The 288,358-nt window shown below is 36.2% G+C and overlaps 5 protein-coding genes and 1 long non-coding RNA gene across 10 annotated transcripts; 3 read left to right on the forward strand and 3 right to left on the reverse strand.

The window, feature by feature from the left end:
- Nucleotides 1-17,797: 17,797 nt before the first annotated feature.
- On the reverse strand, nt 17,798-19,539 carry LOC122275197. Its single transcript, XR_006228497.1, has 3 exons — nt 19,068-19,539; nt 18,893-18,957; nt 17,798-17,963 (listed from the first exon to the last, which is right to left on the reverse strand). It is a non-coding gene; the product is annotated as an uncharacterized LOC122275197 (long non-coding RNA).
- A 1,098-nt stretch (nt 19,540-20,637) lies between these two features.
- On the forward strand, nt 20,638-81,898 carry LOC122275644 (polyribonucleotide nucleotidyltransferase 1, chloroplastic). Of its 2 annotated transcripts, none has more exons than XM_043084788.1 (25): nt 20,638-21,066; nt 25,507-25,575; nt 35,347-35,453; nt 35,550-35,592; nt 42,312-42,395; nt 50,853-50,917; nt 51,006-51,162; nt 55,427-55,483; nt 55,916-56,029; nt 59,467-59,730; nt 62,308-62,382; nt 62,810-62,923; nt 67,001-67,093; nt 73,104-73,282; nt 73,509-73,692; nt 73,859-73,906; nt 74,744-74,816; nt 78,424-78,497; nt 78,599-78,706; nt 78,815-78,909; nt 79,165-79,228; nt 79,611-79,664; nt 79,746-79,787; nt 80,367-80,882; nt 81,439-81,898. In XM_043084788.1, the coding sequence occupies exons 1-24, from the start codon at nt 20,785-20,787 to the stop codon at nt 80,781-80,783; spliced, it is 2,862 nt and encodes a 953-aa protein (XP_042940722.1). In that variant the 5' UTR covers nt 20,638-20,784; the 3' UTR covers nt 80,784-80,882; nt 81,439-81,898. The 2 variants fall into 2 exon arrangements, with proteins under 2 accessions (XP_042940722.1, XP_042940723.1); XM_043084789.1 differs by lacking the exon at nt 20,638-21,066 and adding an exon at nt 21,453-21,645.
- A 15,376-nt stretch (nt 81,899-97,274) lies between these two features.
- Nucleotides 97,275-110,228, forward strand: LOC122277819 (replication factor C subunit 3). The gene is made up of 11 exons (XM_043088006.1): nt 97,275-97,508; nt 97,612-97,722; nt 97,950-97,982; nt 98,882-99,050; nt 99,978-100,159; nt 105,904-106,040; nt 106,162-106,260; nt 107,697-107,766; nt 107,848-107,922; nt 108,144-108,189; nt 110,000-110,228. Exons 1-11 carry the CDS (start codon nt 97,425-97,427, stop codon nt 110,056-110,058), a joined length of 1,065 nt encoding a protein of 354 aa, XP_042943940.1. The 5' UTR covers nt 97,275-97,424; the 3' UTR covers nt 110,059-110,228.
- A 7,405-nt stretch (nt 110,229-117,633) lies between these two features.
- LOC122277724 lies at nt 117,634-121,356 on the forward strand. The gene is made up of 4 exons (XM_043087817.1): nt 117,634-117,766; nt 117,863-118,109; nt 118,222-118,277; nt 121,080-121,356. The coding sequence occupies exons 1-4, from the start codon at nt 117,728-117,730 to the stop codon at nt 121,227-121,229; spliced, it is 492 nt and encodes a 163-aa protein (XP_042943751.1). The 5' UTR covers nt 117,634-117,727; the 3' UTR covers nt 121,230-121,356.
- Nucleotides 121,357-136,246: 14,890 nt separating this feature from the next.
- LOC122277452 (valine--tRNA ligase, chloroplastic/mitochondrial 2) lies at nt 136,247-220,752 on the reverse strand. Of its 3 annotated transcripts, none has more exons than XM_043087427.1 (27): nt 220,413-220,752; nt 219,778-219,862; nt 216,072-216,198; nt 211,968-212,051; nt 211,580-211,674; nt 210,060-210,151; nt 209,721-209,774; nt 202,868-202,920; nt 202,694-202,755; nt 198,984-199,056; nt 197,945-198,028; nt 196,982-197,130; nt 196,761-196,878; nt 196,516-196,632; nt 196,003-196,223; nt 192,029-192,118; nt 191,620-191,731; nt 155,568-155,678; nt 155,355-155,492; nt 151,818-151,868; nt 151,625-151,737; nt 143,915-144,062; nt 139,589-139,693; nt 139,383-139,484; nt 138,564-138,636; nt 138,263-138,429; nt 136,247-136,701 (listed from the first exon to the last, which is right to left on the reverse strand). In XM_043087427.1, exons 1-27 carry the CDS (start codon nt 220,576-220,578, stop codon nt 136,573-136,575), a joined length of 2,919 nt encoding a protein of 972 aa, XP_042943361.1. In that variant the 5' UTR covers nt 220,579-220,752; the 3' UTR covers nt 136,247-136,572. The 3 variants fall into 3 exon arrangements, with proteins under 3 accessions (XP_042943361.1, XP_042943363.1, XP_042943360.1); XM_043087429.1 differs by having other exon boundaries at nt 138,263-138,420; nt 198,984-199,059; XM_043087426.1 differs by having other exon boundaries at nt 198,984-199,059; nt 220,413-220,751.
- A 21,518-nt stretch (nt 220,753-242,270) lies between these two features.
- Nucleotides 242,271-257,874, reverse strand: LOC122275594 (cationic amino acid transporter 2, vacuolar-like). Of its 2 annotated transcripts, none has more exons than XM_043084708.1 (14): nt 257,451-257,874; nt 256,703-256,904; nt 256,299-256,383; nt 254,651-254,791; nt 254,404-254,522; nt 254,146-254,242; nt 253,149-253,321; nt 252,937-253,003; nt 251,386-251,544; nt 250,340-250,610; nt 249,053-249,164; nt 247,964-248,076; nt 247,150-247,225; nt 242,271-242,702 (listed from the first exon to the last, which is right to left on the reverse strand). In XM_043084708.1, the coding sequence occupies exons 1-14, from the start codon at nt 257,608-257,610 to the stop codon at nt 242,546-242,548; spliced, it is 1,932 nt and encodes a 643-aa protein (XP_042940642.1). In that variant the 5' UTR covers nt 257,611-257,874; the 3' UTR covers nt 242,271-242,545. The 2 variants fall into 2 exon arrangements, with proteins under 2 accessions (XP_042940642.1, XP_042940641.1); XM_043084707.1 differs by having other exon boundaries at nt 249,053-249,167.
- Between the last annotated feature and the right edge of the window lie 30,484 nt (nt 257,875-288,358).

Raw genomic sequence — 288,358 nt, forward strand, 5'->3', positions numbered from 1 at the left:
TATCATCATAATTCTCCTTTAGAAGTAAATTCTGACATACGAAGTGTTACCTCCAACCTTAAAATTATGTGCATGAACTAGTTGTATCACCAGAATTTTTCTTTGGGAGTAAACTCTGGCATACAAATTGTTCATCCAACTTTATTTTATTAACTAGTAGTGTTATCAAGATCCCCCTTTAGGAGTAGGTCTTGATACACAAATTGTTCACTCCATTCTACCTATCTTTATTATGGAGTTTAATAGTTTTCCCATCATAATTAAAAAGTTTAAAAAAATAAATAAAAATATTCTACCTTGGTGCAACCAATCTTTTCCTAAATTTTGATTCAAACCATTTGCCTCATATGGGATAAAAAAATATTATATATGTATGGCCAACCACACAAATCATAAAACCAATAATTGAGAATTTTATAACTAATAGCCATAATTTAAGTCCAAATATTTCATATATTTATATGGCTTGCCATACAATAAAATTATAGAAACCAATAATTAAAATTCAAGTGCAAATAATTCCTATATTTATATGGCCTACCATAGAATAATTATTCATAAGAAATAATAATTAAGAATTTTATAACTAATAGCCATAATTCAACTTTAAATAATTCATACATTTATTAAATAATAAAGTACACACTTTGAAAGAGAAGAGAAAGAAAGAATTATTTTTCAATTCTTTTAATAAATAATATTAAAACAATAATCAGGCTGGTTTGGGTCAGGACCGAACCGGTCTAGGAACCCGATTCAATGTAATGGATAGACATGGGTTGGGTTTATTGTAAAGGCCTAACTGTATAACCCTTTCCATTTTATTTTATTTTATTTTATTTTTGTTATTTTGGGGCTGGGCCATAATAGTGGCCTATTGTGCTAGCCCATTGTTCCTTTGTTTCTTTTTCAATCTTCCTTCGATCTGGCACAACCGTGGGCATTGCAAGCAAGGAGAAGGGCATTGCCACTCTATGTCGTCCCGTGGCACAGTAGTGGCCCACGGGACGGCATAGAGTCCCTGACCTCCTTTGTCGTCAACATGCACCTCCTTTCATTGTTATCCTCTTCTTCTTCTTCTTCTTCTTCTTTTTTACCAAAATCACCTTCGCGACCATTGGTCTTTATAGCCCTATACACCGCCATTTTCAAAATCGATCTCAGAGAAATTCAGGCCACCAAATCAAGAGAATCTCCACAACGGCGACCACGTTCTTCCATCCCAAAGTACCAACGAGGGCACTTCAACCACCTCCACACCGCCCACTACTAACCCATATGGCGACCCCTTCCTTAACTCTCTTTTCAACCCAACACAAATATAGTACAAATAAAAGGAGAGAAAAATAACACTCAAGCAAAAAATCAAAACAGGGGTATGAATATCATTGCGAAAAGTTTCATTTGAGAACCGAAAGCAATCACATGAAACTCTAAAACATAATTGTAAATTTATTCTTGAGACCAGAAGGACATAATGGGTTTTAGTCAACCACAACATGATAAAATTTGAGACAGACACATAGAGGCACATATAAAATCAAATAAACATTTATTTATTGTATATTTTATAGAGATCTGTGGTACCCCCATGCCCAAACTTGGGATTTGGCAGTGACTAAGACGCCAGGACATGTAACACAAGGCTACACACCCCTCGTACATGACGGATAATATGCAATACTTTTAAACATTCTAGCAGTATGCAATAAACATTTGGCGTAAATAGTAAAAAAGTAAAGAGATCTAAGCAATGTCGCAGGCAATTGAATAGTACATGGTACAAAAAGAGAGTCTGTGTCTCCCAAAACACAGGACCAAGTATTCCTTTATAGAAATAAGCAAGCCACCTAACCTTCCTAAATTCTCATTATGCAGCCTCCCCACTATTAAGGATCCATTAGAAGATAGAATTAAACAAGCTCTTATTGACTTCCACATTTCTGGCAATGGGAGTCCTATTTCCATAATAAGCCTTATTCCATCCACGTAGGCCTCACTAGCTCTTTGAGAAGTCGCGTTACTTGGTCCAAATTTCATAAAAACTTCAATACCCATAAGGGATCCAAAAGCAAAACATTAAAATTAGAGTCATGGAGACCTTTTAATAATTCTTGAAGAAAAGGAATAGTGCAATCCAACACGTCCGTTGCATAGCATATACATCCCCAAATGGTGTACTTGTCTTCTATCATGGTATCGTCTATATTCAAGCTTCAGGGTTATCAGGCATACCTGTAACTACTTCTACTATTTCAGGAGATCAATGATAGTGAGAAAATTACAATAGTAAGATTTCTTGAAATCTCAGTAAGTAATCATATAGCATACCACAGTTAACACAATCATACAAGAGGTATATCATGTAATGCGTGCATGGACATGAACATAACTCATGACTGAAACTAAACTGTGACTCATGTATTGACCACTTTTAAAACTTGTAAAAGAGACTTGGCATTTTTGGAAAAACAAACTTTCGTAATTATTCATATCTTAGTTAATCATGTGATTCGAAACGTATAATATCATATCGCATGATTCGTATCATGTGATCATAACAGATCATGCAGACACGTGGCCTTGTTCTTATAACACTTGTGGATACATCACGGTTCCCCTATGCACCATGCATTCCTGCTGGTTACCACAGCATCATCAGTCCATGCACCGTGATGACTACATCTTAAACATAACTTAAGTTATTAACTCGATAATACTTTGTCAGGTTACATGCCTTATGCACCCACTAATGTTAAGCGCTACCATGCTCTAACATTTTTTAAAAAGAATTCATCTAAAGCACGTCGACGATTTTTTGTCGATCTAGAGCTTACCACTCAATTCTTAAGCACTCCAAAGTGGATAGAAGAGTTTCACTAGGACATCTCCCCACCCTAGCAATTGAGGTCGTGATAAAATTTTTTAAAACATTACTTCATCTCCAAAACTTTTTTTGTTCTTGAAAACGTTTTTCTTTGAAATCACTCTTCCCAAATGCATATGACATGAGACTTAAGACATGTATGCTAGTACTTGACATATGCCATATGAGATACCATGCAGGAAATAACCAAGCATAACATGTTTAATTCATAGCATGATAACATAAAACTCATAAGATATTGAAACACAAACATCTAGGTAAACTAGCCTTGACTGAAACATATATGCACACGAAATATGGAAAACCATCGCTTAACATACTCCAAACTTCATCCAAAATGCCTAGAAATCGTAACATATTAAAATGAGACATGAAAGTATGGCATTGGAACAAGATTTGAGTCACTCAAAGTAGGGTAAAGCCGAATCATTAAAGGTCTTAAAATATCAACATCATTTTCCTCAAAATCGAAACATATAAGGGATCTTATCACTATATTTCATCACAAATCGATTCACATTAATCATACCATAATCATATTCCAAGTTCATATAAGAGTATTCAATCAAATAAACAAGAATAGCAACCAAGGTAATAGAAACAAACAAGAGATTTACACAAAGTATATATGCATTAACAAAAATAAGTTGAGTATATACTTACAAAAAAAATCACGTAGATTAACAAATAGCAACCTGCAAATCGAAGTGTAACTAGTTAGAATGAGGGTTCCAAAAACCCTAATCAGCAAGGCTTGAGTGTGTGTGATTGCTAAGGCTATCACTAGAGTTTAAACACCAATAGGCCATTCAGTTTCTTGAGTTTTGAGTCAAGAAATCTTTCCTTTTTCTTGTGTTCTTCCACATAACCCAAAATAGGGTGAAAAGACAATTAGTTAGCTGAATACATGAAGGATTTGAACTTCTCATTATTCGACTTATACCAAACCTTAGGAAACCCTAGTTGGAGAATACATGTGTGAGGGTGTACGTGAATCAAGAAAGCAAGGTCTCACAGTGCCTCCTCTTTGTTAAGCCGAAATCTTCTCTTGAAGGTAGTTTTCCTTTGTTTGGTTGGAAAGAAAGTATGAGAAAGTTAGAAATCCTTTGAGTGTTTGTGTGAGAGAAAATGGAGAGAGTGAGAACATGAGATGTCTAAAAATGGCAAAGGAGAAACCCTTGGGCGTGTGACTCTCCTCCCTTTATATAGAACTCTCCCACAAAACCTTATTAGTCACTTGAAACCCAATGCATGAAAGACAAATGACTTGCCCTTCTTCCTTCCCCTTTGGCAGTCCATGTTCCTTGAGGGCCCATCATGAGATTGCCTTGTGATTATGGCCAAAGAATAAAGCGGTAGTTGTAGCACAGTTTTGGGATGTCGATTCCACAGAGATACAAATTAAAAGAATAGCAGAAAAAACAAAGAAACTAAAAATTTAAGAAAACAAAAATCAAAATAGCAATGTAAGACAAATTATTTTTGAAAAAATATAAACTGAAGAGCCAAAATATAATAATAAAAATATTTGACCATAATTAATAGTAATGAAGCATCGAAAATTCCTTACTTGAACTTGATAATTCTATCTATATCAGATTCATTGGATACTTAATTAGAGATTGTAGCACCAGACTCTCTAATCGGAAAATATATCTTTATAACAAATTTGTTCAAATGTAATTCTTATAAACCACTCTTCTTTTAAAAGCGCGGGTTGCTATCCTATTAGACTTAGATTCAAAGACAACAATATACTTAATAGCAATACTGCAGCAGAGAATTACACCATTAAGATCAACAACCAGATCATAACACCTCAACAATCTCATAGTGAAAACATGACTGAATCCATAAAAAGTATTGGTTATAAAATTATCCAAATACAAAGAGACTAATAAAAGATGATAAACAAGAATTTTATCAACAAGAAAGTTTATTATATGAATCCAATAGAATTGAAATCATCATCATTCAAGCAAGTTCATCCCTAACCTCACCAAGGAATTAGCTCCCCATTCGAAAGAATAAAAATTCTTTTTCTGAAAGATGAGTTTCTTCAAACCCTAGCATCCTCTCTCCCAAAAACCATAAAGGAACTTTCTTTTTTGCTTTTGGCTCTCTCTTTTCACGAGCTATTCCCAATATGGAAAGAAAATCGCGTGTAAACTCGGTAGGTAATACTCTAGATTTTCATGTGCATATTTTGGGCCCTTTTTTGCTTAGTAAACAGCTGAATTAGAAAATGTGTATTTCTAGAACAAATGTAACCCATTGAGTTAAATTTGTAATGCATCTTGAATCGCCTCAATCGAATATCAGTAGAGAAGGACATGAACATAATACTAATAGATACTCAGAAAGGCTATGGATTCTGAATATTCTTCATTAATTGCTCCTTCCTTCCTTGTTTATGACTCAAATTTCTTTGACTTTGTATGTATGAAATTCTCCTTTGATTGTTCTCTTCTTCCTTATTAGCCATACTTTAGTTTAATCAGTTTTAAATTCATTCCTGTAATAAAATCACTAAACACTGAATCAAAACTTGGGAATTATGAAATTAAAGTTTAATTTGAAAAAACATAATCAAAATACCTAAATAACACATATAATATAGTAATTAAACTCATAAAAGCAATGTTTAGAGTATACTTTCATCCACTCATCACCTTGAGAAGGACCAAGGCTTGAGGTGGCATGTGGGGTTCCTCCCTTTTTGGTCGAATGCCTCAAGTGCCCATCTCAAATGTGCCAAAGTGCAATGCACCTTAGGGGAACTAGGTAAAATCACCTACTAGTCTCTTCCTTTTCCAAAATGAGATGTTGCATGGATGCCACATGGCTTAGGAGTGTGGTGGCTTCTAGATGCCACCCTCTCTCTCTCTCTCTCTCTCTCTCTCTCTCTCTCTCTCTCTCTCTCTCTCTCTCTCTCTCTCTCTCTCTCTCTCTCTCTCGTCCCCATGGTGATCTTTCCTCTTTCATGCTCATTCCCTAGGTGATTGTCCACTTCCCAAAGCTTCTTCTTGTAACCCTAGTTGGCAAGTGGCGTGTGAGTATATGCCCTTGAGTGTGGTGGCTGAAAATTAAGGGTTAATATGGTCTTTTATGCAAATGTCCTTCATCTTTTCTTCTAGAAGCTCAATACATGGTTGACACTTGGCAAAAATCTAAGAAAACACATGATGGGCATGTGGTAGGAGGAAAACCGAAAATCCTACTTGTTCCTTGGCTTTCGGAACAAATCCTTCTTGGAAATCCCTTTAGTCTTCCCTAGGCGTCTCTTCCCTATACACGTCTTTCTTGGAAATTGAAAGGGTGCCAATCTAGAAGGTGTTAGGCATGTGAGATGGCTTGACCGAGTGCCTCTTGGTTTTTCCTATGCGTCTCATCATTTCATTCTTCTAGAAGCATCCTTGCATGAGTGACAAATGACAATGCTACTAGGGTTAGGTGCGCTAGCTTTCTCTTGGGCATCTCAACACTCTTCTCTCCCCCTTAGCCCAATATCAAGACTAGATGTAGTTAGGGTTTGAATCTTGGGCTCAAGTCTGAATGGGCTTGGATTTTTCTTTATAGGCCGAATTACATTAAGGGTTTTTAGTGCTAAAATTCACATTCAATCTTCTAAAACCTCTTCTTCCCTTAAATCACTTGGGCCCTCAATTACTAAGGTGAAAAATAATCAATGGCCCATACTTCACCACATCGGGTTATCACATGATCATAAAATATATATAACCTAAAGCTCTAACACCACATGTTAAATATTTTAACAAGAAATATTAAATATAAGGATTGATCTTCAATTTTTTATGATCCACAATAATAAATAGTAATAGTTAGAAAATGTACATCTGTCCATTATAGTTTAATAATGAATCTAATTTGACTATGGGAGAATAATCACTTTAGCAACTTTACCTCCGAATGTATCCCGATTGCTAGAGGCACAGTAATATTGTATGTGAGAACCTTTAACCCCTCAATACTATTTATAAACTTCTGGTCATCATGAAATTTAAAGATATTCGTATCCCATTATGACTAGATATAGAGGTATTCTTGTCCTACTTTAACTCACTAATTAAATGATAATATTTGAGCTAGTCTAAACCTATTATAGCATAGGTGTGTGAGACATAGAGTTTTAATAAAACTCTTACACCATGGATTTTGACTTGGCAAGTTTGTACAAGTCTTTTGAAAAAAACTAGAACCATCATATAAAAGTGAGTTTTATAATAGATCGTACTTTTTTTCAATAACTTTATACGGAACATATATACTATAAACCATTTTTCAATTTAAATTAGTTCTTTTAGGTAAATCACAATGAAAAAGTCCCAAGTACACCATTGGTGTGTGACGTGGCAAGTGCCCACCACATTAGTAGGAAAGAAAAACAAAAAAACAAAAGCACAACAAAAGCCAGTATAACTCTTTTACTAAAATGTTGTAGTAGCACACTTTTTCTTTAATGTATTATATGCTTTATTTGTAATTCTTTATATTACTTGAAATTATATTTTTCATTATCTTCTTTGAGAATTGAGATATTGTCAGTCAAGTTTTAAGAATTGCTTCAAATTCTATTTTTTGTTTTCCTTCTAATTAACTATAAATAAGTGGTTTTTAAACCATCCCAATAATCTTATTACTCACAACAACAAAACTCATATTTTGGAACGAAACAATTCATAGTGAAATATGAATTTTTCATCCCAAATTACTTATGGCGAAGAAAATTGAGATTTCGTAAATATTCACTTGACCCATTCAATGACCATTTGAATAGGAAAAAGATTCCGAGATGAAAGAATTTCATCCCTAAATCCCATTGAAGAGTTTTACAATGTATTCAAACAGAAAAGCTCATTCAAACAATTGTGAGCTGAGACTATTATTCTAACAAACCCTTTTAAATGTTTTACGATGCATTCAAACAAAGAAACTCGTTCAAATAATTATGAGCTAAGACCATTATTCTAATAGTATATATATTTCAATATGAATGGTTTGAAACTCATTTAAGCGATGATATAGCATTTGGTTATTGAACGAGTGCAGTTCTAATAAAAGTAGTGCAATGCAGCATTCAAATGTTGAGATCATATGTTGTTCAAACCAATAACCATTCAAATATGAAACAGCCAGTTTGAAAATTAAATGATATATATGTCAGTCATACGGCTAGAAGTTAATGTATATGAATAAATTAAAATAAATATGAAATTCAAATATAATAAATATTAAGTAATTTCACAATGGTTGAAATTTCCCTCAAAATATAAGATGGTCTTACTATAAAATATTAAAAAAAATACTAGAAAATGTTTTTAAGATGTTGCAACATCATCAAATGCATCTCTTGAAGCATTTGTTAGCGCTAAGTTACCATATCCCTCCGCAACTCCTGCTGTTGTTAATGTCTTAATCGTATCTCCATATTAGTTTCATGCGATGATACTAACTCCTCCAACTCTCTCTACTACCTTTACCTTAGTTGCTCGATCTATAGGCTTGTTTCCTTCTAAGTCTTAAGAAGAATTACTTAATTTGCTCTTGGTTCCTAAAAAATAGGTAGAAGGTTTCATGCATTATCCCAAAGCTCTTAAATATCCAGAATAGGGTTTCAAAACTTGAAAAAAGTTTCTCAGCGTTGCTCGCTTAGTATTCTTCATAAGCGAAGTTATTACGGAGTGTGATAATTTTATCCTATATAGTAAAAATTAATTTAAGATATTAACTATGAGATAAATATTTAATGAATAGTAAATTAAAGGTATGGCGCCCCGTCTCTCATTAAAAGACCTGGTGAGGATTCATGGTATCAAAGGTGCCAGCCATACAGTAACACTCAAGGTTTGAATTGGGTTAGGTGTTCAACGGTTGCTAGGAAGTGCACGTGTAAGGAAAAATATATGAATCGCAACAAAATAGTAGAGGTTTAGTCTAAAGGCTAAACGTTATAGTACCAGAAGTTTCACAAAACTAGTAAATGTATTTCCACAATTTCCACATGATACTTCATTCCTTAAATAATTATACACATATCCAATTGTTTGATTTGTACACCCCAAACAAGGTTGACCAAACACATTTGGTCACCTGACTACTTTACAAATATAACTCCCATAAATAGATAGGTCCTACAACAGAAAACAAGCCTACTCACCTATTGCCTGAGCTAGATTGGCTCTTCCTCCTTGGGTATCAGTTCTGGGTTTATTTTTGCAGTATGCACCCACTATCGTTAGGTGCCATAAATGACTTTGCTCTGACATTCTTGAAAAAGAATTCATTCAAAACCCGTTGACAGTTCTTTGTCAACCCAGGGGTTTTCACTCTATTCTTATTCACTTTAGAGTAGACAGATGAGTTTCACTAAGATAATTCCTTATCATTGCCTTTGGGGTCGTGATAAAAATTTCTTTTTCATATTATGCTTGAAAATATTTTTCATTATATGTGCTTGTGAAGTATGATTTTTGCAAAGAATGATAATTTCATATAATATGCTAAAATGGCGAAAAATCCCACGTGTCAAGTAATCAAATACCCGATGTATCATACAACATGATGTTTCATGCTTAAAATGACATTAATATCATAAATGTGGCATTTATATATAAATCATAAATAAATTATCTAAGAGTAAGTTAGAGGCAAACTTACAAAATTTTAGTAGGTTTAGGGGAATTGGTGCGGCTTTATACAAAGTTATTCTAAGTTAGGAATCACATATCTAAGGAAAATGTTCATAATCAAAAGAGTTAAAAAACCTATTTACAAAACTGCCCCTAAACTTTTTCAAAGGTTCTACTTAGCCACTGAGAATTCTCAGATGAGAATTTTGAGTTTTAAGATTAAATATTACAATATTATATTTTAATATTATTATTATTTTGAAATTTGAAAAAGTAGGAAAAAAGTTAAATTGTTTATTATATTTTGTATGGAGATTTGTGAAAGTTGTAATGATGAGATGAGAATTTTATGTTTGAGATGAAAATTTTGTGTGGCCAAACAATACCAAAATTGTCACTAAGGCCCTAAATTTTAACTATTCATAATTGGGACCCAAATTTCACAAACATCATATTTTCTATGTTCTAAAATTATCTAATCTCTTAGAATTGTAAGAATCAAATCAAAACTATGCCAAATTCAACCAACACATTGCATGCATCTATATAGGCCTATATGTGATTTTAAATCTATAACCTTTTATGGATGCATGTGTGCTCAAAATTCATCAAGTGGCAATAATGAATATAATCTTAGGTACATGTTTATAACTTAGATTCAAGTAATATGAATTCATCCCAACACTTATGCTTTGATCAAAAGCCAAATCATCACTAAACCATCAACTAATTGCATGCATAATGTTTTTAGATTTTTCTTATCAAAGAGAGGTTTAAAACCTAAATAAATCATGCATTTTTATTATTATCCCAATCACAAGGCTTTTCTAAATACTCATTACTCAAGCTTAGGAAATTTAATCAAAACTTCATAAACTTTAATCAAGTGACACCAAAACTTGCTTGACAATCAACACAAGATATGGATTTATAAACCTATCATGTCATGCTTTGTACCTCAAATTTAATCCTTCAAAAATTATTTCAAGACATTAGTAAATGATACAAAATCATATCAAGACATGGCATGGCTAAAATTTCATCCCAAAACAAATTATTCAACCAATAATTCAAATTTGACCCAATTTGCATTATTCAAGTTAAACCTCATCTAAACTCAATTAAATTCCCATTCTCATGCCATGACTCAGAACCTAACTTGTCATTCTAACACTTGACAAAATATAGGGCAAGATTATCTATAGAAATCGTGGCCCTTGAGCTTCCAAACTCAACTTACTTCAAGAACAACTCTCGACTCACTTGTTTTCTCACTTTTCTTACATTAAGATTGAATGGCTCTCAAGAATACTAGAGGAATGTTTTAAGGAGTGGTGTGAGGAAGTGATGGGTGAAGGGGGGTATTTATAGAACTCCATAAAGGGTGAAAGGCGTTGGTTTGGCTAAAGTGTGAAGCTTGTAAGTGGTGGAGGTGGGAAGTGGAGTGATGAGTGCAAAATTTCAGATTTTTTCATGCTTGGTTAGTTGAATAGTGCCATATAACTTCATGATTTCTTCATGACCAGGTGCTACAATCAGTCTATGGGTGCAGGGGCTGTCTTGGTTCAGAATTTAAAACAAAACAAAAATGAATTCCAAGAGGAAATCATGCTAGAGGCCGACGGGTTTGATTCTTCCATGCTGACCATTTTTTGTTCGTATGTTTGTCTCATCCTTGTGGCTTTGTTTTGCAGATATAATGACTTCATTTGGTAGCTTTTCAGGTGAGGAAGGGAGGGTTGATTGGCTCCCAAGTGATCATATATGGGCAGAAAGTGAAGGGAAGCAAAAGTGAAGGTGGTTTAGCCGAGTGATATACGCAACCCTCTCCTATTGCCAATTGGTTTGGCTTTCTTGGGGGATAAAGGGACAAACATGCATTTGAGTGCCTTGAAGCATTTCTTTGGGACTGGAGAGCAGAGGTGGTGGTGGTGTGTGGAGGTGGCTCTTTTAAGAGCATAAATTCCTTAAAGAGTTTATAGCATTCGGTTTGAATCCAACTACACTTCCTAGGGAAATAGTTGGATCTTTGGCTTTTGTTTCTTTGAACTATTTGGCCTCTTTCTAGGTTTGATTCTTAGGTGTTATGATGAGGTATGAATGTGTATAAAACCTTTTGAAAAAAATTGTGGAAGAAGCGTGGGCTTGGCGTTGGTTTGATGAAGTGATGCATGGTGATGCACAAAGGGTGCTAATTGCTGCATGAGTTAGGTTAAGCCCAACCTTCTAGGATTGTCTAAGACTGATGCAAAACAATTGTAAATCCAAAAAATTCAGATCATAGTTATGAAGAAATTAATTTAAAGAAAATTATGCAAAAATCATGATACCTAGGTTACTATTCATGTGTGAGATGAATAATGCTTCTTTAACTCAAGTTAAAAGTTTAACCATAGTTGGCAGGGAGCCCTAGGTTTGTGTGGTTCAGCTTGGGTTTAAGGGAAACTAATGGTATGGTATATATGGGTTTTATTTGAAACAATGAAATAAATACAAGGCATTCCACTTTATGTGTTGGGTTTTTATTAGGCCATATGTGCTAGCCTTGGTTGTGGGCTTAGGAATTGGCTTATTAATAGGTCTTATGTCCAAATTTATAGGGCTATTCTTTAGCCTCAAAGGCCCACTAGGTTGGGTCCTAATTAAGTGTCTTTCTTAGATTGGGTCATCTTTCACTCTTATAAAGTTAAGCCTAATAGCCTTATGGGCATTATATTGGGTCTAATATTTAGTGTTGTTTAGAAATGGCTTAAATTCTTGTATCCCCCAAATTGGGCTTAAGGCATTTAAATATATCCTTAGCCAATCTCATTGTTAGGCCATAAATAAAATACTCTTGGGCCCTCTAAATCCATCCAATACTTAATCCATCAATATGCCATGTTATGCCACTATTGGCCTCTCGACATTTATCCATAAAATTATTAGAACACCAAAGTCCTCTAATAATTTCAAATAAACCAATGGTATAAATTCTTATACCAATTAAGCTCTAAAATTTCCTTTTGAAAAATAAATAAATACTTAGACTAGCTAGGATCTTAGGTGCTAAGTCCAAGTCCTAAGGTAATTTTAAGTGGGGTGTTACATATTAGTAAAGGTTGTTGTTTTTTTTTTTTAAATAATAAAAATTAAAATGAAGCTAGTTTGATAGATTTAATATATGCATTCAAAAAATAGATTAAAAAAATATTTTATTACTATATAGAATTTAGATAAATAACTCAATGTGAGATTAAATTTTGAGTAGAATAGATAAAAGACAAAAAATATGATATTAGACGAATTTTGACTAATGGGATAGTCGTCAATGTTAGTGCTAAGAGATTAGAAAGTTAGAATAATATTAGAATATTTTTCTAAGGAAAAATGTAGTTACAAGCACAATTGTATACTAATCTGTGCACCAATGTGATGTGATTGGTCAAAAAATATATTTTATTAAAAATAGTATTAATTTAAATTTTAAGTATGAATGAATCAATATTGGTACACAGATTAATACGCGACTATGCTTGTATATAGCAAAACTCTTTTTCTAATGATAAAGAGAAAAATATTCAAGATAAAAACTTAGTAGAAAATGAAAAGGGTTAAAAGCTCACAAAAAATAGGATGGGCATTGTTTTCGTTATCAATTTTGCTTTTAATGTTTTTTTTTTTATTTGTGTAACGCCTCGATCGCAGAGGTTTGGAGAGTTAACTCTTATAACCTGATAAGTAACCTTAACAATACTGATATATCCTTCACATTCAAATGCATACTTTCTAAGACTCCAAATCCAGCATATGTACTTCTAATTTAATTAACTATAGATAGTAATCCATCAACTCCTCGGTAAAATAATTCAAATAAAATAGATCAACTTCTCCACATGTCCTAGATTAATATAATAAAATGAAATAAGATTTGCATAAGTCTTCATAATCATCTAATCATACTGAAATCAAACTACTTAATAAATAAATCTAGCAACAACACTAGTACCCCGAGATACTCAACTACTATTCTCAACTATTCCCGCCACATACTGTGATAACCCATTCCTTTTTTCTTCTTTACTTACGAGCCTCGTTTTATGTCCCAAGCTTCAATGGAGTGTTTTAAAAGACATTAAGCGGATTTCAAAGTAAGATAAATATTTTAAAACTTACAAGTATTTTAAATATTCTGGAAATATTTATATGTGATATTTTCAGTATTATTGGATAAAACTTGTTTTTAAAATAATACAATTATAATATTTTGATGAGCTCTAAAAATATTATAATTGTGAAAAATTATTTAAATTAAAATATTTTAATCATTTAAAAATATTACTAAATTTAACTTTACATTGAAAACTCTAAATTAATTAAATGATTTTACCCTCTTTGAGTAATTAACGAGATTTCATCATTTTAAATAATGATAAAAGAATATTATTTTATAAACTAAAGTTTATAAAATAATATTCTATCTTAATTCCTTCAAAACACTTGCGCATTTTCAAATCAGTATTTAAACTCATCGATAGATCGTTTTGAGGATCCCGAGATGAAAGGCCTAAATTAAATACCCAAGCCCCCAACCTTTTTTCCTCACTTTTCCTTCCTCCCTCTCTCTCCTATCTTCTCCCCAGCGTACATGACAAGCTCAGCGTCCCTCTCTCTTCTCTTCTCCACCGTAGCCTTCATCTCTTCCAACCGGCGCCACCACCAACCACCCAACCTCACCTCCACCACAGACAGCTCCCTCTCCCACCAGAAAGTTCAACCACACCGATGGTAAGACCCATGCCAGCTTCCTCCTAGCGTCACCGTACATGGCCAAAATGGCCATTGAACACCACCAATAGCTTCACCACCTCATGGGCTTCCTTTCCATAGTCTCCTTTCACCGTGACTCTCTCTCTCTCTCTCTCTCTCTCTCTCTCTCTCTCTCTCTCTCTCTCTCACGCCGCCTTACCACCACCACCATGATCCTCAGCCACCCACGACCTCCCTTAGCTATTTTCATGTCCAACCAAACTCCCCAGCTCTCTGACTCTCCAAGGCATGGATTGCACCATTTATGCCCGATCTGCCCCCGTGAGCCACCATCTAGCCACCATCTCGCCACCACAGCTCCATCACACCTCCCTCAAGCTCCTCCATGCCCAATCAAGCACCTCTAGCTCTCCCTCTCCATTTTCTAGTTTAGCCATACATAGCCCAAAACACCTCCATGGACCACTGTGCCTCCTCAATGTGCCACCTTGGCACCACCATGAGGCCACCACTTTAGGACCAATACCAAACCTTTCCCCACTCAAATCCACACCCGTAGCCACCTCTAGTAGCCCAAATAGCCACAGTATGCAGTTTAACAGCCACGTACGACTCCTTCGACACCTTGATCGTGATGGACAACAAACGATGCACGGGTTATCCCATCGATGGTATAACCCTCTATCTCTCATTATTATGATATATGTTAGTTAATAGGTTGTGGATTGTGCTATTAGTAATTGTGGAGTTCGTTCTGTAGTTGTGAAGTGAAGTGTGGTTGTATAATGAAGTGTTGGGCATAATCATGTAGTGTTGTGGACTGTGCTGTGAAGTATGGGCGTGAGGTGTATGCCATAGTTGTGATGCGGCATGGTGTGTGAAGGGAGTACACGTGGAGTGTACTCCATGTAATGCAGCGACGCACTATGTGACGTGTGTCGTAGTGGTGCGTGGTGTAGTGTGAGTGGAAAAGAGTTCATGTGAAGTGTACTCTGTACAGTGTCGTGATACACCAGACGACATGTCATGAAGGTTTGGACGGCATAGTTGAGGAGCATAGAGGGTATTGTGTAGCGTCAGTAACTTTAAAACAATGTCCTAAAGTAGTTGTGGCATGGCCTGTAGTCCAAGGTGAAGAGTGTCACCTTGTGGTTGACTTAGGGTAAGAGATGTGTGAAGTGGTGAAAAAGTATCAGAGTAGCACAGTGGAAGTATGATAGGCATCGTGACGTAACTTGGGGTTAGTCTCGAGCTACGTGACATGACAGAAGTGCAATTGTGGATGCAGTCCTCTTGTTGAGTGTCAGGAGAAACTTGTATAGGACCGAGAAGTAGGAAGAGTCCTATCGATTGGGTTTGAACAAGTTGGTATCGGAGTATGGAGTTTGTTTATACAAGTGGACATTCATTAAATTATAAGTTGGTCTTAGGTGATAAAAAAGGACAAGATACATGTGCCTCTAGTGAGACACGTGTGCTGGATAGGTTTACCATATGTAATCGATAATTTGTCTTCAGCGTGGTTGTACGATTTTTAAGTCTCAGAGTTGGCTTAAAGTCATGTGGCATACGTGCATGGGAATGACGATTTAGTATGAGTTAGGATGCATGAAACTAGTGACGAGTATATCGTCTAAGGTTGGAATGCGTGACTTCGTCGATCGGAACCATGCGTCGGAATGTGGGAATAGAAGAGTAAGATGAAGGTCTTAGTGTCTTAACCCTAAGGTAAATTACAGAGGTTCACTTTAAGAAATAAGATCCTGAAGATTTTAACATAATAAATGGCACGTAAGAGCCCAAGAATAGATGGAGAGTGTTCCAAGTGAAGTATAGTTCTATTTTTAGTATAGTTGCTTATGCATTAGATAGATGATGACGTAAGATTATGTATATGCATGTAGGTTGCCATCTGACACGCTCACTAATGGACTGTATGGATTAGGTATGGCATGAAATTCAAGTAAGTATTGCGTTCATACTCTTCTAGAATTTTCTTAAATAAATGAAGATGAAAACGAAATACTTTTCTTTAAAATTAAAACAAAAGGTTTTATCTACGAAACACGCTTTATGAAAAGGAAAGTTAAGCATAAGTTTTCAAGTATAAGTAAGTAACAACCCTCCTTGGCAACCCCTTTTCACGCACCCAAAGTATGTATGTGTATGCATGTGGATGGATGCTATAAATGGTGCGTATTGTATGTATATTCACAAAAGGAAAAGAACCGAATCTTTTAAACGATGCAAATGAAAGAAAACTGCTTTTAAAATGATTTTTATGAAAAGAAAGAAAACTATTTTTTTAAATGACTTTATGAATGAAATGAACTGAAAAACTATAAAGAACTGGACTGTAAGGATTGAAATGAATAAATGGACTGTAAAGGAATGAAAGGACTGAATGAATGGATGCTTAATGTATGAAGATACGTAACGACCATATGAACGGAAAATGAAAAGGTACCAAAGGACTGGACTGGGTAGATTACAATGTCGGGTAAGTAGTATTGGTAGTGCACTCAGTGTTGCACCCTGATGGAATGGATTCCCAACCCGTGGCCACAGGCTGAATCAGGTTCAAAAGACCGTTAACCCCAACACACGGGGCGCAACAGTGTGCAACGGCCAATGAAAGCAATCAAAAAAGAATGTATGCATGTTAAAAAAGAATGTATGTATACATGAATGTATGTAAGAAAAGATGTATGTATGAACATACTCTTTAAGAAATGAAGCCAATGAGGCGTGGGAAATTGTTTTAAGAAAGACGACATTTTTAAAGAAAAACCCCACCTTGCAAAGTTTTTAAAAATGAATTGCATGTTTATGCATGATAAGTATACGATATGTATGGAGTGGTGAATGCATGACTAAAAATCTATGTTATTATATTTTAACTGTATGAAGTAATGTTTACGAGTCATCGGCTCTTTTTAGTTTTTATGTGTGCCCTTCTAGGGACAAGATGAGTATGACATGTCAGGACGGGCACAACTCAAGGGGAAGAGCACGAAAGCCTAGACACGTTATTTTGTATGAGAGACTTTAATTATAAAATATGATGTTTTCCGTTGTAATCATTTTAATTAAGAAAATGAGTTTTATTTAAAAACGTGGAGTATTTTGTATCTTGGCATGAAAGAAGAGAAAATTTCAAAAGGAACCTTAATTCCCGTCTATTTTCATTAAAATCAATTTCTAAAGGATCCATTATAAGGACAGACGTTACACATACTCTATTACTGATCCCCAGCTATATCATCAAAATCATATGAAAAATATTATAGAGATAAATGGGTGAGTTATCAATAACTTAGTAAGCAAATAAACTATACTAGTGTGAAAACATAAGCCTTTTCAGAAAATTCAGCATACAGAAACAAAATATTTCAACTTCATATGCACCTCTCAAAATATCTTATGAGAAAATCAGAGTGACTTTTAAATCTTTTCATAATAATAAAAAAAAAATCAACTGTTCACACTCAAAGATTGACTACATATTTACTTGTCAGAGCAATGTTGATTGGAATCACAGGCGGAACTCTACCACCTTCCTAGCTTACCACCATCTCTACAGCTCCTAGGTGCCAGAAATCATCAGGTGAGAATCATAAGTTGGACTCTACCACCATCCCTGCTCATCACTATCCATGACTTTGCTCTGATAGCAACTGTTCATATTAGATCAAAGACTTTTTTATTTATATTCAAAATTGCACATTTTTCTTCATCTTATCATATCATTTTATATTGTATCATATCAAATCATGCGCCAAACATATTCATATCATTTCCACATGATCAAAACAGATCCAAAACATTTTCATATAACATGTACAAAATTATCAAATATCATATTCGCTCTTTTACACATTTTATAAACATGTCAAATATTGTTCATGTCTATACTAGTCATGTCAAAAAATATTTTTCTCTTTCATATAGATTTCATGACTAATGCAAAAATACATAACTGAAGTTGTTTTTCACATTTTCTTTTAAAAACATATCATACACATTTTCAAAACCAACCTCAGTTCACTTTCTTTTTGTATAAGGTTTAGCATATGAATCCCACTTACCTATATTTCTTAGCTTTTCAGAAATTTTTCAATAAAACCGAACAATTATTAATCGTCACCTATAAAATAATCACGTAATTCTGTAAATACTTGAAATTAACATATTTTTCAATACTTAAACTTGAAACGCTAAATAACTTATTTTTTCTAAAAATCTAAACTCCTCAAACCCCTAAAATATCAAAAATTCTCAAAACATTGATTTTCACTTAACATCTCATGCTATTTAAACTTTAAACTATCTCGATAACTTAGAAAGTATGGCTGGCATTTATACTTAATTTAGACAAAGTCATGAAACAAGAACATCCTCATTCGAACATGGACTTAATATAACCCTAACCCAAAATTAAATTTAATCAAAAACAACCCCAGCCCAATGAAAAATAACCAAGGCCCAACATAATTACAAGCATTTTATTTAAAAGAAAACCTATACTACTTCAAAAATAAAAGGCCACTTCTAAACACAGATTTTTACTGAAAACCTGAGATACCCAAGTGCGATGGAGACTCACCACGAGGAGTTGCGACGGAGCTGGGCGGATGTAGTGGTTTTACTGGCAAGATGAGCAGCTGAGCACTGATGATAGAGAGATAGATGAGAGAGAGACACATGAGAGAGATAGAGTAAGTCGAGAGAGAGCGAAACAGAGATGTTGCCAGTGACTTATCGAGAAGGACAAGGCAAACCTGGAGCAACATGGAGTGCCTATCAAGTTTTCTATGCCAATGGTAACGACATGGAGGGGGCTGGCACCGAGTGGTGGCTCCAAACGAGATGAGCATTGGGCTGTTGATGCTCTATTTTTGGGGGCTAAAACAGGGGACAAATGGCTGGGATTCTATGATGAAGTGGACATGCAAGTTTCCAATAGTAGCAGCGATGGTTTGTGCAGGGACAACACTGCATAGTCTCAAGATGGGCAACGTGAAAGATACTGTGCTTGGTTCTTCAACGTAGATAGAGAGAGAGAAAAATAGGAGTTATAGTGGGAGTGCACCGGTCTAGCGGCGCTACAAACGATGGATGGCTGGGCTGCTAGAACTTCACGTGGGGTAGCTACAACATGGGGTTGGGCAGACCCTTGCGTGGGAAGAATTTGTGGAGGAGTTTTATTGAAGAACTAAAGGCTGCAGCAACACCAGGTCGGGAAAGAGAAGTAGCGTCTTCACGAAGTGCAAATTACATAGATATTTGTGCATGTACTGATATTTATACATGGCTTGGGTTTCGGACGTGGGCTTTTTCCTTGAATTTTTTGGCTTGAAACAATCTCTAAAATAATCAAACTTGTCTCATTAATTTTCCCGACCCATAAAAGTATTTCATTTAATTCAAAAATATTTAAAAATTTTAACCTATTTAGTAAGCTCAAAAAAATTTGATATCCACCAAAAAATAAAATTTAGGCCTTTAATTTATTTTAAAAATACTCATAAATCTCAAGTAGAGTTTTCTTCCGTATAAATTCAAAATTATTTAAAAAATGGATTTGACATTGAGGCCGAATGTTACAATTTGGGTCTTTATTATTTCAATTTATGCGATACTACAATCATATTAATATACAAGATTATAATATTATATACTTAATTTTAGTTAGAAGAAAAATATAAAATCAATGAAGTTTAAATAAATAATAGATAAACTGATTTTTGCAAAAATGTTGACTATAATAGATATAATGAATTTCGATTAGTTATTTAAAATTAAAAATTAAAAATGAGGGCCACCGGTGAAGCTCGAGGTCTCGAGGGTGAACTAGATTGTATTCTATGGTGCAGTTTAGATAATGAGATTAAATAAAAATTAAATAAAATATTATTAAAATATTACTTTTTTAAATTATTATTATGTTAATATTAAAAAAATTAAATTATTTATGTAAAAATATAAAATAAATATAATAATAAAATAAAATAGAATAATTTTACTAAATAGAGTTTGGTTCAGTTTGACCACTAAAATTTCTTTATCTTAAATACAAATTTCTCATTTATTATTATAATTTTTTTAAATTTTTATATAAAATATAATAAATAATTTAAATTTTTTTTAATTTTTTAAAATTTTAAATAATAATAATATTTTAATACTTCATTTTAAAATTTAAAATTCAGACTAGAATTCTGAACAGCGAAACAATGAGAATACTAACCTCAAAATGCTACTGTTTGGGGGGTCCGGAATTGCCCACATTTTGTTTTGTTTTTTTTTATATAATAATAATAATTAAAAAATAAAAACCTTGCGCGCCTGTAAATCAAAAGGATAAGTCTGGCAGACTCGAACGCTCTCGGCCTCCCTGCCCTCCCGCTCAACTTCCAGCATTCACCACTGACGCAGCAGCAGCAGCAGCAGCAGAGCAACTTTTTTGCAACGCAGCAGGGAAGAGTATTGCGAAAAATGTTAGTAAACCGTTGCACTAGCATCCTCTGCAACACTCCCAATTCCGCTCTCCTTTCTCCATTTCCACATTCCAAACTTGGTTCCTCTCCCTCTTGCCATCGCTTTCCAAGGAAACCCGAGCACCGTTCCTTTTCTTGCATTCTATGGAGGAAGCAGAGCAAAGGATTCTTCGGCATCAGAGCCCTTGAAGAACCCCGTGTTGCGGAGTCGGTCGCCAGCGATGATGCGCTGTTTTTTCCCCAGTCGTACTCGGTCAAAATCCCGGTCGGTGATAGGCATGTAAGTTGGAGGAATTTGCATTCGCATTGTGCCACTCTCTTCTCTCTCTCTCTCTCTCTCTCTCTCTCTCTCTCTCGTTCGTTAAAAGTTTTTTGGCCGTATTTTCATTCGTTCTTTATATAGTTATCGACGTCCCCACTGGTAATAGCTTTTATCATGAAGAGTTTGTTCTTTCTTTTTATTTAAAGGACCTCAGCTTGTACCCGGTACTGATTATCCATGTTTCTAGTGCCAAACAGGTGTAGGTCACTTGGCCACTTATCAAATTGATCACAAAAAGGTGTAGTGCCAAACAACTACACTTGAAACGACCCCATAAATTCTTTTATCCTGGCCTTGCCATTGTTCTTGTGCCGCCTCCAACTTAAATAGAATCCCTTGCCTGCTAAATCTTTCTTTATTCCTTGAGCTTCTAGATTTGTTTTGCGTATTAGTGAATTAATTGAGCGGAACGCCGAAAACCTTCAGTAACAGCCCCTTCCCGTTGGTTAGGAGTGTTACCGACTTTCGGAATTGTGTCCGTTGACTAATATATGTCTCGGGGTAGCATAAAAGTCTCACATCTTCTTTTCACTGATGGTACTTTAATTTTCAATGAGACTAATCAGGATCATCTTCATTCTTTGAGATCCCTCTTGTTTTGTTTTGAAGCTGTTTCTAGCCTTAGAGTTAACTTGGGTTGTATTTTGAATATTTTGGATTTGGCTTATATCTTGGGTTGTAAGGTCTCATCCTTACCTATGAGATATCTTGGTTGTCCTTTGGGAGCTCCTCACAAATCTTGATGATTTGGGATGGTGTGATTGAGAAGATCGAGAGGAGGTTGGCTGGTTGGAAAATGATAGATTTGTCTAAAGGGGGAAGAATTACTTTGATTAGGAGTACGTTGTCTAATTGTATTTCATTTCTCTTTTTCTTTTGCTTGTAGGGGTGGCTAATAGAATTGAGAGGAATTTTTGTGGGGTGGTAATGGGGAGGAAAGAAAGTTTCACTTGGTGAGTTGGAATAAAGTTTGTTCACCGGTTTCTTGTAGAGGATTGGGGGTTTGAAATTTGAGGCTTTTCAACAAAGATCTTCTTGGAAAATGGCTATGGCAATATCATCTTGAGAGGGGTGCGTTATGGCGGAATATTATTGATGTTCAATATGGGAGGGTGTGGGGGACTTGGTGTTCTAATGAAGTTAGAGGAGTGTATGGTGTGGGTTTGTAGAAGTCTATTTGGATTGGTTGGGGGGAATTTGCTAATCATATTAAATTCAAGGTGGCTGGTGGAACAAGGATTAATTTTTAGAATGATATTTAGTGTGGGGATACGGCTCTCAAGAATGTTTTTCTTTCCCTCTTTAGGATTGGAAGAGATAAAGAAGCTGCAATGGCTATTTTTTCTTTTTAAATAACACTCTTCAATGTATGTAAATTTATTAGAGATGTGCATGATTGGGAAGTGAATGTCATTTCTTATTTTTTGGAAGGTTTTATGACATGAAGATTGTTCAGGGAAGATAGTTTGCTGTGGATTCATGCTGGTAATTCCAGATTTTCAGTTAGCTTCTTTTATAAGGCGTTGACTTGTCATTAATAAATTTCCTTGGACATACATTTGGAGATCTAAGGTGCCTAGTAAGGTGGCCTTTTTTTGCTGGTTGGGTTCCCTTAGAAAAATTTTGACCACAGATAATTTGAGAAAGCGATTTTTTGTTGTGGATTGGTGCTTCATGTGTAAGAAAGATGATGAATCTGTTGATCATTTATTTCTTCATTGTGAGGTGCCTAAGACTTTTTGGGAGGAGATTTTTGGTAGGACGTGTATTGCTTGGGTGATGCCTAAGTAAGTGTTGGATCTCTTAGCTTGTTGGCAAGGTTTTAAGGGGAGTCATCATATTGTTGCCATATGGAGGATGATCCCTTTATGTTTGATGTGGTGTTTATGGTTGGAAAGAAATGGGTGGTGCTTTGAACTTCGAGAGTTTCTCTTTAGTACTTTGTGTATTTGGGTAAAGGCTCTTGTATTGAATGGAGATAATCTTCATGATTTGCTTTTAGCTTATTCTAGTTCCTCGCTTGTGTTAAGGTGTTTTTTCTTGTATACTTCCTCTTGTGTACTTGGGCTATGCCTATTTAGTTGTCAATAAAATTTTCTTATTACTTATAAAAAAAATATAAGGGTATGATTATGCTACTTACCTCTTTTCTTCTATTGATAACAAATGCGTCAATAATCAAGCTGGAAAAGGGTTGGACTTGATAGGGTGAGTCTGGTTCTTTTTTCAATTCCCTGAAATTGCAGCAGTTATCTAGAGTTAGGGATTAGTCTTCTTGAAGAACATCACATGGGATTGATATAAAAACTTTCTAGACTCAACACAGCTTCTGTTTTTTCTAGTTTTCAAGCCATATAGTTCTTTTAATGGGACCTGAAAAACCTAATAATAGGGCTGTACGAATTTAACTCTGTTTTAAAAAGTCTAAGAATCGTAATGACTAGGAGTCATAAATGGCACTGATTTCCAATTATCACGAAACTAACTGCCAAAAATCAAATGGGCTTTGGCTAGTAAATACTTGGGTTTAACCATCCATATATGGACCTAATGAGTCGAACCTACTCTATTTTGAATCTAGGTCCATAATTTCATATCCAATCCTAACTCCTCAATACGAGATCCTCAAATAATAAAGCTAAAAAAATGGGCCTGCAGTCCAAACGTATAAAGCCTAAAAAATCTGGGTCTGGATGTTACAATATCAATTCAAACTCAACTTTTTTAGTTTTCTCCAGTTACCCTTTTCCTGATTAACAAATGTGGCTATGAACATTAAGACAAAAATTAATCTTTATTCCTATATAGAAGTAAGGTATAGCTTTCTTTGGGGGATTGCTGCCCCCTTGGGTAAATCTTTATCACTGATAATCTGAGAAAATGTAGTCTTAGGTTGTGTTTTGGTATTAAGGTGATTTCAGATGATCTGAGTTGATCTGTGCATAGTAGTGAGTTAAGATGTTTGAGTGGGTTTTGTGTGTCCATTGAGATATGTTTGAATGTATTAAGTAAGTTACAATATGTTTTAACTTTTTATAGGAAGTTGAAAATGTAGTAGATCCTATCAATGATTGGTTTGAGATAGGCTGAGATGAGCTCAACACCCAAACATACTCTTATTGTTATGAACTGGTATTACATGTGAATGAAAAATGGGGAAATGGTGGATCATTTGCTATTACATTATGAGGTAGCTAGGTTTTTGTGGAATGACATCTTCAACTGAATTGGAGTGGAATGGGTAGTTTAGTTTTTTGGGTGTTGGGGAGGTCTTCTGGGTAGCCCCCAAATTGATATTGTGTGGAGAATGATTTCTCTCTGTCTTTTGTGGTGTATTTGGATGGAGAGAAATGTTTGGTGGTTTGATGATTGGGAGTATTCCTTGGATGAGCTTAAGAGAATTTTCTTCACTTTATTTTCATGGGTTACTGTAATTGATTTTAATGGGGCTAGTTTTCATAATTTCCTTGTATCCATTACACTTGTAAAAAAAATCCTTGTATCCATTATTAGTTCTTAGCCTGTAGATAGGTTTTCTCTTTGTGTGCCTCTTGTGCCATGCCTACTTTTCTCTCAATAAAATATTATTTTACTTGTCAAAAGTGTTAAGAATATGAGATAAATAATAAAATATACATTTTCCTATTAGTTTAAGCTTTTGGAACAAGTAGTGATTTCACATGGTATCAGAGCAGAGGTCTTGAGTTCGAATTCTGACTCTACACTTCATCCAATTTAATTAAATATTCCATATGTGTTGGGATTACTCATTGAGAGATAGATTGGCCCACATGTGAGGGGGAGTGTTAAGAATATGATGTAAATAATAAAATCTATATCTTCTCATTAGTTTAAGCTTTTAACAAGTGGTGATTTCACAAAAAGAATAAAAGTTATCCATGTGGTTGCACTGTGCAGTCAGGACTCACTCTTTTGAAGGATTTTGGTTTTACTTCTTTGGTGGGTGTCTTTGGGATTTTAGAAATGGTCTACTTTATCTTGTAGGAATAATCATATAATTTTTTAAAATGTCTAAGACCTGCCCTAGAAATGTAGTTAGAGTTGCTTCATAAAATTAACAAAATTAGGTCTCTAGGAAGGTAGCTCGGAGATCATTTTATTAAATATTTAATAGGGTTGCTTGTAGTTTTAGTCTAGCACTTGGATCTTTGAGAGGGTGGAAAGTACCGAACTTGTATTCATCAACCCTTAAGAATTTAAATTCACATTGAAGTATTTTTTCAGTGGAAATTTCTGGTCAAAACAAATGGAACCTTATTCACAATGTAGACCTTTCATTTTACTTAGAACTCTGTTGTAGATATCTGTGTATGAAGAAAGGTATGCTAAATTATGTAGTTTGGATATATTTCTAAGTTCCTATTGCATTCTTTGCAGATTTTGGTTGAGACAGGCCATATAGGAAGACAAGCAAGTGGTGCTGTTACAGTAACAGATGGAGAAACTGTATGTTCTCCTTTGCTAATAATTTAATTGGAGTTTTATTAAGATTTTCACATTTTAGATTAAATTTACTGCTAAAATAAATTCTTTGTTGTTTTTTCTTGTTACAATGAAGTTTAGTTTCAGATTGTAAGGCACTTGGAACTGCTTTACTTTGGCTGTACTTAAGAAGCTGAGGAAAATTATTTTAATGTGGATCTTGAATGAAGAAGGCTGGATTGAAATTTCTAAGATAAAAGACAAAATGACAATATCATGGCATAGCCTTATCTACTTGGCATATAAGCAGTGGCTCATTGTGTTGCAAGCTCAAACCGAAAGTTGTAATACATAAGGATTTAGCTATTAATATATGACATCAGATAGTGGGAATATGCATTGCTAGGGCTGATCACCACGCTATGGGTAGATATTGACATTAGCCACCCCAGTGCATATCCACCCCTAAGCAGAGGTTGGCATCCAACGGGGGCCGACATTGGTCATATCCCTAGTGGACAGGCATTTTGCTGGATCCTGTCCATGAAACCTTGAGCTACATTGATTTTGGAAAAAAAAAACTAAAGAAAAACCTAATAGAGGAAAAACTCATGCCTTACCTTGCTTGGCTACCAAGAAATCAAGAGACTATTATAAAGGGACATGGCCTATGGCATTGTGGTGTGTTAGCAATGGTGAACAAAGGAAAAGGTTTCAAAGAGTTAGGGAGACCTGATGGTTCATGGGTGACAGGTGGTGGTGCATTGGTGATGACACGGTGGTGTGGCTGAGAATGTCGTAACCAAGTACTTGGTTTCCATTTTTGGATCTTTCATCTTAGTAATGGGACATATCTTGTGCTAGGAGTTTCAGGACTTTAGAAGCCCCAAATCAGGACTGTCATGACCTCCGACTATATGTAGGAACTTGTGCCTTACCTAAAATCAGAATATGGAAGTTTCTATGAAGGTCCACTCCTAAAAACTAGTTTCAGAAGGTTTTCCTCTATATAAACAGTAGTTTTGCTTTTAAAAAATGAACCTTCTTCCCAATGCGTATGGGTGTAAAAAAAATCGATTAAACCGGACCGGATCGAACCGGTGGATTCAGTTCCGATTTGTAAGTGGTTTGGTGCGGTGCTGGTTCTTAAGAACCAAAACTGGTGCGGTACCCGTTTTCATATTTTGAAAATCGGTTTAATCCAAGCTGGACCTGTATATGTATATATAATTTTTAATATTATATTACATATATTATATGTTAAATTGCTAATTCATATAACATGAAATTCTAATCTTATTATTCAAGTCTATTAATCTTATAACATAAAATTAATATAGCATAAAAATTAATCTTATAATTCTTAATATAACATTTGATATAACATCTAAATTTTAATCTTAAACATAAACATTAATATTAAGTTATTAATATAAACTTCCTTTTGATATATATATATATATAGCAATGATAAATACTTTTTTGGCATAATAAATTATAATATATATATTCTTTTTGTAAATACATTTTTACACATTTGATCATATGTACTCATATAAAAAGTCTAGAATATAGACTATACTAGAATATAGACTATAGTTAAATTCAATACTATACTAGTATGTATTAATTATTATAAAATAATATACTTATACTATAATATAAATAACCAATGGTTTAGTATACGTAAACATGATATTATTACTAACATAGATAATTCGTAAAACTGGAAAAACCGGACCGGACTGGATCGGACTGAATCCGGAAAACCAGAAGCTCCGGTTTCAGTAGTTAATCGGTCTGGTATTGGTTCTTCAATTTTCAAAACCAATGTATACTGGTTCGGTTCTAAAAAATGTACAAAACTGGATTGGTTACATGTAACGCCCCCAATGGAAGCCCCAAACCACATTGCCTATACTCCAAAATGACTAGTCAATGATACAATTGGAGTCCCATTGGAATCTTATAAAGAGCAAGAACTTCTCATTCCCAAACAATTTGGGATCCTATACATCACCTATCCTCAATCTTATCATATGAGGGTATCACATTACACCCCTAACAATGCCTGTTGCCCCTCTTAGTCATACTTCCTCTCAACCTTTTCATCAAGAATTCAAGGAGAAGATACTAGAAGTCTTTGCCGGTTCTGCCACAGCCATAGGTGAGCAACAACCTTTTGAGTTCAATCTTTTCCTCATAAAAAATCCAAAAAAAGAGGAATTAAAGTCGGAGATTTCCCCTGTGATGCCTCTATCCAGAGTAGAGTCTCCTAGATTTGAAATCCTAGGCTGCAATTTATTTTTCCTCTTGCTGCCGCCGCTAGTTGGTATGTAAAAGTAGGTTTCTTCAATTTTGAGTGAAACAGCCATTGTTTTGTTCCAGCAGCCAGAACAGAAATTTAGCCCTGTCTTCTAGTCCTTTTACACTCAAACAACACATATTTCAAGTCTTAAATGGTTCCTAGATGTTGTTCACCTTTGTGCAGCCTTCAAACTGAATTCAAAGTAAGTTTCATTGAGTACTCTCCCTACATTTCGAGTTTTCTATCTATAGTGAATCCAAATTTTCCCTCATTGTTTCTATATGACAATACGCTGAGTTTTAAGGCTAGAAAGGGCAAGGAACTGAACTTTTATCAGAGAAACCAAAGTGGGATTCTGCCACTTGACTTTCTCCTTGGTAGACGGGTTTTTAAGTCAAGCTAAGAACTTGTTCAGGCTTTGTTATGATTTATAAGTTTTATCCTATGATAATAGACATATGAAAGATTGATCATTGGAAGCAAGGCTTAGCATTTGATAAATTAATGCTTTCTTTGGAAGTGAAAAGGAAATTGATTTCTCTATGACTTTGTTTCAACAATATAATTTATAAGCTGACTATATTATCCAACATGATTATGCATAAATTGTACCTTAGCTTTGAGATGGAATTGATTTGTGAAAAGTTATAAGACTACAGCTTAGTGCATCACTATGACAGCCTTAAAGGGCTGCTGTTTAGAGCTCCCTAAACAAATATTTTAAGCTTATAAGGTTGTATGCTTGCCCCCAATGACTCAAAGTTTTGTAAGTGTCAAGGCATATCATGGAGTTACAGCAAGCAAAACTGGACAAAAACAAGGGTAATTACACAACCCACATGCATCCACATTCACCCGTAAACACTGAGTAAGTTTGAGGCCCTAAAAGCTTGCTTTTGGGACCTAGACCAGACCTGACTAGGGTGCGTTAGAGTGGCTAAAAGACCTTGAGCTAGCGGTAACAGGTCCATCCACAATGGAGTGCTAAAGCCACAGCATAATTGCATACACATGCTAGAAATCCTGCATTTGGCATGTAGTATTATTTGGCCAAGAGGCTGAATGAACAGAATGAACAGATAATTGCTGCAAGTATCTATGCGAGTAACATATGCTTTAAGGCTGTTTCTAGAACTCTTAGGGTACGTTTGGTAAATGAGCTGAGATGATATAATTTTCTTCTCAAATATCACTCAAACACAAAACACTTGTCAATTTCAAATCTTCAAACTGCATGAATCATCGCTTTCATGCTTGGGGTCATGCTTAGGATGGGTCATGCTAAGCAATTGATCATTGAGTCCAAATCCTTAACTCTTCTGAAGGAGGGGGACAGCTTGGTTATTACTGAGAGGAGTCGGTGGTGCTAGGACTTTTTTAGTGCAATGGTAGGCTAAGGCCATGGAAACGTGCTCAAAGGTTGTTAAGAAGGATTTTTTCTCCATTGTCCGAGAAGGAAATCACAGTTTTTTAATTCGATGCTGCTCTAATGCTGAAGGTCGTTATATGGTGGTGGAGGAATTGGGGGGAGGTGGGAGGAGGAACTTTATTTTCGTCCCAGAGGAGGTGGTAGGAGGCACATTGGTGGTGTGACAAAGGGAGAGACCTTGAGTGTCCTTAGGGAAACTAAGTTACAACTACACGAATTGCATTTCAAAATTGACTGGTTAATTAGTAAAGAGTTGGGCGCTGCTCATGTATTGGGCCTAACTGAGGGTGGGGATGAGATGAAGGTAGGCCCAAGTGGTGTAAGGCCTCAGATAGGAGGCAGCAAGCCCGTGGGGGCATAAACTCTTTTGGTGCGTCTCATGAACCCATAGGCCCAGATTGTCACAAGGCCTCAGCACTTGGGGTAAAAACAGAAACTGATTTGCGTTTCCCGTAACGAGGGGGGTCAACCCGGCTTCAATGGTAACCCATCTATACCCGTAATCCCGTTGGAGACTCCATGCCCATCGGTGAGCCCTGTGCCGGTGGCCCAGATCTGCATGGGCAGAAATTGCTGATAAGCACCCTCGAAGCTTTTCCTTCCAAGGTGAAGGTCCTTAGTGCCTTTGTTGATCACATCAACTGATTTTAGAAGAAGGGGTTGTGAGGAGAGAGGTTTACGGGGAAGACTTTTTCATGGGGATATCTCTGAGTCCTCTAGAGGCCAGGGATGAGGTAATGGTGGTCCCCGACACCCCAGTATTTACCCTTGCTAGTGTGGATAGCCAAGTGGGTACAATGGTTGAATGGGAGGGAGAAAGTACTCTGTTTGGGGGTGAGGAGACTCTAGGCGATGGGGATCCTTTCTCTTTAAACTGTTTATTTCCTGAGGAATTTGAGGTTTTTGACTTGTTACTCGGAAGGTAAAGGAAGTCCAACATGTTATGGTATGGATTGTACGGGTTACGAAGAGCAATTTTTGGCTCGTCTTACATCTATTGAGGCAGGGAATGCTCAGGCCAAGAAATCTGGAGCCAAGAAACAGAGGGAGCTTAAAAGACTTAAATGGTCTTTGAACGAGGGTAGCTCAAGCCATGAAAGGTCCAAGGGGAAGGAGATTGTAGTTCCTTTATGCAGCCGAAAATCATTTCTTAGAATGTTTGTGGGTTGAATGGGGCTAATAAGTGTCTTCGCATAAAAAACTTGCTTTGGGAGTGGAGGGCGGACATTGTCTGTTTACGAGAAACTAAGCTGAAATTGGTTACCAGAAATTTAGTGAGAAGTGTGTGGGGTCGTCCGTATGTGGATTGGGTTTATCTGGCTTCAAATGGGGCTTCAGGTAGTATTCTTGTCATGTGAGATAGAAGGGTGTTGATGAAAATGGAGGAGTTTGTTGGGGAATACACAGTGGCCTGCTCCTTCAAGATGGTGGGGGATAATTTCTTGTGGGCTTTTGCAAGTGTTTATGGTCTGAATTTGGATAGCGTAAGAAATCTTTTGTGGGAGGAACTTGCTGGTATTCATAGTTGGTGGAACCTTCCATGGTGTGCGACCTGCCATGTCAGATTTCTTAGAGTGTATTTTGACTTGAATATGGTATATCTCCTGCTTATAGGTGGGCCTTTTACCTGGTCTAATAGTCAGACATGGTTTTGGATAGATAGATTCCTAATCTGGCTAGATTGGAAATCTCATTTTCCAAAGGTGTGTTAGAAGAGGATACCGTGCCTTTGTTCAGATCATTTTCCCATCTTGTTAGATGGAGGTGGTATTCTAGGAGGGCAACGATACTTCAAGTTTGAAAATATGTTTCTGAAAAGTGAAGGTTTAGTGGATAGGGTAAGGCAATGGTGGTCTTCGTATCAGTTTCATGGGACCCCCCTCTTACATACTTGTAGGTAAATTAAAAACTTTAAAGAATGACTTAAAGTTTTGGAACTCTCAATCTTTTGGTGACATAGGGGAGCAAAAGAAAACATTGTTGGAGGATTTACAGGATCTTGAGAAGAATACCAAGGAGAGAGTCCTCACTCCCGATGAAGTCTCCTGCAAGGCAGAATAGGTCTCTGAGTTGGAAAGAATATTATCCTTAGAAGATATCACTTGGTGACAGAAATCAAGAGCTCTTTTGTTGAAAGAAGGGGACTAAAGCACAAAATTTTTTCGTAGAGTGGCTAGTTCTCATAGGAGAAACAACACCATTGAGCTGCTAAACATCAATAGTACTGACTGCACGGAGGCCCCAGTGATCCGGGACCATGTGGTAAATTTCTTTGAGCATCTTTTCACAGAGAGTGGGGTGGAGACCAAAAATTGATGGACTCGGTTTTGATTCTATTTAGCCACAAACAACGTCGTGGTTGGAATGAGCGTTTAAGGAAGATGAGGTATGGGGTGGTAAGAAAAATGGTGAAAGACAAAGCGCCAGGCCCAGACGGTTTTTCATTGGGGTTTTTTCAAACATGTTCGGAGGTTGTGAAAGAAGACATTATGAATCTATTTCAGGAGCTATTCTTGGCCGAAAAGTTTAAGAAAAGCTTGAATTCTACTTTTATTGCCTTGATTCCGAAGAAGTCTGGTGCATCAGAAGTAAAGGATTTTAGACCCATTAGCCTGATAAATGGGGTTTACAAATCATAGCCAAGATACTTGCTAATAGGCTAGGGGTGGCCTTGAAGAAGATTATTTCTAAGCCACAAAATGCTTTTATAAAGGGTCGGCAAATCCTGGATTCTGTGCTTATAGCTAATGAGTGTTTGGATAGTCGATTAAAATCTGGATTTGCAGGGATTATTTGTAAGCTAGATATGGAGAATGTATATGATCATGTAAACTGGGAATTTCTTCTTTACTTGTTGAAAAGATGCGGCTTTGGGGAAAAATGGTGTTCATGGATCAGATGGTGTATCTCTACTGCAAAGTTCTTTGTTTTGATCAATGACAGCCCAGAGGGTTTCATTAACAACTCGAGTGGACTAAGATAGGGAGATCCCCTATCTCCTCTTCTCTTTGTTGTCATCATGGAGGCCTTGAGTAGGATGTTATCGGCGGCGGTTAGAAATGGCTTTATGGATGGATTTTTAGTAGGGGACCGGAATAGGGGCCTTGTATCGATTTCCCACCCACTTTTTGCAAATGAGACTAATTTTTTGCAACACTGAGCAAGAACAAGTTAGGGCTTTGAAGGTTCTCCTTCTATGCTTCCAAGTAGCGTCAGGGCTGAAAGTGAACTTCGAGAAATTGGAGTTAGTACCAGTTGGGAACGCCAGTATCACTCGGCATTTGGCCAGTACACTTGGGTGTAAGGTTGCTTCTCTTCCCATGTCCAATTTGGGATTGCCGTTGGGGGCTACCTCACGAGCACTATCTATTTGGGATATAGTTATTGAAAAGATAGAACGACGATTAGCAGGATGGAAGAGAATGTACTTGTCTAAATTAGGTCGGGTGACTCTTATTAAGAGCACCCTTTCTAACCTACCAACTTTTTTCTTGTCTTTATTTCCTATTCCAGCTTGCGTGGTGGCACGAATTGAAAAACTTTATCGGGACTTCTTATGGAGTGGGATGAGGGATGAATTCAAATTTCACTTAGTCAGGTGGGATAAGGTGTGCAGGCCAATCCCCTATGGTGGGTTTGGGATTAAGAACCTGAGAATGTTTAACCGGGCCCTTCTTGGGAAATGGTTTTGGAGATATAGTATGGAACCAGAAGCACTTTGGGCAGTCAATTTTTTTTTGGGGGGGAGGGGGGGGGGTTGGAGCACTAGTGAGGGGAATGGGACCTATGGTGTGGGGGTATGGAAGCACATAAGATGAGGTGGGGGGTGTTTTCTCACCATCCTATACTTGTGGTGGCCGAGGGTTCTCGTATAAAATTCTGAAAGGATATCTGTTGTGGGAAGGAGTCTCTAAAGGACTCATTTCCATACGTTTTCTGTGGCATGGAATCAAGAAGCGTCAGTGGCGGATCTTATGATTTGCTCAGGGGACCAAATCTAATGGAATGTCACTTTCAGTAGAGCAGCTTGAGATTAGGAGTTGGACATCTTTGAGACTTTTTTCAGCCTTGTGTATTTCGTGAGACTAAATGGAATGCGAGTTGACAAGTTGTGGTGGACTTCTGTAGGTAAAGGTACATTCTCGGTTTGCTCCTTTTACAAGGTCCTTACTCTGCTACCTAATTCATATTTCCCTTGGAGAAGCTTGTGGAGGAATAAGTTGCCCCCCAAAGCACTTTTCTTCACTTGGACAACGGCCTTGGGTAAGATCTTGACAACTGATAATCTTTGAAGGCGTTGGGTAATTATTTCAAACTGGTGTTGTATGTGCAAGAAAACTGGCGAGACAGTAGACCATCTTTTGCTTCATTGTGAGATAGCTAGTGCCATGTGGAGTGAAGTGTTCAGTTGTTTGGAATTATGTTAGGTAATACCGGCTACAATGTTTCTTTTGGAAGTGTAGAGGATGATTCTTCTTTGCATTATGTGGTGCATTTGGCATGAACTGAGCGGACATTCGAAGACAAGGAGCTGGACACTAGAGGAGCTTAGAGCTTTTGTTTTCCATACCTTATTTCTTTTGGCTTTAGCTGTAGACTTTAATGGCCTAAATTTTCATGAGTTCCTTATTTCTACTAGTACGATTTAGATAGGTTTTATCTTTTATATATCATCTCATGTACTTGGGCTATGCCTATTCTTATTAATATTACTTTTTACTCATAAAAAAAAAAAAAAAACATATGCTTTAAGAGTGCTTTTAAAGATACTAAACATCTATTAAAGCTAGGCGTAGTTGAGTATCGCTATTAACATGATGACATAATATGGTTAACCATGAAAAGCGTGTATAGTACATGTGGACATTTAGATGCTACTACCGTATTATTGGATTAGCTATCAAAGGTATCTATCCTTAGTATCCATATTTATACATTCTTTAAAATTAGAATTTATAAATAATTTAAATAATTAAATCAATTCTAAGTTAAAAGAAATTAATTCATAAATTTACTTTTGTAGTCAATTTTAGTTATGTTCTACTGGACATATAGGACAAATGTCCCAATACCAAGTCTTTTTGATAGGGGTGAAAACCGAACGTATTGGTGCGGTTTTCCCCAAAACCGAAACCGTACCAATGTGTTGAAATCATGTAAATCTCGACCGAAATTGGCCGTTGAAAGGAGAGAAAATCGTCTACATCGGTCTCGGCGTCTTCGGTGGCGATGGAGGCTATTTTCAGGTGATGACGCCGTAGTGATTGGGTGAGAGACAAAGAGAGATGACCCCGAGAGGTGCAATTTGAGAGAGAGAGAGAGAGAGAGGCGGCGTAGAGATGAAAACTGTGAGAGAGAACTGAGAAGAAAAACTGAGGAAGAAGAAGAAGTGTGCGAGTTTAAACCCTAGAGCAAAACGGCCCATTTCATTTAGTTTTCTTTTTTAACTTCAAATATTAAACGACGCCGTTTCACTTAGGCATTGTTTAAGTAAGGTATAAATAAAAAATATATATATATAGCTTATTATGTCAGCCGGTTTAGTAGTTTGAAACAGGGTCAAATTGCTGCCAAACCGATGTAGGTCAGTTTTGAAGAAATTTTACCATACGCTGACCGGTTCATCAGCAGTTTCGGTCGGTTCCCATCGATGGTGGCCGGTGGCTTCGGTTTCTGTACACCCCTAATTTTTGATATGGCTTTTTTAATTTTCAATTTATATATGTCTTGTCTTCTACCAAATATTTGATGTATTCATTATATTACTCAATTGATTAAACAGTTTAAGATCACTCTTGTTTATAAATTAAAAATAGAATATGATAAAGCTAGTAATCATAGATATATGACCAATTGGGTTTTTTTTTTTATTTTTTTATCAATAAATGGAGCTTGCATTCCTATTCAGACGTATCCTCAAAACCCAGCGGTTGTTCGGTCTTTGCTTTTGGGGGCGGGAGTGCTTGGTCTCTGTGGTAAACAGAAGATAATCCGTAATAAGAATAGAACAATGACTATGTGTCCTGAAGAGCTAACAGATTCATATTTTTTCATGCAGATTGTGCACACATCTGTTTGTTTGGCTGATGTTCCAAGTGAGCCCTCAGACTTTTTTCCTCTATATGTTAATTATCAAGAGCGTTTTTCAGCCGCAGGTCGGACTAGGTGTGTCTTGAACCTTTAATTCCGCACTTCAATGATTATTTTACTTGTTTCATGAAGTAAGAGTCTTTTTATATCTTCTGTCTCCTTTTTTCTCAGTGGTGGGTTTTTCAAACGAGAAGGGAGGGCAAAAGATCATGAGGTACTAGCCCTTGACTTTTGAGTAAGAAGAATCATTGATCCCAGCTGGCAGCTAAAGCTGTCTTTATAAAATATGGATATTCCACCTGAGATTTCAATATGGTGTGACTATTATTTGAATATTGGTTGTTTTGAGCTTTTCATGGCGCACTTAAGTCTTATATGTTTATGTCTTTGGTTTTGATTGGTGATGCTGTACACCCTCATTGTTGACAAATGATCTTGCACTCACACACCCTCAATATATAAGAAGAGCCCAAGATTTATTAGCCGGTGTTATATTTGCAAAATTGGGTTGATCAGTTGACCATTTGTTTTTTTTTATAAGTAAAATAACATTTTATTGAGAGAAGTAATTAGGCATAACTCAAGTACACGAGGTATACAAACAGCATAGACCTAGTTACATAAAAAGGAGGTAGAAAGAGATACAAGAAAGTCATTAGAGCGAGCTCCATTAAGTATACAATAGGATGCCGAAAGAAATAAAGTATGGAAGAAGAAGCTTCTTAGCTCATATGAGAACACTCCTTATCTTCAAAGTTTTGACCATTCTTTTCAATCCATAAACACCACATGATACATATAGGAAACATCCTACATACATCCTCAATATGTGAATTGGCCCTACATCTTTGCTAACATGCTAACAAATCAACCACTGATCTTGCCCTTTTGGGAATAAGGGCAATGAAATAGACATTAAGGCTCTTCTCAAATTTCATAAATGAGTGAAATTCGATAAAAACTTCATGAGATCCTCCTTAATAATATCCCAGCAGGTGTGAAAGAAAGCCATTGGAAAGCTATCTGGTCCTGGGGCTTTATCTTTGTTCATATATCTTAGCACACCAAGCACTTCATCTTCGTCAAAAGGCCTCTCCAACCAAGCCTCACTTGTGTGGTCAATGGAATCGAAAACTAGCCCATCTACCTTGGGTCTCCAAAAGTACTGTTCTGTCAAAAGCTTATCATAGAAGTGGACAATATGATCCTTAATCGCATCTCTACCCACTACGACCTTGCCCTCCTCATGAAGGACCTCTATGGCGTTGTTTCTACGGTGAGAGTTGGCAACTCTATGAAAAAACTTTGTGCTTCTATCCCCTTTTTTCAACCAAAGGGCATGTGACTTTTGTCTCCACGAAATCTCTTCTATAAGAGTAATTTTCTCTAGCTTAGCAACAACAGTTAATCTTTTTGCCTTATCATCAATCGACAATGTCCCTGCCGCTTGTTTTGCATCAAGTTGCTGCAGCTCCAAAAATAAATTGTTTTGCTGGTCGTTAATTTTCCCCGAAGACTTCCAAATTCCATTTCCTTAGATCATGCTACAAAACTTTTAGTTTCCCAGCAAGAACAAAACTAGGAGTACCCATGACCTAATAAGAGGCCCACCATGCCCTAACTTTCTCAAGGAACCCATCTATCTTCAACCACATGTTCTCGGACTTAAAGTATCTCATTCCCTCATGAAGACCCCCACAATCTAGCAAAATGGGAAAATGATATGAGCAAAGCCGGGGAAGCTACTTTTGGCATAAAGTGGGAAAGTGGACCTCCCAAGAAGAAGAGACAACAAACTTGTCCAACCTCGGCCAAGTCCTTCTGTTTGACCAAGTAAAATCTCTCGCTACCAAAGGGAGATCCACCAAGTCTAAGTCAAAAAGGAGTGAGGAGAAATCAGCCATGGCTGAACCTGTGCTAGAAACCCCGGACCACTCACTTGGAAACTGGGTGATGTTGAAGTCACCCTCTATACACCACGGGATATCCCACCAACTGCAAAGGCCAGCCAGCTCATCCCAGAGAAGTTTTCTACTACTGTCATTATTAGGCCCGTAAACACCTGCAAAGCCCCAACAAAAACCATCGTCCACATTCGAAAAAGAACAAGCTACTGAAAATTCACCGATGCATTCCTCAACAAAATTAACTGCTCTCTTATCCCACATTACGAATACCCCCTGAGGCGCCCTTAGAAGCGAGGGTGGTCCATCCTGCATAAGAACAATTCCATAAGCTTATGATGATGAGCCTATCAATGAACTTTAGTTTCGCTTCCTGAAAACAAATAACATCAGCCTTCCATTCTCGCAAGAGGTTCTTTATAGAGAGACATTTGTTCGGGTCATTCAAGCCGCGAGCATTCCATGCGAGAATTTTGTGCTTCGTGGATCACCAAGATTTACCCTATCCTTGTGTCTCCAACTACTCACGCTACCCTCCCGAGCATCATAGTTTACGGAACATGTCAATCTCTTAAGTTCCCTGTCTTTCTTGCCTCCAAAGCTACGAGCTTGAATTGCTATGAGTAAAGCTTGCATCTGGTCCTCAAAGCCCTCATAGGATATGCCCAAGCAATGTCGCATATCGTTGGCCTTCTGGAGGACCCACTCCAGATACAAATCAGCCCATGAACCTGCTGGTGGCAACGAGTAGCGAGGGCTAGGCGAATCCTCGGGTTCACTTGGGTCAGTTGACAGAGTCTTAGCCCCTAGCTCCTTGCAAACAATCTGTAAATCTGACCCATAAGGTGACCATACCTCCAAAGACCCCCCCTCCATAGAGGAATCATCTACCTCGTCCACCTCAGTGCATAGGATCCTAGATAAGGTCTCAGAGAGACCTAAAGAAAGAATCGGAGCTTTAGAAGCTGCCCCAATGATTGGGCCAGGTGCAAACGGCACCCCTGTGCCATTGAGTCTACAATCCGTGGTCGTTTTATGCTTCAAAGTGCAAGCCCCATGGTCGACGGAGTCCATTGGTCTCTTCTGTGATGATGGCGAGCTGGCGGTGGCTTGGGAGGAACTGGGTAAATCCTTCGGGGCCAAAAAGGTTTCTGCTGGTCGAAACAAGAGCGTCGGGTGCTCCAAACCCATCTCAGGTTGTTCGTCGGTGGCCATTGGAGAGGTTTGTGCCGTCGAAGAGGTGCCATGTTCATTGCCAGCGGGGAAGCCATGAGCATGCCGAAGCCTAAAGCTTCATACGTCTATTCCGTAAGTTGAGGCTTTTCCTTGTTTGAGGGGCTTTAGGCTCGTGGGTTTGGGGCCCGTGGGCCTAGGGCTCGTGAGTGAGGCCTTACGACCCGTAACTGAGGGCAGAGTGGTTCTCTCTGTTCAAATCCCCTAGGCCTAGGCTCCACCACAGGCCTCCCAAAATCCGAACCCAGTAGGGGGCTCATGGGTTTCCTTAAAGCAGGGCCCAGCCCATTCAGAATAGCAGGCCCGCCTATCCCATTAATCCCATTAACCCCACTCTCTTCCGCCCTTCCCAACCCATTCCTTCCCACTTCTAGCAATGTGTCTTTAGTGACCAGCGAGACTGCAGAAACCATAGGCTGTTTTCTCCCACCACCCTTGCTGCCTAGTCCCATTACCATACTCAATCCCAGATCAACCTTTTGCATCAAAAAGGAAACTTCTTCCAGGACGCCAGAAAGTTGAGCTCTGACAGCCCAAAGAACGCCCTCAACATCCCTCATCTTTTTACAACCATCAGAAGGTCCCCCATGACAACTGGCAAGGACCAGGGTTGTTAATTCCACTAGATAAATGACGCTCTGGTAAGGAACCAGCCAAGGCAGAGGCGTATGAGGCTGTTCCTGCTTCCAGGCCAGTCCCATCCCATCGTGTATCACCCTCTGGTTTCACAGCCACCTTCTTAAGATGGTAAGCAAACCCCTCCCAGCCGCTACCCTTAGCTCCTTCGGGGATGATCAACAAACCCCTTCTCCTGCCATTGTTAAATTCCTCTAGTAGGAGATAATGTCCCCTGGAGTTTCTGAGATGTTGCAACATGAAAAGCCCATTACTCGTCCTCAGCTTTTTAAAAACACCTTCACGCAGAGGAGCATCAATGGCTTCCTTGACCATTCTCACCACCCATGAGGCTGTAGCACTGTTAATGAGTATGAACAAAGCCATACATCTATTTTTCTCAGTAATGCGAAAACTGTTAACACCAACTTCGAGAAAATGAAAGTTTTTGACTCCACCACAAAACGCTTAACTTCATCCATCGAAACTAGGGAGAACTTATGCCTCAAGTTTAAAAAATACTGTCCAGATCGGAAACAATCTGCATTTCAAGAACATCATATGAAGTTTTTGAATTTATGAAACTTGTTATACACCCTTTTCTGTTCTCCTTCAATTTCAGTGGCAGCATTCATTTTGTCAAACAAAGGAGATCTTTATAGGTGTTTTATAATAATATTGTCAAAAATATTATTAGGTAGTTTTTTCCTTAGTTTTGTGAAAATTATTTTTGTTTTTGTTTGTTACCAAAATCAAGATAAAATGTTTTGATGATTAAGATTGTTTTGGTGTAAAGATGTTTTGATTTAGTTCAAGAAAATTTTGAAAAAAAAAATTCAAAAGCTTTTTGTTCCTAAACATGATCTTAGAAGAGGTGTTGCCGATAAGATCTGTTGGAATTCACCCAAATATGAACCTTTGGGGTCATCCTTTGACCACACACTGATTGCCTAGAAGACCCTCATTTAAGGCATTGTTATGTATACCATTCAGTGTGGTGGCAACTTTGGACAGATCTTAATGGTGGAGAAAGCATTGAGCATCTTTAGTTTCACTGCAAGGTGGCATGGGATTTTGGTCAAATTTAATACTTCTAGGATTAAGTGTGTCATGCCCCTATGGGCGGTGGATTTTATGGCTTTCTGGCACAACCTATTGAGAAGCCATGACAACTTAGAAGTTTGGATTGACTTTGGTAGATGGTCCCTTTTTGTTTGACGCGATGTATATGGTGGCATTTTGTTCGCTAAACTAGCACGCTTAAGTGTTGCTCTTGTATATTTCCCGCATACTTGGGCTATTTTCCTACTCTTTTGATCAATAAAAATTTGTTTACCGATAAAAAATATATATATATATATATATGGTGGCAATGTAGTGCCCAAGTTTGCAAAGATTGTTAAAGCAGAGTGCCAGAATTAAGAGTCATTATGCTCAACCCACTCTACCATAAAAGAGTCATTATGCTGGACAATAGTTCCACTCCTCTAGTTGCCATAATGACGTGAAATTGGTCTCTCCATCTGTCACTCAATTTCTGTCGCAAATTCTCCTTCTCAAACCCAAAATGAAGTTGATTGCATTTCATTGCAGATATTAGGGTGCATGAGTTAGTGTAGCTTTCTCTCTTTCTTGTTCTGTTTCTTTGGCTCTAATAAGGGTTTTGGTTTTTTGATTTTGTTTCATGGTTCCTCTATTTTTCTCTTTCTTTTACTCCTTTGGTCCCTGTCTCTGCAATATCTCTTTGCTAAAGAAATGTTTTGAAATTGGTTTAAATGAATGGGAAGGGGAAAAACACCTTCATGGAATTGGTTTCGACTGGTCTCCACCCGCTTTGCAGGGTGGACAGGTTCTGAAGTAGTGGCAAGTTGATGATGAGTGGTAGTTTTGAGGTACAATATGCCGAAAGTGGTCGTTTGAGCAACATATCGCAGAAAGGGAGACAAAGCAAAGGGCATTTTACATCTTTTATTTTTCTAATCTAGGGTTGTAATAATAATTCAAGAACTATTTCAGTTGTTAAGGGAACCAATGTACATGCTTAGCTAGGAATAGCAATGCAATAGAGTTGAGTTCGAGTTAGTAGTGTCAAGTCAAAATCAGCTTGATTATTAGAAGATTGGGCTCGAGCTGTTTTGGATGTTCGAACACGACTCTAGTAGGACATTCTCAGGTTCAGATTTGACTCGAGACTCAACTAAAAATCAGGCCGAGTGGTTAAAAGCTCGACTCTAATCGTTATCAATTTTTTAAAAAAATTAATTAAAAAAAAAAACAGAATATACTTGGGTTGTATTTGGGTATTGAGTTGATTTCAGATATTCTGTAAATAATAGGGAAAAAGTAGTGAAAAAGTAATGATAAAATATTGAATAATAGTGAATAGTAGTACAAAATAATAAAAAGTAGATAAAAAGTAATGATAAAATAATGAATAGTAGTGGAGTATACTGAGAATACTCCACCACCCAAACTGGCCCTTACTCACAGGATACAATTAGACACAAATTTGTTCTCACAACGACAATTATACATAATTGTTTACAAATACAATTAAATGTTTACCTGGCTCTTATCCAAATCTAATCAATTATACTTGTATAAGATATTAGCATATTTATAACATTTAATAGATCTACTTAACAAAAAAATAACATTTATAGATTTATACTAAAAAATAGTGAGCTGTTTGTATAACAATATTTATCCTAGATATTTTACATATGTATTTATCATAACCAGTACACATACCATATTTATAGTGAACTATATACACATATATTATAATGTACTTTGATATATTAATATGTATGTATGTGTTAATATATGAGTGAGCTAATATGCATCTGCATGTTAATATATGAGCGAGGTACCGAGTCGGTTGAGTTTTATAAGTTTATTCACGAACATTAATCAAGCCGGGAGACTTTTAGATGAGTTTGTATTATTTAATAATTGAGTCTAATTCGAGTTTAATCAAGTCGAATTCAATCTGCCTGTTGAGTAGTCTTGTTTATTTACAACTCTAGTTAGGTAAATGTAGCCAAAATGCGAAAGAGAAAAGAAAAGGAATAGCGGTTCTTTCTTTGCAAAAAATAGTGGCACCTTTATGCTATAACTCAAACCTTTTTGTCTTTAAACTGCTTCTTTATTAAATTTTTGCACTTTCTACTGTCTGCAGGTTCTTATTTGTAGATTGATTGATAGGCCTTTGCGTCCAACTATGCTTAAGGGCTTCTACCACGAAACTCAGATACTATCTTGGGTATGCTCCTTGATTATTTCTCCTAAAGAATTGCAATATTTCCTTTTTATATGTTACCTTAAATTTTTCTACTGTGCTTCAAATATGTCTGATTTGCATTCTATTTCAAACATAATGCCATATTCACAATATCATACTTGTGTTCGACTGGAGTTTAATTTCACTGGATTATATATTTCCACATTTATGTCACACTAGTGTGAAAAACTACTGCTGGGTCTTTTATTTTTCTAGGCAGTAAGTTGGTCACATGGAAGAGTAGGAAGCAACCAGTGGTAGACCAATCCATCGCAGAAGCTGGATAGAGGGCAATGATGCACCCTTTTTGGTAGCTAACTGGGTTACAGCGTTTGCTTTAGGAAATTGGTTTCTTGGATTCAACTCTTATTCCAATATGTTGTGGTCATCAACACGCCTTGCATATTGCCTCCAACCCATTTTCCATGACCAAACGTATTCAGGTTGATTGTCAATTCGTCCAAGACAAGATTTTCGCTTGAATATTTACCATTTGTGAAATTTGAAGATTGACTTGCAACCATGTTTGCAAAGTCTCTAATTTGTACCTCCTGGTCCTCCTAGGCTTAAGATTAACGTCATTTTTAGAAATATTGGGGACCCATAAGGCTACCAACCTTTAAAAACTATACTGTAGAAGCTTGGTATAAAATATTTCATAAAATAAAACCAAATCCTCCTTTATTGAAATACTGAAATTAAGAAAGAGTCTGCAGAAGCACTTCTTACAATCATCCAAGCCTTGTGCTTAACAAAATAACTTAAAACTAGAGATTTAATGATTGTATAGGCCTCTGCATCATCTCCCTGATCCAGGTCCCATCTTGTATCTCCATCCTCACATATTGACCCTCATTTGGGTGGTTAAAACATAAAAATGTACAAAAATGAGTCGAATACTCAATAAGCAACACATTATATAATAAACATAATCTAAACGTAGGGTTCTCTTGAAAAATGTGCATACATAATTAAACATGTACGTGAATTGTGCATAATGTCTTAACTTGTCGCTCGCTCACTTTCCTTATTAGCCGGTAACACCTTTTAATGTTAAAAATTAACATAGCCCATGATCAAAAGTATAACAGGTAACTTCCCATAATACATACTTAATAGTCTAAGGATCAATCTCATAATAAATCATCTAGTAGCAACCAATAGTCAGAAAAATCCTATCTTAACCATACAAGCAGCTTATACCCATAATAAACATCCAATCTCCATGAAGCAATCCTTAACACACGAAGGCCCTTATCACGAAGATTTCTATGTTATATTCAATTTAAAGCATACCATCTCTTGAGGCTACAACCTATTCAGTTTATTACCCCTAAACTGAGACTACCTCATGGAAACTGACCATGTCTACAAGCAATGGAGAAGGTGGGAAGGGCAGCGGCTTATTGAGCGGGTCAAAGCCATAGAAAGAAAGTTGCTTTTAAAGGTGCCTTAGTCTTCCAGATACTCCTCCAAGGAAAAGGATTAGAGTTTAGCAGATTATAAAACTTTATGAAAGCATCCACTTTCCAGTTGTGTGCTGCTCTAAATAGCCTGGCGTTCCAATGCACAACTCTGTTGGAAAGCTTGAAAAGATCAGCTGTGGAAGCTTCCTGCTCGCTTGCCATCTTGACACACCATGAAAAGCTTCCTTAATGTCTTGACACACCATGAAAAGCTTCCTTAATGAGTCTATCTCCACACCATAGATCAAGCCAAAATCTGATTCTTGACCTATCACCCACCTCAAGACGAGTATAACGGGAGAATATACCCCCAACTTCTTTGAATATGCTTCAACAACCCCACCCCATGTGGCCCTTACACCTCATTTGAGCACCATTTGCCCCAAGCCACACCAAGCATTGAGTTTGTTATGACTGTCCACAAAGCCTCCCTCTCTTGTTGATATCACCAAAATGATTTTCCAATAGAGGGGATTTAGGCCCGATAGTGTCTTTGGTTCCTTTGGCTAAGCGTTTGAATCCTTTGGAGTCTGTTCCTCTGTTCGTCAAACCTATTTTTCTTGTTGAGGTCTTTCGGCAACTAGAGATGAACAATAGGGTTTCTATTTCAGAATTGTCTAATTTTCAATTTGTGCAGCAGGATGTCTCGTCTGGAGGGGAGGTGGATGAGTCCAATTTACAGATGGTCCTTTGTGAGAGACAACTTTGATGAGGAGGCGGGTGGTTTGATCCCTTTGTACACTCTCTTGCCTCAATCTCTATCCAGTATTGCTTCTGATTGGGTACTAAAGAAGGTTGAGGAATTATGGGCTTGTGTGGGGATATCTTGTGATGGGTTTGAAGAGCAGTTTAAGGCTCTTCTTGTTGCCATCGAATCTGGTCACTCAGCTTTGAAGTCAGCTTCTAAGCAGGAAAGGGAATTAAGAAGATTAAAATGTTCCATTAATTATGACATTAAAGAGGGAAGTGTTGGAGGGACAAATTTAAAGGGATGGAACCTTATTTTTCACATGAAGCCTAAAATTCTCTCTTGGAATGTGAGGGGGATCAATGACTCCAACAAGCGTCTTCGTATTAGGTCATTACTTTGAAGTTGGAAGGTTGATATTGTTTGTCTACAAGAAACCAAGTTATGTTTTATTGATAGAAGTATAATTCATAGTTTGTGAGGGTGTTCGTTTTTGGGTTGAGTTTATTTGGCATCTTCAGGTGCTTCTAGATGTGGGACAATAGAGTGATGGAGTTGGTGGATGAGTGTAGGGAATTTTTTTGTGTTGTGTTCTTTTACAAATGTTGAGGATGGGTGGAAGTGGGCTTATGCAGGAGTGTATGTGCTAAATTCGGATAGGGAAAGCCGGAAAGGACTCTCTTGTGGGAGGAATTGGCAGTCTTGTATTATCTTTGCGATATGCCATGGTGTATGAGTGGGGACTTCGACATTATTTGGTCCCCTAGTGAGCATTCTGGACAACCTAGCATGTCTTTGGCAATGGAGCATTTTTCGGAGTTTATTTTCGATTTGGAGCTCTTGGATCTATCCCTTGTAAGGGGTGTATCCACTTGGTCCAACTATCGGGGATGGTCAAGATTGGATAGATTACTTGTATCTCCATCATGGGAGGTTCAATATCCAGAGTTGTGTCAGAAGAGATTGTTTCATGTTTGTTTAGATCATTTCCCCATTTTGCTGGATTGTGAAGGTATTCATTGGGGTTAGAGGTATTTTAAGTTCGAAAACATGTGGCTAGGAGCTGATGGTTTTGTCGATAGGGTTAGGAGTTGGTGGTCTTCTTAGTTTTCGAGCACTCCTAGTTTTATCCTTGCGGGTAAACTTAAAGCTTTGAAGTTTGATTTGAAGAAGTGGAGCATTGAAGTTTTTGGGAACATTGACAACCAGAAAAATTCCCTTTTGTAGGAGCTGCATGCTTTGGAGGTTGGGGAGGAAAATGAGGTTATCTCCGAGGAGGCATTGTTGAGGAAAAAAGAAGTAAAGGGCTCTTTGGTTGAAAGAGGGAGCTAAATGCACTAAATTTTTTCATAGAATGGCTAACTCTCATAGGTGTAGTAACGCCATAGAGTTACTCCATTCTGATAACAGTGTGTTTTCATCTCCACCCGAGATTCAAGATCATATAGTGCGGTTTTATGAATCGCTTTTTAACCGAACCAGCTTCTTGGACACCTAAACTTGATAGTCTGGCCTTTGGCTCTCTAGATCCTTGAAGTGCGAGCTGGTTGGAGAGACCGTTTGATGAAATGAGGTTTCTCATGTGGTTAATGGGATGTCCAAAGATAAAGCCCCAGGTCTGAATGGCTTTTCCATGGCCTTTTCCAAGTTTGTTGGGATGCCGTGAAAGAAGATGCGTAGCGAGTCTTCCTGGAATTCTCTTCCTTCCATAAGTTGGAAAAATCTCTTAATTGTATGAGTACGATAATGGAAAAAATGATCTCTAAGCCCCAACATGCTTTTGCTCAGGGTAGGCAAATACTTGATTTTGTCCTTGTTGCTAAAGAATGTTTCGACAGTCGATTGAGGGAGGGTGTTCCTGGTGTTCTTTGTAAGCTTGATATGGAAAAGCTGTTTGATCATGTGAATTGGGATTTCCTTTTCTATATGCTTGGGAGATGTGGTTTCTGGGAGAGGTGGTGTGCCTGGATTAGACATTGTGTTTCTACTACTCGGTTTTCAGTCTTAGTTAATGGTAATCCGTGTGGTTTCTTTCATAGTTCTCATAGATTGAGACTAGGGAACCCTTTATCTCCTTTCCTTTATGTTGTTATCATGGAGGCGTTGGGTAGAATGATGGACGCTGCTGTTTGATTCAAGAAGGGGGGGGGGGGGGGGGTGTTTCTGGTGGGAAATGTCAACAATGGACTATCACACTTTCTCACATTGTTTTTGAAGATGATACTCTTATTTTTTGTCATGTGGATCATGATCAAGTTCAAGTCGTAAGGGCTGTGTTGTTATGTTTTGAAGTTGTTTTGAGCCTTAAGGTGAATCTAGGTAAGTCGGACTTCGTTCCCCCTTTTTTTTTGTTTTTTTTGGGGGGGGGGGGGGGGGGGGGGGGGGGGGGGGGGGGGGGAGTTGTGGAATATAAATTGTTTGGCAAGCTTTTTGGGCTTTAAAGTTGTTTCTCTACATATGAAATACTTAGGCATTGGCTACTTGGGATGAGGTGGTTGAGGAGATTGAGAAAAGGTTGGCTGGTTGTATTTATCAAAAGGGGCAGAATTACCTTAATCAAAAGTACACTGTCCAATCATCCAACTTACTTTCTCTCTTTTTTTCCATTGCCTGCAGGGGTGGCAAATCAGATTGAGAAGTTATTTCGTGCATTTCTGTGGGGTGGCATGGGCGTGCAAATTAAATTCCATCTTGTTAGTTGGAATAAAGTTTGTGCTCCTATATCGAATGGAGGGTTGGGGTTTCGTAATTTGAGAATGTTCAATTAGGCTTTGTTGAGGAAATGGTTGTGGAGATATCAATCAGAAGAGGTGTCGTTATGGAGGGAGGTGATTGATCAGAAATATAGGTGTGATTGGGGTGTTGGTGCTCTAAGGAGGCTAGGGGGGGCTTATGGTGTGAGTCTTTGGAAGTTCATTAGAAAGGGGTGGGAGAGTTTGTTAAGCATGTTAGCTATGATGTTGGAGACGGTTCTAGGATCCATTTTTGGTTTGATGTTTGGTTTGGAGATCGGGCCCTTAATTCAGTGTTTCCAGCTATTTCCGTATGGTTTCTGATTGGCAAGCTTCTGTTTCTCCTTTTTTAGTTTGTTCTAATGGTTCCTTGCAGTGGGATGTTTGTTTTATTAGAGATGCACAGGATTGGAAACTGATGATATTTCTGATTTTTTTCAGCTTCTTATATTTCCTGGGAATAGGGGCTAATGAGAGAGATAAGATGTTGTGGAAGCCTATGGGAAGTAAAAAGTTCACGGTTTGTTCATATTATAAGGTGTTGACTGTTCAGCATAGCCCCCCTTTTTCTTGGAAGCATATTTGGAAGTCTCTCGTGCCTTCCAAAGTCGCTTTCTTTATATGGACAGCCTCACTCGGGAACATTTTGACAATGGATAATTTGAGGAAGTGTGGCCTTATTGTTATGGAGTGGTGCTTCATGTGCAAGAAGCAAGGGGAATCTATGGATCATTTACTTTTATATTGTGAGGTCGCAAAGGCTTTGTGGGATGAGTTTTTAGTAGAGTTGGGCTGTCTTGGGTGATGCCTTCAAGAGTGGTGGATCTTCTTGCGTGTTGGAACGGGATATATGGTTGCTCTCAAGTGGCTGCTGTGTGGAAGATGGTTCCTTTGTGTCTTATGTGGTGTGTTTGGTTGGAAAGGAACGAGCGTTGTTTTAATGATAAGAAGCGCACTTTGGAGGAAATTTGGGATTTTTTGTGTACTCTTTATTGCAATTGTTTTCTGCTTTAGCGATTAATGAAGCTTTCCGTTCATGACTTTTTTTTGTCATTTTCTGCTTCCTAGAATGTATTTAGGTGTTTTCTTTTGTATATGTCCTGTGTACATGGGCTTCACCTATTTCGTTCTTATTAATAAAATTTTCTTCTTATCAAAAACAGAAAAGGTGGGAGATGGCTGGTTAAGCCTCCCACTGAAAATCTCATAAAGAAGCCTCCCTCCTCCAAACCTGAAAGCTTCCATAACAAATGACAAAAAACCAATGGAGATATAAGATCACCTTGTCTTGGGAGTTATTGAAGAAACCTCTCAATGGGACATTCACCAATACAGAGAAGCGCCTATGGAAATACAAATGCTCTATTCAAGAATACCATTTCTCCCCAAAGCCACATCTCCCTAGTAGAACAAGGTTTTCCAATTTACACGGTCGTAGGCTCTCTCCATGTCCAGATTGCATGGTATCCCTGGTTCTCCGGGTCGAGCTTACTTTCCAAGCACTCATTGGCTATAAGCACCGAATCCAAGATTTACCTCCCTCTTACAAATGCATTTGGGACTTCGAAATAATCTTCTACATTACTATGCTCATTTTGTTGGCCAAGACTTTGGATATGATTTTATATACCCATTCATAAGGTTAATAGGCCGGCAATCATTGAAATCCACTTGATCTGGTGTTTTAGGAATAAGTGCTAAAAAAATTGGGGCTTTTTTAAACTGCCGACTTGAGTGAAACTCCAATAATATCTTCATTAGCTGCATCCCAACAAGTTTGAAACAAAGCCATGGTAAAACTTTTGGGGCATGGCGCTTTATCACTAGTAATTCCTTTTAGCACTTTTCTAATCACCGCCAGCGAGTGTGTAAGACAAGTGAACCCTCAGTACCATAGTGCACTGCAGAGATACCTTCCTGAACTCTTTTTATATGACACAACATACCTGTTTGATGTGCAAGCCTTATATAAGTACCAATTTCAAGTAGTACTGTATACCATGTTCACTAGTATTCTAGAATACCTTATCTATCCATCATAGCTTTTATATGATTAGCCTAACGAGCTAAGGTAACTGTTTCTCTCCATGGCCGCTCTAGCCACTCTGCTCCTTGTTGGTTTAAAGTCCCAAATCCAAGCCCCATCAAGCTTTGCTCACCATGCAAATTGCTCAACAAGAACCTATAGTATTGCACAATGTGTTCCTCTATCTCTATAGGATTCGATGGAACAGCACCATCCACCCTCATCTCAATTGTATTGTTCCTCTTATGTGAGTTTGCCCCACGATGGAAGATCTTGGTGCATTTATCCCCTTCCTTCAACCATTAAGCCCTGGATTTTTGCCTCCATGAAATCTCTACCATGAAGATGACCCACTCAAGATCAGATATCACTTGGGCTTTGTGTAATCTCACATCATCAGAAAGAGTTCTTGCCTCCTTCATACCCTCTAGGCGTTGTAACTCCTATGTAAGAAAGTTCTTCCGACATTCCACGTTGCCAAATAACTGTTTGTTCCAAACCTTTAAATCCTTTTTCAGTGCCTTGAATTTACAAGCCATGATGGTAATGCAACTTTTTAAGGCAACCAATTACTCCATAACCAGTTCTTCACCAAAATGCTCTGCTATAAAAAATTTATTTCATTTTTACCATTTTTCCTGATAATATCTTTGCAAAAACTGATCTTTTTTTTTTTTCACATGGCATGCTCAAGAAAGTATGAGCACTCATCCTATCTGGGTTAAAATTTCAATGAAAGCTCCCAAATAGTCAACTTTCCGTCCTTTAGAAATCAGATGCCTGTGTGCTCTGACCTTTGGAAACAATTGATTGATTAGTTGTTGCTCACTTTGAAATTGATTTTCTGAACTTGTTAATTTATTTTCCAGCCATCGCTCATTCTGGTGCATTAAGATTTTTTTTTTACTGATGTGTTTTCTGAACAGCACATAAATTAATCAGAAAATTCTCAGATCTTACCAATTAAAGAAAAGCAATCCCATTTTAGTCCCTAAGTTATATCAATGAAAGGTCTTTTTAATCTGATCTTGGGAGCTGACATGAACAGCATCCTTTTTTTTATTTATTTTTTGGTCGTTTACAAAACGCAAGTACTTTAGAAAGAGCATAATTATCAAGCAAAATTCTATACACTATACTAGTATTCTATTTTCATCCTATTAATTAAGATGTGGCACATTTATCACCATTGAATGATCATTTATTACATACTTGTTTATCATCCAATTATGATAAATATACCACATCTTACTTAGTAGGATGAAAGTAGGATGAGAGTGGGGTGTATAGCATTACTCAATTATCAATTCAAAAACACAGTGCAAGCAGTCTTTACCAAACGTGAGAGCTAGTATCTTTTTTTTTTTTTTTTTTTTCCTTTATACGTAAGAAGTAAACATGAGAGCTAGTATCTTTTTTTTTTTTTTTTTTTTCCTTTATACGTAAGAAGTAAACATGAGAGCTAGTATCTTGCTAGCATTCTATTTCATCTTGCCTAAAAGCTCAACTCCCAAATCACGCTTACAGGTTTTGAGTTATGATGGTTTGCACTCCCCCGATTCTTTGGCAGTCACAGCAGCTGGAATAGCAGTGTAAGCCTGATCAAATTTTATATTGTCCCTATTCTATGAGGATTTGGGATATATGTGATTGTATTTAAGACACATTTACAAACCACAGAGCTCTCTCAGAAGTTCCCAATTCAGAAACGGTTGCAGGAGTTCGAATCGGCCTTGTTGATGATAAATATATTGTGAATCCAACAATGAAGGAGATGGAAGAATCTGAGTTGGACTTGTTGCTAGCTGGTACAGACAATGCAATATTGATGATTGAGGTAAACTCTTACACTTTTCTCTTTCTCTTCTCTGTTTTTCACTTTTATTCTCTGTTCTTACTGAACATTAGTGGATGAATGTGCATATATGTCTGTTTAGTTTCTTCTCTCTTTTTTTGAACAAATGATAACTTATCTTTATTCTTTACAAGAGCGTTCCCTTTGTGAGCATTAAATCCAAAACCTATAGCAGCTTTAACTCCATAGTTTAAGTTCATAAGCCTCTTTACCAGGTTTCATTTCCTCAAGCAGTATCTCTAATTATCACAACTCAAGCATGCTTTACATCCCCCTCCCCCGCTCCATATGAGAAGAAAGAAAAGAACCATGGTCTTGACACATGGCATATATCTAGCATAGCCCAAGTACACAAGATGGTATACAAGAGGTAACACCTATCTAGGATTATTAGATTTTTTTTTTTTTTGATAGGTAAATGAGATTTTATTGATCCACGTAAATAGGCAAAGCCCGAGTACACAACGAGTATACAAAAAAGAGCCTAGTTACAAACTAAGTGCTCCGGATAGTAGCATAAAACTCATTAAGAAGCGTTCCATTCAATACAATAGAAGATGCCCAAAGTAATAAAGTATGAAAGAAAAATGCTCTGAAACCATCTGGAGAGCGTTCCCTATTCTCAAAACAGTGTCCATTTCTGTCGATCCATGTGCACCCCATTAAACATAAAGGTACCATCTTTCATACAGTAGCTATCTGGTGATTGCCTTTTATCCCTTGTCAACAAGACAATAAATCGATCACCCTTCTGGGCATAGCCCATGCAATACCAAGACTTGAGAGGATTTCATCCCACAATACCTTAACTATTTTGCAATGAAGAAGAAGGTGGTCCACAGATTCATTGTTGTGTTTGCACATGAAGCACCAATCCATTAAGTAGAGTCCACGCTTTCTTAAATTATCTATAGTCAGTATTTTGCATGGGAAGCCACTCATCCAAAGAAAGCTACCTTGAGGGGAACATTTGTAACAACCCCGCCCTGGGAAGGGTGGAATCGCTACTTACATACATGTCCTTCTTTTTTTCTTTTCTTCCTCTCTCTCTTTTTTTTTTTTTTTCATAATAATATGCGATCAGCATGAACATGACACATGTATACTCTAGTTTCTAATTTAAATAAGGGAACGCTTGATAGACATTCTATTCAAACATTCATCTATAAGAGACTTTTTAGAGTCCATCATACGTTCATAAAAATATAACTATTCTAGTTAGGAAGAGACTCCACCTCTACTATACATACAAGAATGCACTAAGTCAATATATAAGGGTTTACCATTACTCAACCATAACGGTTACACCATACCAAAAGATACATGGTTTAAAGTCAAACCCGATAAAACGTCCCGACAAGGGACTCATCCCAACATAAAAACATAACATCCATAAACATAACCCATCATTCATGTAAGGTTGAACCAGCAGGGTCAAGGAACCAATCTATCTTCAACCACATATTTTTGAACTTAAAGTATCTCCGTCTCTCATGAAGACCCTCCACAATCTAGCAAAATGGGAAAATGATCTGAGCAAAGCCAGGGAAGCCGCTTTTTGCATAAAGTGGGAAAGTGGGCCTCCCAAGAAGAAGAGACAACAAACCTGTCCAACCTCGACCAAGCCATTTCTTTTGACCAAGTAAAGTCTACCCCTGCCAAAGGGAGATCCACCAAGTCTAAGTCAAACAAGAGTGAGGAGAAATCGGCCATGGCTGAACCCGTGCTAGAAACCCCGGACTGCTCACTCTGAAACCAAGTGATGTTGAAATCACCCCCGATACACTGTGGGATATTCCATCAACTGCAAAGGCCAACCAGCTCATCCCAAGGAAGTTTTCTACTACTGTCATCATTAGGCCCGTAAACACCTGCAAAGCCCCAACAAAAACTATCATCCACATTTGAGAAAGAACAAGCTATTGAAAATTCTCCAATGCATTCCTCCACAAAATTAACTGCTCTCTTATCCCATATCACCAGAATACCCCCTGAAGCACCCTTAGAAGCGAGGGTGGTCCATACTGCATAAGAGCAATTCTACAAACTTCTGATGATGTGCCTATCAATAAACTTTAGTTTCGTTTCCTAAAAACAAATAACATCAGCCTTCCATTCCAGCAATAAGTTCTTTACTAAGAGACGCTTGTTCGGGTCATTCAGTCGATGAACATTCCATGCGAGAATTTTGGGCTTCATGGATCACCAAGATTCACCCTATCCTTGTGTCTTCCTCTACTTGCACTACCCTCTCATGCATCATAGTTTATGGGACAGGTCAGTCTCTTAAGTTCCCTGTCCTTACCTCCAGATCTAGCAAGAGAAGGCTGACCGACTTGAATTGCTATGAGTAAAGCTTGCATCTGCTCCTCAAAACCCTCATAGGACATACCCAAGCAATGGCGCATATCATTAACCTTCTGGAGGACCCACTCTGGATGCAAATCAGGCCATGAACCTGCTAGTGTCAACGAGCAGAGAGGCTAGGCACATCCTCGGATTCACTCGGGTCAGTTGACAAAGTGTCAGCCCCTAGCTCCTTGCAAACCATCTACCTCCTTCACCTTAGTGCATGGGACCCTGGATAAGGTAGAGACCTAAAAAAAGATGAGGAGCTTCAGGAGCTGCCCCCGCGATTGGGCCAGGTGCCAACGGCAGCCCTATGCCATTGAGCCTACAACAGCGATTGTTTTTTGCTCCAAAATACAAGCCCCATGGTCGACGGAGGCCATCGGTCCCTTCTATGATGACAGTGAGCTGGCGGTGGCCTGGGAGCAACTGGCTACGTCCTTCGTAGCCAAGGAGGCTTCTGCGGGTCGTAACAGAAGTGTCGGGTGCTCCAAACCCATCTTAGATTCTTCGCCAGCGGCCATCGGAGAGGTCTGTGTCGGCGAAGAAGTGGTCATGTTCATTGCTGGCAGGGAGCCATGAGCACGCTGGAGCCCGAAGTTGAGGCCTGTCTAAGGCCCAAAGCTGAGGGCTTGAGGCCCATGAGTGAGGCCTTACGGCCCGTAGCTGAGGGTAGAGTGGCTCTCTCTGATTAGAAACCCTGGGCTTGGAGGCCAGCACAGGCCTCCCACAATCCAAAACCAGATAGGGGCTCACAAGCCTCCTTATAGCAAAGCCCAACCCATTCAAAATGGCAGGCCCGCCTAACCCATTAACCCCACTAGCTTTTGCCCTTGCCGACACATTCCTTCCCACTTCCAGAAATTTATCTTTAGCCACATGTGAGACTGCAGAATAGTATCGAACATAGTTATATATATATGTTTTTTATAGGTTGGTTACATATATATGTTGTATATGCTTGATAAATCCAAGGATTAGAAGGGCTTGAATAGTTTCCAAATGCTCAAAATTGTTTGATAATTGTGGATGGCCTGATCAAAATTGTTGGACATTTCAATGAAGATATGTTGCTGTTGTTGTGGGTAATCACTAGTTTTGTTAGTTATGGGTGGTTTTGTTTTAGTATTCAGGGCTTTTTGTTTTGGAGGTATATAAGATACTTGGGCTCCAGGAAGTGGAGATGTAAGAAAATTACCAACTTGACCCTTAGCCCTAGTGGTATATTTGATTACTTACTAAAATCTCCCTTTGGCGGGGAAGGATGGGTTGTTATTGTGGACAATTTTGAAGATATAATTGGATCTCAAACAGGACTTGGGAATGACTTCATCTCAAAGAAGTCCATCATGATCTGTTCTCACCACCATCATCCCTTATGTTCTCCCTCCTAGTACCACATGATTTAAAAGCCCCTCTCTCCTTAACCCCCGTCGTCTGTGAGACCATCACAAGTTCCAATCCCTTTGCCATCAGGATTTTAGGTATTTTTTCTCTCTTTTCATTTTCTGTAGGGTTTTGTGTCTACACCAAAAACCTGAGTTTTTTCGTTGATATTGATAAGTTAAATCGATGGTTTTGAGCCTATGACCTCTCTATTGGATCAGATCTCATTGGAACTATCTATAACTGTAAATTATATTAAATAATATGGTAAATGGAATTCTGAAAAGGAAATGACTATGCTGTGATGCAGAGATGCTTGTTATTTGTTTTATCAACTTTAAAAACAATACATCGCACCTTACCATATTAGCAATATAGAGAAATTTCTTGGAAGAATGTATTGCTTGTCTTCTCCTAGTTCTGGGTTCGATATGATCTTATGAGATTACTGTGCTTGCTCACTTTCATGCCGACTCTCAATCTCAGAGGTGTGTGAACTTGTTCATTGCAGGGTTACTGTAATTTTCTCCAAGAAGAAAAGTTGCTGCGAGCTGTAGAAGTTGGGCAGGTTGTGTTATTCATTTAAAATATATAGCGTTTCTTACATATTAGTTCTTTTTTCTAATTTAAAGAAGAAAATGCCACATAGCTATTTTGTATTATTTTTGCTTTGTGTTTAAAGGTGCTTGTCTTTCTCTTGTACATATCTTCCCTGCCTCGTGTGTTTTGAAATCTTCCTGTTGTGTAATTAAAGGAGTGGTGTATGAGATGTCCTTTGGATGATTGGCCTTTGAGTCACATAAATAGCGGAGGTAATTTTCACCTGCTGTATTTGTTAAACTGAAAAACCTTTTGATAAAAAACTTGTCATTTCTGGGATTTTTGTAAGTGTTCTTCAGCAAGAGTTTTGATTAGCAATTGTTCGTTTGGGCGTTTGTTAGATGTATCCCAACCAGAAAATGAATAGATGGATAAACCTTTGCCTATTTGCTAATTTCAGGATGCAGTACGAGTAATTTGCAATGAGGTGGAGGCTTTGGTTAAGAAGTGTGGGAAACCTAAAATGCTCGACGCAATCAAATTACCTCCTCCTGAGCTATATAAGCATGTTGAAGTATGTTTTTATACCTTCCCTGGTGTGGTGTGCGTGTGTTTATATTCATTAGCCTTGTAATCATCCTCATGGATCAATTGTTAATGGTTTATTACTCTCTCACTTTCCCCTCACCTGTTAAATATTGATATTTATTGTATACTTCTTTAAATGTGAATTTTTTTTTTTTTTTTTTAATTATACAGCTTAGCAAATAGGGTGCTTCGTCCTTTTGTCAATATATATATATATATATTTATATTAAAAAAAAAAAAAAAAAAAAAAAAAAAAAAAAAAAAAAAAAACCTTTTGTTGAGTGGGTGATGAATGTAAAATTTCGATGATGGTATTCCCATCATTTTAGCTATGGAATCTTGTCTTTGGATGGGTAGTCATAACACAAGTACTCCACATAAGACACAAAGGAACCATCTTCCAGGCCGCAGCCACTTGAGAGCAACCATATAGCCCGTTCCAACACGCCAGCAGATCAACCCCTCTCAAAGGCATAACCCAAGCCAACCTAGTTCTACTAAAAACTCTATCCCACAAAGCCCTTGACACCTCACAATGCAAAAGTAAATGATCCACAAATTCCCCACTTTTCTTACACATGAAAGACCAATCCATAACAATGAGGCCACGCTTCCTCAAATTATCCATCATCAGAATATTCCCAAGCGAGGCAGTCCATATAAAAAAAGCAACTTTGGAAGGCATGTGAGACCTCCAAATACGCTTCCAAGTAAAAGGAAGACTATGCTGAACAGTCAACAACTTATAGTACGAACAAACAGTAAATTTTTTACTTCCTTGGACTTCCACAACATCCTATCCCCATCATTACCCCCAACTCTCTAGGAATATAAAAAGCTGAAACATCATCAATTTCCCAATCCTGTACAGCTCTAGTAAAACAAAGATCCCACTGCAAGGAGCTGTTAGAAGGGACTAACAAATCGGAAACAGATAATGAACGGAAGATAGCCGGAAACACCCTATTAAGGGCCCGATCACCACACCAAATATCAAGCCAAAAATGGATCCCTTCTTCAACATCAGAGCTAACGTGTTCGGCAAAACTCTTCCCACCCCTTTCTAATGAACTTCCAAAGACTCACCCCCCCCCTCCCCCCCCCCCCCCCCCCTTCTTTTTTCTCCTCCTCCTCTCCCTCACTCCCATGTTTCCCATCAATAACCTCCATAGCAACTCTCCTTCCAATTGATATCTCCATAAACATTTTCCCAACAAAGCATTATTGAAATTTCTCAAATACGAACCCCCAAACCTCATTTTGAAATAGGAGAACAAACTTTATTCCAACTGACAAGATGGAATTTAGTTTTCTCTCCCATTTCACTGCACAAAAATGAATGAAATAGTTCTCAATCCGGTTAGCAACCACTGCAGGCAATGGAAATAAAGATAGAAAGTAAGTTGGAATACTCTTGTTAAAGTGATTCTGCCCCCTTTTGATAAATACGGCCACTTCCAGCTGGCCGACCTTCTCAATTATCTCAATCACCCCATCCCAAATAGCATTAGCCTTAAAGAACGCCCCCCCCAACAGAAGGCCTAAATATTTCGTTGGTAGAGCAGCAACTTTACAGCCCAAAAAGCTCGCCAAACAATTAATATCGTGAAACTTTCCCACCGGAGCCTTCTCTGACTTACCAAGATTCACCTTAAGGCCTGAGACAGCTTCAAAGCATAATAACACAGCCCTTAAGGCTTGAATCTGACCACAATCCACATCACAAAAGATAAGAGCCATCTGCAAAAAGAAGCTGAGAAAGTGTGATAGACCCATTGTTGGCATTTCCCACCAAGAAACTGGAGAGGAACCCCCCCTAACAGCATCCTCCACTATCCAACCCTACACCTTTATGATAATAACAAAAAGGAAAGGGGATAAAGGGTCCCCCTTGTCTCAAACCACAAGAACTATGGAAAAACCACATGGATTACTATTAACCAACATTGAAAACCGGGCAGTAGAGAATGTCTAATCCACGCACACCACCTCTCCCTGGAACCACATCTCCCAAGCAAGTAGAAAAGGGAATCTCAATTCACATGATTACACGCCTTTTACATATAAGGCTTACAAAGAACACCAGGAACTCCCTCCCTCGAAAGACTGTCTAAACATTCATTAACGACATGAACAGAATCTAGGATTTGTCTTCCCCGGACAAAAGCATTTTGGACTTAGAGATAATTTGCTCCATTACCATACTCATATGATTAGCAAGCACCTTCAAAATTATCTTGTAAACTTCACTTAAAATTAAAAGTTAATCAAATAATTATTTGTTGTAGAACATATATCATCTTGATTTTTGTATACATATAAATCAAGTAGTTTGTAGATCCCATCGTTTTATGATTCCTATCTTTTACTTTAAAGGACAACAACTCTTTGTAAGTTTCTCTGTATAGATAACTATAGTAAATATGTTTTTCCTGATACATAGTTTTAATAGTAGTTAAAAAAATTTTTCTTCTCTTTTAATTGGTCCATCTCTCATTTACATAGCAATCATCCCTCATTAAAAGTCTTAAACTTCCACCCCTTTATGGGCTTTGGCCACTCAAAATTCACTTATGGAGTTCTTGCCTTTATGTATGGTAAATATTTATACGATATGTTTTAGAGTACTTGGCAGAGGCATGTGTCAAATAATTAAATTGTTAGTTTTCTTTAGGACTGAATCTATTGAATGACCTTCCACTTGTTCCTGTCGGCATCTTCTCTCTTGCTGCTAATTTTGATGGTGTATAATCCATCAAGCCATATCTAGTAACCTCACAAGCTGTAAACCTCACGCAAAATCGTTCACACGCAATCTTATGCTTAGTGCACATACTAATCCAATTTTTGTCTATTAGCAGCATCTTGACAGGTTTGGATGGTGAGATGAGAATTTTTGGTTTTAGATGAAAGTTTAAAATATTAATTTTTATTATTATTATTGTTTTGGGATTTGAAAAAGTTGAATTTTTTATTATATTTTGTGTAAGAATCTGAAAAAGTTATAATGATGAAATAAGATGAGACGAGAATTTTGTCTCATCCCACTTGCCAAACCGACCCTAAAATTTCCTCATCCTTATTGGATACACCAAGATTTTTTTTAAAAAAAAAAATTCTTAACGATTTTTGGAATTCTCTCATCCCTATTTTCATTTAAACTTTTTAACCTATATTCCCTCTTGCACGTCACCTAAAACCACTTTTATATTATACACATGCTAATCATTCAACTGAATTATGATTAAAGAAGAGTCTAGGGTGTTAGATGAACTGAATTATCCACACTTTTCATCTTATGATCCGGAATTTCTTATGCACTACTTCCTTGATATTTCTCCATTCTTCTTTGTTCGTATGTGCTACTTTGTATAATAATTGTGATTGGAATGCGAACAGTAATGGTTGGTTAACCCTGTGCAGGAGATTGCTGGAGATGAGTTGGTGAAAGTCTTGCAAATCAGGAACAAAATACCTAGAAGAAAGGCTCTCTCGTCATTAGAAGAAAATGTTCTGAATATACTTACAGAAGAGGGGTATGTCAAACCAGATGTGGCTTCGGGACCTGCTGAAACAGTACCAGATTTATTGGAGGATGAGGATGAGGATGAGGAAGTGGTTCTGGACGGTGAAGTGGATGAAGGTGATGTGCATATAAAGCCAACTTCACGGAAAGCCACCCCCTTGGTAAATTCAAATTCTTCTACTGTAGTTGCTCCTATGTTTAGGTAGATGATGCTCTTTATATATACCTTTTTCTTGATCTGGTTTGATGGAAAGTTCTCCAGTTTTGTCAAATGGCTTTGGAACGATCTGGAATGTTAAACTTTTTCCAATCTAGACTTTTCCAAACCCAAGTACAAACTTAAATGCACTCTCATTTCCAAGGGTTTCTCCTAATCATTTGGAAAATGTATTGGCTTGTTGCTTTAGAAACATTATGAATGACAATTTGGCACATTATTAGACACTTCAGCCTTCACAAGATGGTAATAAATAAATACCTTTGTACTTCCATTTATATTTGTGGTTATTAATGAATAACTCTTACTTATCAAAAAATTAATGAATAAATCTTAAAAAGCATTTGCTAGAGTTAATTTCTCCAACACTACTTTTCTTCCGTTTTTCTTTTTCTTATCTACTTTTCCATGTCTTTCACTTGCTTCACTTAGAATAATTCCCGCCAAGTAAAAGCTTCATTTTCCTTCTAATATGCTATGAAGTTTAATTTCGCAAGTATTCCTTTGGAGAGAGCATTCCCTTAGTATGTTCTCTTTCAAGTTCTAACCTGATTTTTCACACACACACATATATATATATGGGGAGGACAGAGAGATGAGGAGAAGAGGGGAGAAGTTGGGATGAGAGCATCATGGGCAAGGGAGGTCTATTTATAGGGGGAAAGAATTGACATGTGACAGCATACAATGTGTTGATATGTTCGGCAATCAGAAATTAGATCATAATAGGGGTTTTTTAATGCAGGTTGGCGAATATATTATCATACTGGCTTGCTGCTCTTTGTACAATTCTTTTGAGCTTCTATGTGCTTTCATTGGAAACAATAAGACTACATTTGATAACTATTTTCAAGAAATGTTTTCTTGTTTTAGTACTGTAGCACCCTAAAAAGTGTCGTGGTTGGATTTTTTAATTTTAGTGAAATATCTTTCTAAGTGGGTAAATCTTGAAAAAGAAACTCGAGGGTGAAGGGGGGGATATTCGCCCACCCCGGATGGTTGAGGGATCTTTCCCATCGCCCCATGGGGGGATTCCCCTCTCCATGCGTGCAGCAAGGGCAGATTGGGGAAAATCCGCCACTGTGCTTGCACTGTGGAAGGAGGATTTTACCTTGCTGCTATGCTGTGAGTGATGATTTCCCACTGTCACACAGTGGTGGATTTTCCCTTTCGTAAAAATAGTTTTGATAATGGTTTCAAATTTGTATTTTATGTTTTTTGTGTTTGCCAATTTTTGTGGGAATTGTCCTTAACCATGTAGGACATGAACCATTAAACTGTGAGAACTAAAGTGACAAACTGTTTCCCATATTTCCTTAGTGAATCAGGTTCATATCCACTGAGATGAACAATCAGTTCTATTCAACAGGTAGGAGAAGAGTAATATGTGCAGAATGTGACTTTTAGGGAAAAATGGACCCAAATAATAATAATAATAATAATAATAATAAAAAGAGAGAGACAAATAAAAGAGTCCTTTCATTTTGGAGAGATTAACATCCATTATTTACTTATGGTTCATCAAGTTTCAAAGTTTCAGTCAATACATTGATAACCCTATGCACATGAAGGATTTGATTTATGTGAGATAGTTCCGGAGTGTTGCTGCCTATGGTATAGTCCATTCTTGAAGACTGGAATAAAAAGTGCCATGCTACGGTCCTGACACATGACATAATATATCAACAAGTGTTGCCAAACTACCAATAAATTTCCTGATTTGGTATTACGTTTGAGAGTACCGGGAAATCAGTGAACCATTAACCCTTCTTTGTTTCAAAGCTAGAGAACTGTCGCTTGTATTCCCTCTTTTTGGGGTTGATCTACTGTATGGTTGATTGATTGGGACTTGTTACTTTCTCAACTTTTCTTGACTTCTTGGAGCAGTTTGGTGATAGCTTGACACTGTCTTCCTTTTAATTTTGAATGCATATCTAGTTTCTTTCTGCTTTTTAATTAATTACTTTTCTTAGCAAGAGATAAAGTTAACCATTATGACTAGGGAACTCAGACTGCAGCTGACATTTAACCTGCAGATATGATCTGCTACTGCTAGGTTGCCTGCTGCATATACAATTTGGTTAATACCCTTAGTTTATATTGTCCACTGGATTCAATATCTCCTTAGTGAGGATTTCCTTTCATTATATAGGCACAAGTTTGCAAGATACAAGGCTAGAATCAAGCCTAAATTACTGGAATTAAATCTGTCTACAAGAAAGGAAACTAGTACTATGTACAAAATCTGACTAATGGAACATCTGCTATCTAAATAAGGAAGTATATATATACAACTCATGAAAGCTAAATAAGGAAAGAAGGAAACGTATCATGTTGTCATATATAGCACCTGGATTAATCTTGATTTTGGCGAATCAGATCCATCTCTTATTCTTTTAAGGTTTTTTGGAACTCTTAATTTGATAAATGCCTTTCCACCATATATCTTCTATGTTAATTTTACCAATTGCATGTTGTGGTGCAAGACTCCATTAGATTACAATCATTGTCCTTTTCCCAGTTTTTCTCTGAGGTCGATGTGAAGCTGGTTTTTAAGGAAGTTACATCGAAGTTTTTGCGAAAGCGCATTGTGGAGGTAAGAATGCTCTCTTTCTTAGCAGTTCCAAACATATAAACCTGTAATGATTTTCCAGCCCTTCAAAGGTTCTGGTAATCTGAATGTTTTTAAATGTGTACCTTGTTTGATTAAATTGTAGGAATCTATTCTTAACTGTAAGCTTGTATAAACTGAAATTGGTAAGACTGGAGAAGATTCACCAGCATTGCAATCACAATTAAATAAAACTGTTTTAAGGCTTATTTAGGAGAGTGGAAGAAGCATCGTGTAGAGTATTTAATTGAAACAAATTGATTGATTAGAAGATGGATGAACATTGGAAACCAGGGATCCCTTTTGCTTGGGATTGGGGCTATGCCAGACAAGCAAATCACTTTGTCCACTGAACATGATTGATGACAACCAAGTCATCTTTGACACTTCTTTTTTGCTGCACTTGTTGCAGGGTGGAAGAAGAAGTGATGGACGAACCCCAGATGAAATACGTCCAATTAACTCGAGATGTGGGTTGCTTCCGAGGGCACATGGAAGTGCTCTTTTCACCAGAGGGGAAACTCAGGTATGATGCATGTAATTTTGAATTTGAGTGCGTGACATGATGACTACATACCGATGATTGGTTTTCTGCATCTGTACATGCAATTGCTGTTTTTGTCTAGGTTACAAATTTGTTGCAGAAACATGTCCAAATGATTAAGTTCATACAGGTTTGGTATGCAATTGGAGTGTTGTAATGGAATAGCTAACCATAGGTTTGCTCGTTCTATTTTGGTTGCATTGATTACAAGTGTAGTATACCCAGACTTCTCTTTTAGGAATAACTATTACTTCTCAAAAGGGTGGAAATAGCTTTTTTGTGGCCCGTGTAATAAGTTCTAAAAAAAAAGATAGTCGAAAAGTGCTATATGTGCAGTAACCTCTAATCATGGCAGGCATAGAGGAATAGGAGATGCTTTGAAGACAAAGAACGTTCATTGGGAGAACTTAGGGATTTTTTCTGTAGTACTTTGAGTTTGTGGGCTAAAACTTTTGTAATGGAAGATAATTTTCAGAATCTGTTTTAGTTTTCCTTTTGTTTTTGGAAAGTAGTAGGTATTTCCTTTGTATACGTCCTGTGTACTTGGGCCTATGCCTATTTCTTGGGAATAAAATCCTTTTGTAAAAAAAATGTATGGAGGATTTATTTACTTTGAAAACAAACCATATGGAATAATCCATAATGATTTGCCTGTACAGATAGTGGGGGAAGTATGACCCACGCATGAACTAGAGTGTTAGAATATAACTAAATGATTAAATTTACCTCTTTTTATCAATTTAAGCATTTGGGATAAATGGCTATTTGAAAATTATGAATACAAACTATCATTAATGTAATAAGTATTCCAATTCCATTACACAGATAAACAGAAAATATATATATATATACATTTGCTAAGTGGTAACTCTTGTCCTTCATGAGAGATTGATGAGGTTTATGATTGCTTTGGAGAAAAAAGCAGAAAAATAAACTATATGGTCCATCCATTGTTTAGGAGCAATTCCACATTCAACCCACGGGAGGTGTAGGTATCAGGGCGGCAGAGAAACTTACTATAGAACTTTTAAAGGGGTGAAGTTTTTGTATGTCTCTGTGCATTTTGTAGTGTGTTTATTCTAAACCAGCTTGACTATCTATCAGCTTTCCTCAAATCTAAGTACCTCCCCTAGTGCTGTTTGATAACATGTGTGACGCCCCCAAATCCCCATGTACGGACACGGGAAAATCGAGACGTCCGGATGGTGACATCACGGGTCACCACCCTATCGCCAAGTGCCAAGTGTGTGTATAAGTAATAAATGTGCACGAAGAAACACGCAGCGGATAACAAAGTCATAAACTAAGTACCAGAATTTTTTCTTAGTTTAATACAAAGTCGTTCAAAACATACATAATAAAATATTACATACCACAGATATTGTTTAAAAACCAACTACAAAGCATAACTCCAACTCAGAACTCCAACGGAGCCACATCCTCGGGCTCAGCCTCCTCCTCCTCCTCGAACTCTGCACCAAAATCTACGTTACCAAAAATGGTGCCGCAGGTAAGTAAGATCCAAACGCCACTAGATAAAAGCATATTAAAACTCAAACAATATGCATGAGAGAATGCCAATACACATAACCCGTAAAACCATATTTTCCCACGCACGCCAAAAATCTTATTTGGCCCCAAAAACGCATTACTTTCCAACTCACGTCAAAAGTCTCATTTGGCCCAAAATCAACTCAATCCAATATCCAATCAATTCGAATGCACCATGACCTCCCATAGAGGTCATCCGCACACCCTGGCTCCTGTGCCACACCGCAGGTAACGAACACGCGTGTGACACCTAAACTAGCGATGCCCAGTTCCGCGCCCTGCGCCCCGCGCGTTCGTAGCCAAGCATCCTCTAGCCCTCGCCAGCGAAGGGCCACGGAGTCGATACGAAAGCGTTACCATCCCACCCACTCCCGTTATCGCCTAGCGACAACTCAGAGGACGTCACTCAATATATTACGCTCCCGAGTGACCAGAGGAGCTCCACCGAGATAATACCCCATCCCGGCTTGGGGTCGTGATACACGCGCACCCGAAAATCCATTTACGCCAACAAAACATGATTTTTCTCAATTAAATAAAATGCACGTGCATGCACCATGTAAATGCAACATCAAGGCACAAAACAACAAACCAATCACAAATCAACAATCCAAGCAGTTCCGTCCTCAATCCATCCGACCCCCGAACTCCTCAGACTTAGTCCCGAATCAACCAACCAGCAATCAAATAATTATTGTAAGAGCAAAATATATTTAAATCTAAAAGTAGAGTTTGAAAAATACTTACAGCGCCATACGGTATTTTTTGAAAGCTCGCGGCATTGCAAACGGCGGAGGAAAAGCAACGTAACAGTGTATTTTACACTGTGGCCGTGGGTAGTAAATTACCCACTTTTGAAGGGGGACAAACCAAGACACGAAATTGATAGGGAATGGCCTTGAGATGTTTATGAAGCTAGTGGAAGTGAGCTTTGGCCGTGGGTGGTGGTGGAAACGATGGTAGAAGCACCAAAAGGGGCTGAACGGAGTTGAACTCGTGGGAGCTGCTCCGGCAACGGATCGGGGCCGAAATTGGGTGGGTTAGGACGGCAAGAGGTAGAGGAAGAAGTTGTGAAGAGGTGGTGGCCGGAGGTGGAGCGACGGCGCCGGAATCGGCAAAAAGCCGTGCGGCTTAGAAAGGGCTGTAGGGGGCTAACGGCGGCTCGGATGGAGGAGATTTTTGGTGGAGGTGATCACTGGCCGGAGGGGGGTGGTGTTGGCCACGCCGGCCGGACGGCGGTGGGTCGAGACTGGCAGCTGGGCGGCGACGAGAAGGAGAAGGAGAGAGCTTACGCGCACAGGAGAAGGAAGAAAAGAAAAAGAAAAGAAGAAAAGGGAAAACGAAAAAGGGAAAAGAAAAAGAGAAACGAAAAAAAATGAGGTCCAATCCTCACTCCGGAAACCAAAAACTGATCTGCCGAAAAACGATTTTAAAAACATAAAACGACTAAAATAAATTAAGCACCACATCAAATAAAATAAACCCAATTTAAAATACAATAATTTAAAATAAAAGAACTAATATATTAATTAAATTAAAAACACTCCTTCAGTAAAAATACATGAAAAAACGGGTCATCACAACGTGTACAAAAGTTCAATTGTTATGTAGCATATTCTGTGATTCTCAGTTACAATATCAATTGTCCAATCGCATTTGACACTTCTATGATGATCCTTTTTATTTTATTTTCTAGTTTTATCAATCAATAGTCATACATATTAGTTTTCCATCCTATGCAAATGATGCCTTTTGAATGCACTCGTTGATGCCTTATAACTGATCATTTTATGGAAATTTCACTTCAGACATTATTTTTTTATTTGTATGATACAGTGTGACTGTCCTGATAGATGTTTCAACTAGGGGCCCAAATTTTATGGCATCAGTGTTGAATGCTGTCAATTGTACTCTGTGATTATGTTTTCAAAACTTCACGATAGTGTGCACAATTTTAGAATACATCTTCAATTGGGTGTAGTACCCTGGCTTGTTCTTTGAATTCCTTTTAGCATTTGATGGATGCATGTATGTGTCACTTATTTGTTATGGTAATGACCATGATTTTAATATATCAGAAACTGATTTAAACAGAACTTGTTGGCTACCTAATAATCTATATATTTGTTAGAAGTTGTACCCATCAGATGTATAACTCAAATTCATTGCAATATCTTCTGTCATTCTACTTCCACTATTCCAGGATCTTTTACATTTTGTGTGAGTGAGCCCTATACCTTTGTCCTGTGCATCCATGGCTCACAGCAAATAACTGAATTTTAATATTGTAATTGCTTTTTTCGTTGACTCTCTTCATCATTTAATCAGCATTAGAAGTAAGACCAGTGAGTCCTATTCTGGGTGTTGACTATGTTGGATGTCATTTTTTTTATAATAAGATGTACAGCAATAAACATGAATGCAGTTTTATGGCCCTAATGTTAATGTTTCTTATTTAATATCTATATAAATTTACCATTCATTTACTTCTTATTTTTGGTGAAATAGTCGTTGGCAGTGGTTACACTTGGTGATAGACAGATGGCACAAAGAATAGACAACCTTGAGGGTGCAGATGAATTGAAGAGTTTCTATCTTCAGGTCTCTAAATCTAACTCTGGTTATGTTGAATAATATCTGGAGAACCTTTCTTGTGGACAAAATAGTCTCACTTACTGTCAATTGCAGCTATAATGATGCTTTGTGAGTCTATTTTTGCCAGCAGTTATTTTAAATTGATCCCTTTGTGGCCCCTTATTATGGAATTAAATTGGTGTTTCATCCACTTAATCTTTGTCACTTCATCATTTCCCTATGAACATTGATGTCCTGAAAGGTCTATTGATTGACAAAACCTCTGTTCGAGAAATCCTAGGTCACTTCTGGATTTTCGTTCTGTTTTCATTTTAGAACTATTTTTTGAGTTCTCACTTGCTACTGTTGACCATATGCTGTAGTTTCTGTTAAGTTTGCTTGAATACCTCCCAAATGAGAGTTTTCCCATATCTTATATAAACTGAGCCTTAATTACAGTCTATAAATCATCTGTAAAATAGGAAAGAATAAAGCAATACAGGAAAAGAAATAATACTAGCACCTATACACATATATACAACTACTGCTATTTACATAAATATTTACTGCCATATATGGATATCATTGACATCCTCCCTCAAATTGATGCTGGTCGATCAAGAAGCATCAATTTGTCAATCATGAATTGATGACGGTGGCGAGACATATCGTTGGTAAAGACGTCGGCATTTTGGTGTTCGGTAGAAATGTGAGGAAGTGTAATCACATGATGATCAAATGCCTCACGAATGGAATGGCAATTTACTTTAATGTGCTTGGTGCACTCATGGAACATAGGATTGGCCGCAATTTAAGTAGCACTAGTGTTATCCGCATGAAGAGGGGTAGGAGTAAGTTGCAGAACACCAAGTTCACTTAGTAAACCCCGAAGCCACACAATCTCAGAACATGCTGATGACATAGCACGATACTCAAATTTGGTAGAAGATTTGGATACGCAATCCTGCTTCTTACTTTTCCAAGAAATGAGAGCATTACCAAGAAACATATACCAACCAATAACGGAACGACGAGTATCCACACAAGCAGCCCAATCAGCATCACTGTAACCCATTAATTGTAAGGAATTCTCAATAGGAAAGAATAAACCTCTATGAGATGTACCTTTGAGATAACGAATGATCCATCGTACTACTACAAGATGAGATTGACGAGGAGCCTGCATAAACTGACTGACTTGCTGGACGGCAAATGAAATATCAGGTCGGGTAATAGTCAAGTAATTTAAACTCCCTACAATTGCCGATACAGAGAGGGATTAGATAATAGGTCACCCTCATCCCGACAAAGCTTTCAATTGACCTCCAGAGGTGTAAATACTGAGTTTTGAAGCCCAACCAAGATGAGAATCTCTTGGGTATACTTGTGCTGATGCAAAAGCATACCATTAGAACAAGAATGTACCTCGAGACCAAGAAAATACTGAAGTGGGCCAAAGTCTTTCATATGAAAAGTAGTTTTGAGATGCTGTTGTAGTCGCTCAATCAAGTGAGAATCCTATGATAACTATATCATCGACATATACTAAAAGAAGAACAAGTCCAATGGCAGTTCTCTGAATAAAAAGAGAAGAATCAAACCGACTCTGAATAGAATGAAAATCAAGAAGAGTGGTGCAAAACTTCTCAAACCATGCACGCGGTGCCTGCTTTAGGCCATACAAAGACCGATTCAACCGACAAACCACAGTGGAGGATGAACTGAACATACCAAGAGGAGGAGACATATAGATTTCTTCGTTCAAATCCCCATGTAAGAACGCATTTTTCATATCCATCTGCCTAAGAGACCAGCCTTTGGAAGCAGCAATGGCGAGAAGAATACTACAGTAGTCATATTGGCAATGGGTGCAAAAGTCTCCTCATAATCAAGGTCATACTCCTGATAATTTCCAAGAGCCACTAAATGGGTCTTATATCTATCAATAGTACCATCAGGCTTGAGTTTAATAGTGTACACCCATTTGCAGCCAATGAGTTTTACGCCATCAAGACATGGGATGATGTCCCAAGTGTGGTTATCTTGAAGAGCCTGAAGTTCATCTTGCATAGCTTGCCGCCAACAAGCTTGAGCAGCAGCCTGAGAATAAGACTTGGGCACAAAAGTAGTATCAAGAGTAGCTTGAAGGGAAGTATGTACAAACCCATACCTGTCCGGGGGACATGAAACTCAAGATGATCGTCGAGGTTCAGTTGAGATGGGATTAGATGTCGGTTCTGTGATAGGAAGGGGTAGCGGAGACTGTGGACGACATCTTTGATAAACAAGCCCTGGCTTAAAACGTTCAAGAGTACAAGAGACATCATCAAAACTAGGCAACTGAGCAGAAGTAAAATCATGCGAAACGCAAGACTGAAAGAAATACTGGTTTTCAAAGAAAACCACATTTCGAGAGACACGAAGCTTGTGAGCATCCACATCATAACACACAAACCCTTTACGAACATTACTATACCCAAGAAAAGCACACCGAGCAGCCTGAGCAGAAAGCTTGTGACTTTCAGTGGAGGGCAATTGAATAAAACAAACACAGCCAAATATATGAAGAGAATTATACTCGGGAACAACACCAAACAGACGAGAGAATATGGAGAGTCAAATTGTAAATTAGGAGAGGGTAAACAATTAATCAAATACATAGCTGTAGATAGAGCTTCGACCCAAAAACGAGGAGGCACGATCAACAAAGTACAAACAACATCCAAAAGATGCAATTCTTACTTTCGGGGACTCCATTCTGCTGAGGAGTGTAAGGACATGAGTGTTGAGAGAGAATACCCTTAGTTTTGAGAAAATTCTGAAACTCATGAGACATATATTCCCCCCCAAGAGTCAGAACGTAGTGTTTTAATACAAGCAGAAAATTTCATCTCAACAAACACAACAAAAGCTTGAAAAGTGGAAAACACATCAGCTTTTGATCGAAGAAAATATATCCAAGTAAAACGGCTATAGTCATCAATGAAGGTCACGAACTACTTGTATTGAGCATGTGAAAGAACGGGACTCACTACCCAGACATCAGTATGAATTATCTCAAAACATGTAGAAGTGCGACTGCCATGTAAAGGAAAAGATTTGTTTTTACCAAGTTTACAAGAGCTACAATAGAAACAGAATTTTTATTCCCCAAATAACCTTGTTTCATAAGATGATTCAAAACAGAAGAATTGGGATGTCCCAATTTTTTATGCCAAAAATCACTATTATTAGTAACAGCAGTACAAGCAAAGGAATCAAAACTAGAAATGGAAAACTGAAGAGGAAATAGACGTCCCACTTTAGGCCCCTTCGCTATCACGTTCCCCAACACTTGATCTTGCACACAACAACCATTACGACCAAAATGAATCTCACAATTATTATCTACAAGCTGTCCAACAGAAATTAAATTCGTAGATAATTCTGCTGACACAAATACATTGCTGAAAGGGGATCCCAAAGTTCCAATTGCAGTGATAGGAAGAGTATTACCATTGGCTATTTGAATGTGTTGATCACCCTTATATTTACTAATATCATGTAAAGCATCGGCATTTCCAGTCATATGATTGGAAGCCGCAGAGTCAACCAACCAAGGAGAGGTGAGGAATTTCCCTTACCTTGAAGACCAAGTGCAGAAAATGCGGAAACAATCATCTGTTGGACCATCTTAGGTGTAAGAGTAGATGAAGAACCAGCTGTAGGTGGCTGCCCCAGAGCAGAAACAAAGGGGACAGCTGCTAAATTTGCCTGGGCAGCAGTGTGAAATCCTTGGCCCTGTCGATTCTAAGGTCGCATGCGACAGTCTTTAAGAATATGGCCCTCCTTTTTGCAATAATTGCAGAATTTTCTGCTGCAATGCTTTGCAATATGCCCAAATTCCTTGCAACTAAAGCACTGTATCTGTGTCTTGGATCTTTCTTTCCCTTGAGCAGCATATGCCACCTTAACCATCTCAGTTGTCATGGTTTCTTGAGTGAGTCCATGTTGAGTAGCAAGACGCTGCTCTTCTCTCAATAATTCCCCCAAGCACACATCCAAGGAAGGAACAGGATTACAGTTTATCAAACCAGCTCGTGCAGTCTCAAACTCAGGTCTTAGTTTTATCAAGAATTGATCTCTGACTCTCAGCATGAACAACTTGGAATGCTTCTAGGGCTGCCTTAGGAACTTTAGAATATACTATCCCAGAATACTCACTCCATAAATTTAGAAACCCAGCATAGAACTGTTCAATAGAGAGATTACCTTGTTTGTAGTTGGAAATCTCTAACTCAACTTGAAATTTGCGTGCAGTATTGTCTTGATAATATACACGCCTAAAATAGTCCCACATCTCCTTAGCAGTAGTAAATGATCGAAGATTGTTGACCATATGTGGTTCAACAGAACTAAATAGCCAAGAAACAATCTTGGCATCCTTGTTGGACCAAGAACTAAATTCTTTGAGATCAGTAGGGGCCATAGAAGACCCATCCAAGTGACCCCATAATTCCTTTCCTTTCACAAACATTCGAAACTGAAATTCCCAGCTTCCATAATTGTTTCCATTAAATCAAATGATTGAATTTTCACCTGACATAATGACCACAAAATCAAAATGAGTGACCTGAATATTGACCTGAAAATGCCAAAATACTGACCTGAAAATGCCAAAATACCCGAAAATACTACCAGAAAATGCACCAAAAACCTGAGAAAATCTCTCTGCAAAAGCCTACACAGAGAGCCCGAGAAGAGTGCACCAAAAGAGGCCAAAAAACACCTCTCTAATGAAACAGAAACTGCCGAAATTTCCAGTACCCACTGACCCACTAACCGAAAGCTCCAAAAAAGGCCAAAAACACTGCTCTGAAAAACAGAGAGTGCCGACAACTGTGTAGAAAGAGTTTCCCAGAAAAAATTAACCCAGAAAGTGAAGGCAGAGAGTGCTGACACAAGCCAAAGAAAGTAATCTGCCGAAAAAAATTGCCCAGAAAATTCTAGGGCTCTGGTACCATGTCGAGTTTGCTTGAATACCTCCCGAATGAGAGTTTTCCCATATATTATATAAACTGAGCCTTAATTACAGTCTAGAAATCATCTGTAAAATGGGAAAGAATAAAGCAAATCAGGAAAGGAAATAATACTAGCGCCTATACACATATATACAACTACTGCTATTTACATAAATATTTACTGCCATATATAGATATCATTGACAGTTTCAAAAGGTGAAGTTTCCTGCTTGAAAATCATGAGATCATACTCAGGCTTCTTTTCCATTACGATTAAATATGAAATACCCTTGTTATGGAATTAAATTGGTGTTTCATCCACTTAATCTTTGTCACTTCATCGTTTCCCTATAAACATTAATGTCCTGAAAGGTCTATTGATTGACAAAACCTCTGTTTGAGAAATCCTAGGTCACTCCTGGATTTTCGTTCTGTTTTCATTTTAGAACTATTTCTTGAGTTCTCACTTGCTACTGTTGACCATATGCTGTAGTTTCAAAATGTGAAGTTTCCTGGTTGAAAATCATGAGATCATAGTCAGGCTTCTTTTCCATTACGATTAAATATGAAATAGCATGTCATGATGGAAGAACCAATACACTGATGATAGGTTACAGTTTATTTCCAACTTTTTTGTGGATAAGTTTATGTAAACTTGTTATTCCGTTCCTCTTCCTACAACCCTTTGTATATTCCTAGCTCTATGGCTCTCTAGTTAGTTACAGGCAACGCTGACAAGTGGAGTTTGAATAATCATTGTAATTATTTGGTGATCTTCCTTGTATTCTGCTCCTTGAATGGTTCAATGCTTGAATGACTAATCATGATAAGTAATAAGAGGCACCTCTTATGATAATTTAGTAGATGTTCTTTCATTTTCTTTTCTTTTTTCAGTTTTTTTCTCTTATCTTAAAGAACTTCTCAACATGCTGATGAATCAGCTAATTATAACTTTATATCTTATTTAAAACTTCAAAACAATATTCCTGGAAACATTCAGACTCTAGCTGAATGTTAAGAACTTGTTATCTTTCCAGTATTCATTTCCTCCTTCATGTGTTGGGGAAGTTGGGCGGATTGGGGCACCTAGTAGAAGAGAAATTGGTCATGGAATGCTTGCAGAGAGAGCTCTTGAACCAATCCTGCCTTCTGATGATGATTTTCCTTACACCGTACGTGTTGAGAGTACCATCATGGAAAGCAATGGCTCCTCAAGGTAGATCAGTTTTTGAGTTGATCAGCAAAGTTTTAAAATTTTGATTTTCTCAATTTCTGTTATTTTAACTGTTGTCTCAAATTTTAACGGCATGTGCAACTTATGTCTTGAATATATGTACATGGTATGCTGTTCATTTTCTTCCAACAACTGAATATTGTGTCCTTCACTATGTAATTTAGATATTAAGGTTGACTTCTTCACTTCAACATCTGCTATGTAACAGCATGGCATCAATTTGTGGGGGTTGCTTAGCATTGCAAGATGCTGGGGTCCCAACTAAGTGTTCTATTGCTGGGATAGCAATGGGTATGGTTCTGGACACTGAGGAATGTGGGGGAGATGGGGCTCCACTTATTTTATCAGACATAACTGGATCTGAAGATGCATCTGGAGATATGGATTTCAAGGTTGTTTTACTCATAATTAATTGCATTTTAGTATGTTCTTTTGGTTTCATGCTCTCTATAAGGTCTGAAAATACTTGAACTCAATATGAATTTCAGAAATGATTCCATGCCACACAACGTAGATGAAAAGAATAACACTTGTAGTTAAATAACTTAATGATTGTAGGTTGCTGGAAATGAAGAAGGAATAACTGCTTTTCAGATGGACATAAAGGTGAGACAGCATCTATGTTTTATATGTTCATCAAATTGTCTCTGTTCTTCCATTGCTTGGTTAGTAGTAACTTCCATTTGTCCATGAATACAGTATTCTGTTTTCTTCTAAATTTCTCTTCCTTCCTAGTATATATTTATATATAACAATAATTTTTATTATAAAAAGGTTAAATACTAAAACAGTTCCTATAATTTGGCAATTAGACAACTTATCAAAAAAAAAAAACATTAGCCATTAAACAGATTACTTCTGACTTTTAAAATGAACTTTTTATCCTTATATTCTCAATTTCAGTCATTTTGATCTTTCCGTTACAAATCCGTTAGACATTAATTGAACACCTCCACATGACTCGTAAGCCACATCATCACCAATAGAAATGGCCAAGTGCCATAACAAATAAAAAATTAAAATATTTAAAAGTTAAAAAATAAAATAAAACCTTAAAAACCAAGATAAAATGGGAGTGGCCCTCCCCCTCCTGATTTTTTTTTAATTTATTACTTTTGTTTTTAGATTTTTTTAAAATATTTTTTTATTAAATATTAAATATTTATTTGTTTTGACATGTGGCACATTTTTATTGGTGGTGATGTGAGATGCGAGCTAGGTGGTGGGTTCCATAGTGTATCCAACGGATATGTAATGGAAGGATCAAAACGACCAAAGTTGAAAGTTATAAAGATGAAAAAGTTCATTTTTAAAAGTCAGGGAGTAATCCGTCTAAAGACCAAACCACAGGAACTACTCTAGTATTTGACCCAAAAAAAAGGCAATCCAATTTAGCTGTATTCTTCTGGGCATTTGTTGGAATTGACCATTCTTTTATGATAGGTGGGAGGAATTACTGTACCCATTATGAGAAAGGCACTCCTACAAGCAAGAGATGGCCGAAAGCTTATTCTCGGTATGCTCACTAATGAGGATGACTAGAATTCATGGAAACAAATTTCCTTTGCAAGTATTGTAGTTTTATTAAAAGCACATTGGGACAAAACTATAGTACACGGGACTAGAAATCATAGCAATTGTTCTCTTCTATTGTCTGGAGGTTGTTACTGTTTTTAGCAAGGATGTAAATCATCAGGAATACTTTTCAAATTAACGTATCATACACACAATATCATATGCATAGGGCTGCTAAATTCCATCCTGTTGGCAGGAGTAATGCTTCTGTAAACGGTAGGAGATAGAAGCCAGGAGCTCTTTGACTCAAAGGAGACAGGAGCTCTTTGACTCGAAGGAGACAGGAATAAAAAAAGAAAAATTGGGCATCCAATTCGAATTGCAGAAACCACATGACTGACTCTCTAGTTGTTGATGGGGAAAAGTAGTGAGAATATATTGCAGTTCAACACATTGTGAACAATTTTCCTGGAGGCTTCAGTTGGATTGTCTTAACTTTGATACCATTGATGAACAGGATGTGGTGATTCTAGAAAGAGCCTTCTAGGAGACTAAGAGGGTGTTTGGCAAACAAAACCCATTCTGAATTCAAAGGGAGTTTTGACGTCCTAGAGAGTTTTCATTCCCAGATTTTGAGGTGTTGAAGGCATTGAATGGTGATAAAGCTCCTGGCCTTGATGGATTATTATTAGTCTTTTTGCAGAAGTATTGGGAGATTATCAAGTAGATTTGATGAATGTATTCCATGAATTTTATGCTCATGGGAAGTTTGAGAAGTGACTAACTGCACTTTCATTGCAATTTTCCATAGGTAGTACTGGCAGTGGAGACTAAGGACTTTGTCCAGTGAGCTTAATTATAAAATCATATCCAGTCCATGCTAACCAGCTGAATATCATGTTAGTGAAAATTATTTTCATCTAACAGAACACTTTCATCACAAGACTACAAATCTTAGCTCAACATGTATAGCTAATGAATGCCTCAATAGTATAATCATATGGGGTTTCCAGGTGTGCAATGTAAACTAGACTTGGAGAAGGTGTATGACCACATGAATTCGGCTTCTTGCTGTGTTTACTTAGGAGATTCGGCTTCAGAGAGGGTGTCCCAGGTGTCATTTGCAAGCTGGATGTGGAGAAGGCGTTGTTCATTTGAATTGGGATGTTCTTCTCTATATGCTTGGGAGATGTGGTTTTGGGGAGAGGTGGTGTGCGTGGATTAGACATTGCGTCTCTACTGCTTGGTTTTCAGTGTTAGTTAATGGAAATCCTTGTGGTTTTTTCCATAGCTCTCATGGATTGAGACAGGAGGATCTGTTATCCCCTTTCCTCTTTGTCATTATCATAGAAGCATTGAGTCAGATGGGGGAGGCTGCTGTAAGGGGGGGTTTTCTTTTTGGATTTATGGTGGGAAATGTTAACAATGGCTCTATCACACTTTCTCACCTTCTTTTTGCATATGATACTATTATTTTTTATGATGCTGATGGTGGATAGATTCAATCCTTAAGGGCTGTTTTATTATATTTTGAAGCTGTATCAGGCCTTAAGGTTAATTTGGGTAAGTCGGAGATGGTTCCGGTGGCAAAGGTGCGGAATATTAACTGTTTGGCAGAGTTGTTGGGGTGTAAAGTCTCCGTTCTACCTATGAAATATCTTGGCCTTCCACTGCGGGCGTCTTTCAAGGCTAAGTCTATTTAGGATGGGGTAGTTGAGAAGATTGAGAAAGGTTGGCGGGTTGGAAGAGGTTATATCTATCAAAAGAGGGTAGAATCACTCTTATTAAAAGTACTCTTTTGAATCTCCCAACTTATTACCTTTCTTTATTTCCTTTGCCTGTAGGGTTGGGCAATCGTATTGAAAAATTATTTCGTACATTTTTGTGGGGAGGAATAGGTGAGGAGACTAAAATCCAAAGAGTTATGCTATATACAATCATTTTTGCGTACTTTTTGCACACTCCACTGATGTGATTGGCCAAAACATTTATTTTATATTAAAAAAAGTGATACAGTCAATCACATTAGTGGAGTGCACAAAGGAGTACGTAAAAGTGACTGCACATAAAGTTTTTCAAATCCGAAATGGTGGTTTGGGGATCCGAAATTTGAGTAGTTTTAACAAGGCTTTGTTGGGGAAGTGGCTGTGAAGGTATCAATTGGAAGGGGAGTCGTTGTGGAGGGAGATATATAGATTGGAAATATGGGTTTGTGGTGGGTGGGTTGGGAAGGGGGGGGGGGGGGGGGGGGGGAGGTTGGTGTTGGTGGGTTTGTAAGGAGGTTAGACCTATGGTGTGAGTCTTTGGAAATTTGTTAGAAAGGGATGGGAAATTTCTTCCTATGGACAGCTTGACTGGGAAACATTTTGACAATCAATAACTTGAGAAAGTGGGGTTTTGTTATTATGGAGTGGTGCTTCATGTGTAAGAAACATGGGGAATTTGTGGATCATTTACTTTTGCACTGTGAGGTGGCAAAGGCATTGTGGGATGGTGTGTTTAGTAGAGTTGGGCTGGTTTGGGTCATGCTGATGAAAGTAGTGGATTTGCTAGCGTGCTGGATGGGGCTTCATTATTCTAAACAAGTAGCTGTGGTGTGGAAGATGGTTCCTTTGTGTCTCATGTGGTGTATTTGGTGGGAAAGGAACTAGCGATGCCTTAATAATAAGGAGTGCTCTATGGAGGAATTCTGGAAATGCTTTGTATTTTCTTTGTTGCAATGGTTTTCTGCTTTAGGACTTGATGGAGCTTCTTCTGTCTTCTTTTTCCCCTTCTTAGAATGTAATTAGGCATTTTCTTTTGTATACTTATTGTGTACATGGGCTTCTTCTATTACATTTCTTGAATAAAACTTCCTTTTACTTATTAAAAAAAAACAAATTTTATAAAGAAAAAAACAAATTTTATTGAAGTGTTTGGAAAACATTGTTACAAACAAAGATAAACACTGTTTTTTGATAATCTAAAGAACCACTTGGTAGCATTACATCCAATATCTAAAAAGAACTAGAATACTGAGAAAGTTAAAACTTTTAAATGAATGATTAAAATTTAGAAGTTTCATAAAAAAAAATGAATGATTAATATTCTTTTAAGAGTGGTCTGCGACTTGTGTCAAACTGAGAGAAGGGTTCAGACCAGTTTTAAGGTAATTGGAAGCCTAAGCTGTCGGGCCACTTTCACTCATCCAAAATAGACACAAAGGGAGAATGGAAGAAGACTATGATGGACACCTGAGATAATTGTTTGAGAATGGCACGTGTGACATCACTTTATCTGTAGCTCCTACTCATCTCTGCCAATGTTACACATTTTCATACCCTTATATTTATCAAAATATAGGATTAGATTTGATTCATAATGAACCTGTTTCAGCAACATGTCATGGAATAATCATGATCAACTCAGCCATGTCTACTTGAAAAATAACTCTATAATTTTTGTGTACTTTCTGTCTTACACTTTCTTCTGGGATATATAGAACCAAATAATTGGTGGCTTGAATTGAGGTTTACATGTCTTTTTATAACTCGAAAATAACATTTGAGTGTTAGTTTGTCCTATCTATTTGAAGTGAAATTAATGCTTTTTCATGTTTGATAATTCAGATGAAATGTTGAAATGTTCGCCTCCGCCCTCGAAAGGGCTTTCTAAGTATGCGCCATTAATTCACATTATGAAGGTTTGTTTGCTACCTGTAGAATTTATACATTGCTTGGCCAACTAAAACTGATTCCTGCAACATCTGATGTACTCCTCCCTTAATATGTTGTTGTTTTACAGGTCAAGCCTGAAAAGGTAAATGCTATCATTGGTTCTGGTGGAAAGAAGGTGAAGAGTATTATTGAAGAAACTGGAGTAGAGGCAATTGATACCCAAGATGATGGAATAGTAAGATCAGATTATGATCTCATCTATAGTTTTTTTTCTTTTATTCGTTATGTTGAATTAATTCAACTATTACTCTAGTGCAGTGTTAGATATTTGTGGCTTTTGCAGGTGAAAATTACTGCAAAGGACTTGTCTAGTTTGGAGAAGACAAAAGCTATTATCAGTAGTCTGACAATGGTTCCCTCGGTTGGTGATGTCTATAGGTACTCTTTCGGTTAATTGGGAAATGAAAGAATATATAGGTGCTATGGTTTTTTCTTTATTGTTATTTGTGATTGGGCAATCCATAGTCCTTCAGATAAAAGTGTGCATAACAAAGGCGCACACAATAATTCTCTAATGGTCTTAGTCCAGTGTTGACTGGGATCCAGGGCCTCCATCAAATTTTTGTGCTTAATTTGCTAGACTTTAGTTTACGAAGTGGAGAGGTATTTGACTTCTTTCCCCGTACTTTTTAGGAACTGTGAGATCAAATCAATAGCTCCTTATGGAGTTTTTGTTGAGATTGCACCTGGAAGAGAGGTATGTGTTTCATCCCTAGTTGTCTAAAGCACAAACCCTCCCATAACTGATATTTGTATATGTCATGCTGACACAAAAACACAATATGTGTGTGTATTGAAATAGTATATAAATGGTATTTTGCTCTACTTCTAGTTCTAGTTATCTGGCTAACCATTTATGTTTGGTGAGTTTCAAAGATGTTTTTGTGGACGATGTTATTCTCATTTTATCTTATGACGGTAAAATATTTATATGAAGCCACCATATGAATGTTCTCTCTATCTATCTTTATGGAATTAATCATTCTTATTTTCTGATTTGGGATTTATTTCATAGACGGGATGGGGGTCAGAAAGATTTATCCACAAAAGACAATAGCTAATTTTCAATTTTTCTTCAGGGACTTTGCCATATTAGTGAATTGAGTTCAAACTGGCTCGCAAAGGCAGAAGATGTAAGCATTCAAATTTTTTTTTATATTTTCAAAGATTATACAGATGCCATGGTAACAATGATATACTTTTTCTTGTGACAGGCTGTTAATGTTGGGGATCGCATTGATGTTAAACTAATTGAGGTATGGAGTATGATTTTTCAGATCCCCCACCCCCTCTGAAAATTGATCTGTTGGCCGATGTCTTTTAACATTTCTTTGCTTATATGCCTTTGTGAGAAACAGTGCCCTTATATCCTATAACATGCTGATAAATACAAAAACCATGACAAACAGATTGATTCCTTTTTTCCATGTACCATTTAGAGCATGTCAAGAGAAGATTCTTTCTACTTTTGTCGGGAGAGATCCTTTATAGATCCTTTATACCATTAATATTTACAGAAGATATCCATCCATGATTTGCACTACATATTCTAGCTGGTACATTACCTACATTAAAATTTACTAAGTGGTCTCACAGTGGACCACATGTAGCTGTTCTGTTGATCATGAAATCCTTTCTGAAAGGATTTTGAAAAACTTCATTCTCTTCTTTTATTAACTTGTGAATTCTATAGATTATAAACTGAATATTCAACTAGATCAACTAACTTTGAAGGTTTTTCCTGTTGTCCTATTTTTTCTTGGACGAAGTTCAATTTTTCTGGATTTCGACTGCATAATAGAACTTTTTGTGGTAATTATGAGTATTTAATACAGGTAAACAATAAGGGACAACTTCGCCTTAGCCGCCGAGCACTACTTCCTGATACAGATCCAGGGAGCCCCAGTGAAAAGCAGGATACTGGTAGTACCACAAAAGACATTGTGGCTTCGCAAAAAGCAGCTGAAAAAGGCTCGGCTAAGAAAGTTCTGAATGTTCCAAAGGATGGTTTAGTGGAGGGTCAGCCCGATTCTAAAGTTAGCGCTCCTAAACTTGGAAGCTCCCATAAAAGTACTCCTGCAGAGGACACTCTACTCCCTCAAAAGAAGTTCATCAGAAGATTGGTTGGCTCAACCAGAGATGAGCACAATGCCAACAAAGACACGTCAAAGAAGAGCAGCAGTAAAGCAGTCAGTACTGACTCCAGCAAGGATGAAACCAGTTTAGTGAATGGAGAGGCTAACATTGGGTAGCAATTTATATCGCTTTCCTAGTGTTGCAAGGGATTTGTTGTCCCCGTTTGCATGGTGAGAGTAACAGAGCAAGACTGTCCTTGCTTGCATTAAATCATGGTATGAACTTGGGTATGAACTGCCTACTTCTATCACAGGACTAGCATAAAAAATTGATTTACTGAAATATCTGATAGGTGTTTATTGGCATCGAAGAGTTACTGTTGTAATTCATGAAAGTGGTTCCCTCATATAACAAGTTGTTTAAAACCACACGCATTGTTACAAATATTGCAATGAAGGTCTATCCATTCATACGTCGATCTTCAGTCCTAATCATGATATGATTCAAGTAACGAGGGAGCATCACAGAGCTAATATACCCGATTGGATTGCATATCATGTGTGCACGTTTGTCTCCTCATGACATCTGATGTGTTTTGACTTTTACACCTTGTGCTAACTCGTTAGCGGTTCTTTACTTCTTCTATTTTCCTTTTATTTCTTGTTTCCTTATTATAAAATTAATTTTATACTACATGATCATGTCCTTGGTTGCTGTGTGTCTCAACTCTTTAAGTTCGATTGTCAGCAATGAGAGAAGATCTTCATGTTTCCCATGGGCATTAGGTAATTTTTATATAATGTCTGACTGAAGACCGATTGTCTTTGACAGGAAGAGTTCGTTGCCATATTTTGCCTCGGGAAGCATAAATTGTATTATATCGTTGCAGAAGGAACCTTATCAACTGTGCCTCTCAGAATGTGTTTTCTGAAGGAAGGCCAAAGTCAAAGGAAGATTTATTGAAGCAATTGAGTAAAATCCAGAATTCCCATTTTTTATGTTGGGTAAAGACTCGTTAGAATGCTTTGAAAGCTATGGTGCTTTATCACTGACTGCTTTTGAAGCATTCGTAGAAGGATGTCATAAGGCTCCTTTCTATTCAATTTTCGTGTTTGGTTTTTATTTCATTATGCTAGGTACAGCTTCTGTTAATGTTTGATGCTGCGACTGCAAAACCAATTGTAAATTATCGTTTGTTGGTTTCTCTCATTCAGTGATGTACTTTCTGATCACTTCCAAGACATTGTAGGATTCAAGTTATATCATCAGCCTCTGGCTACAACTTTTGCTAGATTGTCCTTGTTTACTGGATGCAACCAACATTGGCAATGTTAGTTCTAATGTGCCATATGAGATTCCTCGTCTTCCACTTGTGTAGGTCATGTTGGAGGAAACATATACTTGCAAAGATCTATCTGCATTCAATTCTTCCTATAAATCATTATTATAAACTAGAAACAACCATTGTAGATATCTTTCAATCTCCAACTAGAGAACATCCAACATGTCAATGGATTCATTAACATGTCCATATCATGGGCATAGAAATAAGACCCATCTTTTTTACCATGTTCTTTAAATTAGTTATAAACACAATTCTGATGTGTTAAATGAATATTGTTTGTTTCTATACTTCCTCATTGATATTAGGTTATTTAAATTCCATTACAACTTGAGTCATTTTTGGGAAAAAAATATATATATATTAGTGAGATATGATTATAAATTCTTAGCGGCTTAATAGCAAAGTTAGCAATTGTCCTAAGATAAAATTTCTCGCAAATAAACTAGAGGTCGATGGGAAGAAAAACAAAAACATCATATGGACGTTTGGAAACCACCACCCCAAAATCACGAAAGTGTCTCCTTTGACACTGTAGTTAAAGATTCTTTCTCGGCAATCTTAGTGATATGTAGGGACCATAGTGGTCCCTCTTAGCTTCTTAAATGGCATCTCAGTTTCAACAAAATTTAGTAATATTAGAGGGCGATGCTCAAACAATCATAACAGCCATTGAAAATAAAGAATGCTCTCTGTATTAGCAAATCGCTCCTATCATCAAAGGTATACTGCAGATCTTTTGACAACATAATGAGTGGCAAATAGTAAAAATCCATCCAACTCAAAATCGTTTGCGCACTCAATGGCGCAATGTCCAACAACTAATCTAGTTTTTGGTTACATACCTTTATAAAACCTTCCTAGATGCATTTTGTTTATCAATGGTGGAAAGAATCCATTTTGAGCTCTTTTTGTACGGCAAACTTTTATATAATACTAAGCATGCTTGATTAAAAAAATAAAAACAAAAAACCAGACATAGTGGCCTCAAATCACACTACAAGCACAGCCTCCATTGCACATGAAGTAGGAATTTTTGCTTCATGCTTAGCATGAAGCTTATGCTTTTCTAGTTAAAAAAGTTAACTGAAAAGGGAAACTTCCCTATTTTACTTAATCTAGTTCGTATACATCTGAAATTAGATTAGATTATCTATGGGTTTGGTTTAATCACTTTTAAGTTTTTTTTGTTTTTTTTTTTTTTTTTTGTAATTTTTTATCTTACATTTATTACGGTCATATTTATTAATTTGTTCAACATGATGTATTCAACTATTGAATATGAATGGATGGTACTGTGTTGTCTCAAACCCATTTAGATGACATTGCCTAAGCATATAAATTTAAGAGATACTAAAAAGAATCGGCTATTTTATTTCTGCAAAATAAGCTAATTTTAACAAAAAAACTTATCACCTTCTATCCTGTACGTTGGACTTAATAAGTCAATGGTCAATGTCTTGTATATATATTTTTCTTTATAATCAAATACGCATAATATTAATATAAAATTAAACGAGTTCATAGTTTTTCAAGGTGGATCTTTCTTATCGTTAATATACAAAATATATTTAGGTAAAGTATCTATGGGTATACAACCAAAAGAGAGATTGGTCGCTGCCCATTGCGTCACTAAGTGCGCATATTGATTTTGAGATCGATGAATTTTTCAAACACTCCAATCACACGGATGTAGATTTTGACTGATGCATCCAAAAGACTCATAGCTATTACATACAAAATGTTTGCATACAGCACTCACTACAACAAGAACCCTCTTTTGTGACTAAATTTTGTCCCATAAGACCATTAAGGATCAAAAAATCTGGTCCCTAATTTGTTCCAAAAGGATTGTCGCGAAAGAAACTTTGTGATAATAAAAAAATTTGTCCCAAGAAATATCTCTTGGAAAGAAGTTTTCTCGCTTTGTTTGAAGGGAAAGAAATTTTGGGATGTCGCAAAAAAGCATTCAAATGGCCAACTCATTCAAACATAGAATTGTTATAATAGAAAGCTTGTATTCGAACACTAGATTGCATTTGGATACTAAGGTGATCTCAGATAATTTGAGTTGACATATAAATAATAATATTTTGTGTATCTCATTAAGATATGTTTAGATATAAATAGGTTTAGATATGTGATTGAATGTATGAAATAGATTGAGATAAGTTTAACTTTTTACGTAAATTTGAAAAAGTAGTAGATCTCATTAATGATTGATTTGAGATGGGTTGAGGTGATTTCATCTAACTTTACATTTGAAGGGAATGTGAGGTCGTTCGAATATTGAAGACATGCTCATTCAAATAAGATTGACTTGCATTCAAATGTCAAGACTAAATTAGTTTGAAGGTATGTAGTTAGAGTTCGAATGGTAACTCGAATTATACAAAAAAGAAAGTTCATAATTCGAATTACGTTTAAAAAAGGGTTAGAATCATTCAAACGATGTAATCGTAAATTGGATGAAATTGCATATTTGTTCGAACATAATTAGATCAAGTTATTGTTGTTTGAATAGGAGTGGTTAGCATTCAAATGATTTGTTATACCTATTCGAAGATGGATGCAATCCGTTCGAATATTGAACTATATATGGTTTGAACAACTTATGTTACAGTTCAAACTTTGTTTTGGTCAAAATATTTACGTTAGAATATAAGTGAGTTGAATAAAAGACCTATGCACGTTAGAATATAAGTGAGTTCATTCGAATAAAAGACCTATGCATTTGAATGAGATGATGATTTGTAGTTCAAGCTATTATCATAATAGTTCGAATAGCAATTAGCCCATTTCGAACATAAAATAGTATATGTGATTGAATAAATGAAGTTACATTCGAGCAATAGGCAGTAAATGTGAAATTAAAATATAATATATAATCCAACAATTGTTCATGAAAATTTTATGAGACTACAATTAAAGTCTAAGTTAGGGTCATGATAGAAAATATTAAAACAAATTTAAAAAAAATGTGTGAAATGGAACTAGAGGCATAAGATGTTGGAACATCATCATTTGCATCTCTTGATGCATTTCTTCGCGATGAATGGCTAACTCCCTATGACACCCCAAACTTCTGCTTGCATTTTCGCAGAGATTTGAAACGTCAAGATATGTAACACATGGTCAAATATCCCCATTCATGACATGCAATGTAATCTACAGATAATTTAGTAGTATGAAAGAATTGTAGCAAAAAGTCAACTCGTAAAAAAAACTTGCACCAGAATATCTAAATTATAATTTCATAAACATTAAAAACCATAATTCAACCTTTTAGGACTATTTGGAATGTTTACATATTAAACTTAAACATTAACAAATGGAGATTTCATGTATCTCCTTATTCATGTCTTGGTTAGGAGGGGCTTCATAAGACTCTTATTCAAAGCATCTGTGTAATGTGTTGAATAATATGCAGGACCATCTCTATAAACATGATCATTATCTCTAACTATTGATCCAAGTCCAGTTCACTCTCTATTGTCCAAATCAACTGACTCACATCCATATCCAACTTGTAGTCCTTTTACAACTTCTGTCGTGGCAATTTAGAAAATAAAGGGATAAGATTTTATGAAAATCTTGGTAAATTAGCAACCAACATACAATGAGATAACATAAACATGATAAATAATAAACAGGAAATGCATGAATGCAAAAAACATATTTTTCTTTCTTTTATTCAGACTTCTTTATAGAAACATGTTATGAATAACTTTTAGATCAATATAACACATTTTCTTATAGAGAACACTTATTCAAAGAAACAGAGTTTGGCATTTCTATTCTTTCCTTTTGCTTTTCTTTTCAAAACATTTTGGTTAACATATGGTAACATCACAGCTCCTCATTTTACACTATGAGTACCTGCTGGATTTATTTCATCATATTTACGCAGTTAAACTTTCATACTTTCATTCATAGGTGTACTCATCAGCCCTAGGTACAATTTACATATGACAATCATTCTAGAATCCTTTAAAGAGAATCCAGATATTGTCTGTTGACTGTTCTTCGTCAACTTAGGGGTTACCACTCCATTTTTATTCACTTCAAAGTGGACAAATGAGTTTCACTAGGATTCTTCCCCATCCTAGCATTTGGGGTCATGATTACGCCCAAAGAATAACGCGGTAGTTGTAGCACAGTTTTTGGATGTCGATTCCACAGGGAGACAAATTAAAAGAATAGCAAGAGGAACAAAGAAACTAAAGAAAAAATATTAAATAAGTAATAGAGAACAAAAATTAATTTTAAATGTAAATTCAAGTGAAGCAAAGTGATTAACAGAAAAAGTACTCAAATTTGACAAACAGTAGAGCGTCGAGAATCCCTTGCACAAATCTGGTATTTTAATTATTCTTAATTCATTGGATAACTCAATTATGAACTCAATTCCCGCAATTCCCAATCGGAAGGTATAGATTTATAAACCAGACTTAAATCAAATGTAACCCTTTGGAAAAACATTCACCACTTTTAAAAAACGTGAATTACTACCCCTATTGATAAAATCCAATGACGACAATATACTTAGGAAGCGATATTGCAGCAAAAAACTAAATCAATATAGATAAATAATTGATCCAAACATAATCAAAGAACTAATCCATTCAATAGAAAAAGTATGACTGAATCCATAAATACAATAAATTCTATGATTATTCGAAGAAGAAAACATCAACGATGAATTGAGAATGATAAAACAAAAGAGTTTTAGCAATTGAAAATCAAATACATGAATTAACAATAAATTAAAAATACTATCTAATGTGCAAGTTCATCCCTAACCCTACTAGAGAATTTAGTTACCCATAAATATACTGGACAAAAAAATCTCCAGAGAAAACTGAAGCGAACGGTGGCCATGGAAGTGATTTTCTCCTCTCTTCAGATCTGCCTCTTGTGTCTCTTCCTCTCCTCCATTTCGTGCTAATGATATGCTTATATAGGGTAAGAAAGAAACCCTAATGTCCTCTTGATTTCCGCATAAAAAAAATCGCTTAAATTTTAGGACTTATCTTGGCAGCCACGTACAGCTTTCAGGAGTTCGAATTTGGAAATCCTTATTAGAGACAAAGTTATATCCCTTTAAGATAGCTTTCCAATGCATTAAGAATCGCATCAATCCGATATATGAGTAAAAAGATACAGTCAAAAGACTAAAGTATATCCAGATTATCTCATAGCGAATTTCGGACTTGGACTTCTTGTGGTTTCATTTTGTATTTTTTTTCTTTTTCTTTTCTTCCAAATTGCTCTCAAACCCCATGAATGTCCTCCTTTGAATTTGACTGGGTTTGACTTGCTCTTTTATAAACTCTGAAATTAGACATAAAAAAACTGCTTAGCAGTATCCCAACGTAAATAGAAATTCAATTTAAGAATATACATTAATTCCTATGATTTCTATTCACATTTTAGCATTTTAGTCCAATAATAGGGTATATAGAGTGCACTTTCGCACACTCATCAGGTCATGATAAAAATATTTTTTTCATGCTTTGCATATGACAAACATATTAAATGGTATGTGTTTTTTGCTTAAGAAATCAACCTTTGCTTGAATTATTAGAACTTTTGAACATGTCAATTTGTAAGAATGCTTGGATATGTAAAAGTTTAATAAAAACATCACATGCCTCATAGTGTCTGAATATTCATGAGATATATGCAAGGTAATTCATGCTCAAAATCAGCATTTATACATGAATGCTTTGTTAATACATCATCATAAAGATATTATCTAAGAGTAGGTTAGAGACCAACTTTCAATATTCTTGAGTGTTTGAAGTGGTTGGAATTAAAAAAAAATGTTTTTCATGGATTGGAACTTGATAAAATTCCTTACTTAACCCTATAAACCGTGGCATGCATGTTGGCGTTAATGTTGGTGATGATCATCTTCACGGGTGTAAGCGCTTGGATTGTGAAACATGGCGACCTCAAGATGGTAATGATAATTAACCCGAGATGGTGTGTAAGCTTGTGTTAACCTTCATATACCCGAAGCATGTGTGTGTGATTCTTTGGACATAGGCTATACATGAATGTGTGCATGCTTGGAACCAAAACTCACAACAAGGTGATGATCACTCACTGATGGATTTTCCTACAATAGCACGGCTAGGCTCCTCTTTTCTTACCTTAGAACTCTTACTCACTAATTACATAGAGATTCTTGTGGATGTTGTAGAGAGAAAGTGAGGTTTTGGAGTTGTATTTATAGGTATTCTTGAAGGCTTTAGCCGATTACTCTTAACCATGGTGGTATGGCTTGGTTGGCAAGGACCTTCTTCAAGAGTGTTCCATGGATGATGTGGGAGATCTTAGGGTCATGTTCTATTGGACGTAGGAGGCAAGCAAAATTCCATGAATAGTTCATAATTTGGTTTAAGTGATGCTTGGTTTTGCCTCCTTCAACCCATGGCGGATGGTGGTTTCTCCTAGATTCCATGGTAGTTTGTTTGATCTTCTTTCCTTCATAAGATCAAGTGAGAGAGAGAGAGGGAGAGAGAGGGAGAGACAGAGGAAGATGAGATGGGATACTTGCCTAAGTGATGAAAGAGCTTGAAGATGAAGGGGTGAGGTGTTGAAGCCAATGAGCTTACCCCTTCATCTTAGATGGGACACAATTCGCCTCCGACAATCAATGTTCACATAGTGTTAGAACAACCAATCCATTCCTAGCATGATGTCAACTCTGAGGATATTAAATACTATCAAATGATTGGAATGGTCCTGAGTCAAATAAGGTACATGCATAGTACCCAAATACCTTTACTCACCCCGTTGAAATCAAACCTCACCATTTTATAATAACATTCTAATTATCAATACATGTTTACTTGAGACCTAGGAAATCCATACCTATAATAATGCCAGCTTCCTTAATCTCTAGAGTGTCTTCGTCAACCTCCCCTAATGCATATACCCTTGCTTGTACCACCTGTCTTTGGTCTTCTCTTCCTCCCATAGGGCTAGTTATTCCTCCATGAATAGCCTTTGGACACTCCTTGACATAGTGTCTAACTTGACTGCATTGGTTGCATGACAATGTGGGTTGGCATTGGTAGCATGACAATGTGGGTTGGCAACATTGTCTCTCATGGGATCTATTATAGTGGTCGCACACCGATGCTCTACCTCCCATGCATATTCCCGAAGTAATCTATTGACGCACTCCTAATCTAGACACAAACTTTTGGGGTGACCCAAAATTGCTTCCTTCCCCAACGTACATCCTTTGTTTTTGGCCTGTTGTCATGACTGCCAAACTGCGATACTCCCGTTCAACCATTATGGCTACATTTACTAACCTTTGGAAGTCTTGTATCAACAAGCAAACAACTTGGGTTAGTAATCATGACTATAATCATGACTATAACCCGTCTTGTAAACATCTCTACAAGCAATTTTTTTGAGGCAATAAGATGTGGGGGCAAACCTTCTGAATGCCATGAACTTAGCGGGATATTTGATCAACCATCATACCACCTTGAACCAAATTGACAAAATCCTTCGACTTCCGTTGCTTCACTGTGGCAGGGAAATATCAGTCATCTAATTTATTCTTGTACCTTTCTCAAGAAATGACTTCCATATATCCTTGCTCCATAATAAGAAGCTGCCTCTTAACATTCAACCATACTGCCGCTTCTTCTTGAAATAAATAACAAGCATTTAGTACTTTTAGCATTCCACTTTTGTAGGCCCTTTATTCTAGATATTGATAGACCACAAATTGTTCGTACATATATCCTCGTTGTTTGACGTGTGTGCAGTTAACTTGTTGTATTTCCAATTGCTATTGCAAAAACTCCTATTATCGTTGCAGCATGTTCGTTATATGATCAATCGCTCAGCCCATGGTGTGGTTTCCATCATTATGAGGTCGATCCTCTATGCGATTGCCCCTAGGTTGTTTGTTACATGGAACTTTCGATCATACTAGAACATAATCCTACCACACAAAGCCAAGCTTATCACTCTCATGTTTGACCCCAACTCATTTACTACAATCGACGAGCCTATGATACTTAAAAATTTAAGCCTATCATGCTAAAGATCATATTCTATGACTCTTGTACTATACCTAAATGACATTATAGGTTTAACCAGAGTTGTGTAAGCTTTAATACCCTACTGTGGTGTCCTCAGTCCAACAATAGTTTTTCGTCAAGGAACTATGATACTTGAGATGTGACTCGGTCGGCTATATCCTTACTATCATGTGAGGCTTGTATGCCATATGCCAAGTATACATATGTAATAAAAATCACAACAAAATAAGTAAAGGGGATTACTCGAAGACTAATCTAGTAGTACTAGAAAAGTGTACAAATACTAGTTCGTTTAATTAAAATATTAATGTTATTTTTTCTTCGTCCCATATGTAATTACAAACCATCATTATGCATTAAAGTCTACAGTTCCACTCATATACATGTGATGTTAGTCAAGACTGGCTCTGGATAATATGAAGTGGAAAGGATGAAACTAATTGATTTTAATACATTTTACAAGTGATGTGTGACTATTGATTTATACACGTGTAAGCCAACCACAATCCCATAATCATGAAAAAAATATATTGGTATTAAAATACAAGTGAATGCTAGCTGTATGCAGAATTTGTGGGAGCCACTATCTTCTTGTGAGCTAAAGAATGATTCTTGGAAGAGATTGACTTATTGATTCAACATTTAGAGTGGAGATTTTACTGAATTCTTTTGTTGGAGTTGACTCTGCATTTTCATTAAGACAAATTGTAAGATAGAGATAAAAATAGACTAATCATAATTTGGATGAACTCTAGGAGGCATTGAAATCAGCACTGGCACGTGGGACTCATGTAAGAAGTTTTGAGAATTTGGACCCTGAGGTATTCTCAAACATTTTTAGATATTTCCTTCCTAATTATTACTCAAACACAATACATTTTTTTATTTCAAATCTTCAACATTTTATTTAATTATTATCTAATCGTTATCCAAATGAAAAACCCAATACCATGTTCCCTATCTTTCAAACAAAATATAAAAAATAATACAATTTTATCAAATTTTAAAATAAAAATTATATTAAAAAATTATATTCAAACAATTTTAATTTTATAATTTTTTTCAATCTTTTTTTATCTCATTTCTCAAAATCCAATAAAACATTTTAATTTAAATCATTTCACTACTATTACAGATATTATAAAATTAAAATATCGTTAGAATAACATTTTTAATATAATTTTTGTTTTAAAATTTGAAAAAATTGTATTATTTTTTATATTTTGTTTAGAAGTTTGAAAAAGTTGAAATGATTAACTAATTATTAGATGAAAATTTAAAATTAAAAGTGTTTGTGTTTAAGTGATATTTGGGACAAAGATTTTATATATATATATAGTAAACACACATGTCATTACTGTCATCAACATTACAAATGCAAATAAGTCCACATTACTTGTTGAATATAGTAGGGGACTGAATCCCACCATACATTTATAGTATAAATATTTCTAGCAAATCTTGCTAGTTTGTGTGTAGTTTCATTGGCTTCTCTGTTGATATGAGCAATTGAACAAGTTTATATTCTTTCCACGAGTTGCTAAATGTCTGTTACTATATTTCCAAGAATAGAGTTATAACTTGTAAGGTTTGTAATTTCTTGGACTATAAGAAGAGAATCACTTACAATACATAAAGCCTCAAGTCCTAGAGGAATGCAGAATTGTGGACCTCTCAAGAGTGCTATGAGTTCAATCTCCAAACGATTCCATTACAACTTGTTCTTTCTTGCTTATAGACATTAACACTTTTCCCTTACAATCTCTTAGGATTAATCCCACCCTTGTACTGTTTTCTTCATGGAAAGTTGCCTCAGACACATTGAATTTAACTGTACCATGAGGAGATAGCTGCCATTGAGTCATCTTTTTAAAATTGCACTGATTGAAGGTCTTCACAACTTTGAAAGATTTATGCATTGAGAGAGCATAATTGATCATTTCTTCTATAATCCTCTGGTTGCCTTCGAAAACCCATTGATTCCTTCTATATTAACAAGCCTAAGCTATAATGAAAAATATCTCGAGTTCATCCTTGTTGTAGCTATCTGGCACTTGAAATACCACATCAAGGAACTCTAAAGTTAAATATGTTGTTTTGAGTTCAGGAAGTTGCTTTTGCCGCATGTCTCTTAGTAATGGGCAGTGGTAAAGAGCATGTAGAGTATTTTCAATACATGAAGAACAAATCTGATATGTCTCTTATTCGACTACTCTTCTTCTTTCCAGGTTTGATTTTATAAGAAGTCCCTCTATACATACTCTCCAAGCAAACAGTTTTACTTTATAAGGTGTCTTCAATCTCCAAATTCCCTTCCAAAGTTGTTTCAGTTTGCTGTTTGTGGAACTCTCCCCCTCTACTCTTTTTGACCTCAAGCTTTTAAAAAATTTATAAGCACTTCTCACACAAAACACTCATTCCTCTCCATTTTCCAGATCAATTTATTTTCATGGTTCTCTGAGCTAATAATGATCTTCAAAACTTCATCAGCAGCTACAAGCGGTAAGATCATCATCACTTTTTGCACATCCCACCATCCACTGTTTTGATCAAATAGATTCTCCACCTTAGCCTCATCCTCTCTAGTCATCCCACCCTCCATCTATCTAAGATCTCTAAACTCATGGATCTAGTTATCATTCCATCTACTTATATCTATCTTATTCCCAACCCTCCATTTGCAACCTTGAAATAATTTATCCTTGATTGAGCAAATTCCCCTCCACACATAGGATGGATTATGTCCAATTTTTGAAACACTAAAACTGGTTTGAGAGAAATATCTAACTTTATAAATCTTGTGAAGTAAACTACCCTCATTCTGCATTAGTCTCTACCCTTGTTTAGCTAATAAAGTATCATTAAAAGTTCTTAAGTACTTAAAATCTAGTCCACTTTCACCTTTTGGAGCACAAATCCACTTCTAGATCATCCAATCGATTCTCTTTTTTTCTTTTTTCTAGCTCCACCAAAATCTTCTCATCATTTTTTTCAAGTTCAATGCAAAGAGAGTTAGGCAATTTAAAGCGAGTTAAGTGATGTATGGGAAGAAGATTTTGAGATAAGATGAAATGAGACTAGTTGTATGTATGTATGTTATTATATATTCCATGCCATGCTATGTCATTATATGTTTATCTGTTATACATAATTTATTTTGTCATGAAATACTTATCTGTTATACAATCTATTCTGTCATATATTTCTATTTGTTACAAATATGTCATGTTACATTATACCATATGTTACACGTATGCCATGTTACAAAATATTGTCTGTTATATGTTATACCATATTACAAAATATTGTTTATTATATGTTTTATCATGCTACAAAATGTTTTCAGTCTCAAAGTACGTCATGTATTTCGTCTCAAGTTCATGTTATGTTATGTTACGTTAGGACTCTTGTCTTTTTGTTTCATGTCACGTTTTGTTTCGAATACAGTCTGTATATCTCGGGAATCTTTCAAGTCATTCAAATCTGTTTATGTTTATCACAACCTTAAGTACTAGGATGCGGTAATATGCTACTAGAATTCCTTTGTTCATGCTGAAGTGTCTAAACTAGTGTCAAATTGGGTTGACAAGGTAAAGATCAACAAGCTACGAATGAAACCTAATTAGTTGGTCATCGAAGCATAATAGACACTAACGCCGATGGTGCCATATTTCAATTTCATGTTATGCATACTCGTAAGGGTGTAGATACTTGACACGGGATACGTATAATACATGTGTCTACATTAGGTGTAAATACCTATGAACTGGTATGTAACATACGTGTGTCCACATCAAGTGCAGATACTTGTAAACTGACACGTATGTTAACACATCCACAGCTAGTATAAATACCTGTGCTGTGATGCGGTAATTGGCAGGGACATATGGCTCAAAGGGACATATGGCTCAAAGGAACCCATGTAGCACTACATGGTAACTTTTATCAAGCTTATTAAACAAGATTCCAAATTCATGTAGTTCACATTAATGTTATGATTTAAGTTCATATTCATGCTATGTTCAAGTTTACATTCATGTTATGTTCAAGTTCATGTTTATGTGATGTTTCAAGTTCATGTCATATCAAGTTTTAAGTTTAGTTCACGTTTTAATTCCCATTGATGTTAGTTCATGCCATGTTACATGTCAAGTTATTCAATATTTACTTATGACTTTGATTATGCATTTATACTTTTATTGTTATGCACGCATTATTAACCTGTGTAAAAGTTCTCTGTTAACTTGCTGAGATTTATATTCAAATCTTATCGTTGTAATCTCAACTACCATTTCCTCTTAATGGTAGGAGATGTGCCAGGACCAAGAGAGGGTGTGATGCCCCCAAATCCCCACATACAGACACGGAGAAATCGAGACGTCCGGATGATGACAATATGGGTCACCACCCTATCGACGAGTGCCAAGTGTGTGTATAAGTAACAAATGTGCAAAAAGAAACATGCAGTGGATAGCAAAAGTCAAAAACTAAGTACCATAATTTTATTGTTTAACACAAAACTGTTCAAAACATACATATTAAAATATTACAAACTATAAATATAGTTTCAAAACCAACTACAAAGCATAACTCCAACTCAGTACTCCGGCGGAGCCACATCCTCGGGCTCAGCTTCCTCTTCCTCGATCTCTGCATCAAAATTTACGGTACCAAAAATGGTACGGCAGATAAGTAAAGATCCAAAGGCCACAAGATAAAAGCATATTAAAACTCAAACAATATGCATAAAAGGATGCAAATGCACATGACCCGTAAAACCATATTTTCCCAAGCACGCCAAAAATCCCATTTAGTCCCAAAAACATATTTCTTTCCAACTCAAGCCAAAAGTCTCATTTGGTCCAAAACCAACTCAAACCAATATCCAATTAATCTGAATGCACCATGACCTCCCTTAGGGATCATCCACACACCCTGGCTCCTATGACACATCGCGAGTAACGACCACGCATGTGACACCTAAACGAGCAATGCCCAGTTTCTCGCCCCGCGTATACGTAGCCAAGTATCCTATAGCCCTCGCCAGCGAAGGGCCACGGAGTTGGTGCGAGAGCGTTACCATCCCGCTAGCTCCCATTGTCGTCCAACGACAACTTAGGGGACATCACTCAGTATATTACGCTTCCGAATGACCAGAGGAGCTCCACCGAGATAATACCCCATTCCGGCTTGGGGTCGTGATACCCATACACCCGAAAATCCATTTACATCAACAAAACATGATTTTTCTCAATTAAACAAAAAGCACGTGCATGGACCATGTAAATGCAACCTCAAGACATAAAACAACCAACCAATCACAAATCAACAAACCAAGCAACTCCGTCCTCAATCCATCCGACCCCCGAACTCTTCGGACTCAGTTCGGAATCAACCAACCAATCCAATAATTTATTGTAAGAGAAAAATATATTTAAATCTAAAATTAGAGTTTGAAAAATAGTTACAGCGCTATAAGGTATTTTTTGAAAGCCCGAGGAGTTGCAAACGACAGAAAAAAAGCAACGCAACAGTGTATTTTACACTGTAGCCGTGGATAATAATTACCCACTTTTGAACGGTGACAAACCAAGATACGAAATTGATAGGAAATGACCTTGAGATGTTTATGAAGCTAGTGAAAGTGAGCTTTGGCCGTGGGTGATGGTGGAAACGGTGGTGGAAGCGAAAAAAGCCCAAATCGGAGTTGAGCTCGTGGGAGCTGCTCCGGCAATAGATCGGGGCTGAAATTGGGTGGGTTAGGTCGACAAGAGGTAGAGGAAGAAGCTGTGAAGAGGTGGTGGCTGGAGGTGGAGCGACGGCGCCGGAATCGGCAAAAAGCCGTGCGGTTTAGATGTGCTCTAGATGGTGATCGGCGGCTCGGATGGTGGTGATATTTGGTGGGAGTGATCACCGCCCAGAGGGAAATTTTTTGGTGGGGGTGGTATTGGCCATGCCGGCCGAACGACGGCGATCTGGGCGGGTCAACGGGTCGGCGACGGGAAGGAAAGAAGCAGCTTGCACGCGCATGGGAAGAAGGAGGAAGAAGAAAGAAAGAAAAAGAAAGAAAAAGGAAAAAGGGAAAGAAAAAGAAAAGAAAAAAGAAAAAAAAGGGAAAAAGAAAAGATGAGGGAAAAGAAATGAGATCCAGTTCTCACTCCGGAATCAAAAAATTGATCCGCCGAAAACGATTTTAAAACCATAAAACGATTAAAATAAATTAAACACCACATCAAATAAAATAAAATCAATTTAAAATACAATAATTTAAAATAAAAGAATTAATATATTAATTAAATTAAAAATACTCATTCAGTGAAAATACACATAAAAACGAGTCATTACAGAGGGAGCGAAGCCTACAGACTATAAGAGGTTGATTTGGTGACGCCGACGCAATGTGGGGCTTGTGACTTCCTTAGTTAGATTTTTAGATAGTATTAGGGCATTATTAGTTGAATTACATGAATTGTTCAACGAACTAGCTCAATAGTTATATTTTAGTGATGTAATTATGGAGCTCGGTCTCCTATACTTTTGAGATTATAGTCTTCTGAGACTCTCATTATAATCATGGATGTCTATTTTTTCAAGTACGTATAGATCATGTTTTGAGTACTTGAGATATTATCAGTTTGTTGCATAGTGTTGTTTAAAAAAAATTATTCGTTACAAATATTGCATAATACTCTATGTATATTAGAAATATTGCATCTTTATATGTCACGAACGAAAGAGATAATATTGAGTTGTATATCTTGACATTTTAGATGTTTGTCCAATTCTAAGAAAAATTTGGAGATGTCACATTTTGTTGGTAAGTTTTATAAATGGGAGTAGCGTTTTCCCATACTTCAATGGGCCCATTTTGGACAAAAGCCATATTTGGTCGACTAGCATGTAGTGTCAAGAAGGTTTAGATACAAAAAATCTTTTAACTCGTTTCTTCTAATCATTATACAAAAAATTTTTTGATTCATCTCTTCTAATCATTTTAATTTTTTTTAAATTTTTAAATAAAATACAATTAAATAATTTAATATTTTCAAATTTTCAAATAAAATATAATTAAATAATTTAATATTTTAAAATTTTAAAATAATAATAATAATGATTTTTTTTAATTTATATTTTAATTTATCTCATTTCAATTTATTATCTGAACTTTTTTGAAAGCATGGACCGGACACAACGAGTTTAGATGGTCCAGTAGTTTATCAAAACAAAAACAAAAGAAAAGTGGATGGAGCTCAAGTCTCAACCCTTCGGACCTTTCCCGCCACTTTTGCCTCTCCCAATATATTTTTTTCCAGGTCACCCTTCCCAATATATCTCCATACACTCTCGAGTATCTCCCTTCCCCTCCCATACTCCTCGAAGCCGCAGTTCTGAATAGAAAGATGTTGTGGGTGGACAAGTACAGACCCAAGACCTTAGACCAGGTCATGGTGCACCAAGTCATTGCCCAAAACCTCAAGAAGCTGGTACGCTCATCAATTTCTCTTCTTTTTTATGGTTTCAATTTGTTCCCTAAGCTGTGAACTTTCTAAATTTCTTCCGTGAAATACATGTCAATGAACACAACAGGTCATGGAGCAGGACTGCCCGCATTTGCTCTTCTACGGCCCACCCGGCTCCGGCAAAAAAACCCTAATCATGGCCCTTCTTCGTCAGATGTTTGGCCCTGGCGCTGAGAAGGTTCCGTTTATCCTATCTTATTCCTTTTTGAATTATTGTTTTTTGTTTCGGGTCTTACGTTGGTTGGGTTAGAAAATTTTTCCAATTGGCTTTATTGCTTCGTTTGATTGCCTAGAAAATGTGGGAAGAAATTATAAAGCAGAATTTCTCTCTTATCTGAGGCTCTTTTTTGTTGACTTGGTAACTTGTGGTAGATTCTTGAAAATTTATCTTCGTTTTGGTTGCAGGTGAAGGTGGAGAATAAGACATGGAAAGTTGATGTAAGCTTTTCCTATCCTAGTTAATATACTTGATACTTATTTGGAGCACGGAAAACTACTGATCTTGGTGAAATTAATGAGATTATTTATAATTTTATGCTTTTGTGAATTACCCCTTTTTAAAACCGGTAAAGTCATACAACATGCTGAAACATGACACTCATACTTTATTGAGTAGTTGCACTATCTGGAATGCTTTGTTTTCCCTCTCTCTCATGCTTTGTTTGGAATATGGAATATTATTTCTAGTTCTGCCGGAATGGTTTGTATAAAATTGTGATGGAGTGGTGTTTATATATAAAAAAATTGTGATCACCAATCAAAAAAATTGTGATGGAGTGGTTTGTATTTATAAAAAAAAAAAAAAAAAAAAAAATTGCTGTATTGATGGTTTGTTTGTTTTTCTTTTGCTTTTCATCATTCTAATGGGGCATAAGGCACCATACATTTCTAGATAAATAAATTTTTACATAGAGTGGATAAGCTTGTTATTTTTTTGTGGTTAGTTTCTTTCGTCTCCTATTGTGTTTATATTTTTCACTCCAGGACAGATATTTGGAAAGAATATTGATAAGAATAAGTGGAGCTTTAATAAATTCTGAAGTCTTTTAATTGGATTTTAGAGCACAAATTTCTCTAGTTCTTTTTTGAGCAAAATGACATGAATTCAGTATTTTGAAGATTCTATGCTCTTTACCCAAAGGAATCAGTCCTGAATTTCTTTATGTTCTATATAAGGTCCATTGTAGTCTCTGCTATCACTTTCACTCAACTTGCAACTACTGATAGAGGTTTCAGCATTTTTGGTGCAAATAGTTGATGGTTGATTCAATCCTCTGCATTTTTGGCCAAGTGGTGAAGGGTCAATATTAACAGATCTTTCAATGATCTTGTTTCAGGCTGGAAGTAGAACTCTTGATATAGAGCTTACTACATTGTCAAGCACCAACCATGTGGAGCTGAATCCTAGTGATGCAGGGTTTCAGGACAGATATATAGTTCAGGAAATAATTAAAGAAATAGCTAAAAATAGACCTATTGACACAAAAGGAAAGAAAGGTTTCAAAGGTGAATCAAAATGAAATTTATTTTTCATTATTTGACATATACTGATTGCTACTTTGTACATACATCTTTCAATATCAGATTTCGTTTCTGACATTTTGAGAAATTCAACATTGCTTCATTTTGATTCTCTGTTGTGAAGGTTGAAAGCAATTAACATGTAGCCTAGAGTTTAATGGCAAATACATCAAATGGATCAATTCGTAACTATGATTGATTTGACCTATGAGCAATTACACCAACCCAGAGCATTTTTCTGCCAGAATCATTACCCTTTATTTTTCTTCTATAAATCTCCTGATTGTTCTAGACGATAGAAATTCTATAACCAAAAGAACTTCAGAGTACGATACCTGTCAGTAACACTCATTCTGCATGCATTTCATGCTTTTTAAAAAAAATCTTGCTATTGGATGCCTTTTTAGTTTTGTCTGCAATTGGTACAATCTATAAGATTAAATAATTTTGTTAGGAAAGTCAAAGAAGTCAAGTCAATGTCCACAAGATAAGAAAATAATTTGGTATATCCTCTCAATCCTTTCTCCTTGAAAAGTAATAAGACATATTAGGGGAAAAAACACAAGAAAGGTGGCATAGCTCAAGTCCACAGAAAACAAACACCATGCAAAACATAAAAAAATAAAGACAAATTTTTTTATACTTCCAATCTTAAAAATTGATTGCTCACCTCAAGGTTGTTTATATTAGTAGTTAATCTTTTTATGATAATACCTAACGGGCAAGTTTTTTTCTCCTATTTTCCTGTCCTTCCAGTTTCTTTTCCCCTTTTGGTTGAGTGGTTTGAAATGATGAGGCTTGTAAAGATTAACAGTGAAATTAAGATAGCAGTGAAAAGATGTTTGTGTTCTCTTCTCACAACTCTATTTGTAAGTTTTATTTCTTGTGACATCTCTTCTTGTTTGTTGTCAGTATTAGTGCTGAATGAGGTAGACAAGCTTTCCAGAGAAGCTCAGCATTCACTCAGAAGAACTATGGAGAAATATAGTGCTTATTGCCGGCTGATACTATGCTGCAACAGTTCATCAAAGGTTACTGAAGCAATCCGATCCCGCTGCTTGAATGTTCAAATAAATGCACCAACAGAAGAAGAGGTTAAAGATTTTTTCCTGCCTAATTATTTCTGAATGAATAATTATTCTGGATCAGTAATGTGCATTGGATATGACTGTACATTTAATAGCAATAAAACATTAGGTTATTTACATTGGCAACACATAGACACAAATGCATTCCATTTATGATAGGGTGGAATTGGGTTTAGGAAATTTCTTTATGTTTTATCATGTTTCTTTAGTACTTTGACAAGGACCTTAAACGAATGTTAGCTACTATTTATCATGTTAGCTACTATTTTTTGCATGGTTAAATCATTTCCTTTAAAGTTTTAAAAGTCTGTAGATTCAATGTACTTAACTTTCTTGGAAAAAGTTATTACAGATCAAGATAGCATTGTGGTAGGGGAATTTTATGCAATTTGCTGTCTAGTTTTGAATCACCAGCTACCCATAAGAAGTTCTTGTGCTATGCTGTGCCTCATTAAATTATATTATTATAATGAGCAATATCAGCTTTATGAAAAATCACTTGTGAATCTTTTTCTCTGTCAACTACAAAATTGTTACCGAACATTATGTATCAATTATGTTTGAAAATTGTATACATTATGTACTAAAATTGCTACGTCATGATATTTGAAAATCGTAGACAACAACAAACATTATGTATCAATGATGTCCTAGGCGCCAAGCAAGTGCTTCAAAATTTTTTATTTTCTCTATGCCTACATCAATTACTAGTGTCATGTCCTTTTATTGTAAAGAGATAAGTTGTGCAATAAACAACCATTGATGCTGAGAATGTTTAGCAGTCATATATCATGCAATTCAATTTTATGGAAGAATGCAATTCAATTACATATTATGACTGAGGACCAACATGAACTCGCTAGCCATGAGATGGGAAGTTATCCATAATCTATATAGCACAACAAAAGCTGGTTCTTAAAAGGAACCAACAGCTTGTCCCCTATCAGATATACAAATAGTATACTGGAACCTTAATGATTTCAGCATTCATTATCTTTATAGTTTAGATGGTGAGGATGGCACTATAATATGCTATTTATAGCAGATACTGATTGCTTATATATTCTTGATCCTCCCTTTTTTGTTTTATTCTCTTGACATGCTGTTCTCCTGTATTATGGTGGTGTTAGTTTTGTTAAAAGCACGCTGAAGCGCAGCTCTTCACTTATTAAAAGTGAATCACATTTACAAATATAAACTGTGCCTTTTGGGGCTTTTTGTATGAGCTTATTAAGCTTAAAAGAAAACTGTGCTTTTATAATTTAAATATATGTGTTGTGTATAAATATATATATAGATATATATATATATAATCATTTTAAGGCCCAGAAAAGATGTAAACAAATACTCTTAAGTATTCAGATGATATTGAAGATCATTTACATACCATAGCTCCACATAATGTCATTGTGATGCATATGCCTTGAACTTGATATACTAATCCAAGTAAAGCACAAGACATTTATATAATATGTTATCTTTAAGTATACTTTTCCATTGGTCAATTGTGATAGACTTTAATGGAATGAACGTACATGATTTTCTTGTATCTTTAGACATTCATGCATAGGTGTGGTTCTTGAAGATGTCCCATGTACTTGGCTTCGCCTAATTTTAATAAAATTCCTATTTACTAATAAAAAAAAAAGTAAAGTTTGCCCATGTGGGTGGGGCCAGTCCATGGTGGGCATTCCGGATTTTTTTTCTAAGTTTTATATTTAAATAAAAAATATTTTTACATTAAAAGTTAATTTATTATCATTTTTAACAAACTAATTATTTAGAAAAGTTTAAGTTGAAATGTGGCAATTTGTGAAGTTGTTATGTGTTTTTCGATTAATGTTGATGGACATCTCAAAAATAAACATCTTATTCAATAGCACTTATTTAAATATAGTAGTCTAATTTGTGCTAGGCATTGCGGAAGCATAAATCATTTAATGGTGAAGGTAAAATCTAAATCTTCTCTCTAAGACTCAAGCCTCATTGTCAATGTCAACTCCCTGGAAAACATCCTCACCCACAGCATCTTCTGATTCTTTCTCACCTTCATAGGGTTTTCATTTAAAATATTGTTCTTTAGAAAAACTCAACTTCAAGCATAAATCAAACATAAATCATAAGGTATTTAAGAAACATTCTTTTACCTCATCTTCAAGCATAAGTATTAATCTTCCTTAATACTTGCGAGGTTGCCAGAGCATTATGAGACGATGTATTTAGATGGGTAGAACTAGCTTGGCTTATGCTTCCAATAGTGGTCAAACTTCTAGCATGTTGGATGAACCTTGGCGGTATTCCATAAATCTCAGTTGTGTGTAAGATGATTCCTATACGCATTCTTTGGTGCATCTAGCAAGAGCGAAATGACAAGACGTTCGAAGATACTGAGTGTTCATTGGAGGAGATTCTTTTACTTTTTGTTAGAACTTTGTTTTCTTGGGAAGCTGTATATTTCAATGGCCTCACTTTTCATGATTTCCTTGTTTCTATTTATTCTTCCTAAATAGGTTGTACCTCTTGTATACCCCCTTGTGTACTTGGATTATGCCTATTTGAATTAATATACAACAGTTATAAAATAAAAAAATAAAAAAAATCTTAACATCATTAATCATTCATTCATTACCTTAACCTCATCATTATGGCTAGTACACACTGTTAACTCTCGTGTGTTAGGGTTGGCTACCCTCGCGATCAATGGTTCTTCCCGGAGCAACCAGCTTAAGAACCGAACCTCGGGAATAGGTCATCACTAGGTGCACTGCCAATGATGCATTTTGACATTGCCATCCGTCCTAACCTCATGGCACTGTCCCTAACCTTATATGGCCAATTCATTAACCTCATCAAACACATGCATTCATACATTCTTTCTCTGCTCTTTACGTTAACTTTTACCTTAACCTTTACCTTATCTTTCATAATCAGTCATGCAGTATAGTATTTAGTCACACAACAGTCTTGTAGTTCCAACATCATAGAGCATATATCATCATAACACATTGGGTTCATACAAAGGGGCTCTCAAAGAAGGGCTTATACATACATATATACTTTTGAAAACATGTACTGCGTATATATATACACACTTTTGCAAAATAACTCTTATAGTTTACTATAAAGCAATGTGTAGAAGAACATGATCATAGTCACTTACCTCGATCCTTATACAATTTAAGCTAATTGTCCATTTCTCCTAATCTTTCTTTTTTTTTTTTTTTTTTTGATTGGCGTTGGGTGTCTAGGAACAGCATCCCGACTAATCCTGAGGTTGCACAGGCCCTCAATAAGGAGTTTTCCGCTAATGCACCTTGGGTAATTCAAGGAAAAAATCCCCTAGTCGTAATCTTTCAATTGAACCTATAATAATTTAAGGAATCATGTAAACTTTCTAAATCATTATACGCATTATGCTTCATGCATGGATCTCTTGGTTGTCTCTATTCCTTCCCTATCACTATGTCTACTCAATGCTATGCTATGGCATGCTTGGTTTCATGTTTATACCATACTTGGCTTATGGCTTATGGCTTATGACTTGTGACATGCTTGGCTTAGGGCTTGTGAAATACTCGGGTCTAGGGTTCATGATATGCTCGGTTTTGAGGGCTTGTATCATTCTCTATTTGGGGCTTATATCACTCTTGGTTTGGGGCTTAGCCGAGCCATGCTTGCTCGGTCTAGGTGTTGTACTATGTGACTCTCTCTTTCCTTCTTTACTTACACTAATATCTCATAACATGCTTAGGGTTTTAATGCATATAGTGGAATGGGAGGCCAAGAGGCTTGGGGTTGCAAAACACTGATTCTCCTTGGCTTGTGGTCAGCTAAGGGGTGCTCTAAATGCCTTGGTGGTTGGGACATACAATGAATGTGTAATTGAGGGTCGTGATACCGTGAGGGCGGTGTAGTTTTGGATGGTGGTGTGCTCGGCTATGGGGTGGTTAAACCCATGACTTGGGTGTGTGAGTGCTTGGGTATATGGTGACTAATCCGAACATATGTGTGTGTATGTGTTCAGGTAAGGGTGGCTAACCCATGACATGCATGTGTGTGATTTTGTGATAAAATACCAGAGAAACTTACCTACGGAGTGGGGTGATGCACAGCGTGGGGAGGCTTGATGGTGGTGGCCAAATGTGTGGTTTGTGAAGTGAATTGGGTGTGGCTTGAATTGTAGAGAGAGTAATGGGCTTGCAGCACCGACTTGAGGGGTGAAGTGTGTGTGTGTGTGCGCGCGCGCGCGCGTGCCAAGTTTAGGGTATATAGAGTTTGTGGGATGCAAGTCCAAGTGAGATAGGACTTCTAGTGTTTTGCCTTGGGGGAATCTGAAACATGCTTGGTGCCCTAGTCACCCTAGGGTTTTTGGCTAGTGCTAGGGTTCTTAACTTGGACTAGGTCAGTCCTAGTGTTTTGACTCAGATTAGGTCTATCTTAGGGTTTTCGGATAGGGCTAGGAGATGTGATTTCCTTTTGATTAGATTAGAGGTTGAAAATAAACTAGGAGTTATCATTAGATTAGGAGTCATGCTTGAACTAGGAATTGTGTTTGTATTAGGAATTGTGCTTGGATTAGGAGCATAGTGCTTGGGCTTGCTTGCCCTCCCTTGATCTTAATGGGCTCGATATGGGCTTGGGCTCATTTGTTGGGCTAAGTCCAAACTTTCTAAAACTAGAAACCCTAATCCTAGTGTAACCCTAACTTTCCTAGTCTAGAAACTTGAAGGTTTGGGGTGTTACCAATCAACTCATAAGTCATAGCACATGTGGTTAATTCTGAAAAAAAAAAAAAAAAAAAGAAAAGATTACAGGATCTTAAACCTAAGTACCCCAAAGCACGACGGTGTTTGACCAAAAGTTCCTAAATCTATGTAATTAGTCGGTTACATGATTTTCATGTTGCATTACTCTAATAAATTGAGTTAATAATTACTTATAAAAAAAAAAAATTGAGTTAACAGGCTAAATATGTTACTATCTTGATTGTTAAGCCTTTTTTTCATTGGTTTTTGTGGTTTTTTTTTTTTTTTTTTTGTTATTGTAAATTAATTTTAAAAATATGCTCTTAACTTCAATCACGCATGCACTTGCACTTTGCGCTTTGTGCCTAGGCTATAGATGGCATTTGTGCCCAGTGCTTTTAACAATACTGGACGGTCCTAGCATTTGCAACTTCATTCATATCTCCTGAGAAATGAAGAATCTCTCAGCACGCATTCTTTAATTATCATCTACACAAGTCATAGGAAAAATAGCCATGGGAATTGGTTCTTGAGTTATTTTATAGGTTCACACAGACATGATCTGTAATTTTAATTCAAATAACTGTCTTTGCTTCCTATGGACTGATAAAAGCCAAAATCTGCCCTTGTTGAGTCTGATATATTTCTGATAATTACTCTGGTAGGCTTGACAAAACTTGGACATGCTAGGATTTAAATTTGTAAAGTAAAATAGGGAGTGATAAAGATGGCTTCACTGCTTTCAAGAGAAGTTGAAAACTACCATCAAGCAGACATAAGCAATAAATATGTGTTGAAGTCCTTGATCGTGGCCAATTCTGTTCCTTGGATGAATCTCATTTTTGAACTCTTCGGCTTTCAATTTGTGGAATTGATCTTATGAAATATTATGTAGTGCCTTCGTTTTCTTGCGAAAGGCAAAGGAAGTTGAAATAGATCAGGGTATTAATTATATTGTTTATTATGTCTCATCTAATGATTTAATGTGACCTTCATTTTTGCTAGATTGCTAAGGTATTAGAATTTATTGGGAATAAAGAAGGACTGCAACTTCCAGCTGGATTTGCTGCTCGTATAGCAGAAAAGTCAAATCGAAGTCTAAGGAGAGCCATATTGTCATTTGAGACTTGTCGTGTCCAACAGTTGAGTTCCATAATGCCACTCATTGATCATTATTGTTTTCTTGCTATTCTTCATCACTTTTTCCTTAAATAGCACCACAAAGTTTCTGATAGCTATCTTTCTAATGTGACTTGGATATAGGTATCCTTTTACAAGCAAACAAGTAATACCCCCAATGGATTGGGAGGAGTATGTTGCTGAAATAGCATCTGACATAATGAAGGAGCAGAGTCCTAAAAGGTTTAACCTTTATGAATTGAAGTGTATTGTAATGTTATAACAATATAGTGAAAATCTAAATGTTATACCTATCTTTGTTGGTACCTTTGTCATTGCCCCATTATGTTTCTTCAATGTTTTCCCTAAATAATACTCAATATTTTCATTTTAATTAGCATGGTGAGTTGCATCTGGCACTAGTGTGATCTTTTGGTGCTATCATGGAAGAAATTTCATTCTATCATTTCATTTTATTGTTTACAAAGTAATGCAGTTGTCCTTTGTTGTCACTCAGAAAATTCGGTTTAGATGTCACATTTTACCATCAAATTTCATCATCCATTTCAGCATCATGTATGTGTAAGTTAATCACCGTTTGTTCATTTTATGTCAGACATCCTTGATTATCATTGTCATGCTTTGATGCATACCATGCCCAATCCCTCCTATACTCTTAATTAGTATTCTTAGCAACCATTTTTAATAGGCTAAACTTGTGGAGTTGATATGCAGGCTTTAGGTCTTACCACTAACTTTCCACCTTAATATGCTTCACATGCCAATAGCTTGTGGTGTAGTGGTGCTCCTCATTCTTTTGAATTTGAGGTTTTGGAGTTCAACCCATTGCGAGCTAGCATTGTGATTGGGCTGGTTGATTTTGATTGTTGGGTGTGCCCAGTAGAATTGTGTGTTTGGCTCATTGTATTTGTTAGCCCTAAGACCCTTTATCTTTCTTTCTTATATACAACTCCTCCAAACCAGCATATTAGTTAACCTTGAAAGCTAAAATTGTCCATATCAAATAAATAAAATAAGAAGCTTGTTTGCTTTTATTGTTGTTATATACCCCTGCAATTGGTCCATCTTTGTGGTGAAAATGCCTTTATAAATGATGAGTTTTGTACAAGCTTAGGGGGAACTCTATGATAATCATATTTGAAATGACCATTCATGATTGAGAAGTAATATATGTACACACACACACACAACAGAAATGCATTGCCCCCGTCATTTATAATCTAAAATTTGGTAAAACTGTAAAGTATTGGGTTTTTATTTATGATCAGACTACCTATTTCTTCACCACTAACATTAGAGTTAAGATGACTTGAAAGTCGGGTTTGTTGCGGTTGGTTTTCACAATACCCTTATTCCCTTGGAGGGAGACAAGTGATTGGTTGGAGAGGATAGGACCAGTGTCATGTTCACTGTGTAGTTCATGGAAGCATTCGACAAATTCCATCTTGTTGTTTTCGAGAGGTTCATATCCAGTTTATAATCTATTCAAATTTTTATCAATAGCATCTGACCAATTTGAACACACGAATAGCTAGTATGGATGATTTCTTGCTTTGCATTCTAAATGAATTTTATAGTTATGCAATTGGTACTTGCATTTCCTTGGGTATGCATGCTGCTTTGAACCATTTAGTTATGCATTTCTCCATGTGCTTTAGGCTGTTTCAAGTTCGAGGGAAGTTGTATGAGCTACTTGTTAATTGTATTCCTCCAGAGATCATCCTGAAGGTAAAGACTCCTTTCATGTTATTGTAAGTTTTACTTTCTCTATTTGATTGAGTTCTTATTACTTATTTTTGGATGGCTCAGAGGCTGCTCTATGAATTGTTGAAGAAATTGGATGTGGAACTAAAACATGAGGTTTGCCATTGGGCTGCATATTATGTAAGCTAATATCTTTTCTGTTTCAGGTTATATCTTCCATATAAGTCTTGTTTGCATTGAGCAGTCAAATAAGGCTCCATATATGTGATGCCCTTGTGTTCTGTATAATTCTGCACAGAAACGCACGTGCACACATACAGACATACACTATCTATCTGATCTCAACTGTATACTGAGTGAAAACAAGGCATTTATTAATCCATCTTTATATTTTTCTACAGGAACATAGGATGCGTCTTGGACAGAAAGCCATATTTCACATTGAAGGTACTTGACTGTTGTAACTGTTTGAAATAATGAAGCCACACAAAAGCATAGACAATCTTTTAATTGCTTGTTCCACTTTTATGCTCTGTTCTGTACTTCACAAATTCTATAAACAAAATGATTTAAAGATGCTAAGATTTATGCTCCAATTTCTTGTGGGTTTCATTTTCTATTCTGAACATTATAGTTCAGCTTAATAAAATTGTTAGAAAAAATATCTTCAGAGGTTTCATCCTCACTATATAGATTGAAGCCAAGTTGAAGCCCAAGTTGTTTTCATATAACCTTTGTAAATTCAGTACATATACATGCAGAACAGTCCTACTCCCCTTTTAGCCCTTTTTTTTCCTAAACTAAAACCCCCTTTTTGCATTTAATTATGTGACTTGTGCTGAATGTTCACAATCGTTCCAATTTTTTGTCCTTAGACATTATGTTAAAATCTCTTTTTGCTATCTACAAGTTATTTGTGGGTTTTACAAAGTGCAATCTTTATTTTGTTGCAGTTATATTATTTTATGTTGAGTTATCCATCTCGAATTCTTGATTTCTGTACCTCATATGTACCACAGCATATCTTGATTACACTGTTTTACATCCTGAAGGTGATATGTTCAGTCTAATAGAAACATGACTATTATATGAGCCACGCTAGTGCGTTAATTTTGATAGAAAATGGTGGTATTGAGATAAATGAAGAGATATGGTAGACAGAGAACAAAGAGATGATATATACGAAGGTGGCAGGGAGTAGTATAACTATATAATGGCATGAAAGATGCTTTTGGCTGATACCATTTGGGTGGAAGAGAATCCGGACCCCAATTAAGTAGGATTTTTTAGGCCTAGTTAGACTTGAGGTGCTTGCCTGTCATGCTTGTAGAACTTTTTCTAGTCGGAGGAAGTAGATTTAATTCAACCAGAGGTTTTCTATTGTACTTGTTTTACTTGGGGAAAAAAACTTGTTTCTTGATATATTTCAAATTGAGTGAAGAACTCGTGCTAGAATTATTTGACATGCACACAGATTTATTTATTTAGTCTATGTTTATATTTAATCATAGGGTATATTTCTCAAACTCGACAATTCTGTGGAGTCCCATGTCTAGAGATTTTGAAAATGAATGAATGTAATGCATAGGAACTTGCCTGCACCCTACATTTTGCTAAAAAAAATAAAATCTTGGACTAAATTTTTAGATAAAGTCTATGGTTAGGACTTGTGAAAATGGCTTTGGGAAAATAGAAATACAAGTCTATGTAAAATTATGAGAGCAGTACCATGTTGTTTCTTCTGATTTTCCCTCAGCTGCATGTGTTCTTTTACTAGTTCACATGCTATGTTTGTCTTTTTATTCAATGTTATGTGATCTCAACATTATTGCTCATCAGAGCATGCCTTTTATTTGGGTGTGAATGATCTTCTTCGAGCATAGGTCATGTGTAGAACTGATTTCTATTTCAGGAATATTCGAAACAAAAATCTGTTAGTTTTATATTATGAGAACCACAATCATTCTTTAGTTTAGTGTAAACAGGTTTCGGCACTTGCTAACGCATGCTTCATATGAATACCTGCATATCATGGTGTGACTACCAAATACAGGGCCCCCTAATATTTGTATACAACTGGAGGACCCAAGTCTCTGAATGCCCTATCTGTTGATCCATCTTTCTCTATATATACTTTGTTTCTCTTTCCACACAAGCAGGGAAATAAGAAGTATGAGCATTCTTTCAAAAAAAAAAAAAATAGTATGAGCATTGCTTTATAACCTAACTGGCCAGCCTCGTTTGATGGGTTTTGCAGCCTTTGTGGCCAAGTTTATGAGCATCTACAAGTCTTTTCTCGTTGCAACGTTCGGCTGAGGACCGGCTTGCTTGCAATGCTAAAATAGGCAGAACATGCTGAAATGGATGTGTACTTGCTCCCTTTTTTTCTTTTTTTGTTAAATTTTATCATGGTACTGGATGTCATTGTATTTGATCCAAATAGTGGTTCTGCAAAGTAAAAATGTCGAGGTTAACCCCCCCCCCCCCCCCCCCAAAAAAAAAAAAAAAAAAAAAAGTCTATTTCTTGTGCTTTTTTCCTTGAGGCCACATCTTTCATTGTACCACTATATTGAGTCAGAAACAAAACATCATGTTCCGCTACACATTCATGATTTTATCTATATAAAATAGTTAAATTTATAAATTACAAGAAAAATGTCACATTAAGTTTGATATTTATTTAAAAATTAAAATCAAATTAAAATAATATATTAAATTAAATTACTAAACGTTTATTTAAAAATAAAAATATTCTCTGGTTTTCCCAACTTGTTTTCTTAACTCGCCTTTTAAAAAAAATAAAAAATTGAAGCATATTTTTTAATGCTTAAAAAAAAAAAACTTGCGTCTTTGTACCATCCCGCAATATAAAAATGGTCTGGTCATTTTTATATAAAACATTTTATATACAGTTACTTTTATATATTTTTTATGTACTTCATTAATGAGATTGGTTATATCATTTTTTTAATATAAAATTACTATTTTAGTCAATCTTATTACTCGTGTATAAAAAGTATGTAAAATTGATTTTATGTAGCAAAATTCTTCTTATATATATCCTGAGCAATTGGACAAATTACATTGCTTTGCAATATCAACTCTTCCGTACAAGTTTGTGGAGTATGGTAAATGATATTGTCGAGCAATTCAAAAAGAAAGTTATGAGTGGCAATTGTTTGATTAGTGCTTCTCTCGGATTGCAATTTATCTGTTTGCCACTTGGGAGTCTAATTTCTTGTATTTTTGCAAGTAATTTCTTTTGATTGGGGTTTGTTTTTGAGATTCAATCCCACAATGGATGATGATCTAACTGATCAGTGGAGAAGGTTTTCTATATGAAGTTGAGAATTCAGAGATCTTGGTACAGGATGCTTGTCTAGATTCTTCTTTGAAACATCGTCGTGATCAATGCCTTTTGTTTAAACTTTGTACAAGGAAATCTTTTAACAAAGAAGCTTTTGAATCCATGATACGTAAAGTCTAGAATCCTGTGATAGGGATGCAATTTTTCGATTTGGGGGTTAATCTCTTCTTGACACAATTTACTGATGCAAATGATACGGGCAAGGTTCTTCGTAATGGTCCATGGTCTTTTGATAAGAGCCTAGGTAATTCTTCATAATTATGATGGTGGTCTCCAACCTTATGAAACTGAGATGAATTTTGCCTTTTTTGGGTTTGGATATAGGGTGAGGCTACTCTGCCGCCTCACCCTTACCGCTGGGCTTACCGCCTAGTGTAAACTTTTTTTTTTTTTTTTTTCATTTTTCATTTCACATTTTTTTAATCACTTTCTTAATCATTAAGTAAAAAAAAAAATACACCAATACATTTTAAATCACTTTCTTAATCACTAAGTAAAAAAAAAAAAAAAAAAAAAATTTTTTTTGCCCAGCGGTCAACCCGAGCGGTCAACCCCAGGCGGCAAAGTAGTGTTTTCCTTGGATATATGATTTATCGATAAAGGGCATGATGGGTGAAATTGTAAAAAGGTTTGTGAATCTCTAGGTGTTGTTGAAGATATAGATTTGATGGCATATTCTCCTGGATGGGGTATTTTTTTTCAAGAATTCATGTTTGTTTAGATATTGACAAATTGTTGTCAAGGGTGAAACATGTCATGTTGTATTGGGTGATGCTACAGTAACTTGGGTTCGTTTCAAATACGAAAAATTGTCTAATTTTTACTATTATTGTCGCAAATTAGGCCACTGAGATCAAGATTGTGAATTATGAGTGACTAATTGGACTGAGTATGAGAGGGCTGGGGTTTGGTGCTTGGTTGAGGGCATTGGGTAGTGGTTTTTCCTTGCATAAAAATATTGCCATGGATGGGTTTGAGAAGGATTCTTCTGGGAATTCCAGGAGGTACAAATGATTTGTTTTTGGAAGGAGGGCCCAATCATGCGGTGGCAATTGTTTCTCCAGCTAGAGTATTGGTGGTGAAACCTTTGGCGGTTGGGAAGATTGATATAGCAATTACTGAAAATGAACTTGATTTTGGGTCTGGGCCAATGCCTGCGATAAGTGGTCTAATTTTTGTGTCTGATAAAGGCTCCAACTAAGCCTAGGCTCAAAGGTAAAGGAAAATGTATTGGGTCTGACCATGAGAAGAGGCAAAACTATATGGGAAATGTGGGATGCCCATGTGCTAGGGTTGTGAATGAGAAAACTTCTTCACTACGGTGGCAACGAAGACTACCGACACTGGGCTACGTCTATAAGGACTTGGGGAGGGAATAATCCACTATAATAAACTTAATTTATAGTCTCTTAGGATCTCTCATCCTCATAGTACAAAAGATTTCATTGATCTCTCTTCCTGGTCTAGACATCGTAGGATCCCGTGTCTGGAGGTTAAAGAAGCTTTCCCGATAAGCCTAACCAAGAGTTTGTCCAAAAGGTCCATTTGAAGCCCCCATTCCAAGTCGTCTGTGCCTTATCCTTTTATCTCTTTCTTTCCCTTCATTTATATCACATCACATTTTCTCACGTCTTTTCCTTCTTTTCCTCTTGCCAGCCTGACATTGCTTTGCTTCATTTTTTTCCTCTTCTCGTCTTCCCTCATTTTCTCCGTATTTTGTTGTCCTTTAGTGAATCCCCCTTTTGTGGGTTTAGGCTTTGAGAGTCCATGTGAGCCTATGGAAAAACTCCCCCCCAACAGGACTGTTCGGGAGTCATGAGATTAATCTAGAGTTTCTGTCATATGCTAAGCATCATTTTGATACTTGGGTTTCTGATGTGGTTTCTATCATTAAGTGGAAACTCACAACAATTTATGGGCACCCTGAAGTTGGTAGGAGGTGTGATATGTGGAAGTTGATGAAGGGTATATCTAACCCTCTTAATGGTCCTTGGTTTTGCTTTGAGACTTCAATGAGATTTTATTACGGTCTGAAAAGAGGGAAGGTCGTGATTGTGTTGAATTGCACTTGTAAGCTTTTAGAGTTGTTGATTGTTGTTTTTTTTCAAAGTTTGAAACTAATGGGTCTTTATTCACCTAGTCTAATATGAGGGAGGGGAGTAGCCACATTCAAGAAAAAATATATAGATTTTTCACAAATACTGATTGGTTGTCTCTTTGTTTGGGATTTCGGATTATAAATCTTACCACTTCATATTCTAATAATAACTGTTTGATTCTCAATACTATTGGTTTAGTTGAATCTCATAAAAGGGGTAGGAAACTTTTTCGGTTCGAGGCTATGTGGGTAGGGGCAACAAGGTGTGAGGAAATTATATTGAGTTCTTGGCAATCAATGGAATATTCTGATTCGGTAAAAGGTTTGAGAAGTGTTGTTTCATTGTGTAGTTATCATTTAAAGCAATGACATGGTAGTCATTTCGGCAATATTTAGGCACAATTGATAGCTAAACGACATGACTTGAATTAATTATTAGTGGGCAACCCACTATTGTTTTCCAAGAATAATTTGGATTCACTCAAACATGGTATAAATCTTTTAGTGGAGCATGAAGAGTTGATGTGGAAACAAAGGTCCAAGGCTTTTAGGCTTTATTTGGGTGATAAGAATTCTAAGTTCTTTCATCGAAAAGCTTCTTGACGACAATCAAGGAATTTTATTTCTCGTCCTTGAGATGATTCTAGATGCTGGAAAGAAGGTTGAGAAATTGATTCTCTTGTTCAATCATATTTTGGGGGTCTTTTTACAACATCTAATATGATGGATATGGAGATTGTATTAGATTATGTAACTCCTAAGGTAACAACACCAATGAATGTTGATCTTCTAAAACCTTATTTGGTGGATGAGGTAGGGTTTGCTTTATTTCAGATGCATCCTTTGAAGGCACTGGGGCTTGATGATTTCTATCCAATGTTTTTTTCAAAAATATTGGCATATTGGGGTTGTATCTTCTGTTCTAAATGAGACTTTTATTGTCCTTGTACCAAAGAAAAGAAATCCAAAACATGTCATGGAATTTAGGCCTATTAGCTTGTGTAATGTGGTTTATAAGAACATTGTTAAAGTTACTATTAATAGGCTAAAGACCATTTTACTTCATATGGTGTCGGATAGTCAAAGTGCTTTTGTATCAAATCGGTTAATAACTGAAAATGTACTTGTGGTGTTTGAAACTATGCATTGCATTAGAAAGAGAGAGTAGGGATGTGATGTCTTTAAAATTGAATATGAGTAAAGCTTATGATGGGGTGGAATGGGCTGGTTTTCTTGAAATAATTATGTTGAGACTGGGTTTTGATCATAGATGGGTGACTCTTGTATTGTCTTGTATTAATTTCATCTCTTATAAGGTGCTTATTAATGGTGTGCCTGCTTTTTCTTTTGAGGTTTAAGAGGTTTGAGACAAGGAGACCCATTATCACCTTACTTGTTTGTATTATGTGTTGTGGGTTGTCTTCTCTTCTTCAGACTGCTGAGAAAAGAAAAATGATAAAAGGTGCAAAAGTGTGTTCTAGAGCTCCTTTTGTTACTCTTTTGTTTTTTGACATTCTATTATTTTGCCAAACTACTCGATCTCAAAATGAATATTTGAAGAAGTTGATACAAGAGCATGGATTGGCTTCAGGTTAGCAAATTAACATGAATAAATCTAAACTTTTGATTAGTCCATACACAATCCAGGAGGAGGTTGGTGCAATTATGGCTATTTGGGATGTGCATGCTCTCCATCATCATGATAATATGTGGGTCTTCCTTCTTAGGTTGGTTGTTCTAAGTGTAATACTTTTAAGGAGTTAAAAGATAGGATTTGGCAAAAGTTACAAGGGTGGAAGGAAAAATTACTTTCACAGGTGGGTGAAGAAGTGTTAATCAAAGCAGTTGAGCAAGCTTTCCCAACTCATACAATGAATTGTTTTAGGCTGCCCAAACTTTGTGCAAGGAATTAGAGGGTTTATTTTCAAAATTCTGGTGGGGTCAAAATCGATCTGAATGAAAGATGCATTGGATTAATTGATCAAACTTACGCTCTTAAAAAATGAGAGGGGGTATGGGCTTTAAGAACCTTGAATTGTTTAATTTAGCTTTGCTTACAAAACAAGATTGGAGGATAATTTAGAATCCCAATTCCTTACTGTCCTGATTTATAAAGTAATGTATTTTCCTACTACTGATTTTTTACATTCAAATTTGGGTATGAAACCATCTTATATTTGGAGAAGTATTTGTGCTAGTAAACCATTGTTGAAGAATAGATGTATTTGGAGGATTGGAAAGGGTGATAAAAGATTGGATAATTCACAATAATTGGGTTCCAATTTTTTTGTTACCTCACTTACTTTCACCTAATTATGTTATTCAAGAAGATTCAACTGTTAACTTGCTTATGCATTAGCATATTGGATCTTGGGATGTGGATTTGTTACAATTTGTTCTTCCTTCTTTTGTTGTTAATGCAATCTTACAATTTCTTTTACTTTCAAGAGAGTTTGAAGATAAATTGGTATAGCAAGGCACTAAGAATGGGCAATATTCAATTAAGTTGGGGTATCATTTAGCCTTAGCATTGTTTGATTCTACAATAGGAGCTGAAAATTCTCATTCCAAAGATTTCTCAACCTTTTGGCGTTAGTTTTGGAATTTGAATCTACCAAATAAAGTAAAAAAAAAATTGGTGGTGTGCTTGTAAGAATAACCTTCCTACAAGACTGAACTTACTTAAGCATGGTATTATTTTCTAATGGGGGTTGTCTTCTATGTCAATTGGTTGTGGAAGATGACTGTCATGTTTTTGGGGGCTGTCCAGTAGTTAAAAAGATGTTGGTTGTATACGTTATCCTTCAATTTTGCCATTGATATAGGTTACTGGTCATTTTGTTGGTGTGGCATGGGATTTGATGCAAGTTGATTTAACTTTAGTTCCTAAGATGTTTGAAGCAGATGATATTGATGCTTTGGCTACTTTGAGGAGACTTCATATGATTTTGCATATAGGCTTTTCTAGTCTGTTTTTGGAAGGAGATTCCTTGGTTGTGATTGAAGAAGCTATTGGATCTATGGAACTGAATTTTTCAAGGCAAAGGAATATGATACTGCAAGTGGGTAGACAAAAGAAATGAGTCAGCTCACTTACTTGTGAGATATGCTCTTTTAGTGGATGATACTGTTTAACAGTGGTATCAATGTCCAAATTTTATTCAGCCTTGAGTTTTATTAGATGCAAATTTGTAATAGTTGGATGTTTAACTTATTATGAATGCCATTGTTATGTTTAAAAAAATAGAACCGCTTCTAAGTGGTTGGGCCATTTTTCCTCAAATAACAGTCTTTCACTTACATGTTGTCACGTCAGAAATTACACCAAACTTAACTTAACTCGTTCACATGGGAAAGAAAATGGCAAACAAAAGGAGATAGGAAACCGATCTGTGCTTTACAATAGGAACCGTTGTGCTTCCAGTTTCACTGCCCAGTAGAGTTCCACGGACCACCGCCAGTAGTCCACCACCACGAGTTTGACGCCAAGTATCTACTCAAAAACTGCCCACCATTTGAAAATAGCCTTTATCCCAACAATTCCCAGACATATAGCAATTAGTGAAATAACATTGAATGAACATCCACACTTTTCTTTCTAAGTAATTTGGATGTTTCGCTGCTAGTTTCTTAATTTTTCCATCCATTAAAAAGTACAGATAAACTGATACATTCACTAACCATGAAAATAAAACCAAAAAACGTGAGAAAGGGGTGAACCTGCATTCATAAAAAGAGAGCAAGATTTCAAAATTTAATCGAAATTATGGGATGAAGCAATTAAGCAAATAGCTAGCCGGTGATCGTGGGGTTCTCATATTGAAAACTCGAGATGCTTCATCAGAATTATATTCTAGGCCTCCTTGATAGTGCAACAACCAAACAAGGATGAGAAGCAGAGAGGGGTGTTCCGTGCGAAAGGGCAGATCACGGGAGGACACTGAGAATACTAGAGGGAGGTGCGAAAGGGCAAAGGGTATTCCAATTTGATGCAATGCATCCACAAGATTATTATGGTAGAAAGCCTAGGTGTCACCACATTATTAGTGAGCTGTTATTTGGGTAACATAAGTTCAACCGATTCTAAGGATTTTTCTTAAAAAGAAAAAGCTTTTCTGTCATAGTTCAAACTTTAGAGATTTTCTTTGGTTGTGTTTGGTTATTAGAATAAGTTCAACTCTTTCCAAATCAATTATTAATGAGATTTAATACTTTTATAACTTTTCATAAAAAAGTTAAATTCATCTCTATATATTTCATACATTCAAGTATATATCTCTATTATTTACATCTAAATACATCTTAATAAGGCTAATATTCACAGATCAAGATAGTCTGTAATCACTATCCAAACACAGCCTTAACAATAATTTCCCTTATATATTATTATTTTTCAATAAAATTTAAATAATTAAACAAGGCGAGGATGTCTCACACGCCAAAAGTCCACGTCTCTGAATTCAGAAGGCAAGAAAGGCAATAGCTTCTCATCTCTCTCTCTCTCTCTCCCTCTCTCTCTGATGGCTGAAACTAAATCAGCTCCACGTTCTCCTCCTACTGTAACCTCTCTCTTAAATTTTATTGATATCATTTGAAGCTCTGATAAGTTGTTTGTAATCCTCTATCTTTTCTTTTTGTTTAATTCCAACAAACAGTTTTTAGAGGTTTTATGCAAAAGCTCAGGCAAGACAAGGCGCTTTGCGGTTGGTACAGACGCGCGCTTTGCGGTATCACTCATTAATGGAAGATTGGATAGAGGCACAGGCAAACCCCTTGCTTCCTATATCGAAGCTTTCAAAGAAGGAGAGGAACCCATTGCTTTCGGACCCAATTCGGTTCTCGTCGACTACGGCCACAGTTGGAAGCTACAGACAGCCACCGAACCCGATTTAACCTATCCAGGTAATTGGGATTTTTGGCGTTCAAATTATTTTGTCTATTTTTATTTATGTTTTAGAAAATGATGATTCATTTTGCCGTTGATAATGTTGAATGCATTGGATTCCGTGTTTAGGGGTTCCGAAGGGGGTAGGGGTCCGGCCAGTGACGACCCGAATTTCTACTGTAACGGTAAGAGTTTCTTTTCCTTTTATATGGGAAGTTAAATGGATTCGTATTGCATCTAATGAAGTGAGGGTTAGCGTGAAGATGTATGAAGTTCTGCTACTGTTAGGGTGGGAACTGATATATTAAAGTTCTTTTTTTTTTTTTCATAAATATTTGTTAAGACTCAACTCTCGTGAGTGGTTGGTTTAGTGGAGGATTTGGTTTTGAGATATCCTTGTGTGATGTTAATGGAGAAGACCAAAAGGATGCTAAGAATGGTTACAAATATAAAAGAGAACTTCGGAAGCTTTTTGTTGTGGAGAGCTCAGGTGTACCATGCGGTTATTCCTTGTTAGAATATGGCATAAGAAGAAGACGCCAAAAAAAAAAAAAAGAAAAAAAAAAAGGAACTGCTTTCAAATAAGAGGGAAATAAGGTTGCTTTACAAAATATTTGATGCTTTTCTATATTAAAGACCCACAGGAGAGAATGCACTTCTCTCCCATTGGCTCAGACATGTTTGGGTACCAAAATGTTTGGAAATATTTGAGAATTTTCTGAATTTGTATGAGATTAGGTTTTGGAAAAGGAGAGGAAAATTTGAACAAAAATATATTTTAAAATAGGAGTTGTATTTAAGTTTGTGAAACTGGATAGATAAAGTTGAAAAGTTGTTTATTTATCAAAAAAAAAAAAAGTTGAAAAGTTGTTTGAATATAATTTTTAAGATTATTTTTGTTTTGGAGTTTGTAAAAGTTGTATTGTGTTTTGTGTTTGAGTCATGATTAGATTGAAAATTGAAAAATTGAAATAGAAAAGTTTTTGTATTTGAGCAATGTTTGGGAATGAATTTATGAGAAAAGTTAAGAGATGTTGAAAAATTTTGAGAATTCTAAGATTGCCAAAATTTTTGAGAATTCTAAGATTGTCACTCTATCTTGTTAGTTTTGTTTGCTATTTTCCTAGCAAGAAAGTACCCCACTAAAAAGCATTGGAAACTTTGTTTATTTTTCTTTGATCTTCCCAACTTTCTCGTTTTCGTAAACATAATGCATAGATCCCCCCTTCCTCCAGATTAGGTACAACCTAAGTTGGTAAAAGAATTTGGTTATTTTCTCCAAATCCTAGCAAAAAGTTCTCAATTTAGAAATTAGTTTGTTGATGCTCATATGGATTGTGGAGCTCATGTTATAGAAAAATATAATAATGTGAGAATTAGCTTTAGTAATCTAAGATTATGATCATAAAATGATCTGTAGGGCCCTAAGGGAGCCCAAAACCACGTATGGACCCATATTTCAAAAGGACTAGTCAATGGTACGATTGAAGCTCCTTGAAATTATTATAAAGAGCAAGAACTTCTCTCTCCCAAGCAATATGGGATCCCATTCACCACATTCAATATGTGGTATCACAATCTCCCACCCTTACATTCCCGATATCCTTCTTGGGCCATTGTTTCATAGGTGGCAAGGCTCAAGACCCACATTTCTAATTGAGATTGGCTCTGTACCATTTGTAACGACCCAAGTAAGGCCCAAACTACATATGGCCCATACTTCAAAAGGGCTAGTTAATGGTACAATTGGTACCCCTTACAATCATTATAAAGGATAGAAACTTCTCCCTCCCAAGCAATGTGGATTCCTCCATTCACCACCCGTTTTTTTTTTTTGAGAGAGAAAGAGGTGGGGGGGGGGGGGGGGGGGGGGTTATATCGCATGATCAGTTTTTTGTCCTTGCTTGCTTGACGTACTTTTGATCTGTACAGCTACACATTTGAATTGAAAAACAGCATTTGACATTTGCCACATTTCTTAAATTCATACTATTGCAAAGTTCTTTACCGTTCAATTTTTACAGAATTACTTCAATCAAAACTCTGCAATCTTTTTCTCCTCTATTAACAAATTTGTTAATGCTAAACATATTGAGATGGAAATGCTATCTAAATTGTGTTGTCATCAGATATCAAAAGCTTATTCTCTCCAGAAAATAACAATTTGATTGCGCATGGATTAAGTCACTATCTCTAGGAGATCCTTGCATCCTTGTAGAATCTTCCTCTCTCTCTATAAGTGTTCATCTAATGCTGAATTCAATGAATCAATATTGCCTGTCTCTCAATTATATCTTTGTTTACTTCTGATGGTACTCAGTTCTGAGACACTGTTGTACATCATTTCATTTGTACCTTTCGAATTCCAGCTAGTAAATCTCGTCTATTACCTCATTTCAGAGCTAATGTACATGTGACTCAATATTTATCCACTAAATATTCCTCCTTTCTTGACCCTTTACAGTCTTCTTTACTAATTCGATTGAAACTAATTTGAGAATACAAATCCTGTTCAGTCCATCTAGGAGTATGAGCTTTACCAAAAGAAAAGGAACCAAAAAAAAAAAAAAAAGTGCATGTTAGCATTTGACTGTCGGTTTTTTTTTTTTTTGTCTGATCTACATCAGACTTTTAATCATATCATTCTCTCCCTGCTCTAGGTATTCATCCTCGTTTGTATTCGAGATTGGTTCTTTTCAATGACATTGCATTTATTTTTATGTTCCAATGCAGACCTGTTTAGTCGAAAACAACACATCGTTTCAGTTTAGCATTATTGATTTTGTCAAGGCCTTGAGTTTCTGTTGGCTATAACCCAAAGCTACCAGTTTTTGCGACTACCATTAACGATTTTTTTTTTTTTTTTTTGGGGGTTGGGGGAGGGGACAGCTTATTTAGACAGCTACGCTTTCACTCTTTATAGACTTCCCATTTTATTTCACATTTTATATCTGATATACTTTTTATTTGTTGACTTCCTTTTGTAGATTCCTGACAGCTCAAATCCAGCAATCAGTTTTTCTTATGTTGGAAAAATAATATTAGCTTTCATTTTGATTTTTGTACTTGGTGCAATCTTTACATTGGCTCTTGAGAATCTTCCCAGACTGATATTGTTTGTCAAGTCATCCATGTAATATCTTTTTTTTTTTTTTTTTTTTTTTTTTTTTTTTTTTTTTTTTTTAATTTATAAGATATTATATCTCTTCTTCTTTCTTGAACTACATGTGGAATAATTTAATGCCAATCTACACTTCTGTGCAACATTTATGTGGATACTCCTGAGCCTAAACTAGAAAATAATTTTGATAAGGAGGCAGGCAACGTAAGTTTTAGTTGGTAGGGAACAATGAGTAATAGTTTCTCCTGACATCCTCTGTAAATGATGCGTTCAAAGTGACGGCATTTTTGTACAGAGAACAGGGGTTACAGCTATCTCCTTCTAGAATTAATATTCATGCTAACTGATGGAGGATAGATGCTTGAGTGCCAAAATCACTGTTCGTTGTCAATAGAAATCATAATCGCTGCCCGTGGTTGTAGCTTTGTAGGCAACTATGTAAATTACAGGGTATATATTGTGTGGTCGATCTTGTTTAATTCTCGGGTCAACTTTGTAGAAGAGAAGATGGCTCCTATTGGCCTGTTTGGAACTTAGACTGTAGTCTAATTTTAAGTTGAGTTTAATATTTAAATACTCAATTTTGAATCACTAGATTTATCTCAATTCAAAATCTTTATACATATGAGATCTACAACTTTTTTTAATTTATCATAAATATATTTAAACTCATCTTAATATCCAAACATATTTAACTCATCTTAGATGAGCCTTACAAAATTCCTATCATTACCTCAACTCATTACTATTTATAAATAAATTATCTCAACTTTACCCAACATCTTTTTTTTTTTTTTTAATCAAGCTTGCACATAGTATAATAAATAAGCTACAAAGTTTAAGGTGGATCATTTCCACTATCAAGAAACAACAATCACCTAGACAGTAAATTAGAGGGTATGCAGACAAAAATAAAGTTGGTTGCAACCCATTATGCCACAGCGTGAGTGCATCGATTTGGAGATTGATGAATTTTTGTAAAATTTCACTGCTTATAAAAAGCGGATATATGCTTTATGTCTTCAATGATAAGATTGATATGCCAAAGAGAATTGGTTCTTGTGCTATCCAATGCATCTATTACCAACTTCGAGTCACCTTCCATGATTGCCGTTTCTTGTTTCCTTTGGAAAGCCATTTTCGTGGCTAGTAGAGCTACCTTTGCTTCAGCTACTTGAGGGTTGTAAGTGGTCAAATTTTTTCTACTACGATTCCTAGAAACTGCAAAGGCCACTGAGAAGGAATCTTTGACTGCTGCATCAAAAGAGGAGGTTTGATTATTAAAGGGGGAGGACCCTTCCAGATAATAATCTTTGTTTGCTTTTTAAACTATCCATGCTTCCTTATAGTCCTGGTAGACTTTGTTCAGTTGGATTTTTGTTGGTGCAAGAGTGAATGGGGTATGATTATGGAGTATATCATTTCTTTGCCTCCATATGAAGTCCAAGATTAAAACTGCAAACAACTGAAAGTGATGATCTTTCTTCTTCCCACAGTCGCAATTCTTTACCTGAAGATATGATAATTTTTATTTAGTCTATCATAGATTGAATTGGTAAAGTTTCCAATTTAAGCAGCCATGAGCTTTGATACCTAAAATTTTGACAATAGGACATTGTATGAAGAGATGAAAATATGTTTATTCTTCATAATTGCAAAAGAGACATTCTTCTGGACGAGCTGCTGAGATAACTTATTTAATTCTTGATCTTGTAGGTAAGATGTTCTAAAGAAGTTTCCAAATTAGTAACTTGTGTCTATCATGGATTTTCAGTTTCCATACGCTTTTGAAGTTATTTGGAATGTAGACTTGTTGGGTTTCCTCCTGGTTGTTGATGATCGTTTGATAAGCTGTTTTGACTGTGAATTCGTCTAAGGTACTTGGAGTCTAGATTGTTTTGTCTTGACTTCTAGAGAAATAAGGCAATGGTATTCTCCGTATTTCTGTTATGCTTTCTTCGTTAAACAGTTCTTGCATTTTTTGGATGTTCCATGATCTAGGGACATCAAAGATAATATTAGAGACTTTTAGTTGAGGGTGAACCTCTACGACTTTTAGTTGAGGGTGAACCTCTTCCATTCCACGACTTTTAGTTGAGGGTGAACCTCTTCCATTCCACGACTTTTAGTTGAGGGTGAACCTCTTCCATTCCACGTATTGGCTTTGGCTTGAACTTGCACATGGTGGGAATCCATGGTTCGGATCATATGTTGATTGAATTTCCATTGTGGAGGTAGCACCTTCCTTTTTTTAAGGTGCCTCTTGTTTGCCATATTCCTTTCCATGGTCCCAAGTCTGACTATTTAGGAGTAATTTGCCAAAAATTCGAGCTTTTGAGATATTTTAAAGATAAAATATCATGCCAGAGTCTGTCTTGTCCTTTACTCTTTTCCCATCTTGTTTTTGCTAGCAGCGCTTGATTTGTGTTTTCCATTTACCTGAGTCCAAGTCCTCCCAAAGCTTTTGGTTGACATATGGATTTCCAAGATTTGATAGTTAAATTGTGACGTAAAGCTTGTGTCAAGTGTCTTGCATACTAATTTGAGTAACTTAAAAGAAGACATGAAATATGATGGGATTGTGCTTGCAACCATTCTGATCAACATTGTTCTACCAGCTTGAGAGAGTAATTTGATTTTCCAACCTTTCAGTTTCTTTCCACCTTAGTAAGCAACTCTTGGTAGTCAATTTGTTTTGTTTTGTTTTTTTTTTTTCCTACTAAATGAAGTTGGGAGACCCAGATATTTAATTTTAACTGAGGATGATTTGTATGGATGCCATTGTTTAATTGTTGTGTTGACTTCATGACTAGTATTTCTTGTGACAAAAATGGAAGATTTGTACATATTTAATTTTTAGCCCGACCATTGTTGGTACTTGTTTAAACTCTCTAATATTGTTCTTACACTTCTTTCTGTTGCTTTTGTAGAAATAATTTTGTCCACAAAAATAATGTGAGAAACTAGTGGACTAATCTTGCTGTTTTTTACTCATTCCATTGCGCCTTGCGCTTCAGCCTTTAGTAGGATCCGTGATAGTGCTTCTGTCACCAAAATGAATAAGAAATGTGAGATTGGCTCACCTTGTCTTAGTCTTCTTTGTGCATTGAAGAATCCTCTAGGAGAACCATTTATGAGAATAGAGAAAGTTGTTGTCATGATGTATTCTTTGACTACGTTGATCCAAACTGTATTGTATCCCAATTGTTTCATTACCATAAAGAGGAAGTCCCATTACACCTGATCAAATGTCTTTTCCATATTCAGCTTTATTGCCATCAAACATTTTTTCCAATCTGTTTTCTAAGATGGTGGATAAGTTCATACGTAATGATTGTATTTTTTTTTATGTTGTGTCCAGGGACAAAAGTAGTTTGTAAAGGGGAAATGATCTTGCTCAACGTGGTTTTGAAATGGTTAGCCATTATCTTAGTGATAATTTTGTAGATGACATCTGTAAGACTAATAAGATAATATTGGCTTGGGTTGCTTGGACTTTGAATTTTTGGAATGAGAGCAATGTTGATATGGTTTATTTGTTTCAACCAAAGTCTTGAATACCGTTTCGGTGGCCATTTCGGTTAAAATACTAGAATGAAATATTTTGATACTGGTACTGTTTTGAGATAGTCTATATATAATAAATTAATTATATATATAAATTATATTTCAAAATAATATCAATACAAGTCTTAAAAAGTTAAAACACATATTTATAAAACTCAATAATACTTTTAAATTAAGAAAATAGTCTTCATATGTGAAAATTAGAACGAAAATTATGAAAAGAAATTAGAATGTTAACATTAATTATAAAAATTCACTACTTTTGGCCAGTACACCGAAAACTAGATGGTATTGACTGAAATGCACCAGTACAACCAGTATTTGACCTGGTATGAAACATATGCATTTCTTATATCGGTTATTATTTTGGTACGAGAAGTACCGGCCGATCGGTACTGTACGAAATTCAAAACTTTGGTTTCAACAAATTTTCACTTGTGAAGAAATTTTGAACTACACTAACCACATATATTTTTTTTTATAATATGCCAATAATGCTTGAAGAAAAGTGCCAGAAAGTGTTGTCATACCATATCGACCTGGCACTTTATGGTTCGAAATTTGCCTCAGCACCCCAAATATTTCTTCCTCGTTTGGTACTGCTTGCAGCGCTTCATTTTCTTGATTGGTTAATTGCCTCTCAAATAGATTATTCAAAGTGTTCGGAAAGCTAGGGTTGGAGGTGGAGTAAAGGGATCTAAAATGAGATATAAAAGTAGATTCAATAATGTTAGGATCCGTAGACCAATTACCTGGACTTAGCTTGATTGAATCTATGGAATCCTTTGCCTTTGTATTGTTGTTGAGAGATGGAAGAATCTTGTGTTGAGGTCTGTTGAAGTGAGCCAAGAAACTCTTGATTTCTATTTCCAGAGTGTCTCCTCATTTTCTTGCTTCCAATGAAGGTTTTGCTGCACTTGCTTCTCGCTCTCTTGGTTGTATATGTCAACGGGGTTACTTTGGATTTCCAGTAGTTCATTTTCCAATTTTTGAATGTTATTCTGAATTCTTTTGAAGTGGGTTTGGTTCCAAAGCTTAAGTACATCCTTTGTTGCACTGATTTTCTTACACAAAATATAAGCCAGATTGCCCTGGAAGCTATTATTCCAAACTTCTCTGATAATATTTTGACTAAGTGGTTCATGAATCCAAAAAACTTCAAATTTGAATGAAGATGCTTTACAAGTATCAACGATTGTATGTAGCAAAGTGGGTGATAGTCCAAGGCTGAAGAAGTCAGGTGCTGTAGCATGGCATTAAGGAAAATAATTCTCTATTCTTGGTTGGTATTCACTCTATTTTGTCTCTCTCTGATTAAAGTGGGCCCATGTCTATTGTTGGACCATGTGAATTTTGGACCCGTGAAGCCTATATCAATGAGTCCATGTCTATTCATTAATGCTTTCAATCCGTTGCCTGGATTATTAGAGATTGGACGTCTACCATGTTTCTCACTTTGATTGGTAATGTCATTAAAATCACCTACACATAGCCATGGTCCTTGAAAGGATTGATCCAAAAGTTTACTTTTTTATTCCAATGTGGGGGTGCATATACAAAAGTAATTAACCATGGTTGATGAGGAGGGTCTGAGTAAACCAAAGCTAAAATAACATTCATATTCATATTAACCGGTTTAATTTCTACACCCGATCTCTACATAAGTAGTAGTCCTTCCTTTTTACACGATACTGAAAAGTGCACAAAATGATGGAAATCTAAGTTATGTACAATAGATAAGGTGTGATCTTTCGTCAGCATGGTTTCCCAAAAAAAAAAAAAAAAGACATCCTGATTATATTGTCTAATATTAGCCTTTAAATTTCAAATTGCCTTGGGTCTGGCTAGGCTCCTACAATTCCATGTAATTATTCTCATTTCGATGGGAGAGGCACCTTGCAATTGGCCTCCTGAGCTTGTTTGGATGTTCTGGGAGTGGATAAGTTCTTTCTTGTGTATGGAGTCATTTGGATCTTTTCTTTTACTTTTACTTTTCCATATTAATTAGTTTGCATATTTAATAGAGTGTAAGCCAAAGATGTTTCTTTCATTATTTGGCCGTTTTCCATGGCTTGGCTATCAATCTGCTCTTCTATCTTCACTGAGGTCTTTTGGTACATTTTCAGTGGTTGGGGTTTTCCTTCTAGGATGGGTTCATGGGTTCTCTTTTTTGGTTGCCTCACTCATGATGGATGTCTCTGAGTGTGGCTTTCCTTTATCTTCTCTGATCGATCAATAGTTAGCAGCTTAGTTGGGGTCCTTTTATATTTATATTTTTCACTATTGGGCACATGGGTAGAAGTTGAGGAATCGGATAGCAGCTCAGTTGGAGTCACGATGCTTTGTGTGCGGTTCACTGTGCTTTGCATGTAGTTAAGATCATTGCGTGGGGTGCATTCTTCATGATGGGCTAGTTTTACAGAGATGAGTGGGGGAAATGTAAAGGAAGGAGGGTTGAAATTTATAGTGAAGGTGACGATTTTTTGTGTTTCTGGAGGATGAATTCCAATGTCTAACTCTTATAGTTCATGGTTGGGTTTAGTTTGTAAGGCTTGGGGTAAAGTATGGAGAGTTGGGTGGGCTGAGAACAAATGGTCATAATGGTTCAAAAGAGTGGGATTTTTGTTTGTGAGGGTCATGTCTAACTTTTGGAGTTCGAAGGTGGAGGTGGGCTTGGTGTAGAGTGTCGAGCTCTCTTGGTTGGATTTGATTTGTTGGCTTGAGGTAAATAGTGAGGAGTCCAGTTGCTTAGAACAAAAGGTAGAAATGGGCCCAAAGGAGTGGAGGATTTGTTTATGAAGGCTTGGGTCCAGTTTCTTTTTTCTCCATTATCAAAAGACCACACTAGGTTAGTTGAACTAGAAGAGATGGGCTCACCTTCGTAGGCCGATTGATAGCTTGAAATTGCTATGGACCCAATTCATTTCCTTTGTGCATACTCTTTCATTGCCATGTACATTTTTCGCCACTTAGCCTTCCAAGGGGTATAGTGTTTCAAGGCCGCATGTTTTATTTATGTGTAGCTTTGTTATGGAGTTAATGAAGCTACTTTCTCAAAGATCTTGCTATCAGTAGTCAGGTTAAGAGATTTACTCCTTCCTAATTCTAGCGGGTTTTTTGCGGGCGTGGTTAGTTTGCACAGTGATTTTCTTTAAGTCGATTGGTAAAGCAATTAAGGAAGATGGTGCACTGTAGCAGAACAATGGCGTTGATCGGCAAAATAGGATTTCTTGAGTTGGATTTGTGGGTTCTTCCTGAATCACTGCCGAGGTTGGGAAGAACTAGTGTAGTTCCAGTGCCAGGGCTTTAAACTCTTCATCTTCAGGGTTTGAAAAATGCAACTTGTAGCTCTTGTTCATTGTTTCATCATAGAATTTCCTTCCCCTTCGAGTTTTTGCCATCTTGTTGTGGTTCCTTGCTTCTTCCTGTTGAGTGGTGACTTACTTGTACCTGACTACTATGTGTTTATCAGAAGTCTTGAGAGGGTGTAGTATTGATGTACTCGGATCTCAGCTAGGGTTCGTATACCAATTTGGTAGGAGGATTTTCAACATGAAGGCAGAAGATCTATAGGTGGCCCAAATGTCCACAAGCATAAGAGAAGTCTGAAAGTCTTTCATACTTCAATGCTATCCATGTGCTTGTATTTCCCCTCCTAGGCATCATGAAACCTTGTTGCAGTGGCTAGGTAATATCTAATTCCACCTTTAGTCTAATATAATTTTTCCAAGCCCTTCCAAAAATTGGGTCTTCCTCTACCATACTAGCTTACCGAGAGCATTCCCTACATTAGTCACGTTTCTATCAGTCATGTAGTCTAAATCTATCCAGATGATAAAGGTAGTATATTAAAAGCTTATTTCTTGGATAGTAAACCCTGGTGACCATGGCTTTAGAATTAGAAGACAATCTCGAAAGTTCTAAGGAGCTTGTTGGAGAATTCTAAACTTATCTTGAGGAGGTTTAAATGTGAATATGAACTTGTTTGCTTCCAAATTTTCTATTTTGAAATGTTGAGAGAAGTTCCATGCCGCACGTATACTGAAGTGGATAGCCTGCTTACTTAATGTTTTGTCTATGACCAATTTCCCAACTAAGATTAATTCTAAGGTTTTCTTTGCTACTTCCAGTTGTAGTTCGAGGTCTAAGTCTTGACTAGACAGAGCCTCCGTTTGGGATATTAGAGTTTCCATATCCATCTTTGCTAAGTTGGCTTAAAATTCCTGATTGGAATGGATCCTGAGAACAACTTGTTATAGTTTGGGTGCAAAGGTGGGGGAAATTATCGGGGTGTGGGGTACTCAAGAGAGAGAAAGTGGTTACTTTTGTAAATCTAGAATGAGAGAATAATTTGTAGAAATAATTCTCATTAATTCGTAACATAGGTACAAGGCAGTATAAATAGATTACAGTAGAAGGAAGGAAGAAAGAACAAATTAGAAAATAATAAATTAAATGTTAAATTCTAAGGAAACTAAATCTCCTAGAACATTCACACATTTATAGGCAATATCTTCTAGAATACAGTAGAGTTGACTAGGCAGATTTTGAAAACTTTCCAACACTCCCCCTCAAGCTGGTTTGAAGATGTCTTCCATAGAGAGCTTGTTGATTAAGTTTGTAAACTGTTTCTTTGGCAGTCCTTTTGTAAGTATATATGCTACTTGCTCAACTGTAGAAATATAGGGCAAACAAATTACTCCACTATTTATTTTCTCATTGATAATATGCTTGTCCACCTCCATATGTTTTGTTCTATCATGAAGAACTGGATTGTGAGCAATAGCTATCGCAACTTTATTATCACAATACAATTTTATTGGTAATGAACTAGAAACTTTTAACTCTTCCAGTAATCTTTAATCCACAGTGCTTCACAAATTCCCTGAGCAATAGCCCTAAACTTAGCTTCTGCACTACTCCTTGCCACCGCATTATTTTTCTTGTTGTGTCATGTTACTAAATTTCCTCCAACAAATGTGCAATAGTCAGAAGTTGATCTCCTATCAGTGACACTTCCAGCCCAATCTGCATTAGTGTATATTTCCACTTGCAAACTCCCATGATCTCCAAACATTAAGCCTATATTTGGAGTCCCCTTTAGGTACCTTAGGATTTTGTATACAACATCAAAATGTTCAAGTCCTGTTGAGTGCATAAACTAGCTTACCACACTTGTTGTGAAGGCTATGTCAGGCCGTGTGTGAGAAAGATACAAGAGTTTTCCTACCAATCTTTGGTATTGTTCTCTATTGATTACTTCTTCAGGTTTAGTTGGTTGAAGTTTTAGATTCGGCTTTATAGATGTTTCTGCAGCTTTATAAACCCATTTCTTCAAGTAAATCAAGAATATATTTTTGTTGGGAAACAAATATAACTTTCTTTGGCCTTGCAAACTCCATGCCAAGAAAATATTTCAAGTTACCTAAGTCTTTGATTTCAAACTCCTTAGCAAGAATCTTCTTTAATCTCTCAATTTCATTGTTGTCATTCACTATCTGAATAAAATTATCAACATAGACAATAAGTATAGCTACTTTGCCTCCATCAGTGTGTTTATAGAACATATTGTGGTCAGCTTCACCTTGGCAATAGCCGTGACTCTTTATCACCTTTCCAAAGCATTCAAACCAAGTTCTAGGAGATTGCTTGAGTCCATACAAAGACTTCCTCAATCTGCACACCTTCCCCTCACCTTCTTTGCCTTCAAATCCTGGTGGTTGATCCATAAGAACTTCCTCCTCTAGGTCTCCATTTAAGAAGGTATTCGTCACATCTAATTGATACAAGGGCCAATTGGAATGAACTACTAAGGATAATAACACACGGATTGAGTTCATCTTGGCTATGGGAGCAAAAGTTTCTTGGTAGTCAATTCCATATGTTTGAGTGAACCTCTTTGCCATAAGTCTTGTTTTGTTCCTCTCTATACTACCATCAGCCTTGAATTTGACTGTAAATACCCATTTACAACCCACAATCTTCTTCCCCTTTGGCAGATCACTAATTTCCCAAGTGTCATTAGAAATTAGTGCATTCATCTCTTCTTGAACAGCCAATCTCCATTCTGGGTGATCCAAGGCTTTCTGAATGGTTTTTGGAATAAACAGATGAGAAATATTGGATGTAAAGGCCTTATAGGTATCGGAGAGTCTATGATAGGATAGATATTTGGCAATAGGATGTGCAGTGCAGGTTCTAACTCCTTTCCTAAGGGCTATAGGTAAATCTAGATCAGGAGAATTGCCAACAAAAGTAGTAGGAGTGGAAGAGTTACCTAGTGTATTGAAAGGACCAACTTGTAGAGGTGATGATGATTGGCTTTGCTCCAGATTGGAAGAAGGATTTCGATCTCTTCTTCTAGTATAAACACGAAGTTCAGATGTCTCTGGTAGTATTTCTCTCCCTAGTGTGAATCACTTATGCCTTGTATAGGTAGACTCGGATTCCCATTATTTTCACTAGAAAAATTTTCCGTTTTCTGACCTTCTAGAGGAGTATGGATGTTCATGTCAATGTCAATGAAAACATTAGGAAAAAGATTGGAAGTTTGCCAAAATTCATTTTCACTCTTCTCTTTCTCCCCCTGAAGATAGTTATGGCTAAAGTAAGCTGTTTTTCAAGGAAAAAAATCCATACTGATGTGAGTTTCTTTTGTAAAAGGGTTAAAACATTTGTACACTCTCTTATTAGGAGCATATCCAAGGAAAACACATTTTTCTGCCCTAGGGTCAAACTTGGACCGAAGATGGGTTGGTATATGAACAAAAATAGTGCACCCAAAAACCTTTAGTTGTAAATCTGATGTTACTTGACAAGTAGGGAAAGGCTCTTTTAGGCAAGCTAAAAGAGTGATGTATTTCAAAACACGAGTAGGCATCCTATTAATGAGATAACAAGCAGTCAAAATAGCATCACCTCATAAATATTTAGGAACATGCATAGAAAACATTAGGGCATGTGCAATTTCTAATAAATGACGATTTTTTTGCTCTGCAATACTATATTGTTGTGGGGTGTTATGACAAGTAGATTGATGTTGAACACCTTTTTGTGACAGAAAAGTTCCTAAACATTTGTTGAAGTATTTTGTACCATTATCATTTTTAAGGATACCTATTTGTGTTTGGATCTGATTTTCAACCATATGATAAAAATCTTTGAATAATTTTTCAACTTCAGATTTATCACTCATTAAATATACCCAACACAACCGTCTATGATCGTCAATAAATATCACAAACCATTTTTTTCCAGATGCAGTAGTGAGTTTTGAGGGACCCCAAACATCACCATAAATTAAATAAAAATGTTTTGAAGCAAAATAACCTTTTGATTGATAAGTGTTCCGAATGACTCTTGGATAGATGACAAGTATCACAATGAAGAGAATTGCAATCAACAATTTTAAATAGGTTAGGAAAAAAATGTTTTAGATAGAGAAAATTAGGATGTCCAAAGTCTATGATGACAAAGCATAATTTGTTCTTGTACAGGCATAGAACTAGTACTACTACTACTCAAACCCTGAGCTTGTTTAATGTTGAATAGGGTCTCATCAAAATAATAGAGTCCATCAATCATCCTACCACTGCCAATCATCATCCCCGAGAGTCGGTTTGGAAATTCACAATGGGAATCAAAGAATATGACATGGTAGTTAGAATCTCGTTAGAGTTTACTAACATATAACAAATTACAAGCAAGTTTAGGAATATGAAGGAAAAATTTTAGTTCAATTTTCTCAAAGATTTGGACCTAACCTATTCCTGCAATGGATGAGAAACTTCAATATGCAATTTTAACTTTTTTTATTACCAGGACAAGGGTAATAAGATTGAAAAAATTGTGAAGTACTGGTCATATAGTCAGATGCAACAGAATCAATAATCCATGGTGCAAAAGTTAAGCCATAAGAGTAGGTACTAGGGGTATTACCTATTTGGGCCAAGGAACCAGTAGGAGGATCGGATGTAGGAGTGGATTTCAGCAGTTGAAGAAGATGATCCACCTACTCAACACTTAGGATTTTAGCCTTTGCTTCATTGGCTCTAGGGGCTATATAGTTGCTGCCAAAGGTTCCAGATTTGCTACTCTTCCAGTTTGCAAGTTTTCCATGGAGCTTCCAACAAATCTCTCTTGTGTGGTGTGGTTTATTGCAATAATCACACTATACCCAAGGCTTATCTTCAAATCCCCTTTGGTTTGAATAGGACCGCTATGCAGAAATATTGGCAGTGGACAGATATGTGCTAATAGCACAATAAGGAACAGGGTTGGCATCAACTAAAGTAGAGTTCTCCACGTTTCATCCTCCTTTTTTTTCATTATAACATTCCGATGACAATCTTTTCTTCACACCTCCAAAAATACCTCTCCAAGTGGAGGTAATGGCTGTCTTCCTAGAATCCATCTCCTAACTTCATCAAATTCATTATTAAGTCCAGCCAAGAATTTAAAAATTCTGGCATTCTCCATCATAATTCTCCATCAAATTCTAGCATTCTTATTATGATTGCAATCATCAGAATTTTTCCATTCATAATCATTAAATAAGTCTAAATCCTGCCAAAGTCTCTTAAGAACATTAAAATACCTGGTCACACTACCTTCTACTTGGTGAGTATTGCTGATTTTCTATTGCAATTCGTATATCTAAGAATAATTTCTGATGTTAGAATACATCTGATTAACATTGGCCCAAAGCTCCTTTGTAATTGAATAGCACATGTAGTTGGTACTAATTTATTCATCCACAACATTCACAAGCCACGCCATTACCATAGAATTTTCTGCATCCCATACAGCATAGGATGGGTCTATTTTCTCGAGCTCCTTGGTTTCACCAATCAAGTACCCTATCTTCCCACTCCCTTGAATATACATCTAGATTGATTGTGACCATCGTAGGAAGTTAACCCCATTCAGTCGTATGTTTGTAATTTGGACAGAGTATGGTTCAGAATGGGTAGGTTTTGGTTCTGGTTTGTTTTTGAATTTGGCCTCATTTGAAGTGTCAGCCATGGTAAAAGGCTTGACAAAAACAGAAGAGGGAATAGAGTTTTTAGATGAATCAGAAACAGAACCTGTCTCTTGATACCATCTAGAATGAGAGAATAATTTGTAGGAATAATTTTCATTAATTTGTAACATAGGTACAAGGCAGTATAAATAGATTACAATAGAAGGAAAAAGGAAAGAATAAATTAAATGCTAACTTTTAAGGAAACTAAATCTCCTAGAATATTCACACATTTACAGCCAATATCTTATAGAATATAACAGAGTTGATTAGGCAGATTTTGGAAACTTCCCAACATTTGGAAACTTTCCAACAGTGTTAAATAGAATGGCTTCTTAGCTCAACATCTAAACATGACTGTTGAATATCTAGAGGCAAAGAATAATAGAAGTTTTAAAGCTTAAAACCTTCTTTTGTGGCACACTGTGTTGTGTGTGTGTGTGTGTGTTTTTTTTTTTTAATTTCTTATGCTGTTTTTCTATGAAAAATACTAAGTACACCAAATGGTGTACTGACGGACCGAATGGGGAATTCCTGCTATGGTTTTTTTTTTTTTTTTTTTTTTTTTTTTTTTTTTTTTTTTAATAATACACCATTCGGTGTATCTGGAAGGGCCCTTTTCCTATTATATACATCTTTTATACTTGTGGTACGTGTTTGCATTAGTCAATGAAAATTTCGACTACTTATAAAAAGAATAATAGAAATCCAAACATGAATGCGCAGTGAAAATATGTGAAATATTGTATAAAAACTCAGATGGACTCATAATATGTTAAATAAAAGCTTAACCTATATGCTATCATCTCCAAATTTGCACAAGAATTCTCTCCAATAACATATCAAAATGCTCGAGAATCTCATGTTTGATCCACTAAAAATTTTTAAATAGCGAAAGAGTCGGAAAATAGGGAGATGGAGATAGAAAAGCTTGAAGCCTACCCAATTTTACTCGGAATCAGAAGAGTGAAGAAAAATTTTCATAATGTTTACCTCAGCCGTAGAGACAACGGAATGCTTGCAATCAGTGTTGGAATCGACGAGGAACAAAGATTGGTGATGAATGTTGCTCTGTAGGGATAACGGAAGATGGCGCCAAACACAAATGAAATGAAATAAGACTAACTCAAGCAGTGGGGAAAAAATATTTTATACTTAAGAACATTATGCTCCAGATGTAGCGGGGTCACTTTAGCAGACTGGAATATGAAGATGAAATACAACATCTATTGGAGCTTCTTTTTGAAAAAACTTCTTCGTATTTTACAGATAATTGTGTTTTACATCTTCTATTGAGGATGCTCTTAGGATATGAAGCCCTTGACCATGGAGAAGTAGCAATATCGAATACTAATTTAATAAAAAAAAAACAAAAGCCTCTAATCACTTTTATATTTTCATTTTGGAAGGGGATAGAAGTTAGTAGCTCGCCAAGTTCCCTCTCTATTTCTCTTTCGGATTCTCACTTTGTCTTTGCCATTTTGCATTAGTTAGACGCCACCTATTGTTATCCGATTACATGACTGAAATTGAGTGAAACCTTATTTGTTTGTTTTCTAAACACAGAGGCTGTGGTGAGTTTGTTAGTTTCACGACAAGACATGGTTTTGTCGAATTGAATTTTAATTTTGCTTAAAGTTGGAGTATTTGAAATTCGGTAAACATTTGTCGAAAGTTTCGTTGTTTACCCAATAGTTTGGCAATGTGGTGATTCTTATTGATAAATCGTATGATTAGTTGGTGCAACACTCGGCATTGCTTTGTCAGTACCATTATAATTCTAAAGCAAGGGTTGGTTGGAATGGTCTTTGAGGAAGATTGTATATAGGCCTGCTGTATACATGGAAAGTGATGGACGACAAAGGTTAGAATGTATTATAAAGCACACAAATCATATGTAAAGAAGATTATTATGACGGGAGAAATTATAAGAGATGGTGTACAAAAAAGATACCAACCAATGCAGAGTTGCTTGATGGGGGTCCATGGTTAGTGCAACCAGGAGCTGCCTAACTACCAAATCCTCGAGGAGTACAATGGGTTTGTTTTTATATTGTCTCATACGAGTTTAGTGATAATGATTTGTTATGTTTGAATAGAAATATATTCTGGAAGAAAGTAATCTCCTTCACTGCGGTGGTTTATGACTCTCAGGAGCTTCTTCTTTTGCTATAAATTTTATAAACTCAAACTCACTCGATCGATCGAACTTGGAAGAATCCAAAAGCAATTTAAATAATTTTATATATTATTTTTAATCAACTTTAATTATTCCCGCATGTTGTGTGGGATTTTGATTAGTCTATAACTAGAGTTCAAATCTTGAGAAAACAACAGATGATGCTCCTGGTGTCTGGTGGCTGTAGACTACGAACAAGAAGCCCGATGGGGGAAGAGGCATGCACAGATAGACAGACAGACAGCGAGGAAGAATCAGTGAGACATCAACACAACAAAAATGTGGAGCTTTGGCACTAAAAGAAAGAATACATTTGACATCCATCACAGCCAATTCAATTTACTTCTGTAAAGAAGTAAAGAAGCTTCCTTTACTAGTGTATAGTAAAGAAGCTTTACACATCCCTGCCACCCGCTGCATGGACACTCGGTTGTTGAAAGTAGCCGCTGAACTAAATCCATTTTTACGAAGACAATGTAATACTCACGCTTGAATAACTTAGAAACTAGAGTTTGTTCAGGCAACTGAGATAAATCCATTGATGAGAGAACTCGGGCTCTTAGAGAAGCAATCGAAAATCACAGGTGTAACTTATTCTGTAACTAGAATGGTTGATCTGAGGAGAGCTAGACGATTTTTGGTGAGAATTATCTTTTCTTCTGCTTCTGCTGCTTTTTCTTGAACCCCACGGACAACATCATCGGGAGCTTTCTCCACAAACTGCAGAGAGCAGAAAGAGATTATAAGAGGTGCACATCATGCTGAAAATTAAGAAAGGAAGGTAATATGATGGCTGACCCTGTGCAAGATAAAGTGGTTCACTCCCCAGATTCCACCTCACCATGGCATGGGAAAACGGCCAATATTCCATCACGAAGATGGTGATGGCTTCCTAGGGGAATTATGACCGATTTTATAACCATGTCCAGTTACAGAAATTATAGGAGAAAGGAAAGGGACATATAAGTTATTACATCCAATGCGGAGAATAGGAAAAACTAGAGTTTTGCTACATACAAGCAAAGTCGCGTACTAATCTGTATACCAATATTGATTCCCTCATATTCAAAATTTAAATTAGTACTGTTTTTAATAAAATCTACTTTTTGACCAATCACATTAGATTGGTGCACATATTAATACACAATTGTGCTTACAACTGGATTTTTCCAACTAAATCAATATGAATGCTCGTACAATTCTGGCATTCATTCTAGAATAAATTTGGTATAATGGCCAGAGCCCCCAGCTAATATACCTGATGTCAGGAAGATATCCAGTGACAATAATATTGGAATGCGTTAGCAATTTACGTGATTTTGCTTAGCAACGTCCCTCTTCATTTCCTTCATTTTTATGAAGAAAGAATTCAGTTTAGAAAACATTTTATAAGGAAGTGCACTGCTATGCACCACATTTTTCCATATTTGTCTAACACAATTAGGTGTACAAGGATTAACTTTAAAATAGTTAAATAAAGTTAATAGAATCAGTATCCCACTGTAATCCTTTCTTATAGTACAATATTAGTTTAGTATTTAAACTACTCACTCGTCCTAGATACCGCTGCAAAGGGTTATCAGCTCTCCCGGGTAAAATTAAAAAAAAAAAAAAAAATTCTGATTTCCTATTTGAACTTTCAACTTGTTTCAAAAGTTTTCAAAGTATGTAGAGTAAGATATTATATGGTGTGACCCAAGACCTTTGTAAGATCACCAAATAGATATAAAAGCTCACACAGAATGGTCACGAGGCCAAGTATTGCTCATAAATGCCAGATAATTAGTTGTAGTCCCTCCACCGTCATTGCAGTCAGTGGTGGAAACAGATAATTGCCATAGTTCTGTCAATTTCCCGAGGAACAGTAAATGGTGGGGGTTGGAGGAAAGCCAAAAAAAGTACCCCAAGAAGCCAGGGTCAAACTTGATCGCTTAATGATGGGTAGGCAGTTTCATTTATTGGTTTCTTTTCTTCATGGTGATGGGAGATGCAGAACAATAGGTCTGATCACAGTATTCAATTATATAACTTCTTTGAGCAGGAAGATTTTGGTTTATCTTCTTTCTTCCCTTCCCCACAAGGATTGGGATTTAAACTGATGAAAAAAAAAAACTAGTGGACTGTTTTGTGAATGCAGTAGCACTCTGTGCCTCTGAATTGAATTTTAGTGCTTTGTTAACTAACTAACATGTTTGCAGTAGCTAAAAGCATTGCTTGAAATGTAGAATACTTCGTGCAAATGCAATTAAAGGGCATTGGCAAAAAGTAAACGAGTTCATACTTTGGGAGAACTTAGGCGAGCCCTTAGTCCATCATATTCAGTCTGCATCTTGGAAAGGCGTTTAGAAAGACGTTCAACTTCCGCGGAGATATCAATCATGTCAGTAAGAGGGAGATATGCTTCGAGTCCTTCACCAGATACTAGGTGGACTGATTGCTCTGCATCACCTGAAGTTATATTAAAATTCATCGAAACAACTTGTTCAGCACTTCGTCATCAGAAACCAATTGATAAACATACATAATTGAAGTACAAATCCAGTTCTTGGCCAAAAGGTACAAAGATTTGAAAGGAAACATGCCTGGAGGAATGTTCGTAAAACGAACATTATGAACATCTAGCCGGGATAAAAGTGCTAAAACCTCTTTTTCCTTCTGCATCACACAAATGTATGCTTAGAAAGACGTGCTGGACTTCTACCTAAAGTCATGTGCAAAGTGTCCATATGATTGAAGGTTTCCATGGACATAACCAGGTTATTAAACAGTATCAACTGGATGGATCAGATAGCTAACACACAGAAGTATGGATGATGTTCCCCAGCAAAAAATTTTTCATTTTTCAGCTTTCAACACAAACATTTTTTTTACCCCAAAATCATTTTTCCTCCCCAATATAATTTTCATCTATTCATTAGTGGACCCCACCACCTTTTGAAGAAAAAGGAAAAGTTCCTACTTTGAGTGGACCCCATCACCTTCACAAACACCAAAAACACATAAAATTCTAAAAGGTAAATATAATGTCTGTTGTAACAAACTAAGTTCCAAATATCGAAAGATTTGATTTGTTACAAGACTTCCCAGCCTATGAAAGATTTGATTTCATAGACAGGTTATCAACCTGTTTCGATCACAAATATCTCAAGACTTTAGGATGATTGGATACTCATATTATGAGTTATGAACCATCAAATGGTGGACTCTTCATGAAGTGCATCAGTAAATTTTCCCATTCACCAACAAATGCACAAGGATCAAGAATAAAGTACTATTTCTAATTGTTTAGCAGTTGACTCTACGATTGAAAACAGTCATGTACGATAGCACAAGAGTTATGCAGATGGGAATGCAAAATTCTACATACAAAAACCGTGGATAGAGAAATGGAAAGCACTTACCGATACATATTGTATGACTTCTTCACTTGCAACAATAGATGCAGATATACGCTTCCCTGGATCAACAGAATATTCTGCTCGAGCATTCCGAACTGCTCTAATCTAACAACCATAATGAAGAAAATAGGAATGAAGGAAATGAAATTTTACAAAGAAACAGGTTACATGTGAGGGGTTGAGGGAGAAGGAAGAACATATATACTTACCAGAGCTTGTAAATTTTCAAACTTCTTTATTGAGTTGGCATGCCTTGGAAGTGATGTTTGTGGCCAAGGAGACACCATAAGAGCTTCTTTTCGTTGGGGGAGTGCCTGTTTAAACAATTAAAAGAAATAAAGAATCCTAGATACAAATGTCAAATTGTTACACTGAGAGAGAGAGAAAGAGTCGATCTATAATTCATAATGGTGATTTCAGGGCTTTGGAGAGAAAAATTAGAAAAGTGAAAAATATGGCATATATCAAAAGTATCCCAATACCCTCTTACAATTTTAATATATATATACACTTTAGGTTACATTTGACATTTATATCCTAATTGAGTACGGTTATTAAAATTATATCCTCTCACTATCCCTCATGTTGGTGTATAGTAGTTAAAACCTAATTGGAACAAATAAACTTCAGCGGGCTATGAAATAAGGACTTAGTAAACACATCAGCAAGTTGCTCCTCAGACTTCACAAACGGAGCAGAAATATCACCACTCATTAAAGTTTGTTCCTTAAGCTTAGTGTCTTATTTTTTTAATCAGTAATGAAAGATTTTATTGAAGAAAACAATAGGGATAGCCAATATATATATACAAGAGTGACACCTAAGCATGATTGAAAACGGATGCAAGAAAATCTTGGACATTTAGTCCATTAAAATATATTGCAATTGACTATTGAAATAAAGTGTTAAAGAATAAAAATATAAGCATATTCGTTGTCTTCTCGTGATCTTTGAAGCTTCTATCATTCCTTTCCTTCTAGAGGCTGAGGCACCACAATAGACAACTAGAAGCAAACTTCCGTACAGCTACGATTTGTGGACTGCCATGTAAGCCCTTCCAATTCACTGGGACTAGGCACCATCCATGCTAATCCCACTATTAAAGAAATCATTTCATAGGGGCCTAGCTACCTTGTAGAGTAGAAGTAGTTGATTGATGGTCTTCCATTCCTTTTGCATATACAACACCAATCCATCACAGTGATCTGGCATTTCCTTAAGTTGTCTATGGTGAGAATCTTCCCTAAGAAAGATGTCCATACAAAAAAAAAAAAAAAATGAAGAAAGAAAAAAAAGAAAAAAAGAAAGAAACTGCTTTTAGAGGCACCTTAGTTTTCCAAATGCTGCTCCAAGGAAATGAATTAGTATCTTGAATAGTAAGGGCCAATAGAATGAAGGGACAATGATCTTCCATTTCTTTGAGGGGCTCCAGAAAACGGTGTCCACATCTCCCATTCTCACTCTAGTACAGTACAAGAGAAATAAAACAGGGTGAAAGCATCAATTTCCCAGTCTTGTGAATGCTTTAACAACCCCACCTGATGTGATCTTTTCACCTCATTAGAGCACCATCCACCCAAGTCCCACTAAACTTTGAGTCCATTACAATAGTCCACAAAGCCTCCCTTTCTTGTTGATATCACCATACCACTTCCCCAACAGAGTTTGGTTGAAAACCAGTAAGTTAGGAACTTCCAACCCTCCCCCTAACTGAATTTGAACTCCTCATTCATTTTTTTTTAATAGATAAAAGTAAAATTTTATTGAAATAAAGACATTGTCGAAGTACACTAGAAGTATACAAGGAGCATGCCTACTAACATCTAGGGACTAGTGTGAGATACAAGCAGGTCATGAAAATTATCCGTATTACAAAAATGGCCGAAGCCCAAGAAAGTAAAGTATTGTAGAAGAATCGCTTCAGCTCATCCAAAGAACGCTCCATGTCTTCAAAGCACCTCTTATTTCTCTCTAGCCACAAGCACCACATAATGCAGTGAGGGATCATTCTCCATACTGCAGCTATTTGTGCATTCCCCCTAATTCCTGTCCAACACCCCAGAATATCCCCAACTCTTCTCGGCATGACCCAAGCCACACCTGTCCTATTAAGAATCTCATTCCATAAACACCTGGCCACCTCACAATGTAACACGAGATGATCCACTGATTCCCCTTCACTCTTGTACAAAAAACACCAATCTGTTATGAAAAGACCCAGATTATCTGACATGAGGATCCGCCCAAGAGATGCAATCCATACAAACGAAAGAAATCTTAGAAGGTACTTTACATTGCCTATAGCCTTCCAAGGAAAATTATGATCATTAGATACTCCCAAAAGGGCCTTGTAGAAAGAGCGCACAGAAAATTTGTTATTTCCATTCAAATACCAAATCATCCTATCCTCCATCTCACTGCCCATCAATATTGCATAAAACAAGTCCAAGAAATCAGCAAGCATATCCAACTCCCAATCATGAGCAGCTCTTGAGAAACTTACATTCCAATGGACGGCACCATTAGATATTACCACTCAGTCAGCCACGGCAGCCTCTTTGTCGCAAGAAATCTGGTAGAGCATGGAAACACTTGCTTTGAGACCCTTTCAGCACACTAGACATCATGCCAAAAATAAACTTTATTACCTCTTCCAATTGCAAATCTAAAACACTTGGAGAATCTTCCCCATCCAGCTCTAAAGTTTCTCCACAAGCCCACACCATGTGTCCCTCTAACTTCCTTAGAACATCACCCCCCCCCCCCCCCCCCCCCCCCCCATCATACTTAGCATCTATGACTTCTCACCATAAACCCTCCCCTTCCTTATGGTATCTCCACAACCATTTCTCCAAAAGTGCTTTATTGAAGACCCTCACATTGAGCACCCCCAACCCACCACATGCAATTGGTGAGCAAACTTTATCCCAACCCACAAGATGGAACTTAATTTCTTCCCCCATGCCTCCCTGAAGAAAGTTGCAAAAACTTTTCTCCATACAAGAAGCCACACTTGCAGGTAAGGGAAAAAGGGATAAGAAATAGGTAGAGAGGTTTGATAGAGTGCTCTTGATAAGAGTTAATTGACCACCTTTGGACAAATATAGCCGTTTCCACCCAGCCAATCTTCTTTCCATTCTTTCTAACACACCATCCCAAATGGTTTTTGTCTTGAAATCAGCCCCCAACGGGAAGGCCAAGATATTTCAAAGGCAGCAAAGCAACCTTGCAACCCAAGATATTTGCCAAGTCCTGGATATTATGTACACCACCCACAGGAACCATTTCAGACTTTGAGAGATTTACCTTCAAGCCTGAAACTGCTTTGCAGCAAAGTAATACAGCCCTCAAATACTGCAAATAATCGCTGTGCAGCTCACAACATAAAAGTGTGTCGTCAGCAAAGAGTAGGTGAGATATAGTAACCCCACCCACTGAGAACCTAGCAAGAAAACCTCCATTCATTGCCGCTCTCAACATTTGAGTTAGTGCTTCCATAACAACAACAAATAGCAAAAGGGAAAGAGGATCCCCTTGCTGTAGTCCCCTATAGCTATTAAAGAATACTTCTTGTGCTCCATTCACCAAAACCGAGTAATGTACCATAGATATACAATGCCTAATCCATGATATCCATCGATCCCCAAATCTGCACCATCCAAGTAAATAGCACAAAAAATCCCAATTAACATGGTTATAAGCCTTTTCCATGTCTAATTTGCATAAAAGCCCTGGTATGCCCACCTTGATTCTACAATCCAAGCATTTGTTGGCTATCAATACTGAATCTAATATTTGTCTCACCATAAAAAATCAAGTTGTAGCTTCTCACCTTGATTTTCCACCATGGTCGGAAGCGGGGATAAGGACAAATATATGTTTCTTCAGGCTTCTCATATACTAAATTCTCAGCAGTCTCTTGCCCTCTAGAAACACTTAAAAAGATTTGGTCTAAAGGCTTCTTATCTACTGAATTCCCATTGGGCATTAGGTCATTGCACTATGAACTTAACTCGCTGCATGTAAATATTTGGGTTGCCACTACTAGGGGATGGCTCAACTGGTAAGGGCTTTACTCTTTGGGAATGTGCTCCCCACAGGTATAAGGTTCAAACCCTTAAGTAAAAACAATTTCTAGGGGCTACATCCCACCCCATCGGTAAAAACAATGTCATGGTATTGCGGTTCACAAAATTATTCTGTTTTTTTCCCTTCTTATTTCCATCATTCTGAGAGATAAATGCAATTTTTAATCCTTTTATTAGAAGTCCCTGCATTTTAAAGTTTATACTCCACACGAGTTGGACACTTCTGGTACTCTATACATACCAATACCAATACTGAAGTTATACCCGCAACCATACTGACATCCATGTAATATGGGTTACAAGACCTCAATAATTATTTAACTCGACTAACGTTTGGTTGACCCAACAAAGCAAAAATTATTATAGTTTAAAAGAGGTAAACATTAAAGAATCACCAAACTATGTATAGTTCAATGCAGGGGCTGAAATACTAGAGAACTCAATAACCTGCCATAGTTCCTCAGTAACGAAAGGCATGAAAGGATGCAGCAACTTTAGTATGTTTTCAAAAACATACAACAGGACTGCCTGTGCCACTGATGCAACTGAATCACCTTTGGAGGAATAAAGGCGAGCTTTACTGGCCTCAATATACCTGAGGAAGGGCAAAAGTGAATAATTGGTCAAAATGAAAAGTTCTAAATGCCAGTCATGCGATACAATTTAGTAAGCTGAAGAGCGTCGTTTTGACCCTAAAGTGGACCGAGTCTTAAAGATCCCTTGCAAGTTCTAGATGGGCCAATCACAAAGTCAAAAGCTAAGAAGATCAAGGAAGTAATGTAAGAATTGGTGCAATCCGCTTTAGACGAAGCTAGCAAGACTCGAACATCCAAGATGGGCTTGAAAGAAGGAGATCCAGTTTTGATCCACGTGATACAAGATATGGCCAACATCCAAGATGGGCTTGAAAGAAGGAGATCCAATTTTAATCCACATGATACGAGCTATGAACAACATGACTTAGGATTTAAGGATTTATTATTTGGGTCTATTATTAAGTTTATGTGATTGACGCTTTAAACTTGTTTAACTCATTTAAAAGGTTTTTTATTAGTTATAGAAATTAGTCTAGAATAATTGGGCTTGAGGATGCTTAGCCCACATATGTTTTATTTTGTTGAATTAGGGTGTCAAGAGGCTAAGTTCCTGTAGCATTACTGTAGCCGCGCACTATTCACTTCGGGTATTTTTGAAAGACTCTCATTTTTGTTTTGCTAGGATTTCAAGGCCAAGAGCTAAGAAGATCAGGAAAGTAATGCAAGGATTGGTGCAATCCACTTGTGACGAAGTTAGCAAGAATCCAACATCCAAGATGAGCTTGAAAGAAGGAGATCCAGTTTTGATCCACGTGATACAAGTTATGACCAACATCCAAGATGGGCTTGAAAGAAGGTGATCCAGTTTTGATTCACATTATACGAGCTATGAACAACATGACTTAGGATTTAAGGATTTATTATTTGGGCCTATTATTAAGTTTATGTGATTGAGACTTTGAACTTGTTTAACTCATTAAAAGGTTTTTTTTATTAGTTATAGGAATTAGTCTAGAATAATTGGGCTTGAGAATGCTTGGCACACATATGTTTTATTTTGTTGAACCAGGGATTCAAGAGGCTAAGTTACTATAGCCACGCACTCTTCACTTGGGGTATTTTTGGAAGACTCTCATTTTTGTTTTGCTAGGGTTTTGTTTTGGGAAGGCATATTTAAATACTCTTTGTAGCCACATTTTAAGAAGTTTTATGAAATTTGATTAATTTTATTCACTCTAAGTTGAGTTTATCTCCTCTTGTTCTTGAATGAACTTTTGAACTTCTCAAAGGTAAATCACAACCTTAGTAGCGTTACTCCTTTGTAATCTGGGTTCTTGAGACAGATTCTTTAACGGGTCTAGATTTTTATATAATCTAAGTTCTTGAAACGAGTTCCTCAACGAGTCTAGGTTTTTCCATTGACTTGATTTTTACTTTCTTGGGTGAGTTTTAAAATTGACTGTGGGTTCAAAGGATTCCATTCCCGTGAGTTCATATCATCGTTGATAATAGAAGAATGTCAGCAAATTTCAGAGATTGAATGTACTACTCAACAAGTACTCCGTGCAATGTCTTCATATTTTATTTATTTATTTATTTTTTATATGTAAAAGACAAATTTTATTGAAATAAAGACATTGTCAAAGTACACCGGAAGTATACAAGGAGCATGCCTAATTACATCTAGGTACTAGTGAAAGATACAAGCAGGTCATGAAAATTGTCCGTATTACAAATAAGGGCCGAAGCCCAAGAAAGTAAAGTATTGTAGAAGAACTGCTTCAGCTCATCCAAAGAACACTCCAAAAATGGGATTTTATTTTCAAATACATATCCAGAAATGGGAGATTGGTAGGACAGGTCTAGTTCTCAAAACATAGGGCACGATAAATAAGTCCAAAAAATCTAGGTTAACCATTTCCTGTATAATATATATCTTTCCAAATGGCATAGGGAATATTTTTAAATAAAGTAAATATTCTATGTACCACATTTGTGAATTTTCAAATAAGAGACAGAGAATACATTCATTGCCAGATTGCTGAGGTGTATTTCCAAAAACCTGAGAATCCCCATTCCTTTTTGTTATGCAATAGTGGGATACAACTTATGATAAGTGGGATGCAGAAAATATGACAATTATGTATTAGTTATTGTATTCTATGCTACGAAAGATTAATCAGGGTTATATATTTCTCCGGATAGCATAGAAGATTTGGGATGCAGCTACTCATACATATTTGAAAATCGGGAATGAATCACAAGTCTATGACTTGAGGAGACAAATATGTGGGATGGTCGGTAGCCACCTATTTTCACAAGCTTCAGGATTTATGATACGAATTGAATCATTATCAAAGTCTTCAAACTAAGCGTTCAGATGCTTGAAGATTAAAACAATGAAAGAATAGGAGTGGATTTATTAGTTCTTAGGGGGTTTGAATTCTTAATATGAACCAGCTCATGTTTAGAGTTTGGAAAAGGAGTCCCTTCCTACACAAAGTGAGGTATTTGCGTATCTCCAAAGTGAGGAGTCGTAGTACCAGGCTAGGCTCCATTTGACAAGAACAATCTGCCCTAGTTAGTGGACCTCAAAGGAATAGGAAAGAAGATTACCAAAGTGGGATGGTGACAACATGACATGAGATACCATATTTTTTTCATCAATAAATAAGAATTTTATTAAATTAGGCAAAACCAAGCACGCGGGACATATACAAGAGCAACACCTATTCATGAGTGTCTAAAGATACAAGGAAATCATGTACGTTCATGCCAATAAAGTATATTACAATTGACCAATGGAATAGAGTATGAAAAAATAAAGCTCTAATCTCGTCCATTGTCCATTCACAAATCTCATAACTTTGACCATTCCTTTCCACCACATAGCTGCCATTCAAGTGGTACCTCGGATGCCTTGCCAGCTGGCCAAAAAATCCACAACCCTTCGTGACATCACCCAATCTGATTCTCTCACACACCCCCCCTCCTCTCTCTGGTTCTCTCACGCGCATCTGTGCGTGTGTGTGTGCGCATGTATGATAATCTAATTCTGTCTCTATTTTTCTGTTTCCCTCTCAGTTCGTCTTTGCAATGTAATAATCTCCACCCACAGCCACCGCTCCATGCCGTTTTATTACCAGTTTGACAATATTAGGTAAATTTTTCTCCCTCATAAGGAGTATATTTAATGAATTTTGAATATGAGATTTGCTAAGATTTAGTGTTTTGAATTGTTGAGAACATATACTTAGTTAATTATGTTTTTGCGGGTGTTGAAGATGAATTTAATACTCAAGTGTTAGTGGTGGGTGTGTACAGTTCGGGGTTGGTGAATTTTGGAAGATTGAATCTTTGATCAGTCTTTTTTGAACGTGCCTGGATGTTTTCAATCTATCTAAATTTCATCTAGACTTACTTTAGGGTAAATTAGCAAGTCTCAATTTTGGGTATTAGCTAGAATTTATCCATGTTTATGTCACGGTCATATGATTGAGTTTAGACCTTAATTATGTTGAAATAATAAGGGAATAGAGGCCAGTATACGTGCTGTCCAGCATCATGTTTACAATCTAGAAATTTGGGGTTTATCAAATTTGAGGATAATCTTTTTGGGCAGGTCTAAATTCATGTTATTAAGGATTGAGTAAAATTTTACAGTTAAATGAGATCATTTTTAGTGTAGAAGTTGAGAAATTGAATTGGCCTTGAAATAGGTTCCAAGTGACCGTTGGCGAAGGAATATCATGTGATTATTTTGACTAGAAATCGATGTAAGTGGCTCTTTAATGAGTTTTTGCAAAAAGAACTGGTTGGTTTTGTTTGGAATGGTGCACTTTAGTATTATATTTCAAACTTGTGTAAACTTTGGATTTGTGCACATTTTTATGCTAGTTTGGCACTACTTGTGGGAATTGTGCAAATTTTGCAATGGTTGAAATGTTTGAGAAATGCTATGTGGCTTATTAAGTTTTGAAAGTTAAATGTGAGCATGCTATTTATTCTTGAGCCCATGATATGAATGTCTTTGTGACATGTTTGACGTCCCTCATGGCGTGATGTCTTCATGGCATGATATCTTTGTGGTATATTAATGCCCCTCGCGTCATGATGTCTTCGTGGCATGATATCTTCGTGCTATATTGGTGATTTCCCTGTTATCATGTGGCCTTAAATATGATATTTGGCTAAACATGTTAGTTGAGATAAAATTGTATTGCTCACATTATATTTTTATTCCTTTTGAAGTGATAGCTTTTGAGCCAAAAACTCCAGAGTGGACTTGGTTTAGTCAATTGAGGTTGGAAGTTCTAGGTCTTGATAGTTTTGTTGCTTGAAGATGGTTTTGGTTGTACAAAGAATTTTCTTATGGTCAATGGTCATATCTTAGTTACTTTTACAATTTTTGTCGGATTATCTGTATTGTAATTATATAGAATTTAATGGCTCTAATCGAACTTGTAAATGGATTTTTTAGAATCATTGTATTATAGTTGTGTATAGTTTGTTACTCTTGCTAATGGTTCTCTCACTAAAATTACAGGCATTGAATCCACTAAGCCCACTAACTCTATATCCTTGTCTTATGTTCTATATGCTTCGAAGTTTCCCCTTAGTTTGTTGTCCATTAGTGAGCTTACTCAAAATCTCCAATGTTTAGTGACTTTTTACCCCTCTTTATGTATCCTTTAGGATCTCAAGACAAGGAAGAAGATTGTTATGGGGCATGAAACCGGTGGCCCGTATTATCTTGATTTCAAGCATTCACCGACTTGAGCTTAGCCTCATCATCATCTGCTTTTTGAATGGCATTGTCGATTTGGTTATCCTTCTATTTCCCTTTCGAAACGTCAGATTAGAAATCTTGGAGATGTATCTTCCTTTCCTTGTGAAGAGCGTCAACTTAGCAAACACAATTGGGTCTTTTGTACCTTGAGTTGATAATCGAGCCTCAAGTCTTTTTGAATTGATTCACTCTGATGTATGAGGACCAATCAATATTGAATAAAACAAATTTCAGTATTTTGTTACAATTGTGGATGATTATTCTCGTATGACATGGTTGTTTCTGATAAAGGCACAATCTAAACCTTTTTACATATTCCAAATCTTTCAGAAAGAATTTAAAACCCAACTTGGACAGAAAATTCAAGTTTTGCGTTTTGACAATGATAAAGAATATCAATCTAGTTCCCTTGCTACTTACTTAAGTAATAAAGGAATTGTTTATCAAATATCATGTTCTGATACCCCCAAATAGAACGATGTTATTGAATACAAAAATCGTGATTTGTTAGATATAACCTGAGCACTTTTACTTCACATGTATGTTTCTAAACATTTCTGGAGTGATGGCATCCTTATTGCTTGTCACCTTATCAATCGCAGATTTCATCAATCCTTGATGGTGCCTCTCCTTTCTCCATCTTGTTCCCTACATCTCCTTAATTTTCTCTTCCTCCAAAAATCTTTGGGTGTATTTGTTATGTTCCTTAGCTCAGGCTTTGATAAACTTGATCCACGTGCTACCAAATGTATTTTTGTTGGTTATTCCTAAACTCAAAAAAGATATAGCTGCTACAGTCCTATTCTTAGACGCTAATTCACTAGTGCTGATGTCACATTCTTTAAGTCCATATCCTATTTCTCGAAGACATCTCTGATTGGTGAGTGTGATCTTCTACCATTACCTACTCTTACCCACACTTCCCCAGCACCTTCTGCTGTTCCTCTACATGTTTAGTAGTGTTGCTTGCGTTCATTGGCTCCCATGTCTCCACCAATGTTGTCTACGTCTTCAGATCCTAAGTTACTTGATACTTTAGATTCTCAGCCTATTGCTCTCAGGAAAGGTACTTGTTCCTGTGTTACTCAATACCCAATTAGCCACTTTGTTTCTTGTCATGCTTTATCGCCTTCATCTCATGTTTTACTTCTCAACTTTCAAACCTTTTTGTTCCTAAGACAATCTAGGATGCTCTATCTAATCCGGAGTGGAGGACAACTATGAAGAATGAAATGGATGCTCTTCACCATAATAGAACATGGGATCTTGTTCCGCTGCCACCTGGTAAACAACTTGGTGGCTGTAAATGTGTATACAATCAAATTTCATCATAATGGTTCTGTGGAATGTCTGCAAGCATGCTTGGTTGCTAAGGGTTACACTTAAACTTATGGCATTGATTACGAGAAGGCCTTTTCCCCCGTTGCCAAAATCTCTTTATTCCAGCATTGATCTCTTTTGCTGTTAATTTAGATTGGCCCTTATTTCAGTTGGATGTTAAAAATTCATTTTTACATGATAACCCACATGACAAAGTTTATATGGAGCAACCACCTGAGTTTGTTGTTCAAGGGGAGTATGGAGGTGTTGTATGCAAGTTAAAAAAGGTACTACATGGTTTGAAGCAATCCCCCCGAGCATCTTTTGGAAGGTTTTCAAATGTTGTATTGGCATTTGGTCTTCATAGATGTCAAACAGACCATTCGGCATTTCACCTACACAATGATGCAAGTCATATTTTATTGGTCTATATGTGGATGACAATGTAATTACTAGGAGTGACATTGTAATTACTGGCATTTGGCATCTTAAATTCAGTCTAAAAGAAAAAGAAAAGGAATTCAAACCCTATTAAGTTATAACTGAAAGCCCTATAACTGATGGTAACCTGCTACTTCCTATAAGGAATCTGAAGTAATTAGCAAACCCTTGTTGGTTCAAGTGGTAAAAGTCTTGGGGGGCATATTTGGATGCTTGCAGTATCTTATAATTTTGTGAATAGTAGTGAAATTGTTTGAGTAAAGATGTTTTATTGGGTATTGGGAAAAGAGAGAGGAAAAGTTGAATAAAAATATTATGAAGTTAAAAAATTGTTTGAATATTATTTTTATTTTGAAATTTGTAAAAGCAGTATTAAATTTTTTTTTTTTTTGTTTTGTTTTAAGTTTGTAAAAATTGTATTGATTTTTGTTTCTGAATAGTGATTAGGTAATAATTAAATCAAAAACTTGAAATTAAAAAGTGTTTTGTGTTTGAGTTATGTTTGGGAATGAAATTATGAGAAGTTTTGAGAATTCTCATGTTTGCCAAACATCCACTTAGTCATGGTGATATGCTCCCTCTAGTTTCAAGATTTGAACTAAACCATTTCTAGGGGCCACGTCCCATCGGTGAAAAGCCGATGATTTACCTGATTTGTGTGATAAGGACATTTTACATTAGTTTTGGGTTTAAATGGGTAAAAGACATGTTGCATTTACAGTCTCCCAAATCCCTTATCATTAAAAAAAGGTATCTGAAGTAATTTGCTTCGCCTGATACGTGAAGGAAATGTATGTTCGTCTGTCATTTTTGCAGTATATAACTTCCTTGGTCATCAAAAAAGTATGTACCCATGCTTAATGGTCAAGATCCAACAGGATTTTGTTTAGTTTTCAAGCACTTCAAGCATAATTAATACATCTGGACTTCAGCCTTACTATGTATTGTTGGAGAAACCGAGGCTTTGCGTCTAACCAATAAATTAATCTACCCTCCAGAAAGCAACTGTATAATGATAGGATATAAAGATATATTCTCCAATGAAAAACAACTTCATCAAATGTAACATACCAATCAGCAAAATCACCCCAAAAGAAATCATAGGTTTCTCTTCCAATGTCTCCGAAGAAAAATTTGTCGTAACTTGCAGTGGCCATGTCAATAAGCAAATGAAGTTTTGAGACCTGAAAACAAGACAAAGTAAAATGGTAACTACCCAGGCTATACTGAATAATAGAGAAAGGAATATTAACAGTTATCTTACCACCCAACATTCTGGCAATGGTAGCTGAACAAGAGACTCCTCTCTGTCAAACTAAACAAAAAAATAATAATGATAACAACAATAACAATAATAATAACAATAATTCTGTATTGGCTACCTTCCCAAAGAAATGCTAAAACTACATCTAGAAAAAAATGAAATGAAAATCCCAATCTTAACAAATAAAATTAATGATGAGACGATGTGCATGAGTAAATGCAAAAATTTATGTTCTCAATACTTTTAAGTTCATCAAATTCCAAATGTAAGCTTCCATAGATGATCAAAAAGTATTTGATGAACCATTCATGTAGGGTAGTCCCTATACCATCCTTGCTTAATCTGGAAATGGTGTGGTGTATGATTGAGTAAAAAGGTTTTGGTTACTTGGATGGGTGATTGTCTTAAACCCCGCACGGTACGCTGAGGCAAATTGGAACATAGGATGGAGTGTAGCCTGATCCTGGTAATCTATTGGGTTACCCACTTCTATACAATGTCATAAGTAGAAAATTTATAATCGGGAGGCACCATGCAAGATTGGCACCAACGCTAACCAACAAGAGAAGATGAAGCTCTCTCTCCCCCCAAAAAGTTAACCTTTGTTAATGACCAACAGGTGTTTCCTAACCGGAAAAAAGGTAAGAGCAAAGAAATCCGGAAAGCTAGAAATGGAAGAACCAAAATGAACAATCATCCAATGATACAAGGTTGTAAAAAGGAAATCTTTGAGTTCCTCCACCCTCTTGTCCCTATTCTCAAAAAACCATTCATTTTTCCTCAACATACACCACAATAGACAAGACAATACCATCTTCGACAAAGCTTTGTTCTAGAAACAGCTAAACTTGTCCTTCCAAAACTCTAAAAGATCTATCACCCGACTACGCATAACCAAAGCTAACCCAAACAACCCAAGTATAGCATTCCACAAAACACTAGGCACTACCATTATGCCTATACATGTAACAGCAATCCATCAAAATAAAAATCATCTTCCATTCGTTACCAAAGGGGAGAATCTTCGCTAAAATAGTTGTCTAAACATAGAAGGCCACTCTCAAAAGGGGCCTTGTTTCATCAAATGATCTTCCATGGGAATGAGATGGTATTATGGGAAGGTAATACATTATAGAATGCACTTTCCATGATGGTCTCAATGTTTTCACTTCCTTTGTTTATTCGAAGCCAAAATATATCCCATTTCGATAGGTAACTTAAAGCCAAGATATGGGCCTATTTGTTCCCAGATTTTCAATGGTGCACAACTCCATCACAATTATGCGTGCTCCAAATTTCAAATGCACACATCTAGACATGAGTGTCAGTTGAGCTCTGATCAATGTGGTGAGAGGTCTGACTTAATTGCCTCTTTTATAGGATTCCCACTGCTCCCCTAAAGGACGTAGTGGCTGAGGTGTGGGGGCCATGACAAGTGGTGGTCAAGCATGTGAATCTCATAAATGCACTCATTATGGTAATAATAACCATTCAGTTGAATATTGTTGGAATTTGCATGGTAGACCTTCTTGGTCGACCAATCATGCTAGTTAAGTTATATAATACCTCTTTAACTTACATTTAGTACCGCAATACTCCCTTGAGAAACAAACATAGGTAAGTCCTATTTCTTCTTCCCTCTCTCGTATTTTCTCTTCTGCAACTACCTCTCTCTCTCCCCCCTTTTTGTTCCTCCTACTTAAAGCATGGCTAAGCTATCCTATTTTAAAATAACAGATTATGAATCTTCGAAATGTCCTCTTTACCTTGGGAAATGTGTCAACTTATACACAACAGTGTCTTCTGTACATCAACTTGATAGCCATGCTTCAACTCCTTTTGAATTGAGTCATTCTAAAGTATGGGGACCATTCAATCGTGAATCAAATAAAAACTCCATTATTCTGTGATATTTATGGATAATTGTTCTCATATGACATGGTTGTTTTGTATAAAGGTATAATCTGAACTCTTTTCCATACTCCAAATATTTTGTAAGGAACTTGAAAACCCAATTTGGATGCAGAATTCAAATCTTGCGTTTGAATAATGCCAGAAAGTAGGAATCTACTTCCTTTGCCACTTACTTGAGTAATAAAGACACTGTCCACAAAACTTCATGCATTCACACCTCACAACAAAGTTGTGTAACTCAATGCAAGAGCAGTCAATTATTGGACATGAATCACTCTGTCACTTCACATGCATGTTCCCAAATGGTTTTGGAATGATGTGGTTTCTAGTTGTCATCATATTAAGCAACATCCTCCATTCTAGATGGTGCCTCGTCAGATTGTCTTCTCTCCGACTGCATCTTCCCCTCTCAGTTCCACAAAGATATTCTCATATGTTTCTTGGTTACTCACATGCTAAAGAGGATAATCCTCATCATCTGTTCCACTGCCTACCCTCACTCTATCTCCATCAACACCAAATCTTGGTTCATCAGACTCTTGCTACAACCTCATGCATTTCACATGCAGGTTTATTTTTGTCACCTAAGGCCACTGGCTCCTATGCCAACACCATCTTCGCAGCCTTCTTTAACTCCATGTTGACATATAACTTTAGGCTCTTTGCCTATTGCTTTCAGAAAAGGCACAATCTTGTGTCAATCAACATCCAAATAATCAAATTGTTTTTATCATTCTTTATCCCCTTCCTTTTCAAGTTTACCTTAAAGCTTTCTAAAACTGTCAACGTAGCTCAAAGAATATACAGTACAATCATAAGAGGGTTGTATGTGACCTAGCACCTTGCCACCATTTTTTAAGATCATCTCTCTAAAACCTATATCTAAACATCAGCAGTTGCGATCTTTGTTTTAAGCTTGCAACTTGAATTGCTGATTCATATTCTATTTGTGCTTGTTGAATAGAATCTAATATCAGATATATCAAAGAAGAGAAACATTTATAGAAAAATTCTAATGCAAAAGAATTAGTATTAAAAACACATTCGAGAGGGCATGAAATTTGTCTTTTCCATTTTGGTCACTCGATATTCTCCAAAATGTTTTTGGGTTTCCTTCCCAACTCCCCATTATTAAAAAGTTAAACACCCACCAAGAAAACGAGAAAAAGAAGGTAATCTCTGCTGCGTTCATACTATAAGTAGCCATTTTAGTCCAAGTTTGATATGGGAAGGTGAGTTAAAAGTGACCTGTGAAATTAATCATGGGGAAGAAGATAAGATGCTAACTTCCTCCTGTGCTCTATGGCGAATGCACTCACATCAATTTTTCTTTAAGGAAATGCAAAACTGTACATCTTTAATATAGGACATGGAAGACAACAATTTTTCAACTGTTTGCAGGATCTTATTCTAAAGTATTGTCCTGAGATTTAGTTAACTTCATCACACTTCTTAACAAATTAGGGCTATGTTATTCTTATGCTCTGTGCCTAATAAACATAGATTTCTTTTCTGGTTAAACAAAAACATTCCACAAAATATGAATTTCTATGAGTTTTGACTCAAGAATCATATTTTCATTTCACCGACCTCATCAAAGGTTAATAATGAACACAAACCAACCTTATAAGCCAGTACAGTTTCCCAAGCAGATGCGTCATCTTGATTAGGTAAATTCTGTAACACGAACTTGCCAGCATTCCACAGTTTATTAGTGAAGGCCTTGTTGGAGGACAATCTCTCCGTGGATAAATTAAGGTCCTGAAAAAAAAGGATGTATTCAATTGACGCCATAAAATATATCAGCCCGTGTATTCTATTGAGAACAAATCAAACCTGACCAGCAGTTCCTAGTGCAAGTGTGAATCGTAAAGCATCAGTTCCAAATTCCTGGATAGTATCAATTGGATCTACTACATTACCCAGTGTTTTTGACATTTTACGCCCCTGAAAAAGAATTGAAAGTACAGAGCCACATCAATATATGGGAATTTGGTAAACTACAAAGACATAATAGAAAGATGCTCTAAACAGCTAGCGAGAACAAACAAGAGCTTAATAAAAGCAGTGATAGGATCATTGACTCCTACAGTAAATTCCTGAATTGCATCCCATGGGGTGTGTAAACAGTAAAACCCATAAAACTTGTTCCTTGTTCTTACCTTTTTTTTTTTTTTTTTCCTCTGAGCAATTTCTTTTTTTCAGGTTTTTTCTGGGGCGCGTGGGGGAGGGGGGGAAATGGGACAGCATGAGTCAAGGAAAGAGTATTGAAAGATGGGTTTTAAAAGGCGAATGTGTGACACCTCAACTTCCGCTTGGGATTTGAAGGATCTTGAAGCGTCGGGACATACAAAACAAGGTTACATACCCCCATTCATGACAGTTAAAGATGCAGTGCACGTAGTATGCATCTAACAATATGCAATATTTTTTAGCAATACTATATACCAGAAGTAATATATTTCAAAACATAAGCATATTTCATAAAACTCAATTGTAACTGATATCCAAAAGGTTATAGTACTTGTCCAACAAGTTTGTAACATAGAGTACTCGAGACAGCGCTCCATAAATACAGTCAGGAAATAAAATCTCTAGTACTAAATTGCTGGGCTGCTCATGCAGCTAGGATATAATCTCCAAATCGCGTCCAGAAAGCAGATAACTGTAGTTATCAGCTCCTCCTCTTCTCACTGAGGGCTATTCAACCTCGTCTAGTCTTCCAAACATGCACTCTCTAGATCCTGACACATCATCTACCATTCTAGGAGGGATGGTATTTGGGACTACCAAGTTAGATTTGTGTAAACAAATCTCAGCAAGTAAGCTACCAAGCTACTGCTAGGGTTACATGGTAGCTAATCTCCTACTTTATTGGGATGCAGCAGAACTGAAATTCAAATAGATTAGAATTTATCTTCTAATCTTATCTTGTATTTAAATTAAACTTGCACATATTTAGATAGGATAAAATCAGGTTAGTTTAGATAGAGATAAAGATGTAGTTTGTTAAGATTAGACAGAGATAAAGATGTAGTTTGTTGAGATTCAAATTTGAATTCTCAATCTTATCTTTATAATTATTTCTGGAACTGTATTTTTATAAAATGAGAAGGAAGCACCTCAAAGGGGTCATTTAGCAAAATCTGACACAGTATCAGAGCTACTCTGATTTCCTAGTTTTTTGCACTTACTCAGCCAGCCCTCAAATCTTTAGGGTTTCTGTTTGTTGGTTTTTCTGGGGTCCTCTGTTCACAACAACTCTCTCTTCTTGATTTCTTTCTCTTGTTTTATGCTTGGTCTATTTTCATGGCATCTGAAAAATCTGATTCCTTGTGCATTCAGTTTAATGGTAAAAATTATTCTGCTTGGGCATTTCACTTTCAGCTTCTTGTCAAGGGTAAAGAACTCTGAGGTCATGTTTGTAGACGAGATTTGACGAAATAACACTCTATTCTCTTATTCACAGTGTACACACAAGTATATATATACCCCAAATACAAGAGACCCATATACCCTTATACAAACAAATTACAGACAATATATTCTAACACTCCCCCTCAAGCTGGGGCATATACATCATATAAACCCATCTTGAAACAAATAGGTTTTAATCGACTCCAACACAAGGATTTAGTAAACACATCTGCGAGTTGATCTGCGGACTTCACAAAAGGTGTAGCAATGTCACCACTTAGTATCTTATCTCGAATGAAGTGACAATCAAGTCCTCTCATGAAACACAGGATTAGAGGCAATATGCAGTGTAGCTTGATTATCACAAAATAGCTGGAGAGGGGGATAGGAGTTGGAAACCCAATCTCTTGAAGAAAGTGTTGTAACCATGTCAGCTCACTAGTTGTATGTGCCATTGCCCTGTATTCAGCTTCCGTACTAGAACAAGCTACTACTGTTTGTTTCTTACTCTTCTATGTAACCAAGTTACCTCCTACAAAGGTACAATATCCCGTAGTAGATCTTCTATCTGAAGGAGATCCTGCCCAATCAACATCTGAAAATATTTCAACCCTAAGATGTCCATTTGGTCGATATGGTATTCCAAGACCAGGTGCTCGCTTGAGATAACGAAGAATATGAATTACAGCATCCCAATGTGAGATCTTAGGCGTTTGGAAAAATTGACTCAGTACACTCATTGCATAAGAGATGTCTGGTCTAGTGATGGTGACATAGTTCAATTTCCCAACAAGTCTTTGATACATACCTGGATCTCTAAACAACTCCCCTTCCTCTTTCAAGAATTTACGATTGGAATATCCATAGGGGTGTCAATAGGTCGTGCACCCAACATGCCCGTTTCTTCCAAAAGATCAAGTACATATTTCCTCTGAGATAGGTTGATGCCCTCTTTAGATCTACTGACTTCAATTTCAAGAAAATATCTAAGCTTGCCCAAGTCTTTCGTCTGAAATTGATCATGTAAAAATTGTTTTAGTCTAATAATTCCAGCAGAGTCACTCCCAGTAATTACAATATCATCCACGTAGACAACAAACAAAATGTGACTTGCATCACTATGCAAGTGAAATACCGAGTAATCTGTTTGGCATCTGTGAAGACCAAATGTCAATACAGCATCAAAGAACCTTCTAAACCATGCTCGAGGAGATTGTTTCAAACCGTATAATGCCTTTTTTAACCTGCATATAGTACCTTGATACTCCCCCTGAGCAACAAACCCAGGTGGTTGCTTCATATAAACTTCCTCATGCAAGTCGCCATGGAGGAATGCATTTTTTATATCCAGCTAAAATAAGGGCCAGTCTAAATTAGCAGCAAGAGAGATTAGCACTCGAGTAGAAGAGATTTTGGCAACTGGGGAGAATGTCTCTTCGTAGTCAATGCCATAGGTTTGAGTGTAGCCATTTGCAACCAAGCGGGCTTTCAGACATTCCACAGAACCATTAGGATGAAATTTGATAGTGTATACCCATTTACAACCAACAAGTTGTTTACTAGGTGGTAGTGGAACAAGATCCCATGTGCCGTTATGATGAAATGCATCCATTTCATTTTCCATAGCTATTCTCCATCCCGGATCAGATAATGCATCCTGAAGTGTCTTAGGAATAGAGAGTTTTGAAACTTGAGAGGTAAAACATGAGAATGAAGGGGATAAGGCATGATATGACACAAATTGACTAATAGGATGTTGAGTAACACAAGAACAATTACCTTTGTGAAGAGCAATAGGTAGAGAGTCGGAAGTACTGGGCAACTCAGGATCTGAAGATGGAGGCACGACTAGTTGGGGCATGGGAGCCAGCGGCTGCAAGCGACGTGAGTAAACCTGTGAAGGAACTGGGGAAGGAGATGAGGAGGGTTGGGTAAGGTTGGGTGAGTGTGAGGGAGATAATGTAAGAGTAGGTAATGGTAGAACATCACACTCAACACTCGAAGATGTATTTGAAAAATAGGGTATGGACTCAAAGAAGGTAACATCAGCACTCGTTAAATAGCGTCTAAGAGCTGGACTATAGCAGCGATATCCTTTTTGAGTTCGGGAATAACCAACAAAGAGAAACTTGGTAGAACGGGGGTCAAGTTTATCAAAGCCTGGACCAAGGTTATGAACAAAGCAAACACATCCAAAGATTTTTGTTAGAAGAGAAAAAGGTGAAGATGATGGAAACAAGACGGAGAAGGGAGAGGAACCATTAAGAACTAATGAAGGCATACGATTAATAAGATGACAAGTAGTAAGAACACCATCACTCCAAAACCGTTTAGGAACATGCATATGTAGTAATAGTGCTCGGGTTACATCTAACAAATGTCGGTTTTTGCGTTTAGCCACCCCATTCTGTTGGGGTGTATATGAACATGATGTTTGATGAACAATTCCTTTGTCAGTTAGGTAAGTAGCAAAGGCACTAGATAGATATTCTCTAGCATTATGAGAACGCAAAATCTAAACCTTTTTGTTAAATTGAGTTTTAATTTGCTTCCAGAACACTTGAAATATGGAAAGAAGTTCAGATTTGGTCTTCATAAAAAACAATCATGTCCCACGAGAGTAGTCATCAACAAATGTAACAAAATATTGAAACTTGTTTGATTTAATGTTGATTGGTCCCCATATATCAGAGTGAACCAATTCAAAAGGACTCGACACTCGTTTATCAATACGTGGAACAAAAGACACACGGATGTGTTTACTAAGTTGACACGCTTCACAAGAAAAGGGAGACACACTTCCCAAGTTCCTAATTTGACACTTCAAAAGAGAAAGTGAGGGGTGACCCAGGCGACTGTGCCATTCAAAAGTAGATGATGAGGGGGATGTAAGGGCTCGAGTGGGTGACTGTTGAACATCAAGGTAATACAGACCACCGGCTTCATGCCCCGTACCAATCTTGTTCCCCGTCTTGAGATCCTGAAAAACACATGAAGAGGGATAAAAAGTCACTGAACATTGTAGATTTTGAGTAATCTTACTAATAGATAACAAACTAAAAAGAAAACTCGGAGTATATAGGACAGATGACAAAGATATGGAGTCAATGAGTTTAGTGGATCCAATGCCTGTAACTTTAGCAACAGAACCATTAGCAAGAGTGACACTTTTTAGAGATGGTATAGTATTTAACTTAGACAGGGCAAAAGACAAACTGGTCAGATGTTCATTAGCTCCTGAATTAATGATCCATGGACCTTGAGTAGATGAGACAAAACATGCAGATGCTATACCTGAGTGGGTAAGAGTAGCTGTGGAAGATGAAGCCCCTGTGTGACCCAAAAACCACTCATACTCATCCTTCGATATACTAATCATATTTGAAGATGGGTTGGAGCTCGTTGACTGTGGATCAACTTGGAAAGTGGCTTGATTAGCGAACCCAGATGGTCTACCATGTAGATCCCAACAATAATCCACTGAGTGGTTAGTGCGACCACAATGGGTGCACTTGCGAGATTCACGACCTCGAGTGCAATTATCTCTAATATCACGTCCCCCATGTGCACCCCCACGTGCACCTGTTGGGAGCTAGTCGGAGACAGAGATGATTCTAAATAAAGGAAAAACGAAATTTAACATGGTTCGGCAATTGCTTACGTCCACAGCTACTGTAACTTCACTATGAAATGATTTTTACAAAAATCTCTCTGTAAACTCTCTCTGCTCACCCACTCTCACTTACTTCTCTGCACAGCACTACACGCAGCACACACTACCTATTTTCTCTGTACACTTATCTACACACACGTCAACTGAGCTCTCTCCTATATATAGGAGAGAGCAGCCTACAATTTTTTTTCTTTTTTCGGTGCAGTGATTTACGGAAGAATTGGGGCGTCACTTGCTGCAGACACTGTGCGTGTCTGCAAGTGGCGCCTAATATACCAAAGAAAGAAACGGTGGATGACCCACCACTTTGTCTCCACTAGTAACAGCACCTCTACCACTCCGACCTCCACGCCCAGCAGGAGCAACATAGGAAGCAACTAAAGCAGATCTCTCATTACTCTGATCAAAAGACAATGTAGCTCGCTGAATTCGAGAGAATACATCAGGAAATGAGGGAAGCTGTGGACTTGCCAAAATTTGAAAACGCACCGACTCATACTCGGGTTTTAAGCCAACAAGAAAGCGAACAATATTAAAATCTTCTCTTTGTTTTAGCATACTTGGAACATCAGAAGTGATGGGTTGATACATTTTGAGTTCTTCACATATGCCCATCACTTGAGAATAATATTCTTCCAGGCCCAAAGCATTATGTTCCAACACAAAGAATTGTTTACACAACTCATAAATACGAGTTATGTTTCCAGCACCTGAATACATCTGTTTGAGATGCCCCCACACCTCTTGAGCGGTGTCAAAATGTATCAAACTTGTGCAGATATTAGGTTCAATACTAGTCAACATGAGAGACAAGATTTGAGCATCTTCTTGCTCCCATTGAGCAAATGTAGAATTACTCGAAGCAGGAATTGGATCAACCAGATGAGTACGACGAAAACACTTGCCTTTCAAAAACATTTCAACAAATCTTGACCACAACATGTAATTCTTTCCATTTAACTTTACCGAAGTCATAGGCATACTAACATTTGATGCAAGCGACATTGACTCAAATTTAGTTGCCATGGAAAAGATACCAAGATATCACAACAATCCACTTAGAAACAAAGATTTCACACAAAAAACATGAAATATGGACGAAAAACTGGAAAATACAATCTGGAAAAGTAGAAATCCAGATTAAAAACCCAAATCTCGGGCCTGCATCTTGTGAAACAAGTCTGAACTGGTCAAAAAAAAGGGTTGTACTGGTTCTGAACAGGTATGTATCGGCCGGAAAGTGGCCAGACCCAGCCTGTATCGGCCTGTATCGGCTCTGTACCGACCGGTATGGGTCTGTTTCGGCTGGTATATGCCCGATATCGGTTGATCTCGGATCGGGTCCGGGTCTGGCCCATATGGATTTGTCTCAGATAAGCCTATCCTAACCTAGGATAGGTTTAAGCAATCCGTGTTACCAAACGGGTTTTATTCCAAGTTGGAATAAAACCTTATACAGGTTTGGGGTTATGCCTACTCCAGAACTGGAATACGAGTTTACCTGAAACCAAACGGTACTGGATCAGCGACGGAGAACCCTTCCGGTTGGCTGAAGATGACGACAACAGGCCCGGTACCCACAGAAACTACCGGTGAGTTCACCCTTGGTGTCCAGTACCAGAGATGACTCTGGAAAGTGCTTCAAACCACCACAAGCCGCCGACGAGCACCCAAACCACACGGAAACACGCCGGGGAACACGGTGAGCTCACAAACTACATCGAAAAACACTCTCAAACCATACAGTTACGCGCTCTGATACCATGTAGACGAGATTTGATGAAATAATACTCTATTCTCTTATTCACAGTGTACACACAAGTATATATATACCCTAAGTACAAGAGACCCATATACCCTTATACAAACAAGTTACAGACAATATATTCTAACAATGTTGATGGGACTATTCCAGCCCTCGATATTGCAAAGGAACTATCTACATGGGAGAGTAAGGATGCCAAGATCATGTCTCGGATCCTAGGTCCTATTAAGCCTCACATCATCCTTAATCTATGACCCTACAAAACCTCCAAGGCTATGTGGGAGTATTTGAAGAAAATCTACACTCAAAATAATTCCGCTCGAAGGTTTTAGTTGGAATTTGAGATGGCTAATTTTTCTCAAGGTGGCTTATCAGTGGAGGACTTCTATTCTGGTTTTTCAAATCTGTAGGCTGAATACACTGACATTGTGTATTCTTCTGTCTCTGCCGCTAGTCTCCCTCATGTGCAAAGTGTGCATAAAACTAGTAGGAGGGATTAGTTTCTTATGAAAGTACGTCCAGATTTCGAATCTGTTCGTTCTCAATTAATGAATAGAGATCTGGTTCCTTCTCTTGATGATTGTTTGGGAGATTTGCTTCGGGAGGAGTAAAGGTTATTTACTCGGAGTAAAATGGAACAACAGCTTGCATCTCCTGCTCAAGTGGCATTTACAGCACAAGCAAAACCCAAGGGCCAAGATTATAGCACTACACAATGCTATAGTTGCAAGGGATTTGGTCACATTGCCACTCATTGTCCAAAGAAATTTTGTAAATACTGCAAAAAATCTGGACATATTATCAAAAACTGCCCAATCCAACCTCCTCGAAAGCAAGAGAGTGCCTATTCCACCTCTGTTGCAGTTTGGGCATCCTCTTCTCCTGTTCCTCGAAAATCTAACTGTGTCTCTCATCCACCAGCTTGATATGGTTTTTCTTCCCCCACTTCTATGACTGCTACATTATCTTTCATTCCTATCCCTTCGTATTACAAATAGGCAATGGAACATGAGTGTTGGCAGCAAGCGATGCAAATAGAACTTGATGCACTTCCGGCTAATCAGACCTAGGATGTGGTACAATGCCCTCCTTCTATCAAACCAATTGGTAGTAAATGGGTATACTCCGTAAAACTTCGTTCCGATGGCTCACTAGAACGATACAAATCTAGATTGGTTGCTTTGGGGAATTGCCAGGAGTATGGCATAGATTATAATGACACTTTTGCTCCGGTTGCCAAGATGACTACTATTTGCTTGTTACTTGGCCTTGCTGCTTCTAAATCTTGGCAATTATGTCAGATGAACGTCAAGAATGCTTTCTTGCATAGCGATCTAAAGGAAGATATCTACATGAAACTTCCATCTAGTATGCCTATTTCCTCCCCAACCGCTGTTTGTAAATTGAAGATGTCTTTGTATGGTATTAAACAAGCTCCTCGAGCTAGGTTTGAAAAATTTTGCAATACTTTACTAGGGTTTTCTTTTAAGCAAAGTAAGTACGATGCTTCCCTATTTTTGCACAAGGGCAATGTTGGAGTAGTATTTTTATTGGTATATGTAGATGATATTATCATCTCTGGTTTGGATGAACTTTTGATTTAAAAACTTCAGCAACATCTTCATAATGTGTTTCACATGAAGGATCTTCGGGATCTTACCTACTTTCTAGGGTTGGAAGTTAGGTCTTAGCCACATGGTTTATTTCTCAATCAACACAATTATATTCAAGACCTACTTCAGTTAGGGAGATTGGAAGATACTACTCCAGTTGATACTCTTCTGGACGTGAATGTTAAGTATAGGAAAGAAAAAGGCGAACTTCTCCCGGATCCTACCTTATACCGTAAGCTGGTTAGCAGCTTGATTTATCTCACCATCATGGCCCTGATATTTCCTATGCTGTCCACACCATTATTAAGTAGGGGTGTCAAATCGTGTTAATAGGTCGTGTTCGTGTCGTGTCAAAATATGTATATTATATTATATAGCTCAATCCTAACCCAACCCGTTAAACTTATTGTGCCAAAATCTTAAATCCTAACACGACCCATTAACATAACGGGTCGTGTCGTGTCAACCCGTTTTGACCCATTATTGAATATTACGAAATAGGTTAACACAACACAACACAATACAATCTATTTCAAATTGTTTATGTAAATGTGTTGAATAGGCCTGAAATTAACCCATTTGACCTGATTGAATTTAGCATAATTTTATATAAATTTTAAAATCACAATATTTATAAAAATTAGAAAGCTAACTCCAAGTCTAAAATTACAAGGATTCTCCTTGAGATCTTCATTTTATAGCTATTTATCGGATTATTCACTATCTACTTGGGACTCCTAATCGTGGACTGTTTTTTCCTAAGGGTTCTCTTCAATTAGTTGCCTACAGTGATGCAGATTGGGCTGGATGTCCAGACTCTCAACTTCCTTGGGGATTCTCTTATCTCTTGGAAGTGTAAGAAGCAAGGTTGTGTATCTAAGTCATCTACAAAGGCTGAATATCAGGCAATGTCTGCTGCATGTTCAGAAACTATTTGGTTGCGTGGTATTCTTTCAGAACTCGGCTTTGCACAAGCACATCCCACGCCTCTTCATGGTGATAATACAAGTGCCATTCAAATTGTAGCCAACCCAATTTTTCATAAACATACAAAGCATATTGAGGTTGATTGTCACTATATATGAGATGCCTATGAGAGTCTAAAGCTATCATTCTCCCTCATGTGTCCACTGAACACCAAGTAGCTAGCTAATATCTTCACCAAAGCTCTGATTCGACAACGGCATCAATACCTAGTTAGCAAATTGCAGCTGCTAGTCGACTCCCTAGCATCAATTTGAGGGAGGGTCAAAGGAAAACTAGGGTCTTCTTTACTAAGTTGCGGCTAGGGTTACATGGCAACTAATCTCCTACTTTATTGGGATGCAGCAGAACTAAAATTCAAATAGATTAGGATTTATCTTCTAATCTTGTATTTAAATTCAACTTGTACATATTTAGATAGGATAAAGTCAGGTTAGTTTAGATAGAGATGAAGATGTAGTTTGTTGAGATTCAAATTTGAATTCTCAATCTTATCTTTGTAATTATTTCTAGAACTATTTTTTTATATAATGGGAAGGAAACACCTCAGAGGGGTCATTCAACCAAATTTGACAGGCTTAACATGAATGCCCTAACAAATTGTTAATAAACGTGACATGAATACCCTAACATAACGTGACATGAACATCAGACCTTGTTAATAAACGTGTTTCTTCATAGAATACCCTAACAATTAGAATGATTATGCCAGGAATACCTTGTAATGGTTTTAAAGAAAATACTCTGACAATCAGAATGATTACGCCATGAGCATTTTAACAAAGGCACTCTAACAATTAGAATGATTATGCCAGGAGTACCTTGTAATGGTTTTAAAGAAAATATTCTGACAATCAGAATGATTACGCCATGAGCATTTTAATAAAGGCACTCTAATAATCAAAATGATTATGCCAGAAGTACCTTATATAAATTATCAATGGAGATACATGATAAATTATAATGATTACATCACAAGTATCCCATGCATGACTAACTGAGAAAATATTTCTTAATGGACTCGTGTGACTCATGACATGTATCCATGGCGTGTAGTTGATGTAACCAATGACATGACATTCATGGCAAGAAATAGATAAACATGTAATAGAAATGATGATGTGGCATTCATGGCATGTGCTATATAAACATGTAACAGACATGATGACGTGACATGTAAAAATAAACATGTAACAAACATGATGACGTGATATTCGTGACAAGTAACAGATAGACATGTAACAGACATGATGATGTGCAACAATAATGGCATTCATGTACACCAAATAAACATGTAACAAATGGCTTGGCATTCGTGGCATGCACTAGTGATATGGCATTCGTGTAACTGATAAATGTGCAACAATTAAATGTGTAACAGATAACTGATGACATGACATGGTATATCATAGCAATCAAATAAGCATAATGACATGAATATAAAAATTGCAATCTTACCACCGCACATACATAAATATCCTGAGAGTAAGTTCGAAGCTAACTAATTAATTTATCACGTAAAGTGAAAGCGTAGCGTGAAAAAGCGTGAACTGGAATGAGATATTTCTAAGAGTTAGAAAATCTCACTAAATACTTAGAAATATGAAAATTTACTGACTGGCTAAATTGCAAATTTAGCCCCCCAATTTGTGAAAAATTACAATTTTGCCCCTAGAATAAGGATTTTGCATACTACAAATATTACCAAGATTTACATTTCTAAGTCGTAAATTTTGTACTAAATCCAAATATCTAATCAGAAAAATTTAAAACACAACACTACCATGTGAACTACACCTTTGCCGATTCATGTAATGGGGAAAAACTTTATTTTTGTTGCAATCCAACCAACCTTCAAAAACTTTCATGCTTAAACCGATTTTTGAAACACTTAAAAATCATATCCTATGTTCTAAAATTATGCTAAGGCATCAAAATTTACATTTCATAAAAAACTTAAACTCATCATATCAACAAAAATGCCAAAACACCAAACTTGGGTCAAATAGGACCAACTCTTGATGTTCTTGGTCTATGCCCTCCAAATCAACTCCAATGACACCAAACGTCCATAAGTGTGTACAGACCTAAGTGATATACAACATAACTCACAAAAATGCAAGCTTCAAAGTCAGTCTGTACTAAAACATCAAAACCGAGTACACCATCTTTTGATCTTAGATCAAAATCACTAGATCCTTGATTTTCATGATATAAAACTTCAAAAAATAAAACCATATACCACATATGCAAGTTCTAACTTGATATAAGCATTAAATCTAGCATCACATGGCAAAAGTTTCATTAAAACTTAACTCAAACCTGAGAGCCTCTAAGTTCAGTCCTAAACAAACCTTTGCATGTATAAAATCATTCCATCAAAGATCAAAACCAATATTCTCCAAAAATAAACTGCTAACACATAGATCAAAGCCTTACGAACATCATATGTGAATATCAAGACCATTAGATCAAGTTCCAAAACAAAATATTACAGAAACTGTTTTGACACTTCCAGTTTCAAACTTTCCAAAATCATGCAAAACTCTTTATAAAAATTATTAACATGCTATAAATCCAAACCTAACTTGCATATTAACATGTTAATACTTACCATAGCAAGATCTACCCAATATTTCACCAAAAACTTCAACCAAATATCAAAGTTTCACACAAACACTCAAACTGTTAACCAATGTGACCTTTGCACGCTCAAACCAGATTTTCACCAATCAAAACTCCATGAAAAAATACCCAAAACATACCAATTGAAATCTAGACTGAAAGAGGAACAAAATACATAGAAGAAACTTTCATGAGAATCAACTTACAAAGGGCTGGAAAATGCAAGGCAAGAAGAACAGCCAGAAAATCTGCCCGAAGCTCTCTCTAGAAAATGGGATGGAAATTCAAAATGTGAAGTGATGAAGGGGGATGGCATGATATACATGAGAGGGGACTGACATGGGGTGGCTGAGGGACCCTTGGATGTGAGGTTGGCAGCCCAAAAGGTGGTGAAACCGTGGGCTACACAGCCCATGGTTTTCTGCTGCAAAAGCCGAATTGGTGGGTGGTGGTTTTATAGCCTTTTTGACTTTCCATCAAGCCACATTTTTTAGGCTAGCCATGAGTGGCATGTCAGCCCTAGCTTGGCCTTGGGAGGAGTAAGAAACTTCTCCAAGAAGCTTGTCTTGGTGGTGGTTTTCGGTGGGTCAAAGATGGGCTCGATGGGCTTCAATTTAGGGTTTTCATGGGCCTCCTTTGTGGTTTCGGTTGGAATCAAATCCAAATCAAGTTTTTCTTGGCCCAATGTGATTATGAAGATGTAAGAGAGTGGTTAAGAGTGTATGAGTGAAAAATTGAATGATTAATAACATTAATCACTTAATCAAAACAGGGCCACGTTAGGGTTTGAAATCAAGGTTTAGGGCTTCGCCCCTCAAGAGGGTTTTAGGGCTTTGATTGAAATCCAATGGTGTCTCACTAGGGTTGAAACCCTCTTTTGGTTGATCAAAAAGTGTTTCGGCTGGTCAGAATAGTATTTGCATAGGTGGCACGATCATATGGCTTGAATTGCCTCCATTCCATCACACTTACTCACTAAGTGACAAGTGTCCTATTACTATTCCAATGTGTGGCTAAGAATGTGTCAAGTGTCCATCCAAATAGTAATCCTAGTGATTCCAAGTGTATTTGAACATTCCACATAGTGATTTGACAATTATTTGAACCAAGTGCCACATGACAATATCCTGGGTGTTACCAAAAAATTACAAAATTATTATTGTACCATCAAATACTAAAAAATCATGAGTCTAGTAGTGCAAACTGTTCCGCAAAGTTCGACTCCTAAGTGCCTCGATTAAATCAAAAGGCACTCCCTGGTACCATTCATCCGAGAAACGAAAAACGTAACATTGCACCGTGAAATCCTAAATATTCATCCGAGACTAATGCTACAATTTGTTTTGCCAACTTAAATCCTAAGTGCCTTGAATAAATAAAAAAGCAAGTTTGTCACCGTAGCATGTCGGAATCCAACTATGCTGACAGACTTTATAATAGGTCGCTTTGATTAGTGAAATCTTTCCAGCATTTCAAGACGTTCCTAAGTTCTGAAGAAATTCATCTATAGAATTTTTTTGCAGCCTGTTACAGAATGAACCCAAGTTTACAGAACCAAAAAGATCCATAATTTTTTTAGGAAGCTCCAAGGTAATACAAAATTTAACTCATGACAATGACCGATTTAAGGCAGTATATTACGGTATAATTTCTCGAAAACAATGCATTGAAAAGTTTGAGTTGATTTGACCATTGAAACTTGCTTGGTACAACCACACACAAAAGAAAAAGAGAAAAAGCTAGAGAGCCATATGTACATTCACTTCAAATCTTGGTCCACCATGGACTATTGTCAACAATACCACCTATTATGCATTGAACAAGATTTTTCTTGAAACTCCAATTTACTGTTCACATTATTTTGGACAAAAATTAGGGTCCCTGAGATGTAGGGTTAGTCCGGTATTGATCCTAGATCTCAGAAAGTCTCAATTCTGCATTTCAAATATTTTAATTTGAGCACTGTAGTTCTTTTACCTGCCAGACTCACAGTGCCACCACAGATTTAATGGCACAGCTAGTCAAAACATTTACCACATTATCTCTATCCCTCTTTCTCTTGGTCTCACTTGCAAACCTATTGGAAGCAAGGTTGCAAACATTTGAGGGTTGAGTTTTCGTCAAGGCTCGAAAACTTGGAATCGGGTAAGAACCGATTCAATGAATCGGGCAATTCATGACAATTTTGAATCGGTTATTTCAATGTTGATAAAAAGTAATAAAATCATGTATAATGAAATTCAGGCATTTAATATCATGTATAAATATAAGTTCATGTATAAAATTCCAATAAGCTCTTTTCTATATGTATGCTTTCTCACTAGTGATGATTGCTGGTGCTTATCTATGAGATTATCATGGGTTTTATGAAGCAGATTCTTATAGAATCTAAGGTTTTTGAATTTTCTGAGGAAGGTAGCCGATGGATTCGCATAACAGAGAGAAGTTGGAAGGTTATGAAAGCATTGATCCTGGAGATGTCCACGGTGAACTGGTTCATTAGAGCCCTTGAGGAAGTGCATATGGTGATAAAAAGGAGTTCTTTTTTACTTATCAAAAAAAAAAAAAGGAGTTCTTTGCAACCTCATGGGATGGTCATAGAAGCTACATTGCCCAAAGATGTTCCAATGCTCAAGGTCGATATATGGCGTTAGTGGAATATGGCAATGGTGGCAGACAGAATTTTGTTTTTATACCGAAAGAAATGGAGGGGAAAGAGTGGAAAAAAATGGTGGTTGCACTGCAGGAAGCTTACAGCAGCTTAGAGAAGGGGACAAAGGTTGGGTTGTCAAGGTTTCAAAACTCAAACCAGAAAGTGTTGATAAAAACTTTGCCTATGTCCCATGCAGAGATGGTCCAGTCATCGGGACTTAATTCCGGCAGTCAAGAAATGATAATGAGCGCTTGGGGAGATGCAGTAGCAGCTAAACCAAGGGTGGAGGGTAATTCTAGGTATTCAAAAGCAAAGCAGATAGCCGTTGCGGAAGGACGGAGACGTGCACCACATGCTCCACTCTAAAGAAGTAATGCTGAAATGGTAAGTAGCTCTTTGACCGAGGAGGATGTAAGTAACAATTTTCTTTTACTAAATGATCTCCTCCTCTTTCTTCTCATTCATAAATAGCGAAAAATAGATTACATAGATAGGAAATGCGAAATCTGGCTTCCTATCTTAAAGGGATTCAAATCTTGGATATGTTTTCCATACTTATCTACCCAATCTAAATATTCAAATTACAAATCCTATAAATCCTATACAGCTGTACAAATCTCTCTATACCCAAAATACATAGATAAACATAGGAATTAATTAGATAAACATTGGAATTAGTTTAAATAAATATAATCCACTAATACCCCCCCTCAAATTGATGCTGGTGTATCCACCAGCATCAATTTGCTAATTAGGAATTGATGCCATTGTGTAGTCATCGCCTTTGTGAATATATCGGCTACTTGAAAATTTGTAGAGATATGAGGAAGAATAATAGACTTAGCCTCATAGGCTTGACGAATATAGTGACAAACCACTTCAATATGTTTGGTACGCTCGTAAAATACTGGATTGGTAGCAATTTGAATGGCAATAGTGTTGTCACCATGAAGAGGAGTTGGCTTGTCTTGCGAAAAACCAATCTCTTGAATAATGCCCCGCAACCACATCACCTCAGAGCAAGCTGCTGACATAGCTCTATATTCAGCTTCAATAGAGGATTTAGAAACACACTCTTGCTTCTTACATTTCCAGGAGATGAGTGAATCTCCAAGAAAGATGCACCAACCAGTTGTAGAACGCCTAGAATCTGGGCAACCAGCCCGATCCACATCACTATAAGCCATAAGTTGTAGAGAAGTGCTAGCAGGAAAAAATAACTCATGGTTAGGAGTCCCAATCAAATATCTGATAACACGATGAAAGCCACTAAATGCAAGTGTCGAGGTGTGTCCATAAATTTACTGACAATATGGATAGCATATGAGATATCCACATGTGTGATAGTGAGGTAGATTAGACTTCCAACAAGCTTCCTATATAATGTAGGATCAGAAATTAAATCACCCTCATCCTTTCAATACTTCACGTTGACTTCCATAGGAGGATCAACTGAAGTCGTCTCCCCCAACCTAGCCAACTGAACAAGGTCTGGGTGTATTTATGTTGATTAATAAATAACCCATGTGGCTGATTATGAACTTCCAGACCCAAGAAATAAGTCAACAGTCCCAAATCCATCATATGAAAGACCTTATGAAGATGCATCTGAACCCTTTGAATAAATTCAATATCAGATCTAGTAATAATGATATCGTCCACATAGACCAACGGGAAAACAAAACCAGAATCACTCCTATGGAGGAACAAAAAAGCATCATACTCACTCTGAGTGAATTGAAACTCAAGTAAGGTATTGCAGAACTTCTCAAACCAAGCTCTGGGAGCTTGTTTTAGGCCATATAATGACCTTTTCAGCTTACAAACATCATTAGCTGAGGAAAGTGGCATACCAGAAGGAAGTTTCATGTAAATGTCCTTTTTTAAATCACCATGAAGGAAAACATTATTCACATCCATTTGATGCAATTGCCAAGACTAAGAAGTGGCAATGGCAAGAACGAGACGAACAGTCGTCATCTTTGCAACAGGAGCAAACGTCTCGTCATAATCAATCCCATATTCTTGTCTATTTCCCAAAGCTACCAAACAAGCTTTATATCTCTCAAGGGACCCATCTGATCTAAGATTCACAGAATACACCCACTTACTACCAATAGGTGTCACAGAATAAGGACAAGAGACAATGTCCCAACTGTCATTGGCCACTAGTGCATCCATTTCTACTTGCATGGCATTCCTCCAACACTCATGTTCCTTACTTATAAGAGGAGAGAATACCAATAGAAGAAAGTGTAGCAGTCATAAAAGAATGAGAGGAAAAACCATACCAATCCGGTGGTTTGGAGACTAGAAGTATGCCGACAAGATGGTGGATCATACGATGTACCAAGGGATTGATCAAGAGCCACGGGTAGATGCTCAAAGGGGGCAGAAAGAGAGGTCAAATCTACTGGATGAGATGATTTACGCATGGTGTAAACACAACTAGGTTTAAATCGAGTGGAAGCTGGTGTAGAAGTTGTATCCTCATCTGAAAAATTTGGCAAAACGCAGAAACTATGAGGAATAGGGTCTAGATGAGTAGGAAAAAATTGTTGTTTGTCAAAGAACACCATATTGCGAGAAACTCAAATGCGTTTAGCCTAAGGATCATAACAAACAAAACCCTTCTGAAAAGAATTATACCCTAAAAAAGCACATTTGACTGATTGAGCAGAAGTTTGCATGAGATAGAAGATGCACAAAACAAACACAACCAAATGAGTGTAATTGAGAATAGTCTGGGGAGTGCCAAAATAGCAAAGATTAAGGAGAAACATTGTCTAATACTGGAGTAAGTAATCTATTAATTAAATACACAGCAGTAGACAGTTTCATACCAAAAACGAGAGGGCACACCCAAATCAATTTGGAGACCCTGGACCATATCAAGAAGATGACGATTTTTTCTTTCAGCTACTCTGTTTTGTTGTGGAGTATATGGACAAGAACGTTGAGAAATAATTCCTTGATCTTGAAGGAACATTTGAAACTCATTAGATATATTCTCCTCCTGAATTGGAGCGAAGAACCTTAGGAGAGGCAGAAAATTGATTAGTGAGATAAGCCAAGAACGCTTGAATACTGGAAATACTTCATTCTTAGTACAAAGAAAGTAAATCCACGTAAAACGAGTATAATCATCAATAAACGTCACAAAATATTTATAACGATCATGAGATTCGATTGGGGCAATACCCCCATACATCACTATGAATAACATCAAAGACACGAGTGGCATGAGATCCTTTTGAAGGAAAAGGCAAAACTTTACTTTTAGCTATCTTACATGTATCACAATCAAAATTTAATTGATCAAGAGAATAGCAATCTTTATTGCCAATTAAACAGGAAGATAACAACTTATGAAGTATGTGAGAATTGGGATGGCCCAATCGCCTAAGCCAATCATTCACACTAAAAGTACCAACATTACAAGAAAACGAAGATAAAGACTTTGACTCAACAGATTTTGAATCTTAACATAAAGGAAACAGCCAACCCATTTTAGGACCCCTCACGATCCTCTTCCCGGTCACCTGATCCTATACAAGACAACCAGAATAAGGGAATGACACTCTACAATTGCTGTCAACTAATTGGCCAATAGAAATCAGATTGGTATTTAATGAAGGAGACACCAAAACATTTTTCAAGGAAGGAGGAATATCACTTACGGCAGTGATAGGTGGGGCACTACCATCTGCCGTGTGAATTTTTAGTAGGCCAGCATACTGTGAGATATTAATAAGAGAGTGAGAGGCACTTGTCATATGGTTGGTGGCACCGGAATCAAAATACCAAGGTTTAGAGGCAGATTTGGTTTTACCTGAAATACCAACAGTCAAAAAAGCTGAGATGATCATTTGTTGTACCATTTCTGATGTAATAGGGGTGGGATTTTGAGAAGTGGAAGCTGGAACATGAGAGGAAGTGGCCAAGGTAGAACTGGCAGCACTAGTAGCCTCAGCAGCAGCTGAATAGGCAGTTTCCTGACGACGTGGAGGACGTATCGGGCAATCCTTGATGATATATCCTTGCTTCTTGCAATAGTTGCAAGTTTTCTTAGAGCAATTTGCAACGATATGCCCATAACCTTTGCAACTATAGCATGGAGTAGTGCTCAAATCCCTCCCTTTGGTTTTTCCTTGAGCTGAATATGCCACATGAGCTGGAGTAGCTTATTCCATGGCTGTTTGAGTCATCAATCTTTGCTCCTCTCGAAATATTTCTCTCAAACACATATCAAGTGGAGGCACAGGATCTCAGTTCATCATATTAGCACAAATAAATTCAAATTCAGGCCTTAGTTTCATAAAAAACTGTGCCCGCATACTTGCTCGAATATCGGCCAAACTTGTTGCTAGAATTGATGTGCATACAATATCTGTATACTCAGCCCACAAGTTACAAAAACCAGAATAAAACTCCTCCACAGAGAGAGCTCCTTGAGAGAAATTCGACATCTCTAGTTCAAGTTGAAATCTCCTAGCTGCATTATTCTGAGTGTACAACTGCTTGAGATGATTCCACATATCATGAGCATTCTTAAATGAGCGTAAATTCAAGATAATATGGGGATCAACAGAAAAACCCTAGCCCGAAAAAATAAATAGAAAAATAAAATAAAATAAACAAATTTTAGAATCAGAAAAACCTAGGATTCTGAACCTTGCTGTGATACCATAACAATTTTCTTTTGCTGAATGATCTGCTCCTCTTTCTTCTCATTCATAAATAGTAAAAAATAGATTACATAGATAGGAAATTCGAAATCTAACTTCCTATCTTAAACGGATTCAAATCTTGGATAAGATATGTTTCCCATACTTATCTACCCAATCTAAATATTCAAATTACAAATTCTATAAATCCTATACAGCTGTACAAATCTCTCTATACCCAAAATACATAGATAAACATAGGAATTAATTTGATAAACATTGGAATTAATTTAAATAAATATAATCCACTAATAGTAAGGAGAGGGAAGAAGATCTTTCCCTTCTTAAACAAGATCTACTATAGTTAAGAATTTTCGTCAACAACATGATTCAGCGAGTGGATAATATTGGATTGGGCTTGGGCCTGAGTCCGTCGTCCTCAGGCTTGGGCAAAGGTGGGCCGAGTAAGAATAGGCTGGGTCAGGAGAGGCGTTTCACTCGGGCCAAGAAAGGCAAAGCTACAACCCAGCCCAATAACTAGAGAGCTAAACCCCCAAGGCCTCCCAAAACAGGCTTTGTGCCTGTTACCAGCAAGGACCTACCGACATCGTCCAATCACCAACTGGCGACCACATAGAACCCATCGCCAAGACCCAGCGATCTAGTGGGTGGCCTCTGGTCGACCCATAGCCAGATTTGACGCCACCGACAGAGATTGAAACCAAGATTGGTTGTTTCAGATGTATAAGGAGCCTGTGAGTCACGAAAAAGGGACAAACCCCTCTCCAGGGACCAGGTGACCTAAAGGGTGGGTTGATCGAACCATCACCAGAGTTGACGTCGACGACGAAGATTAAAGCCAAGACAGCTTGTTATAAATGTTCGAGGAGTCTGCGAGTCACGACAAACAGACAGAACCCATCACCTAGACCAGGGGACCTGATGGGTGGGCCTCTGGTCGACGGCATACCCGAGTTGACCTCATTGATGGTGTTAGAAGCCGAAAATGTCCATTCTGAATGTACGAAGGGTTCCCGAACAGAGGAAGAGGGCCAGAGTGAGCTGGTGACGTTCTCTGATGCAATTGAAAGTCCTATACCTGTTATGCTTACACCGAAGCCTCCAATGGACACTAAGATGCCGATGGGGACAATTATAAGGGTGACAACCAAACTGATGCTGGCACATTGATTATATTCAGAGCTTCTAAACACAATAATAACAAGGGAGTTCCAGTTGGCGAAGGTAGCAGCAGGTAGGAACATGGGAGCTAACGATCATTGGGTTGAGCCTACTCCATTGAATTTAATGTCCCCACTGAAAGAACAAAATAGCATCAGATTGGGTTTTATTTAAATCAAAGGAGATTCAATTGTGTGTCGGGCAGCATGTTTCTGTTATGAAGATCAGTTCTTGGCCTTGCTACCATCGAAGCTGGGCAGTCCAATGCAACCATGAAGAGCCATTCAACCAAGAAAAGAGAAAGGGAATTAAAGTGACTTACTTGTTCGGTAAATTATGAAGGAAGTGCAAGTCGTGGTGGGATGAAGGATAGGGCAAAATCAGTGATTTTATGAAGCTCAAAATAGTCTTGTGGAATGTAAGGGGGTTGTATGAATTAGAGAAGTGCACCAAAGTACAAAACCAGCTTCATAGTTGGAGAGTGGATGTTGTATGCTTACAAGAGACAAAACTGGAACTCATCTCCCATAACAGCATACAGAGTTTGTGAAATTATTTTCATGTGGGATAAAAGGGCGGTGGAAAAAATGGATGTGTGTGGGGGATTATACAGTAGCTACTTCTTTCACGAATGTGGAAAATAGGTATCAATGGTCCTTTGTTGGTGTTTATGGTCCCAATACTAATACTGAAATAAGAGGCATGTGGGGTGAATTGGCTGGTCTTTGAAGCTTATGGAGCCTCCCTGGGTGCATTGGGGGGGATTTTAACATCACTCGCTTCCCAAGTGAACGAATAATTGGTCCTAACTCTAGCTTAGCAATGACAGATTTTTCAAACTTTATTGATGAGCAAGACCTTCTGGATGTTCCTCTAGTGGGTGGCACAATCACATGGTCCAGTAATAGAGAATATCCAACTTGGTCAAGACTTGATAGACTCAGCATTTCGGCCGATTGGGAAGCACATTTTCCAAATCTAACCCAAAAACAGCTTCCAAGGTTATGTTCGGATCACTTCCCCATTCTCATTGATTGTGGAGGCATACATGAAGGTAAAATATATTTCAAGTTTGAGAACATGTGGCTAAAATCCGAAGGCTTCGTTGAGCGAGTTAGACAATGGCAGTCGTGCTATCTCATACAAGGCAACCTGAGTTATGTGCTGGCTTGTAAGTTAAAAGTTCTCAAGGAGGAGTTGAAGAAGTGGAATGAGTAAATGTTTAGGAATGCAAAACACCGAAAGAAGTTCCTCCTCGACGAATTACAGGGTTTGGAGGACATGGAGGAGGAGAGGGCACTTTCAGAAGAAGAAAAGGCTCGCAAAAAGCAAGTCACCTCGGATATTGAAAGGATAGCTTTAATGAAAGAGATCTCATGGAGACAAAAATCGAGGGCTTTGGCTAAACGAAGAGGATAAATGCACCAAGTTCTTCCATCGCATGGCTAATTCGCATAGAAGACACAATATCATTGAGTCCATATTGGTAGATGGGAGGATTACATCAAATTAGTATGAGATCACTGATCAAATTACTAACTACTATGCACAACTACTTTCGGAACAATTTTCTTGGAGACCTTGTTTGGATGGCCTTATTTTTGAGTCAATCGATCAGCAATAAGCAAGTTGGCTAGAGAGGCCTTTCAAGGACGTGGAGATTTGCAAGGTGGTGAGAAGTATGGCCGGTGACAAAGCTCCGGGTCCTAACGGGTTCACTATGGCCTTTTTTAAGGCATGTTGGAAGGTAGTTAAAGACGACATCATGAGCTTCTTCCAAGAGTTTCATGAATTGAGGTATTTTTGAAAAAAGCCTTAATGATACTTTACACTAATCCCAAAGAAGCCTGGAGTGGTGGAGATTAAGGACTTTCGTCCTATTAGCTTGGTGAGTGGAATTTACAAAATCCTTTCGAAGGTATTGGCTATCCAATTGAGTACAGTATTGGAGAAGACCATATCCAAACCCCAAAATGCATACATTCAAGGCTGGCAAATCCTTGACCCGGTTCTCATTGCCAATGAATGCTTGGAGAGTCACATCAAGTCGGGTGAACCCGGATTATTATGCAAACTCGGCATGGGGAAGGCATAGTATCGTGTAAACTGGAATTTTTTTTTACATGCTCGAGAGGTGTGGACTTGGAGCGAGATGGTGCTCTTGAATCAAATTTTGCATCCCCACCGTACGTTTCTCTATCTTGGTGAATGGTACCCCAATGGGTTTCTTTGAAAGTTCAAGGAGTTTAAGGCAATGTGATCCCTTATCTCCATTACTCATTGTTTTCATAATGGAAGCTTTTAGGAAAATGATCGCAGGTCTTGTGGAAAATGGATTTTTATCTAGATTTGTCATAGGGGAGGCAAGAATAGGCACACTTGAGATGACTCAACTCTTATTTGCAAATGATACTCTTGTCTTTTGTAGGGCTAGTCATAATCATATTCAAGCCTTGTGAGCTCTTTTACTTTGCTTTTAAGCAGCTTCAAGTTTGAAAGTGAATCTCACCAAGTTAGAATTAGTTCCGGTAGGAAATGTTCCAAGTGTTTTGAGCTTGGCCAATATGCTAGGATGCAAAGTCTTCACCTCGCCAATGAAGTATTTCAGTCTTCCATTGGGTGCATTCTTTAAATCGTTGTTTATTTGGGATGGAGTGTTGGAAAAAATGGAGCATAAACTGGAAAGTTAGAAGAAGATGTATTTGTCCAAAGGTGGTAGAGTTAGGTTGATAAAAAGTACTCTATCCAACCTACCGATTTACTTCTTATCTTTATTTCCAATACCATGCAAAGTGGCTCACCAGATAGAAAAATTGCAAAGAGACTTCCTATGAGGGGGAATAGACGAAGAATTCAAATTTCATTTGGTAAATTGGGCTAGGGTTTGTACCCCTGTATGAGAAAGCGGGTTGGGAATTCGGAATTTGTTGGTTTTCAACAAGGCTGTATTGGGTAAATGGTTGTGGGAGATACTACGAAGAGAGGGGACTTTATGGAAGGTGATTAAAGAGTTGAAATATGGTGGAATGTAGGGAAAATGGTGCTCGAATGAGGTGAGTGGATCACATGGGGTGGGGGTTTGGAAACAAATAAGAAGAGGCTGGACCAATCTTCATCAATACACACGTTTTGCAATTGGGGATGGTTCCAAAATTAAATTCTGGAATGACCTATGGTGTGGAGATCAAATCCTCAAAGAAGCCCCTACCCAACACTATATGGCATCGCCCAAAGAAAGGAGGCTTCCGTAGCAGAGCTCATGGATCTCTCTAGTGGCGCCCCTCAGTGGAATATCACCTTCCTTAGAGCTGCCCAAGATTGAGAAACTGACACATTAACAGATTTCTTCAACCTTGTGTATACTTGTAGAGTGATTGGAGGAGCAAATAAGATTATGTGGTCACAATCCAAGAAGGGGAATTTACTGTACAGTCATACTACAAGTCCCTCATGACACATTCTACAAGAACACCCCCATGGAAGAACATATGGAAGACTACGGGCCCCTTAAAATTTTCTTTTTTTGTATGGACAGCTTCACTGGGGAAGATTCTAACCTTACATAATCCAAGAAAACGCCGATTGATGGTATTGGATTGGTGCTATATGTGTAAGAAAAGTGGGGAGTTTGTGGATCACCTATTATTGCATTGTGATGTAGCCATGATCTTATGGAATGATAACTTTGCTAGAGTGGGACTTGTTTGGGTAATGCCAAGAAGGGTTGTTGACATTTGGCCAGTTGGCAAGGAATTTGAGGTAATTCTCAAATTGCAACGATGTGGAAGATGATACCAATTTGCCTATTGTGGTGCGTGGATGGAGAAGAATGGTTGGAGTTTTGAGGATTGTGAACAGCAAATGGATGAGATTAGAACTTTTTTTCCTCATACATTATTCCATTGGTCGATTGTAATAGACTTTAATGGCATGAACGTACATGATTTTATTGTATCTTTAGACAATCATGCATAGGTGTGATTCTTGTATATGTCCCGTGTATTTGGCTTTGCCTATTTTTAATAAAATTCCTATTTACTGATAAAAAAAAAAATTGATATGAATCAAAATATTTCAATAAACATGTAACATATGTATTTAACCTTAATTGTCGACTTTTTTTTACCTCATATGCGAAGAAGAAATAACTATTAAGTTATAAGAACATGGAAAGTGTAGTATTTTATACACGAGCACAAATTTAATACAAAATACTCATTCATTCCAATTTTTTTTCAACTAAAGAAAATAAAGAATTGTATATTTTATCTTTCAATTTTTTTGCGATTCTTATTGAATACAATTGAAAAAGTTAATATATGTTTAGTTCTATCATATCTTTTTTTTTTTTATGAGTAAAATCAAAGTATATTAATGAAAAGAATAGGCAAAAGCCATGTTCGGTACAAAGAATGCCCTACTACGTAGGCTCACTAGCTACCAGAAAATCATGGAAAGTTTGGCCATTAAAATTAACTGCAATGGCCCATGTACAAAGAGTTCTAAAAAAGAAAGCTTTTAGTTCCTCCATAGATCTCTCTGTCTTCAAAGGTCCGTTCATTACGCTCTTGCCATATGCACCACATTATACAAATGGGAATCATCTTCCACATAGCCTTGATCTGTTGAATGCCCCTCAAATCTGTCCAACAATCCAAAACTGCCACCACTGACTCTGGCATTACCCAGCCTAAATCTAGTCTACTCAATATCTCATTCCATAATCCTCGAGCTACCTCACAGTGTAGTAGAAGATGGTCTACGGATTCCCCCCCTTTCTTACACATGCAACTGTCAATGGACAGCTTTGCTGTCCATATTTATTTCCATATTTGTTTCATACTTATTTACGTGATTTACTCTTCCGTGTAATTAACTTAATATTTGACAGATTGTATAGGAATAACCGTAGCATATACTTAGCTCTTTCCATGTATAGAATTCCTTGTACAGTTTATATAATAGAGAGAAATCAGAAGGCCAACTATTCGGCCATTCATCCTTTGTTTCACTTATCTTGACATGGTATCAAGAGCCTAAGGTTCTTGTCCCTCTCGGAATTTTTTTTTTCTTGGTCTCGGCTTCTCTCGTGTTTCGGTGTTTTTTTGGTGTCCCGACGTCCCAGTCTTTTTTTTCTCTCTGCTTTCTGGTTTGGTGATTCTCGGCTGGGTCTGTTTTATTTGGAGTTTTCGGCACTTTCTGTCTCTGGTTTGGTGTTTCTCGGCTGGGTCTGTTCCATTTGGTGTTTTCGGCACCTTCTGTCTCTGGTTTGGTGGTTCTCGGCTGGGTCTGTTTCAGTCTTGGGGATTTCGGCCTTGCTGTTTGCTAGTTCTGTGCTTGATTTCGGCACCTTCTGCTGCATCTCTTGGGTTCGGTTCTTGTTTCCGTGCACTATTCTGCTTCTTCCTGGTTTTCGGCGCAAGTTTCTGGTATTTTTTCGGCACCTCTGTTTGGTTTGGACGTCTGTATCTTCGTGGCCCTCACAGAACACTCGTGGCATTATTTTTTTTCTCGGCTTTTGTGATTTTTTTTCGGTACCAGTTTTATTTCCTCCTTTTATTTCGATTTATTTTCTGCCATTTTTGCTGTCTCGGGTTCCATTTTTTGTTTGCAATGGACTCTGCACCTGTATGTGTCAAGTTTACTGGCAAAAATTACTCTACTTGGGCTTTTCAGTTTGAACTTTTTCTAAAGGGAAAAGATCTTTGGGGTCATATTGACGGTACCGATGTCGACGAACCATCCACTTCTGACAAACCCAAGACTATTCCTTCATGGGCTGTTCTTGACGCTCGGATTATGTCTTGGCTTCTTGGTTCAGTGGAGCCACATATTGTTATCAACTTGCGGGCGCATCGCTCCGCTCAATCCATGTGGAATTACTTGAAGACAGTTTATCATCAAGATAATGATGCCCGTCGCTTTCAGTTGGAACATGCGATTGCCATGTTTCAACATGGTAGTCTTTCCATCCAAGACTACTACTCGGCTTTTTTGACTCTTTGGCATGAATATACTGATTTGGTTATAGCGGGTGTTCCTGTTGCCGCTCTTTCGACTATTCAGAAGCTTCATAAGACTAGCCGGCGTGATCAGTTTCTTATGAAACTGCGCCCGGAATATGAATCTGTTCGCTCCTCTCTACTGAATAGATCTCCTGTTCCTTCTCTTGATGTTTGTTTTGGTGAGTTACTTCGCGAAGAACAACGTCTTAGTACTCAAGTTCTTCTGGAGCACTCTCATGGCAGTTCCGGGACGACCACTGTGGCTTATGCTGCCCAAGGACGAGGATCCTCTATGACTTCTAAAAATCTGCAGTGTTTCTGCTGCAAGGAATATGGGCATATTGCTGCCAATTGTCCTAAAAAGTATTGTTCTTATTGCAAGAAAAAGGGTCACATTATCAAAGAATGCCGTATTCGTCCTCAGAATCGTCAGGCCCAAGCTTTTCAGACTTCTGTTACTGTTCCTCCTGCAGCAACTTCTGTAGCTCACGACTCTTCTTCAGGTGCTTCTTCTGATCTTGCACCCTCTGCCGCCACTTACTGCACCCCTGAAATGGTGCAACAGATGCTCATTTCCGCTTTATCTGCGATGGGTTTTCAAGGTAACAATTCTACGACACTTTGGTATGTAGACTCGGGGGCTTCTAATCACATGACGAATACTCCCACATCTTTGTGTCATGTTCGGCCCTATGCTGGTCACTCTGCTATTCAGACTGCCAATGGCAGTTCTCTACCCATAGCTGCTGTCGGAGATGCCTCATCTACGTTTACTAATGTGTTTCTTGCTCCTCAGCTTTCCACGAATCTTATTTCTGTTGGTCAATTAGTTGATAACAATTGTGCTGTTAATTTTTCTGGTGATGGTTGTGTTGTGCAGGACCAGGTAACGGGGGAGCCGATCGCGAAGGGACCTAAAGTGGGGCGCTTGTTTCCACTATTTTTACCTGTTCCGTCATTTTCTCCAGTTTCTTCTATTAAGTCTTTTGCTTGTAATAATGTTCCTGATCTAAGTATGGTGTGGCATCGTCGTTTAGGCCATCCCAATACTCAGATCCTATCTCATGTATTGCACTCTGGTTTCCTTGATAATAAAAAATGTTATTCTTTATCTTTTCAGTGTGATTCTTGTAAACTTGGCAAAAGCAAAATTCTTCCATTTCCTTTGCATGCCAGTAGAGCTTCTAGTTGTTTTGAGCTTATTCATAGTGATGTTTGGGGACCTTCCCCGGTTAGTTCACATGACAAATTCAAATACTATGTGACTTTCATTGATGATTATAGCAGATTCACTTGGGTTTATTTCCTTCGTTCTAAATCTGAGGTTTTTCGTACTTTCACTGATTTTTTAGCGTATGTTGACAATCAATTTTCTGCGACTATTAAGACTTTACGTACAGATTCTGGTGGTGAATATTTGTCTACTGAGTTTCAGGCTTTTTTGGCTTCTAAAGGTATTATTCACCAACGTTCATGTCCCGCTACTCCCCAACAAAATGGAGTAGCCGAACGCAAAAATCGTCATCTTCTTGATGTGGTACGTACTCTTTTGTTAGAATCTTCTGTTCCATCCATGTTCTGGGTTGAGGCTCTAAAAACTGCTACTCATTTGATTAATCGTTTACCTTCCCAAGTATTACAAATGGAGTCTCCCTATTTCCGCTTGTTTGCTCAGCAACCTAGTTATGATAATCTCCGTATCTTTGGTTGTGTATGTTTTGTCCATTTACCTTCTCATGAGCGACATAAATTATCTGCTCAATCTGTTCGGTGTGCATTCTTGGGATATAATGTGTGTCAAAAGGGATTTGTTTGCTATGATCCTACTTTACATCGTACACGCATTTCTCGAAATGTTATTTTCTTTGAAAATCAACATTTCTTTCCTGTGTCATCTGTGCCCTCTTCTTCTACTGTGGTCCTTCCCTCCTTTGAGCAGCAGCTCTCAGATCTTCATCATGTCAGTTCTCGCTTTAAACCAGGTATGGTGTATACGAGACGCTCCCGCTCACAGTCTCTTCCGGTGGCTAATCCGATATCTGATCCTAACATACATCAGCATCAGTCAGTTGCTGCACCTCCAGAGCCTTTGGTACGTCGCTCTTCTCGAGTGTCTGTACCCCCGGATAGGTATGGGTTTTCTTCTGGCAATTCTGTTTCAGCTCTGACTGCTGCATTGTCCAATTTTGATATTCCTACATGCTACTCACATGCTGTCAAGCATGACTGTTGGCGACAAGCTATGCAGGAAGAAATTGCAGCTCTAGAGGCCAATCACACCTGGGACATTGAGCCTTGTCCTTCCACTATAGTTCCTCTGGGTTGCAAATGGGTTTACTCAGTCAAGGTTCGCTCTGATGGGAGTTTGGATCGTTATAAAGCTCGGCTTGTTGCTCTTGGGAATAATCAGGAATATGGTGTCAATTATGAGGAGACATTTGCTCCTGTGGCTAAGATGACTACTGTTCGTACGATTCTAGCTCTTGCTGCTTCCAATGATTGGCCACTACATCAGATGGATGTTAAGAATGCTTTTCTTCATGGGGATCTTAAAGAGTGTATTTATATGAAGCCACCTCCGGGATTGTTTCCCTCTCCGACCTCCAATGTGTGTAAACTTCGTCGCTCTCTTTATGGTCTCAAACAAGCTCCGAGGGCCTGGTTTGATAAATTTCGAACCACTTTATTAGAATTTTCCTTCAAGCAGAGCAAGTATGACACTTCATTATTTCTTCGGAAATCGGACATGGGTATTGTTGTCCTTTTGGTTTATGTTGATGATATTGTGATCACTGGTTCTGATTCTGCTTTACTTGTCCAGCTTAAGACTCATCTCTCAGAATCCTTTCATATGAAAGATCTTGGGTCTCTCACATATTTTTTGGGTCTTGAGGTGCATCGTAGTTCCTCGGGTATTTCACTTAATCAACACAAGTATGCTAGTGATTTGGTGGCTACAGCTGGACTGCAGGAAGCTACCTCTGTCGATACTCCCATGGAGTTAAATATCAAGCTTCGCAAAGAGGAGGGTGACTTACTTGTTGATCCTAGTTTATATCGGAAATTGGTGGGTAGCCTTGTCTATCTCACCATCACTAGACCAGATATTTCTTTTGCTGTACAGCAAGTTAGTCAGTTTCTTCAGACTCCTCGTCATCTTCATTTGGCTGCTGTCCGTAGGATCATACGCTATGTTCAGGGCACTTCTGCCCGTGGCTTATTCTTTCCTGCAGGAAATTCTCCCCGTCTTGTTGCTTATAGCGATGCTGATTGGGCTGGATGTGCTGATACACGTCGGTCCATCACTGGTTGGTGTGTGTTCTTAGGTGATGCATTGATCTCCTGGAAGAGTAAGAAGCAAGACAGAGTTTCTAAGTCCTCTACCGAATCTGAGTACCGCGCGATGTCTCTTGCTTGTTCCGAGATTATTTGGCTTCGAGGATTGCTTGCTGAGTTAGACTTCTCTAAGACTGATCCTACTCCTTTACATGCCGATAATACAAGTGCTATTCAGATCACGGCCAATCCTGTCTATCATGAGCGCACCAAGCATATTGAAGTTGACTGTCACTCTATTCGTGAAGCCTTCGACGCTCGTGTTATCACTCTTCCCCACATTTCTACTGATCTACAAATTGCTGATATCTTCACCAAGGCTCTTACTCGTCATCGACACTGCTTCCTAAGTAGCAAATTGATGCTTGTTGATCAACCCGCCTCAATTTGAGGGGGGCTGTCAATGGACAGCTTTGCTGTCCATATTTATTTCCATATTTGTTTCATACTTATTTACGTGATTTACTCTTCCGTGTAATTAACTTAATATTTGACAGATTGTATAGGAATAACCGTAGCATATACTTAGCTCTTTCCATGTATAGAATTCCTTGTACAGTTTATATAATAGAGAGAAATCAGAAGGCCAACTATTCGGCCATTCATCCTTTGTTTCACTTATCTTGACAGCAACACCAATCTAAGATGATCACCCTCCTTTTCCTCAAGTTGTCCGTTGTGAGAATCTTACCCAAGGACGCGGTCCACGCGAAGAAAGCTGCTTTGGGAGGCGCCTTATGTCTCCAAATCTTTTTCCAAGGGAACTGGATGGGGGACCCTTGCGAGAGAGATGTAAAGAACGAGCGAACCGAGAAACATCCTTTACTTGTAGGCTTCCACCATAGTAAATCTGCATGCTGGTTGCTCCGTTTGAGTGAGTACAAGAGGCTGTAAAATGCTGCAAAACTGTTCAATTCCCAATCATGTGCCGCCCAGCTGAAGTTGATGTTCCACTGGATTTGTTACCCAACCATTCCCATGACCTCCGCTACTGAAACCTCCTTATCCCTTGCGACCCTGAAGAGGGCCGAGAATTGGTCCTTTAGGGCACTGTTTCCACACCAAGTATCATGCCAAAATTTAATCTTAGTCCCGTCTCCGAGACGAAAATTTGTATGGCGAGAGAACACCACCCATCCTCCTCTTATATATTTCCACAGTCCCACTCCATATGCCCCTCTCACCTCATTGGTACACCATCCCCCCCAAAGACTACCATATTTGCTCTCAATTACCATCTTCCATAGCGCATCTGGTTCTTTATGGTATCTCCACAGCCATTTTCCGAGTAGCGCCCGATTAAAGGTTCTCAAATTTCTGATGCCCAAACCGCCATAAGAGAGAGGTCTACACACCTTCTCCCACCTTACTAGGTGGAATTTGAATTCCTCACCTAGGCCTTCCCACAAAAAGTCCCTCTGCAGTTTCTCTATATGAAGTGCCACTCTTACTGGAATAGGGAACAAGGACAGGAAATAGGTCGGCAGGTTAGATAGAGTACTCTTGATTAAGGTAATCCTACCCCCTTTTGACAAATACATTCTCTTCCACCCTGCTAATCTGCGCTCAACCTTCTCAATCACTGTATCCCATAGTGGAGCCGCTCTCGAGGCAGCCCCCAGCGGAAGACCAAGGTAAGTCATAGGAAGTGCGGAAATCTTACACCCTAGAATATTCGCCAAAAATCTTAGACGTTGCACACCTCCAATAGGCACCATCTCTAATTTATCAAGGTTCACTTTCAATCCTGACGTTGCTTCAAAACAAAGTAAAAGTGCCTTCAAGACTCGGACCTGGTTGTAATCAGCCTCACAGAAAATAAGGGTATCATCTGCAAAAGGTAAATGTGAGATATTAAGAACTCCCCCACCCGGGGATCCAACCGGGAATCCGGTCACTCGCCTATTATCAACCAGGGTTGAGATCATTTTGCTCAAAACCTCCATCACCACAACAAAGAGTAATGGAGACAGCGGGTCTCCTTGTCTTAGGCCACGTGTGCTGTTGAAAAAAACCAGTTGGTCTTCCATTTATCAACACTGAATATTTCACCGTAGATATACACCAATGGATCCAAGATCGCCATCTTTCTCCAAAACCACATCTTCCAAGGATGTCAATTAGGAAATCCCAATTAACATGGTCGTATGCCTTCTCCATGTCTAGCTTGCAAAGGATCCCTGCATTACCCGCTTTCAGTCTACTATCCAGACATTCATTTGCAATAAGAACCGCATCTAGGATCTGTCTATCCTTTACAAAAGCATTTTGGGGCTTTGAGATGATTTTTCCAACAACCTTGCTAAGACGATTCGCAAGAACCTTAGAAAGGATCTTGTAAACCCCATTTACAAGGCTAATAGGTCGGAATTCCTTAATCTCCACTGCCCCGGCCTTCTTCGGTATCAAAGCAAGGAAAGTGGTGTTTAGGCTTTTCTCAAATTTACCGATGGAATGGAATTCCTGGAACACCTTCATGAGATCTTCCTTTAGTACATCCCAGCATGATTGAAAAAAACCCATAGAGAACCCATCTGGACCCGGAGCCTTATCTTTAGCCATCTTCCTCACCACCTCAAAAACCTCAGCTTCCTCAAAAGGCCTCTCCAAACTGCTGCTGTCCATAGAGTCAATAGAGTCGAATATCAGCCCATTGGGCTTAGGCCGCCAACCCACCTGCTCAGTAAGAAGCTATTCAAAAAAACAAACTACATGATTGTTAATACTTTGTTCATCCTTACAATCTACCCCATCAATCTTCAGCATCACTATATTATTGTATCTCCTGTGGGAGTTGGCTACCCTGTGGAAGAATTTAGTGCTGCGGTCTCCTTCCTTCAGCCATAAAGCCCTCGACTTTTGCCGCCACGAAGTCTCTTCTAGTATAATGATCTGCTCAAGTTCTGCGATCAGCCCTACTTTTTGGGCTGATTCCTCCTGCGTTAAGGTCCTATATTCTTCTAGCCTTTCGAGCTCTTGAATCTCCCTAAACTTACTTTCCTTGCGTGCTCCAATATCACCAAAAGATTGTTTATTCCAGTTCTTTAAATCTTGTTTTAATGCTTTCAGTTTACCCGCAAGCATGAAGCTGGGAGTACCCTGGAAATGATAGGAAGACCACCATTGTCGCACCCTATCCACAAATCCTTCCGACTTCAACCACATGTTTTCAAACTTAAAATATCGGAGTCTTCTCTGTATCCCACCACAATCCAACAAGATAGGCCAATGATCTGAACAAAGACGTGGTAGTCTCTTTTGCCAAGCCTCCGGATAATGAATCTCCCACTCCAAGGAGATTAAGAATCTATCTAATCTGGACCATGTCTGATTGTTGGCCCACGTACAAGGGCCCCCCGCCATTGGCAGATCCACTAAGTTTAACTCAAATATGCATTCCGAGAAGCGTGACATTGCGGAGCGCATTCTTCTATTGCCATGACTCTCACTGGGAAATCTTGTTACATTAAAGTCCCCGCCAATGCACCACGGAAGGTCCCACCAGCTGTAAACTCCAGCTAGTTCATCCCATAAAAGACTCCGGTCAATATATGCATTTGGGCCATAAACCCCTGCAAAAGCCCACAAAAAATCATCTGCCACACTCCTAAAGGAGCATGCCACCGTGAATTGCCCTATAAACTCCGCCCTTTTCTCCACCACTCGTTGATCCCACATAACCAATATACCTCCTGAGGCCCCGTTAGAAGCCAGATAAACCCAATCAACGTGTACGCAACTCCATATACTTCGTACGATTCTTGTACTTATTACTTCCAATTTCGTCTCCTGTAAACAAATGATGTCTGCCTTCCACCCTCGCAGCAAGTTTCTTACTTGTAGCCGTTTATTCGCCTCATTAAGTCCCCGTACATTCCATGAAACAATTTTTGGTTTCATTTAGGATAGACTAGCCCCTTCCCTTTCATCCTATCCCTACTAGAACTACCTTCAGAGTTCATGGACCAGGTTAGTCTGTTGAGCTCCCGCTGTTTCTTAGACCCTATCTTCCTCTGTTGTTGATGACCCGCTTCAATAGCGGTAAGTAAAGCCATGAACTGCTCCTCATACCCATCACACCTCAAACCCACAATACCTTGTATGTCCTTTACTGTGTTGAAGACCCAGTCCGAGACACGAGCTTGATCTGGAAACAGGTAGTTTAATGGGACAGGGTTCTGTATTCTTACGTCCATCTGTTCCTCCATAAGTTCTTCCCCAAGCACGAAACCCACCTCCGTAAGTTCTGTATTCTTACGTCCATTCTCTTCATCTGAAAGGAAATTGTCTTCGCTGGCCGAGAACTCACTGCCCCCTGTTTCACATTCTTCCAACTGGTTATCTTCTTCGTACAGTGCAGGTGTCCTTTCTGAGCAATCATCCCCTCCCCCACACTCCATCGGTGCTGTCTGTCCAGTTTCGGAGGGGAGAACAGGTCTCGGTGGTGATGGGATGTCCACCTCAACTTCTGTCGGAACTTTCTCCTGCTGGCCCGGCGTTGTCTCTGCCTTTTCCAAGCTGTCGGCGACATCTGTAGTAGCCGTCGGCAGTTTCTGTTGCTGTCCTCTTCGCATGGAAGATTCCGGCACCTCCTCTACCTGCTGCAAGCTGTGCGTCGACGAAACGGGCACGGTACGGGGCTCTACCCGTGCTTTCCACTCCTTCCGGGTCGGTTTAAGTGAGACGGGCTTAGGCCCTTGCCTAACTCGGCCCTCATAATTAAAATGTTCCCGGGCCTGGTTCTGGCCCAGCCCGTTACTTAAAGCCTTATTATAATCCTTTTTAAAAGCATCCCCAAAACTCACCGTTTCTTCCATCCCTTTAATAGCCCCGACAATTCTCAGAACCTTAGCCACCTCCTTCTGCAAATAACCCAACTGAGCCTGAATTTCCTTCACCATGCAGTGTACCTCGCGCACGTCTCTACCACCTTCTCTCTCTCGAGGGGCACGATGCACGTCACTGTCACCATACCCCTTCCTCAAGCCAGCATGTGACCCTGCCGTGGTAAGTGCTTCTTTATACGATTTCGGCCTCCCCTCCGTGTCTTCCCACGGCCTTCTCTGTACCTCTATGCCGGTAAGGGCCTCCCTTAACACCTCCCCCATAATTCTCCAGCCCCATCCCCCCTCATCTTCAAGAATAATAATGAAATTTTGGCGACCTCCTTCCCCGTAAACGGCAACTTCCAGAAAGTTTCCACGATCATTTGAGCGTCGCAGCACGATAAAACTCCAAGAACCTTCCCTTGTTGACGTATAAAAATCTCTACAGTCACTTTTCGCACAATCCACCAACGCTTTCTCATGCCATTTTGCAGTGCCTAACCCCAGCAGAAGCTCCTGCTTGCGTCTCCTCCCTCGCTCAGTGATACGAATCAGTCCCCCTTCTCGTACAACCGAGAAAAACTTTGTTTCAATCACAAAATCCTTTACGAAAACCATATGTAACTCCCGTCGTCGTAATGCACAGTAACTACACCATCCTCCACAGCGACGGAACGAAACAAAAATGAAAAACGTAAACTTTTTCACACCATGTACAAAGAGAAAAAGTTTTTAGAGATTGGGAAACACAAAAAGGAACCCTATTTGTCGGAATCGGTTCAAATTAGTCGGAATCGGTTCAAATCGGTCTAAAGTCGGCTTGAATCTGCCTAAATCAGTCGATTGAAGCAGTTTAGTAAACGATTCAAAAAGTTCACTAAAATCAATTCAATTTCTGAACAACTCAATTTGAATCGGCCTGAATCAAACCCTTTTTCCAAGCCTTGGTTTTCGTTCTGCGGCTTCCTATAGTACTACCATGGCCTAATTGGACAGTCCTATTTAAATAATTATAAAGAAGTCTACAATGAAGGTATGTAAAACGAACTTTGAGATAAAAGTCTATAAAGATTATTCATTAAGGGCTGCAGCTTTGTATAAACAATATCAATGCCAAAACTTTACTCATGCACTACACTTACTTGTGAGTCTCGGATGAGTCCATGTAGATAAATGTATGAGAATGGAATAGTCCCTGTGAACTCAATTCCCATCATGACCATCCTCGCCACCCAAAAAAACAATATGTCATGCCTGTCCAAACATGAAAGAAATATCACTTCCCATATCCTCTCACATAAAAAAATAAAAAATAAAAAACATTTATAAAAATAAAATAAAATAATTTATAAAAAAAAAAAAAAGTGCAATATGGACCAAAAATATGTATGTTAGCAGTACATTATCAACTATATTCATCGGCAACAGAATGCAATTTGCGGTGCTGCTTTCCACCCCAATACAAGTAAAGAACCTAGGAAACTAACTGTTTCACTCTGAGAGAGAGAGAGAGAGTAAGCACAGTGGAAGCTAGGTAGGGAGTAACATTACCCAGTTTCAAGCATTGTTGTTGGATAAAACCGTTTAAAATCCTCTGCTGACACGTCTGGCCATCCAAGGGTACTAAAAGGCCATAGCGCACTGAACACACGAGTAAGAAAATATGCTTAGTCAAAGGAAAATATAGGGGGCCCGTGCGAGTATGAGAGTATGAGTGTTTTTTAACAGATAAATGTAGAACCACAAAGCAGAACAGCTGCCATATCCTTAAAGTTACCAGTAAAAAGAGCTGAAATTTAATAAAGCTATAGGACGGAAGACAAATCTATTACAGTAAATAAAAGCTGAGGCAGCCTTCATAAAATATTGTGCCACCTAAGCATTTGTATGTTTTCATTTTAATTATTTATTATTCCATAATTATAATACCAGCACATTTACACTTCCACCCTTTATTACCACTTTATCATCCATCTCTTGCACTTCCCATCAACTTCCATCCTTTATTACCCCTCATTAGCTCTCTCTAACTTCCCGTCTCTTGCACTTCCCATCTACTTCCACCCTTCATTACCAAATCATTAGCTGTCTCTTACACTTCCCGTCTCTTGCACTTCCAGTCAGTTACTGCTGCTTATTTTCATAACTTAATTTTATCAGAACTATTCAGTTTCCAGGTTATTAAATGTTATTAAAACACTTGGATAATAATCTCAAACATTAAATTATTTCCCTAAACACCATTCAGTTTCTAGACTGTTCAGTTTCCAGGCCATTCGGTTTTAAGGCTTAATTGGAAGTCTTTTCCAATTCTGCTTACTTCTCTACAGGTCTTGGTCTTCCATTTAAGGTGTTATTTTTGGTTTCATTGTCAACTTGGAGAGGTATAGCAGATTGTCATCTTTTCAGTTATCAATGGTACTCCAAACAATGTTGCAGCTTCTTGGAACTCATTTGATTGGGTGGTCATGAAAGTTTAAAAAACTGGCTTCTTTCTAAGAGATTTTTTTTTATTAAGTACAAGAATTTATTAAACCACGTAATTAGGCAAGGCCCAAGTACACAGGAAGTATACAAGAGATGAACCTAATTACAAGCTAAGCGCTGTGAAAACAGCATAAAAGTCATTAAAACTCGTCTCATTTGATACAGTAGCTGAAGCCCAACACAACAATGTCTGAAAGAAAAAGTTCCTAAACCCTTCCGATGAGCGTTCCTAATTGTCAAAATAGCGACCGTTCCTCTCATTCCAAGTACACCACATTAAACATAGAGGCACCATCTTCCAAACCGCTGCGATGTGACAATTGCCCCGAACTCCTCTCCAACATGACAATAGATCTATCACCCTCCTAGGCATTATCCATGCCATACCAAGCCTAGTGAAAATTTCATCCCATAAAACCTTAACTACTTCACAATGAAGAAGCAGATGATCCGCCAATTCCCCATTACTTTTGCACATGAAACACCAATCTGTTATATGGCCACGCTTACTCAGCTTGTCGGTAGTCAATATTTTCCCATGAGATGCCAGCCAGCCGAAGAAAGCAACCTTGAGAGGAACATTACTCCTCCAAATGCACTTCCAAGGCAAGGCAATGGAAGAATGGGTCGACATAACCTTATGATAGGATCTGACCGAGAAGTTGTTATTCCCCGTATGTATCCAAAGCAACTTGTCCTCCCCTCCAGCCATTAAATTCAACATGTATAATGCTCTGTAAAATTCAGTAATATGCCCCACCTCCCAATCATGGGCAGCTCTAATAAACCTCACAGAGCATTGAAAAGAATCAGTAGAAATGTATATGTTGTCAAACACTAAGGCATCCTTATCCAACGCAATTCTATAAAGAGAGGGAAAAGCAATCGTCAAGGCAACATCACCACACCAAATACCATGCCAGAATCTGATTCATGTTCCCCTTCCCACCTCAAATCTGAAATAACTGAAGAAACCTTCCCAACCATTGCAAATAGATTTCCAAACACCCACAGCATAAGTCCCTCTTACTTCATTAGAACACCAACCTCCCCAAATACTCCCATATTTAACATCGATGACATTCCTCCAAAGAGCATCCCATTCCCAATGATACCGCCATAACCATTTTCCTAATAGTGCATTATTGAAGGTTCTCAATTTTCTAACCCCCAACCCACCACAAGATAAAGGGGTATAGATCTTATCCCACTTAATCAAATGGAATTTTTTTCTCATCCTCTAAACCTCCCCACAAGAAATCATGAAAAATCTTCTCCAATCTGTTTGCCACCCCTACAGGCAAAGGAAATAAAGATAGGAAGTATGTTGGGAGATTGGATAACATGCTCTTGATTAAGGTGACTACCACCTTTGCACAAGTAAATCCTCTTCCAACTCGCCAATCTACATTCGATCTTTTCAACAATCCCATCCTACATTGCTTTGGATTTATGAGGAGCCCCCAAAGGGAGACCAAGGTACTTCATGGGCAAGAATGACATCTTGCAGCCTAGGATGGCAGCCAAATCGTTTAAATTATTAGCCAAGCCAACAGGAACCATTCCAGATTTCAATAAATCTACCTTCTTAGAGATGAAACTCCTTGTCGCAATAAGGTGGTGTTGGTGGCCATCTCTGCACAATAAGCTATGGCAACTGAGACTCCAGTTCCAGGCCCAACATCTGAAGTTGTTGTCTTTGTGCCCACTTTCTGGTTGTTCTTCTGAGCTATACTGGCCTAACTCCAATGACCAACATAGATAGTCAACATGATGCTCTCTCTCTCTCTCTCTCTCTCTCTCTCTCTCTCTCTCTCTCTCTCTCTCTCTCTCTCTCTCTCTCTCTCTCTCTCTCTCTCTCCCCCCTTTTTTTTCTCTGTGTGTATAAATTTACAAATATGACAAACTTCTCATGACAATGAGGTAGGGGAATATAATAAAATTAAAGACTTCATAATTACTTATGCATCGCACAGGTGTACATCTAATGATTCTCAATTTCAAGATTCTAATTATTTGGCTAAGATGTGACATAATTACAGTCAAATATCAATAAGTTTAAGCAGCAACAGAATTTGGTTTATTGCTCCAAGTAACAATTATACAATCATGACTTCAAACATGCATGACCAGGATTTAGATTATAAGTGCCTTTCTTGCAACATCCTGTTAAACCACTGGTTCAATATCGAAGAGAAAAGAATTAAGAACAAACTACATGCTTTCTGTTTACTTTTACGTCCCATCACCCACCTCATATCTAGTGAAACAAGAAAAATCCCCCGCCCTTTCTTGATATTCTTCCACACCTCAACACAACCCCACCCCACCCCCCACCCCCCAAAAAAAAATAATAATAATAAGGCCCACCAACCCACTTGAATGCCAACTGCCAACATGTTTCCATATTTTACTTCACAACCATCCATCTGCCAAGCCTCTCTCCATGACATAACGCCATAACCATTTCACCCATAAAGCTTGAATAAAAGCAAATTTCTAATCCCAAACCACCCAACAAGCTTGGGGTGCGTACCTTAGACCACCAAACAAGTTGCAACTTTAATTCATTGTCAATTCCAGATCAAAACTTCTTCAAAAAAAAAAATTATAAGATAAATTTATTAATGAGCGAAAGGTGTTACCAAGTACATAGGAAGTATACGTTAGAGACACCTAGATAGAAAGAGTAAAAAGGCCATTGAATTTAGAGAAGGCATTAACAACACCGAGTAAAGCACCATGTCATGCTAAGTTTTTTTTGTTTTTTAAGAATCATGAAAACTCAAAAATTTTCAGTATATATAAAGAAACAAAAAGTTCAAAAAGTAAACTTGTCATCACTTGCTCTACAACAGTTTGACTAACAACTTCTTCCACAAATCATAAGCCATTTGCGAAACATGACAATCCATTGCAACAATAATTAAATGCAAAACTTTCATACAACATGTAGTTTAGTAGTATCATTTGTAGTTGTTAGGATTCAATGCTTTCACAATAAAAAATGTGAATCCTTAGCAGTATTAGAAATAGACCTGGAAAACCATGTGTCAAGAACATCTGGATCTTGATATATTTCTACATCTTTTCCATACTTCTGACAAGCTTTCTCACGAGCTTCATCAGCACTCCTAGCAACTATATATTCTTCTTCAAAGTCCTTTCCCACAATGTACCAAACAGGTATGCGGTGTCCCCACCAGAGTTGTCTGCTTATACACCAGTCCTTAATATTTGATAGCCAGTGATTGTAGATCTGCAACAATAACAAAATCATGTTAAAGATTAGCCAATGGTATGAACGTGCCCTGATTAAACATATATGTTTTTATGTGACAATTGTTTTTTTTAAAAAATCCATCATCTTCGTTATTAAAATTCTAAGATAAGCCACACTCAAATGGTGAAGCATTGGAGATCAAGGCAGAAGCTGCATAATTTAGAAATAACAGTAAAATAAAACTAAAATGGCCAACAGATAATACAAAGAGAAAAGCTTTCTAGTGCACTTTAAATGCACGAATACAGATATACGTGCATAACAATACCTTCTCAAATCTTTCAGGAATAATGCTTAATTCTCCTTTTTCAACTGCAAGAAGAGCTTTCTCTGCCAGGGGCTCCATGCTAACAAACCACTGCCTGCTAACTAGTGGCTCTATTATCTGGTGGAGGAAGAGGGGAAGCGGAAAAGAGAGTAGGGAAAATACATCATGGGAAGAAATTCACAATGGAATGGCCATCCATTATCTCAATGAAATGTTCAAATTAGCAAACTAAAGTAACATCTCACTTCTCCACCACGTTGGGATCTGGGAACCCGTAGAGTGTGCGGTTGCTTTTTCACAGCCAATCCCGTCTCCTCCAGATCTGCCCACAGCTTCTTCCGGGCCTCAAACCGATCAAGGCCGCTATTATTAGAAATGTCAATGTCATATGTTAGGCAGAGCATAGAAAGCTTTCCCCAATATGATGCATGTACAGCAATCAAATAGAGCTAGTTTAAAAGATTACCAGTATAATCCAGCAACTTCGTTAAGTGTCCCATCCTTGTTCATGACATTAAGTATAGGGAGACCAAGCTTTCTTGCTAGAAGATAATCATTATGATCATGTCCAGGGCTTATCTTCAGTACACCAGTTCCAAAGTCTTTATCAACTTGCTGTCAGACGTAGCAGGAAAAAGTAAACTAGAAGAAATTGCTAACCAGGAATTATATGAAATAAGTGTAAGGAATAAGAGTATGAAAATTAAGAGAATATGTCTACTTAGCAAAATTTGACAAACCTCCTAAGCATTCATTCTCCAGGAATTTCTTTTTTTTTTTTTTTTTTTGGGTTAAGTAAGAGGTAAATTTTATTGAAGTGAATGAAATAGGCATATCCTATGTACACAGAGTGTACAGAAGAAACGCCTAAATACATTCTAAGAGCCCTAAATTAAAGATAAGAAGTCATGAACATTGATTCCATTAAGCACAATGGCTGAAAACCAGAGCCGTAACGTTTGTAAGAAAAAATTCTGAAGCTCCGCCATAGTGCGCTCCCTATCTTCACATTCATTTCCGACCAAGTGCACCACATAATGCACAACCTCATTAATGATCTACATTCTATTTTCTAGGAACCAAAAGAAGCCCATAAAGCAATTATGACTTGAGAACAGGAGAGCATCAGTAATCAAGGGATTGAATCAGAAATATACTAGTAAGTAAAATTCAGTTTACTAATGACACAGCATTTTCCTTAAGAGTCTCATAGTAATTTCAAATGCCTAGGACAAAGCAGTGGGGCCCAGTTACTGTGAAGGAAGCTCCATTAAAAGAAAAAAAACTAGGCACACCCTCCCCCAAGATACAAAAAGGGGGGGATACGTTTTCAATGAATGGATTTCTACTGCTTCAAATATTGCCCTTGTACTATTCTACCAGCACAGTGCATATAACAATCGAAATAAGAAACTTCAGAAGCTTTTACCCTGTCAGAGATGATAGGGACATGGCGGCCATATGTCATAGGCACAATCGCCATCATACCTATATACTTGGAATATCGATCATCCTGCAAAAGTAAACATATATAGCATGCTCATGAAGTATCTAAAGAACAGCAAAAAGTGCAAGAAAGAAAAGAGGAGGGGGGCATACAATAAGTCTATGATTTCCACACAAATGTCAAATTTTCAAGCATGGTGGCTGACATCATCTACCCAGACACTGGTAGAATTTTATTTCTGATTTATTGCTACGTAGACTTGAATGATGAAAGTAAAAATAAATATTCACATATTGTGTTGTTTAGATAAATAAATTAATTAATTCATGAAAAAATTATTAAAAGGAGCAAAATCGGCACGAAGTACAATACTCTTGAAATGATTATAGGAAATAATATTGAATAAGTGCACAGAACAAAATGCAATGTGCATGGATAAGTGCACACAAATTTTAGTTTCAGTGGGTGACGTGCAAGACAAGCTGATAGTATATTCCACGGTCACTTATAAGGTCTTATTTGCAATATTGCATTAAAATAATATCCATATGTTTGCAGTAAAACTGATTTGTTTCTAATCCACTTCAAAACATTTACATTCTTATCTTCAGTTATAATTCAACCTCCTCAACCATTGCACAAATCTTGTGTCAGCCACTAACTCAACACATGATAAACTTTTAACTCCAGGAAAAATTCCAGTAAGGAAGTACAAAAAAAATCCTAGTAACGTAGCTAAATAAATCATTTAAAGGGGGCAGAAAATAAAGGTTTGAACCACAGGTTTGAGATACATCCAGGGAAAAAGGAAGGTTCTGAATCTCAGGTTTGAGATTATATACTGGGACAAAGGCAACTAATCTTGATCCCAAGGACAGAAAGTGACAAAGCAACCTTCACCAGTACAGATAGTTTAAGACCACAATGACAATCATAAAGGCAAAGCATAAGCTCCAAACACTTGGCCCATTAATCTTATTACTGAAAGAGTAAGCCTGCAAGGCAAACGAAGCTAACCTACCTTTGGATGCACTGCAATGGCTACATCACCAAATAAAGTTTCTGGACGTGTTGTTGCTATTGTCAGATAGTCACTACTACAAGAAAAAGGAAAATAATATATGAATATACAAAAGAGGCTGTGTAAGTGCATAAAACATAGCTTGTTTAAGATATGCAACAATTATAGCATTCGAAACAGCACAATACATCAAAGGTTACAGTTAAAGGATCTATTGAAGAAGTTCTGGCTTAAGCACTAGCATTCGGCCTATAAATGTTTATTGGAAACCTGACTCGTGTCTGATGAAAGTTCACTGAGAGAAAATCTGGCAGAGGCCATCTGTGATCAGATTTGGCAAGAAGTTATCCATGGGGAATATATTCAAAAAGCTTCAAGCATAGAAAGATAGGGATAGCCTGTCTCAGATTTGGGAAGAAAGCAATATGTGGTTCAGTGACAGCAATCTGACCTTCCTTCGATAATAGATTAACAGGTAGTCAACTATGTTGAAACAAGGTGCATAACATCAGCCATATGGTAGACTTGTCCCAAGTGCATTTAGGCAAAAGAGTAAATTGCTCTTCAATGCAGTCCATCACAGAAAGAACTGACGCAAAGTATTGTTTGGGATTCCAATAGACCATGGGAAGGTGGAAGCCAAACTTGACAACATGTTTCCTTCCAATCTGTTTTGAGGGTGATACGTGCCAAAAATATACACATGCATTGAAAAAAAGTTCCTGTTCATGGCAATATAGTAATGTAATTTTCACGGCTATTGTATCAAGAGAAGTACCATAGCTACAAAGAGATTTCACAAAAGTAAACTCACAAACTGACGTGGCTTCATCTGATACATTATATCTATTTTACAATAAAAGTAAATTTATAATCTGACATACCACATACAGCCACATCAGTTTGTGAGTATACTTTTGTGAAATCCTTTTGTGGCTAAAGCATTTCTCTTGTAATAATAGTACTGCTAATGGCAGTGTAGTTATTTAGATGTGTCATTTATGCAAGTACAAGCAAAAAGTTTGGAGGGATATTTCTCTGTGTTCAATCTTATTTGAATTGATATGTATATGTAGAATCAGGTCAAATTAAGGGCTAAGATTTAATCTACTTGGGTTTTAGGGTTGAGTCTTCCTATAAACAGAAGTTCTGCATACAATCAGCCATATTTCTTTCTTGTCCACCCTAGCCTTCATCGGAACAACCAAAAACCCCAAAATAGGCACACTCCACCAAGAAACTTGTGGTCTGTTTTCTTTAAGAAAAATCTTCCTTCATCTTCTTATCGCATTTGATTTTCATACCATACTCAGCATATAGACTTCAACCTCCTTCCACAGTCCAAAGTCCAAAAACCATAAATTTGTAAGCCTAAGAACCCCCCCTCCCTTTAGCCCATTTGGTTCCCATAATTCTGTGCAACATAGTCTCATTCTCCGCAAAACAGGTACCTGCACTTTTCTAGCATCACATTCCCACTTGTCTATCCCTGTGTTTATCACAAAGCCCCAAAATCCCAAAACAGGCACACTCCACCAATACACCTGCAGCCCATTTTTCTTCAAATACATAACATTATCGTTTTTTGTCCAGTATTTGTTTTTCTCTTTTTTATAAATAAATCAATAATATTATTTATAACAAGCTATAAGGGTAGTAAGTACCCAACTATACAAGGCATATACATGAGAGACACCTAAACAACAAAAGAAAAAAGAGCAATAAAATCCTGAAAGCTAAAAAAACAAAAGGAACATGCGCATTCATTCAAATCCTTTTTTCATAAGCCATCCATTCAAAGTACTGGATCAATCAAGTTACCATCATTGAAAAAAATCAGGCTTTTGCCTCTAAAAAAAGTATTTTATCTTGACTTGTATCGGAAGGGTCTTTATTTTTGGAATCCATAACAGTGAAACAGCCTTTGCCTTATAAATCCAATAAGGTGGGCTTTGACAACTTCCCCTCCCTCCTTCAGCCTCAAATCTTTCACCCAACACCGACCCACCATTATCATTGACTAAGCCCAAAAAATGTGGGATAATAAAATCATCTGATTTTGGCATTACAAACTGTCAAGCCCGCACCAACCCACCTAAATCTTGGGCCCACCATATCTGTCTTTATAACTTCCATCAACATGTTTAAGAAGTCTACCTCTTCCCAAATCTGCTCCAACTGGTTTCTCAATTTATGGAAATTTCAACCATATATCTTCCCAGCAGAGTCACCCAATATAACTTCAACAGCACGATTATTGGGCTGAGTAACAATGGGCAAATGGCTATGGAGATATCCCACCCGATTTAAGGCAGGTGACGGGTCTCATACAATTCTGGCATAAGGGGTGGTAACAGAGCACTTAAATGACCCGTGTAATTGGGCTTTGCCTATTCATGAATTTCTTGTACCACTGGAACATCAGACCAAGGCATTCCTCTTGTATATTTTTTTTTATAAGTGTTGCTCTTGTATATGACCCATGTACTTGAGCTTTTGCCTATTCCAACGATCAATAAAATCTTATTTTCCGATCAAAAAAAAAATAAAAAAGACTCCAGTATTCAAGGTTATCCACAAATCATGCTCCCCACAATTATTCTTAGTTTCCATTTTCAGTAACACCGGAAACTGCCTTGATCACAACAGCACCTCACATAACAGCTCCATTCATCCTGGCCAGCATCTCATTTTGGCACAATCTTCGAAGGAATAACTCGTGCCACTTGAAATTGAATTTCCAGGAACCTGACATTCATGAGGCTCTATATTACAATCGTTGAAAAGCTTATTTAAAAAATAACACACAAACAGAGACCTTAACTCTTTCTTTCCTTCCGGAACAACTATGGACCCCATCAACCTCCATCGCCCAACTCTGCTAGAGCTAAATGCTGGCCGTGAATCCCAACAACCCTTTCGCCTGAAGTAGGGCTTCCATGGTGGACGATAGCCACCTGAGACTAACTCCACCCAATGATACTGCCTAAGAAATCCCTCTACTAATCTCTTAAATACGAATTACTAATATACCATCAGCTACAGGTAACAAAAAATTCCTCGATTCTACCATTAAAACAAAAAGAAAAGCACGAGTAATAAAATTAAGAAATTGAGCATTAACACTGGCAACGATCATAAAACTCCACAATACCATATCTCATTAAACAGAGAGAGAGAGTATTCGTGGATGTTTTTATCTATTTACGAACACCTTTTTTAATCAATGTCTTCTCATCCCATGATAAACTCATAAAAATTAAATTTCTATAGCCCCAAGCTTTAAAACCACAACTTTGCAAGCCATAAGCCTCCATATACACAATAGCATGGCAGGTTCCCAAATGGCCAATTCGGTTTCACCAATTTTATACTTGGTTGACCCATGAGTTTTAATTTCCTAAATGTTGCTAACTTTCCAACACTATTTCCTGCGTAGAAGGTATTCAAAATTTTTGTTGTTTATAATCCTAGCAGAAGTGTAATCTTTACATTATTCAATATGGACAAATTCAGTTCCTTGTGCATAAGCAATCCTACCTTCACAAATGCGAAATCAGTTCATTTGCCAGTTAATTTCACCCAAATAATTGGCAATTGATCATTTCAAATTGATGCAACCAAAAATGGCTCACTTAACAGCAAGTATTTGCATTATATATTCTAGGATCATATTGACAAAAGCTTAAAAAAGAGTTTCTGATATCAACCTTCCAGCAACACGATACTTGATATGGTACAGAGTACCGGATTCTTCAGAATACTCAACTTCCTATGCACAAAAAGTAAAGGCTCACTACTCATGTCGAAAAGTCAGATATAAACTGTAATATAATTAAAGTGTCACCAGCATGAAATTAAAACAAGAATAGAAAGGAATTTACCAAATCTGAAACTGCAGTCTGCAAATTGGGAGACCAGTTTACCAAGTAAGATCCTGAAACAATACCAAAAAAAAAAAAGGTTGAAACCCATAAACATTATGAAAGAGAAACAGGTTAACTTCAACCATTTTGAACTATGAGTTTGTTCGTCTCTATCACCATCAAGACATGGTAGAGATTGCATCAATAAGCCAACTGCATCCATGGATTAGCCGCCTACTAATTATTTAGGTAACTTTTTACAGTAACCCATCCTTTGCCATTTCACATCTTAAAAGAAAAATTATGTCCATATGAAAAGACGAAAGAAATACAAATCACTGCAAGAATTCGCAGAGTTAGAGCTACATATCAACAAGAAAAAGGAAGTGATAGACACTCATTGTCTCTTTCCACATTATCTCCGTTGTGAAACATGAAGAAAACCCACCCCAGAGGGAAAATAGTTTCATCAACTAAAACTCTTACTCTATTCATTACTGTTCCAATATATATATAAACTGACATACAATTGACGAATATACCCTCACAAGTTATACTTATTACAATAATGCCCTCTAACATCCCCCTCAAGTTGGGGCATATATATCATATAAACTCAGCTTGAAACAAATAAACTTTAACCGACTATGACACACAGACTTAGTAAACACATCTGCAAGTTGATCAGCAGACTTCACAAAAGGTGTAGAATTGTCATCACTCAATATCTTAACTCAAATGAAGTGACAATCAATCTCTATGTGTTTAGTCCTCTCATGGAACACAAGATTAGAGGCAATATGCATTGCAGCTTGATTATCACAAAATAACTATAGTGGAATAGGAGCTGGAAATCCAATCTCTTGAAGGAAGTGTTGCAATCATGTCCACTAACTAGTAGTGTGAGTCATTGCCTTGTATTCAGCTTTTGCACTATAATGAGCTACTACTGTTTGTTTCTTCCTCTTTCATGTAACCAAGTTACCTCCTACAAAGGTATAGTATCCAGTACTAGATCTTTTATTTGGAGAAGACCCTGCCCAATTAGCATCTAAAAAAGACTCCAATTCTAAGGTCATTTGGCCTGTACAACAAACCAAGCCTAGTAGCTCACTTAAGATAACTAAGAATATGGACTACAGCATCATAATGTGAGACCCTGGGTGTTTCCAGAAATTGACTCACTACACTCACTGCATAAGAGATGTCAGGTCTAGTTTTTTTTTTTTTTTTATATATAAGTAAGAGATAAATATTATTGATATGAATGAAATAGATATAGGCCGTGTACACAGGAAGTATACAAAATAACACCTAAATACATTCTAAGAGCAATGAATTAAAGACAAAAAATCATGAACATTGTCCCCATTTAGTACAATAGTGGAAAACCAAAGCAGTAAAGTGTGGAGAAAAAAAAAAATTTCAGCTCCTCCATTGTACGTTCCTTATCTTCAAAGCAACGCACATTCCTTTCCGACCAAATACACCACATGATACACAACGGGATCATCTTCCACACTGCTACCACTTGATGACAACCTAGCATCTTCCTCCAACAACCCAACAAATCCACCACCCTCAGAGGCATAACCCAAGCAACATCAACCCTTTGAAAGATCTCATCCCACAACACCTTTGTTACCGCACAATGCAGTAAAAGATAATCCACAGATTCTCCATTCTTTTTACACATATAATACCAATCCATCACTACACATCCCCTCCTTCTCAGATTGTCCATGGTCAAGATCTTTCCAAGAGCAACATTCTATACAAAAAAGGATACTTTATAAGGCACATGAGACCTCCAAATATTCTTCCAAAGGAATGGAGGATGATCTTGTGTTGACAAAATTTTATAGTACGCCTTGATAGTACATTTCTTGTGATTATTAGACCTCTATCTCAATCTATCACACTGTACCATAGGAGTCCCCATGGAGTATGGTAGGCTGAAAAAATCTGATACGATAGATAATTCCCAATCGTGAAAATCCCTATTTAAAAGATTATTCCACTGATGAGAACCATGAGAAAATAGCCGCATATCTGCCACTGATGCCTCCCTATTAGCTACAATACAGTAGAGAACCGGAAAAGCCCTTTCCAATGCATGATCACCACACCACACCACCCGTCCCGCCAAAAACTGATTCAATTGTCATCACCAACTACAAAGAGAATCTGTTTTTCAAAGCATGGCCACCAGCTGTTTATGGAGCTCAAGTGGGTGAATGCTTGAAATCAAGACAATATACGCCACTAGCTTCATGTCCCATACAAATCTTCTTCCCTGTCTTGAGATCATGAAAGACACATAAAGAGGGGCCAATTCAAATTGATTGTGGGTTCAAGGGATTCCAATCCCGCGGGTTCATATCAAGTCACTAAACATTGAAGATTTTGAATTTTCTTACTAATGGACAACAAACTTTTTTTATAAGTAAATCAAAATATATTAATAATAGAATAGGCAAAGCCATGTGTTACAAAGAAAGCCCTAAACTAACTAGGGACAATAGATACAAGGAAGTCATGAAAGGCTTGACCATTAAAATTAAAGGCAATGGTCCAAGTACAAAAAGTTCTAAAAAAGAAAGCTTTTAGTTCCTCTGTCAATCTCTCTTTGTTCTCAAAAGTCCGTTCATTACCCTGCCATACGCACCACATGATGCAAATAGGAATCATCTTCCAAACAACCTTGATATGTTGATTGCCTCTTAATTCTGTCTAGCTAGCCAGTGCCGCCACAACTGCTCAGGCATAACCTAACCCAAATCTAGTCTACTAAATACCTCATTCCATAACCCACAAGCTACATCACAGTGTAGTAAGAAATGGTCCACCAACTCCCCCCCATTCTTGCACATACAACACCAATCTGCGATGACTACCCTTCATTTCCTCAAATTATCTGTTGTGAGGATCTTACCTAAGGAGGCGGCCCACACAAAAAATGTAGTTTTGAGAGGCGCCTTATGTCTCCAGAGTTTTTTCCATGGTAACTAAATAGGAGGTTCTTGTGATAGACTTATAGAACGAGCGGACCAAGAACATACCTTTACTTGTAGGTAACCACCACAATAAGTCAACCTGCTGATTGTTATTTTGGAGGGAATACAAAAGGCTGAAAAGAGCTTCAATACTCTCTACTTCCCAATCATTTGCCGCCCGGCTAGAATTGATGTTCCACTAATTTATCCCCCTGCTATTTCCCAATCATTAGCAATCCTGAAGAGAGCAGGAAATAGATCCTTTAAAGCACCATTACCACACCAAATGTCATGCCAGAATTTAAGTCTGGCTCCATCACCTAGGCATAGTCTTGAATGGCGAGAGAAAACCGCCCATCCTTTTCTTATGTGTTTCCACCAGCCCACTCCATAAGCCCCTCTCACTTCATTGGAACACCATCCTCCCCATAAACCACCATATTTACTCTCAATCACCATCTTCCATAGGGCTTCTGGTTCTTTATGGTATCTTCACAACCATTTTCCAAGTAATACCTGATTAAAAAATCTCAGGTTTCTGATGCCCAAACCTTCATTAGATATGGGACTACATATCTTCTCCCACCTAACTAGGTGGAATTTAAATTCATCGCCTATTCCACCCCACAAAAAATCTCTTTGTAATTTCTCAATGTGAAGCGCCACACTTACTGGAATAGGAAACAAGGACAAGAAATAAGTCAGTAGGTTGGATAGTGTACTCTTTATCAGAGTAATCCTACTGCCTTTTGGCAGGTACATTCTCTTCCAACCTGCCAAGCAACGCTCCACTTTATCAATCACTGTATCCCAAATAGAAGCCACTCTCGAGGCGGCCCCCAACGGAAGGCCAAGGTATAGGAAGTGAGGTCGTCTTGCACCCCAGTGTATTAGCCAACTGTCTTAGATTCTGAACAATCCCGATAGGCACCATCTCTAATTATGGACAACAAACTATAAGGGAAACCAAGAGCATATAAAATAGATGACAAAGATATAGAGTCAGTGAACTTAGTGGATACAACGCCTGTAACCTTAGCGAGAGAACCATTAGCAAGAGTAATAATCTTTTAAAATTTCATAGTATCTTTTTTATTTATAAGTAAAAGATTGTATTAATAGAATAGACATGGCCCAAATACACAAGATGGTATACAAGAAGAAACACCTATCTAGGATGAAGAAAAGGAAACAAGAAAATCATGCAGGTCTAGACCATTAAAATCTATAGCTATGGCCCATAGGAATAATGTTCTAACAAAAGAGATCTAAGATCCTCAAAAGATCGCTCTGTCTTCGAACGTCCTGTTGTTTCGCTCCTGCCATAAGCACCATAGAATACAAATAGGAACCATCTAAATTAAATAAAGAATCAAACCAACCGGTCATATATTCATTAGCTCCTGAATCGATAATCCATGGATCTTGAGTGGATGAGATAAGACATGCAGATGGTGTACCTGATTTAGCATACTTATCACTCGATATACTAATCATATCTGAATCTAGAGGTGGGTTGGAGCTAGCTGATGGAAAGGTAGTATCTTGACAAATGGCCTGATTAGCAGATCCAGATGGTCTACCATGTAAATCCCAACAATAGTCTACTAAGTGATTACTACGACCACAATGAGTGCACTTACGAGATTCACAACCTCAAGTGCAACCACCCTTGATGTCACGTCCCCAACGTGCACCTCTACCACCACGACCTCCACGCCCGACAAGAGCAACATTCTAACTCACATAAGAGGCAATTAAAGTAGATCTCTCACTACTCTGATCAGAAGACAATTGCAATCCAAGTCCAGACAACGTGGCATGTTGGAGCCGAGAGAACACATCAGGAAATGAGGGAAGCCCTTGCGGGAAGACAATTGAGTTGGGTTTTGGGTCAATCAAGTGACTATGAAGACCCTTGCCCTTCAAAAACACTTCAATAGATTTTGACCAAAGCACATAGTTTTTTCCATTCAATTTTACTAAAGTCATAGGCACATTAAAACTTGATGTAAGACCCAAACCAAACACTCCTATAGCTTCAACATTGCCAGTGACAGGTGGCCCTTCCGACAGCCAACGACGACAGGAAACTTACTGAGAGGCACAGAGGACGAGGGCAAGATCAAATCCGGCAACCAATACCGGATACGACACTGAAAAACACCAAAAACAGTGTGAATCTAAGTGGTTCACCAGAGCAATTTGTTCCGGCCACTACTAGAGGCACCACCACACCACTAGCCAACATAGAAAGGTCCAGTAAACACAACCGGCCCCTACTAATTGACAACCGACGGCACAAAATCCATCAAACAACCACCACCAACCGACGACAATGCCTACTCAATTTTTTTTTCCTTAATGTATGCAACAAACTGGGTGAAATCAAACTTGCAAAAGAAATCAACAAATTTGCAGACAACCACAAGCACTCTCTGATAGATGTTGTGAAACATGGAGAAAACCCACACCAGAGGGAATACAGTTTGATCAAATAAAACTCTTACTCTATTCATTACTATTCCAATATATATATAATGACATGCAATTGACGATTATACCCTCACAAGTTATACATATTACAATAATGCCCTCTAACAATCTTAAAAGCGCGGTCTTTTTGTTATGGATTGGTGTTTTACGTGTAAGAAGCATGGAGAATCTGTGGATCCCCATTTTGAGGTGGCGATGGAGTTTTAGTAGAGCTAGGTTGGCTTGGGTGATGCCTTTGAGAGTGGTTGATCTTCTTGCATGTTGGAACAGTGCTCTCAAGTGGATGCAGCTTGAAAGATGGTTCCTTTGTGTCTTATGTGGTGTGTATTTGGTTGGAAAGGAATGAGCAGTGTGTTAATGATAAGGAGCGTACTTTGGAGGAACTTCGGAATAATTTTCTGCACTCTTTATTGTTTTGGTTTTCTGCTTTAGTGATTAAGAGAGCTTCTGCTCATGACTTTTTGTTGTCACTTTCTGCTTCTTAGAATGTATTTAGGTGTTTTCTTTTGTATACTTCCTGTGTACATGGGCATCGCCTATTTCATTCAAATTAATAAAATTTTCTTTCTTACTTATCAAACAAATAAATAAAGATAGATCATCCCTTAAATATAATCCAGAACGAACAATTCAAATAGCAAATCAGCTAAGCTCCATGTGTTTGAGTCTGTAAGGCTAGAGTTTGTGAACACTCCTCATGTATTAACACTAGCCATTTTTTCCTACAAATAAATATTATCTCTCAGAAGAAAAAACCAAAGGGAACAATGAACAAATACCCTTCCAAACTTGAGGCATCCTATTAGGAGCCTCCTAGTTTTCAGTTTTTCTAATACTACCCTCTGGTAAGAATGAAGCATTTTCTTTTCCTTTTTGTTCCCTACATTCATTATTACTTCAAAAACTTGTCTCCAACACATCACAATATTAGTGGTGCAGAGATCATGTGTGCATCATGTTAACTTAAATGGCAAAAGAGACACAAGGACTTGATAAAATCATTCACGGAGCAAAGGGGGCAAGTTGAAGGAACTGAAAACAAAGGAAGACCCTCAAAGATGGAGAGTCTTACTGCACTTCATCCAAACAAAAAGAGAAAAGGTTCAACCATTGAAGGCGGAAGTGCACATCATGCTTTTAGCCAGCTTATAAGAAAATAAAAATAAAAATCAACATATCATAATTAGCCTGGTACTGGCTAAAATAACCACAACATAATTCATGAAGATTAGTCCAGAACTACATTTTTGAGAGTGCTGTTTTTAACATACTAGTAGGAAGAAACTAAAAACTAAAAGAAAAAAAACATCAGCATTCTAAACCCTGCCACCAAAACTGCCTTGGCATAGATCTATAATAGAAAGATAAAAGTGTAATACCTTGATAGATTAAGCCTTTCTCATGAAGCCTGACAAATGCCTCGATTACAGCTCCTGCACAAGGTAAAAGGTGTGATCTCAGCAAGTATGGCACTACAAAGTATATGTACTCAAGTCCAGATGTTACATCTAGCAATAAATGCATTAATTATTGAAAGAAGGCTACAGAGGCATTTAGAGGTCACTACTTATATGAACAATAAGACATTACCATAACTAGAACCATGCAACATCACCTAACACCATACATGTTACATATCATCCAAAATAGTAGATCAACCCATCACATATACACTTTCTATAGTGCCTATAATTCTACTCAAAAGAGAGATGCCTTACGACTTAGCTGTTCATCAAGGGTGAAGTGTTCTCTAGTCCAATCACAAGAAGCACCAAGTCTCCTAATCTGGTTTGCGATGGTTCCACCAAACCTGATATATAATAAAGCAAATGAAAAGTAAACAAAAATACAAATAACAAAAATAGAATCAAAACTCGGATTATTTCAAACTAAATTGTAGCAGAACATTAATAAGTACCACAATTATACATCAATAAAAAAACAGCCAACATCTATGACTATGCATGTCCTTTAACTGACAAGTCAAAGAAAATAACTAACTGAGCCAATGATAATTTCTTTTTTAGTAGTCGATTTAGCCAGTACTGTTGCAGTGTTCTACACGCTGTGGATAATTGGCATGTTGGAAAGGGAGGCTTGGTTGTCACAGAGTGAAGCATTGTGGAAGATGTTCATGTGTTGTTTATTGTGGTGTTCATGGAAAAAAAGAAACAACCAGACCTCGAGGATTTGTTTTTCAAAATCCTTAACCATTATATGATTGCTCAGTTTGGGTTTTCTCTTTCTAGTCTATAAATTTTCTTTGGTCCTTTTTCTTTCTTGTTAGGTGTTTCTCATATATATGACCAATCAAAAAGGTGTTTCACATGTATATGACACATGTACTTGGCAACAAATCTTTTGGTAGTTAATAAATTTTTACTAAAAGAATAATTACATGCTCCAAACTTAAAAACTAACAACTTGGAACAAGGCCTAACAATCAAATTTCTATTTATATAGAATTGCTGCACCTATGACTTTCTTCTGTATCCTTATTCTCTAGAGTCAATTTAACAGTTGATCTTCATTGCACATCTTCAAAGAGAAAATAAGTTCTGCATTATTATTTCAACGTAAAATTTATCCAGCTTCTGCTAGAAATAGAATTCCTACTAAATTAATTACATTATTTTTTTTTATATAAGTTAAATTAATTACATTATTCCCACTGAAAAATAACCCTCTGTCGTTTTGCAAAAGCAATTTCTATAACCATTAGACAAAAGTGGGGGGAAGAACCCACTGAGAACAATTATTTCCACTGCTCCTACTTAGGGGCCTATGGCAATCTATACATTGTACCAGGTTTTTGCCAATTTTGTGATTAATATAATATATTTACTTAATAAAATAAAATAAAAAGAACCCACTGAGAACAAGTAATTACCTACTTAACATTTGTAAATCAATTGGTAAATGCTTAATAGAAATATTTAAAATGAAAGTGCTACCTAAAGGAGGACAAACATTAATAGTGTGCTGGTTGTGTCAAAACATTAATCAAAATAAAGTTTATACATTTGTGCACTAGGTGTGCTCTACATTTATTTTTTTTTTCCGTTGGGGAAGTTCTCTTTCTCCTACCTCAAGGGAACATAATTGTAGTTAGTGCACTCAAGTGTTTGGCTTAACTGGAAATAGTACATCAATGCAAGCATATACAAGTCTAGCCACACATAATCAAAGTAACATAGATGGAAGAAAACATAAAACTGAAATTAGGAGGAATATGTACTTCTCTTTCCACTTCCAAACTCTGTTTGTGAACTCATCCCTACTCAAGTCAACTCTTTTTATTCCTTCAGATGCTAGCATTCTTTCCACTACCAACTGAGAGAAAAATAAGGAAAAAAATTAGAACAAGAAAAGAAAGGAATATAATAGCTTCAGCAAGAAATTTCAGAATAAAAGGATTTTTTTTGTTTTTGATAAGAAATTAAAAAGTAAAAGAAAGTGATTAAGACAACAATACATAATATTTGAGGTAGATAAGGAATCTTATTGACGTTTAAATATATAATATATAAGATAGGGATAAAAGGAAAATAAATAGACATTCCACAGAAAAGTAAACTCTGTTGAAAGATGATATAGCTACAGAAGTTCCTAGTGCAGACACAAACCTGAGTGGCAATACCAGCATGATCAGTCCCAGGAAGCCAAAGTGTTGGTCTTCCTTTCATTCGATGGTATCTAACCATAATATCCTAGTAGAGCAAACCATGACATAAGAGAAAAATATCATTACTGGAAAGGTAACAAGGTGATATGCAACACCAACGCATAGTACATTCATGATATCTAACCAAATACAATCAGCTGATTACACTGATATCAAAAGGATAGAAGTGTTCTAAGAATTTATGGATCTTTTTGATAGTCAGTAGTATGGTGTTCATACATAACAACTGAAACTAACTAAGAAAATAATTGATTAACGAAACAAGAACAAGAGGCATCAGAAGCCTTAATGTTTAAACATCACTAGTGCATGATGCATAAAAAAAAAAGAGAGAGAAGAAAAGAAAACAATTTATTCTAAGATTGATCTCAATCCAAAATAATCATAAAATGATTTTCTCCATCCTTGGCCTTCCAGAAAGAGCGTGAACTATAAAATCAGCTGATCTTGACCCCTCAAAAGATAAAAAGGTGTGGCAGAAAAAGATACCATATTATGAGTAAAATGGACAGATTGGTCACCATACAAACACACCATTAAGAGGTTGGTCGATATCAATTAATAAAAGAAATTAAAGATCTCCATATATTTTCAAAGAAAATAAAAATAAGTAGATAGATAAAGAAAAGCTAAGAGAAGAAGCATATTTCAGAAACACGAAGAAAGTGACTCTTGACAGCCAAAGCTTAATTTGAACTTCAAAAATCTAAATCAGAGGTTTTTCTGGAGCACTTAAGTTGGTAATAAATAATAGGGCATAGCAGCACCTCCAGTAATGAATGAACCTTGAATAAGTTGTCATCTAGTGAACTCCTTTCATATTTCTTGCAGTTTTATCATTAAAATAGGTGAAAGCTACAATCATCACCAAACTCATCAAGATTCATACCCCAATCATTCTTAGTTTCTTCCCTAAGGTTTTGATTCAAAGAATCCTACTAGGTAAAAGCCTTGTCACATTCATTACCAGTAATTGATTGAATCATTGTAAGTTTAGATGTAGAATACCAAAGAGATGAAGAAAGATGCTTTACGAGTGTTGCTGACTTTTTATATTATCTTCCAGCAATAGTAATAGGTTAAATTATCCTTTGAATGGAAGGATTATTATAAAGCTACTTGATTTTATGATGTACTCATGTAAACAACTATTTGACTTTGTGAATGGACAGCAATTTGTAAATCCACAGTATGATTTTCTGTTTAATACACAGACCACCTTCTAGATTTTTCTGTAGTGCTTCTTATTTAAGACAAGGGGATCTGCTATAGACATTATTCATGGCTGTTATGAACGCTTGGAGTAGGATGGCGTCAACCACAATGGATAGAGGGATTCTATTTGGTTTCTCGGTGATGTTAAGGGGTATAGAGAACTTGTACTGTTGCTTTGTAGTTGATAAAGATCAATCTAGTAGCTGGAAGACTCCTCTGAATCTGCCACAGCCATAGGTGAGCAAAACCATTGTGTTTCAACATTATTCTTAATGAAAATTTCAGAAAACAGCAACCTATCAGCTCTTATTGCAGTTGTAATAAAAAATGTCCCCAATTTCAAAACCCTGGTCTGTTTCACCCTTTTCCTCTTGCGGCTGCCACTTGATTGGTCAGCAAATGCAGGGTTTATCCATAATATCAAATGCTACACCCTTGGGTCGTTACAAGTGAGACTTAAGCAGTGCCATCTATGATGAAATGGCCTAATGAAGATATGTCAAGGATCAAGGATTTAATGGGGGTGATTGTAACACCCCAAATTTAGTATAGGATGATGGTGAATGAGATCCTATTGCTTGGAAGGGAGAAGTTCTTGCCCTCTATAATGATTCCAAGAAGCTCCAAGAATAACCTTGACTAGTCCTTTTGAAAAATATGCCCAGAGCTTTCCTTGTGTTGGTGAACCATGGGGAGGATGGTGTTCGAATGAGGTAAGTGGGCCATATGGGGTGGGACTATGGAAACAAATAAGACAAGGATGGGACACATATACAATAACCATTCGCTTTGGGGTTATTACTTGTCAAAAAAAAAAATTCGTTTTGAGGTGGGTTATGGGTCAAAATCAAATTTTGGCATGATGTATGATGTGCGAATAGGACACTGAAAGAAGCTTATCCAGAATTCTATGGCATAGCAAGAATGAAAGAAGCTTCAATTGCGGACCTCTTAATCCTATCTCATGGTATTCCCCAATAGAACGTTACATTCTTCATAAATGCACAAGATTGGGAAGTTGACACTTTCTTGGAGTTCTATGACCTAGTGTACTCTACCTATATAATGAGGGGAGTTGAAGACAAGATCTTTCAGTGTCCTTCTAAGAAAGGGAAGTTCACAGTCCACTCCTACTATCAAGCCATGAGCACACACAATACAAATCCATTCCCATGGAAGAGTATTTGGAAGACAAAAGCACCCCTGAAGGCAAATTTTTTTATTTTTTTATGGACAGCTTCATTAGGGAAGATCCTCACAATAGACAACCTATGGAAACGTCACATCATAGTCATGGATTGGTGTTGTATGTGCAAAAAGAGTGGAGAGTCCGTAGATCATCTATTACTTCATTGTGAGATTGCTATGACCTTGTGGAATGACTTCTTTGCTCAAATGGGATTAGCTTGGGCGATGCCAAAAAGGGTAATCAATCTCCTAGCTTCTTGGCGAGGCATCCGGGGCAACCCTCAAATTGCAACAGTGTGGAAGATTGTCCCAATATGTCTATGGTGGTGTAGTTGGAGGGAGAGGAGCAAGAAGCTTTGAAGATCGAGAGCGGTCAATGGATGAGATTAGAAATTTATTTTTCACTACTTTACTTCATTGGTTGATTGGAATTGATTTTAATGGCATGTCTTTTCATGACTTCCTTGTATCACTAAATGAACCCGCATAGGCTACGCTCTTCTACATCCTGTATACTCGGGCTTTTGTCTATTTCATGATCAATAAAAATTTTGTTTATCAATCAAAAAAATAAATATTTTATAACTCTTGCTTTCTTTTTATTTTAATTTATGTATTTTTTGTTGATATACCATGATCTTTACAATTGTTTGCTTTACCAATCAGCCGCATGCTTGTGCTTTGCACCTGTAGATCACCTTACTTAAGTGAGCCTAGCACTTTCACCGACACTATATGTAAAACATGAAAAACTCATGTAATGAAATTAATGAAAGAAAGTATGATAATAAATTAATTCATGGTTTATCAATGTTTTTATTTAGCCAGATGATGAAGCTTGATTTATTGATATTTTTAGTTCAAAGTCTATTAGGTTAGGACTGTAGGCCTATAATGTGGATGTAATGTTTTTTCCTCTCTTCATTAAAAGAAAACAGATATGAAAGTATAGCCGCTATTGCTTTATGGATTGCATTATTAACTACTTCCATGGTGTAACGTCGAGGAACTGTGTGAAGCTTAGGTTTGTCTTTCTCATCCATGTTTTATCCTTTGAAATCCCCAAAACTTTTCCAGCAGTCTAAAAATTAAGACCCATACTTTCCGTAAAGCCCAAATCTTCAAAACCCTAAGCTACTCAATCCTTGCACGATCCATAAGCAGAATAACGTTTTACACATATCCTTTCTCAGGTACTGTTAACCAGTGTTTGGTCTACATCAAAAAATATACTACAACTTTGTATCTGCACACTACAATCAGAAAAGAAAAATGTTTAACAGAATCATTGTGCAGTCATGAAGCAGTGGCTTGATCTATATGTCACTCATGCCTCATAGTTCGATGTATAGGTAAGTTGCATAATCAAAGTTTGTATGAATTGAAATCAAATGGTATGTATTTAAATGGAGAGAAGTGTTAGGTCTACAAAGACAACTACATAAAGAAAGTTTACAAACTAACGTGGTGTGATGTGGTACATCAGATCTACCTTAAAAGAAAAATAACTTTACAACTTGATGTACAATATCAAGCCACTTTAGTTAGTATAGCAACTTTTTGCAGTTCTCTTTGTGGACCAAGCATTTCGATCAGATGGAATTTAAATTAAATGTTCAAGAACTTAAAAGCAATTCACAACCTCAAGAGTCACAAACATTGCATGTCCCATGTGCAGTGAACCAGTGACATTAGGAGGTGGCATTGAAATCACGAATGGATCACTTCCTTGATCAAAGTTTGGCCGAAAATACCCTTGAGACTCCCACCTAATATCCAGAAATTACAATCAACACATCATCATAATGATATTATGTAACTGAAAAAAAAAAAAAAAGTTAGAAACTAATTCGAGAACCAGTCCAAAGTACAGACCATTTTAGAAATGTGAAAATGCAGTCAATACCCCACTTGAGGACTCGTGTAAGCAGCAACATGATAACCAGCACCCAGCCATGGTATAATTAGGAAATAGGAAAAATTCAGCGCACACACACACACAGGTCAAGGTAGGATGAAGATGAGATCTTATAAGGTCTAAGACCTGTTTAAAAACATGAGTAAGCCGCTTGAAACTAGTTCAAATATTCTGAGACCAAGTCATGGTTTTACAAAGCCCACATTCTATAGACACAGAAAGTTATGCTTTTTTATTAAATGTAATTTTAAGTTACCCAAAAAAGGTGCCTATGCATTTGTAAGAGGTGGAAAAACACATAATGCTGGATTACACATGAACTGCAGCTCCATACAGCACTAAATCAACTGCCATGGTATACTAGCTAGCTTCTGAATATGCCTATATAGCCAGCTCATGAAATTAACATCACTTATTAGGAAACATATCAGGCTCCACAGATCCATGATAAAAGTAGTAAATAAACTTAGTTCTCTTCGAGCATGAAATAACAATCCATGCCTTTATAAAAAAAATAAGCATGGGTTATTACTCCTTCACAGTTCCTAAAATAACAAAATTGTGAATATCAAAAGAGGGTAAAACAACTACTTTTGACCAGTGTTGGAAAAAGCATGCATAAGAGCAAAGTGCCAAGGCCGATTGTTTACAAAAAGCAAAACACATTTACAAAGGCGCAAATTGGGTATACTTTTTTTCGTGGAGCTTAAGACCCCGTTCAGTTGCAAGATTCAGCTGAGATCAACTTAGTTCAATCTAATTTCAAGCTGAGTCTAACATCCAAATACCCAACTTTCAAATTACTAAATTCATCTCCACTCAAAACCTCCTTACACGTGGGACCCACAACATTTTCCAACTCAACACATCTTTATACATGGGACCCAAAACCTTTTTCAATTTTTCATCAATAGTACTAAGCTCATCTTAACATCCAAACATATCTAAACTCATTTTAGATTAGCCACACATAACTCACTCCACCTCCTCAACTCACTACTATTTATAAAGAACTCAGCCCAGCTCAGCTCAACATCCAAACGCAGCCTAAAGCACAAAAAAGTTCTTTGTAGTTTTTGAAAAAAAAAAATTATATATATGCATATAAAAGATATCGTTTAACCATTACTATTTGTTTGGACCATTACTTTAGATGAATGAGGATTACGAATCTTTTTATGACAATGCTGACAATACATTGCATAATAATGAGGATGATAATTTACTATGGGAAGTTAGCATAAAAGTAAACATCAATAATTCTTGCGTCTTGTCAGTCATTGGATTTAAGTTTAAGGTATGTTTTGAGTCAACCTCGTACTTTATTTTGATTATGGCTAAATATCATGATTGTGTGTATTTCGTAAAGCACAACAAAATTATATAAAATGAGACATTTAAATTAGATGTGATTAATTGATCACTTGAATGTATGTTGCATAACTCTCTTAACTTCTTATTGTTTTACTAATATTTCATTATACATTTTTTTTTATTGGCACCGAGTGTCCAGGAACAGCGTCCTGACTAATCCTGGGAGTGCACAGGCCCTTGGTAAGGAGTTTTTCGCAAGTGCACCTCGAGTGATTCAAGGGGAAAATCCCTCAATCTGATGGCCCCTAGAAATTGTTTACACTCAAGGGGATTTGAACCTTAGACCTAGGGGGAGCATACCTCCAAGCCCAAGGCCTTTACCACTTGAACCAACCCCTAGGGGTAAAGGATTTCATTACACATTAGCATTGAGAAAAATCGTTTCAATTAAACTAGGCACAAGCTCATGCCTTTTGCCTAGGCTCTAAGAAGCGTTTGCACTTAAGTACATCCGGTGATTTAAGTTTGATGTACAAAATTTGTTAAGAGTTCAATTAAAGTTAAACATTATATTAGGATTCTAAATTTTGGAAATTATCTTATTTTGTAAGAGATGAATTTGGGGATATGAAGGATGGAAAGACTAGAGACATGGGGAGTTAAGAAGTGAAAATAGTAAAACTTTACCTCTACATAACAATAATAGTACAAAGCTCGATTTTTAGAGGGCAATCCATTGAATATTTGACATTCCAAAAAAATGATACTAGGATTGAAAGATTAAAATTAAATATATCAACTATTCAATGAAATTATCCAAAGGTACTAGAGCTATATACCCCATTCAATAATGCTTATAACATTTTGGGCTAAATGACACTTCCATCACCAAAAGAATGAGGTTACAATGAGGTAGTGCATTCATATCCCATTCGATGCGTGTATAGGAGCCAAAAAATTAGACCCAAGGCCATGTCTCATTCCCATGGAAGAGGATTTGGAGATACCGGGTGTCTACTAAGGTAGCTTTCTTCATATGGACTGCCGCTCTTGGAAAAATCTTGACTACGGACAATCTGAGGAAGAGGGAAATCATCGTGATGGATTGGTGCTATTTGTGCAAAAAACATGGAGAATCTGTAGATCACTTACTCTTGCATTGTAAAGTCACAAGGGGGCTATGGAATGAGATTTTTAGAAGAATGGATATTGCTTGAGTAATGCCTCTGAGGATGGTGGATTTATTGGCTTGTTGGAAGGAGCTTCAAGGCTGTCCCTAAGTGGCAGCAATGTGGAAGATGAGCCCATTGTGTATCAAGTGGTGCTCATGGTCGGAGAGGAACGAGAGATGCTTTGAAGATAGGGAGTGCACAATGGCGGAGCTTCAAAATTTTTTTATGCACGCTTTAATGCTTTGGTTTTCAGCCATTGTACTTGATGGAAACAATGTCCATGACTTTCTTTCCTTAATCTAGAATTTAATTAGGTGTTCTTTTATATACTTCATGTGTACACAGGCTATGCCTATTTCATTCGTATGAATAAAATCTACTTATTACTTATCAAAAAGAAAGGAGCCAAAAAATTAGAATTAAATTTAAAATTACAAAATAGAGTTTGAGGGTTTTAACTAGTAGCATAATAAGAATGAATAAGAGTCCTCAAATATCAAGGTTCCTAGTGTCCCTGTATCTTGATAGAACATCATCCCCAAACATGAAACCAATTCCATGGAACCATGGTCGGTAGAATACACTTCATTTCCAGTGATCATCTAATACTCATCAATATTTCCTTTAGAAAAATAAAGGTCTGGCACATTTCAAGTTGCACAAACTATTTATGACTTATGGACAAATGCAAGGTGCACACGTTATGTTTCAGTGGTAAGATTTAATTTCACCCGACGGAATAAATATTCATCAACTAGAGTCAAGAAACAGATATTAAAACAGAAACTATGAGAGCAGAAATCAAGGGAATCATCAAAATCAATTACTCTCAACGCATACAGAATAAAAGAATAATCAAGAGTTCAAGCACATATCTAAGCAAGGGCCGTAATGTATTTTAAACTCATATATAAGATAAAGGTCCCTACTGAAAAATAAACTACCAATTATATATCCGTTCCTCTGAAGTAAAATCAAATGACTTTGCCATCTCTGGAGAAGTAAACACGCCATTCTCCGTTGCAGCAGCTGAAATGTCATAAAACAATTACTACTATAAATTAGGCTCCAAGTTCGATAAAAACTTTCAAAACAGTGTTTAAAAAAAATTGAAAACTTTGGCAGCAAACAACGAAAGATTTCAAACTCGATTTATATCTCTTCCAGTTAAATCTTATCAGGAAATAGCCCTCCATGCATTTGGCCTGGCACCTGGAAGTGGGACTGTAATGGCGCCCTTTCATAATGTGGCCACTCAACCAACAAATATAAAATTCAAGTTTTCATTTCCCCTACTTCCTTTGCCATCTCATCTATTTGACCAAATTTACTTTAATGTTCAAATACTATAGTACCGAGTTCAACTATCATACTACCGAGTTCAACTCAAACAAAAGTTTGAAATTCTTGCACTAAATTAAATTTTTTTTTTTTTTTCATTTCCGCCTCGCTTAAATATTTTCCTTACGTTTTACATCATTTTATTGATCTTCCTTCCTGTTCCTCAATTTCCTCGTGCAATCCTTCACTTTCTCGAAAACCAAACAAAAAAAGGAGCATTGCTAATACAAGTGCGTACCTGCTGCAAGAGGCCTAATTCTGAAAGGACTGAAATGCCAGCGAGGGAAAAGTTTAACGCCGCGGCGAGGCTTGGAGACAAGAAGGGGATTGAGTCTGTAAGAAGCAGAAGAGCAGTATGGAGAGAAGAGAGACGAACTGGAGGAAACTAACGTATGAAGCATCATGCTGAATAAGAAGAAGTAGAAGAAATGAATGGAAGAAAGAAAAACCAGAAAGAAGGGGGAGTACAATGAGTATTATGGCCCGGCGGTTTTCGGTTTTCAGTGGTAGAGAATTTGCAGACGAAGCAGATGATATTCCACGAGTATTCTATAGTCTATACACTCTCTGAAACGAGTCCGGCTTTTCTTTTTTTTTATATATATTTTAAAGTGAATTGATTGATATTATTTTTTGAGTTTAATAAGGCTATGTTTGTATATAAAGATAATTTATCTCATCTTAAGATTGTTCATCCGAGTTTAGATTGAATATTTGGGTATACCCGGCCAGAACTCAGATTGCAAATCAGGACTAGGTTATAGCCTTGGTATACACAGGTTATGACACAAGACGGAACTAAGATGTATCCGAATTTTTACAATCAAGAAATTCGGATTCCGGGTTGTACCCAGTATTTTTTTTTTTATCCTAAACGAAGTCTTTATTATTAAAAAAATTTTAAGAAAAGGGTAATATGCTTAAAAGCTTTTTTTTTAAATCTAGAAGCCTATATTCTATTTTAATTTAAAAACATATTTTTTATAGATAAAAAACTATTTATCTTTTCAACTAAATGCATATAAAAAAAAAAAGAAATTTAATATTTATCATATAAAATACATGCAACACATAATGCAACTCACTACTATATATTACATTATTTGATATTTTATACATTACATTACAAAATACAAAATTACAAGCCATTGTCATGATTGGTGATCATCACTTTAGGAAGAGCTTATGGACTACTTTGTGCTAGATCTCCTTCACTTGCTCCCCTTACACGTCGAGCTTCTATCACATGTCACGGCATCCCCTTGCACATTAATATATATAAAGCAAAAGACATGAAAATCAGTTAAATAAATACTACTTGTAACCCCCACAACATCCCACAAATTCCATAATATTATTGTGCATGCAATAAATTAGGGATGATGTATAATTAATCCTTCTAGAATGTAGCTAGCAATCAACTAGTTAATGACTCGTAGAGGGATAGAACCAAACAAGTAATTAAAAAAAAAAAACACATTATATCAACTCATATAACAGATAACAAATATATAAAACCCAATATATAAGTGAAACCCAAATTATATTTTTTCTAATTTTTTATAAGAACAAGAAGCCTACTTGAGAAAATATGAACCCCAAGTTCACATGCTGTGTGCTCAACATTATACATACTTCCTTCGTCTTCAACGCCAAACTACCAAACATATTCCAATTTGCCATCTCCCCAATGGACTTCGCAAGAATAAGTCCCAAACAACCAAAACATTATGGTTTTCTCAAACAATTTGTTCAGTTTCTAGTTAAAAGTTTTCTTACAACTCCTCCTCAAATGTGCACAAACTCCTAATCATTTGTTTCTTTAAATTTTCTGGTTTCTCTGTGTGTTCTCTTTTAAAAAACATGACCCTCATTGCTTCCCTTCTAAATTAGAACCCATCATTTCTTAATTTCCCTTTTCTGTTAACAGGTGATTAAGCTAGTTTTAGTGTTTATGGTAATGGCCTTTCTGGGCCAAAGAGGAGTAGAGAGCAAAAGAGCCAAGACTCAGAATTCCATGTTTGAGTATATAGCAATATTTCGAAATGTAGTTAAAATAACTACTGATAAACCAACAAAAACATTTTGAGTTATTCAAAACAAAACAAAAGCAGACAGATTTTTCATAGTTAATTAAAAAGGGAATGGTTGATATATAGATATTAGAAGTGTATAGTTTTTTGGGTTCATGCACATATATGATAAATAACTTGTTTGGATATCGTTCCATCAATATTACCTAGGAAGTCGAAGCAATGTGAGGTAATTCCTATAAAAAATAAACTTCATACTGTTAGCAAGGTGCAGATAAATCTGACAAAGCAAGAAAAACCTCATTTGACAAGTTCCAAGCACAAAAAGAGACTCAATTCACCAGATCGACCCAGTTCACTAGATCTACACAAAACAAAATAAAACTAGCACATCGAAGTTGAAGGTTACGTCACAGAGCAATCCAAATAAACTAGCAAGAAAAATCTCATTCGACAGTTTCCAAATCAAAACAAAACATAGAATAAAACAAGAAAACCCATAAAAAAATTTCACACCATTACAAAGAGAATAAACGTACTCATAAAAACATTACAAATCTAACTCAAAAAAATACTCCTCAAACGTTCAAACAAACTCAAAATCAACAAAGAGAGAATAAAACAAACAAAGAGAACAAGACATACCTGTGGATGAAAATGACGACACGAGGATGAAAATGACGCTTTGATCGGCAGAGGAGCTGAGGGTTTCGACGTTTGAGAGAGAGGAGAGAGAGAGAGACAGAGAGATAGAGAGACAGAGACAGAGAGAGCAAGACGACAACGAAGACAAAGCCACAAAATAGAGACGCGGCACAAACATGAACAAAACAAACAGAGACCACAAAACAAGACGACGGCATAAGGAGGAAGGGGCAAGAGGATGAAGACAACGCTTTGATCGGTAGAGGAAGCTAGGTTTCGGAGAGAGAGAGAGAGAGAGAGAGAGAGAGAGAGAGAGAGAGAGAGAGAGAGAGAGAGAGAGATGAAACTAGGGGCGGCAGCGGAAGCCAAGGATATTGAAAACCCTAAAATTTAAGTTAGAAACAGGGTAGTTTCTAAATAAATTCGGGTACCTAGTTTTAAAACCGATACTCAGGTTAGACAACCCGTACCCAGACTGAATAGGTCCGGATTTTACAATACAGGTTCCGGCCAAGATTCAATCCTAGGCGAAATCTGGAATCGAAATTCGATTATCTGGATTTCGGACCGGGCCTATTTTTATCCGACCCGGTTGAACAGTCCTATCTCATCTTATCATTATAATTTCTTCAAATTTCTATATAAAATATAATAAATAACTTAATTTTTTATATTACAAAACAATAACAATATTAAAAAATAATATTTTATTCAATTTTCAACTTTCATCTAAAACTATTACATCTCATCTCACTATCCAAATCTCACCTTAATCATCAAAAAGCAATTATAAAAATGACATTTATCCAATCATATCATCATTTATCCTTGTTCCATTTGTTCCATCGTTTAAATTTGGAAAATGCTACTCTTCCTGATGGGTTTTTAATATTTTTTTGATTTAATGATTAAGGAATTGCTTTTAAATAATATTATGAATTTTTTAAAAAAAAATATTTAAAAGTGTTAAAAAATACATGTAAAAAAAATTTACATGAAATGATCTAATGGAAACCCCAACACCTTAAAAATTTTTACTTTCCTAATCGTATGTTCACTATGTCAACTTTACTCTGCTTTAAATGTGGCCATATAAGCCCTGTTTTGGGCCGTAAAATGAACAGATTACTCGATAGGCAGCTCAAATTCAACTCGATTAAACTCGAGATCGATTCAAATCGTATATTAAATGAGCCGTTCGTAAATACAGAATTAACCTCGATTATTAAAACGATACAAACTCATATAAAGCTCGACTAACTCGAATAATGTTCGTGAATAAACTCATATGAAACTCAATTCGTATGTATTTATAAATATATAATACAATATATATAATTTATAATATACATAATTATGTATGTAGACTTATGTTCCACTACATATACTATATATAAATTTATAAATTATAATATTATATTCTAGTCTTATAGAACTATAAGTTATGATGAAAACATGAGTCCAAATTCCAACAAATATGTAACATTATATATTTACAAATTACACCATATAGATGATATAGACTATAGTCCATATTATATATATATATATATATATATATATTCATATTAGTATATGAATGTAAATTTGTTCTAACACCACCATCTTTCTAACTCTTTCTTAGCAAATTTTTTTTCTTTATCCATTTGTTTTTTTAATCTTAAATCATTACAATGTCAATATATCATAGCCAATGGCTTTGATACCATATACGTATCCCAGATAATATATAATAGATATTATGTATTTATTTATTATAATAAGAGGCGGTATAACCAGCCTGATAAAATAAAGAAGAAAAATAGATAATAAAAAGCGATAAGACCTGCCCTTTCCATAAATAAAAGATAGAATAAGATAAAATAGATTTTATTGAAAATATAATATTTACAAAGAGATTAATTTTCAAAGAAGTTGAGAGCAGTTGACATGAAAATTGGCTTAGTTTAGAAGATATGATATTTTGAGAATAGAAAGAGCAAGAGAAAGAAAGGCTTCAGATCAGGAATTCTAAATGCCTTACCTTACTTACAAACTATCTATTTATAGACACTAAGACAGTAATTGTCAATAATATGTCCCCGACATCTTATCTTCTTCTGGCAACTAATAATGGTTGAGTTTCAAATATAGACAAAGTCTTTTAGACTTTTGCTAGGCTAAAGATTCTTGCTAGATTTCATCTTACAGAAGCTAAAATGGACAAAGTCCTTTGAAATTTAGTGAACAATAAATTTAGACAAAGTTCAATTTTATCCTAACAACTTTGTCTGTCTTGACCTCTGATCAATATCCTGACAATGGACGTGATCTTTGAATCTGGACGTGATTTTTAAATCTTGACAATAATCTAACAATAGATAATAATCTTGACAATGAACAATGTTGCTTGTCTTGTTTTCCAAAGAGATAATGTTGCTGATGATTGAAAAGATAATGGTCTTGATAATTTTAACTTGTCATGTTAAATAATAGGAAAAGCAATATTCTGCTGAAATCACATGACTTGAGAATCCTAATTTGAGAGTTTCAGATAAAATGGATCTTAAGAATCCATCCAATGTGGTGGATAATTTTGAGAAGGAGATCCATGTTGGGAAGAAGAGGCCTGTTAATAATTTTTAGAATGAGAGGCCTATTAGGAAGGAGAGGTCAGATTAATTGGTGATGGTATTGCTGCTTGCAATAATTGAGATAATTTGGCCTGTTGTTGAGAATTTTCTTTATCGTCACTATTTGAGACCTGTGACATTGTTTCAGTCAGTTTTTTCAAATTTTTTTTGCTAGTAATTGATGTTAATTGAGCCTGAAATCCACCTCCCTGGACTAGAATTTCAGGGGCCTTGGTAATCTTTAAAAATATTTTTATAACATGATCATAATTGTACTTTTTTCACTATTTAACAGAAACTTGACGGGCTAAGAATATAATGTGTTTAAGAGAAGGATGATGTTTAATGACATATTTCCACTTCATAATCCAGTTTAATTTTCTTTTAAGGAAGGAAAGAAAAAATGGTGGACAATGTGATAGGAAATGTGGATAATCATTTTGTAGTCTAAAAATTTGGAGACTTTCTTGAAGAGGAATGGAATAAAGAGAGATTATAGTTCAAACTAATCCCAACTTAGCAGGAACCATCTTGGGAGAGTTTTAATTTCTCATAATTTGTCAAAATGAAGAAATCAGGAATGACGCAAATTTTTGTTCTATCTTAAAAGGAAAAGTATAGTTGCAAGCATAATTGTGTGTTAATTTGTGCACCAATGTAATGTGATTGATCAAAAAGTAGATTTTATTGAAAACAGTGTTAATTTAAATGTTAAGTATGAATAAATCAGTATTGGTACACAGATTAGTGCACAACTGTGCTTTTATGTAGCAAAACTCATCTTAAAAATATTTTTTTCCATGCCTGTTGGTAATCATAATAATCAAAATATGGTAAATCATATGGTTAAGAAAATCTTCTTGTCAAATAAGAGTTTTTTTTCCCACTATTCTAAGGTAATGACTTGTTTAATAGTAATTTTATGAAAAGCAATAATCAAAGATGCATGTAGAGAATGTTGAGATTGAAGAGAGTAAGGGATTTCGGAAATAATAATAAAATCTGTATCTACTAAAATAAATTCATAAAAATTTTGAATTTTTGTAATGTTTTGTCGAACATAATGCAAGTATATTAATAGAAAGGCATCAAGTAACTTTTGATGATCGGTAAGGTGTTGTAATTCATATTCAATGAGAAAGACTGAGTGCCAATGAGTTTTGAGGATAATAAGAGTTGTAGAAGGCCGAGATAATAGTGGAGGATTGATAATTTGGAAAGAAGTAGAAACAACTTTTGAATATGTTGTTAATTTTAAAGAAGATAATGGTGAGAATGGATTATAAGATGACCTGATATTTTGTGGTAATGTTTCCAATACTGTGTAAGGTTTTGAAGTAGTAGAAGAATAAGGTGAAGAATAAGAAGGAGATGGTGGCCTGGCACAAAAAGATGTAGACTTTATTCTGGACTTTGAGGATGACATAATTTTCCTTATAAGAATTCTCGAGACAGAAAATTATGAAAAGAATTAGATTCTTCTTTAATATGTTCAATATCAAAATAAAAAATACTTAAAATAACTTATCATCTAGCAAATATTTGTTTAGTAGCCAGATTTTTCACATCTTTAATCAAAACTTCCTTGGCTGATTTACAATTTATTCTAAGTAAAAACTTTTAATTCAACAAATCGTCTTGAAATTTGGAAATACATAATATAATGGCTAAAATCTCTTTTTAATAGTACTATAATTCTTTTGAGCAGGATTCCAACATTCTGAATGAAATCTAATAATTTGTTCAAAATTATTTGATAATTTTTGTTTCATAATTTCTCTATAACCAAGATCAGAGGTATCTATTTCAACAATTTTAAAAGTATGAGGAGATGGAAGTTCTAATCATGGTAATTTTTTAACATAAGTTTTTATCTGTTTTATAATATTTATATGCTTCTCTGACCATGGTGGTGAATTCTTTTTTAATCTTTTAAATAATGGCTTGCATAATGGTCTAAGAGATTGATAAAAATCTGCAACATAATTAAGGCTTCCTAAAAGTTTTTGTAATTATTGCTTATATTTTATTTCAACAGGAAATTTATTAGCAAATTCTATTGTTATACTAATTGGTATAATAGTTCATTAGTAGATATCATGTCCAATAAATCTAATTTTATTCTAGAATAATTTTATTTTCGTTGCTGAGACAACTAATCTGCTTTATTTAATAATTTGAAAAAAAGTATTTAAATGTTTCCAATGTTGTTCAATAGATGAAAAAAAGATTAATATATCATTTATATAAACTATTGAAAAGTGAGTAAAAAGAATAAATATTTCATTCATAATATTTTGAAATTTACTAGGGGTATTTTTTAATGCAAATGTCATAACATTTCATTCATACTGTTCATATGGGACTGTAAATACAGTTTTGTATTTATTTTTTTCAACAATTTGGATTTGTCAAAATCCACTTTTCATATCAAATTTTGAAAATATAGTAACATCATAGAGTCTAGATAATAAATCTTTTTTATTAGGAATATGGTACCTTATTCATTGTAATATTTTATTTAATGGCTTATAATTTATGACTAATTTAGGAACACCTATTTCTAGTTCTTCTTATTTCTTAACATAGAAAGTAGCACAACTCTTTGGTAATTTATTTTTCTAATTAATCCTTTTAATAATAAATCATTAATTATTTTTTATAAAATTCAAATAATTCATTATGCATTTGAATTGGCCTAGCTTTAGCAGGATTATTCTTTTTAGAGAAATTTCTTTCATGGATAATTCAACTATGTGTTGTTTTCTATTTCAAAAAGCATTAGGTAAATTAGAGCATACTTCCTTTTCAATTATAATTTTAAAATTATTAATTTTTTGAATTAATAATAGATCTTTTAATTGTTCTTCAATTTTTTTGTATTTGAATTCTTGTTTTAGAAAATTTATCTGTTTTTCTTTTCTTGTAATCTTATTATTAGTTAAAAGATTAATTTCTTTAACCAGTGAAACTTCTTTTAAAGCATTAATTTCTTTTGAAACTGGAGGAAATAGAAATTTAAATTGAACTTATGTACCTAATATTTTTGTAGAAATTCCTTCCTCTGCTACAGAGAAACGATAGTGTAAGGCAAGTAAATGATTTCCTAATATTACTATGATGTTGATATTTTTAACTAAAATAAATGTTGGTTTAAAGTAAATTATATTATTGCAAATGTGTGCATTTGATAATTTATAATTTATATTTAATTTTGCTCCATTAGAATTACAAAACTAACAGCTTTCTGTTTAGTACTTAAAACATAAACTAAACATATAAAAAAAAAAAAAAAACACAGATCCTATGTATCTTTTCTAATGAGACATCCACTTTGAAAGAAACCTTAACTTAGCATTAAAGAAAAATATTTTCTAATGATATAGCTAAGGTACACATATTTTTGTTTTTTCAATTAATTTCTCGACGTTAATGTTTCTAAGAATTGTGGCATTGGAAAATTACTACTTAGTTTGGAAACTTGATTTCGGTGTGGTCATTTCCTTATTGTAGTTCAAGTAATTGGAAATCTCTAGTTTTATTATTTATTTATTTATTTTTAAATAATTAAGATGTCCTAGTTTTCAACCATCTAACCATTAAGATGGTTGAAAAATAGGACATCTAATGTAATCTTAACATTATCATCTTAATCCAAAATGAAAATTGCCAAAATTGGATAGTTTATGGTGTTAGTTGTCAATTTTGGTAGTTTAGGTTGCATATTTCAAAAGTGGTGGTAGTACGGGAATACAACTTCTAATTCCCCCATTTCTTAAAGTATGTGATATTGGAAATTAGTGCTTTGGCCCCGCATTGTTCACTTGAAGCTTTTGCTAGTGCTCAATTCATTAAGTTCATTGTGTTCATACTTCATATTTGCACTAATCTCATTGATGCTTTGTATTGTTACAGAATAAAGCAGTATATTTGGATGCTTTCGTTACTCTTGTTCTAGTTAATGCCAGCAAGTTCTTGCTGGAAATCAAATTGATTAAATCTATTACTAAAAGGTTTATGAGGCACCAGACTACACTAAACCCAAGCAGAGCCCTTGAGGGTGCCCATGGGGTACATGTGATGCCTCATTTACCATTTGCATTGGAAGAGAATAATAAAGATGAGGACTTTCCTAAAGCAATTAGTAGAAGCTCAGCTATTGAAGCAAATAAGCAGCTACTAATGAAGTGAGTGAAAAATTCATGTTTGTTAAGTATTCAGATATGGTAAAATAAATTGTATAATTTTGCAAATATAAGAAAAATAGTGAGGAACTTTTCTGTAATTCTTGGAAATTGATTTATCCAATGGTGAAGTCTGATTGCTACCTAGGTACATAGCAGATCAAAGGATGCTAAATTGATCGTGAAGCACCAGATAGTCATGTTAACTTTTTGTTTACAAATTCTTCAGATGGATATAGCAACACAGACCATCCTGTTTGAGAAGAATGATTAAAGCCCAAACAATTGGAATTCTTAATTCTTTTACTATAACTTCTTCTTTTTACTAGTTTTTTTTTTTTTTTATAGAGTTATTATATTCTTCTTTTCACTAGTTTTTTTTTTTTATAGAGATATTACTATAACTTCTTCCATTAAATTATAAATACACGCCTGCAGAAATTAAGGGTGTTTAACACTTTACAGAGTACAAAAAAAAAAAAGAAATTGTCATATCACTTTTGGGGATTTTTCCAACTTTGTTGATTGAAGTTGTTAGTCTGTGTTTATTTACACTTATATAGAGCATGTTGAGTATTTGAGATGGTTGCTAACGAGTATGTGTTTTTTTTTTTTTTTTTTATTTGTGACATTTCCACAAACACGTAGCATTCAGAGTCCAAAATCACAAACTTTGACATGATGTACATAAGAACCCTCTTTTCCTCAATACATTCGTTGATTTCATTCACACAATTAATTATTCTACACAATCCAATTTCCAATTTGAATAAGGAATAATATAAAAAATTTGGAGTAAATTCCTAAATTTAAAACACTAAAATTTAAAATTACCTGATAATAAAAAACTAGAGGGAAGAAGGCACTGCGGTGACAGCGACGTGAAGCAATCTACGGCGTAATCCTGCTTGGTCGTGGGTTGTGGCGTCGTGCGTCGTGAGAGGGCACGGTGAGTCTGTGAGAGAGGCTGAGAGCTAAGGAGAGAGAGACTGAGAGTAACCGAGAAAGGAAGAAAAAGGCCGAAGGGGACAGATGGCATTTGGTCTCACGTATATTCAAAACGACGGCGTTCCCATTTAAATGGAATGACACTGTTCCAGTAATCTATTTAAAAAAAAATCATAATTCGGAGTCAGAATTCGAAAGAAGTGGGGCTTTGATTCTGACTCCGACTTCCGTTACGAAGTCAGAATTTCTCCGATTTTGATTCCAATTCTCGAACACTCCGATTCCGTCGGAGTCGGAATCAGAGTGGTAATCGGTCGGAATTTTGCACACCCATATATTAAGCAATATAAAGTTTTTATAAATATATATATATCTATATAAATTTAGAAAATGTTATAAACTTATATATGTATTATTGTAGAAAGTATAAATATATAGTTTTATAGTAAATAACATATTTTACAATTCTAATTCTTAGTCGTTGGATCCCTATAATTAAATTTGAGATGTTAAATCATAAAGTTCATCCTTAATTCTTAGGCGTTGGATTTGTATATTTAAACATCTAGAGTACTGCTAGAGACAGGCACATAATTATGCCTAATTGTGCCTGTCTGCGAACTCCTTTGACGTGGCAAAATGCCACGTCATGAATTATAAAAAAAAAAAAAAAAAAAAAAAAAAGAAGACTAAATGCAAAATTCAGCGGGAAGAAAGCAAGTTCAAGTTGGAAGGGGGGAAATCGCAGATCTCATCCTCTCTCAGAGTCCAGACCTCTTCATCTCTCAAATCTCGATTGCTACCATTTGGAAATCGTTGGCTGTCATACAGTGTGGTTCAAGAGGTAGAGAGGAGTGGAGGCAAAGCATCAGGTGACAAAATATAAGCATACCCAAAGATAAATCTCAGATCTCATAAATGTATTCAAGTTGAAGTAAACCATTTTGTCTTTGATGTCTACGTAGGGGAACTCTTTTTGAAGAGAAGAGCATTGTCATATTACGTGCCTTGCTTCCTTATCCTTGCAAATTCAACACTTCATATTTGATTTTACTTGTTTACTTATAATGCCCGAGTTTTTCTAAATATGCTTTGTAACACTATTCATGGATGGTCTAATTACTTGTTTACTTATAAGCATTGGCAATGGCTTATACATCTTCATATTTATTTTCATATTTGCATAATATCTCTCTAAATTAGTCTATATTGGATTATGCATCTTTAAAATTTTACATAGTTATGAATAGTATTTCTTCAATTTTGAAGAAGTACCATTCACTCTCCAAACATCATTTTACTGTTTTTTTCTCTCTCCTACCTATTAAAATTAACTTTGTGAAATTTGTATTAAGATGATTTTGATAGATGAAATTTGTATTAAGTTGATGATACAAAATGTTTTTTAGTATATATTAATATTGATTGATAAAATTGGTCATTTTGATATATGAAATTGGTAATATTTAGATATATGGAATTGGTATTTTTAAGCATATTGTGCTAATTGTAAAATATATAAAAATAATAATTTTAAGAAAAAATTAATAATATTTATTATTATTTGGTTCAAAGATGCATAATCAAATGTGGAAGTTTTTATTTCTATGTAAAATCAATTTTCAAAAGATGTGATTTTGAAGATACATATAGAAAAATCAACGCTAGTGCTCGAATTCCTTCCAATGTTACATACAATACGGTTTGTGTGTAGACTCTTTAGGGCGCTAAACTCAAGTCCACATAGGTCTAAACTCCTATGGTTAAGTCTCTAAAGAGGTCACTTTGGTTTACTGATTTGAGCCTAGGGACTTGCTGTTGCTTTTTATGTTCAACTCCCTCAGCTTAATAGTGTAAGCCATAAGGTGCTTGTGCTGGAATTTTTTCAACATGTACTTGGGTTTAAGCGATCCTAAGGGCCCTTCAATAGGGTGATTTGCGTCCACCATTCTTAAGGGTTTAAGTCTACTGATAAGAGTTGGAAACTCTAAAGGTGGACTGTAGTGCCTTCAATCATTCTTTTATCACATAATAGCAATATACATCAAATTAAAGCTTAAAGGAAGTCACTGCCTAAAGAGTCTTGCACTAGGAGAGGAATTAGGTGACAAAATATGTCCAAACCTAGGGATTCCAAAGAATCCTAAAGGATTGCCTCCTATCCAAATGCACCGTTAGTATTTTCTTGGGTTGCATCAAGGATGACAAAAATATGGGGTTTTAGCCCTATTATGGGACTCGCTTTCCCTTTAAAAAAAAAAAAAAAAGGTCAAATTCTAACTTCTCTAGAAAAATCATCCAACAAGTTTCATGGAAAATTAATCCTAGATTTTAGGGTCTCCTAGCTACAAGAAGGGTGGCAATTTTATTTAGAAGGAAATCCTTGTTCAACCAAGATTTCTAAGCTTTCTTGAACTCTTTTCTGAATATAAAATTTATGCATGCATCTTTACTCGTGTGTGCATGCATATTGCTTTTATTCTTGAGAATGAATCACTTGCTTTCATTGTTAAGGTAGTTCTATTTGAAATTGTGTAGATGAAAAAAGAGAAAGAAGACGCATCCAGCATAACACCTCCTATCACTAATCCTTTAACCCCGGTATTGTACACCTCTTTCAACAGTTGGCGTATGTTTATTTTGTGTAGTCATTGGGATTAACATTATGTTGCTACATGTTAGGACATATTAAAACCACTTTATTCAGACATTTCAAACTATATGCCAAATTACTACGGTCCAGTGCCTCATGTGTGGTTACCACCTTTTATGCCTCCTCTAAGTGCCAACCCATATCCATGGACCAACCAGGTGATCGTTGGATGTAGCTTTAATTTTATGAACTTGAATATTTGGTCTATTTCTTTATTTTTAAATTTTTTTTTTCGAAAACTACAGCAACACCCATGGAACTCCACTTCCATTGCTGCATCAAGTACTGCTGCCCTGAGTAGTTCCTCTGCCTTGTATAGTTCTGTCATACCAATGACGAGACCTCCTCCAACTGCCTACTCATATCTATGGAGCAACCAGGTGATTACTTCTTGAAGTATTTATTTTAATTAGTGTGCTTTAATTTTTTGGACTATACAATTTTTGGTCTAAGTATTTCTTTTAAGTTTTTATTTGGAAAACTGCAGCAACAAACATGGAACTCTACAATCGCTCCCATGTCTAGTTCTGCAACCAATGTTAGCTCTCGAGTAGCTACCAGTTCTAGTGTACAAAGCAGCACTACTGCAGCTACTAGCTCTTGTTCGGCTTTACCAGCATTTGTTCCTCCTACAAATTCCAATCTATATCCATGTGGCAGCGAGGTGATATGTTAGATTTTTCACATGCGTTATCTTTTACATTATCCAAAACATATATTATCATATAATACATTTTTCTCCTAATTTGCAGGAAAATAAAATGCAGCAAAGTAACTCTATTGAAGAGATTAGTGAGGCCACATTAGACTTGATAGATTGTGAAGAGCAGTCTACTACCTCTTTAGGTAATACTGTTGAGACCAAAGAGGTTAGTAGTTTCGGGTCACTTCAAAGCGAGCAAATTGATGGGGGTGATATCATTGAAGAGCCAAAGCCAGGGATGTGCTTTTGAATCAGAGAATGCATTGATGACTTATTATAAATATTACAGAAAACAAAAAAGTTTTTCGGTTTTGACACAAATGAATAAAAGAGAGAAGGATGAGACTATCAAATATGTTACTCTGGGATGTGCTCGTAGTGGCAAGGTATGAAATAGGACATCAAATGTCTCCAAGCCTCGGCCAACTAGCAAGATAGATAGCAAGGCAAGGATGAATGTGATATTCAAGAATGGAAAGTTGTGTGTCATATCGGAGTAAGTTGTGTGTCATGGGAAGTTGAAAGATAAATTCGTTTCTCAAAAATAAATGGAGTAATCGCAACTTAATCCATCAATGATGAAGTTAAGGCTGAAAATTTCATTAAGGAGGTTACTTATACTATTTTGTTTAATGAGGCCGAGTGTTAGGCGAAGTATCTTTGCGGGTTATTTGAGATATGAGGGATAATATGTAGACATATTCTTGCCATCTTTTTAGCTATGAAAGCCCGTGAGTTGCAAGAAAAGTACATATTGGACCAATGGAGAAAGGACATAAAATATAGATATACTCTTATTCCGAGCAATCATGACGTTGCTGATCAAAGGCCAGAAACTGTTAGGTATAAACGTCTATTGGAGATTTGTTATAAGGTAATAATAAATGCTTGCTCTCAAGATGAGCATATTGAGGATATGGTATCAAAGTTATATGTGATGAATGAGTTATACTGTACCTCGAATCCCCACAACATAGATTCCAATGTTGGAGTAAGTACTGTGAATACAACTACGGAAGGAATCTCAAAAAATGTGTTAAGTCTCCATGTTGTCAGAGGTAAGGGAATATCCCCATGTAAGAGGAGGATATCAACGATGGAGGAACAAATGAGGAAAAAAAAAAACTAAGGCTATGAGAAATAAATGAGATAAAGGAAAAAGAAGCTTGGTAAGGGCATGGAAAAGTAGATTTGAGTATTTAATAATATACTATTATTTGTGAACTTGAATTATTACCGCTTTTTTATGTTATCAAAGGCGTGGAGTGGACACCGAACTATTGGAAAGCATTTGAAATCAACTTGGCCCATAAAAAATGAGGACGCAAGAAAATGTACAAACTCCCATAACAGTGGATCAAGAAAGCGTACAACAAGAAGTGATGGGGACACCAAAAACTGTACAAACTCGAGTGACAGGGACACAAGAAAGTGTACTAAAGCCAACTTTAATTCATTTATTGTATTTGTATGTTTTTTATGTGGGTCTTACTTTGTCTGCTATTACATACATAGATACAACTTGGGATAGATGGAACACAGTCAGAGATGGCAGATGGAACGTAGCCGGAGACGGCAGATGTTAATTCTTAATTGTGTGTTGATAGTATCTGTGTGTTGGTTGTGAGCTGGATGTTGTTAGTATTTTTTTTCCTTTAATTCTTACTTATGTCCAGACATTGCGCTATATTTTTGGATTAAAAAGTTGCATGGTCCTTGATGAGTTAAAAGTGGAATGTTCTTTTTCAGTCTAAATATTTTAGTGTGGTTACGCCCATGCTTTATAGGGATTTATTTGCATATGGTTTGAAGCAAATTCTGGGATAATAGATTGTGATGAGTGAGTTTCCACATGATTTAAATGTGAAAGAGATGAGTTTGTGACTGATATGACTGTCCAAGTGAAAAAAAGTAATCCATAAACCTGTAATTTAGTCCTCACAAATATTGTGACCAATTATTTTCAACCAAAACACAAATGCCTACATTGTTAATAAGTAGTGAAACATTAAAGAACAATAGAGTCTCAAGATTGAAGATGACTTTTTACAAATAAAGTCTCAAGTACATTCATAAAAGTCTGGACTTACAAATGCTAAGTTCCTATCAAATACAAATACAAAGTCTTTATTACTTTGAGCGTATCAAATACAAGTAAATAACTGTGAACATTAGCCATTGCCCATGACATAGTGTGTGAATGCCGCATGTTGGCTTCTTGCCTACGAAGCTGGGCTTGATCGTTGTGGAGTGCTAACTCTCTCTTCCCAATCTCTTCTTCTCTTTTTTTAAGTTCTTCCTCTTTCCTTAATATCGTCCTAATCTCATCTTCTCTCCTTTTAAGTTCTTCTTCTTTCCTTAATATTTCTACTTCTCTCTTTACAAGGGATTGTTTTTTGTATTCACTACTATCTGCCCACTTGAAATATTTGCAGTGTGGTAACCCCTGATTATACATAAATAATTAAGTATGTTTGATGTCTTAATTTTGAATAAAACATTAATATGTACACAAAAACACACAAATACTATAATTAATTGAATCTATAGAATGACACCCAAAGAAAGCTCGTCCTGGATTTCTTGAAGTATTTGATATTCTATATACAACTTCTTTCCCATAGCTGCACATTGGGACGGTACTCAATATATTACTAACTGATGATGAGGACATCCTTAAATCCTTTTCCTTGAAAGAAGAAGACACAACGTAAACTGTGTCTAAAATTAATCCTTAGATATGAGAGGGTAATGCAACATGGAACTCAAATCACAAAAGCTAAATGTTTTTTCTTTCCATTACATTTGACTACAAAAGCAACAAATACTAATTTTCTTAGCTGACAACAGTACTAAAGATTTATTTGTTACATGCACAACATTAAAAAGAAGTTTCAATCTCAATTGGCAATCTTCAAACAGCACAAGGTTGTTCAAAAGGGAACAGAAACAGATGCTAGTATTTAAATTAAGAACAGCAAAATAGACACCAATGTCATAACTAATTAAAGATACGAGACAACACACAGAGAAAAACAATTTAGTTAAGAGTTTTCATACTTAAAAAGCATGCTAGTATAAACCATTTGAAAATATACTAGTAACTAACTACTCTTGCCAGGGAGAAGGATAAACGAGTTTGCCTAAAATGATAAACGAGTTTTCAGACTTAGAAAAAGACACAGTGACATCAAAATCTAAGAGCATGTAGGAAAGATACTAGTAAAGGCTATAAAGCAAAGCTAAATGACAAATAACACTTGCCATTTGAAACAGGGGCAGTGACCATGTTAAAAAGATGTTTTTCTTGTTCAACTACAATCAATGCATAGTGTTTTCAGGAAGGCAGGGATAGAAATAATATTTGAAATATGCAAGACAAAATAGAACAAGTAAATGAGTTTTTTCTAAAACGAATGCAAAGGCTAATAGGTAAGTATACAGATTTTCCTAAAAAGAATATGGTGGAGAAGGATAAATGAGTTTTTCATAAAAAGAAGGCAAAAGCTAACAGGTGTGCTGCAAGAGCAGCATAATCACTTAAATCCCAAAAAATAGTCTTTTTAATTTATACATTCTTCACATACCTGGAAAGGGAAAACCAATATGCTCATTCCATAAATAAATAAAATGACTCAATTTCCAATTAAACAACAAAATTAAATACAGATTTTAATGCTATTGCTTTTTGACAACCTTAATCTGCTACTTCTATGAGAACATTATGAGTGCTTTCTTTAGCTATGGTGGTATAGTTCTACGTGTAATGGGCATACCTGAAGATTAATATTTTCAAGTTTAATAGATGAGTCAGAATTGTTTATAGATGAGAAGACAAACTTACCATCTACGTAGTTTCAAATTAACACACAAACTCTGCATTTGTTCACACATCAAGTAGGAGAACTAACTGTACTTTACAAAAAGAAATAAGTAAACTCAAGGAAAGGAAATCATAGACCATATCAGAAGGCTTTCAAGCCATCAAAATAAAATGGATGAAAGAAAGCAAAACATACCTCTTCAATTACAAAGAATTTCAATTAGAAAAAATTCTTCACTCTGGGCACAAATATTGGCCACTGTGCCACTATTTAGGGTTAGGGTTTGAAATCACAAATCGCTAGAGAGAGAGAAGGGGAGGGAGAGCTCAGGGAGAGAGAAAAAAAAAGGAGGAAGAAGGTGAAATACGAAACTATGCGTTTCGTGTGGGCTCAAAATGGGGCAGTTTCAGTTCAATCAAACGCACCGTTTTACTTACTCCAAAACAGTGCGTTTGATGCCACGTTGGAAGCCGTCTTCACGGAAGCCCTTATTATGCCTGCAGTTAGACTTTTCGATTTTACTAACCCTTTGAAACCCTTAATTCTAGTAACATCAAATTATGATTAATCTAACATAATTAATTTCAAAACATACACATTCTTCATCAAAACACATTATATATCAAATTAAATCCATCAAACTAAACTTCTAACCTTAATTAACTCAAAGATTATTCTAACCATCAAATATACATCAATCAAGAACTTAAACAAAACTTGCTTATATTGCATATTTTCTAGCTTCAAGCATCTTCTCTTGCAACTAGAATTAGAATTACGACAAACTATTTGCGAGGTTCGGGCAAATCTACGACAAATGTTGTGGTTGGCCTTCTCTTTAATTCCTAAAATCTAGCTTTGTACTAGTCGGACCATACAAACTTCACATTCTTCTGAGGCAATATTGTCAGCGGCTCGGCCAACCTAAAAAAATATTTAATAAATCTTATAACGTCCCAATAGAAGGCCCAAACTACATAACTTATATTCCAAAAAAACTAGTTAATAATACAATTGAAACCCCATTGGAACATTATAAAGAGTAAAAATTTCTCTTTCTCAAGCAATATGGAATATCATACACCACATATCCTTATTCTTATCATATGGGATATTACAAATCTAATGTAATAACTAATAATATTAAGAAAACTCCTAATCTCCTTAACATTTTTTGGGCACTACCAGTTAACTATTGCCTCTATCTTACTCAGATCCACTGAAATTGCATGCTTAGAAATCAAATGCCTACAAAATTTCACTTATTCCAAGCGTCGCTCGAACTTTTACATACAACTTGTACTCTCCCAATTTATTTAGAACATGTCTTAAGTGATCTTCGTGTAACCCATGGTTTCTAGTGTAAATTAGGGTTTGAGTAGAAAAAAAATCAACATGCCACATTAGCATGAATAATATAATTCATGAAAAATTAAACTTGGAAGCCATACATCACATGCCCTTTTTTTTTTTTTTTCGTGTAGTGTAGGACTGCTGAGTAGAAACACTCTTAATTAATACGAAAAATGACCACTAAATTAAAAACAAAAACACATTAAAATAAAAAGAATTACATGACAACTTTTAAAAGTAAATTAAGATAGAATCTTAAAACAGAAGATTATTTTTTAATGGCGGCCCTTTACTCTCTGATCAACGTACTGTGTGGCAGGTTGGTCAAAGTGATCGCTCAACTTTTACCCTAGAGCTATAGACATTAGGTGTGTACAGAAAACCGACAAATCGACGTCCACCGACCGAAATCGACTGTCGAATGTCGGAACTGGCTGATACCAGTGAAGAATTGATTGGCGGTTGAGTGAAATACATAGGAACCGACGTTTGTCGATTCGGTTTCGGTTCTTCTGTGCTAAAAATCGCTGAACCGACCGACCAGTTCATATATATATACATATATGTATATATATATATTTTCTTTTTATACATATATAATATAAAAAGAATTATATTAGAACAGCGCCGTTTCAGAATGAATTAATAACCCCCCACCTCTCTTCTTCTTCTCCACGTAGTCTTCTTCCTCAGTTGCTCTCTGCAACTTTCTTCTTCTTCCATGGCAAACGACGGCACGACGTGGATGCCTTCTTCCTCAGTTCCTCCTCCTTCACAAACGATGCCGATGGTAAACCGAAGACTGCACCAACGCACGTCAAGACCAATATAATCGGTTTTCTCTCCCCAAACCCACGGTTTCGGTCGGTGGTGTTTGCTCATGGCAGACGTTGGTGGTGTCCCGGTTTTGTGTCGAAACCGACACCATACTTAACAATTACTTTTAAATATTTTAATTTTTTATTTTACTTAATAATTAAGAAAGTAATTAATACTAAAATTATATATTTTAAAATTTTTTTAATAATTAAAAATATTTAAAATTAATAATAATAAAAAATTCCCACATTTATGTTAGTGATGGGCGGGCGCTAGCACCTTCCAACATATATTATCATCATCTCTATTATTAGAGCACGTGTAAACATAATAGTGTTGATAATCTAACTATTTAATAAATGGAAAACGAACTAAACTAAAACCAACTAATAAAACTTAACAAACTAATCAAAACATGTAAAAAAAAAAATACGAGAATAGAGGAGCTACTGTCGGTACTTGGTGCACCCTCGGCCAATTGTAACATGACACCTAGTGATTTTAATTTTGTTTTATATTACACTTTACCACACAAGATTATACCCTTTTTAGAAACAGAAAATATACACAGCAGTCTCATACTTTTTCACACTATTGAAAAATATGAATTTACTATTTTATTCTCTTTTATTTTATACTTTAAAAATAATAGTGTGGTAGGTGTGAAGCTGCTACGTAGCATGACTCAAAAAATCTTAAACTAAAATATTAAGCCCAAGCCCTTAAAATTTCTAAAAGTTCTTAATTTTAAAACTACATCTAGCTAGCCACCACTCCGGCTGCTGCCGATGGTTGGAGTAATCACTCGTGGTTTGAGCAACGAACAAAAATACACCGGCGACGAGTTTATTCATTTTTGGCCATATCTGTAAGCAATGGCGGACCTACATGTAATAATTTTTAAAAATATATTCTAATATTTAATTATAATTATATAAATATAGAAAATGGCGCTAAAAAAAAATTATAATCTCCATATGTTCTATAAAATTTCAATATACCTAAAAATGTCTCCAATTTTTTTCCTATAATCTTAGAATTTTGTATAATTTCTATATATTATTTATTTTCATGAGTATGGTCTCACTAGAATTAAATCAAAACTAAGTTTAGGAGAAATAATAGTCTTATTAATATGGATTCTAAAATTTTTTATTATACAATATTAGGTTTTTTAATATAGAATCCAAAATAAAAATACAACAATCATTTAAAATTAATGATATATGAAAAATAGTTAAGAGATTTTATCCTCTAAATTTTATTAAGCAAGAAAAAACTTATTTAAGGTCTGTATTATAATATTATATGCTTGATGTAATATGAAAATATCTAGAGTTTACATAAAATTTAATAAACTAGCTTACATACTAGAATAAAAAATAACAAATTTAAGGTCTGTATTATAATATTATTTCATGAAATATTATCATAAAAAATCTGAAATATATATTAAATATTAAATATTAAATTTTAGGTTTTGCTTGACCACTGAGATTTCTCGGATAAGAATTTTGAGTTTTAAAATTAAATATTAAAATATTATTATTATTATTATTATTATTTTGAGATTTGAAAAAATTTAAAAAAAATTATTTATTATATTTTATATGAAAATTTAAAAAATTTATAATGATAACAAGAAGAATAATAAGAGTAATAATAAAGCAAACCTTTTTGTGATGTCCAGTGCTCTTTGGGAAACATAAAAAATTACTTCATGAAAAATAGAGCCCTTGCACTCAATATGTAGGGACAATGCTACAAGAACAGTTGGTGGCTCCCACTAGGCAAAACAATTTTTTTGTTTTTCAAATCATTTTTTAATACTTTTAAATACTTTCAAAAAATATAAAAATTTCTTAATCATTAAAGAAAAAAAAAAAAAAAAAAAAGGCCGACGATGGCAGTGAGCCACCAACGGCGGCTAAGCATTTTCCATATGTAGGGCACAGTAGTCTTGCTTAATACACAGAAATTTGCATTATGGTAAAAACAAAAGGCAGCCATTCTTGAATTTGTTACCATTTTTTTTATTGGTATCCCGTGTCTTGAACAATGTCTCAACTAATCTTAGACGTGCACAAGTCCTCGACAATGAGTTTTTCATAAGTACACCTTGGATAATTCAAAAAAATTTCCTAATCTAATACCCTTAGAGATTATTTGCACCCAAAGAGATTTGAACCTTAGATCTAGAAGAACAAAACCCAAACCTAAGATCTTTAACACTTGAGCCAACCCCTAGAGGTTACTTTAATTTGTTATCATATACTCAAGGGTACACTTAGATTCTTAATTATTTATTTATATACTTGGTAATTATTTATTTATATACTTGGTACTTGCTAGGATCTTCATTCATAAATTATTTACAATGTTTGAACAAGCCTCAAACCATCCGCCTATGACGTACCATATAATATTGTACAACAGACTCTTATTCTGAGTCCTTACCATTAGAATATTACAAACTAGGAACAGAGAACAAAATAGCCTCAAGACTTCCAAGGATAGAACCAAGAGATTCTTCCTTAAATCAAAGATTCATAAGGAACCCATGTGGGGGGCACAGAAGATATGGGTCCCTTTAGAGTTTAAACCAAAATGCTCGATGGGCTAGCATAGATCTCGTCGGCATCGGCTAACGTCACATAGATTGCATCCCGCAGCGAGCTGTGTGTTCGGCCATAAAATGAATAAACAAGCACTCCTATTACCAACCACAATGAAACACGAGCCCAGGTGGCAGCTCTGACAAATGAAATATCACGATCAATATGAGAAGGGAAAAAGAAACTTGCACATAAATAAGCTAAGAAATGATATAACCGGTTGAGAAAAGTGCTTGAAATCAAACCCAATAAACCAAACACGAAAATGGGGGTTCAATTACAAGATTACCAGCTACATGTGCAAACACAAACGAGCCTGTCATGCAGTAATTTGGCAGCTATGAAGATGATTATTTCATTGACAATCTGTTTTGGTTGATTCAAGTGTAATATGCATTTTTTTTTTTTTGGATCGGTTCAAGCCTAATATAAAGTATTGGACAAAACATTGAAGTTAAGACACTATATTTGGTAAGAAAGGGGATAAGAAAGGTAGATGTCAGAATATTTGCACTCATTCTAGGCTACTCCGCTACAGTTCATATCAAGAGTACTAATCAACATAGATGGCACTTTGGGGTTTTTCACTTATTTCATTAGAAAAAGACTTGCAAAGAGGAGATCATAGGTTGAGATCAATTAGACCAAGACAGCATTTGGTCCCTGGGAACTGCCCTCCAAATCTGAAAAAATAATTGTCTTTCTTAAACGTGGTTTGATTTTGCTACCAATAATATTTTTCTGATATATAATGTAAATTCATATTCAAGGTGCAACCCAAGCATAAAGGAAGTGTACAATAACATATTAACGAGAAACGCCCCACCATAGGGATGAAGAAAAAGAACACAATTCCGTGAAATCTAGAAACAGAATTCCAAAAAGCAACACCCAACTATAGGGATGAAGATGAACACCACTGTATGCCGTCACCCATACATAAAGAGAATTGAACAGAATCACTCTGAAGTCTAAGGCTGCAATCTTACAATCTTCATATGTCCAAACATTGTCATATACACTACATCAATTCGAATCTCTCAGTTGCTATGGCTACTAATTGGTTAATGCCAATAAGCCATCAAATCCACCACCTACCGGGCCACAAATACTCAATCCCAAAAGTACGAAATACAGATTACCTATATATCTGTAGCTACATTGCAGTGAAGCAAAGAAGATCAATACTTCCTCCATGCTGCTTAAACATACAACACCAGTCCATTATCAAGATAGAGAAGCGCACCATAGAAATACAGTGAGCTATCATATCTTCTAAATCCTAATAAACATGCTCATATGCCCCTTGACACCCCCAATTTCATTCTGTTGTCGAGGCATTCATTGGCAATAAGGAGAGTCTAAGATCTAATGCCTCTTGATTAAAGCATTTTGTCTCCCTGGGATAATATTGTCTAAAACTGTTTTCAGCTTATTTTTTGGGATAATGGCACTAAAGGTGGCATCAAGGCCCTTCTCAAACTTGTCTTGTGTATGAAACTTCTCGACCATGTTATTATTATTTTTTTTATATAAGTATCGGCCATGTTATTTCTATAGTGGGAAACTTCAGAAACTTTTAGCAAAATACGAAAAGTTTCAACTGAATCAGCCATCCAGTGGAAACTTTTCGTATTCTTATCTCCCTCTTTTAGAAAAAGACCTTTGCTTCCTGTCTCCAACTCACCACCTCCAAGAGATTATCCTCTCCAACTCAGTAGAGATTTCGGATGTCCTCAACCTCTCAATTTCAGTAGAAGTTCTATATTCCTTGACACATCAAGCCCCACCAGCTCCTCTATAAGTAGTTGTTTAGAGCTATCAATTTATTGGCCAAGATAAAACTAGGAGACCCTAGGAAATCATGACAACAACCACTGTCTTAACTTCTCTACAAATCTCTCAAATTCGAGCCACGTCCTAAAACATGAAATACTGTTTACTAGGGGACATCATCATCAAAATTGAGTAATAAAGGAAAGTGGTTCTAAAATAATCTAGGAAGTCTCCTTAGAGCAAGTCAAGGATTTGGGCTTCCGGATCATGTGAGAGAAGGAAACTACTGATTCTAGATCATGTCAGAGGCTCTTGGTTACCAGAATGAAAATTTCCTCCTGCAAGAGGTAGTCCACAAGGCCCTGTTTGAAAATAAAGTAAAACAACTCTGATCTTTCCTGGGAAAGTCGAGTGATGGTAGATCACTCACTAGAAAACGAATGATATAGAAATCACCCCAGTTACCCCACAATAAGTTCCACCACTTGATCAAGCCTACCAATTCATCCCAAAGTACTCATCTATCATGATCAAGGACCATAAACATCCTGGGGGCTCATTCACAGTTCTTATGAACATATTCAAAACTGCATGCTACTGTATTCTCCACTATCCTCAATTTTTTTCACCACCCTCCTATCCTAATGGGCAATATCCATCTGGAAGTTCCTCTCACACCCAAATAACAACAATTCAAACTTGGCAACTCCACAAGCTTCCTTGAAAAGCCCCATAAAGTATCTATTTTAGTCTCTTAAAGACATGAAATATCATCCTTCCTCTCCCCAAGTAAATTATTAACCCTCAACCGTTTGTCCATCCCATTCAGCCATCATACATTCAAAATAACATCTTATGTTTCATACACCAAAAGATAACTCCTTCCCTTTCTTCTACCTCCACTAGAGGTGCCCCCCCTTATTATCATAATTAATGGAACATATTGATTAATTCTCGTTTCCTCTATTCAAATATTTGGAAGTCAACATAGGGATTTTAATTGGAGTCTTTTGGTGGCAGCAAGCTTTGATGGTAATAAAAAAAAAGCCATAAATTCTTCCTCAAACCACTCAAAGGACAAATCCCGAAAGTTACAAAATCCTTCTACCTTCTGCAAAACTAACTCCAACAATTCCCATAAATGTGAAGCAACCTCCTCAATGACAGCAATGAGATGCAATTAAATGGTTCATAGTAGCTTGACTCCTAAGTAAAAAGAATCATATCCCCTTCTTTACCCTCACAATTGGGCAGCCCCACTCACTCTAACACAATCAGCTCAATATAACCCTCTTTACCACCTTCCCTGAGGCTATTCATAGCTAAGTACTCTCCAAAGGCCCTACATCTTTTACTGGCAAACCAGCTTGTGCCCATCGGCGTGGATTGATAAAGAAGCTTGAGCTCCGATGTCTGCAGGTGCATCCACACACAAATTCTGGCATCATAAGCTCTATTAGCTTGTCCTGAGATGGAAATGAGAGTGCTAATGGCTTAGGGGCTGGATTGCTCTGTACAAGCAAGAGTGCATTTAGATCTCTAGCACAGCCTGCCATGTCGATGTTGACAACTGAAGACAACAAAATTACACCCTTGATGAAGGACCAGAATCTACATCTAGGTTCACTATCAAGGCTGAGCATATGACCTGAACCTGGGTTTGATTCTTTGATTACCCACCCTTTTGGGAATGAGACCTGACAGCAAATTCCTTACCCTTTTCTTCTTTGGTAGGGGCCTTTACATTGAACCTGTTGCAAGAGATGTCTCTAGGTCGAAAGGAACTCATTATGGCTAGGCTGCCATGACCCATCTTATTGGAATCTGGTGGGATCAATTATTATTGAATTTTAAGACGATTTCTATAGAATGTTCCACCTCCAAATAAGCCAGCTGGCTTCTAATTGATACCAGAATGCTAAGGAAGCTCCTCTCACCAAATTCCTTCTCGCCCCCCCACCTTTTTTTATGCACCTCACAGGAGTCTTTGTAACAGTTTTCGCACCTGGAAATTATGAAATGCTCTTTCTAAATATCACTACATATAATTTCGCACAACTACCCAGATTGGCCATTGAGAACCCACCACCTTCGCATACAATGGGCTTCTAGACTTGAGAGCCCAATCTTAACTACATTGCCATATAAAACTCTTGCACAACCCATCAGCAAAAACCACTGAGGGGCTTATAAGAAGCATAGTTATGCTCCCATGGCCAACGAACCTTCAGAAAAAAGCTTCTACCTTTTAGAGCTTAATGCCAAAAGCTTCTCATCCCTACCCATCTCTTCCTTCTGGAATAACTAACATCCCTTTCAGGCCACCTCCCCCATACTCTACAAGAGCCAGAAAATGACCGAACAAGTTGGAGCAATGTTGCACAAGAAATGCTCTGTTTCCTCGTGGAGAAGCTTTTGTGTACTCCCTTTGCCCACCACCCAAGTCACGGCCTCCACTGGGGATATCGGCCACACAACACTTACCCTTCCCCAGAGACACTAAGCGGTGATCACCCCTGCTTCTTTCAGGGATATGAACGACTGTTTTCCCTTCCAACCCGAAAGGCCTTACCACAATAAAGATTCAGTTGATAAAGAATGAAAAATAAATGTGTAAAAGTGTAAAAAATACCATCGGCAGAAAGAAAGCTGACTACTAAAGAAAATTCTGACGAGATTCACCATAAATTCATAGCCATCAGAGACGGAGGGGAAGAAAATAAAACACATTTACAATATCAAACCAGCCAAAAGAGCTCTAGGTGGTGTAAATCAATTGTAAACAGCAAACAAGTTTACCAGCCACTCACCCGAGATTAACCAGTAAGTAGACATTGATAAGAATGCACATAATAGGTAGCAGCGGCACAAATGGGCAAATGAAACCTGAAGAGAGATCAGTATATATTATCTCATAAGTAGACCTGAAATAAAATAAATAGCCCATGTAGCAAGGTATTTCCATTGTATAGGCAACTTATGCATGCTCAACATTTAGTGCTACTTACTGAGTGACTTAACAAAGCTTAACACAGTGGTCCCACATATATGCTTGATGTTGGACCCCAGAATTTTTTTTTTTTTTGATACATTTTTTTTTTGGGGGGGGGGGGGGGGGTTGTTTTCGAAACCCAAGACCTCCAATTTGGAGGCTTGGGGGTTATGCCAATCAGGCCACAAGCCTTTGACGGACCCCCAGATTTGAAACACATACCTTACCAATAGATTGGTCAAGAGAATATCATGGGACACTTCAAAAAAATCAAAATCATCTTGATACTATGTTCTTCATCGGGTACAGATACGACCGGTAGCCTATACCCATTGTCATGTTGTGCAACCATGATATTCAACACATTCTTAAATGAGAAGTGCTACAGACACAAAGAAATTATACAAAAGTAAACCCACAAATTGGCGTGACTTTATGTAATCTGTTAGATCTACTTTATAATAAAAATAACTTTACAATCTGAGGTACGGCATCAAGTCAAGTCAATTTGTGGATTTATTTTTGTGTAATCACTTTGTGCCTAAAGTATTTCTCTTTTTAAATATCAAGACGTTCTTACAGACTTGACTTTGTCAAGTTTTCAGTTGTACAGGTTAAAATGGTGAACATACCTCCTGCATGCCCAAAGCTGTGCCTCGCATCATCCTGATCTATACAGGTCAGCACAACCAGGCCGGATAAGAGAAATGTACCACCAACTCCACACATTGTGAAACGAAGAGATCTGCAGATCAAATAAACGATGTTATAAAAAATTAAAAAATAAAAATAAAAAGTGAAACCACATACAAGATATAATCTGTTATGCTGTAGATGGGGGGTGGGGGTGAGGGCTGGTAAAAGAACTTCCGTTTTTTTATATGCAAAACAATAATTTATTTTCTTTTCTTTCTCCTTTCCTCCCTTTGCGTATGCGTGTTTGACTTAACTCCATTGACCTCTCTCTCCCTCATGCACATGCACACACAAACGCTAACAAATCTTGCATGAAAATTAATTAAAGCTAGTTGTGAACCAGCACAATGAGTGCAAAAAAATTATTAAGTTTTAGTTATATTCTCTGACTCAAGTTTTTTAAATGTGACCTTCCATTAGTAATTTTAATTCATTATATCATAGATTAAAGCAAACAAAATATTTTAGACTTCCTTATGATCATTTAACACAAGAATGGATGATGTGACTTAACGGGACGAAAGCTATTGCTCCAAAAAGTATATGAAAGAAGATAAACTATTAAAGATGAAAAAAGACACATGAACGGATTATATAGGTTATAGACTAACAATTGCAACTTATCATGGTTGAACAAGGTTATAACATGTATAACAAAGATAGTCTGTAACAAGACACATGAACAGATTGTATATATTATAATAGAACGTTCTTACAGACTAACTTTCAAAAAATTATATATGTTGTAGATTACAATTTTCTAATAACTGTAACCTTTGACCTAATAACTAATCATGATGTTAAAGCAAAAGATCTGGTACTCAAGTCCTATTCCTTTGTTTAAAAATTTCATATCTTTGGCCCACATATGGAGGAGTGTTGGAGCCTAATAACTTAAACTACTGGGACAAAAGCAATTTATCACCTTGAGAGAAACTAAACCATTTTTCTACTGATTTGATACATACATCAAGGACTTCTATTCTTCAAACTAATGTACTATGATATTCTGCAGCTATACCCACCTGGGTAGTCCCAAATTTGAAGCTGCATATGTAAGGAGTAAAACCCCAACACACGTGAACATGATGGTCCAACCTGCAATTTTCCTCCTGTTTTCCTCGTTCAGTAATACATCTGCTATGATAGAGGCAAAGTGAAGAAAATCAGCAATAAAACCATTCTAGATGACAGAAAGTAAGGTAACAACATAATGTAGATTGTATGATGTGTCCAGTAGTCAGGCTGAGCCAATACTTAAATATCAATAATTGATGAGGTTTCCAATTTTTTTAAATATGGATCAAGTCTATGAGCAATATAGATTGCATACTGTGTAAGATAGCTTGATGTTGACACATTGCGACATTTTGATATTGAAGGAAATTAGGTAATAGTCATTTTTGGCAAACCGGCAGTAATATAAATAACATGCTAGTAGAACCATATTTCTTTTAGGTCTTCTTTTTCTGATAGCTGTCTTTTCTTTCCTTTTCTCTCAATTTTGTCCTTAGCATTGTCAACATGATATTCGAGCAATAGATTCCTAATTTAAAAACACAAAAACAGAGCAAGAGATTTGTAGAACAAGACAAAAGGGAAAAAGAAGAAAACTTTGGGTTGAATGGTTGTTGGCATCGTCCAAAATGATGCTAATGTTGGCTTAAGAGAGGAAGCTTGTAGCTTGATAAAAGACACGTAGTCATGGAATCTCTGTGTGTGGCTGTTGATGGTCACAGCTTGGCATTTTTCAATTAAGTTTTTTTTTTTTTTTTCAGTTAAGGAAAAGTAAAAATGGAGTTGTCAAGATTTGACCATGCTTCTTGTTCAAACCCTAGTTTTCTTTGTTCTTTTGAAGTAATCCATGGTTTCAGGTCTATTCCATGACAAAGTCTTAAGTTTCCTATGGCAATGAAGAGCTTTGCAAAACATGTGTTTGGACTACAGATTTTGTTGGAAATTTTTAAAACTTTTGAGAACACTTTAAAATAGGTTTTATGGGGTTTGTGAAAGTGGTAGGACTCATCGATGTACATTTTTAGATCGACCTTTTTTTTAGATCTTTTTGGGGGTTGAATATATGGTGGACCCATTGAAAATAGTTCGGGGAAAAAAGTCTTTGAAAGGGCTTTTTTGAGTTTTGTGAAAGTTGTTTTGGGTTGAGATTTTTGTGTAAAGATGTTTGGATTGAGAGAAAATTTGGAGAAATTTTACAAAAACACTAGTTGCCAAACATCACCTTAATAAAAAAAAATGCAGTATGCATCTAACGAAGAGACTACTGAAGTAAGAAGTGAGCGCAGCTAACTTACAATTGCCTAAAAACAGATTTTTTGCAAGAGAATATTCAGCTGAAGCATCCTCTTTGCCAAGTAAAGGTTTAGTAGCATCTCCAGACTGGTCAACACTAACTTTAGGGTCTTCTCCATTTTTCTCCTGGCTAATCCTACCAGTTTGTGATGATGCTGAATTAATTAACCCCTGAAGAGACAAAGGCAACGGCACCTCGTCAGGTGGGACATATCTGAGTATCAATACAGATATCGCCACCATGGTGAATGCAAGAAGTGTACCCACACTGACCTGCAAATAAAAGACAGCTATCAGCGATGGCTCAATATGCATTGCTCATTCTTATCATGTTCTAGAATGCAAATATATATAATTTCCATTCCTCCACTAATTTTTGGCACAACTTAGGAGCCCAGCAAGTCCTGTTAACAGGGCCGCCTTAGGAATGGCTAAGGCGGAAGGCTACCCTGCCATTACCTTTTTACATCCCACAGCTTCGGCAGATGGCCATGGCTAGAGCGCTCGATCAGTGAGCTATTACGCAATCTTTCAAGGGTGACAGGCGGGAGCCTATCAAATTGATATGGTAGGGTGCAACTAATTAGAATCCTGATTGGGCCCAAAACAGATACCACAGAAAAGGGGATTTATACATGTACACACACAATCATACAAATAAGGGCCTTCCCAATTTTTACGCTAAAATTTGAGTCTAGTTTTAGAGAAATTATATTGGTCCCCCCTCCTCCCATCCTCCATATGTGTTCACCTATCTCTGGTTCCTCCAATCTTTAAAACCTGGGTCTGTCCCCCAATGAGAAATAATGAACTTCAACAAGACTATTGTCCACATTCCAGAGATGGTAAATAATACATGTAAACGTTGCATGCTTGTGATTAATAAATGGTTCCATCCAAATGCACTACGACCCGATTAAGTAAACCAAAATGTTGAATTACACAAGTTATTTAGACTTCCATCACCATTTAAGCACACTAGTAGAAGAGGTGATGAGCACCACTATATAAACACATTTGATCCTGGTAGCTGCAAAAGTTAACTCACCATCCCTGCGAGCTGAGAAACATCCATAAAGAATGCCAAGATAGCAGAGCCAATCCCAGTCACTATAGTGCCCTTCAGAGGAACTTGGGTACGCCTGTTAACATCTGAGAAAAATGGTGGCAGCAAACCATCTCTAGCCATAGCCATCAAAATTCGTGGCTGAGAAACAAAGAAAGATGAAGACATTTATATAAAATCTAGCCGAAGAAAATAGTAATCCTCATTGATGATGGCAGCAACAGAACATTGCCAGAAATATATACGAGATTTGTTTTTTATAAAAAGGTATAGGAGAAAAGTCAAAAGGTAAAAATTACAATGGCAGCTCTCCCTCATCTCAAGCCATTAATTAATCTATGAAGGTCTGCCTAAAGACTCTTGATGTTGTGACTTTAAAGAAATTCCAACAATGTTTCTTAAAAATTATAGCAATTTTTTACTCCAAAATGTTTCTTAACAATTATAGCAATTCAGAGACACCATACAAATGACGTATAGTAATGGAAAATTTATTTCTACTGTACATAAAAAAAAAAAGAAAAGGAAAGGAAAGAACAAAACAAAAACATGAATGGTTCGGCCAGGTTTGTGTAGTTGAACTCATAATCACAGCTAGAAATATATAAGAGAAATTTAGCGATCTTATTTCAACCTTAGGATGAATATCTGAACTAAATGAATCCTTCAGGGCTATATCATCCAAAGGAGGAGGTGAAAGAAAGAATCATCAGGTAATTTAGCCCCCTTTCTTGCTCTGGAGGAAAAAAAAAATGCTAAAACATTTTTGCACTCTTACAAGTAGAAGTTGAGATCATAGATTCAACACCTGTTGAGTACACTCGTAAATTACTAGTTTAGCAGAACAAAAAAGTGAAAAGAAAAACAACTATCAGTAACTTAACCCCAACCATAATTTGTCATTGCTCCACTTTGTGGTAACCGATTATTTCATTTAATGAGCATGCCTACCTATGAAAAAAAACATGAACGCACACCACCAATATTATATAATTATTTTCTAATCAGAATTTATTTTTTTATTAAAAAACACAACTTCTATGTGAAAATGAATATTTATGGAAAAGTACGTGACATGCACATCCTTTGTTGAGCATGCTATATTGCCTATTTGCCAATATGTGTTTCTGGCCCATATTCATACCCATGACCATTTATGTTATGCACTGTGATCAAAAGCAACTTTGTCTGCAAGTTTTTTATTAATCTTATTTGAGATCTCAAGTGTACAGAAAACATAAGGATAAAACTTATATTGAAGATTTCATTATTTATCCTGCAAAAGTTCTAGAAGTTAATTCCACATAAAACTCTAGATGAGTCGTTTGTAGATCATTTCCAAAAGTTCCAGAACAATTAACCTGTTATATGTATGTCAATCATATATACATGAACTCTAGATGAGTCGTCGGTAGATCATTTCCAAAATTTCCAGAACAATTAACCTGTGATATGTATGTCAATCATATATACATACAGTCAATGAACCTGTGATACCATATGTATGACACCAAGATGGTTCCAATTTTATACCTGAGGAAGAATGGAACCCAATAATGTTGAGCAAAGAGCAGTAATAGCTCCAATAGTTATGATGTAACTGTAATCACAAGCAAAAGAATGGTTTTGAAGGTACAAAATACAATTTACCACATACTTATCAAGATAAAAACATACATGTTACCCGCCAAAAATTTTATAAAGGATTGAATGCACCAAGCAATTTAAACAAATTATTCACTTACGCTGCCCATTGCATTCCATGGCTAGCAAATGCAGAGGATATGGGGGTGTCGGGATCCATTGCATAATAAGGTACTAAACCAACAATTATGACAGATACCATCATATACAATGCACAGCAAGCAAACAATGCAGCACCAATCCCAAGTGGCAAATCTCGTTGAGGATTCTTCACCTGTTGAGTCAGACGAGGTGGTAAACTTCAAAATCCCTTTATTAAATCCATATACAAATAAAAATTTTATAATAGCATAGACATATACAAATCAAGGGAGAATGTCACTGGCCAGCCCCTTTTAAAGGACTTTTAAGGAGCAAAGGAAAGCTGGTTCTGGCGTTCAAGTTTTATTTGGGATGTTTCACCGGATGACGAGCTCTCTTGGAACCTTGATTAGCCAGTCGTAGTTGAACCAAGTCTCATTTTGTTGTTTATCTAGGATAGGTTGCTGCTGGTTCAGTTTTAATAAGGTTTATCAAAGTAAGAATGATCTAGTAACTTTTAGATTTGCTGAAACGGACTCTAAGTGGGCCCATGAGTCTTATTTATGTTTTGGAACTATTTCTATTTTGTTTTAGCTGTTTCCTATTATTTAGTATAATTTTTCATCTTTTGTGTTTAGAAATCAGTCTTTCTACATTAAATTTTAGGAATAGCCTATACGGACTTACAAAAACTGTCAGAGATTAAGTTTAATCATACTCCAGCAGCTTTCTTTAAGTTTCAAGGGTGTGATTGCCCACGCTTTTTTTTTCTTTTCTCCTCTATTCATTGTTTAACACACCAATGGCTGTCAAATTTCTTCAAGATTTAATATTTTTTATGTGACGCCGCAATCCCTAATGCTTAAAAATTAAATGCCATCTGCAGAGCCTTCAATAATTTATCATTTAACCCAATATAGTTTGAACTTATACAGATCTTGCATCAATTTGATATCAGAGCAGCACTGTCCTGCATCACAAATCGCAACATATTATTAAAAGGGGAACCAACATTACCTCCTCAGCAGTGCTGGCAACTGAATCAAAACCTATATACGCAAAGAAGACTGTTGCAGAACCAGCAAGCATTCCATCAACACCAAAGGGAAAATACCTATATAATCAATATATAATCAATCAATTTTTATATTTTTTTTAGAGAGGAGAGGAGAGGAGAGGGGGGGGGGGGGGGGGGGGAAGAAGGAGAGATGAAGCCAACTTAGTTTTAGAAATCAATCATATCCCAGAAAATATACAACCAGGGACAGGAAGTACCCTGTTGGAACTTGATATCCAGTCCATCCAGACTTAAATCCCAAATAGCAACCAGCTATTATGACAAAAATCATGGCACATACATTTGCTGTAGTGACAATGACTTGCGCCCGTGTACTCTGCAAAATTTAAGTGCACAAACTAATGACACCAAATAAAATACTTTATAAATGAGAGGAAACCTTGTTTGGATCATTAAAAATACATAGAAAGATAGAAAAGAAGAAGAGCAAGATGCATAGTATACCTCCTTGATTCCAAAACACAGTAGCCCAGTAACAATAAATACAAGAATTGCTGCACATGGGTCGACAACAATATCAAGCCCAGGAATATGTTGACGTGCTATAAAGGCAGGCAAACTATCCCCACCTCCAAAAAGCAATGCCTACACAAAGAAAAGACAAAAGCATCATTCTATCCGTCATTTCATAGTGGTATACTTGATTGACCCAGTAGCCCATGTGAATAACCGACTTAGATGAGACCAGACTGTTGAGAAAAAAACACCTGCCAACTATCACTCTACTGCCCATTTAAAATAAGAAATCAATACAACATTATAACAAAGGGGTTTGGGGGGTCATTTACAGGTTTAATTAGGTGATTGATATGAAGTATTATAGTGCTTGGGGAGGTTGGAGCTCTAATGAGGTGAATGGGACTTATGGACTTGAATTATAGAAAAATATTAAAGGAGTTGGGGGAAGTTTTCACATGTCAGATACAAGGTGGGTGATGAGTCAAAGGAAAAAAAAAATATTTTTGATAAGTAAAAGATAATGAGTCAAAGGAAAATTTCTGACATGATATGTGGTGTGGAGGTCAACCTCTTAAGCCTTTTCAGATTATTCTGCATTACTGAGGCTAAGAATGCACTAGTGGCAAATCATTTGCAGCCTTCAAATGAATTTCCTTAGTGGAAGGTGGTGTTGCATGCGTAGAAGGGATGGAAAAACCATGGATAACCTCTTACTCCATCGTGAGGCAGATACACCAAGTAGCAAGCAATTTTTGGTCTCTTCAGGCTAGGAATGGGTTATGCCTAGATGGGGTGGCAGATTTATTGGCATGTCAGAAAGGAAGGTTTGAAAGTGATCGTTGTACTCTAGTGGAGATTGATTCCAATTTGTGTAATGTGGTGTATATGGTGGAAAGAAATAATCAAAACTTTGAAGATAGAACAAGGACAGCAGAGGTACACAAAACTATATCATCCAATACAATTCAGTGTTGGATGATTGCCCACTTCTGTTTCTCTAGCTTCATTTCCATAATTTTTTGATTCCTTTACATTCTCTACTTAAAGTGTATTTGACATATACTTGGATGGTGCTTTTTCGATCATTAACAAAATTAATCGCTTATAAAAAAAGTATTTCATTGGGAGATTTGCAAATGCTCAAGACCTTGGATTCTCAAGGCTTAAGACACAGAACTAAGCTAATGAGGAATATCTTCTATGTCTAATAATCTAGACTTAAAGATGAATATCATAATATAAATAAAGTTCACTTCATGCCTAATTACATTTATTTTCCACTGTAAACATGAATGGTATTGAAAGGAACATCAATGGAATTATTTACATGTCTTGTTTCACAATTCTTTGAGCAATTTTTATGGACATATTGCACATACTTGTTGGTTTCCTAGTGTATCAGAAATTTTCCCTACATATCTATAGGTATCAGTAGATCGATAGAGAAGCTGGTAGTTTTCACTTGGAGAACTAGCAAATTTAAATCATGAATTTGTGCAGAAAAATCTCGAATAAACAATCGAGAAAAACCTATACCAGCTTAGCAAGAAAATATAAAATAACCAAATGCTCTGAGCTAAATGGAAACAAACACAATTCAAATTAAAGTGGTAGAGAGAGAGAGTCACTGCACCAGATTTGGGGATATGCCACGAGCAACAGCTGCACCACCTATTGTATATTCCAGTATCAAGGCCCAACCAATCAACCAAGCAACACTGTGCACAATGACAGTACACAGTACTAAAATCATCAACAGGTGTAATTCAATGTTCTCAGGTTGATAACACTTATTTCTTTATTTATTCAATCACGTAATTAATCATGGGACCAAAAACTACAGATGTGCATTCCCAGAAAAGAATTTACTTAAAAGTAGATGTTTGAGACCCCAAAATTTTATCAAGGAAACTGGCAAAACATCCTATTACCATAAAATCAAGTACAAATTTTCATTGATTTTCATGAAAAGCAAGAAACGCTTCAAAATGATAACCACACATCACTCAAATGATTTAAGAAGATGCAACAAATTACCCTTCTCCAACACATATGTATGAATAGTGATAGGCACTCCCAGCAGATGGGCAACGACTAGCGAGCTCAGCATAGCAAAAGGCTGAAAGAGCAGCTGCTATTCCAGCTATTAGAAAGGAAATGGTAAGGGCAGGTCCAGTATGCTCTCTAGCAACCGTTCCCACAAGAATATAGACTCCAGCTCCAATTGTTGAGCCAACTCCTAATCATGTTGTATAATAATTCAAGAGTAAGCAATGAACAAAAAGGAAAAAGAAAAAATTAGGTAGACAAATTACAATCTAAAAAGTGGATTACAGCAGGAGTTCACAATCCTAGTTGGTAATTAAAATATATACATAATACACACAGAGGAACATAACAAGGAATTCAAATGCTCAAACGTTTACCAGTTGAAGAATAAATTAGAAAACAATAAACAAATCTGAGATTTAATTTGAAGATTGTATATATAGAAGACGTGGCTTAAGCAAGCTGCAATACCTATACTTCCAAAACCATAGCCATAAAACAGGAAACTACACTTCCAAGAAACTAGATTAAGGAATCCAAATAAACCTAACGTATAACAAAATTTATAACGTATCAAAAGCAATTGAAAGGATACAAGCACTAAAGTTCAAATCATGAATATGATATAAACGGATAGAAGAGCCAGAAAAATGTAAACAGAACTGAACAAATAAAGAAACGCAACAATCAGATAAAATAAGATTAAAAGAAGAAAAAAAAAATCCCAAAAAATTACCAATTGCAATCAGATGAGGAACAGACAACTCCTTGGCCAATTGTTGACCCCCTAACTTTACGCGGGCAGAATCCACCTGCTTCCTCCTAATCAAAGTCCTAACACAACCCCATGAGCCTCCCTTGCCAACACCTTCTTGTGAATCAACCAAGAAACCCATATCAGAATCACAAACCCTCTGATCTTGTTTTGTTCTCCTTCCTGATCCTAAAGAATTCTTACAAGCAAAGAAAATCTACGGTGAACCTGCCACGCATCCCCCGCAAAAGATCTTATTAGCTCCGGATTCCCTGATCTTTTCTAGACTGTAAAAGGGAAGCGGGCAGATTCTGTGAGGAAAATACGCTCTCGTTCCTCCCCTTCTGCTCTCAAGGTTTTGGATTTGGGTTTGAAAAGGAATGGTGGTTCCTTTCCTCCAGATGACATTTTAGATTATGTATAGAGATGCTGGCCACAATGGACCGACTGTCCGTGTGCTGCCCTGCTGCCCCCACGGGCAGAAGGGACCCACTCTGGCTCTACTAGGGCGTCAGGTTTCGTCGGTAAGCTCATAATTGTGGGGAATACGGAACGTGTCCCACTGTCTTATGTCTTCGTAGGTCCCTTCTCTTTGCATTTTTTACAAACATGTGATGTTTATGGCGCCAGGAAAGCCACCATAACTGGAATAATTACTAATTAATAGCTAATGCTGTTGTGACTTGGAATGAAATTCCCAGTCACGATAATTCATTCAAAGTTGGGGTATATACGTTACAGGAGCGTGGCAATGTTTTACGGGTACGATAGATATTTTTTAAAATTTTTTTCCATAGTTTAATGTTCTTAATTCAAACGTTCTTATCTTATAAAAAACAGTTTTACCGAACACCTTTGAAATTTCAATTGTTAAACACGTTTGTGGACCATGTTTAAAAGTATGAAATGATGATCACCTTATCTGACTCGAGGCATTTGAATTGAGAAACGTTCTCAATTCAACTCATTTTATTAATATAATATTTTTAAATTTTTATATAAAATATAATAAATAATTTAATTTTTTTAAATTCTAATTTAATTTTTTTTAATTTTAAAATAATAATAATTAAAAAATAATATTTTAATAATATTTTATTCAATTTTCAACTTTTATTTAAAACTGTCTCATCTCATTTTATTACCTAAATAACATCTAAATTTTTTTTTTTATAATTGTATTCTAAATGGAAGATAGTTATATAAAATTAAAATTGATTTTAAAAAAGTAGGCCAATTGTTATTTACGTCAGCTTGCAAATATAAATTTTCAAATCTCAATCTATAAAAGTGTGTGTTTTGATAATATTTTGACAATTTTTTATTAAAAAAGTATGGAGTGAGCTCGTAATGGTGAGGAATTTTGAGTCAGCTCCGTTATCTTATATTAAAAATTTTACTTATCATTGTTTATATCGTATATCTTTATTATTTTTTATCTCTCATTTAAATTCATATATATTGATGTATAAATATAAATATGTATATTTAAATAGAATAATAAAAATAACATATCACATATTAATATGTGACGTGAAAATAATAAATAGCATTTTTTTATCTTATGTCATTTGTGAGATCACTGTTACGCACTGTTTTTTAACATTTCCAAACATGCGATATTCATGGCAATTAAGGAGCCACGCAGTTAAAATGTAATTGAAAAACAGCATATGCAAGTTTAATGTGTGTAGACATTTTTATAAAAAGCGATTATTAGAAAAAGTGAAAATTCAACTTTTTTTTTCTTTTATATATATATATATATGGATTCCACATTTTATAAAAAGAATTTACACAAGAATTGCATGCCCTAAATTTTTATCAAGCATTATTTAATCAAATAATATATTTATTAATATTTTTTTATGTCAGAGAACCTCTCCAAACAGGACCTTTCGAATCCATCTCTGCATAGTAAACTCTAATCCTACGCACCACATCTTCATAAGTTTCCATATATATAACTGATTAAATCATTGGTTTTTCTTCAAAGTGTGTCATTTTTAATGATTGTTTGCACTTACGAAATGTTGAATCTTAGATCTTGAAAGGAATGATACTTCAAGACTAAGACTTTCACTACTTGAACCAACCCTTTGAAATTATATTTATTAATGTTATAGTGACTTTGAGTGAACATCGTGCGTAAATTTTCATTCAAAGTCACCATGGCACTAACTATTAATTAATACAATCTATTTTTCATGCCTCTTGATCTCACTACATTTATAAAATTCCATTAAAACCAATAAGAAGTTAAAGAGTCTACTGTCAAGAACACCATAATGATGCTTTTGAGATGGATTAAGGAACTTGTGGTTTGTGGGAATCATGGGTCTCAGAATATTACATTGTTGATAACAGGAGTTGGAGGAAAATAAATTAATTAGTGGCTATCAAAACTTCAAAGGCTGGAATGATTGCTGTTAAAGCTGGGGGTGGTGGAGGATGACGACGAATCCTTACAGGATTACTAAAGGTGTGGGGGGGGGGGGGGGGGGGGGGGGGATCATTAGTTTGTACTTTAGTTAGACGTATGATGTATCATTAATGTAACACATAAAACAAACATCTGCATGATGAGAGCCTTTAAGCCGACCTCCCTTCCAGGTTTGTGAGGGTGAAAAGATTGTCATTAACCAGCCACGTCATTATGCTATAATGATGACTATATTCATCTATATTTCTTTTCTTATGAGAAATATTTTAATCATAAAAAAAATTATAAAAATAAATTTATAAAATGATGTGAATTAATATAAAATATTAAATTATAAAGTAATTTTTATTGTTAAATATGTCTATGGTAAATTAATTTACTTTTATAAAATCATTTTGTAGCTATAATACTTTTATTTCCTAAATAATCTTGCTAACATTTCATTATGCATCTATTAATCCACCACATCATTTACTTAATCAATTTAATTCTTATGGCACGTTTGGTTGTTAGAATCATTATAGTGCAATTCAATTTTAAACTTTATTCAACATCTAAACATATTTAAATTTTCATTGAGTGTGTTTCATCTTGAAACATTGAGACCCACAACTCACAAAAGTTAAAACCATCGGTCCATACTTGAACTTTCTCTTTTCTTTCAAAATACAAAAAGTACAAAAAGACAAAAATATCTACTTCAATTTCTTTTATCCGTAGCAAACCCAGAGCCCGCTCAAGCGAGAGACAAATGTCTCGAGCGCTGGACGACTCAAAATTTTTTTTCTTTCGCATTACATGCATTTTTTTAACGGTAATTAAATAATATATAAATAAATAATAGAATAAAATGTGAGCATGATACTATTGTAATTTTATTAATAATTATTTTATTTTGTTTTTATAAATTTAAAATAAGAAATTTTTTTTTTCATAGCATTGGGAATATTTTGTTTTTATCTTATTGTAATTTTTTTACATGCAGTGAGGGAATTTACGTTTGATTTATGTTATTTATTAATTAAAAGATTTAATAAATTAATTATTCAATCATTACAACAAATTTGCAATCAAAATCTAGAGACAGTTGATGCTAGCAACCACTCATAAAAAAAATTGTGACTCATGATTGTCTTCACCGTCATTTGTGGTTGCAGATGCCGGAAGAGGCACATGTTCTCTGCTAGTCGAGGTAGAACCAAACGTAGAATTATACTCTACATACAAGTCTGATAATAACTATTTCACACTTGACACCAACTCTTCAGCTCGACTCTCATCATGAATTTTTTTCAAGTGGAAAGTAAGAAATCATAACTTACTACGTGGATCAATGACAACTACAATGAACAACAACAAGTTCATCCTATCCAGTGAACCTCAATACTTATCATATTTGAATATCATGCTTATAATCATGTTCATCAAACAACTATTGTCACTCTCACTCAGCCTAACCAACTTTTTTTAGAACATACAAATCTCTAAAAAATTGGTGTTTGCCATGACATGTACAAACCTAGAAAACCGACAAGTGACATCATAAAACATTTTAAAAAATTTCACAGAAACTACAATGTCTCCCACTCGTCAACTCTAGAAGGCCCAATGTTTTCATCCTTAAAGTAAGAGAGAAAATTGTAGTCCTCACTCTCCATCTGCCTAAAAGTCTTCTCAAATTTCTCAGCCACCTCCAATATCATGTAAGTTGAATTTCATCGGGTTTACACATCAATGGACAACATTTTTTTACAATCAATTTTCTTTTTTTCTGCAAATCTCTTAAACTTGTCTAATCTAGCAGGGGAGGAGCACACATATCTAACCGCATTTCTAACAATCGTGATGGCGTCACTACAATCCTTAAGACCCCCATTCAAGACAAGGTTTAGAATATGAAAACAACATCTCATGTACATATACTTTCCTCCAACAATTCCCTGTCAAAAAATGTCTCAAATATGAAATTTTAGTATAATTTGAGCTAGCATTATTAACAGTAACAGTAAATATATTATCAATACTCCAATGAAGGAGGCACGATTCAATATATTTCCCAATTCTCCTCGATAATTAGGAATTAAATAAAAATTAATAATTTTCTTTTGTAATTTCCAATTACTATCAATGAAATATGCAGTTAGGCACATATAATTAAGATTTTGTACCGATGTCTACATATCAGTAGTTAATGAAATTCTCCTTCCCCCATCTTTAAACAACTTTTTAAGTTTAGCTTTTTCAGATGCAAATAGTTTCATACAATTTCTTGTAGCTATGACTCCACATGGCACTTTAAATCTAAGTTCAAGCAACCAAACCATCTTCTTAAATCCTTGCCCTTCAATAATTCTAAATGGCAATTTATCGATAATTACCATTTCCACAAGTGTCAACCTCACAGCCTCCTCAATATATTTGTGGGTTACAAGATTCCTTAAAACATTATCACTCTCTCCAACCCCATTCGAGGTTGCTTCACTTACCAATATTTTTTTGTATTTATCCAAAAGCCCACGTTTATGAGGATTTTTGGGATATGAAGGTAGATGGTTTTGCATGGTTGAAGTTCCGTTTCTCTTAAGAGTGGCAAGTGTACATCTTGCCACAATAATTTCACTTAGCCTTAAGATCATCTATGGCACAACCCGCAATTTTTGTAAAATGGTTCCAAACAATTTACGAATCCTTCCTCTTCTATTTCTTAGGAAGTGAACAATTACTACCATTAGAGGCACTTGGGGAATCTTAGTGTTTGGGTGTCTTCCAAATTAAATATTTGGAAATTCGAATCAAGATCAATTGGATTTATCGAACAATCCATCTACCATGTAAAAAATTATATACATCACGTCATTACACAACAATTAAAACAAACAAAGAACAAAAATAACACAATTACACAGCAACTAGGTTGCAACGTGGCAAACATCACAAGTTTAAGACTCTAATCTAGATTTTGGATCACAAATTATTTTAAGAATCAAAATACTTTTATAACAAAACTAAGTTCACAATATTAAACTAGCAAATGCCATACAAGTAAATATTAAACAATTTGATTTTGATCTGACAGGAATACTCATAGTGAATTAGGTCTCGGATTTAATTTCACAATGCAAAAATTTGGTTCAAAATTTGTCAATCCCTGTCAATGTCCTACACAATAGACAATTAATTATTCAGAAAATAACTAATATGATGATAAATTAAAAACTCCAAAACCGAATACACTAAAAATTAAAAAACAAAATACTCTTGCTTTCATGAGAAGATAAACTGCAAATTGTGAAGGGACTCAACTTTCAAATGAGAACAAAGTACAAAAGCTGAAAATCATATCTTAAAAAAAAAACACTAGCATGTGGCGGACTCAGTGGGAGTTTTCTTTAAGACATGGTGGACTCCGTGAGGGGATGGAATTGGAGTAGATTATAAGAATCAAGGTGCACTGTTTGCCAAAGGTTGGAACTAGGAGGTTGGAACGGTGTGAAGGTGGAGGCTGGAGAGGGAACGTTGGAGGTGGAGAGCTGAAAAGTGGAGGCTGCGTGAGAAGTGAATTTGAGAAGAAGAACAACTGAAGAATAAGGGGTGTTTAACCCTAGTTTTTAGTTTTTTCTTTTCTTTTTTATTTTTATTTTAAACACAGGCCTGAAACGAGTGAAACGACGTTGTTTTATATAGGTATATTTAAAAATATATATATACTGTGACGACCCGCTTTTGAGTGTATTTTCGCTGAAATGGTTGTTTTTATTTTAATTAATATATTAGTTTATTATTTTAATTTACATGCGTTTTAAAATTGGTTTTTAATTTACTTGATGTTGTGTTTTATTTCTTTTAGTTGTTTTGTGGTTTTTAATCTCTTTTCGGCGGTTTGTTTTGTTTTCCCGGAGTGAGGATTGGACCTCATTTCTTTTCACATCTTTTTCCTTTTTCCTTTTTCTCTTTCCTTTTTCTTCTTCTTTCTTTTTTTTTTCTTTTTTCTTTTTCTTCTCCTGCTTTTCTTCCCGTGCGTCGACCCCTCCCCCCGTGCGTTTTTCTCTCATTTATCCATCCCGTCGCTGCCCCTTTGACCGGCCGGTTCTCTGCCGTCCGGCCACCGTTTGATGCACCGTTACCACCATTCTCTTCCCCTTCCACCATAGATCATCCTCACCAATTTTCAGAGCCATTGGACCAGCCGTTAGCTTTCGAGAGCCGCCGGAAGTCGCTACACCTGCTCTGTTTTTGCCCCTGTCGCCAGAATCTTCTTCAGCCCAGACCACCGCCGTCCGGCCACCGTTTGGCTCGCCGCTGGTCTCGTTCGAACCCCCTCCCTCCGGCGCACCTTCCCACCAAATATATCCCCCATCCGGCCGGCCGTTTGGCCGGAAAAGCCCTTTGAAGCCACACGGTTTTTCACCGATTCCGGCGCCGTCGCACCACCTCCGGCCACCATCTCTTCACAGCTTCTTCCCCTACCTCTTGCCGACCTAACCCACCTAATTTCGGCCCCGATCCGTTGCCGGAGTAGCTCCCACGAGCTCATCTCCGTTCAGCCCCTTTTTGGCCTTCGACCGCCGTTTCCACCACCACCCACGGCCAAAACTCGTTTCCTTTAGCTTCATAAATATCTCAAGACTCTTCCCTATCAATCCCGAGCTTTGGTTTGTCCTCGTTCGAAAGTGGGTAATTTATTACCCACGGCAACAGTGTAAATTACACTGTTACGTTGCTTTTCCTCCGCCGTTTGCAACGCCGCTTGTTTTCTAAAATTGCCATATAGTGCTGTAAGTATTTTCCAAACCCTATTTTCAGATTTTAATATATATTGCTCATTCAATTATTTACTGTTGTTGGTTGTTGATTCCGGACTGAGTCCGAGGAGTTTCGGGGGTCGGATGGATGGAGGACGGAGTTGCCTGTTTATTTGATTTATGATTGTTGGATTATTTTATTATGCATTGTTATGGCATTACATGGTGCATGCACATGTGTTTTTGGATTTATGTGAAAAGACTGTGTATTGGCGTAAGTGTATTGCGGGTGCGTGTGTATCACGAGCCCAAGCCGGGATGAGTTATTATCTCGGTGGAGCTCCTCTGGTCACTCGGGAGCGGAATAAACTGAGTGATGTCCCCTGAGTTGTCGAGAGCGATGACGGGAGCGGGGCTAAGGGATGCTTGGCTACAAACGCGCCGGGCGCGGAACCGGGCATCGCCCTACTCACCGACTCCGTGGCCCTTCGCTGGCGAGGGCTAGAGGATGCTTGGTTACGAACGCGTGGGGCGCGGAACTGGGCATCGCTCGTTAGGTGTCACATGCGTGGTGGTACTCTACGGCGTGACACTGGAGCCAGGGTGTGCGGATGACCCCTAGGGGAGGTCATGGTGTATACGGTTAAAATTGGATAATGGTTTGTGAGGCCAAATGTGACTTTTGGCTTGGGCCAGATGGACTTCTGGCGAGATATTGGGCCAAATGGACTTTTGGCGGCCAAATGTGACTTTTGGCGTGTTTTTCGGAAAGGATATGTTTTTGGGCCAAATGGGATTTTTGGCGTGTGTGGAAAAAAAAATTATGTTTTATGGGCTTTGTGCATTGGGCATGTTTCATGCATATTGTTTGAGTCCTATGTGTTTTTATCTGGTAGCGTTTGGGTTTACTTACCTGCGGAACCATTTGTGGTTCCGTAGCTTTTGGTGCAGGTGATGAGGATGAGGAGGAGGAGGCTGAGCCCGAAGATGCGGCTCCGCCGGGTTGCTGATGATATGTTTTATATTTGTTTAAAACTGTATTTGGATTTTTGTAATATTTTATTTACGTATGTTTTAAACAGCTTGTATTACATTAAGAAAAAAATTCTGGTACTTAGTTATATGACTTTCGTTATCCGCTGCGTTTCCTTTTGCACATTTGTTGCCTTTGCACACACTTGGCACCCGTCGATGGGATGGTGACCCGGGTTGTCACCATCCGGACGTCTCGATTTCCCCGTGTTCGGGCGTGGGGATTTGGGGGCGTCACATATACTTATTACATCGGCTAGTTCAACAGTTTTTTACCGGATCAAACCACTGTCGAACTGACCAACGTCGGTTTTGAAGATTTTGTACCGTTAGTCAATCGGTTCCTTGCCAGTTTCAGATGGTTCTATGCGACGGCAGCCGGTTGGAGTTGGTGACGGTCGATTGGTTCGGTTTTTATATTACCCTAATAAATAGTACTAAACTCATTTTAGATAAGCTCCATAAAACTTACTCTATCATCTCAACTCATTACTATTTATAAAAAAGCTGAATTGAACTGAACTCAACATCCAAACGTAGCCGTAAATACCCATAAGAATGCCGGCTCAGCTTAAATGTGAGACCTGATCCATGTCTCATGTTCAAAACCTGTAACTCCCTTTGCACATGCGCTCGCACATACTTAGGTCAGGCACAACAGTCTGCCACGTGGCCACGCCTCAGACTTCCTCTCTTCGCCTCTCATGCACGCTAGCGCATACCAACCATAAAGAATTGTGTGAGTTGAAAAACATTAAAGAGTGAGGAGTGAGAAAGTGTGTGTGGAATAGAGAGAGAGAAAGAGAGGAAAAAAAAGGAAACAGAGAAAGACCAGTACGGTACTGTTCCCTCTATATATAATGATCATTGTGAGACAATTTTAATAAAAAATTATATTATAACAATATTTTAATTTTATAATATTTATTTAATTTTTTCTATCTATTTTTTCAAAATCCAATAAAACATCTTAACTCAAACCATTTTACTACAATCCACAAAATTATCTCATTACTATATATAAATATATCATTTCATCTCATCTTTACATTCAAACGAGACCTTAAACTTCTAACTCTTCTAAAACTAGATAGGTATCTTGCATATATGTCAATAAATTAGGTTGTGGGCTCATTATCTGCCTAGCGAAACGTCTAACAAAAAATGAGGGGTGGCTTGGCCTACCTTGACAAGGGAGTGTGGAGGTGGGACTCATGGAATATCTCAAGAGAGAAATTGAAGAGAAAAAACCTAATTAGTGACGTAGGATAAAGGAGAAAAAATGACGATAAAAGAGTTAGAAGGGATAAAATATCTCTAACCCATATGACATCTCAGGCCCAATCCATCACAAGAGGCATCAGGAAGTAAGTGGTAAAAAAGGGATAAGGGGATAAAAGCTAAGAAAAGAAAGGTAAAGTGTCAGAGAATGAGGGTCAGGCAGTGGTAGACCTAAATGTATCTAAAGGGGCAGACCTACATGTATCTAAAAGGGGCCATAGCCCCTCCAAAAATTTTTGAAAAATCAAAATATAATCTGATTTTTAATCATAATTTTATAAATATAGAAAATGGCACCGTAAAAAAATTTATAATTCCCATATGCTCTACAAAATTTTATAAAATTTCAATATACTTAAAAATGGCTCTCCAAATTTTTTCTTATAATCTTAGAATTCCGTATAATTTCTATATATTATTTATTTTCAAGAGTGTGGTCTCACCAAAATTAAATCAAAACTAAGTTTAGGAAAAATAATAAACTTATTAATATGGATTCCAAAGTGTTTTATTATATAATATTAAGTTTCTTAATATAGAATCTAATGCAAAAATACAACAAAAATCATTTAAAATTTGTGATCTATATGGAAATAGTTGAGAGGTTTTATCCTCTAGACTTCATTAAGCAAAAAAAAAAAAAAAAACTTATTTAAGGTCTATATTATAGTATTATATGCTTAAGATGACACGAAAATATCTAGAGTTTACATAAAACTTAATAAACTAGCTTACATACTAGAATAGAAGATGACATTCTCAAAGATCACTTGATAGTTTATATGAAACAAATAAATTCTAAATATTTCATTATAAAAATAATAATAGATGAATATTATTTCATAAAACATTATTGTCAAAAATCTGAAACATATATTAAGATATTATATTTTTAGAATTTTTCTTCTATGTGTAAATTCTAAATTATCGAGATCTAATTTTATATATATGTTTTTATGAGTTTTGAATTTTAATATATCATACATTAGAAAATTTGACATCCCTCAAGAAAATTGTTGGTTCCACCATTGGGGCAGGCACACAAAGTAGCCAATAAAGTGATATAAAGCAACCACAGACAAAGGCTCAATAAAGCAACCACAGATATTAGGAGATTGTTGGGTGACTGAATGCGAGAGCTTTTTCAACCTCTAGACGAAAGCTTGAGTTTTATTTATTTTCGAGCATTGGGGGTTATCAACCTCGTTTGTATAGTAAGCTATGAGAAAGCATGAGTGACCGTAAAATATATCATTTATAATGTATTTGCCCTCCAAATGGTTAGTAGACATAGGCCATATGCTGAATCACATAAATCTGTGTGACCTATTCTCTAAAGCACACCAATTAATTCTCCATATATACCTATTTTAGTTAAAGATAGCGTAGATGATGGTTGGATTCAATCATTAAAGTTGAAAAAACTTTTAAAAATATTTTGTAGTCATTTGGAATAAAATATTTTAAAAATAATATACGTGGTTGAGGAAAAGATTAGATAGTAAGCTGACTTAATATGAGATGAGATAAAAGTTAAAAATTAAATAAAATATTTTTAAAATATTATTTTTTAATATTATTTTTATTTTAAAATTTAAATAAATTATTATATTTTATTTAAAAATTTAAAGAATTTATAATAATTAAAATAGATAAAATAAGTTATAGATAATTTTTTAATTCAAAAGTTAAATAAAAAGTTTATGGTATGGTTTGGCCATTAAGATTTTTCATCTCAAATATAAAATTCTTATCTCATCATTATAACTTTCTTAAATCTCCATATAAAATATAATAAATAATTTAATTTTTTCTTAACTTTTTTAAATCTTAAAATAATAATAATATTAAAATATAATATTTTAATATTTAATCTTAAAATTTAAAATTATCATCTAAAAAATTTCAGTGACCAAACAGAATCTACGAGACAACACTTATCTTGAGATTCTATCAGTGTCTTGACAGAAAATAATAAATATTGATCTGAAGATTAGCCGCAACATTAGTAACAGTGAGACAGAATAATAAACAGCAACAAATTAATATATTAAAATAAAATATAAAAAAACCCTTATATTTATTTGAAATTAATATTTCAAATAAATATTTTTAAAATATTTGAAAAATGTTAAACGATAGTAAAAATTAAAAAATAAATAGTTAAGACTTAAAAATAAACAGTAAATAAATTATAAAAACAGTAGAATAAAATAAATATATTTATATATTTAAAAAAAAAAAAAAAAAAAAACTGATGGGCTGGCCACCCAGTGTCAAGTGTAAACGAAGGGCTGCGGCCACCACGTGTTTTCTCTTTCTTTTTTTCTTTTTTTAAATAAGATCATTTAAACTTTATTTAAATATTGAGTTGAATTGAATTATTTATTAATTTTAATGAGTCAAGATGTTAGAGAAAGTTTTATATAACTTATTTAAAATTAGCTTATATGTATTTGGATATTAAGATAAATTTATATATATTTATAAAAAGTTAAAAAATTTATGGGTCCCATGTGTAAAAAAAAAATTTAAATTAAGATGAGTTAAATTATTTAAGAGTTGAGTGTTCAGATGTTAAATTCAGATGTGTCCAAAATTTAATGTTCTTAATTCAAACATTCTTATCTTATAAAAAAAAAGTATAACAGAAAACCTTTCAAGTTTCAATTGTTAAACATGTTTGTGGACCATTTTTAAAAGTATGAAATGATCATCTTATCTACTGGAGGAATTTGAATTGATCTCATGCCATTAATATAATTTTTTCAAATTTTAATACAAAATATAATAAATAATTTAACTTTTTTAATTTTTAATTCAATTTTTTTAAATTTTAAAATAATAATAATATTAAAAAATAAGATTTTAATAATATTTTATTCAACTTTAAATTTTTATTTAAAATTGTCTTGTCTCATTTTATTATCCAAACAACCTCAAAGTTTTTTTTAATAATTTTATTTTAAATGGAAGATAGTTATATAAAATTAAAATTGATTTTAAAACAGTAGGCAATTGTATTGATTATTAATAAATTATAAAAATATTGTCAAAATATTATCAAAACACACACTTTTATGGATTGAGATTTGAAAATTTATATTTGCAAGCTGGTGTAGATAACAACACCTCCATGTTATTAGGATTTTTTTATAAATTAAATTATGTCATTTCGACAACGTGCGAGGTGTATCACCGACATTATCTTGTAACCAGAAGGTATGTTGAGATTTTTTAAAACTTTTCGAGTGTGCTCGTAATGGTGCGGAATTTTGAGTGAGCTCCATTATTTTATATGAAAAATTCTATTTATCATTTTTTATATCACACGTTAATATGTGATTTATTAATATTTTTATTTTTATTTAAATTTATATATATCAATATATAAATATGTATGTTTAAATAAAAAGATAAAAATGACAAATTATATATAGCATTTTCTTATCTTATGTCATTTGTGAGCCCAATGTTACGCACTTTTTCTTAGCATTTCCAAACGTGCAATATTCATAACAAGGAGCCACGCAAGTAAAATGTAATTGAAAAACAATATATGAAAGTTTAATGTGTGTAAGCCTCTTTTACAAAGTGGATTCCACTTTTTATAAAAGAATTTGCATGAGAATTGCATGTCTTAATTTTTTATCAAGCATTATTTAATCAAATAATATATTTATTAATGTCTTTTTTAATGTCGGAAAACCTCTCAACGACAGGGCCTTCGGACTCACTCCTGAGTAAACTCTAATATTGTGCATTGCACCTTCAAAAGTTTTCTTATATATAATTGGTTAAATCATTAACTTTTCACCGGAGGGTGTAGTCCTAAATGATTGTTTACACACACGAAGTGTTGAATTTTAGATTTTGAAATGAGTGATACCCCAAGATCAATACTTTCACCACTTGGACCAACCTTTTAAAGTTATATTTGTTAATTTTATAATGACCTTGAGTGAACATCGTGTGTAAATTTTCATTCAAAGTCACCATAGCACTAACTATTAATTAATACCATCTATTTTTCATGGCCTCTTGATCTCACTACATTTATAATATTTCATAAAAACTAATAAGAAGTTAAGAGTCTACTGTCAAGAACACCATAATGATGCTTTTGAAATGGATTAAGGAACTTGTGGTTTGTGGGAATCATGGGTCTCAGAATATTACATTGTCGATAACATGAGTTGGAGGAAAATAAATTAATTAGTGGCTATCAAAACTTCAAAGGCTGGAATGATTGTTGTTAAAGCTGGATGACGATGAATGAATCTTGACAGGAATACTAAAGGTGGGGGTATCATTAGTTTGTGCTTTAATTAGACGTATGACGTATCATTAATGTAACACATCGAACAAACATCTGTATGATGAAAGCCTTCAAGCCGACCTTCCTTCCAGGTTTGTGAAGCTGAAAAGATTGTCATTAACCAGCCACGTCATTATGCTATAATGATGACTATTTTCATATATATATATATATATATATACTAGGTAGGAGTAACGTGCAAAACACATTTATCTAATTTTATAAAATGATTATTTGTAAAAAATAATATATATTTTATAAAAATTATTGATGTCACTTAATAATTTAAGGCATATTAGAGAAAATAAAAAAATTAGTTCAAAGTATCATATAATCCAATACATGTTTATAACATCTATAATTTTAGCAAAAATGTATACGAAAAATTTAATAAAAGTCTAACACAAACGATAGTTCAAAATATGTGTCGTTTGATGTTTGTATTATAATTCATCAATTTATGTCATCCTATAGACAATCAATAGAGACAACATTGAAATTCTTATTTTGCTGTTGGTTGAGTCGATCAGGGACAACATAAAGTTAAAACGTAATCTTTTTATAAAATTTGTGGTATAATATTTTCTATATATAGCATATATATAAATCATAAAATATATTTTGAAATTGTTGGCCGAATTTACTCTTTCTTGATTAGCTCAAGGATCACAGCCTTTGTCACGTGCCTATCATAGCAAGCTCACGTATGGAATATGACTTAGCGGAAGCTACGTCCTACTACCATGGGGAAAAAAAAACACTTTGATTAAACACACTTATATTATATATTATATGAGATTTTTAAATTTAAAATACTCAATAATTTAAGTTAATGAAACGTATAATACAGGTATATTATACTTAAGGATTCACATCTTATACACCTAATACACATGTATATGTTAAGGAGAAAGAGAAAAATATAATAACTAATCTTTAATTACTTATTATTATATAAACTATTAAGTATTATAATTATTGAGATTAATAAATCATATAATAACATTGAATGCTATTTCTCTCAATATTTATGTCTTCATTTTATGTGCCAAACCGTTAAAACAAACGGTGTTAACTTTAACGGAAAAACAAAAAAAATCGTTAAAATAAGATTTTCCGTTTCATACACACTTTTTATATATAGAAGATATTTCTTTATTCATTAAAAAAATATTTTAATCATAAAAAAATATTATAAAAATAAATTTATAAAATAAAGTGAATTAATATAATACGTTAAATTATAAAATTATTTTTATTATTAAATATGTCTATTGTGAATTAATTTATTTTTATAGAATCGTTTTGTAATTATAATACTTTTATTTCCTATATAATCTTCCTAACATGTCATTATGCATCTATTAATTCTCCACATCATTTACTTAATCAATTTAATTCTTATGGCTCGTTTAGTTGTTAGACTCAGATTAGCCTCATCTGAGTGCGGTTTAATTTTAAATTCTATTTAACATCTAAATATAATTAAATTTTTGTTGAATGTATTTCATTTTAAGACACTAGGACTCATAATTGACAAAAGTTAAAACCATCGGTCCATACTTGGCTTTTTCTCTCATTCTCTTTCCTTTCAAAAAGCAAAAATACAAAAAGACAAAAATATCTACTTTAATTTTTTTATCCGTAACATATCCAAAGTCCACTTGAGCAAAAGACAAATGTCTTGAGCACTAAATGACTCAAAATTTTTTTTTCTTTCGCATTACATGCATTTTTTTTACTAGAATAAAATGTGGACATGATGATACTGTTGTAATTTTATTAATAATTTTTTTTTTATAAATTTGGAGTAAGAAAATTTTGTTTTTATAGCGCTAGGGATATTTTGTTTTTATTTTGTTGTAATTTTTTTACATGCAGTGAGAAATTTTATGTTTGATTTATGTTATTTATTAATAAAGAATGTATTAAATTAATTATTCAATCATTATAATGACTTTACAATCATTGGTAGGTCTCATACCTTTTTCAACTTCATGAATAGTAGGCCTGAAAATCGACGTCATCGGTTCGGTTTTTTCACAAAATCAAAATCGACCGATCACTAATATTAGGGAGTGGAAACCAGCGAAAACTGACCATGTAAAGGGGGAAAACCGGCCAACAACCGGGTCAGTTCATCGCTTTAAGCCGGTTTGGGCTATTCTTCTTAGGCCTTTTTAAAACTCAATTCATCCTCTTTTTAGGTTCAATTCATTATTCAAGATCATCAACATTTTAGGCTTTTCTTACTGAATTTTTAAAATTAATTTTAAGTATTCAATTTTATTTTAATTTTAATGTCATTTATACTATTAGTAACTAATAACTACTACATTTATACTAATAATACTACTATAGTCTTGTATACTAATTTCTAGATAACTAAAAATAAATAAATAAAACTTCACTAGATGTTTAATACACATTACAAACAAAACCAAATTATCTTAAGATTTAAGCAGGTAAGCAACAATTGTTCTTGAATAAAATTTCACAAATCTTCATTCTTCAAGATTCCAAATAGATTCCCAATGCAGTCTTCGAATCTTCAATCATCAATAGTTGTGATGAACAATGCTCCCAACTCTATATCGAAAAATATCAAATAATCAATATTAAAAAATTGGGATAATGAAAAAAATTAAATTAAATTATAAAAGTAAATGAATAACAATATGAAATTGAATGAGAAAATATTACCAGATTCTACCACAAAACTCTTAACATTATCTATGGACTCTCAAATATCAATTGGCGTAGATGGATGTCACAACCAATTCTGAGTACAAATAAGTGTCTCAATAGTTCTCGAAGATAACGAACTCCGAAAAGGATCAAGTACATGACCTCCCATACTAAATGCTGACTCTGATGCAACTGTGAAAACAGGCATGGCTAACAAGTCTCGTGCAATTCTTGCAAGTATATGATAGTTAGGCTCATTAACTTTCCACCATTTCAACAAGTTAAAAGATTGGTTGAATGCCTCGCAACCATCTGATAAATATCGATCCATCTCTATTTTGGCAGCTGAAGATCCCAAGGCAGTTGATGCTAGCAACCACTCATAAAAAAAATTGTGACTTATCATTATCTTCACCATCATTTGTGGGTGCAGATACTGGAAGAGACACATGTTCTCCACTAATTGAGGTAGAACCGAACATAGCATTGTACTCCACATATAAATCTGATAATAATTGTTTCACACTTGACACCAACTCTTCAGCCCGACTCTCATCATGAATTTTTTTCAAGTAGAAATTAAGACACCCTAACTTACTACTTGGATAAATGACAACTACAATCAACAACAACAAATTCATCATGTCCAATAAACTCCAATACCTATCATATTTGAATCTCATGCTTATGGTCATATTCATCAAACAACTATTGTCACTCTTACTCAGCCTAACCAAATCTTTTTAGAGCATACAAATTTCTCAAAAATTGGTGTTTGCCATAACATGTAAAAACCTAGAAAACCGACAAGTGACATTATAAAACATTTTAAAAAACCCGTACTGTCTCTCACTCGTTTGCTCTAAGAGGCCCAATGTTTCTATCCTTAAAGTAAGAGAGAAAATTGTGGTCCTCACTCTCCTTCTGCCTAAAAGCCTTCTTAAATTTCTCAACTGCCTCCAACATCATGTAAATTAAATTCCATCAGGTTTACACATCAAGAAAAAATATTTTTTTACAATCAATTTTCTCTTTTTCTGCACATCTCTTAAACTTGTCTAATCTAGTGGGAGAGGAGCACACATATATAACCACATTTCTAATCATCTTGATAGTGTCATTACACTCCTTAAGACCCCTATTCAAGACAAGGTTTAGAATATGAGTACAACATCTCACGTGCATATACTTTCTCCCAACACATTTCCCTTCAAAAAATGCCTTAAATATGAAATTGTAGTATCATTTGAGCAAGTATTGTCAAAAGTAACAGTAAATATCTTATCAATGCTCCAATGAAGGAGGCACGATTCAATATATTTCTCAATAGTATCCCCTCGATAATTAGGGATTAAATAAAAATTAATAATTTTCTTTTGCAATTTCGAATTACTATCAATGAAATATGCAGTTAGGCACATATAATCAAGCTTTTGTACCGATATCCACTTATCGGTAGTTAATGAAATCCTCATTCTTCCATCTTTAAACAACTTTTTAAGCTTGGCCTTTTCAGATGCAAATAGTTTCATACAATATCTTGTAATAGTGACTCAATATGGCAGTTTAAATCTAAATTCAAGCAACCAAACCATTTTCTTAAATCCTTGCCCTTCAATAATTATAAATGACAATTCATCGATGATTGCCATCTCTGCAAGCGCCAATCTCACAGCCTCTTCACTATATTTGTAGGTTACAAGATTCCTTATGACACTATCACTCTCTCCAATCTCATTTGAGGTTGCCTCACCTACCAATATTTTTTTGTATTTATCCAAATGCTCATGTTTATAAGGATTTTTGGGATATGAAGGTAGATAGTTTTGCATGGTTGAAGTTCCATTCCTCTTAAGAGTGGCAAGTGTACGTCTTGCCACAATAATTACACTTGGCCTTAGGATCATCTACGGCATAATCCTCAACTTTTATAAAATGGTGCCAAATAATTTAGGGATCATTCCCCTTCTGTTTGTTAGGAAGTGGACAATTACTATTGTTAGGGGGACTTGGGGGTCTTGGTGTTTGGGTCTCTTTCAAATTAATTGTTTGGGAGTTCGAATCAAGATCAATTGGATTTGATGAACAATCCATCTACCATGTAAAAAATTATATACATCACGTCATTACACAACAATTAAAACAAACAAAGAAAAAAAATCAACATAATTACATAACAGCTAGTTTGCAATGTGGTAAACATTACAAGTCTAACATTCTAATCTAAATTTTTGATCACTCATCAACCTCACAAATTATGTTAAGAATCAAAATAATTTTATAACAAAACTGAGTTCACAATATTAAATTTGCAAATTCCATGCAAGTAAACATTAAACAATTGGATTTTGATCTGGTAGGAATATTTATAGTGAATTAAGTCTTGGATTTAATTTCACAATGCAAAAATTTGGTTCAAAATTTGACAATCACTGTCTAGTGTCCATACACAATACATAATTAATTATTTAGACAATAAAAAATATGATGATAAATTAAAAACTCCAAAACCGAATACACTAAAAATTAAAAAAACAAACTACTCTTGCTTGCGTGAGAAGATAAACTGTAAATTGTGAAGGGACTCAACTTTCAAGTGAGAACAAAGTACAAAAACTGAAAATCATACCTAAAAAAAACAAATACCAGCATGCGGCGGACTCAGTGGGGGGTTTTCTTTAAGACGGGGTGTATTCCATGAGGGGAATGAATTGGAGTGGATTATAAGAACCAGGGTTGCACCGTTTGCCGGAAGTTGGAACTAGGAGGTTGGAACGGTGTGAATGTGGAGGCTGGAGAGGGAATGTGGGAGGTGGAGGACTGGAGGGTGGAGGTTACATGAGAAGTGAATTCGAGAAGAAAAAGAACTAAAAAATGATGCATAGGGTAGGGGTGCTACCCACACCATACGGTGCAGAGTAGACCCCTCCCGGGGCGGGGTGCGGGGGTGGGGTTTTCTCATCCGCCCCCTGCCCTCGCATCCCAGGGGTAGGGTACCCTGCCCCGCTTCATTTTCACTTTAAATATAAACTACATTTTACTATATTTAAAAATTATTTCTAGATCTAAAAGTGATCAAAAAATATATTTTTAGATCCAAATTGTAAATTTAAATTTTGTAAATATGACTATAATTTAAAATTTGTGTAATTTTTAAATTTACTAGTGCATATTTTATGTAAGTTATAGTGTAGTAGTTTTAAACTATATAGTTTTTAAATTTGCTAATGCATACTTTGTAAACAAATCTAACAAATTGTAATATATATTTATAAATACACAATTTGTAAAATATAAAGATATATTTATATTTATATATATAAATATTTATGTTTTTATATATATATATATATAATATATATATAGGGGCAGGGTGGGACGGGGTGAGGGAAATGCAAGGCGGGGTTGGGCCCTCCCCGCCCCGCCGCCCCCAGGGGCATCTTCTAATGAAAGGATGCAAAGTGAGGTATAGAAATCTATATGAATAGTACATGTTCTCAATGTTGTGGAAATGTTACGACTAGGCCCAATAATTCTATAGTCAAGATATTAATAATTTTTATTAAACTAAAATTATATTTAATGAGTTATATTGGATAAGCTTATGAGCGATAAATTATTGAGGTTGATTAGGAATTTTAATCAGGCTCAATAACTAAGTTGAATCCAATTTATTATTTAGTGAACGAGTAAGATTCTTTTTAGAATTTTAAGATTGGTTATTAGAAACTTATTTCAATTTAAAATTATCACTGATTGAAGTCCTCTACACGGTTTTAATAACTAACATATTTTCTTGTTTTTTCTTTTTTTGAAAAAACAGTCTAGTTTGTGTGTTTTTATATGTCCCTCCTTTTTAGGGGTCTAGTTCTAAAAATATATGCGGGCTCAAATAGAAGAAAAAAAGAGAAATATTTTATTTATAAATCGATTTTACAAAAATAAATTTAAAATCTGACGTAATTTAATGTAATATATTAATTTATAAATATATTTTTATTATAAAATATATCTATTCAATTATATTAGTTTGAAATTATATTTTTATAAAATCTCTCTATAATTTAATTATAACACTTCTTAAATCCTAAATCCGTAAGCATTCTAATAATTAACACGTTGCAACAAAAGTCCCGATAGCATACTCATTTGAAAGCAAAGGAAAAAGAAGTGCGCTCTGACCATCATCTCACGTAACAACGTTGCGAATTGACCAAAAAGGGGTTAATAGGTCAAGTTTTACCACAATTATTTGAACTATTTTTGGAAAATATCTTTTTTTATTCTCTCTCAAAAAAGTAAAAAAAAAAAAGTATTATCTAAAGCACACCCATTAATTGATCATATTTACCTATTTTAGTTAATGATAATGTAGATGATGGACCATGGTTGGATTCAATCATTAAAGTTGAAAATAATTTTAAAAATATTTTAGTTAATTATAATATTATTTTTATTATAAATTTTAAAAAATTAAACATTGTATTTATTTAAAAATTTAAAAAATATATAATAATTGAAATAGATAAACTACGGATAAATTTTTAATTCAAAAGTTAAATAAGAAGTTTATAAGTAGCACTTGTGGTTATCTTGGAATTCTGCCAGTCTCCTGACAGAAAATATTGATGTGATGTCTAGCCGCAACATTAGTAACCGTCCAAAGATGACACAGACTAATAAACAGCAACAAACTAATATATTAAAAAAAAGAAAAACCCTTAGTTAAAATATTTGAAAAATGTTAAACGATAGTAAAAATTAAAAAATAAATAGTTAAAAATAAACAGTAAATAAATTATAAAAACAGTAGAATAAAATAAATATATTTATATATTTTAAAAAAACTGATGGGCTGCCCACCCACTCTCAATGAAGGGTTGCTGCTGACTACCACGTGTTTTTTCTAATTTTTTTTAAAAGTAATGTTATATGCAGTGAAATATGTAAACTTCGCATAATTATTTTGAAAAAAAGTAGGGTCCACTATTAAAAAGTTAGTTTTTTTTTTTCATGTGGATCTCTTATTAATTAACTTTTCTCAAAGAGACTGTGCGGCACTTGCACAACCACGATTATAAATATCATTTATCTTTTTTTAAAATCTTATCTTTTATATCCTATATATATCCTATATGAATATTGAATTGAATTGAATTATTTATTAATTTTAGTGAGTCAAGATGTTAGAAAAAGTTTTATAAAGCCCATTTAAAATGAGTATATGTATTTAGATATTAAGATGAGTTTAGATATATTTACAGAAAATTAAAAAAAATTGTGAATTTCACTTGTAAAGAAAATTTTGAGGTGAGTTAAGTTTAATTATTTGAGAGTTAAGCTTTAAGACGTTAGATTCAATTTAAAATTAGACTGAATCTAAATTCCAAACGGGACCTTAAATCTTTCTCTCTCTATTATTTATCAATCTTGTTTTTACATTTTTCTGTTTTAAAACTTCTCCTATTTTATTATTTTATCTTTTTAGTTATTTTTTTTAATCTTTTCAAGTGTTTTAGAATATGTTTAACCATTTTCATAATTTTTATTTATAATTTTATGTGTTTTTTAGACATTTATTTTATAAACTTGTTTGTTTGTCAAAAAGTTTTTTGTTGCTTTCTAAATTTTTATGTGTCTTTATTTTTTATTTTGTGATTTTTTGAAATTTAGAACTTTATCATATGTTTAGTTTTTGTTTTAAAGCTTTTATTTTATTTTATTTTAATACTCTAATGATTTTTAACATATTCTTTTATTTTTTTACTATTTACTTTAGTCTTTTTTATTTTTCACTATTTTGTGTTTTGTATTTTTTTAACAATCTTATATTGTTCAGGGCATGGCAGCACGTTAGCATTTTTTATCAAGAGATTGGCGGAGACATTGGTCTGAAGTTTGACCATGATCATAAGTACTACTTATAAACCTTTTTAACCGCAAGAGCCATTTTTGAAAAAGCCAAAACCGGATATAAAGAAAAAATCTACTCATCTTTTTATTTATTTATTTATTATTCTATGATATAAGATTAAATAATAAATTTACAAGTAAAATATAATAAATAGTTTTCAATCATCTAATACGAGTAACATTACGAGTAATGAAGAAGTGGAAGAGATGGGTTTATGAGGTGGTACATTTTCTGAGAAGGAAAAGAAGTAGAAGAAATGGGTTAATGTCTTTGAAGTTGGATATGAGCAAGTCTTATGATAAAATTGAATGATCTTTTCTTGAAGAAGTAATGAAGAAGATGGGCTTTAGTGAGAAATGGATGAAACTGATCATGCTTTATGTCAAGTCTGTATCATTTTCTATTTTAGTGAATGGAGAGTCTAAAGGTCATATTGTCCATTCTCGTGGATTGAGGCAAGGGGATCCTATTTCACCCTATCTTTTTCTGCTATACACAGAAGGCCTTATATCTTTGTTGGATCAGGCTAATACTTATCAACAAATAGAAGGAATTCAGGTATGTAGAGGGGCCCCTAAGTTGAACCATTTGTTGTTTGCAAATGATAGTGTGATATTCTGTAAAGCTAACTTGCAAACTTGTTTAACACTTCAACATAGGTTGGCCATCTATGAGCAAGCTTCAGGTCAGAAAATCAACTGAGAAAAAACCTCTATAGTGTTTAGTCACAATGTACCACCTTCTCAAAGGGAGGAAATTATGCAGTTTTGGGGTGTTTAACATTACCAACAATATGAAAAGTACTTAGGCCTTCCACCTATGGTTGGAAGAGGGAAATATCAAGCTTTCTCAGCTTTAAAGCACAGAGTTTGGTCAAAGTTGCAAAGCTGGAAAGAAAAATTACTGTCTCAAGGAGGGAAAGAAGTTCTATTGAAGGCAATGGCTCTTTCAATTCCTACGTACACAATGAGCTGCTTTAAAACACCTAAGTCTCTATGTTCTGAGTTAGAGGGGATGATGGCAAATTTTTGGTGGGGATAGAGGAAAGAAGAAAGGAAGCCGTGTTGGGTGAGTTGGCATAAAATTTGTAGTCCAAAACTTGAAGGTGGGATGGGTTTTAGAAATTTACATGCTTTCAACAAAGCTCTCCTAGCAAAGCAGGGGTGGAGGATTTTGTCTAATGAAAACTCTCTCCTCCATAAGGTTTTTAAGGCAAGATATTTCCCTTCATCTACTTTCCAAAGACTCTTCTTTAGGGGGTTCCCCTTCCTATGTTTGGAGAGGTATTTGGGAAGCAAAAAACAGCTTACTTCAAGGATGTAGGTGGCGTGTTGGAAATGGTTTGTCAATAAAAATTTGGTTTGATTATTGGCTTCCAAATCATAAGCTCATTCCTACTTTATCTGACTTAGGACCTCTAAGTGAATATCCAGTGGCTTACCTGGTGCAGAATGATCAAAGAAGTTGGGACATTGACAAGGTGAGAAGTTTGCTACCAGTTCAAGAGGCTACTGAGGTGCTTAGTATCAGAATCCCTTTTAAAAATGTGACAAACACACTTGTGTAGGAACATGAGCAGAGTGAAATATATAGTGTCAGAAGTGCATATACTTTTTTCACTAAATTAGGGCAAAACAGACAGGATGCAGAGAGTTCAATAGCTGCAGATCAGAAACTGATATGGAAGAACATTTGGAAACTTCATGTACCTCACAGAATTAAAGTCTATGCATGGAGGGTGTGTAAGAATATACTTCCTACTCTCAGAAATTTGAAAGGTCGAAAGTTAATTGATGATGACAGTTGCATTTGGTGTCAAGAAGAAGAGGAAGATGTTAACCATGCACTGGTTTACTGCCCCTTAATTATTGATTGTTGGCTGCAACTTTTTCCATCTCTCAAAGCATCTACTCAGAAGGTAGATTTTCTACAACTTATAAGAAGAAAATCTGAGGGTGAGTTGGAGAAGCTTTTTCTGATGGCATGGGGCTTCTGGTATAGGCGTAATCAGTCGATGTATGAAGAATATTTTTTGACACCAGACTAAGTCATAGAGCATGCATTATCTTTATATTAGGAGCATAAGGCAGCTGTAGAGGCATTGAAAGTTGGACTGAGGTATAGATGTAGATGGAAACCACCTCCTTCGGGTGTGTTAAAACTTAATGTGGATGGAGCCCTCTTCAGTGATCAATGCAGGTCTGGTATTGGAGTGGTTTTAAGAGATGACAGAGGACATGTTTTGTTTGCAGCTAGTAAACTAGAAGAGGCACTTGCAGATCCAATGTAAATTGAGTTAATTGCTATGTTAAGAGGTTTGCAGTTGTGCATTCCTTTAGGCATTTTAGATTTACAAATTGAAACAGATGCCTTGCTTGTTGTTCAGGAACTGCAAAAATAGGATTTCTCATCAACTTTGTGGGGAAGTCTAGTTCAAGATATCAAGTCATTACTTAACAGGCATCCATCATGGAAAGTGCAACATAAAGGGAGGGAAGCAAATGGAGTGGCCCATGCTTTGGCCCGATATGCATGGAATCTCAATGATATAGTTATTTGGTGGGATGCAATCCCAGAGTGTATTTCCCAAGTTATGTGGGTAGATTTATCTTTGTAATGTTTTGATATTTGCTTATTTGAATAAAGTGCAATGTGGTTATAAAAAAAAAAAAAGTAACATTACGAGTAATTTTTTCTTGATAGTAAATAGATACCCCGTGATTCATGTGGTTTCCATATAGTTGGGTAGATTACCATTAATAGATCTATACTCGGATTTTTAAAACTAAGTGTATACCCATTCGGATAAAACTAGTTATAACCTGGGTGGATATTTGGCTTTAGAATTGGGTACCCAGATTGTAACCAGTATTCGATTTTTAACTCCATTTTTTTAACTCTAGTTATTGTACGGTTTGAATGTACAAAAACGATGTCATTCTGAAATAAAAAATTTATTTAAAGAAACACTTGATTACGGATAACCAGTTAAATAACCAGATCTGTAACCGTATCCGGCCTGATTGACCCGAATTTCCAGATTTTGGACCGGACCGAAAAATATCCAGTTTGGATGCACGCCTAATTACTATTACTTAAAAATCTGGTTCAGATGCACACCCTTAATTACTATTAATTAATATCCCATCAAAAAACTCTTTAAATAAAAGTTTTACATACTTATGGCTCGTTTGAGAAGTGAGATGAGATGAGACTTATGTAAAAAGTAGTGAAATAAATTTAGTTAAAATGTTTTATTGGATTTTGAAAAGAAGAGAGAAAAAGTTGAATAAAATATTATAAATTGAAATATTGTTAGAATATATATTTTAATATAATTTCTGTTTTAAAATTTTTAAAAAATAGTATCATCTTTTGTATTTTGTTAGGAAGTTTGGAAAAATTGTAATAATTAGATGAAAAAAGTTAAAAATTTGAAATTGAAAAATATTTGTGTTTTTTTAATAATCTTTGGGAATAAAATTATGAGAATTTTTTAAATGAGATGAGATTATCCCACTTCCCAAACAAGTCCTTAGTGAATGTACAAACAATAGCCTCTCTACAATTTTCTAGCAACCATTTTATTTTATTTTTTTTGAAAAACGGAATTCATTTAGATTAGCAAATGTTGGATACAAGGAGGGACTCCCTCCAAACTAATGCTCTCCTCATAGAGTTTAAGTGCATCCTTAGCTAAACAATGGGCAATACTGTTAAAATTCTTAGATACAAGCATCACAAACCAGTTTTTTAATTTCTTAAGCATTGTTCTGGTGTCTTGAATAATCATTCCTGCATAGCTCCAATTCACCTCTTCACCCTTGATCTGTTGAGCCACACTAAGAGAGTCTCCCTCCAGTATTATGTCCTGCAAATTCCGCCGGTTGCATAGGATGACAGCCTTTAAGGCAGCAATAGATTCAGCTAACAAAGCATCAGGGAAAAGGTCTCTTTGGGATCTAAGGGTGGCAATCACATGGCCATTCTAATCTCTAATAACCATCCCTATTCCCACTTTACACTGAATTCTGTCTACTGAAGCATCCCAATTGGCCTTGAACACGTTCAGAGGAGGGGCTGACTAGCTTTGAGCAGGTGAACCTTCTAGATTCTCCTTGCTACCTTGGAGACTGTTTGCTTCCTTATAATCAAGTGCTATCTGAGTAGCAGTTTTCACCACTACCTCTGGGGCTTCAAACTTGCCTTCGAAAACATATAGGTTCCTTCTCTTCCACAGTTGATAAGCTATGGAAGCAAAGATTGACATATCATTTTCATCCAATACTGAGAGCATATGGCATACTATATTTGTGAAGTTGGACTCGACCAACCTTTCTTTTTGTAGTTTCCTCGAGCTGACACCCCAGAAAGCTTGAGAAGAAGGGCACATCCATAAGGCATGTGTAGTAGTTTCAGGTTCTCTTGTGTAGATAGGACATAGTGGCGACTCCCTTATCCTCCTTCTATTCAGGTTTTGGTTTGTGGGCAGGGACTTATGAGAGGCTCTCCAGAGCATCATTTTGGTGGCATTTGGCACATTTATCTTCCAAAGCTTGTACCAGAAATCATTGTTTCTCAAACTGTTAGAGGCTTAACCTTTTAAACACACCTCTATCTCCCCTAGAAGGTGGTATGCAATCTTGACTGTGAAAAGGACATTCTTTGTGAGTCTCCAGATTAGTTGGTTTGAGCTCCTACTCAAGCTTATGGGAATTTTGCTAATAATGGTAGCTTCATTCACTGAGAAAACCTCCCTCAATATGGACAAGTTCCATGCCTTCTTTTGTTTGTCAACCAATTCACTCACTTACCAGCTTGAGTGCCTATCACTTAAAGGGGACTGAACTCGATATGAGGTGGGTTGGGGTATCCACTTGTCTCTCCCTATGTAAACTGAGTCCCCATTTCCTATTCTCCAGAATAGGCCTTCTTCCAAGATTGGTTTAGCCTCCATAAAACTCTTCCAAAGGTAAGAGGCATTGCTGCCCACCTTGCTATTCATGAAGTCAGTTCTTGAGAAATACTTTGCTTTTAGTACTCTGGCTGCTAGGGAGTGGGGTTGTTGGATGAGTCTCCATCCCTGCTTTGCTAGGAGGGCTATATTGAAATGATTAAAATCCCTATACCCCAGCCCCCCTTTAGTTTTTGACTGCCCAAGCTTCTTCCAAGGAAACCATTGAGTCTTGACTTTGTCTCCTCTACTTCCCCACCATAAGTGTTGCATTAGCTTGTTGATAGCCTTTAGAATGGCCTTTGGAAGCTTAAAAATGCTCATGCAGTAAGTTGGGATAGCTTGGACAATTGATTTTAGGAGGACCTCTTTACCTGACTGGGATATGAATTTCACCTTCCAGTTCTGGATTATGTTTCTAATAGAGTCCAATATAGGCCGGCTACTAGTTTATGCCTACCCACATACAAGGTAAGTCCTAAGTACTTCTCAAAGGCCATTGCTTCCTTCACTTGAGCTACTGTTAGAATGGTCTCTTTGTTAGCTGCACTGGTTTTCTTGGTAAAAAATATTGCTGTCTTTTCCATGTTTAACCTATGGCCATATGCATTTTGGTATGAGTTCAGGATCTTGAGTAGTCTACTCCATTCCAGGGCATTGGCTTTGCAAAAAAGCAGGCTATCATCTGCAAAAAAGAGGTGGTTAACCAATAGGGAGCCTCTGGCAAAAGGGAAGCCAGTTACTAGTCCTTTCTCTTCAACCTTATCTAGCAGTCCACCAAGGACTTTAGAGCACAGGATAAAGAGGTATGCGAATAGGGGATCCCCTTGCGTCAAACCTCTGGTTGGGAGGAAGGTTTCTTAAGGTTCTCCATTGATGAGAAGAGAATACTTCACTGAAACTACACATTCCATGATAAGCTTAGTCTATGCTTCTTCAAACCCCATCCTTCTCAAGACAGCTTCCAAGAAGGCCCACTCTATTCTATCATAGGCCTTACTCATGTTCAGTTTCATGGCCATATACCCTTCTTTCTTGCTTCTCATCCTGTACTGCATTGAGTGCATGGCTTCATAAGCCACTATTATGTTATCTGAGATCAAACGGCCTGGAACAAAGACACTTTGTGCTGGTGAAATAATGGATGGCAGGAAAGCTTTTAACCTGTTTGCAAGGACCTTGGCAACAATTTTATATAGAACATTACAAAGGCTTATAGGCTTGTACTCAGCAACTAAATCAGGGCATTTCTTCTTGGAAATTAAAACAATATAAGTGTCATTTACCTCACATATTAGGGGTGAGTATCGGCCGGTCCGGATCGGCAAAACTGACCGGACCGGCCATTTCGGTTCGGACCGGACCGGGAGTAGGTCCGGTCGGTCTCGGTCCGAAATTCCTTGGACCGATTGGTTTCGGTCAAGTCTTGGTCCATGGGTTTTTTGCCCCGGACCAGACTGAACCGGACCGAATGAATAATATATATTTTATTATTTATATAATATTTATAATTGTATATAATTATTTATAATTTTTATCTAACCTAATAGGCTAATATTTATCATACTAATTTTTATTAATATTTATAATTTTATACTAATACTAATATTTATACTAACTTACTAAGACTAAGACTAAATCACTAACAGTCTAAATTAATAAATCACTACTAGTTATTACATGATATTTACATCTAGTTATTAGACTATACTAGATAAGTTAATAAACATTACTAATTTACTATATACTAATAGACTAATAGTATTAGTATTAGTGTATTACTAATATATATTATATATAATATATATAATAGTATACTATTTGTTATATATATATATATTAAATTAATATCTTTAAGTTATTATCTATTAGTACTAGTGTAACTACTAACTAGTGTTATTGCATATTATTAGTTAGTAGTTATTACATCTAGTTATTAGACTATAGTAAATAAGTTAATAAATATTACTAATTCACTATATACTATAATACTAATAGAGTAATAGTATTAGTATATAATAAATTACTAATACTAATAATATATATATAATAGTATACTATTAGTTATATATATATATATATTAAATTAATATCACAATATAATTATATAAGTATTAAATATATTCCCTTGGATATAAAAATAAATAAAAAAATTGTCAATTGATATACTCTAAGTCTAACTCTCTAAGTTAGGAATAATTAATAAATTAACAATTAACTAGTGATTTTTTTAGTGAGTTAATTAAATAATACACATTAAATAGTTTACTTAAATATATTTTTACTAACTTATTAATTATTTTTATTGTTTAGAATTAGAATTTAGAAGTGGAAAGTGAAAACACATCTCACATTCTCAATTAGAGTATTAGTCAATTCTGAATCTCTGATATTAGGGAGGGACTAAAAACGGCGCCGTTATAGTAAAATTGGACCTAAATAGCGCCGTTTAGGCCCAGTTTTAGAAACTGGGTTGCATGAAACGGCGCCGTTTCACGCAACTCATATATTTTTTTTTTCCAAACTCTAATACTGAAACGGCACCGTTTGGGGTTATTTTTAACCCCAAACGGTGCTGTTTCAGTATTAGATTTTGGCTTCCCCCCCGATTCCCTCCCCTCCTCCTTCACTTCGGTTTCTCTCTCTCTCTCTCTCTCTCTCTCTCTCTCTCTCTCTCTCTCTCTCTCTCTCTCTCTCTCTCTCTCAGAACTCAAATCAATTCGGAAAATCCTAGCCATGTCGTGCGCACCCCCTCGGACCCCTCCAAACCGTAACCCATTGCCGTGCGGCGTGTCGTTGCCCCTCCGTCGCATCCCAACCGTTGCCCTGTACTCACCTCTTAAGCCCCTTCTTTGCAATACGAGGTGCCGATCTCTCTCTCTCTCTCTCTCTCTCTCTCTCTCTCTCTCTCTCTCTCTATTATATAATTTTTATATCTTAAATTCTGACCTATTAGTTATTATTTTTGTTAATTTGCTTGATAGTTGTGGATATTAGGCTTGTTTGTGTGCTGGATAGTTGTGGATTTTAGGATTGTTTGTGTGCTGGATAGTGGTGGATATTAGGGTTGTTTGTGTGCTACGGACCTCCAATGTTTGTGACTTTCATGGCTTTCTACCTGATTGAACAAAATGATATATATATATATATATATATCACTTATAAAAATATATATGCTGTTCGTTCTTTCTTGGTGGTTGAACTTCTATACTCTATTGTTCGGGAGATCCCAAAAGAAGAAGAAATAGAGGAATAAAGAAAGGTTTAGATGCCCAAACTGTATGTAAAAAAGAAAGAGGAAGTTTATGCTATTATTTTTTTAAAAAATTGGATGGCTAGATTTGGAGAGATAAAAACATTTTTTTTTTTTGATAAGTTGGAGAGATAAAAACATTTATCTCGATTTCAGGGGAAATAGATAGAATACTTCTAACATTAACTATTTGAAATCTTCATCAATTCACTAGCCAACATTTTCATCTTTCTTAGTAACACAATGATTATAAGAAATGATTTCA

Source organism: Carya illinoinensis, chromosome 9, assembly GCF_018687715.1.
Source record: "Carya illinoinensis cultivar Pawnee chromosome 9, C.illinoinensisPawnee_v1, whole genome shotgun sequence".
NCBI lineage: Eukaryota > Viridiplantae > Streptophyta > Magnoliopsida > Fagales > Juglandaceae > Carya > Carya illinoinensis.

Excerpts from the sequence above, each read along its gene's own strand:
- LOC122275644 (XM_043084788.1), top strand. The coding sequence starts at position 20,785 with ATGTTAGTAAACCGTTGCACTAGCATCCTCTGCAACACTCCCAATTCC. Across the intron at positions 62,383-62,809 it reads TGCGAAAGCGCATTGTGGAG|GGTGGAAGAAGAAGTGATGG; the intron begins GTAAGAATGCTC and ends CACTTGTTGCAG. Across the intron at positions 74,817-78,423 it reads TGGCCGAAAGCTTATTCTCG|ATGAAATGTTGAAATGTTCG; the intron begins GTATGCTCACTA and ends TTGATAATTCAG.
- LOC122277819 (XM_043088006.1), top strand. The coding sequence starts at position 97,425 with ATGTTGTGGGTGGACAAGTACAGACCCAAGACCTTAGACCAGGTCATG. Across the intron at positions 97,509-97,611 it reads CCCAAAACCTCAAGAAGCTG|GTCATGGAGCAGGACTGCCC; the intron begins GTACGCTCATCA and ends TGAACACAACAG. Across the intron at positions 107,767-107,847 it reads CTCCAGAGATCATCCTGAAG|AGGCTGCTCTATGAATTGTT; the intron begins GTAAAGACTCCT and ends TGGATGGCTCAG.
- LOC122277724 (XM_043087817.1), top strand. The coding sequence starts at position 117,728 with ATGGCTGAAACTAAATCAGCTCCACGTTCTCCTCCTACT. Across the intron at positions 117,767-117,862 it reads CTCCACGTTCTCCTCCTACT|TTTTTAGAGGTTTTATGCAA; the intron begins GTAACCTCTCTC and ends TCCAACAAACAG. Across the intron at positions 118,110-118,221 it reads ACCCGATTTAACCTATCCAG|GGGTTCCGAAGGGGGTAGGG; the intron begins GTAATTGGGATT and ends TTCCGTGTTTAG.
- LOC122277452 (XM_043087426.1), bottom strand. The coding sequence starts at position 220,578 with ATGATGCTTCATACGTTAGTTTCCTCCAGTTCGTCTCTCTTCTCTCCA. Across the intron at positions 216,199-219,777 it reads GAGGAACGGATATATAATTG|GTGGGAGTCTCAAGGGTATT; the intron begins GTAGTTTATTTT and ends TCTGGATATTAG. Across the intron at positions 139,694-143,914 it reads TTACTGAGGAACTATGGCAG|GCACTCCCCCAACGAAAAGA; the intron begins GTTATTGAGTTC and ends TTGTTTAAACAG.
- LOC122275594 (XM_043084707.1), bottom strand. The coding sequence starts at position 257,610 with ATGGGTTTCTTGGTTGATTCACAAGAAGGTGTTGGCAAGGGAGGCTCA. Across the intron at positions 254,792-256,298 it reads GTGGCATATCCCCAAATCTG|GCATTGCTTTTTGGAGGTGG; the intron begins GTGCAGTGACTC and ends TTCTTTGTGTAG. Across the intron at positions 254,243-254,403 it reads GGATATCAAGTTCCAACAGG|GTATTTTCCCTTTGGTGTTG; the intron begins GTACTTCCTGTC and ends TTGATTATATAG.